The sequence below is a fragment of the Micropterus salmoides genome, unplaced genomic scaffold (assembly GCF_014851395.1).
Source record: "Micropterus salmoides isolate LMB-PRFRI ecotype aquatic unplaced genomic scaffold, ASM1485139v1 Ms_hic_scaffold_10, whole genome shotgun sequence".
NCBI classification, from domain to species: domain Eukaryota; kingdom Metazoa; phylum Chordata; class Actinopteri; order Centrarchiformes; family Centrarchidae; genus Micropterus; species Micropterus salmoides.
In genome coordinates this window covers 16,468,378-16,748,182 of record NW_024040041.1, presented here as the reverse complement: position 1 = coordinate 16,748,182, position 279,805 = coordinate 16,468,378, and the positions used below count along the sequence as shown (strand labels likewise).

The 279,805-nt window shown below is 40.8% G+C and overlaps 14 protein-coding genes and 1 pseudogene across 26 annotated transcripts; 10 read left to right on the top strand and 5 right to left on the bottom strand.

The window, feature by feature from the left end:
* Positions 1–36,218: 36,218 nt before the first annotated feature.
* Positions 36,219–37,890, top strand: LOC119917261 (H-2 class II histocompatibility antigen, A-Q alpha chain-like). The gene is made up of 3 exons (XM_038737484.1): positions 36,219–36,369; positions 36,530–36,745; positions 36,873–37,890. Exons 1-3 carry the CDS (start codon positions 36,361–36,363, stop codon positions 37,170–37,172), a joined length of 525 nt encoding a protein of 174 aa, XP_038593412.1. The 5' UTR covers positions 36,219–36,360; the 3' UTR covers positions 37,173–37,890.
* Positions 37,891–51,353: 13,463 nt separating this feature from the next.
* On the top strand, positions 51,354–110,930 carry LOC119888688 (cytoplasmic phosphatidylinositol transfer protein 1-like). The gene is made up of 9 exons (XM_038699390.1): positions 51,354–52,773; positions 93,347–93,495; positions 97,179–97,267; positions 99,683–99,690; positions 103,516–103,587; positions 105,095–105,190; positions 107,323–107,478; positions 108,062–108,125; positions 110,390–110,930. Exons 1-9 carry the CDS (start codon positions 52,726–52,728, stop codon positions 110,698–110,700), a joined length of 993 nt encoding a protein of 330 aa, XP_038555318.1. The 5' UTR covers positions 51,354–52,725; the 3' UTR covers positions 110,701–110,930.
* Positions 64,322–71,805, top strand: LOC119888698 (H-2 class II histocompatibility antigen, A-U alpha chain-like). The gene is made up of 4 exons (XM_038699401.1): positions 64,322–68,366; positions 68,532–68,777; positions 68,921–69,202; positions 69,447–71,805. Exons 1-4 carry the CDS (start codon positions 68,210–68,212, stop codon positions 69,581–69,583), a joined length of 822 nt encoding a protein of 273 aa, XP_038555329.1. The 5' UTR covers positions 64,322–68,209; the 3' UTR covers positions 69,584–71,805.
* LOC119888708 lies at positions 71,970–74,285 on the top strand (annotated as a pseudogene).
* Positions 110,931–112,757: 1,827 nt separating the features above from the next.
* Positions 112,758–116,634, bottom strand: slc25a19 (solute carrier family 25 member 19). Its single transcript, XM_038699322.1, has 7 exons — positions 116,503–116,634; positions 115,676–115,836; positions 115,363–115,518; positions 115,088–115,258; positions 113,876–114,056; positions 113,636–113,766; positions 112,758–113,546 (listed from the first exon to the last, which is right to left on the bottom strand). Exons 2-7 carry the CDS (start codon positions 115,805–115,807, stop codon positions 113,331–113,333), a joined length of 987 nt encoding a protein of 328 aa, XP_038555250.1. The 5' UTR covers positions 115,808–115,836; positions 116,503–116,634; the 3' UTR covers positions 112,758–113,330.
* Positions 116,635–116,867: 233 nt separating this feature from the next.
* Positions 116,868–120,225, top strand: mif4gdb (MIF4G domain containing b). Its single transcript, XM_038699350.1, has 6 exons — positions 116,868–117,019; positions 117,722–117,843; positions 117,958–118,067; positions 118,370–118,525; positions 118,811–118,903; positions 119,225–120,225. The coding sequence occupies exons 2-6, from the start codon at positions 117,765–117,767 to the stop codon at positions 119,450–119,452; spliced, it is 666 nt and encodes a 221-aa protein (XP_038555278.1). The 5' UTR covers positions 116,868–117,019; positions 117,722–117,764; the 3' UTR covers positions 119,453–120,225.
* A 1,294-nt stretch (positions 120,226–121,519) lies between these two features.
* On the bottom strand, positions 121,520–123,510 carry mrps7 (mitochondrial ribosomal protein S7). The gene is made up of 5 exons (XM_038699335.1): positions 123,405–123,510; positions 122,460–122,651; positions 122,308–122,371; positions 122,049–122,216; positions 121,520–121,964 (listed from the first exon to the last, which is right to left on the bottom strand). The coding sequence occupies exons 1-5, from the start codon at positions 123,446–123,448 to the stop codon at positions 121,743–121,745; spliced, it is 690 nt and encodes a 229-aa protein (XP_038555263.1). The 5' UTR covers positions 123,449–123,510; the 3' UTR covers positions 121,520–121,742.
* A 48-nt stretch (positions 123,511–123,558) lies between these two features.
* On the top strand, positions 123,559–133,025 carry gga3b (golgi associated, gamma adaptin ear containing, ARF binding protein 3b). 4 transcript variants are annotated; one of them, XR_005441918.1, is made up of 18 exons: positions 123,559–123,727; positions 124,233–124,317; positions 124,398–124,473; positions 124,563–124,661; positions 124,768–124,891; positions 124,979–125,091; positions 125,778–125,858; positions 126,100–126,237; positions 126,734–126,815; positions 126,922–127,041; positions 127,171–127,419; positions 127,989–128,071; positions 128,164–128,303; positions 128,512–128,798; positions 128,947–129,116; positions 129,548–129,620; positions 130,489–130,599; positions 130,730–130,748. XR_005441918.1 is itself a non-coding variant. In XM_038699289.1 (17 exons), the coding sequence occupies exons 1-17, from the start codon at positions 123,688–123,690 to the stop codon at positions 130,838–130,840; spliced, it is 2,100 nt and encodes a 699-aa protein (XP_038555217.1). In that variant the 5' UTR covers positions 123,559–123,687; the 3' UTR covers positions 130,841–133,025. The 4 variants fall into 4 exon arrangements, 2 of the variants coding, with proteins under 2 accessions (XP_038555217.1, XP_038555208.1); XR_005441917.1 differs by having other exon boundaries at positions 129,548–130,599; positions 130,730–130,767; XM_038699289.1 differs by lacking the exon at positions 129,548–129,620 and having other exon boundaries at positions 124,979–125,082; positions 130,730–133,025.
* A 69-nt stretch (positions 133,026–133,094) lies between these two features.
* nup85 (nucleoporin 85) lies at positions 133,095–141,784 on the bottom strand. The gene is made up of 19 exons (XM_038699309.1): positions 141,627–141,784; positions 141,153–141,243; positions 140,903–141,059; positions 140,740–140,810; positions 140,492–140,535; positions 140,059–140,128; positions 139,796–139,917; positions 139,461–139,595; positions 138,297–138,419; positions 137,922–138,053; positions 137,703–137,809; positions 137,489–137,572; positions 137,290–137,355; positions 137,023–137,174; positions 136,807–136,924; positions 136,021–136,121; positions 135,318–135,469; positions 134,374–134,475; positions 133,095–133,289 (listed from the first exon to the last, which is right to left on the bottom strand). Exons 1-19 carry the CDS (start codon positions 141,657–141,659, stop codon positions 133,191–133,193), a joined length of 1,959 nt encoding a protein of 652 aa, XP_038555237.1. The 5' UTR covers positions 141,660–141,784; the 3' UTR covers positions 133,095–133,190.
* A 741-nt stretch (positions 141,785–142,525) lies between these two features.
* On the top strand, positions 142,526–149,391 carry LOC119888671 (small ubiquitin-related modifier 2). Of its 3 annotated transcripts, none has more exons than XM_038699369.1 (4): positions 142,527–142,634; positions 143,884–144,015; positions 146,886–146,957; positions 148,647–149,391. In XM_038699369.1, the coding sequence occupies exons 1-4, from the start codon at positions 142,614–142,616 to the stop codon at positions 148,707–148,709; spliced, it is 288 nt and encodes a 95-aa protein (XP_038555297.1). In that variant the 5' UTR covers positions 142,527–142,613; the 3' UTR covers positions 148,710–149,391. The 3 variants fall into 3 exon arrangements, with proteins under 3 accessions (XP_038555304.1, XP_038555297.1, XP_038555289.1); XM_038699361.1 differs by lacking the exon at positions 142,527–142,634 and adding an exon at positions 142,777–142,908; XM_038699376.1 differs by lacking the exon at positions 146,886–146,957 and having other exon boundaries at positions 142,526–142,634.
* Positions 149,392–150,340: 949 nt separating this feature from the next.
* On the top strand, positions 150,341–160,047 carry LOC119888615 (jupiter microtubule associated homolog 1-like). Its single transcript, XM_038699275.1, has 5 exons — positions 150,341–150,522; positions 152,944–153,086; positions 156,367–156,515; positions 157,194–157,224; positions 159,487–160,047. Exons 1-5 carry the CDS (start codon positions 150,467–150,469, stop codon positions 159,624–159,626), a joined length of 519 nt encoding a protein of 172 aa, XP_038555203.1. The 5' UTR covers positions 150,341–150,466; the 3' UTR covers positions 159,627–160,047.
* Positions 160,048–165,230: 5,183 nt separating this feature from the next.
* On the top strand, positions 165,231–167,211 carry LOC119888599. 3 transcript variants are annotated; one of them, XM_038699262.1, is made up of 4 exons: positions 165,231–165,385; positions 165,520–165,876; positions 166,280–166,404; positions 166,599–167,211. In XM_038699262.1, exons 1-4 carry the CDS (start codon positions 165,319–165,321, stop codon positions 166,683–166,685), a joined length of 636 nt encoding a protein of 211 aa, XP_038555190.1. In that variant the 5' UTR covers positions 165,231–165,318; the 3' UTR covers positions 166,686–167,211. The 3 variants fall into 3 exon arrangements, with proteins under 3 accessions (XP_038555190.1, XP_038555173.1, XP_038555182.1); XM_038699245.1 differs by having other exon boundaries at positions 165,282–165,385; positions 165,499–165,876; XM_038699254.1 differs by having other exon boundaries at positions 165,283–165,385; positions 165,499–165,861.
* Positions 167,212–171,691: 4,480 nt separating this feature from the next.
* LOC119888555 (septin-9-like) lies at positions 171,692–250,635 on the top strand. 6 transcript variants are annotated; one of them, XM_038699164.1, is made up of 12 exons: positions 171,692–171,992; positions 187,192–187,254; positions 206,380–207,135; positions 239,247–239,456; positions 242,810–242,938; positions 243,400–243,481; positions 243,786–243,923; positions 246,218–246,335; positions 246,982–247,077; positions 247,218–247,314; positions 248,280–248,331; positions 249,138–250,635. In XM_038699164.1, exons 1-12 carry the CDS (start codon positions 171,971–171,973, stop codon positions 249,277–249,279), a joined length of 1,905 nt encoding a protein of 634 aa, XP_038555092.1. In that variant the 5' UTR covers positions 171,692–171,970; the 3' UTR covers positions 249,280–250,635. The 6 variants fall into 6 exon arrangements, with proteins under 6 accessions (XP_038555092.1, XP_038555117.1, XP_038555100.1 ...); XM_038699189.1 differs by lacking the exons at positions 171,692–171,992; positions 187,192–187,254 and adding an exon at positions 190,512–190,645; XM_038699172.1 differs by lacking the exons at positions 171,692–171,992; positions 187,192–187,254 and adding an exon at positions 197,383–197,682.
* Positions 211,764–214,516, bottom strand: LOC119888590. Its single transcript, XM_038699233.1, has 2 exons — positions 214,262–214,516; positions 211,764–212,844 (listed from the first exon to the last, which is right to left on the bottom strand). Exon 2 carries the CDS (start codon positions 212,841–212,843, stop codon positions 211,950–211,952), a length of 894 nt encoding a protein of 297 aa, XP_038555161.1. The 5' UTR covers position 212,844; positions 214,262–214,516; the 3' UTR covers positions 211,764–211,949.
* On the bottom strand, positions 215,386–216,489 carry LOC119888584. The gene has a single exon (XM_038699221.1). It carries the CDS (start codon positions 216,486–216,488, stop codon positions 215,544–215,546), a length of 945 nt encoding a protein of 314 aa, XP_038555149.1. The 5' UTR covers position 216,489; the 3' UTR covers positions 215,386–215,543.
* Positions 250,636–279,805: the final 29,170 nt, after the last annotated feature.

Genomic DNA, 279,805 nt, shown 5'->3' with positions numbered 1-279,805 from the left:
AGAATATAAGGTTGTACCTTATTTTCATAGTCCATGCATGTAGATGTGAGTTATGGAATCTTAGTTTGGGTTGTTAGAAAATGATTTAATGAAATGATGAGTGCTGAATACTAATGGAAACAAAGAAGAAGAGTATATTTTGCTGTGAATTAAAACCTTTTTAGAAATGTTTCTGTACATGACCACTGTTAGGTGTAGTCTCAGAAATACCACTGGTTTGTCTCACCTTTGTGTGTGTTTGTTGACAAAAAAAGCTGATGTTTGCAGGAGTCATCTGATCCTTTGAGTCACTGCTATGAATGTAAAGCTGTCAGTCCCTTTCCTGACCTCTGACTGAGTGCTGTCAAAGCTGTTACTATTCTATACACACAGCAGTATGGTACAAGCATTTTCCATTCAGCCGTGTCCCTCAGAGACAGTATGAGCTGGCAAAAATGTTTAAAATCACAGAGTTAGATTTCTAGAAGTTGGATGGACAGGGAAATTGAAATGATGGGCATGGTGTGGAGTAAGAGTGATGACAGCAACAGAGACACACAGAGAAACATCCTGAAAATGTAAAGATGGACATTAGTTGACCACTTAGACTGACTGACAGAAGAAAACATGATCCTGCAAAGAGATGATGAACAATTCTTTAAGACAAAGTGCTCAAAGTACAATATTTTAACAAACTGATCCATCTATTGTCAACCCCTTATCTTGCGTACAAGGTCATGGGGAGGGGGGGCTGGAGCCAATGCCAGTTGGGGTACAGTTCATTGCAGGCCTATATATATTAATATATATATACAGTAAGTATATCACATTATTTTTTCATTATCTTTAGTTTTCCCCGTCTCTTATTGTAAATGATGAGTTGCTGTTGATGATATTATTTCTGCTGATATTATTTTACTGATCAAATTGACAGGATTGATACTTTATCCTGGTCCTGATCTTTGGTCAAAAAGGTCTCACTGAATTCAACCAAAGAGTTGAATTCGTTTGTTTTTTTTCTGATGTTTTTCTCTATTTTCTTTCGTGGGCTGCATGATAGTGCTTCCCCTTTCTCCTCTGTGTTTTCTTCATTAATCTCCTTTTCCTCTGTTTCCTTTCTTTGACGCTTTCCTCTACAGACAATGACAGTGAACCATTGGTTCCTTGCCACCTTCTTTTTACCAGCTTTTTCTCTCCAACACTCTGCAATATCTTTCTGCTCCAGTGCTCTTTCAAGCAGGCACTCTGCTGCCTAATGACTTGGATCGGTAGTGACTGTTGAGAGGAGATAGGCAATCCAACCCAGTGTGATGTGCTACCAGTGCTTCATCTGTGCATACTGAACTCTGGCCTGGAGGCAGAGGAGCTGGATGTGGGTTGAGGGTGCTTGACTAAATCACATATGTTTACTGAAAAGAAATGAGGAGGACAAGTGGTATTTTACCAAAGAAGGGGAGGTTGTATTTATAACATATGAATGTTCTGAAGAAGTGAAAGATAAGGAGATGAAGAAGTGTTTCTACATTTGATATAGAATATGCTTGGACAGTAGTCACTAGAAATGTTATGACTTTTTCTGCCTAGCATTCCAGCGGTCTATAGTTTGTTTGTTCTGTCCTGTTTGTGTCCGGACCCTGTTATGCCTGTTTCCCAGACCTATCTTCTGCCTATCGGATTTAAATTTATTTGCCTTTCTCTTGGATTGCCAACCTGGTACTATGACCCTGCCTGTCTGACTACGATAAACGGAACTTGCCTTATACTACTGTCTCTGAATTGTGCTTCTGCGTTCACTCCCGTTTAGTCACCTTTCAGAAGAAACTGATGAGACCGCCTATGTGGAGCATTTTTCTTGCACAAGGATTTAGCCAAGATGGAAAACAACCCACAAAAATTAAACTGCTTTTTTGTCCACCTGGAATAATATTATACTAGTAGTAAGCTATAGTAGTAGTTTATTTTCCACTTCAACCACAGTTGTCAATGGCGACAAATATTTTGATCCCATTTTAAATGTTCAATTTAAAATATCATTTTGCAAGTCAAGAAAGTCAGTTTGTTGTAAAACTGGTAAAAACATAACACTGAAAATACGCAAATAGCCTACAAAGACCACAAACCCAAAATGTGACTTCATACCTTTTTCTCTCAATGATGGAAGCTAATGTTACTGAAGCTAACGTCACTGAAGCTAACGTCAAACAACTTAGATGTCTATGTAATGAAAGGACCAAGAGTCGTTGGTTTAAACACATCATGTGAGATACATTTGTGCGTGGAACATAGTTAAGTTACCTAGCGAGTAGCAACCAAGGAATGAATGTTAGCTAGCATTACATTTGTACTCTGTGCATGCGTTGGCGTCTGTAGCTACCTGTCGGAAGCTCTGTCTTAAACCGGACTCTTATCCAGTTTTAATCCACACTTTTACGTTAAATTTTTTATATCCTTTTTATTTAACTTAAGTTTTTAATTTGAGTTTTACGTAGGTAAAGGATTTTAGTCATCCGACGTGAATTTTAAGCTAGAGGACTGTAAAAACGCTATCAACGCTACTGACCACAACAAAGCTCCGGCGACTAACGTTATGCTAGCCAAGATAACTCCGCCCCATGAGGACTGCACACTCCTTAAAAAAGCGAACAAAAAGATTGCTGACCTTATGGAAGACATTCGACGACTTTCAGAGGAAATCAAAGAGAAAGATTCCCTGCTGACTGGCTTTATGGATGTGGCTTCAGTACAAGCCAAACAGATTGTTTCTCTTAGCGCAACCGCCAACATCCAGGACACTGTGTTATGGGACCCCTCTGGCCTTCCCAGGCTTTCCTCCTGCTCGACTCCGAAGCATCAGTCAACCTGGGCTGAAGTGGTGGTCCGTGGCTGCAAGAGAGGCTCGGATGGGGCTGCCTCTCCTCCGCACATCGGCCTCTCCAACCGCTATGCAGCCCTGTCTGACGACACTCCGGTCCATCCAGCGGATGCACCTGCAGCTTCGAGTCTCCCTGATAGTGCCTGCCAACACTGTTGCATCTCCTCCACCGGCTACATCTCCTGCACTGGCAGCAAATGGTGATCGGCTGGGCTGCCGGTCTGCCACTGGGCCTGATCGGCGGCCGTCATCCCGGTCAAAAACCTCCACTTCCCTATGCAGGATCCTGAAGGAGGCTGTGCTCAGATGCTCCGGAGGCCGTCTCTACCCTGCATCGTCGGGTAGCCCTTCTCTCAGGTCTGTTACTGTTATTCCAACACAACACTCGGCAGCTCACACACTCCATCCTCACTCCGCACGCAGTGTTGAAGCAGATTCTGCTCAGTCCTGCTCTGGAACCCCATAGCCGGCATCTCCTCGTCCCATTTTTTCCTCAACCACACTAATAATTGGTGACTCCATAACCAGAAACATCCGTTTCTTTAAAGCTACCACTCACTGCTTCCCTGGTGCCACCATGGCTGACATTTTAAAAAAACTCCAGGACCTAATGCCATCGCTCCCGTCTATGTCGGAACAAATGACACAGCTCTTCAGCAGTCTGAGCTGACAAAATCAGATTTTAACCGTCTTTTTAACTTTTTAAAGCAGTGTGGAAAGTCCGTTTTTATCTCTGGTCCCATTCCCACTGTTGGTCGCGGTGCTGGCCGCTTCAGTAGACTCCTTGGCCTCCACGACTGGCTCCAGTCTGCCTGCAGGGCTCACGGTGTGTGTTATGTCGATAACTTTAATATTTTCTGGCAAAGAATGTCTCTTTTTAAGACAGACGGACTTCACCCAAACACACGGGGCTCAGAAATGTTAGCTGCTCACATACAGCATGTGGTGCGGTCCTCCACACATGACTTACGTGAATGACTAATCATTCATGCAGCACACCTGGACACACCACCGCTCACTCTCTGCCTCACTGCCACAAACAACTGTCTCCACCTGCTGGCATGTAAAGCCGTCTGCTCCCAGCGCTGTTCCAAAGACTTCTATTCCTGTCAACATCACGCATAGACCAGTATGAAATGTGCACATCCCACACAGCAATCATAGTAATCTTATAAGGATTAGGACAACTGTACCAACTCCAGCACCCAGAACAAACTCATTTAAAATGGCTCTCTTCAATGTGAGATCACTTTCAAGTAGGACTTTTATCTTAAATGATTTTATCTTGTCTGCAAATCTAGATTTTATGTTTTTAACTGAATCATGGTTGCAAATGAATGACTATAGCCAGCTAGCTGAACTGTGTCCGCCTCAATATGATTGTTTTAGTAAATCGAGGGTCAGTCGTCGTGGTGGTGGGCTAGTGAGCGTGTATAGGAAAAATTTAAAATGTCATCAAGTACTGTGATGAATTTAACTCCTTTGAAGTTCTCACTCTTGCAATCTATCATATTTGTTGTAATTTATTGCCCCCCCAAAACCGCCTGGAGGATTTTTATCAGAACTTCCTGAATTTTTATGTACTCTGGTTTTAAATTATGACAGAATTGTTCTTTGTGGCGATTTTTTATATTCATGTTGATGACCCCACCAATGTTAATGCAACTGACTTTTTAAATATGGCCACTTCTTTTAACTTCAAACAACATGTCAAAGGGCAAACACATAACCGTGGTCATACACTGGACTTGGTTTTTACCCTTCGTGTCAGCATTTCCTCGGTGGAATTAGTGGACATGACGATGCGATTTGCCTGTTACTCATCAAGCTCTGTGTGTTCTCGCATCTTTAATGAACAAAGTGTTTCAAAGTTTTGCACATTCTTTCAGAGCCAAGGCCAACACCTGTCTGATTCCAACACCAACAATCTGGTCGATCACTTCACGGCTTGCGTGAACCCACTTTTAAAGAAACCTGGTTTAGATCCCTCCCTCCATCAAAATTTTAGACCAATTTCAAAACTGCCTTTTATTGCAAAGATTCTAGAAAGAATTGTGTCCAAACAGCTGCTCACTGTACTGGAAAATAACAAATTATTTGAAAAGTTTTTGAGAAGTACTACAGCACTGAGACTGCCCTGCTTAAAGTCACCAATGACCTTTTAATGTCTGCTGATGAAGGTATGTGCTCAGTCCTGGTACTCCTGGACCCAGGGTCCGAAATTAACTTTTTGGCTCACCTGCCACGGGGACTGGTAGATGAAAAAATCCACCAGCCAAGCATATTTTTTACCGGCCAAATCACATATACATTAATTTCAGTACATTTAATTGATATGGTATTTTTAATGAATAAGTGTACATAGAAGTCAAAACAGAGCAACAAATAGTAAGACATGGAAGAGGTGGAACTAGCGCTCATAACAGTACATTTGAAGGTTTTGTAAAACTATCAGAACTTAAACCTCATAGTCATCCGACGACTCACAAACTTACAAAAACGAACTAACAAAATATATTTATATCTTTAGTTTTCTTCCTCTTTATCCTGTTTTTCTTCCTCATCCTCCATTTTTGCTCATATATTTTGCTGTAGAGCTGATCTTTCCCAGCAGTTTTTTGAAAATTTATTCATTTATAAAAATAAAATAAAAACAGCCAGGGCGGCCAGGACAGGACGTGAAAACAGGACATGTCCTGGGAAAACAGGACTGATAGTCACCCTACCATAGCTTCATATAAAATGTTAGTCTAGCAAACATTACAGGAGGAAAAACAGTTTCACTTACTCGCACATCCACTCGAAGTCAGAAAGTGGCCTGGCCTTCTTGCCAATGGCATGTACAGTCCTAAACAGTAGCTTCATCTTCTTGCTGGTCTGCTCTGACATCGCCATTAGCGCTGTCACAGAAGTTTTCGAGAGTAGAGGCTCAGATTGAGCCAGAGACACAGACACGCAGGCAATGTGACACTTACTGTGTTCATGGTCACAAATGTTCTCAAGTTTCATCGTTTTATTTCCGATGACAAATGAGTTGTTTCTGTTTTTATCTTTAGCATACTGGCGACACACAGAACAACTCATCACGACCGCGTCAGAATCATATTGTAGCCAGCCTCTTGAAACTCCGTTCTTTCCAAACCTCCATTTCTCACAAAACTTTCTTTTTTATGTAATTCGTCCCCCTTTTCGTCTGTGGGTTTTCGTTTTAAAGGTTGGCTCACTCCTGGTAAATGTCGCCACATAACAGCTAATAAGCGGCAGCTAGCTGCAGATCGGTGACTTTGCAGTTCGTACCGCGCTTTCTCCTTTCCACAAGCACTCGCGTGGCCGACGTTGCTATGCAACCATGAACAGAGGCGCGCTTGGAAAAACGGGCGGCCGGGCGTGTCTCAGTGTAAGAGTGTAAGTGAATGTCGCAATATTACTGATCATGGAAAGATTTTGCAGCGGTGCTGATGAATACATTGTAGGGAAAACACTGATTATTACATTACTATTTTGGTATGAACATTCACCCGCCAGTGTGGCGGATAGCCTTTTGAAATTTACTCGCCAAACGGGAAAATCTGCCCGCATTTGGCGCTTGGCGGGTGTTAATTTCGGACCCTGCCTGGACCTTAGCGCTGCTTTTGACACCACTGATCACAACATCATGTTAGACAGACTGAGGCACTGGGTGGGGATCTCTGGTACTGCCCTAGAATGGTTTTCATCCTACCTGTCAAATAGGAAGTTTTGCGTGTCTGTAAACAACTATGTCTCTTCGTTCTGTCCAGTTAAATAAGGTGCGCCTCAGGGGTCGGTCTTAGGACCCATTTTGTTTTCCTTGTATCTGCTTCCCCTTGGACATATTATCCATAAACATGGTATTTCTTTTCATATTTATGCTGATGACACACAAATGTACTTGCCCGTCAGATCTACAGACCCTGGAATGCTGAGTTCACTTAACAACTGCCTTTGTGAAGTTAAAAAATGGATGTCAAATACTTTCCTCCAGCTGAACTCAGACAAAACAGAAATCCTGGTCATCGGGTCCCAGCAGATGGCAAAACAAATACTGCCATCTGTTGGTTCCCTAGTAAATCACATTAACCCTGCTGCAAAGAACCTTGGTGTCTGGTTTGATAGTAATTAAAATTTCGAGCAACACACCACAAAGCTTGTTTAATCATGTTTTTATCAACTTAGAAATATAGCAAATATTCGATCTATGCTAACTTTTAAGGACACCGAGACCATTTTACACACCTTCATCTCATCACGCCTGGATTGCAACAGCCTTTTCACTTGTTTAACCCAAAAATCTACTGATCGACTCCAGACTGTCCAGAACTCAGCTGCCAGGCTTTTAACCAGAACAAAGAAATATGACCACATCACCCCTATTTTAGCTTCATTACACTGGCTCCCAGTATGTTTTAGAATTGACTTTAAAATTTTATTGATCACTTTTAAAGCTCTTCATGGCCTCTCGCCTTGTTATATTTCTGACCTTTTAGTCCCATACGCACCAGCACCTTGAGATCCTCGGGCAGAGGTCTGTTGTCTGTTCCAGAGTCTCTACTGAAAATTAAAGGGGACAGAGCGTTTGCAGTCAAGGCCCCGATTCTCTGGAACAGCCTGCCCGAGGAAATCAGGTCGGCTGAGTCAGTGAACTCTTTTAAGTCCATTCTTAAAACATACTTTTATAGGCGAGCCTTTCCCAATCTTATTTGACTTTATTTTATCCCTTATATTTTATTCTATTTTACTAGTTTTATATTTATCTTAAACGTGTATTTTGGTCTTTTCGATGTTTTCTTGCTTGTATTGTTGTCTTTTGGGTATTGTTGTCTGTGCACTTTTTGTAACTTGTTTTTGAAAAGTGCTCTACAAATAAATATATTATTATTATTATTATTATTATCATTATTATTACAGTGTTAACATGTTAGTGACGTATATTGTGAGAGACAAGAGATGTAGTTCATTGAGCGGTTTTCAACCAAAACAAAATGCTACTTTCTTGACTTGCAAAATTATCTTCAAATGACAAACACCATTCGTGTAATTCAGGGCACAATTAACAATAATTTGTCTAAGGTTACTTGCCCTACATACTAAAATACAGTCCACACTTAACCTGTGAAAAAGAATGCCAACCTTGTGTTTTTGTGTGAATGGGAAAAACTGAACATTTGGAAAATTATGATGTAAGCATGCTCAGAGTCTCTGGGGCTGTGTGAAAGTAAAGATAATCTCTGCTGCCCCTGGGTATGCTTGAAATAAGCTTGTTAGTGCAAAGTGATGTCTGAACATGTCTAAAGGTCTATATGTCCACACTTCAAGGCAGAACGAAAAGCATGTCGTCAAAGAGAGGGGCAAGATGAGATGAATGAGATGAGTCACACAAATGGGGAATAATGGCGCACACTTTTGGACAGTCTCTCCTCAAAGACCTCATTTAAACACTAGAAAACTGATAGAAGTAGTTGGTTGAAGAATGAAAAGAAAGCTCTTGAGAAAAAATTATATCCTGCACACTGTGCCTGAAGGTTAACCTGCTGACCATGAGCTGTGATGTTGAGCCGGTTTGAGTCCAGCTGGTAACCTTTGTTGCATTTCTCTACTACTATACTGCATACTTTCTTGACTCCACACGCCTGGCCAATTGCTGAGTGAAGTGGGCATGATTGTCTAATTGTTGGTTTTGGAAAAATACAAAATTGTCAGATGGGGTGGGGGAAGGGGGTTTGAGATGCTGTTTGATGATTTTTTTTTAGACATACCAACCCCTTAACCCTCTCTGTGGGTTCACAGTGTTTGAAATCTCTATATAGGGCTATTACACAATAAAAGTGTTGTTATTTACCGGCAGTGATGCTTATTGATGATGATTGTTATCTCAATCAATAGTGATTTGATTGAGGAAATATTATTGGCTAATACTGATGTTACACCCATTAAGATAATCATATCAATATGTTTCCACTATATTGTCAGCAGTACTGCCTTAATCAAGGTTGCTCAAATGATTAGTGTTCATAGGAACATAAGACATTTGGGGAAATATGCTTATTTGCTTTCTTGCCAAGAAAACTGAGACAAGAAGACTGATAATATTAGACAACCAATATTAGCGCAGTTCATTGCTGAGGCTAGCAGCTGGTTAACTTAGTGTAAAGACAAAAAAGGGAGAAACAGTTTGCCTGGCTTGTTTTGTTTCTTTGTTTAATCTGTACAGAAGTGTAAAAAATGTAATTTCTACAGGGTAGCCTAAGTTACTATCTAGAGTGTTCACTGGATGCCCGATATCTGGTCCTGGCTGAGAAATAGAGTTATGTACAGATTAAGAAGATCTTATTACAGTTACTCTTACAGGACAGACACAGGCTAGCTGTTTTGAGACTTTATGCTAAGCTAAAGATAGACAGCTGCTTGCTCCAGCTACATGGTTACCAAACAGACATAAGAGACATCATTTCAGAATCAGAAAGAGCTTTACTGCCAAGTAGTGTTTTACACATACATTTGGAATTTGCTTTGGTGATAACATGCTACATGGAGACATACAGTTGACATAAATAAATGTAGAAATGTAGAAATATGGAATAAACAAATATAAAGAATATAGAATAATAATAAAAGAATAGAGAAAATTAATACAACTGTTTGCAGAAAAAGAACAATATGGCAGATATTTACATCTACATTACTCTGGTTTGCGTTGTGCAGACGTATTGCAATGGAAGAGAATATTGTGTAGATAAATAAATTGACAAAATATAAAACAACAATAACAACAATACAACAACAACAATATTGAACAACAACGATTAAATATATATATATATATATATATATATATATATATATAGGGCTGTCCCCAACTAAGGATTTACATAGTTGGCGGATAGATCGTGAAGTCCTGCCTATAGTTGACTGATATTCGAATCATGTGTGTTTTTGTGCGAGGCGATTCTCCCTTCTCTCTCTCTCTCTCTCTCTCTCTCTCTCGCCTGCCATTCACCGGTCTTGCATACAGAGTTTTGCGTGCCTTCCGTGCTACAGACAACTGCATGCATGTCGAGGTTCCTCACAGGTCTATATCAAGTAGTTGGCTATTTAAAAACGATAAAATATTCTTTGTGTGGTTCATCAACAGTGATAAATTATCCAAAAGTCCTGCAAGGTGCAGACAGCTTGGCACAACACCAGTGCAGCTGGGGTTCCGTCTCTTCAGCAAGTGTTCCTCCTCTGCCACTACATACACGCTACGCCTACACATGGTTAGGGTGACAATTTTGGATTTATTTATGCACTTTAAAAACATGTATTGAAAGTTTTATTCTCTTTACATGTTTATTTACAGCATTAAATGTATGTAGTAATAGGCTGTTTATTAACTTATTGGGAGAAAACTGGTAGTTCTATGTAAAATAAGACGTTGAGCACCCCCATATCGCCAAAATGGCATGATCCTTGTTTCACTGTGAAGCTTCCACTGTGAGATTGATGTTCGAATCAGGCTCCGCCCATCAACTATTAGTGGTCAGCCCTTAATATATGTGTACATATATATATATATATGTGTGTGTGTACATATATATATATATATAGTAGTCTTACAGTATAGAGGGTTTGAGTTAGTGTAAAATTATTACAAATACAAGAAATCTTGCAGGTACACACTGATGCTCACTACAACACACACTCACAAGCAAGTGGAGGATACACACACATGCAAACACATGCTCTGGTCTTGCTGCCATGGGCAACAAGAGTAGTCAAAACTCCCACTGTGTTTTTGTGAATTATTAATCTAAGTCTGTTTTCACAATCAATAGGGAGGAGAGGTAGAAGAAAAGGTCAGGCAATAATTGCCCAAAACACACACTCACACACGCACAGAGGCATTATTCGGTCCAGCCCTTGTGGAATAATAGTTTTGAGCATTGCCATAATGTTTTTTTCTGTTACATAAGAGAAGAGCAGAGACAGGAAGAGAAGAAATGAATGGTACTGACGAAGTCATCTATGGGTAATCACGGAAATTATAACTTTTCTTTGGAAAAGTATGTTAGGAGCTTTTGTCAAACACCAATAGTGTGACAGCAATTTCTTTCTTTCCCCTTGTCAAAGTCTCTTTGTCTTTAATTTTATTATTGTATACATGTTGTCTTACTTTATTTTTACTTCTGAAGAAATTGAAAGAATAACAGGTAATGTCTGTAGGAGAAATGGACAATGATATTAGTTTGCTTATCAACCTTCTGATAACAGGATAAGTTGTGACTGAGCAAACAGGAAGTTAAAATCAATTACATTGTCAGACCAAAAGTTACATCACTAACTTGTAGGAAGTGAAAGTTTTGAGCAAAGGCTGATACATTTTACATAGGGGTGGCCACTGAAAATCTTGGGGCCGAGGGGGTTCATAATGTGACGCAGTAACAGATGGTCAAAAGCAGTTGGCTGGCTATGCATGTGTCATTTTCTTTCACATTAACTATTAAAAATAGTCATTTTCATTTGAATAAATAGTACCTATTGTAAAATATCAGATAGAAACTTATGTGACTCACAAGGGGCGCTGGGGGAAGGGCAGCGGTTGTACCAGGGGGCCATGGCCCCCCTGGTCCCCCTTGGCATTGCCCCTGACTTAAGCCAGTCTGTTTATAAACAGAAATATGGACTGGAGGTCTCAGGAAATGCACAATGGGAACATTTCACAGAATTTCCCTGAGGTCAGCAGTCTGCAGTTTGTTTTTATAGGTGAGAGTGGCTCAACTTTTGGGTGACTGTGTCATTTGTACTGTTGAATTTTGTCACAGAGGTAAGAATGAGACATAACCAACATTTCCAAAAAAGAAAACAAGCATTCTACACTCGCCACATAGATTGCAAAAAAGAAGGTGGGAAAAAAGGGCAGTGCTATGCTGCCTGTGTGCTAGTTGTACCTTTGAATGACGCTTGCAGAAAGACCATTTTTCTCACTTGCTCATCTCCATCATGCAGGCCTGTGACTCACTCATAGGCAACGTGGGAGGAAAGCACATGAGTACGGCCAAAGTTTTCTCAATCTTAATTTTAATTTTTCTCATTATACAGTATATGCTTGCTTTTTGGTATGAGCTCCGTAGTCACCATGGTGACGGTGAAAGAGGGAGGATGAAAGACAGAAAGAGAAAGAAAGAAGGAGGGAGAGAGATCACGCCATTGTGCTGGCTGGCGAAAAGGGCACAAGGGGATGTTTGAATTTTTAGAGCTATTGGCGCCTGTAAAATATTGAGCACCATTCATTTGCATGTTTTTGTGCGAACGAACAGAACGAGAGAGTAGAAGAAATACTTCCCTACACACACAGATGTTCACCTCTGCTCTCCCACAAAATTAAACTCTCTTCATGGACGGTTTCTCTTTCTCTTCTCAGTGCCTTGAGCTGATCAGAGCTGTGTTACTGGAGCTGACACCGCCAGTCTCTCAATGCTCTGTACTGATTCAGTTTGACATGCTCCCCTCATGCCGTTCATCAGCCGTCCCACATCCTCCTCTGGTATGGCGACCCGGGCCATGGCAACCATGGCTAAAGGGCATTTCCTCAATAACGTGCATAGCTGTTTCAGGGTTGACAAAAGTTGTTAACTGCACGATATCCAATAAGGAAACTGTGGGATTAATGCTGGCTCATGTTGCTTTACCCTGCTTAGTTGTCCACCCACCTGTGATCAATCCTGTTTTGCCACTGGTTTTATTTTTACTTTGTCTCAATTTGCATCAAGTGTGTGCGTCACAGTTATGAGTACAGTATGTGCCCAGCTCTTTATTTTACATGTATTTAATTCCATCTGCCTCTTCAAGTTGTTTTTTTAGAGCACTCGCTCTGTTTTGTACTTTTAATTCTTCAACAGTTCTTGACCATGACATTTTATGATTTAAAATGTTGTCTGTCGAAGGAATGAAAAGTTGTTTTTAACAGTTTTAAAATAACTAATTAACTAATTACAGAGCTATGACATTTATACAAAATGCACCTAGGTGAAAAATAAATGTAGTTCTTAACATCAGCTAGATATAGGTATGGTGGAAAGTAACTACATTTACTCAAGTAGTGTACTTACATAAAATTCTGAAGTACTTCACTTGAATAATTCCATTTTACATATTGTACTTTTTACATTTGGTAATTGCATAAAAACCCACATACACAAGTTTTGTTGTTACACATTTTCATTTGATTTATTGATTTCTGTCAGGATGTTAAGAGAATTTAAGCAAATACAACAAAAATACTTCTGAAATGAATTGCTTACCCCAGCTTTACGATTTACATTAAAAAACATATGATAAGCTCATAAAAAAACAACATAAAACCCCTCACAGCAGTGTCTACTTGAGGGTCATAGGTTTCAGGTGAGTTGTTAGCAGTTCTACCAAAAAGTAATTTCCTGTCTAAACCTCTTGTTTAATTTAAATAATTGTTCAAGGCCCAAAGAGGTCAAATGATCCAGTATTTCACAAAAGCTGAGATTTTAGATTTGAGAATTTAAAAAAAGTTTCTACTTATTTGTGATTGTTGTGACCCAGTAATCATCTCACAACGCCCCAGATTTATCTAACTGTATCTACCAAGCTACACCTGGGCCACTTAGAACAATAATATGCATTGAAGCAAATACTTTTTAAGTACATTTTGCAGATAATACTTTTATATTCCCATGAAAGCATGACTTGTACTTGTAATGGAGTTTTTTTTTAATTGTTATATTGGTTCTTGTACTTAAAGGTCCAGTGTGTTATATTAAGGAGGATTTATTGACAGAAATCAATATAATATATATGTATAACTATGTTTCCAGTTGAGTATAAAGACCTTACATAATGAACCTTTATGTTTTTAATACCTTAGAATGAGACATTTCTATCTACATACACCGCCATGTTTCTTCAGTAGCCCAAACGGGCTCTACAGAACGCATTCCGTCACTACGTTGAATATGTACAAAGAAGTAGTAGTAGTTGTAGTAGTAGTAGAATTAGTTGTCTGGTTTGTTAAAAGTAAGAAGAGAAGGGAAATTTGGACAATGGACCACTGATGCATTATTTAGCACACGAATGAGCCGTTGGTTGCAATTCACAACCCTTACCACCAGATACCACTAAAACCTTTAAAGGCGTAGTATTGTAATCCAATACAATGAATATTTCCTCACAGTTTGCTGCTTCTCTGTTTTGCGTGCGCTCTGAAAGGCACGCATACCCAGACCCAGATTGTTGGCGAGGAGTGATGGGGTGAGGGAAGCGGTGGAAGAGAGAGTTCTATACATTGGCACATTCAGACATGCTGGACTCCAGGCACTGTGAGGACTGCCAAGGAGAAAATGTCTGAAGATTATATATAGAGTAGAAATTTAAATGACAAGGGAGGACAAAGGCGTTTTAACACTGGAGAAACCTCAGAGATTTTAAATTTAGGGGGGTGGAGCTTCTGAAGGAGCACTGAAGGGAGGGGTGTATTTGTTTGGCAGCTCAAATATAATCAATCCTTCTGCAGACTCACTTACTATATATAATGTGTATATATGTATAGGCTACTACAGTTGCAATATACTTAAACATATCAGGAGTGCTTTTAATAATGTTTGAATCCTTCACACATAAATAATTAAAATTTTAGGGCTTTACATCCCCGCGACCCTGTATGCAGGATAAGCCGTTGACGATGGATGGATGGATGGATGGATGCGCTTTACATTTCATTATAGCTTACTCTATGGACTACTTATGTTTAGAAAATGAATCTCAAGTAATTTCATGGCGTGTGTGTTCAAAATTTTATCTGCAACACAGTTGAAATTATTCAGAAGCATCTGCTGCATGGCAACATTCTGCACCAGCTGGTTTCTTCTTCTGTATCTCTGGGACTATAGGATGAGCTCCAGTCCGGCCAAAAGTGTTCACTTCACACCTGAAGCAAATTTTGTGCAGCACACTAACCTCATTCTTTACTCTGATTACATTTCTGTGCTGAGTCCAGCAACCATCCACCCTCATCACAAAATCAAACTGAAGGGTTGTGTTGTGTCTGTGTTATGTGCTCTGGGACAGTTCAAGCTGATATCCTTTTCTCATCTGTTATGCTTTATTTTTGTTAGACAGTAAGTATTCGAAAGGGTGATGCACAGCGGTATAAACTGTTCTGTGCCATTATTCAGCCCATTGTTTCCACTCGATGGACTTAGACAAATGATGAGCACGTCCATGAAGAAACCGACACATGTCACAGACAGTGACAGTCACATTTGCCTGTGTGTGTGCATGCATGTGTGCTTGTCACATGTGTTAACGTCCTCACATGTCTAAGTGTGTATTTCCAAATGTGAATGTGATCATCTGTGTGTGTGTGTGTGTGTGTGTCAGGCTTTCTTTGTGAGTGAAAATTACATAACACAAGACAGCTGAAAGATTTAAGTGAAATGCAAAACAATTGGAGTGCAATGGTCACTAAAAGTTAAAGAGCAAAGAAAGATAAAAGAGATGCATGGAACAAAGCATACAATATAGGGTTTAAGTCATTTTCTCACTGTGACTCCCATTAGAGCATTAACATTAACAAAGGGGTTATTGTCACACCTGGGTTTTAACCTTTAACCTGAATTCTGTTATTTACAAACAGTACAGTAATTACCTGATAACAGCTAGAGACAAGCTGTTTAACATCAGTTATACTGGAGGAAGGAACTCATCAATTCATGGTGTGTCCCACTCAACAGGTAAGGCGAAAGAGGGGGAATGAGGGGAGGCGTATGTGTGTGAGCGTGTGTCTAACTTTGATCACGGTCTAGACAGCACCTTAGAGCCCTGCGGATGAACTCATTAGCCTCCATCTGAAGGATCATTAACTCCACTTTCCCATCTCTCACACCCAAACTTGTTTGAGCTCTTCCCTCTCCTCCCTTTTCATCCCTGTCCTCTTCCCCACATCTTCCTCTTTCCTTTCATTAATACTTTTCAGCTTCTTCCTACTGTTCTGCTATTGTTCTTTCTGTCGCTATCTTCTGAAGGGCAACCCTAATCCTCTTAATGGTCAGTTTAAGAAAAATAGTCTGTTTTTGGAGCGAGTTTGATTTTGTATTTTTCGCCAATCCTTTAGTTTCATTGCAAAACAATTTAATAAGTTACCTGCTGTGATCTGGGGACACAGCAACAACACTACTAGTGTCCAGATGGGCAAGCAGCATGAGCAGCAAAATATTCACACAAGTTGTTAAGAAACTCCAAGTTTAACCATGTTATCTTGGGATCTAAATGAAACAACAGTAATTATGGTAATTCAAAGTTGAACCACAAAGTCACGTTGCAACATTAAAGGGACAGTTTGCTTAAAACATAATACAAATAACATAACACTGAAGTAAAAGGCTGAGTCACTTTTAAAGTAAATGAAAATTCAACTCAGTTTTTTAGCTAAAAATAGGACATAGAGAGAAAGACAAGATATGTTTTCATCCAACCATCAGGTGAATTTAAACTTCTAACTGAACCGCCTGTACCAAGTCAGTTATTATTTATTCAATAGAATGTGGCACGCTGCACTTTTCCTAAAAGATTCCTTCATCGACAAAACAGCTTTTCATTTCCAAGTTGTGGTGATACCTTTTTCAGAGTGATGAGAACATTGTGTTGAATTTTTTCATGACCATTCTGCTTTTCTGTTTCTGGACATCATCACATTACAAGAGAACAACATGGATGGAAACCCATCAGTGGAGACGAACAGGAAGAGACAGAAGTGACACGTAGAGAAACATATTAACTTCCTCAGCATACACCAAACAACACAGCGAATCTTTACACTGAAAACTTTTAAACATCTACCCTGCACTGATTGGCTGATGTATAGCAACCAGTGTCTCCATAGTGACACGGATGCAGCAGCTTGGCTGTGAGCAGGGGATGATCAGCAGCCCTAAAATGCACTGTGGACACTGTGACAAAGCACTGTGTAAAAAACATGAAATTCTTGCACACAGAGTCATGTACATGCTATATGTGCATGATGTACACACGTGCACAGGAACCAAACACATATGACATGTGCACACTCACAGCGCTCTCCTCCCTTCCAACATCACACCCTGATAGTTGTGATATTGCAGCAGTTGTTCTTTAATCTTCTGAGGAGAAATGCAAGCTGAGCCCCAAGATGAAAAAACACATCTCTCACAGCCATATCTCACCACTGGCGAATAAGTTCAGATTTCATTATACATTATGCAAGAGACAATCTTCTGCTCTAAATGAAATGTGCATGACACCTAGATGGGTGTCTGACCCACTAGATTGGGAAATGGAAAACCTGAAATTACCTGCATAAAAACACACATTATGGGTGCCTCATTTATAGGATTGGTGCATTTTTTTCTTGGTAATGCTGGTTCCTGAAGCACTGCCACTCCCTACATGTTTGGGTTTTAGACCAGCAATCGGGAAAGCTGAAAAGTGGATTGGATCTCAGTGTATCCATGGAAACTGTCGTGACATCGAGGCGTCAATCTCCACTCTAAAAGGTTACATGTGCATGATTGATAAGGATGAGTGCAGATGTGGCAAAAGAAGAAGAGCATATTTGTTTGTTTTTCTGTTCTGATTGTGAGCAAGTGCTCGACTTCTCCTTAATCTTATGGTAAATCAACAGATCCGCCTTTAGATGTAACTGACATGGTAAAACACCAAAGTCACACAATAACACAAACAACCTAACCGATTGCAGCTGCAGTAAACTTCCGTGTTCTTCGAGGTGAAATTGCAAAGGAGTCTGTTGGCTTTAAAGAGGGCATAGCTGGATATACAGCTTCAGTTCCCAGTCTGAAATGGCAGTCTGACAGCAAGGTAAAGAAGTGAAAATATTCTAAATATGGCGTACACTTAAAGTGATAATGAGTTGGGGGGGTTTTCTCATGTGATCCTTTTTTTTGGGTGGCTAAAATACATTTTAGCTGCTTCCCCCATCCACAGCATTGCATTGCATAACTTCTATTTTGGTACTCTTGTCTGCTTTTCCAAACTGGGGTCGTGCCGACCGCTTTAAGACTAACCTTTAAGAAAACGTTTCCACTGGAGAAAAACAGAGAATTATTTAGCTGCGTTCATCAAGAAGAAACTTGTTGTACTTTTGATTAGACACCCATTAATCTCTACAGTAGTTAGAATGTATGCAAATACCAATCAAGGTCAAAGTCCTTTTCGACTTCTGACAACAGGCCTCAGAGAGCAAGGAACAGTTTCTGCTTTCTTTCTGAGAGCCGGCTCTTTTGGCTCCCAAGCGGCTCCTCATTTAGTACCACTTACATTATTATGTAATAATGTAATTATGTGTATTAGTGCAAATAAATAAACAAGATTCTTCATCTGCAATACATTGAAATATTGATGGCTAAAATTCGGATATGTTAAGAATAACTATCTTAGTTGTATAAAATAACACCCTACTAATGAAATAGTATGGTTAAATAATTACACAACTCTATAAATCTCTTGAATAGGTATGATGTAACATGAAACAAAATAACAAAAACTGAACATTATAACCATCATGCAGGTCAGATTTATTGCACTGTTGTATTATTGAACTGTATATTAGCTAGGTGTATCTAATAAACTGGCAATTGAGTGTATATGAACGTATCTGTGTGTTAAAGCTCGGGCTGGCAATGTTGGAGAAACTAGCAAGAGACTGACACATCACTAGTCCCAGTGTGGCAATGAAGACAGACAGCAATTTATCTGCAGAGAAACTTTGTCACCTCACCTCAGTGTTGTCGTTAATGTCATCTCTCTACCTTCAATTGCCCCCTCACTGTGTGCATTTGACAGTGTGTGAATAAGTGGATTTTGTGGCTATGTACAGTGTGCATATGTATATGTGTGTATATGTGTGTCCATGCACGTATCATATGTTGATAAGCAGCAGTCACATATGTGTGAACCCCTGTGGTGAAAACACACACAGCTGAGAACGGCAACCTCCATGTTTTCCAAATTATTTGACATAATCACTTTACACCCTCCAGCCACTTCATCACCCGTCCTCTCTCAATAATGAACTGGTTGAAGTCATTAAAACAATATAGGGAATCCTTCACACACTGCGTTGTGCAGTTAAAATCTGCCAAGCACACATTTGAGAAATTGCATTGATATGGAATGGTCGTAAAGTCTGCTAAATTGATATTTTCTCTGTCTGGGGAAACTTTCAAAAAATTTCACTGACTAATGGGAAGTTTCTCACACCTTACAGTAGCTCAACCAATGGCATATGCTGTTCAGTTAGCTTACTGGTGTTAGTCATGAGTACGGGTATTGTACAACACATTGCCTTTCTGAGACTTTCCTGGATACCCTCTACATATGTCACCTCATGGAGAATGACTGGGGTTTTGGTGAGAAATGGCCTTGTCATTGTCTGGGATAAAGTCAGCGCCCATCCTAGTGACGTCATCTCGATTCTTGAATCCTATTGAGGAATTATTTTCTGCGTGAAAGTGTAAAGTATGCAATCAAATACAAAATTAGATGTCTTTGCTTGCAGCAATGGATGCTGCTTGTGATGACGTAACAGCAGAACGGCAGGATGTAAAGGATTCCCAACACTGTAGCTTTATTTTGGTACTGTAGTATACTACTGCCTATAGTAGGCCCTCGTACATGTTTTTTTTTTTGTATTGATAGGCTCCAAGATTTTGCTCTGTGCAGTGCAGTAAAAATACGTTTTTCTGTTTATTGTATTTGACTGTGTTGTGTAACCATTGCAGACAGAAAAATGCTTTTCTTCCCATTACATGCAAATCTAAGTGCATTATAAAGTGGAATGTTCTCTTGAAATCAGCACCAGTTAGTCCACTGTCATTCTGACAAAGCATCTAAACATTTTGACCACCTTGGTTTTACTTAATATCAAAGGAACGTACATTTTGACACATAAATCGGAGGTTTTTAATAGTTTTAAGTGAGTTACAGCCTTTTGCAGGTTAACTATAGTGTTTTGCTGCACTTACGAGCTGTTTTGGAAAATGCATCTTCAGTGCTGAGAACTTCAAGAAATGTGCCAAAGCTATTGAGAAAATCTGTAAAAGCATTAAACACACATCTATTCACCTGGATTTAATGCAATCATTAAGCTGCCCTGTGACACCCATCTAACACCAGTGTTTTCTTTCCCAGATGAATGACTCCAATAAACCCCTCATTAATATAGGCTCCAGCCGAACCCCCACTATTGAACAAACTGATAAACAAGCTCACTTCTCCACAGTGAAAGTGGACTGACTGGGCTCATAGGTTAGGAAAGTGACAGTAAAGGCAAACTAATGATGCTGTGTGGCGAGAGGCGAGGAAGCCAGGTCTCTTAGCAACAGTGTCTCCTCTATGCTGACACTCTGATACCAGCTGGAATAAACAGAGTTTGGTGTGTTTGTGTGTGTGTTTGTGTGAACAGATATATGTATGCGTCTGTCTAACTGGTGGGTGTCATCAGTTTGACACTACAAACAGCTTAGCATAATGTCTAGTGGCAACTCAGACCAAAAAAATCACTTTTGTTTGTTTGTTTGTTTTGTTTCTTGTCTGTGTGTGTGTGTGTGTGTGTGTGTGTGTGTGTGTGTGTGTTAGTGTGAGTGCCTTGTGTTGGTATGTAATTAATTCAGCCAGCTGGAGAACAGTACGTTGAAGACTGTAACTTTAACAGAGTGCATCACCCGCCAACCGATGTCAACTGTTGCGTGTGTACGTGTGTGTATAAATTCCCTATTTAATTCTCACATACTGGATAAACCATAACAAAATTATGTGCTGATGTAGAGTTGAAGTAATATAGGTTATTTCCTTCCAACTCAGCTTACCTTTAAACTTTATAATATCGTAAACTTAAAATCCCTCAGAGTCTCTTAGCTACTGTAGGTGCAAAGTGTTTTTCTTTGGTGTGTGTGCAGAGATGCAGTTTAAATCACAGACAGACCTTAATATGTGCATGCTCAGATGTTTATGCTCTGTGCACATAAATCTGTTTCAATGTCTGTGCTAGTGCCTCTGGTTGGGTTTGGCCTCTGCACTGCCTTGTTGTTCTGTGACACTAACAGTGCAAGATACGCAGTGTATTTCATAACACATGCGAGTGCATTGCACCCTCTTGAGTTGAAACATAAGAACTTCAGTTTTTTTCCTTTACAACACAGAGGGAAGGTTTACTTCACCAACTCTGGATCCCACCAGCCACAACACTGACAGCCCACAGCTTTATTTATTTACTCATGAGTGGTAGCTTGAATTATTCTAAATTTAGTTGACCTCAAAGGAAGAACAACCAACCTTTCAAATTGCTGCTGGTATGAAAATCAAATGCCCTATGCCATATGGTGTATAATCTTAGTGGGAAAAGTCCTTGAATTGTATTATTTTTGACAATTTAATTATCTATTTTTGTGGAACAGGTATCAATCATTTTGGCACAAGGGTTCCAAATTACACTTAAAAATGATCTGTGTTAATACATAATTAGTGGCCAATTTATCAGGTATATCCCACGCCAACTTTTTTAATCTATAAAATGACATGAAATGAAACACAGAGAGAAATTTTGATTTTAGTGCTATATGCTAAAATAATCAAAGGCCACACTATGTTCTAAAGACACTATGTTCTGTGTTTCTTGCTTAAAGACATCACTCCATTTTTGAAGGTATAACCATATATATGTATACAGCCAACTTCAAATTTGCCAAATGGTGTACCTATTCTCTTACTGGTAATTCGTACAGTACATGCTCAAATCTTCAATTATTTAGTTAATTTAACTTGAGTTTAAAGACTTAGCAGCTGTCCTTCTATGTCCAAAGGAAATTCTACATAAGATAAATGCATAGCAAAATGAAACATAAAAACATACTTGCTGTAGACCATTCCTGCAAAGTTACTATTGACTTTATTACAATTATCCAAGAACCCGAAAGCCTTATCTTGTTGTGTACAAATGAAAAAAGAAAGTACTAACTAATTATAATGACATGGGATCAAAAATACTCCCCCCACCCCTGTTAAGTGTCATCTCCTTAAAACAAATTTAAAAAATGAATGCTTTACATATGTGTTATAAGCTATTACACCTTTGGGGTTGCCAAACTCCCACCTCCACCAGGATACTTGCTTTGTCTTTTTAGCTTTTAAATTCACCAGGTTTCCTGCATTGAAGAGTTTGACCTCTGACCTTCTGGACCAGAATTCATTTATGAACAACCAAAAAAAACCAAAAACCATAAGTTCAGACATTGACTATTGTACTAAACCTTGATTAATGAGTTCTAAACATTCCCAATTGCAGTTCACTTTTAACTTTTGCTTTTTCCTTATTAATAAGTGAGAAAATCATGACCCTTTTTTAATGACTTATAATTGCAGACTTTATGGTTATCACTCTTTAATAATAACTTTTAAATAAGCCAAAATGCTTGTTGGATTATTAGAAAGTGGAGAGAACTTTTATTAATGACTTGATTAATTCATTTTAATGACTCAGCAGTCAGAGAAAGCTTTCACAATCTACACAAAAAAAGATTAAGCATTATCAAATAATTTATTAACCAACAAAGTCATTAGTTACAAATTAAACCCTTTATAAAGCTGAATAATATATATTAAAATAAAGTATTTAAAAACATGAGGAATTATCTTTAGTTGTCTAGCTGGCTAAGGCTATGTGAAATCCTTTTACTCAAGCAGCAAACTTGTAATCCTGGATAAATTTCAGAACCATGGCCAGCTCCAGATCAGAACCAAGGTCAGCTCTACGACCAGATCAGAACCAGAGACTGTAGACAGTCTATGGTCAGAACTGTGGCGCTGAGAGGAGGATCATAGGGGACGAGACCTAATGATAATATCTTTTGCATTGCTGCACATTGCTGCACATTACAGTTCAACAGCTTATTTCGTCCAAGGTTTTGCTGCGATATCCCACATGAACCGTTAAAACTCAATTCACCTTTTCTGATTTTTCATAGGTATTCCTTGAGATCCTAAAGCTCTTTGCATGTGCTACCTGTGCGGTGGCCAATGTTGCGTATTCAGAGTATTTCAAAATAAGATTTATTGAACCTGTGATGCACAAGCCAATATTGAATCAAATCAATTAAAAACTGCTTAAAAACATTCCGACTAAGGTATAGTACACTTTCACTATTACTTATATTTATTATCCAGAAGGTCAATGCTTGCATCATTTTTTTTTATGGTGACACTTTTACGGTGAGGGTAAAACCTTATTTCCTGTCTCTCTGTCGCTCACTTGACGCAGCTTGGACTCCGCACGGTTGCGCATCCCTGGACTGAGCTGTCAGGAAAACTCAAAGGAGCAGGAGGCACGCTGATATATTTTGGACAACTGCTTTCAAGTGAACACGGTTAAACGAAAGAGCGTTTACGTCTGAAGAGCCAGGGGCGACGAGAGGCTCAATTCATGTCCGGGACGCGCATGGCTACAAGAACTACGAGAAGCCACCCGAAGCTGCTGTTCTCGGAAGCGACTTGTTTCAATGCAAAATTGATGCCAGTGGAGTAGTTTATAAAATTGGCAACTGCTGATTTTACATCAGTTGCATTAGCTTTTGGAAGACCCTCTTGCTACTTCAGACCGGGTGTGTGTGGAGACTCATGTAGCCATAAGGGAACCGTTACAGTAGGTGCTGCTGATGCACAAGTCAGGAAGACTCGTGTAAATTTGTGGTGGCCTCAAATGATTTCAACTTAATAACTGATTTACAAGATCGCCCCCAAGACTGAAGTCCTGACAACCTGCATCTTCCTCTGTGTTGCCATCACCATTGTGCAAGGACTATGCTGATGAAGGAGTACCGCATCTGCATGCCTCTCACGGGGGAGAGGGTAGGTGAAGTTTTCTTGGTTTTTCATGATATTTCGCATCCTGCTGATTGTCTTCCCTTCCTTCTCAACCCCGTGGCCAGGAGCCTCTGATATGCAGGTCAGCTCGTTCTGTTTGATTTACTGTAGTTTTTACTGGGGAACCTACTATTGCAAAGCTGTTACCTTTTTATGGAGTGACAAAAAGAACAAAAAGTTGTGTCACAAGCCAGCTCTTAGCCCGTGGCAGAAAGGAGGTGAGACACAACAGGTCTGCAAGGCAATAGTATGATTTATTATAAAAGTAAAAGAAGAATCAAATGATCAGCAATAATATGTGGTGTGGCAAAGTATGACTATCAGTTGTGTCAGCAGTGAATGGATGAGTGAGATGTGTATGTGTGTGTTGTCAGGAACAAAAGAAGAAACACAAGACAAACCCGGTAGGACGTCAGCCTAGGAGGAGAGAGGCAAGAGACTGATCAGTCCTGGCTAAATAAGCTCTGAAGGTAGAGCTGCACAGGTGATTGCCTAGCCCAATCAGCCTCCCTGCCTGCAGCCTCCTGCAGGAAAAGGAAGCCGGAAGGGGGAGGGGTCGTAATAATTGACATTCGAAAGCATTGTGGGGAAGCTACGATAGGGAAATCCACTGTAGCGCCCAGGCACAACAGACCCCCATATAACACTATGGAGAGGAATAGGAGATGAGGAGACTGGACAGAGAAAGGGATGCGGAATGCGAGAGCGAAGAAGAGGACATGTGTTGTGTGGGTATTTATGGGAATACCGGGAGTGACGTAATTGATGTGCGGTCCCGCTCTTGAAACTCTGCTGGTAGCACCACCTCTCTAGCAAGGACCACAATCAACAATTAATGATTCATTGATAAACAAACAGAAGATGTACGATGCTTGCAGTAGCTGAATAAACATTCAAAAGTGTTGTGGAGAAGCTAAGATAGGGAAATCCGCCGTAACGCCCGGGCACAACGGACCCCCAAAAGGCTTCCAGTTATTTGAGAGAACACTGGGTAATCTGGGATCTTTTGATCTGAAGTGTAGTGATGGTACGCTTGGTAAGACCAGCAGCACATGATCTGTATCAGATACTCGGGAATGATGCTGCGGTAGGCGGAATGGTATCTCAGATCATGGAGTGACCGAAGTAATGGATGGGAGAAATGCCTTACGAAAGAGTACTTTGGCAGAACTGCTGGTAGAACTGGAATCGAGTAGCTACTAGACCGGTCTCGGACGATATGACATGATTGTGCGCCGGGATTCCCTATAGTTCACGAGGGTCTTAAAGGGTACAGAGATGACTGGACTTCGGATCGCTTTGGTAGAAAGCAGTGTTGTTTGTGGAATGACTGAAATGCGGGCATTACGCCGAAGGTCAAGAAAAGAGGAGATGCAGTGAAATGAAACCGAAGAGAGCATGTGTGGACGTAACGTTTAAGGTTCAAGACAAGTGAGGGATGCTGTACTCAGCGCAGGTGGTGTGGATGCAGCCGGACAGCAAGTCTGCTGTAAGAGGAAGACTGCAGGGGTCTTGAGATGTCTCTTGATGTCTCTAGGGTCATGGGAGACCTGCTGTTTCTCTGCAGACCTTGGAACCAGGAGGTTGGAGAAAAACGGAGAGCTTGGAGCGGTGGCATTGGAGCCGGAAAGCAGGATGAGACCAGTAACCACTTGGGGGACATGTTAGGGTTGTGTAGTCAAGTGGGCCCTGATTACACCACTGAAGCAAGATGTGGCTTGGAAGTAGTGTGGATGTGGATTTTTGGTAAAGCCATGCCTCTGACTTGGGGACCTGATCTAGAATAATGACCATGTAATCATCTTAGTGTATGGAGAAAGTGTACGCAAACTTTTCAGGAGTGAGTTCTCTCAACCGGGTGGATGTTCTCCCTTTCGGGTAGAGGTGCCCTTCGAGGGATCTTTTAGTAGGTGGTTAGTGAGGAAAAGGCATGGTACGAAGAACAAGATCTCATGTAGTCTACAATGTGTTTGAGTAGACTAGTGAGCTGAAGAACAGGAGATGAAAGAGTTAGGATGACGAGGAAGAGGATTAGCTGATGGTGGCGTAATGGGTTAAGAGGAAAGACCGAAATTAGAAATGGAAATAACCTGGTGCTGCTAGGGCTGTGGAGGAAAGCTGGGTGCCAGTGTCGGAGGTTCTAGATGTAGTTGCTGGACTGGTAAAGATGAGATGCTGGAAATCCTGGCATCCTGGTGCCAGAATCCCAGACTAGAGCAACCTGCAAAGATTGATGGATGTGGGGTGCAAGGGGTTTTGGCATCCTGGTGCCTAATGACCCAACTAAAACTAACTCGACTCGAAACGGTTTCCAACAACAAATTGGATAGTTCTATGTAACGAACTGACTGATACAGTCAGGTTAGTGATGACTCGGAGTGAGCGACATCCCGGTGCCAAAGCCCCTTAATTTTGAAATGACCGTTCACTCAAAGCAACTTTAGGTTAAACTGACGGTTGTTTGGAGTGACTTGCTTTGAAACGACTGTTTGCTTGAAACGACTGTTCAATCGAAACAACTATCCCTTGAGACAACATTAGCTCGGAATGACATGGTTTAAAATGAATGGAAATGGCTGTTAGCTGGATGTTAGCTTGAAACGATTGTTCACTCGAAACGCTGTTCGCTCAAAACTACTGTTAGCTGCATGATAGCTCGAAACGAATGTTAGCTCGAAACGAATGTTAGCTCGAAACTAGTTTTGCTCGAAAGACTTTGCTAGGAACCGACTGTCAGATTGAATGACTTAAGTAGAAACAAATGTTTTCTTGAAAACAACTAATAGCTAAGCTAGGCTCAAGATGATTGTTAGCTCGAAGTTAGATTAAAAGGAATGTTTGCATGAAATGACTATAGCATGAAATGACTATGGCTTGAAACAACTTTTGCTTCAAGGGACTTAGCAAGATGATGACTGTTTGCTTGATGCGACTTAGCGAGATGACGACTGTTTGCTTGAAGCAACTTAGCGGGATGACAACTATTTGCTTGAAGCGACTTAGCGAGATGACGGCTGTTTGCTTGAAGTGACTTAGCGAGATGACGGCTGTTTGCTTGAAGCGACTTAGCGGGATGACGACTGTTTGCTTGAAGCGACTCAGCGGGATGACGACTGTTTGCTTGAAACGACTTAGCGAGTTAGATAAAAACTTAGCTATGTAATAACTTAACTTGAAACGACTTAGCTTAAAAACGACTATTTGCTCAAAAATGACGCAGCTAGATAATCATTGTTAGCTCAAAGTTAGATCAAAAAGACTGTTAGCTAGCTCAAAGTTAGCTCAAAGTTAGCAAAGTTAGCTTAAAACGACTGTTAGCTAGCTCAAAGTTAGCTCAAAACTACTCTTAGTTCAAGTTAGCTGGAAACGACTCTTAGCTCGAAGTTAGCTCGAAACGGCTGTTAGGTCGAAGTTAGCTCGAAACGGCTGTTAGTTCAAAGTTAGCTCGAAACAGCTGTTAGCTCAAAGTTAGCTCGAAACGGCTGTTAGCTCAAAGTTAGCTCGAAACGGCTGTTAGCTCGAAGTTAGCTTGAAATGACTGAGCTCGTAATGATTGCAAACTCAAAACAACTGTACTTAAGCGGTTGGCAGTAAGCTGCTAGCATCAGATAAGAACAGCATGGTTGCCTGTCCTTTCGAAACGGTTTCCGACAAACAAACACTTTTCGGATGGTTCTGTGAAATGGACCATCTTGTGCGGTCAGGTTAGTGATTGATGGGAGCGGACGATGGGCATCCCGGTGCTTAATGCCCCTAAAGAAATCGGCTGCTGTCTTTGCTCGAGGTGTTGTTGCTGGTGTGCCCCTATGGATCTATGGAAGGAATGCAGATGTAGTGTAAAAGCGCTTTGAGTGGTCGAAAAGACTAGAAAGGCGCTATACAAATATGGAGCAATTTCATTCACATCATTTTGAGAGTAAGCTGAGCAGAGGTTTCATTGCCTCATCAATTACCATTGCTGCCCACCAACGTGTGCAAAGTGTGCACGTCCCTGGATGGGAAACAAGTGCGCGTGCCACCGATCAAAATGTTTCCTTTGGCAAATCAAAGCAAGAGATTCGACCGATTCAGTCAATGAGCCGCATAATTATCATGAAAAGGTTTGCTTTCAAAGGGTAATAAGGAGACATTCACTCCATACTCGACTGGCATAAACCCACTCAGCTCCCAACATCACCAAGACGCAGTTACAGTGTAACATTTAGAGCCTTCTCTGCATTAACCTTCTCAGCTTCACAGTAAAACGGCCCTGTGCAAATTGTGAATCCTGCAGAGTATCGATATTTTAATGTATTGACCATAACACACACACACACACACATGCATGAGCATATTACAATAACAGATACAAGTGGCCCTGGTTGCTATAGGAACATCAGCAGCTCACAACTGATTAGAAAGCTCTTTGATGATGAAGTGACCTTCTGTATATGCGCAGTGTGCACACATGTGTCAGGTTTGGGTGTGAGGGTGTGTGTGTAGATTAGAGCCCATTTGACCCACACAGCCGTTTAGTTTAACAGAGGAAGCGAGGTCCACAATTAATGACATCAGTTGTCATCTCACATTCAGGTATTTTAATTACAATATTCACGCAGCTTTAATGCATTTTTGAAAGAGCTGAAAATCTGGCCATGTAGTGACAATGTAGATAAAAAGTTCAGTGCTTCAGCATGGTGGTGGAACCTCATCCGACACACCAGATGGGCTGAGTATGTATGCATTTATGTGTGTCTACTAGGGATCGACCGATATGTTTTTTTTCAGGCCGATCCCAAAACCGATTATTAGTAACCAATTAGACCGATGGCCGATATGTGGAACCGATATACATTTGCTGTAAAAATTGTAAAAAATCTTATAAAGTCAAAATATTGAATAACACAAACTAAAACACAAATCTTTGTTAAAATAAGCAGATTAAAGTTAATTGTCATGTTTAATCTTTGAAATAGTAAATTAAATGAATTAGAGATCCATCACAGAGATGGACTTGTTAACTATGAGTGATAAATTATCATAAACTTTGTCTTTACCAACTGCCATTTATATTGTATTTAGTTTATATTGTTAGGATTTTATTGATACATTTATTGATACTATTTTTTGGTTCTGTTCTTTATCTATACTCTTATTGGTTTTTCATTACTAAAATTACTTAAAAATATGTTATTTAAAAAAGAATAAATTCAGAATAGTAATCAAATTTAATATTGTTATCATAACTAACTGTTTTCAGAGCAGCAACAAAAGTAAAGTTTACAGCAGGAAAGTAACAATATAAAATCAGTATCTCACTGGAAACAAATGGAACATGTTAAATAAACTATATTCCTGACATCAAAATACTGAGTAAGGGCCTGTGTCCACCAAAGCGTTTTTTACCAGCTGAAAACGCCACCCGCTCTTCTGAAAACACTTAGCTGGGAGCGCTAGGGTGCGTTTTGGAGGCGCAGCGGGTTTTTTTCGACTGAGACGCTTTGGTTGCTAAGATACATAATATCTGTGGAAGTGATGTGCTGCAAGTGTTAGGATTTGGTTTTTGTACTGTTGTTTTTCCTGTTTATTTGATATTGTCTTGGTTTGGAGTTTTGTAATCTAGTTTATTATTTTGGTTCTTTCGTTTTTAGTTTCTTAGTCACTGTCTTGTTTCTCATCTTAGTTCTTCTTCCTGCACCTTGGTTCTTGGTTTAGTATTTACTTCAGGTTCCTTGTCTACATTATTTTGGGTCTAGTCTCCTTTGTACTTTAGCTCTGTGTTCTCCTTTTGAGTTCTTGTTCATTGTACATGTGTGTTTCTGTCTTATTGGTTATTCTCTCTGCCCCATGTCTGCTTGTCTAGTATTCAGTAACCTTTTCTTGTCTGTTACCCCAGTGATCCCTCTGCATGTCTGTCCTTGTTTTCCCCTTTTCTCTCTCTGCCTGTCTCTCTCTCTCTCTCTCTCTCTGCCTCTCTTTCTGCCTGCCTGTCCCTCGTTAACCCTGATCTCTGTCACCTGTGTTGCTCCCGCCCTGCTCGTTAGTCCGTGTGTATATATATCCTGGTGTTTCTGTCTTGTCTTTGTTGGTTCAGTACTTTCTATGTGTGTTATGATCCCTCGTTGTGTTTCCCTGCACCGTTGGATTTCTGTTTCTGTTTGGACAGCTTTTGTGTTTCTGGACTTTGTCATCAGCCACTCAGTTTGTAAGTGTGCTCGCCTTTTGTTGCCTTTTAATAAAACATCTGAACTTTACCTGCTTGCCTACGTGTCCTGCGTTTGGGTCCTCCAACTTGCTCAACTCTGCCATAACCACCACTGAACGTAACAGAATGAACCGACCAGCGATGGACCCAACGGACAATCCCTTGTCTCTAGAGGAATTTAGCGTGGTGAGCTATGCCATGGACAAACTCTCGCTCTCTTTGAGTACCTTTGAGGACTATGGCATCAGATTGAGGGCTATAGCCTCTTTTGAAGAGAGTTTAGAGAGGATCCCAGGTTTCCTCAAGACTCTGGGTGTGGCTAACCTCCTGGTTCAAATGGACTCTCTCAAGACTGTCATGTCAACCTCTCTAGAGTCCTCCAGTGCGGTTCAGCCTGCTAGCACTCCTGCAGTTAGCCACCAGCCGGTTTCCCAGCCTGAGTCCCGATCAGTCAGGCTTGGCACCATCAGCCCGTCCAGCCACTCTCCAAGCCTGCCTTTTTCCCAGCCTGCTAGCGCTCCAGCGGCTAGCCCCCAGCCTGTTTCCTGGCCTGCTAGTCATCTGCCTGTGTTGTCACAAGGATGAAAGGGAAGTGGCTGGAATACAAACGAGCTGTTTTCAAGCAGCTCAGAGCAGAGTTTTTTGTTGGAGATAAGAACTCACTTTGGGGTGGACTTTGGGCTTCTTCACGTTGCAAACCTATTACATGCACAAAAAAGGTATATAACTCAGTAATGGAGAGGGAAAAAGACAAAAAGCACACCACCTCTTAAAGATAAGTAGCATCTCAACTAAACAGGCTACAACCAGAAAGATTTACCTTGTTTATAACTAGCTATTAGCCGATCTAGCACAGGTGCTTATGTAAAAACAAAACACAGCTGCGGTGGATGAGACAGAACAGATTAAATATCGCTTGGTGCACATTCCTGCTTGTTGTACTGATGCAGTATCAGCATTTTACTAGTATTCCTGTCTTTGCTGCACTTATTTACAGTAAGGGGCGTAGTTACAGTCAACTTGTGTAATCTACAGTGATCTCCGCTCATTTTGCTCCAAGTGTGTGTGTGTATTTGAGGAGCGCTGCTGAGACAGGAGGGGAGGGGCTGCAGCATGGTGGCTCGCTCGTTCTATTGGCTACTTCCGCACAATAGTCAGTGTTGATAGGCTATTACCCGTTACTTATAACCAATCAGCTAGTACTGCCTTAGAATGGTTTTCATCCTACCTGTCAAATAGGAAGTTTTGTGTGTCTGTAAACAACTATGTCTCTTCGTTCTGTCCAGTTAATAAGGTGTGCCTCAGGGGTCGGTCTTAGGACCCATTTTGTTTTCCTTGTATCTGCTTCCCCTTGGACATATTATCTATAAACATGGTACTTCTTTTCATATTTATGCTGATGACACACAAATGTACTTGCCTGTCAGATCTACAGACCCTGGAATGAGTTCACTTAACAACTGCCTTTGTGAAGTTAAAAAATGGATGTCAAATACTTTCCTCCAGCTGAACTCCGACAAAACAGAAATCAAACAGCAGATGGCAAAACAAATACTGTCATCTGCTGGTTCCATAGTAAATCACATTAAGCCTGCTGCAAAGAACCTTGGTGTTTGGTTTGATAGCAATTAAAATTTTGAGCAGCACACCACAAAGCTTGTTCAATCATGTTTTTATCAACTTAGAAATATAGCAAAAATTTGATCTATGTTAACTTTTAAGGACACAGACCCCAATTTACATGCCTTCATCACGCCTGGATTACTGCAACAGCCTTTTCACTTGTTTAACCCAAAAATCTACTGATCGACTCCAGACTGTCCAGAACTCAGCTGCCAGGCTTTTAACCAGAACAAAGAAATAGGACCACATTACCCCTATTTTAGCTTCATTACACTGGCTCCCAGTATGTTTTAGAATTGACTTTAAAATTTTATTGATCACTTTTAAAGCTCTTCATGGCCTCTCGCCTTGTTATATTTCTGACCTTTTAGTCCCATACGCACCAGCACCTTGAGATCCTCGGGCAGAGGTCTGTTGTCTGTTCCAGAGTCTCGACTGAAAACTAAAGGGGACAGAGCGTTTGCTGTCAGGGCCCTGAGGCTCTGGAACAGCCTGTCCGAGGAAATCAGGTCGGCTGAGTCAGTGAACTCTTTTAAGTCCCTTCTTAAAACATACTTTTATAGGAGAGCCTTTCCCGATCTTATTTGACTTTATTTTATCCCTTTTATTTTATTCTATTTTACTTATTTTATATTTATCTTAAATGTGTATTTTAGTCTTTTTAATGTTTTCTTGCTTTTATCTTGTATTGTTTTTGTATTATTGTCTTTTGGGTATTATTGTCTTTACACTTGTTAAAGCACTTTGTAACTTGTTTTTGAAAAGTGCTCTACAAATAAAGATTATTATTATTATTAGTAGTAGTACTGTGGGTGTGACATTGCATTGTCAGAACAGACTGAGAGAAGCGGCTGCATCAGAGCCAAAGGAGGGCATTTTTTAATTAATTGATTATATCGGCTATCTGTTTTTGAAATGGCCGATGCAGATTATTGGAAAAATGCTGAATATCTGCGCCGATAATCAGCCAGGCTTATTGGTCGACCCCTATTGTCTACTATGACTTTGTAAATCCTGGTGTGTGTGTGTGTGTTCGTGTCTGTGTGTTGTTGTTGTTTTTCGTATTTTAACACCCACACAGAAATTACCCAGGTACATACATCAGACACTGGGCGGAGCTAGACTTTCATCACAGTGGGGGCAGAGCTTCAGCATTGGGCCCACCTGTTACCAAGTCATTTATACCATGTTTACGTGACCCTGGACTCACTCCGGAATACCACTGAGTCCGTCTGCACCATTATTGGAAGTAAACTGCATGCAGCTCCTCTCGCCCGGCTGCATCTTCTATCAACTGACATAAGTTTCGAGGCACACGTAGGGGGCCCCTCACCTAACCAGGGCCCTAGGCCAGCCACCCCCATGCACCATGGTATCTCCGCTTATGATCAGACACCATCAGAAATCCTTTCAAAAACACTTCCTCTCCCTTTCTGCGTGACTCAATTAAGAAACACACAATCACACAACATTCCATCAAGTTGACCATGGGATGTTTTTTTCTTCTGAATGTTATCAGCCTGACTGAGAATCCTTAGGTTATTTACAAATGTTCTCTTCAATTTCGCCAATCTCCATTAAAGAGGTGGTATTATGCTCATTTTCAGGTTCAAAATCTTATTTAGGGGTTGTACCAGAACAGGTTTAATTTTCAAAAAACACCATAGTTTTTAGCGTACTGCACATTGCTGCAGCTCCCCTTTTCACCCTGTGTGTGAAGGCTTTGTTTTAGCTATGGAGTGATACATCTTGTCTGTAAATGATCTTTGTTGGGAGTTGCACATGCACAGTTCCTAGTTAAGGACTACTACCCAATCAGAAGCACAGAAGGGCGGGCCAATGAGAAGCCTGTAAACATGGCTTTCTTTTCAACTGTACATGTTGCCGACCAGCTTGGCAACATGGACTGGAGCAAGAGTTTCAGAGTGGGGAGTTATTAATTTGTAACAAATGTATCTTTCATCCATAAAGTTATAACTGAGCTATGTCTCTACATCACAGTAACAACTTTATGTCCATTGACTGCCTGGAGGGTAGCTAGTGTTTGGAAGGGAGAGGAGAGGTGTGTGCTGCAGCTCAGTGTTTTTCATGTCGGAATAGCCGTTTGGCAAGTGTTAAATAAGGTACATTTAGCTTTTAGTTTTTCCTTTGAGCAACTTGAAATAATTTATTACAGAGACAATAAAACAACTGCAAACTAAACATAACTATAAAAATAAGCTAAAAACATAAAAGGATAAACGACCAATAATACTTAAAACAAAATATGAGAGTAGAGTTTTGTTTATGCGTGGAAAACTATTGGTAAAGAGTGGCAGCAGTCTATAGTTCTACAGTGTGGATCTTACAAAAGGGGCTATAAATAAACACTTAAACACGCCAATATAACAAAATAAAACCCAAATCACACTTACATGCAATGTTATTAAAATGAGCCACCTATTATACGTCACCACCTCTGGACCAAAACAACCCGAACCACTATCAGGAGGTCTCTATGGTTAAAATGTTATGTCAATAGTTTTCCTGAAATCAAAGCCAAATTAAAGATCACTAAAACAAAACACAATATTCAAAGAAATAAAATCTCCTCACACACTTTAAAACAGGTCGTAACAATAAAAAAATAATAAAAACAGGTAGGCTATGTTAGTGTGTTAATAATTCAGACTAGGCAAAGCAGCAGTGGCAATCTGTGCTCTGAATCTCTGCAAACATTTCCGTGCTTCACGGGCCATCTTTCCCAGAGACCTCACAGACTCAGCACGGACCACACAGAGCATCAATCTCGAGCGACGGAACAGAGCAGCGGTACACAACCACACCATGCAGAAGCAACAGCAGAAAGAGAGCTCGGAGCTGACCGGACGGGCATTTATTTCCGGGTGGCTAAAGTGGTGACTCACGTGACAGGTGACACTTAACCTGCCGGCAGGAGAACTTCAACTTAACTCATGTCAGCAAGCATGTGCACAAAGAGTTGGTAAAAGTAATTTGGACAAGCTTGTTTCTGGGCTGCTGGTTAGTGCCATGGGTGCAGGTGGCCAGCAGCATGGCTCCTTTTCTCTCACCCTCTGGCACCTGTTGCTTTTGTCAGCAGACCCCAGTGATCTGGAGTTATTTTCTGTTCTCCAAACTGCTATTTAATTCTAGTCGAGATCTACTAGACAAACATAACACATGGTGACCTCGTGTCCAAAATCATGCTTTGCTGATGAGGTGAAATTTAGTGTCCCCTGAACATGCATTTGCACACAGTTGTTTGTGTTCACATGCACATACATCAGTTTTGGAGGGATTTTCATTTACATACACTGTTCTTGTGTGACAGCTATTTTTGGCACAGAGGTCATGGACACTGATCTCATAGTAAAATAACATTGGCTGAGTGCTGAGGTGATTAGGTGTAGGTGTGAGTGATTGTGTCAGGGTGTGGGGGAATTCCGAGGCACCTGCAAAGCATACTTAAAAATAATAATGGGGCGGGGGTTTTACAATCATGATGCCTGGCTCAACGTCGTGATGTCTGTCAGCCATCGCCAATGGACGATGGCATCGTCTATCGGCCCAACCCTAATGTGTGTGTGTTTTGAGAGGGTGCTGTAAAACCTTTCTGCAGCTGTTGTGACATAACACTAACTACAATACACATTTGTATCCATGTCTCCTATGTTTCTCTTTACAGTCCTATAGTCTACCTAATTTCTTAAATGTCACGAATATGATCAACAGTTTCAGTGAATTTAAGCTTTATAAGGTCTTTCCATCGTCCTTGAAATGGCAGTCCTATGAACCATGGACTGAAATATTGCACTCACAATTGATGTGAGGGAGAGATCACCTTAGCTTATGCCATTTGAAAGAGAGATAAAAATATAAAAAAATAAATACATAATCTGCAAAGTGAGAAGATTGAACAAGCTATTTACATGTTCACAAGCTGTAGGAACATCTTAATCCAGAGATCAGGAGAGAAAGATTGAGAGAGAAGCCGCCTGTCTCACACGTCAGTCACTGACTGCCTGCACACAGTTCGAGGAGAGGGAGAGAGACCCCGGCGCTGTTGGCAGAAGAGCTATGCAGCATGCATGGGAATGAATTACAATACCTTAATTGACATTTGAATAAAATTTGTTCCAAATATAAATATAGAGTAAATATTAAATTTTTATTATAATACATGGTAATACTACATTGTCACATTATCTGAGTAACTGCAACTGGAGCCCTGTTCATTTGACACTATTTTATAATATTTTGTTGGATAAAGTTTTAGCCATTTATCTTGCATTGAAAGGATTAAGTAATGTAATCCACCCTATTACATTACAATATATAACAAGGTTACATACAATTTTGGAGGATTTATTTACTTTTATTTACTAAAAAGTACTTAGCATAAAATAAAACAATAGAAGCATTCAAATACATGAAATATGGTGTTGATGTGATTTTCTCCAGTTTTGAAGGAGGAAACTGCTCTCATTTATTAACCTGCCAAACAGGAAGTGAAGGAATGAGGATGTGAAGAGTAGAAGAGATGTCAAAGCATGAGAAAGAAAACAAACACAAAGCGTCACATGTTTTATCAAACATTTATGGGATTTATTTAGTTATGAGGAAACATTTCATCGAGCACAGTCGACCCTGAGAAGTCTCATCTTTCTCTCTGAAAACATGAGAGGTGTGACAGCACACTGAAATACAAACAGACTAAAAGATATGTACTTCACAATTGTACTTTTTTTGTCAGGAGCCGTTTGCATCTATGCACAAAGTAAGTATGGCTATTTCCTATAATTGTTTCTTTTGTATCTAAAATGAAATATGAACTAAAATGCCACGTTCACAAGTTTATTTGTAAACCTTTTTATGAATTTGTTACCAGTATAAATAGTTGTTTCTGAATTCATGTCTGGATTGTTACTTTTTTCCAGGGAGTTGACTCAAGCGATACTCAACTATGTATGACACTGGATGGTGAAGAAATCTACTATGCAGACTTTAAAAAAGGAGATCTTGTTTGGAATGGCAGACTGCCTACAAGTTTACATGTTTCCTGGGCTTACAAATATGCAGTACATAACAGAATTCAGTGCAAAGGCAATTTACAGACATGGAAAACAGACAAGTCAGCTACAACAAAGACTAAAGTTAAGTTGTACTCACCACATTGATTTTTCATTTACTGTCTGTTCACTTTTGACAAAGATACTGTATCCATTAAAAATATAGAACATTAACAGCACACTAAAATATGTGTGAATTTAACCCTCAGAGGAACCAGAAATCATCATCTACCCCAGAGATGAAGTGATAAAAGAGCAAGAGAACACTCTCATCTGCTTCATCAATCATTTCTTTCCTCCCTCCATCAACATAAAGTGGACCAAGAATGATGTAGAAGTATCAGAGGAAGATCCTTTCATCAAATGCTTACCCAATCCTGATGGGACATTTTATGTTTTGTCCACCCTGGATTTTCTCCCAAAGGAAGGAGACATCTACAGCTGCACTATGGAGCATGAGTCACTGGAGACACCTCAGACCAAGTTTTGGGGAGAGAACAAAGAAGCTTAATGTTTTGTTGTATCTTAATAGTCTCTTGAAGGTCTGATAGAAATGTAGAATTCAATCAGTTGAAATAACTTGTGTTTTTAGATTAAAATTCATTTCTCTTGTCCTCTCCAGAGGTTGAAACAAATGAGATCAGTATTGGTCCTGCTGTGTTTTGTGGACTTGGCCTGAGACTTCTTGGAGTTGCTGCAGGAGAATTATTTTTTGTGAAAGGAAAACATTATCTGAGCCTCCTGGAGGCATAGCGGTGAAGACGTGTACCATATCCAGAGCTGTGATTACATTGTCCCTGGTTTGTTTCTGGCCTGCAACATTTGTTTCATGCCATTCCCCCCTTTCTGTCTTCACTTGTTTTCTGTCATATCTCAATTGACCCTTTGCTAAGCCCCGCCCCCCTTAGTTACAGTTGCTAAGACTCAAACGGACGTGAAAAAAATTAAAGATAGAAGCTAAAGCCTACCACTCACACAGTACAAGTGAACCACCGCATCCCCCGACGATTGAGACAAAAGACAACAATATTAAGGATCAACACTGTTCCTATAAAGCTGGGTAGTCCTCTGTTGTCATTAAAAAGCAGAACAGAAGGGCTTCATTACGTTCCATTGAGTAGGATGTTAGCTAGCGTTAGCTAACCATCATCACATTAGGAACAATCCACAGCCGACATTTTTCTGAATTTATTTTTGGTTTTGGAAAGAGAATAAATCATACTTCTCCTATCAACCTCTCTGGGTAGCGACTATAACTATTACAAGTGCCCCAGGAACAGCGTTTGACCATATGTTAGAAAAATACAGCCAAAAAAAGCTAGAAAATGACTCCTTTTGCATTAGAGTGAATGGAGTGCAGCCATGAAAGTGTCGGACTTCAGTTAGAGCGAGTCCTATACTGTGCTGTGATTGGACAGTTTTGTATTCGGGGTGTGGCTTAGCGAAGGGTCAATTGCCCATTATTGAGTGAAAATGCCCAAAATATCTTTATAAAAGGAAATGTGTATGAATCAAGCTGAATCACTTGCACATCTGTAATTTACTGAATTTTCTCTTGTGCTGTTGTGACAAAGTGTGACAAAATACATAATCCCAGTTGTTTTTTAATTGTGTTGTCACTTGTTTTAATTTGTTGTGTTTATTTGTCATTGTTTTATTTATCAATTATAACTCATAATAAATGCAACTGATTCTGTCATCACCCAGCAAAATCCTGGACAGGATACAATATGTACAGAACTCGGCTGCCAGAGTTCTCACTCAAAATAGGCCCTGGCAACACATCACCCATATGCTCACATTAACTGGCCTCACATTACCTACAAAGTCCTCCACCTCACCTATAAATCACTTTATAAAACTGGTAGCTCAAATCAAGCAATCTGATTGGTTCATAGTAGTGATATAATGAGCGTATACAATGGATAGGACGTTGAATTCCTTTGCACAGATCCGTATCACTCCGTGACAAACAAGGTTAGAGTTATAATCTGAGCTTTGTGGCCCCATTTACACCTGGTAATAAAATGCGATCTGATTTTACTGGCGGAGATAGATAAATAAACAAATAATGAGAGAGAGAGAAAGAGAGAAATCATTGCTTATTACGTGATTCAACATTTCCCTCTTTCACACACACAAAAACGCACAAACACACACACACATAACAGTCCACTACTTGCCCCAGATGTCTGCGATATTGCAACAAAGTTTAAGTTTCAATAGCCTGTTCAAAAGACTATTGCTCAAGGAGAGATGCAATTCCGCCCTTTATGTTAGGTATAATAAATATAAAGTGTTATTATTTTACGTAGGTTACTGCTGGCCGCCGGCACACAGTAGCAAGTGTAGTGGGACAACGGTGTGGATTTGTGTATTTTATATTAAATAAATTTGGAGCTACGCCAAATTCCTCTTTTCCTCTCCCAGAGAGGAGCAGGGGGGTTAAAGATCAACTTCAACAGACTGCTAAAGAGACCCCAACGGAAGGGGGGTGGAAAGTTGCTTTCTCTAAGTGCTATGCCTGAGCAGCCTGATCATAAAACTGGCACCTTTTTGATCTACAAAGCTGATAATGCGGACAAAGGGACATTAACCCGCGATTAGCATTTCCCTGAACAGCCTATCAGAATCTCCTTGGATGGGGCAGGAAATCCTAAACTGCCCCCCCCCCCTCCCACACACATGTAACCGTGGCAACTGACCTTGCTTAATTAAGTTTAATTAAATCTTTTATTTACTTGATTACGTTTGCCTCTATTTGAGTAGTTATGTTACCATGTTGTTGCTATCTGTTGTTGATATTAGGGCTGAAAAGAATCTAAATAAGTTACTTTTGCAGTTTTTTTATTTTCAGCAAGATTAAGGACACTCCGTCATGTGTAACCAATGCTTGTTCACAATACTTTCTCACAAAATTCCTTTAGAAATGATGATAAAGAAATGTCATACTATACTCTATTAATTGCCGGCTTGAATTTAAGGCTGAATTCCCAATTTCCTAATGAAAGATTGTTTTGGGTTAATCTAAGCTTTCCTCATGTAACCTGAGCTCCCCCAAGTGGACGAAATAAGTATTACATACCATCGTCAGAAATGCTGTTAATGTATAAATGTCACCCACTTATCCTGACCAATAATGTGACAATTGTTTCCCGTTACCAAATGCTTAACTTAGAACAGTACAACCGTTTGACCATTGAGGTTTGATTGTGGAATATATTTGATTATAATACGCGCAAATAGATTTCTTTTCTTTTAGACATTAAAGCTTAGAAAGGCAGTCCCTCAGGAAACCTGAAACGCTCCCTGGGGGAACCACGCCCCAGGCAACAAAATAGCGACACACGACGTCGTTCTCGCTTTTGCTCTGCTCTGCTCTTCTCCTCTCCTTGTGCCCTGGTCTCCCACTCGGCTCTCTGGACGCTTCGGCACGCATCCGGCGTACCTCTCCAGGCAACGCCCTAAAAGTTCGACCAGCGCAACAGGCCTTTGTTCACTTGAAGCTACACACGCGAAGTGCCACAACATCGATCTGCCCCTCAGTTTGTTTTATTTTCTTTCTTTCTTTTGTTTTGTTAAAATTATCAGTCTGTTAAGTTTACACTGGACTAATTCAGGAACGACCAAGTTCCCTTTTAAGCTTGTTCGTCGAGCCAACTTCACCGAGGTCAGACCAAGCCACGTGGTCTCGCCAACGGCAACGAAGGAAACCTGAAAACAGCCGAATTGCCAGACACGGAGAATCCCTAGCAAAAGGCAGGATCGGGCAGCTAGCGTGGGACCCGTGCCACAGGCCAAAGTAGGCCGTCGACAAGCTGTAAGACCTAACAAACATTCTGTGGTCAGGGATGTCCAGTAATGTTAATAATCTTTTTACTCCTAAACTCATAGCTTACTTTCATTAGTTCTCCTCTGCCGTATGAGTCAAATGCTTCCCACAATCGAACCTCCATTTCTCATTGTTCAGCCATTGTTTATTTTCCCTGTATTAACCACCCTTTTATATCGCATTAGTTAGTTAATAAATTCACTGTAATCAAGAACTGTGTGTGTTGCCTATTTCCACGTCCCTGCCAAGAGAAGTGACCCTTTAGATATGAGACTGACTGATTGATTTAAGATAATTGAGCGATTATTAACTAACTGATCACTAGTAATAATTGTATAATTATTAAAAGCTACCTAGAGGTCCGGAGACTCTAGGATTATAACAACTCCGGTGGTGCCCTTTTAACGAGAGCTTTTATGGATTTTTGATATTTTCTGAATATTAAAATTCATAACTGGGTATTAATTCTCATAAATTTATTAAAATTCATAGCTAATTTAGCCATGCTACACAAGCATATTATCATTTAAGTTCAAGTTACCAGTTTTTAGTGGCTGCACAACAACCGGCAACGTGCAAATAGATATAAATAAATAGTTCTAATAATTCTAGCCTTTGATGCGCACGTCGGGCCTAACAACGCCCCTTAACTGTTGTATACTACGGCCTGTGGTTAGCTATTGCTTAACCATGCCATTGCTCCTGTGTACCTACTGGACCTTCTCCATCCCTGTCCATGGACAAGGGGTTGCTCTCTGTCCCCCACACCAGACTGAAAACTTTTGGGGGTCCACTCAATGGTTGCTTTGCGCTGATTGTTTATACAGTATGTCTGTTGGTAAGCAAGCTGTATGACAAGATACACAAGATGTGTATCTCAATATGTATTTGATTAACCCTTGTGTTTTCTTCCGTCGACCATGCACTTCAAAATTGACCCGGTCTGGCTTGCCTGCTTTTAAAGCATCCAGTTTAACTTATCGTCCAATTCTGTGTTACACCTTCTTAGCCAACTTCATTCCAACTCATTACCAGTTTGGGGGGGGGTGTTTGTTTGTTTAGAGCGTAGTGTGGAAGCATCCATGTTATTTTGGTGTAATTTCATGAAAGAAAACCATATTTTTCATACAAAACTTTTTGAAAACGGGTAAAATTTGACCTGTAGACAACACAATAGAAGGAGTAGGCACCAGCAGAAGGATGAATGCCCAAGAAGTATTGGCAATGACATGAGTGAGGGAAAATCCGATCGGGGAGATAATGGTAAATGGCATGAGTAAAAGTAAAAGCAAGTGTTACATGCCGTTTTTCTATTACCAGTACCAGCTCAACTCACCTCGACTCGACTGTTTGGCTTTGTTTTCCATTGCAGATAGTAGGCCTACCCAGAGATAGTACCCCTTCAGTGTAGCTGGTCGTCATAGAGACGCCACACACAACTGCTGCGAAGTAATTTTCAAGTCACACACACAAACCAGCAATTCTCTTAATTTAAGTTAAAGAGTTTCCCCAAGCAAAAAAGAAATATACTTAAGTAGCACTTTTGTTGGATGCACTTATCATATTTTAATTGTACTATACTAAGTGTATACTAAATGTGTTTTGGAACAAATTAAAGTATGTTAAGTGTCATTTTAGAAACATTAATGTCAACTTTAAGATAACTGCAATATATTTTAATATATTTAGTTGTGTTAAAATGGACCTATTTTAAGTACCTTTACTGTAATTTATATATACTTCTTAAAATTTAACTTAAAATACCCTTTTGTGCTATACTTGAAGAACAGTTTAAATATATTGTAAACTTCACATAAATGTGTTCCCTGAACATTTTTATTAGCATTTCAGCACATTAGTAATTTATTACTAGTATACTCCAAGAGCCACTATTAATATCTTGGGAAGCTGCTTTATGAAACCATTCAGTATGAGAATAATGCATTATTAATGGCTTAAAAATAACTTGCAAAATGCCCTTTTAGCATAATAATAAAAATCAATTTTACAACACACACACATACAGACAACTAAAAGACTTTAATTTTGTGTACATTACAATAATAACTTCCTGTACATTAAAAGGTACAGAAGCATGTATCACATCTTGACCAAAATACCTTCAAATAAAAATAAAATCAGTTGAATGATGACATATGATCAGTATTACTGAAAAGTACACTATACACATCCCATCATTAATGTTACCCATGGTGGTCCCTCAGACGGTTCAGACTCTGGGCACGGCTCAGATGACCTCACGGCAAGCCATCCCACTTCTGACACCATATGCGGTCAAAGGCGAGAGCAGTCATCCTACCCAGATTTGAACACAGGTCTACAGGGTACCAAACATGCAACTTTGACAGCAACACCAAAGAGCCAGGCTCGTTGGTATGGCAGTCCAAGCGCTTACTCAACTGTAGTGAAGGTACTACGTCACAAACTTACAGTACAAATGGTGGAACCAAACTGAAACTGAAAAATGTCACAATCCTTATCCTTGGAGTGGAGGGTCGGTATCTTTGAGTAGGACTCGTTGCATTTTCTGTGACTGCAGACTCTATGGGATTTGGAAACTGCTTTATCACACAGCATCTGTGGAAGAGAAAAGGAAATATTTTGTCTATATCAAAGCAATATTACCTCTAATTAATTAACAACCACTGTCAGATTTTTTATTTTGTTTAAAGTTGCTGAGACACAATATGACATCATGTCTAACTGTTCTGATAATGCTAACCGTTTAGGTTCAGGTGAAATGGTTTTCCACAAGGGACCCCTCCCAGTTAATGCTCAGTTCTTCCATTATAACATGATCAAAAACATTACATAAACACTACTGTACATTCAGCCAAGGAGCTGTATATGATAAAATGTTATTAAACAGGTACAACAAATAACACAAACATTCAGATTTGCTCAACAACTGTGCTGTCCACATGTCATTTCACATTAACATCGCAGTCAATTTGTGAAGTAGCCAATTACTTAAAGGGGCTATATGTAAGTTTTTCAATCAAATTAATAAAATTTTCATTGCCTTATTGTCAATGGGCTCAAAACTCACTAAGAAATGAAGCACACGCCTGTTCTCTCCGTTGCTTGTATCAGCCACTATTCTGCTTTTAATGTGAGGTCTCCGGGTCAGATTCAGCCCTGTGCGTGCTCCTGAGCCTCTCTCAGACTACAGCGACAACATGGTAGCTAACGACATGCAGTCCACTAAGACCATAAAAAAACTGGCACACAGCAAAACACAGGCTCCACGTAAGGATACAAAACAACAATAAAGTTTTATGTGCTGCCCATCAGACCAAACAGGTTCAGATGATGTTGAGTAAAAACAAAGTGAGCATTAGTAAAGCTGGAGAAACACAGAGAAAGTCACGTTCAGCTCGCCAGCTAACGCCAAGCAGTTGCTAATGTTATCCGGTGTTATATCGCTTTCCATATTACTTGAACAACTAACACATCCCATGTTACTATCCTGTATACCACTGTTGATTTAGCCTGCAAGACAGGATGTAACGGTAAAAAGAAAATGTGGAGCATTTTGTTTACTAACATTAGCCTATAGTGATGCAGCCAGGAGCAGCCAGCTAACGCAACAGTAGCTCAGCCGCTGTTTGCTTCGTAACATTCAGTTTAGGTTTATTGTGGTTGTACCAATACTCAGGTACATAGCTTCTCCACCTCAGTCACTGTAACTAACGTGACCCACATAATATACAACACTGCAACAAAATGGTCACAACAACACAGAGGAAGAGCCATGCACTAACACTAGTTACAGTAAAGTTACTTATTGCGGTCTCACTACCCGTTTCGTTATCATCCAATACATTTAGCTGTGCTGACATTTCTGAGCCTCCGGTGACAGATTCACAGATAGTGAAGATAGTTACTGAAAGCAGCAGGCGAGCTAATGCTGTAGCACGTCAGCTAAATGCAGTAAATGTACCGTGATCATGTAACAAACATGGATTAGTTCAACCTGCAGCTGATAAAACTATTACTGTAACGTTGCAGTGGGAGATTACCTGAGTTTCCAGCTCTGCCTGTGTATAGCCGCTGTCACTGCCTTTTTCCGGGAGGACTGTGCCGATATGCAGCTCGCTGCGCTGAATGAAAGGTACGGCGGTTGATCTGCCTCTGAAATGGGAACGTTGAAGTAACAGAGCCTGAACATGTCTGAATGAAAAGCCACAGCCTGCCTCCTGGTGTTTCTGCATTTATTGCAGGATTTCTGTATGAAAGCGGTTGAGTTTCTGATTATGCTCACTCATGAGTTCAAGCGAGCACGCGTACGAGCATACACCTGCTTGCAATCTTAGAACCGCACCGCTAGTGGCCGCTGGAAACTACATAATGCCCCTTTAATGTATAACAATATTTTAAATAAAATAATTTTTTAATCATGGCACTGAAGCAACAGTTCAACATCCATCTCTTCCTCTTCAGTTGATTCATCCTTTGGTCGTTGTGTTCTATCCCAGACACTTGGTCTGACTGCGGGCAGAGAGTAGTCGTTCCAGGCGAACAACACGGGCACAGCCCCCTCTTTCAAGCGTCGTCGTCCACCTTGAATGACATCCGTGGAGACGAAATGTCTACTACAGACTGTGGTGGTCCTCTTAATTACCAAATTATCACGTCTCACATTATGTATCCATATTTTTCTTATGGTTTCTTCCTTTGGGAAGTGGTGGAAACTCACGGTGGAGTTGAACTTCCCTGACATCGTGCATTGAGGCACGCAGCAGAAATCACTGTTGGGATTATCCCGCTTCTGGTACTTTACTGGCTTTGACATTTTCTTCTTGTCACCAACACTCAGATGTTAAAATAAAATAAAAACGCCAACAGTAAAAATGGCTAACTAGGTTAGCTAGGCCAAGTCAATAGCTGTCGCCGACTCGCCGTCAGTACCAAATAGAAGCAAACTGGAAGTCAGGAGACCCGTTTTCCGGTTTGGTCACGTAACGCTCGGCATAAAGCCTATTATTGGTCACTAATGATTACCCCCTCCATGGTTGCAGTGAAGTGAAATCTCTAAAAAACAGTGTACCGAAGATATCCACTTTTGAATAGTCTAACGCAGATGCTTTGCTGATGATTCATAGTAGCTTCAGCTAAACTTTAGAATGAATTTATACAAAAATGACAACTGTGGTGATGTTTTTACAGAATATATGGGCAGGAATAATGATCACAGTGACCAATAACTTCCTGTAAACATGGATATGTGAGTATTAAGGTAGACTATAAAAATGTGAACTATTCTTTAGCACACAGACAGCAACATATTAGTAGCATTTATTACAAGGATACCGATCTCACTGGTCATTTTAACAGTGCAAAAGCAGAATTGAGGGCTCATACACACACATGCACAGGCCTGCCTTGTTAAAATCTCATGCATCAAATTCCAGCAACAGGGTTAACCTTACTGAGACTGTTGATTGTTCCTGAAATTTTAGTAACATTAAAAACAATACATTACTGTAACGTTAATTGCGTTTCTTTTGTAACGCGTTACTCCCAACACTGTTTAAGGCAGACGAGAGTTGCTGTCTCGATTATGAAGCTATTAAAATGCTAACTAACGTTAGCTAACAAATATATTAATCCACGTGCTAGCATTAGCTAATGCACACCAGCACTATCCACCAAGGAAAATATTTCCAAAGCCAGAGTGAGCTCAACTTTAGTTAACTTACACAATTGTGTTGTCTTACTAACAATAATAAACTTACCAAGAAAGACGATTTTTGCTGGCAGTCTCTGCGTCTGTCCTCTCCTGCTTGTACTTGCCAGGCACGCCTCTTTAGCTCTTCTCACATTTAACTTCTGCAGGGATCTGACCGGATATTCTTCTCTTCTGTGTTCTTTTCTTATTATGTCTGTGGTATCCACCTTACACGTCTGAGTCGGTAAAGTAAAACAAAGGAAACCTGAGAAACGTAATGATTTCTGGCTTCCCTCTCTCAACGACAATAAACACGTTAACTTTCGTGAAGCGGACTTTCACGTTCTGTGATTGGGTCCTCGATTTGAAAACCTTGATTCTGATTGGTCAAATTGAATGCACTGCGCTAGTGGGCTGGGCGGTGGGGGACACACTTCTCCCCTGTGTACACATGTGTTTACTGTTTACAAACAGAAACAAGTATAACTGCATTATGATTTAAAGTATGCTTATTTCTATATGTTGTTTGTTAAGTTAACAACATGTGCTGCTTCCTTCTGGGCCAGGTTACCCTTATGAAAGAGGTCTCTGACCTCAACTAGCCATTTACCTGATTAAAAAAGTACCCTACACAATGAAGCATGTTTGGCATAAATATATTTTTAACCTACTAAAAGTATAATTGTTTAACAATGTACTTCCACAAAGTACACCTATATAGTATTTATTAAGAGGTAAATAAATATATTTTAATAAATAGACTAAAATGTTGTAAAAATATACTTTTATTTAAGCATATTTATTAAAAGTTTAATTAAGTATATATTTATTACCAATTTATTCAAAGTATACTTTTGAGAAGTATGTTAAAGCTCAGGAGAATATATCTTGTAATATACTTGTAGTAAGCATGTTAGGAGTATGAATGTAGCATAGGCCTACTATGTGAATTTCTAGTATATTTTCAGTGCCTTTAAGAGCACTTCTTTTTGACCTGGGGATCAACATTACTCAGAATGTAAAGACAGATAAGCGGTATGAAAACCTTACAGCTGTGTTTTCCTCTGCCATTGTTGCTGCAGCGGTCTGAGTGACGGTGGGACCAGATCAAGGGCTCTGTGACCGGCGGCTGGCCGACCTCGCGAGCTACTCCTGCCGGTTACCGCAGGCTTCCCCCGCCGCCACTTGCGGAACTCCGAAAACTTTCAAGCACATTTTTGTTCCGCCAGCATTTCTCTTAAAACCGTCAATATTCGAAATCTACACAGTTGATTTCTCACCTCAAAACTTCTCAGAATTGGTTTTACTGAATAATAACGTAAATATAATTTCTTAATATTTCTACCTAACAAAACCTAATTTCTTGACTGGCTACTCTCTGCTGTCTTAAAAGACTATACCTTTGGTCCTGTGTCAGCCACCGTGGATATCCTACACTCTTTGAAAGGGGGAGTAGACTAGACAGTTTGTTGTAATTTGCAACCTCACTGCTAGATGCCACTAAAGCTTACACACTTAGGGCCCAATTTACTAAAATTCCGAATAAAGACTACTAAATTGCGTGTGCATTCTAAAATATTACACATGCAATTGTAGTACCTGTTATGGGTGATTAACTAAGAATTATTGTGTAGCTGACAACAGGAGCAAACACATTGGAGATGGCAGTATTTAAATGAGGGTTTTGCCTGTTTTAATGGTTTCTGCCATGGAGAGTCGGGAGGGAAAGCAGTCACTGCGTAAAAACCTTTACGTTTATTTCATTCAGTGTGTCCCGAGTATGTGGAAATCATATGTACCATCCTGCCTAAGATTGCACCAAGTACTTGGGACAGCACACCTGAAAAACTGCTTTGGGAAACCCCAACAGAAACAGATACAGTAAGCTGGAATGACTCAGACGCAAGGACATGCCAGCAGATCGTGTTTCATCCAGTCAGAGGGAACAATCACCAACCATCCGCACTGTGCCCTGTACGCCCCAACGCCCCATTCCCTCTCTGATACCTACAATGCGTTGTGCTGCTGTGAACAGTTGGTGATCATTCCCTCTGGCTGGATGAATTTTATGCATGATCCATGCACTACTGCATCTCACGGAGAAAAGAAGTCAGGTCGAAATGAAATTTGCTTTATTGGCATGAATGTTAATACAACAGTATTGCCAAAGCTAGTTCCAGGGCTGACAAATAATGATAATCAGAATCATTGTTACCACTGTGCAGATAAATACATAACCCTAATAAGGAGGCTTTAAAATATACATTTTACAAGGGGTTTACAAAGCGACCTGCTAAGAAGCGGTAAATGATTTCAAAGTTGGTTGACTCTTCTCAACTATGGAGGACTGTATCTGACACAATTAATATAGAAATTAAAAAATGAATAAATAAATAAACATCCTATTAAATGCACCAAAAATACTTAAAAAATAAATGTAGGCATTAATTAAATTATACAATGAGGCAAAAATTCTTTATTTATTCACCTGTGTATTACCTTATTTATTTATTTTCCTTTATATTTCATTATTTATAAAAATCTATTTATTTACGTGTTTGTTTTAATATTGTTGTCTGTTTCATTCTTCCTTTGCATTTTCTACCCTATTTATTTTCCCAAAGGTATTTATTTCTGTCTCCCCCTTTTCCATTTATCTATGCATTTCTGCCTCATTATGCAAATAACAGTGTCTCAAGCGGTCAACTTCTCACCTATTGGTTGACCACTCAGACGGCAGAGGTCGACTCTGAATCATGCACACACAAGCTTCGCTCTCCACACTCAAAACAGAGATGGCTTCCTTCAGTGAGGGGATCTCAGTGAACTGAGGCATTTAGAAACTCTTTTTGAAAACAACACTACCAGCCATTCTTTTTTGTGTGGACGCTTTGACAGACAGTGTTTTCGATTAGTTTCATACACGGACACAGAACTGTGGTAAAGTGAGCTGAGCATTGGTGTTGGGTGATGCCTCCTTCTCCCATGTGTTCTTCCAGTACTGTTCGGTGTCAGCCCTGGGGGGATCTGATCTTGTGTTATTACCCTGCCACTGACAGTACATTTTGGATGGTTCAGTGAAGAACATCCAGTTTATTCTTCTGGCCTCTGCTTCTCTCTTGTATCTCCTTAGGCGGGTAGAGTCTTTGTTTGGCAGTCTCCAGTGCCTCAGGTATAGACAGCTTGTTGTATTTCTTAGGTAGCCCGTTCCTTACACCTTACTGTAACTCTGAGAGCTGACTAACTTCTCTCCATGTTGCCTTGATCTTGGCCTCTAGCCTTCTATTCCAGGTGGGATAATGCTCTTTGTGGCTTATGGTCTAATAGCCGAGCATCTCTAGGATCACTGTTGCTGTGGCATACATCAGCTCATTGGTCTCAGTTATGGTTTCAGTAGAGATAGTAGTGCTGCATTCACATCTTCTAACAGACTTTCAGACGGTACTTTGTCAATTAGTCGTTGTACTTAGGGGTCCAGCTAGGTTATGATCTTCAATATAAGCTCAGTCGCCCTCGTATGAAGTAAGTCTGTGCCGTAAGGGTTTGTTGTTATTGGGGCTTGGGGGATGAGGACATCTCCTCGCTGACCTGTCGTCCGGTCAGTCTCAATTTGTGATAGCAGTTGCCACTTGTGGATGTTAGAACACTGAGTTGTTTCTTTTTCAGTGTCGATGATGAGTTTCAAAGCATCCATATAGCCCACGGTCTCTGCATATAACTTCCTCTCACCACACCAAACCAGATAACAACAGTGAGCCATTGCCCTGTAATGCAGTACCATCAGCCTGATACTCCCTTGTTTACATCGGCCATACATTTCAGGACAATGTTCAAGACCCCTGATGACTTAAGTCTAGGATCTCGATCCATAAAATTGTTAGCAAATGTACTCTGCTGTTAGTCCCTCTCTTGGTATGTGAATGAGTGAGTTTTGATTTATTTTTACCTTTTGGTGTGGCTGCAGGATGCTTGGTGGTTTTGGTTATGTGTTGTCTGTCTGTGTTCTCCTCTTCTCTCACACAGTCTGCGGTAGGGGGGCGTGTTTGAGGATCCTGGGTCACTCACTCACATGCTTCCCATCCATGATCACTCACCTGCTTCCCATCAAGCAATCTGCTCGGCCTACTTAAACGCACAATGTAGCCTATGAGATACAAGCGCTCATCTTCCCTAAAACTCTGACCACTGAAATGAAGATATCTGGTGACATCTGCCGTTTGAAAAGAGTACTACATGTTTTTGAAACAAAAATAAAAAGTTTAACGAGGACCATTATGATATGCTGTGTGTATTACCATCACCACTATAAAACTGGATAAACAGCTTTCTTGGTCACTGGCTGCAGGTCCTTCGTGAGCCTGAGCTCTGACTTTCCTCTGAAAATAGTGATTTACAGTATTAACGTAATTCCCCCTCATTAATTTATATCAGATTCATTTATAAGAAATGAGGTTTAAACAAAACAGATAACCTAGGTCACAGTTTCAGCAATGCTCGAGGTCCCTATAGGTAGACCTAATGCTAGTTTAAAGTTATGCTCAAAGGTTGTTTGCAACTAAGTTACCAACAGCACTTCCACATGGAAATACTAAAAGAAACTAGCAGACAAACAACAACTTATACCTGAAGATTAAACTGGAGAAGAAGACCATACACCTCCTGGTAAGTGACCAAACACATAGCTGAACAGAGTCAAGAATAGATTGGCATATATAAGCATATAGTAATAGCCTACCAATGCTTAATCCTCCCAATACGCAATATAAAAAGACACAATAAAGCTTTATAAGTTGCAACTAATGGCTTAATCAATGGTTCTAAACAAATACGAAAGCTATATGAATCATAAGCTAATATATAAACAACTTTGGGGTTGCCTATCTTCCTCCTTCACCAGGACACTTGCTTTGTCTTTTTAGCTTTTAAATTCATCAGGTTTCCTGAAATGGAGAGTTTGACCTCTGACCTTCTGGAAAAGGGCTGCAACACTTCTGGACCAGAACAACCACAAAAACATATAACTTCTAACAGTGACTTTTGTGATAAACCTTTATTAATGAGTTCTTAACATTTCCAAATACAGTTGATATTCAACTTTTGCTGATGACCCTTTATTAATGATGCATTGACATTGACCTTTAATAATGATTTACAACAATAACTTTCCAATAGCTATTAAAATGAGATAGATTTGTTGGCTTATTAGAAAGTGAAGAGATCTTGTATTAATAGATATTAATGACTCAGCGTTCAGAGAAAGTTTCCACAACTTGGCAACACAAAAATTGTCCATATTAATGGCTCATAACTGATCAAGCATTATCAAAACTTATAACCCCTTTATAATTAAAATAAAGTATTTAAAAACATGAGGAATTATCTTTAGTTGTTTAGCTGGCTAAGGCTGAAACCCTTTTACTCAAGCATCAAATTTGTAATCCTGGATAAATTTCAGAACCATGGCCAGCTCTAGATCAGAACCAAGGTCAGCTCTACGACCAGATCAGAACCAGAGACTGTAGACAGTCTATGGTCAGAACTGTGGCGCTGGGAGAGGAGGATCATTGGGACGAGACCTAATAGGTCTTATGCATTGCTGCACATTATTGTTACATGTCAGCAGCTTACTTCTTTCATGTTTTTTTGAGACAGACGTGCTGCGATACCCCACAGAACCCGTTAAAACTCGATTCACCTTCTCTGTTATTTCATAAGTTTTCATTCTGTGTATGTGTATTGAAATCCTTGAGCTCCTAAACCTCTTCACATGCGCTGCCTGTGCGACATAGCTATTTCAAAATAAGATATGATTGAACGTGTGTTGAAAACGAATCAATTGAAAACTGCTTCAAAACATTCCGACTGAATTATAGTACACTTTCACATTTACTTATTCTTTTATCCAGCAGGCCCATGCTTGCATCGTTTTTCATTGTGACACTTTTACGGTGAGGGTAAAACCTTATTTCCTGTCTCTCTGTCGCTCACTTGACGCAGTTTGGACTCCGCACGGTTGCGCATCCCTGGACTGAGCTGTCAGGAAAACTCAAAGGAGCAGGAGGCACGCTGATATATTTTGGACAACTGCTTTGAAGTGAACACAGTTAAGCAAAGAGCATTTACGTCTGAAGAGCCAGGGGCGACGAGAGGCTCAATCCATGTCCGGGGCGCGCGCGGTTACAAGAACTACGAGAAGCAGCCTGAAGCTGCGATTGTTCTAGGAAGAGACTTGTTTCGATGCAAAATTGATGCCGTTTGAGTAGTTTATAAAACTGGAAAGTGCTGATTTTACAGCGGTGTTGCATTAGCCTTTGGAAGACCCTCTTGCTACTTCGGACCGGGTGTGTGTGGAGACTCACGTAGGCATAAGGGAACCGTTGCAGGAGGTGCTGCTGATGCACAAGTCAGGAAGGCTCGAGTGAATTTGTGGTGGCCTCAAATGATTTCTACTGAATAACTGCTTTGCAAGATCGCCCCCAAGACTGAAGTCCTGACAACCTGCATCTTCCTCTGTGTTGCCATCACCATTGTGCAAGGACTATGCTGATGAAGGAGTACCGCATCTGCATGCCTCTCACGGTGGAGGAGGTAGGTGAAGTTTTCTTGGTTTTTCATGATGTTTCGCATCCTGCTGATTGTCTTTCCTTCCTTCTCAACTCCGTGGCCAGGAGCCTCGCATCTGCAGGTCAGCTCGTTCTGTTTGATTTACTGTAGTTTTTACTAGGGAACCGATGATTGCAAAGTTGTCAGTGATGTTCTTATCGTTTTGCACCAAAGGACATATTGAGCTCCTCCAACCGATCAGGCAGCCACCGCCGGGTGGAGCTGCTGTTGTCTCTTTTAGGCTACTGAGAGCTGCAGTACTGTAAGAGGGACTGTGTGCAGCAGCAGCAGCAGCAGCGGAGGGAATCGTGTGATTGTTATAGGCACGATAGTGAAGGACAAAACGTGCAGTCATTTTTGGGGTTAAGAGTAATACAAATTGCTTTCTACCTCTGGTCACAGTTTCTTCTCTTCAAAACTCCACTCTGCATTTTTATTATGCCATGGCCACATATTTATTATAAGGTCTCACCTTTGTACTCCTGATTTTTGGTTGCAGGAACTGATGCTTATGCAACCGCTGTGTGTGCACGCTGTAGCACTCAGAGCTGGAATGTGGTTTTAATGCACATATGTGGTCACGTTTCATTAAGTAGAGACACATTCACCGTCAGCATTTGTGCTTGGAGATGGGTAGAGTGAAAGAAAGGATGAGGGAGAGAAGTGTGAAATTCCCCTTAGGTCACAGTGACACAGAAACAGCCTCACAATCCAGTAATGCTGCTGTGTTTTGACATTTTACTACTCAAATAAGATATCTCAAACGTTCAGTGCTCAGCTCAGTTGTGACTGTATTTATTTTTGCTTGGTCCTGCTCCTGTCTCTCCTTTATCAGCTCTACTGTTACCTTTTTATGGAGTGACATTAATCGCATAGTTGGGCACTCTGGGTTTATGTATTGTTTACATACAATGGTGGTATTAGGGTGCGTTTACTTGCACTCTTGTGGTAAAGGCAAATAGTCTTTTTGATTAATTCCAGTGTTACCTTAACCTACACAACTGTTTTTTTCCAGTCAAAGTGTTTTATTTAGTTTATGTGTCATAGGTTTTACACACGATTTAACCTAGTTCATGATGTGACGTGAGCTGCAACTTACAGGGAGTCAGTGCACTTAAACTAATACGTGTGTTACCATAGTGGTAACAGTCAGCTGTGCTCAAGACACTGAATCCTTCACTGCAACATAAAGCCCACTGTTGTGTTCTTCGCTTGGTTGAGGATGAAATTGGAGTCATCTGTACTTTTAATCAGAGTTGAATGGCTTTACCCAAAGTCTATTGATCCTTATCTTGATCGATTGTCGAAGCTGTTTCTGTGAGTTTCATGTGTGTGTAGGCTAATTACCAAGATGCTGGTTTATCATATCTATTCAGTTTTTGCAGAACAAGCCAGCACACACAAAGACACAGAAATCATACAGTCAATATCAGTAGTGTGTATCAGTAGTTTTTATTGTGTGTGTGTGTGTGTGTGTGTGTGTGTGTGTGTGTCAGAGACAGATATGATGTCAGAGGGTTTATACATGTTAACTCTTAACACACTAGAAAACTGACAAAACAGTGATTGGATGAGTAAGTGGATCTCTCCCCGCCTAAAACAGTTTATTGCTGCCAGTAGACAATTATTTTCTAATCATCATTTTGCCCCCTTCCTAATTCAGTGTATCATGTACAAGCCAGGGAAATTTTGAAGTGGTTAATATCTTTCAGTAGTGCTGTCATCTGGACTGGTTTAAATTACATATTGTACTGATAATGTTCTCCTGTGAAAACTGGATGCATGATAAAAACCATCTTCATCTCACACACTATATTTTACCTTTGAATTAATGAGGAGAAATGATTCTTTTAGGGTTTTGGTGTCCTGGGTATATTGTATGCATTTCTTACACGGCACGCCATAACAGTCACGAATCAAGATCCCCTTGAATTGCAGCATGAGGGCAACAGGCTCCTCTTCAGATACATATGAGGTAGTGAAGTGGACTGCTTTGTTGTACAAAGACATGACTAGACGCCAACAATCTTCAACAGGCCCTTCAGGAGAATCTCATCTACGAATGGTGATGGTGATAAGTTTCTGAGAAAACAAATTGGAGACACTGTCATGAAGATCTCTTCATGGTATTACCACTTTTCTTTCATCCAAATAATATGCAATGTTCTGAGTATTCTGTTGCCCAGAACAGTTTCTGTTCATATTGTGCATCTTTGTGTTATTTATATTGCCACCTACATTGGTACATTCATAATATTTCAGAAGTGTATTTGTCAAACAGGCATATGACATAGTTTGATGGGAGAATTTGATTTTCACAGTGACAGCAGACCATTCATTTGACTAATATACAGTCCAAAGATTCATGGCAGGTACAGTGCTGTATATTAGCAGAGCTACATTATGTATCTCAGTGAAAATGACATTTTTGTCCAAGTGTGTTTGTTGTCCAGTCAGTAGGTTGTGCTCGAGCTGAGTGTTTTTAAAGAGGTGGTATTATACTTTTTGGCTTCTTCCCTCTCCTTTGTTGAGTTATATATCTTTTTTGTGCAGGTTTGCAGAGTGAAAAAGCCCAAAGGGAGTTCCCATCTCCCACAGAAAGCTCTGCTTTGAACCACTTGAAAACAGCGCGTTTGTAGTCCAGCCCTTCACTTCCTTTACTTGTGACGTCACAATGAAAACGAGTCATAAAGCTTGCCAAGCGGCTAGCAGGGGGTCAGGCACGCCCTCAAACCAAGCTAGTCTGAGCGGAGGCCCTTTGGCTCGACTCGCCTTTGTTTGGATTTCCATTGTAGAAATGTTGTATCTGTACCTACTTCCAGGTACTTTTTTTCGTATCATCTCACCTCCTTGAGGTTCCAAGCGAGCTGAGGAATACTAAAATGTGACGTGGCCGCCCCCCCACACCGTCCCATGGGAGAGGGCGCACCGCAAACCTCAGAAGGAGGATCACTCAGCCAAAACACTCAGTACTGAGTGAGTCAGAGAGAGACGGGTGACATCCCACAGGTGGAAACGGACGAAAGAGCATGGGGACGACCAGGAGGCCGCCGTGCAGATGTCGTCCACTGTCATCCCACCGTGCAGCGCCACTGAGGAGGAGACGCCTCTCATGAGTGCGCTCTGATGCCATCCAGGGGAGATTCACCGGCAGACACGTAAGCCTAGGAAATGGCATTGCACAGCCAGTGAGACAGGCGCTGCGCCGACAGGGGAAGTCCTTTGGACTGCTCCCTGTAGTGCACAAACAGACGCTGCAAACGGCGGCGCTAAGCAGGACAACGCGAGGAGTTGGGACGTGGCATCCTCCGTTGACCCATGGGGGGGAGGAAAAAGCCAGAGAGGGTGATGACCCGCGACTGCAAGGAGCTCATGCTTTTAGGCATGAACGTTGGGTTAGGGCGCAGGATAGCTGGAATCCTGAGGCACGACGGAGCCACAGAGCCAAAGGGCGCACTGAATGTTCTCCTTGTTGCCAAACAGATCCACCTCTGCCCTGCCGAACCGGAGCCAGATCTGGGCCACCAGATCGGGATGGAGACGCCACTCGTCTGGGCGAGGGCCTCCCATCGACATGATGTCCGCCTCTCTGTTCAGCACGCCAGGGATGTATTCTGCTCTGATGGAGAGAAGGTGAGTGAGCGCCCACAGGAGCAGCTGCCTGGCCAGACCCAGTAGCTGCGCCGAACGCACCCCGCCCTGGCGGTTTATGTAGGCAGCCCTGTTGTCGGTGTGGACCAGCACGTGCTGGTCCCTTAGCAGAGGGTAGAAGTGTAGGATCACCATCCACACCGTGAGAAGCTCCAGCGCGTTTAGGTGGCGAGGCCTGCGGCCCTGCCCAGGGGGACCCCGACCGAGAGAGAGAGAGGGGGTCCCGCCAGTAGGCCACAGACAGGGGAATGGAGACACGGCGCCATCTCTGTCTCACCGGGTCGACACGCAGGCGGATGAACCACCGCTGCAGCCTCCTCATGTCGAGAAGGCCCAGGGGAACCACCACGTAAGCCACTGACATGAGGCCCAGGAGCCTCATGACCGAACAACATGCTGAAGCAGCTCCATCAGAGCATGCACCCTCTCCTGAGAGAGCCGTGCTCTCCAGAGAGAGGAGTCCAGTACCACGCCAAGATAAGTGAGTCTCTGGGAGGGGAGAGGAGCACTCTTCTTCCAGTTCACCGTGAAGCCCAGGTAAGTCAGGTGTGTGACTAGCTGGGCCACCTGCACCACCGCTTCGTCCCGGGACAGCGCCAGCAGCAGCAGGTCGTCCAGGTAAAATACAACCCTAATGCCAGACTGCCGCAGCAGCTTCAGGGCCGTCGACACACTTGGAAAAAGTGTGCGGGGCCAGGGAACCGAAGGGCAGAAGTTACTGCTCCTAGCCAAAACATATTCTGGCACATATCTCCCCATAAAACAGTGAAGTTTTGTTTCTTACACTTTGCTTTTTCTACTGTTTAGACAAACAGATGTTAGTTAGTGAGCTTTAGTGGTGCTAGTAGGTGGATTTTCTTATACTCTTGAACAGAGCCAAGCTAGCTTTTCCCTTGTTTCCAGTTTTACAGCTAAGCGCTTAGCCAGCTGCTAGCTCCAGCTACATATTTAGTAGAAAGACATGAGAACGGTATCATCTTAACATCTAACTCTCAGCAAGAAAGTGAATAAGCAAATTTCTTAAATATGTTAGACAAAATGTATTGAACTCAGCCCAGTCTGTGATCCCAGCGGATCAGGCTGTCCATCCATCTGTGCATCGAGCAGGAAGCGAGCCACTCCGAGTAGCGTCTCTGAAGGGATGGACCACACGAGGTAGTGTAGTCGTCCTCGTGGGTCCCCTGCCGTACCGCATCCCCGGTGGGGGGAGGGAGGCACGAGGTGGGGCAGCCACACCCGTGAACCCATAACCATGCCGCTACCCCAATGAGGATGGGCGGGCAGGGACAGGCAACAGAGGAAATGGTCTGCCTGCGACATTGGAGCAAGCTGCATGAAGACCACACGGCCAGCTGCAGCCGGTCCACTCAGTGTGACGGCAGCCACTGACTTCGTAGAGACAGTGGCGGGCCGAGGAGGAAATATTCTGCTTGTGGCATCGGAGCCAGACTGCATGAAAGCCATCTGGCCAGCTGCAGCCTGTCCGTTATGCCACTCACCTGGTAAGGGGAAGGAGGCGGGGGCTCATCACCGCGCCACTCGCCCGGCAAGGGAAGAGGGGGAGGCGTACATGTGGGCTCAGGCCAGCCACCTGACCATGTCAGAGAGGGGGGCAAGGGCAGAGAGGATGTGCAGCTTTGCAGCAAGCCCAGGCTGCTTTTTAGCTGTTTGGCTAACCCACAGCTGGCTCACACAATGTGTTCTGTAGTTACAAGAAACACAATTCTCCCCAGCGTCACTGTCGCCTGCCATGCCTAACGTGCGTAATGTGTGGAGCAGCGATAGGATAACACTACATGCAGGGTTGTGTGTAGTGCTATCCTGTCCGTTTGAAGTGTAATGACCGCTTCGAGGGCTCATTTGACACAGCCTGGCTTCTGTGAACCGAGGGGGAACCCCTGGACGCACAGAAGGCACTGCCGGGGGAACGTGCATAATGTCAACAGCATCACACACTGCCCGGCAGATTTCTTCGTCAGAAAAATCGTGGGCTCATACACTTTCTGTGGGGAGGGGTGTGTGAAGGGACCTCTGATCGTGAAGAGTGTACTGCTTGTTGCTTTGAGCTTCAAGCTGCAGATTAGCCACTTGGTTAACGCCAGGTGGCTCACACAGGTTGGGAAATGTGTGCTTGGAGTGGCTGGTTCGACTGAGACAGGCACAGACAGCATTTGTTCAACAACTTCCACAAAAGGAGCAACAAGATTTCGCACAACTCTTTTTCGAACCATAGCTTACCAGTGGTCCGCTCTGACTGATGAGGGTCGGCCAGCAGCAATGAAACCGGTTGCTAAATGTCATTTGCTGCAGCTAATGTGGACACACAGGGTCTCCCTGGTTGGCTGATCCAGGCAGACCGCATGTGAGCGTGATGTTAGCTATCCGTTAGCTCAACGTTAGCTCCCTATTAGCTTACCTCGCCGTGGTAACCTAGTAGCAGTGCGAACCGAGAGTGAGCGCTCGGCCGGCGTGCTCCTGTCCGAGGCACGCCTTGCAGCGAAGACATCGTTCTTCTTGTTTTCCGGCTGGAAAGTGCTCTTTAGACAATCTTCTGCTCATTAGACAGCTCAGTGCTGAAGAAAAATGGAAGCCGAAGGCTGGGTCTCACCGTTGTATATATACAATGTGCGCACATAGGAGAGGCCCACGCTGTGTCTGGGCGTAGACTAAAATTCTCAGTGCCACGCAGGCGCGCGGAAGAGGTAAACCCAATAGCCTTAGAGGGTGAAGCCTATACGAAATAGAAGCATCACTCTGTAGCTCTTTTTTGAAAATTAAACCATGTAAACCTGTTCTGGTACAACCCCTAATTAAGATTTTGAACCTGAAAATGAGAATAATACCACCTCTTTAATATCGGTGAACTATTGATCAGAAAAAAACTTTAACAGAATATTTTCTCACATCCAATTCTAGTTGTGTTGGATGTGTTTTTTTGAGTTTGGAACCAATAAGTTAAGATTGATAAATATTTTAAAAAAGGAATATGGACAATGACATACGTAAATGTACAAGCCTTTTCTCTCGCAGTGATCTTTGCATTATTGCATAGTTGTAGTGCTTGATGATACTAAACACCTTCCATGGAAGCTGCTTCTGTGCTGCAGCATGAGAGACAGACACCTGTTTTGATAAAGGTGACATCAGCCAGTCAGTGTGAGATCAGTCTCTGGGGGTTTCCATGTGTTTGTTTGTGTCCCTGCATTCTGAGATGCCCCACAGCAAGTCTAGGCCCAGACCCAAGATCTTGTTTACGTCCCCAGAGTGGAGCCTTTGCACTCTGACTAATGAGAAGCCTGCCCCTTCGTTGGTCCCAGAGGAGCTCGTGGCTCAGCCAGACAGTGACCTGGCTCACACACACCAGATGGAGAGAAACATGCTCACTCAGATGATCTGCCAGACATCAAAGGATGAGCCAGAGAGAGAGAGAGAGATAATGCATGTGTATTGAGTCTGCCTAAGTCAGCATGCTTTTTTTTTGGCCCCTGTAATTGTTCAGCAAGGTCTATGATCTCTGAAGCATCTGTATGCACAGAGTATACAGATATCGATGGAGTTCTAGGAAGTGGCATCCCCACAGCGTGACTAGCATCTTGATACACAGAATATACTGTACAACGATCATCATGCACTTGCACTTAGCTTCGCTCAGCATAAAGAATGGAAATAGGGGGAAACAGCTAGCTTGGCTCTGTCCAAATAACATGTTATATTTCATTTGTTTAATCAGTACAAAAACCAAAGGGTAAAAGTGACACAGTTTAGTTATGTGTGGGGCTCTTTTGTGTCTGGGAGCAGGCAACCAGTGGAGACCAGAAGTTACTGCTCCTAGCCAAAACATATTCTGGCACATATCTCCCCATAAAACAGTGAAGTTTTGTTTCTTACACTTTGCTTTTTCTACTGTTTAGACAAACGAGATGTTAGTTAGTGAGCTTTAGTGGTGCTAGTAGGTGGATTTTCTTATACCCTTGAACAGAGCCAAGCTAGCTTTTCCCTTGTTTCCAGTTTTACAGCTAAGCGCTTAGCCAGCTGCTAGCTCCAGCTACATATTTAGTAGAAAGACATGAGAACGGTATCATCTTAACATCTAACTCTCAGCAAGAAAGTGAATAAGCAAATTTCTTAAATATGTTAGACAAAATGTATTGAACTCAGCCCATCTGGGTGTGTGTACTGCTCCTGCTGAAGTCCCTTTTTTATACTGTAACTTACCGTATTGAAGCTGGTAGCTAGTACTCTGCAAACTAGTTTCACAATAGGGATAAATTACTCCACCAAATGATTGTCTAATCGTATCTTAAGTACCCCCTAAAACAAATCTCACATACAGCTTTGGAAGATTCATTCTGACATTTCATTTCATTCACCTCATTTTGAGAGTAAGCTGAGCAGAGCTTTCATTGCCTCATCAATTACCATGCAATTTCCTCTCCAGTTAATTAACCAGCCAGTGGTTAAAGAGAGTGTCTTTCCTGCACCTGAGCGGCAGTTGAATTACTCTCACCGCTTGTTTGATCAGCTCCTGAGTAATGAGCTTTAGAGAATAAGTTGAGGGAACAAGAGCATCATATTTGTTGTAAGCTCCAGATCACTTTCTGAATGTCACTTACTCGTGACATTTGATGGTGTATTACAAGATTTTAACGGATTGGTTCTCTGCCACTTTTTTGCACATTCCTGTTGAACTGCTTTGTTTTCCAGTCACAAGTTGTATTAGTTGCTCTCGCTGTTGTGTTCAATGGTCTGTACTTAATGTGTGCTGTTTATGTGCAGTATATCTTCAACACAACAGTCAATTCTATATGGCTTACAGTATGTTCGACCACTGGTTGTTCTTGATAGTGACGAGTCAGTTCTCTACCTGCAGTCTGGTTATTTATCTGCATACCATTACTTGAATTGCTTTAATTTGCCTGACTTCTATGGTTATCCATCTGCCAGCCTGCTGGTTCATAGGACAGCACTGTGCTTATAATTGAAACCCTGGCGGTATTTTCGAGGTTGCGCTCACAGTCTTTGTCTCAGATTATGGCTTTTCTGTTATTATATAGCAAATTTTCTGTGCATTTCCAGCTGAGAACCTTTCTTTCTGAGTCTGCAACGCTGAGATGTTATACAGCAAAGTGAGAAATAGAACACTTACATGTTCTTCATGTGTACATATGCTGTGTTTGTATCCTTGGTCTGTCTTTGTTCATGCTTCTTGAAAATCTGTCTCTGTGTTTCTCTCTTTTCACATTATTACCTGTTTTACTATTCAGATTGCAGAGTTTTTCTAAACTAAAGAGAACACTACAGATTTAAAAGGCAGTAACACAGTTTTCTGACTTGGCCTGTAAATAGATTGTGTAAGAGTGTAATGCAGTCTACTTAAAAAAAGTGATCTGTTTAACTGTGACCAGCAGCAACTATAGTGCCCTTTTGTTTGTTAGTTAGATGATCCCAAAGACATAAGATACGTCCAGTGGTCTAAAAAGCATAGCATGTAGTGATGCTTGTGGTTGGAGTTTGGCTGGAGAACTCTGATGTTTCATTCTTCTGTTGTATTATTTGCATGTTTTCCCCAGAATTTGTAATGCCTTTTCTTATTAAATTGTGGCCCTTGTCGCTGCTTTCTCCGCTGTTGGGGAGGGTCTAGACAGACAGGTACTATGTCCATAAAACACAGTGCTTCCAGCTGTTTCTTTGCCCGCAAAGAGGCTACGTAAAACTAAATATTGCCTCCATGTATTTGCTATGAATCAAAGAAGTCCTTCTATTAATCTTGTCAATCTTTTTATTTAACAGTAGACATGTCTGAAATTCCCACAGGGAAAGAAGGGCAGACCATCAACAGCGCTGTAAGCTTTAGTTTATATATAAAAGATAAGTTTACAATACTGAGAACTCATGGCAAGGTTATATACTGGAACATAAGCAGGCAGAAATAGCCTGACTGCAATAGTTACGTAGCAACATTAATGCTGTGGGAAACGTCCAGGGTCAACAGTTTTATATTTTTAGTAGAGCTAAGGACTAAATTAAGAGCAGTTGTGCAGGAACAGTTGGTCAGGTGACTGGAGGTTATGGGAACCAGGGTGACCGGTGGACAGGCGAGAAATTACAGTGTCCTGAGGGTAGAGAGAAAGTCCATGCCTGTACCACCCAAGACAGAAGCAACGCTTTTAAACATGTGATTTAGCCGTATGCAGAGCAAAAGGAGGAATGTTTGTACCAAGGCGTTGTATTATTCTTTATTATTTTTTAAATCTTAGAACTACATCTGTTGCTGCTTGACAGTTTAGAGGGAGAGCAAGACAGAGACAAAGGGGATGAAAATACGATACGATAATATGATGCCCATCCATCTTTCAGTCTATTATCTATGCCCACTTATCCTTTAACAGAGAACTAAGGGCAAGATGATGCTATGTTGAGAAATAAACTTCCACAAGCACTGTCTACTTTGCAAACCATGCATTCGCTCATTTAGCAAATAAGCCTTTTAGTTAGTGTTCTCAAATGACAAAAGCCACATCACTAAGCATCACTAAGTGCTGGAGTTTTACAGGCGTTGAGCATTGTAACAGCAAGCCTTGGTGTCGGATCTTTCTGATCTATTGAAAACAAAGGTCCTGGAAGATAGTAGACATTGTCATTAAGCAAATAAACCATTTGATTAAAGGAAATAAATAAATGTTAAAAAAGGGACAGAACGATCTTGTTGGTGGCAGTTACATAAGCTGCAGTGTGAACAGAAAGATGGGGGATGTGCTAAAGCAACATCTGTGAGCAGCGTCTTAGAAAATCATTAGTGCAGTGCACAAAACAGCAGTCAGCCGATTGTCTTTGGGTTCCTCCACACACTTGAAAACCACAATAAAGTGCCAGTTTTTGCATCCAGTAAAAGAAAGTCCATTATCTGATGCCAATGAATCTGTGATACATTTACTTGAAAATGAACTTAAATCTCAGTCAGTTGCTCTACAGCCTACAGCGCATGTCATGCCAAAGCTTGACATCTGCTGTGTCTTGTTGCCGCGGCCTCTGGCATTGTGTTTGAAACTCCACACTGCAGCACTGAGCTTCAAACAGAGGCCATGTGGGGTTAGAGAAAACATTTTTATGGTCCCTTTCTCGCCCATTGTACAGGTATGTTGCTTTAATTCCAGCGAATAGCAGCCTCATTGATTTTATTTTGGAGTATCTTGTTGGCTGTGTATCAGGAGAATGCTACTGAAATAAAGGCAAAGGGAGGATTTTTTTAATCTCAGATCAGCTGTGCTCGCTTTGCTTGTACCTGGATCAGCTCAGGACATTTCTATAATTAACATTTCCCTTATGAGAACAAGAATGTCAAGTCCCGTTAACACTACACATTAGGGCTGGGCGATATGGCCAAAAATGTTATCACGATAAAACATTTTCCTACCATTCGATATTGATAATTATCACGATAAATGTCAAATCATTATTTCCTTCAAGTTTAAAGGCTGATTTTTGCTCCTCAGTGAAAGTTGACGTAACCAGATGGTTATTTGTGGTTTTAAACAATTATTTATGGGCAGAACATGACAAACACTTGAAGCTAAACAGTGGATCACTTCACAAATCTGAGGTAACACATTCAAAACTATCATGATAAAATCTTGTTTTCAAAAAATGAGTAGTTTTTTTCAGTCCCTTTTCCTCAACAAAAAAAATATCATAATAGAAAAATGAAGTGCTAATTTGTGCGTGATTCAAACGAGTTAAAACAAACATTTATTGACGATATATTGAACATTTGTTAAAATGTTATTAAGGAAAATTACATTGCGATAATTATCATTATTGTTTTATTGTCCAGCCCTGCTACACATTACTACAACTTACACAAACACATTAACGAAAAGACAGATTATTTTGTTTGTCCATGCCCTCTAGAGACTGACACTAAGTGTTTTCTGATCAAGGCAGGACAACATTATTTGTCTGTGCCTTTGAAAAAAGCAGATTAATAGCTGATGTAGCCTGTAATTCTACAAACAATACAGTTGATATAATTAAAATAATACATTCTGGACTGATTCCGCTCCATATTTGAAAAACTTATGTCTTACATACAGTCCTTAAATCTTGAAACTAAATTATAAAATGTGGAGTTTGGAGATCTGCTATTCTACAAATGATCTTGTTGTATAAACTTTTTGTAAATTTTCAGAAAAGCACATAAGGTAAGTTAACAATTAAGGGTCGCAGGGGGGCTGGAGCCAATCCCAGCTGACATTGGGCAAAAGGTGGGGCCACACAGACAAACAACCGCTCACAATCAAGGGCAATACCTAAGGACAATTTAGGGTAACCAATCAACCTAGCCTGCATGTCTTTGGATGGTGGGAGGAAGCCGGAGCACCCGGAGAGAACCCACGCAGACACGGGGAGAACATGCAAACTCCACGACCTTCTTGCTGTGAGGCGACAGTGCTAACCACCGCACCACCGTGCCGCCCTAAATCCTGGTGTTGTGAGATTTAAATCATTAATGAGGGTATCAGGACAATAAGGACTTGGACATGGCATTTAAACACTGTCAATACTGGCTACACATCTTTCCAGCATTACATTTAATACATACCTGATCAACTGCTTGTTCGAATCGTGACTGGAATTTCAATTGAAATAATAAACGTTTGTCCACATAGGTTTGTAGAGATGGACAATGGAGTTGTCAGACTTGCATGGACTGCACTCCCACCTGTTAAATGGGAAGGTAACATCATTCACCTTATCAGAACAGGAAACTCTTAATTGCCCGCACCCCACCTCCTCTCTTCAAGTCCCTTAAAACCTTACTTTCTGTCAACATCCTGTATAAACGAAGAGAAACAATGGCCACTGAGAATAGAAGCTGTGCTGACACATTGTGAATGTGTCATTAGAGTTATGGGGCAGGTGTTAACAGAGATGCAGCATAAGAAGAGGAGCGGCTGGGTATGCCACATCAAAATGTCATCAGTGTATCAGGACGCATTGTGGTGTTGGGTTGTACATGTGATCAGACTGTATGTGAGGAGTGACGTGGATCAGTCATTTGCTATATTCAAAATTACACTGATTCCCCAAGGCAGTTACTACAGAAGAAAAAATGCAACTTCTAACTGATCACAGCATGAAAACATCCATCTCAACAAGTAATTTATGCAGACGCGGGTGGGAAACAAGTGCGTGTGCCACCGATCAAAATGTTTCCATTAGCAAATCAAAGCAAGAGATTCAACCGATTCAGTCAATGAGCTGCACAATTATCATGAAAGTGTTCGCTTTCAAAGGGTAATAAGGAGACGCTCACTCCATACTCCACTAGCATAAACACTCAGCTCCAACATCACCAAGACGCAATTACAGTGTAAAGTTTAGAGCTCTCTCTGCACACAGTAAAAAGGCTGTGTGCAAATTGTGAATCCTGCAGAGTATCGATATTTTATTTTGACCATAACACACACACACACACACACATGCATGAGCATACCACAATAACAGATACAAGTGTCCCTGGTTGCTATAGGAACATCAGCAGCTCACAACTGATTAGAAAGCTCTTTGATGATGAAGTGACCTTCTGTATATGCGCAGTGTGCACACATGTGTCAGGTTTGAGTGTGAGGGTGTGTCTGTAGATTAGAGCCTATTTGACCCACACAGCCGTTTAATTTAACAGAGGAAGAGATTTCCACAATTAATAACACCGGTTGTCATCTCACATTCAGGTATTTTAATTACAATATTTACGCAGCTTTAATGCATTTTGAAAGAGCTGAAAATCTGCCTGAAAAACAGCTGTAGAAAATGGGTCTGTGTAGTTACAATGTAGATTGTTCAGCACTTTAGCACGGCGGTGGAAACTCATCCGACACACCAGATGGGCTGAGTATGTGTGCATTTATGTCTACTTTGACTTTGTAAAACTTGGTGTGTGTGTTTGTCTGTGTGTTGTTGTAATTTGTTGTATTTTAACACCCATACAGAAGTTAGCCAGGTACATACATCAGACACTGGGTGGAGATAGACTCTCAGCACAGTGGGGGCAAAGCTTCATCACAGAGCCCACCTGTCATTTATACAATGTTTACGTGACCCCAGACTCACTCCGGAAGTCCACTGAGTCATTATTGGAAGCAAACTGCATGCAGCTCCTCATGCCCGGCTGTGTCTTCTATCAAATGACATACCTGGGCCCATGCATCATGCTATCTCCGCTTATGATCAGACACCATCAGAAATCCTTTAAAAAACACTTCCTCTCCCTTTCTGAGTGACTCAGATATCTGTAAGGAACACACAATCACAACATTCCCATCAAGTCGACCATGTTTTTTTCTTTCGAATGTAATCAGCCTGATTGAGAATACTGAAGTTATTTACAACTGTTCTCTTCTGTTTCTCCAATCTCCTAACTAGTAAATCTCAGCTTTTCAAAGATGGTTCCTGTGATGGAGATGTGTCACTCAGAAAATTGGCTGTGCTTAACTTGAGAGTGCTTGTGCATAACAAACTAAGATAGAAAGAAGAATGCGTTACCAGGAGAACTTCTTCGACTTAACTTATGTCGGCAAGCATGTGCACAAAGAGTTGGTAAAACTAAATTGGACAAGCTTTTACAAAACCACCCACTCAAAAGGAATGAAAAGCCTCTCATTTTGTGGAACATGGAGTGATTACGGCATTCTTCACATTTCATGTTTTCCTTTTCCACAAAGACTTTCACAATATTTTTTTCGTGTGTATTTCTCCATGCCTGGTTTCTCTGACTCAGCGTTCCTGGGCTGCTGGTTAGTGCCATGGGTGCAGGTGGCCAGCAGCATGGCTCCTCTTCTCTCACCCTCTGGCGCCTGTTGCTTTTGTCAGCAGACCCCTGTGATCTGGAGTTATTCTCTGTTCTCCAAATTACTATTTAATTGCAGCTCCTTTCATTTTGTTGTTATGTTATATATTAGCTCTGCTCATCTTTCACCACTAGACAAACATAACACATGGTGACCTTGTGTCCAATATTATATTCTCTTTGTGTTCACATGCACATACACATGTTAGTTTGTGTCAGTTTTGGAGGGATTTTCATTTACATACACTGTTCTTGTGTGACAGCTATTTTTGGCACAGAGGTCATGGACACTGATCTCATAGTAAAACAACATTGGCTGACTGCCTGTGAAGATCATGTGTGTGTCTGGTTGTATGTGTGTGTGTTTTGAGAGGGTGCTATAAAATATTTCTGCAGCTGTTGTGACATAAGACTCCCGATTGTATATCAACAATAAACACAGTTAAAAAAGACAAAAAAGAAACAATTTAACTATGTAGCCTACTTAATAATAATAATAGCAATAACCATAATAGAAGCACAAAAAGCAAGGACAACTAACCAAATTAACAAGATCTGAACAAGTCAGCAAAACTAGGCAGGCAAAATGTTCTTATTCTGAAATGCTTCATGTGGATGTAGCCATGCAGCGAGCGGAGAGCGGTTATCTGTAGTTAAAGCACACAGAATGACAAATTAACAACATGTCAACAACTTAGGGCAGGCTAAACGCTCCACCGCTGAAACACTTGAGTGTCAGTTGAACGGGTGAAGTTGAAACGGGTCAGATGGAAAGTATCTCAGTACAATACAGTATAGATACTGTATAATTAACCTATAGACAACCTATATGTAATAAACAAAGAAAGAAGGAAGAGGAAGTGTAAAACTATGAGGATGTGAAGAGATGTCAAAGTATGAGGAAGAAAACAAACACAAAGCATCATGTGTTTTATGAAACATTTGCATCGAGCACAGTCAACCTTGAGAAGTCTAACTTTTCTTACAAAGAACACAAGAGCTTTGACCGCACACAGACTAGAAGATATGTACTTCAAGATGTTGCTTGTTTTCTCAGGAGCAGTTTGCATCTATGGACAAAGTAAGTATGGCTATTTACTAATAATTGTTTTGATTGATTGATTGATATCTTTATTTCGAACATGTAAAAATCTTTCCTTTTGTATAAATATAAAATAGGATCGAATGTCTTACCAGTGTAAACAGTTGTTTCTGAATTCATATGTGGATTGTTACATTTTTCTAGGAAGTTATGAATTTTGTTACACCTATGGATGCTCTGACTCAAGCGAATCTCAATTCTGTGCGACAATGGATGGTGATGAAGTATGCTATGCAGACTTTAAAAAAGGAGTCCTTTTTTGGGATAGCCGACTGCCTACAAGTTTACAGATTGCTGGAGCCTACGAATATGCAACACTCACACCATTTGCGTGCAGATATTTTTTAGATTTATGGAAAAAAGACAAGTCAGCTACAACAAAGACTAAAGGTAAGTGATACTCAACATACTGATGTTACATTCACTGTCTTCCTTTAACATAGATACCATATCCATTTGGCATGTTTTAACAAAAATATATAACATTAACAGAACACCATTTTATCATTATTATGTGTGAATTTAACCCTCAGAGGAACCAGAAATGATCATTTACCCCAGAGATGAAGTGAAAAAAGAGGAAGAGAACACTCTCATCTGCTTCATCAACCATTTCTTTCCTCCCTACATCAACATAAAGTGGACCAAGAATGATGTAGAAGTAGCAGAGGAAGATCCTTTCATCAGATGCTTACCCAATCCTGATGGGACATTTTATGTTTTTTCCACTCTGGACTTTGTCCCAAAGGAAGGAGACATCTACAGCTGCACTGTGAAGCATGACTCACTGGAGACGCCTCAGACCAAGTTTTGGGGTGAGAGACTTAATATTTTGTATAGGGTGACCAGATGAGAATGGGGAGGCGTGGCTACCAGTACATTTAGTGTCAATGAACATTAACACACATGAAAGTCAAAACACGACGACTGGTCACCCTAGTTTTGTAGTATCTTAATATTCTCCTGACTGCTCTGATAGATATGTAGAAGTCGATGAAATGAAATAAGATTTGTGTTTTTAACTTCAGATTTTAATTATTTTTCTCTTGTTCTCCCCAGAGGTTGAAACAAACGAGATCAGTATAGGTCCATCTGTCTTTTGTGGGCTTGGCCTGAGTCTTGGACTTCTTGGAGTTGCTGCAGGAATATTCTTTTTTATGAAAGCAAACCGGTGTCCAAGCCTCCTGGAGGCCTAGGTTAAGACGTAAACCTTATCCAGCACTGTGATCACATTGTCCCTGGTTTGTTTGTCGAGTGACATTTGTTTCATGTCATCCTCCTTTCTCTCTTCACTTGTTTCATGATACCTTTCAACTGTCCTCTGCCAAGTCATGTCTCTATGCTAACCTTTTTACCTTAGGAGCACACAAAGACATTTAAGTGCACAGTGAAAAATGTTGAAGTCACACAGTTTATTAAGAAACGAGTGAAATGAGTGGAGGACTATGGAAATGAAGATGCTGGTATCTGGTATGGGAAAAAAATATTGTCAAAGCTTTTCAAAATATTGAAACAGATTTTTTGAAAATTTGATACATTGAAAATGCTTTTAAAATACTGATCACTCTTATGTTTGTGTATAATGAGCTGTCAAGCAGCCACAGATCGACTCGCCCATCCAATGTGATTAACATGTGAATTCATGCTTTGTCTGGTCTGTCCACAAGATGACAATCAAACAACTTTTAAAATGCTTGTTTTCTAAATGGCGTTCGGATCGACCACGGCTATCCTTTGCTTACTTGTTTCATAGAAGCAATCAAGTATTGGACACATATTTTACAAAAAACTTTAATTAAAAAGTTAACTGAATAAGATAAATAAACTCTGAGCTCATCCCACTGGTAAACAGCTTCATATTACAGCAGAATCCAGTCCGACTGCGGGTGTTTATTTGTCTCTCCTCCAGAGCTCCCTGTCACTCAGTAGCTGTAGAGCAGCGGCTGTGTCCGTCCGCTCTAGCCGCTCCTCTCCACACAACACTCTGAAAAGCCGATACAAGCAAGTGTTTTTTTAACTCAACTCGAATATTTTTTATTTTTTACCACCGCGAAATGCTCACGTTGCACATTACAAGTGGCTGTTGGACAGCTTATATTTTTTAATTTAAAATATTTCTACACGGCAGATATTTAGCTGCACCCTGCCACAAACTGCTCTCTGTTTATGACACTTGTGTGACAGGTAAAGCAAAACAAAGGATCTGGCTTTGGTTAGTGCTCAATGAAGCCGATACCATCAGTTAAAAAATGCCTTGATCAGCCTGTACCCCGATCGCTGATTGGGACAGCCGTAACATCTGTAATTCACTGATTTTTTTTCTTTTGTGCTGTTTTTCAAATTTTATTTAATTTTATTTGTGTTGTCACTTGTTTAAATTGATTGTGTTTATTGGTCATTGGGTTTTTTTTATACCATTTTTAACTCAATAAATGTCCCCAATTGCAACTGAGTCATTGAGCATTGACTGTAGGAGCATATATAAATGTGTATTAAGCTTAAATAACTACCTTACAACGAAGTTTGATAACTTCTTTTCCACCTAAACTATCATTTGCAATGAGGTCCCTCAGAGCCGTATTTTGGGTCATATCCTCAGACTACAGTATTAACTTATCTTGGACAAATCATTCAAAGACAGTTCATTCCTTTTTATGCTGATTCACCACACACTGTTTTGTTTCATTTCAGTGCTACAGTACATGATTTTAAATGTTCTAGAGATTCTTCACAGTGGCAGTTTAAGTGTCTTGATTTCACGGCATAGTATGACTGCCATTAGTTTACTGCTAAAGGTTGGGTATTAATGGTTGTGTTTTTGGAAAATCAGACTTTTAAGACGAGCAAGCATCAGTGTTAGGAAAAGATGAGTGAGAACGTCATTCCTTGCATGAAATAAGTCTCTGTTCAGAGTATCCCAAAAATAATTTGACCAAGAATTAGCGAATTTTTTCAAACAAATTTGCTGCTAGACAATAATGTAACTTTGATACAAAAGACATGCAAATTACAGTAATGTTATAGACATGAGCGTCTCTGAAACTGCCTTCACCAAAAGTCTTAAGGCCAATTTATATTTGTGCCCCATAGGCACGTCCCTAGCCTGACGCGCACCTCCCCAAAAGTGGAGCTAATTAGCAGAGTTTCAGGAGCGGGACCACACATCAATCACATCATTGCCAGCATTTCCATAAATATCCACACGTTACATCTCCTCTTCTTTGCTCTCGCATTCTGCATCCCCCCACCCCCACCCCTTTCTCTGTCCTGATCTCCTTCTTCCAATAGGAAAATCTGGGAAATCTTCCCGATAGGGAAATCTGCACGACGTGCCCAGGTGCTACGGCTTGGTGTTACGGCTTGTAGCTTCCCCACAACGTTTTTGAATGTCTATTCAGCAAATGCAAGCCTTGTAAATCTTTCTGTTTCGATCATCAATAATTATTTAATCGTATCTGTTGATTGTGTGGTCCTTGCTAGTGAAATGTAACTACTGGTTGCGGCAACACAGACATCAAGAACTGTGATTGGTAGGCTTATTTCCCCCTACATATTTCTGGCTTGTCCTTTTAGCACTTCAACCGGTCTGGGCAAAGAGGTGGGTGTATTCTTTCATTTTGTTGACATTTCAGTGTACCTGTACCTGTGTTTATTTCCTGTATCTGTGAACACATAAAAGCTCCACACCACAACAGCTTTGTTCCTGTAGTTACCTACTCGTGGGACAACATGTGCAGTCACAGTTTTCTTTTCTGTGTGGTTTTCTCTCTTTTCAGTCCAGGTGAGTTACATTACTCCTCTATTTGTATGCATCAGTGAAATGTTTTAGTTTTAGTTATGATATAGTAAAAAAATATATATGAATACATTTCTGTCTCTCATATTACAGTTTTCTCGGACGAAGATTATTCACAAATCAGAGCATGCTGTACATTCAGGGGTCCAGGCTTAGAAGATGTAGAGTATATCATTACAGATACTTTTAACAAGAAATTAATGATCCAGTACAACAGCACAAGAGGCAACTGGACAGGATTCACAGCCTCTGCAATCGGAATAGAGCCATCTTGGAACAGTGATCCCGATGACGCAAGACAAAGACAATTTGAAAAGAAATCACTGTGTCTTGACATCATAGATTACATCCAACAAATAGGTAAGAGCATTTTTCTTAAGATTACTTAAAACCAAATGTACTATATGGATTTTAAAGAACTGTTGTCATGCACATAGACTTATTTCATGGCTGACATTTTTCCCATGAACAAATATTTCACCACAGACTCATCTTTGATACATGACAATATGTATATCTGATCAAAAAAGTTGCTATCCAGAAACAGAAATGGTCTATTGATGTTTTACCCAATAGAAGATATGAAACAATAACTTGTTTTTTCAGGTAATCTTACAGCTGTACCCACCATCAAGCTGAATTCAATGAAGCACCCACCCATGCTTGTGTGCAGTGCCTATAACTTTTATCCGAAACAAATCCGAGTAATGTGGTTGCAGAACGGGCAGGAAGTGACCTCAGGTGTCAGTTCTTCTGAAGTGATGTCTGATGGGGATTGGTATTACCAGATTCATTCCTACCTGGAGCACACCCCGACTACAGGAGAAAAAATTACCTGCGTGGTCGAACACTTCACCCTCTCTGAACCAGCGCTTCACGTCTGGGGTAAGTGTGCAGCTGTGATGCAAATTTTATGTAGGATAAGAAATTGGAAAATGTATAAATAAAATCATCTTTTTCTCACAATTTTAGACCCCTCCCTTCCTGTGCCAGAACGATTAAAATTGTAGTGGGACTGTGTGGTCTGATGCTTGGTTTTGTGATTGTGAGCTCTGGATTCATCTACTACAAGAAAAAGTCTGCCGCATTCTCCACTCTCTACCAAGGTGAAGAAATAAGAGGAAATTGATCATTGTAAAGTTAATTGATTGTAAATGGAATTCACTTCTACAATACTACTGTTATATATTTTCTACTGTGGTAAATTATTGTTCTACTCCTCATTTTAACAGAACAAGGGTCGATTCCCGTGGAACAACTCCCTGCAGCTGGAGCAACTTAGCAGTCTGAACAAACACCATTTTTCAGCACATACCATCTATATGATGATATGATGTGATGGTTATTCTCATAATTGTCACTATTGGGTGTAGGGCTGAACGATTAATTGCATTTTCTAATGGCAAAGGCTGCGATTACGTGCGACAGTAAAGCAGTCCCTTGACTTGTTGTTGTACAATGGCTTTAAGCTTGACAGAAGCTGACACTACAGAAACTTTAGTGTCACACAGGGAATGAAAGTGGCACCCGCCAACCGCGGGTAAATTGGTGTTGTTGGTGGGTGAAATCTTCTGGCCAACCGCCGCTTTGGTGGACAGGACAAATGTACAACAGAAAGACACATGTAGTAAGATAAGCGTATTGTGGTGATCGGCGCCTGTGTCACACACACAGCCACCAGTCAGCTCAGTAACTATCTTTGTAACGGCGTTTCAAACCAAACTCACAAGTCCCGTCTGTCCCGAGTTACAGCCTGGTTACAGCCTACTGCTTACCTGCATCGGAGGCTGCGGGGGAGGGCGGGGGGACTCCGGTGTTGTCGGAGAATTACTAAGCTTGTCTATTAAAGACGAGAGGCGTCACTTGGTTTTATTTTCGTTGGCCAACTTTTAAATTGAACCTCAAACTGAGTGTTTTTTGAGGTTTTTGATTAGAGATGGACTGAGATAAGGACCTTAATTGGTGGTTGTGTATAATGTTATATCATATTATTTAATGCCATGACTTGACTCTCAAATTATCTTTCTCATATTATAATAATTTGATACTTCTTCTCCACCATTGCTCATAATAATAATTCATGCAATTAAAGCATCACCTAATTTCATCATAAAACAGGCCTGGCCTACAAGAAAGAACAGTGTATGTTTAATCTGTATATCTATCTATCTAAAACATGTCTAATCAATAAATCTATATTTTATTCAATCATCCTGATGAAGCACATTAAAATAATGACAATAGTAGCAAATCTTAAAATGAAATTTCCACGTCAATGCTGTGTTGTGATAATAACAATAACAGACATTAATTAGGCTACATTACTTAAGACTTTAAATGTTTCTGACATGGATTAATTTCAATATTGAGTAATACATAAAATATGAAACGACCGAACATTAGATGACACGCGGTGTAACGTTACGTTACCATGACAGCAGCAGGACAGAAATTACTTTTAGAAGGCAATAAACGTGTCCTCGTGCTGATAATGTGCAGCGCTTGTGTGGCGACAGAAAGTAAACACGACGACGTCTTGTAGCAGGAGCTTGTGGGAGAATCCCACCGGATGCAGCGACGCGTCGTTGCGCATTACGTGCGTCGACGCGTCGTATTTACGTAACCGATTACGTCGACGAATCGTCCCAGACCCAATTAAATCGCAATTGCAATGTTGGTAAAAAAGAAAATCGCAATTAGATTATTTTCCAAAATCGTTCAGCCCAAATTGGGTGGTGGGTGGGGCTTTACAGAAGGAAGATAAGATTTATGGAAATAGTGAAACTGACATGTATTCATTGCTGCTTATCAACTTTCTCAACTGTAAGAACACTGTCACAAAATAAAGTGTTTGCATTAAATAAAATCTGTTTATTGACATGTTGGCCTGTTCTTCCCCGGAGTTAATGAAAGAGCAGTATTGGGCCAGGCAGTCATGTCATAAGGAATCAATATGAATTAGGCTTAGTAACCTGCATATCTTTAATAACTTAACTTTCTCTAATTGTTTTAGAGTAGTGTTTCTCAACATGGGGGAGCCTCCAGCTGTGAAGGGAAGTGTTTCAGTGTCCATGAGCATCAGTGAGCACCCTTCTTCTGTCATCATTGATCAAGTTGCACATTGTGAGCCAGGCTGTAGGCTGGTGTTACATTCAAGATACAATTTTGTTTATTAGTCATTATACAGCACAAGGCTGTATAACAAAACGAAATTTGAAGTTCCTTCATGCTACCCAGACACACCCGCCGTGGTGCATGGTACGGTTGTTTGGGCCGGGTGGATTGTGGTCTGCTGCCCTTTAATCCAAAAACCCCTCTTCATCTTCCAATGACTGTATTTTGGCAATAAAGCCAGAAAAAAATTATAAAAAACAAAACTGTAGCGAAGACCTATATGGTCCACAACTGCACTTCAAAGAAAGAGGGCTGCACGTCAAGGCCTTAAATAATCAGAATGATTTACCATAGTTATTGAATATTTGGATTTGTATGCTGTAAAGCATTTTGGATCAATTGTATTGTGTGAGAAGTGCTATATAAATAAACTTAAGTTGAGATTATTTTTTAAATTTACAAAAACAACTGCCTTCACCTTCATATTGAACTTAATAGAAATATCAATAAAATCTTCTGTCTCACTCTCTCTCTCTAAATATATATATATATACACACACACACATATATATATCCATATATATACAGTATATATATATATATTTAGAGAGAGAGAGTATATATATCCATATATATACAGTATATATATATCTATATATATATATATATATATATATATCCACTGAAGTTATCGTCAAGAACTTTGAGGTTTTAAATTATTTGCCTAAATTATTTGTTTTCAATTATTTGCCTCTGTAAAACAGTTTACAAAATCAAGGCATCAAATATAATGAGCTACAGTGTAGTCATCCATCGTCAACCAGGGGGGCTGGAGCCAATCCCAGCTGACACGGGGCAAAAGGTGGGGTACACCCTGGAAAGGTCGCCAGTCGATCACAGGGCCACAAATAGACAGTCAACCAAATTCACGCCTAAGGACAATTTTGGAGACACCAATTAACCTAGCCTGCATGTCTTTGGATGGTGGGAGGAAGCCAGAGCACCCGGAAAGAACTCAGGCGGACTCGGGGAGAACATGCAAACTCCACACACCGGGGTTTGAACCCATGACCTTCTTGTTGTGAGGCAACATTGCTAACCACTGCACCACCACGCCACCTGACTATCCACCTACAGTTTAGATAACTAAACTGTGAGATTTGTGTTCCATTATTAATTTTTTTATATGAAATAGTTGTAATGCAAGAAAATGCCGAACTAGTTTACAGGGTGTTTAACTGAAAATTTCACATTTTTTAAGAAAGCTGAATAATTTGGTACAAAGCTTTTGCCATCATAATCCCAGATATTCTCTCCATATTGATTAAAACAAATCATTTTAGACTTGATTCTCAAAACAAGAATGTACTGTATGCTAGTAATATGTTTGTTTATTTTTAAAACTAAACCATATGGACACAACAAAAAGTAGTGTCACACGTCATTGCTTGACTAAAATGAACATTTCCACTGAATGCAGTTTTGTACAGTGTTAACTGCTGTGTTTTTGCTTCTGCTGCTTAGACCAGTCTTCTTTGGATCTGCTCTGTAATGGATGTACTGTACCTGCCCTTATTGCACCTGGCACTGTTGGTGTGACTCTGCCAAGAGTAAAGCAATGCAGGAACTAAAACCATTTCCTGATACATGAGCCAAACAAACTTCAAATTGTATTTCTTTGTTTATGATTATCATCATGCCAACTTCCTGTTTTTTTTTACAGGATTCTCTTTTTACAGTTGTGCCTTTATTTATTTAGTTTGCCAAGCCCTTTCTCATCAGCAGTAGGGATGCACAGTTTTCCCAGATTACAGTAGACTGTAGATGGAGAAGCTGATATTTTATGCAAGACCAAACTAAGATAACACATGTGGTCAATTCTGTTCTTTCTCCCTTGCTCTGCTTTTCATGCTCATCTCTCTCTGTCTCAGCAGGTTTGTAAGAAGTACACTGTTTTTCTCTCTATCTATGCATAATTAATGAGATGGTTTTCCCCAAGTAACCAGAAAATCAAGTTGTACCAAAACACTCCAGAGTGGAACAGAAGGGACAAACGGCTTATGTAATATGGAGGGAGTGCTGTTTATCAACCAACTGAAGGAGGCCTGTGAAAAAATCACCTGATTGTTGATCAGGGCTTGGTCCTTTGAAAAAGTAGAGGTGAAGACTGACAATATTGTTTATTGCTGGTAGTGTTTGTGTGTGTGACCACACATGCATATGTTTGTGACACAAATTACATCAATCAAAAATCAGCATTACTACTAATGCATATCACACCTTAGCATTAGGGTTGGGCCGATAGACGATGCCATCGTCCTTCACTGATGGCTGACAGACATCACAATGTTGAGCCGGCATCATGATTGTAGACATCATCCAATGCCAATTTTGTAGACATCGCTCAACCCTATTTAGCATCCACCTGTGATTTTGGTTTCTTATTCATTTCCCGCAAGGGGATTGATTTGGTCTGCCAATCCATTCTCTCACAACTCGTCACATATGGATGCTTGGTCAAGACCCCTTAGCATAGCTTTTTAAATGCGTGGGTGCCCCTTTGACGTAATGTCTGGGCGTGTAGGACTCCGTGGTCAGGTTAGCAACAATAAATATGCAACATCAGTTTACTATCAAAATAAAACAAGTGGTTAATGTTGTGAAACACTTGTTTCAATCGTTCCGACACGTAACCATTCTACCCTATTTAGATACTGCAGGAGGGTGGCGGAGTCCACTAGGCGGCAGGCTAGACCATCAGGATACTCACAGCCAAATAATGGGGTCTTCACAGTGGATAACGAGAACAGGCTGCATATAAAAACCATAAAAAGGGCAGTGGAGATCTAATCCAAATGCGCATTAACTGTTTGATGTTCTAAAAGTTATATTTATTATATTTTTTATTAAGAACATTAAGCACATAATATGTTTGCAATTACATATTAAGAAGGACCCTGTCAAGCATTTTAAATAAAAAACAATAATAACATTAGCAAACAAAATGTATATTGTTGTGTTTCTTCCGTCCCACCCCTGTGTATCATCTGTCCCACATGGTAGGGACGAATGGAACAATGTGTACCTTTCGCTTAAAGTCAAATTATACCAATGTCGTTGCACAGTTTTACAAGATAGCACCTGGTATTAATAGAACACACACGAGTTGTTGATCACAACAATTTGTTTCTGTTAGTAACGTTATGTTTTAAAATGGCGATTATTGGAATCTAAATTTCACGCAAATCCATCCAGTAATTGTGATATTTGTCTCAGTAACACAAATGTCATTCAAATGGTGGTTCTAGAGGAAAAGCCAGAGAACCATGAATGTCTGTACAAAAAGTCGTGCCAATCCACCCTGTAGATGTACAGATATTTCACTAAAAGCAAAATATGTCAACCCTAATGTTCACCAAAAGTACCCTGAATCTGTTTCATGGCAATCAGTCTGCAAACAGTTGCTGAGATATTTCAGTCTATACCAGAGTGGTGGTCTGGTCAGTCGACCAACTGACAGATAGAGGAGAAAGTGACATACATCATAAACACAGGAAGAGGACTGAAGTAGTGGGAAGGGCAAAAGAGCGACAGCTGTCCTCAATCAAGTCATCTTATGTAACGTTTCAACAATCCTTTGCAGTACTGCCTTCTTTTTGCTCTTGTATTCCTGCTCATCATCTCTCCTAGTCTTTTACACTCTTCCTAATCCAGTCTCCTTTTTTCCTAACCTTTTTTCCTCTCTCTCTGTTACATGCATGCACAAACACATCACTTCAGTAGGCCACCCAGTGTGCTTGCCAGGCAGGGAGTAAGAGAAAATATGATGCACAGTGGAGGGATCCGTAGTGAGTGATCTTGACGTTATGTAATCTTTGGTTTGGTGACCACAGACACTGCAGAGATGCAGGATTATAAGAGGGGTGGTTAGGAACAGAGGTAGAGAGGGAAGCACAGCAGAGTGTGCTCTCTCCCGCCTGCAGCGATCAGTATTAATAAGTTACACACGTTTTGACGTAGTTTATGTAATGCACGCTTTTGCTCCTGGCAAGTGGCTTTTAGAAGACCTCTCAAAACAAATTAAATTCTATCTATTAATTCAATTCAATTCAAATTAGCTTTATTGGCATGAATGTGTAACAACAATATTGCTGAAGCATCATACATACAACAATCAACCCCATACATTTCATTAAACAAGTAATTAAAGCGTAAAGTAATCAAAGCGTATGTGTGTGTGTGTTAAAAAATAAAAATATATTAAAAATAAAATAAATAAATAAAACAGTAAGCGTGTGTGTGTTTGTGTGTGTGTGTGTGTGTGTGTTAAAAAATATATATTAAAAATAAAAATAAATAAATAAAACAGTAAGTGTGTGTGTGTGTGTGTGTGTGTGTGTGTGTTCAAAAATAAAAATATATAAAAAATAAATTAATAAAATAAAATAAATAAATGAAACTATTAATTGATTAAAAAATAATAAAATTAAAATAAAAAAAATCAGTGTCAAATATAAAAACAAAACAATTATTAAAATATCAAATGATCAGAATAATAATAATTTGAAAATCTGTACAATTATTTATCAGTCTGAGGTTCCACTGGTTGTCCGCACTTCATGGCATGAGGAGATATATTTTGCAGTAATTATTTCACATTTGGGCATTTCTCCCAGTAAATAGGGGAGTTTCTGTGTGTCTGATATGAATTTGTATTCGTTTGAATATGTTACTGCTACTCCAACACAACACTCGGCAGCTCACACTCCATCCTCACTCCGCACGCAGTGTTGAAGCAGATTCTGCTCAGTCCTGCTCTGAAAACCCATAGCCGGCATCTCCTCGTCCTCTTTTCTCCCCAACCACACTAATAATTGGTGACTCCATAACCAGAAACATCCGTTTCTTTAACGCTACCACTCACTGCTTCCCCGGTGCCACCACAGCTGACATTTAAAAAAAACTCCAGGACCTAATGCCATCGCTCCAGCCCTCCATCACAAGAGTGATAGTCCATGTCGGAACAAATGACACAGCTCTTCGGCAGTCTGAGCTGACAAAATCAGATTTGAACTGTCTTTTTAACTTTTTAAAGCAGTGTGGAAAGTCCGTTTTTATCTCTGGTCCCATTCCCACAGTTGGTCGCGGTGGTGGCCGCTTCAGTAGACTCCTTGGCCTCCTCGACTGGCTCCAGTCTGCCTGCAGGGCTCACGGTGTGTGTTATGTCGATAACTTTAATATTTTCTGGCAAAGAATGTCTCTTTTTAAGACAGACGGACTTTACCCAAACAAACGGGGGCTCAGAAATGTTAGCTGCTCACATACAGCATGTGGTGCGGTCCACACATGACTTACGTGAATGACTAATCATTCATGCAGCACACCTGGACACACCACCGCTCACTGAACAGATCTCTGCCTCACTGCCACAAACAACTGTCTCCACCTGCTGGCATGTAAAGCCGTCTGCTCCCAGCGCTGTTCCAAAGACTTCTATTCCTGTCATCATCACGCATAGACCAGTAAACCGAAATGTGCACATCCCACACAGAAATAATAGTAATCTCTCTTAAGGATTAGGACAACTGCACCAACTCCAGCACCCAGAACAAACTCATTTAAAATGGCTCTCTTCAATGTGAGATCTCTGTCAAGTAAGACTTTTATCTTAAATGATTTTATCTTGTCTGCAAATCTAGATTTTATGTTTTTAACTGAATCATGGTTGCAAATGAATGACTATAGCCAGCTAGCTGAACTGTGTCCGCCTCAATATGATTGCTTTAGTCAACCGAGGGTCAGTGGTCGTGGTGGTGGGCTAGTGAGCGTGTATAGGAAAAATTTAAAATGTCATCAAGTACTGTGATGAATTTAACTCCTTTGAAGTTCTCACTCTTGCAACTATCATATTTGTTATAATTTATCGCCCCCCAAAACCGCCTGGAGGATTTTTATCAGAACTTCCTAAATTTTTATCTACTCTGGTTTTAAATTATGACAGAATTGTTCTTTGTGGCGATTTTAATATTCATGTTGATGACCCCACCAATGTTAATGCAACTGACTTTTTAAATATGGCCACTTCTTTTAACTTCAAACAACATGTTAAAGTGCAAAACCATAACCGTGGTCATACACTGGACTTGGTTTTTACCCTGGGTGTCAGCATTTCCTCTGTGGAATTAGTGGACATGACCATATCTGACCACAGATGTATTGTTTTTAGCTGCCATTCGCCTGCTACACATGCCGCCTCACCAAGCTCCGTGTGTTCTCGCATCTTTAATGAACAAAGTGTTTCAAAGTTTTGCACATTCTTTCAGAGCCAAGGCCAACACCTGTCTGATTCCAACACCAACAATCTGGTCGATCACTTCAATTATATCTGCTTGTTGTCACTAAATATTACTGCTCCTCTAAAGGTTAGGCCTACGTCTAAAGCTAGTAAGCAACCCTGGATAAATGACAGCATTCGCAGCCTAAAAAGGGAATGCAGGAAAGCAGAGATGGAAAAAATCCAGTCTCCAAGTCCATTACCTCAGTCTGAAGGATTTATTAATTAAATACAATAACTTGGTTAAGGATGCAAGAACACACTATTTTTCTGAACTCATTACTACACATAAACACAACCCCAGGTTTCTGTTTAAGACTGTGGATCAGCTGGTAAACCCAACCCCTCCTTGTGCCTCAGCTGGAAGTAATGATGACTGTGAATTGTTTTTATATTGTTATACCAATAAGGTCGTGTCAATCAGAGCCTCTATTACCCCCGCAGCCTCTTACTCAGAGGTTCCTCACCAGCAACAAGAGAGATTTAGCCAGTTTTATCCCATCGACTTGTCTGAGCTTTTAAAAATGAGAGACTGACACAAATGAGAGTGTCCTCCAGCCCACTTGATGTAATACCTACAAAGTTTTTACTGAAAGTAATAGATTCTGTTGGGCCCTATTTGATCTCTTTTTTTAACAGCTCCCTATCTACTGGTTGTGTCCCTGATTATTTTAAAACGGCTTGCGTGAACCCACTTTTAAAGAAACCTGGTTTAGATCCCTCCCTCCATCAAAATTTTAGACCAATTTCAAAACTGCCTTTTATTGCAAAGATTCTAGAAAGAATTGTGTCCAAACAGATGCTCACTGTACTGGAAAATAACAAAATATTTGAAAAGTTTCTGTCAGGTTTCAGGAAGTACCACAGCACTGAGATTGCCTTTTAATGTCTGCTGATGATGGCATGTGCTCAGTCCTGGTACTCCTGGACCTTAGCGCTGCTTTTGACACCATTGATCACAACATCATGTTAGACAGACTGAGGCACTGGGTGGGGATCTCTGGTACTGCCCTTTCATCCTACCTGTCAAATAGGAAGTTTTGCGTGTCTGTAAACAACTATGTCTCTTCGTTCTGTCCAGTTAAATATGGTGTGCCTCAGGGTGGTCTTAGGATCCATTTTGTTTTCCTTGTATCTGCTTCCCCTTGGACATATTATCCATAAACATGGCATTTCTTTTCATATTTATGCTGATGACACACAAATGTACTTGCCCGTCAGATCCACAGACCCTGGAATGCTGAGTTCACTTAACAACTGCCTTTGTGAAGTTAAAAAATGGATGTCAATAATTCCTCCAGCTGAACTCAGACAAAACAGAAATCCTGGTCATCGGGTCATAGCAGATGGCAAATCAAATACTGCCATCTGCTGGTTCCCTAGTAAATCACATTAAGCCTGTGGCAAAGAACCTTGGTGTCTGGTTTGATAGTAATTTAAATTTCGAGCAGCACACCACAAAGCTTGTTCAATCATGTTTTTATCAACTTAGAAATATAGCAAAAATTTGATCTATGCTAACTTTTAAGGACACCGAGACTATTTTACACGCCTTCATCTCATCACGCCTGGATTATTGCAACAGTCTTTTCACCTATTTAACACAAAAATCTATTAATCGACTCCAGACTGTCCAGAACTCAGCTGCCAGGCTTTTAACCAGAACAAAGAAATATGACCACATCACCCCTATTTTAGCTTCATTACACTGGCTCCCAGTATGTTTTAGAATTGACTTTAAAATTCTATGATCACTTTTAAAGCTCTTCATGGCCTCTCGCCTTGTTATATTTCTGACCTTTTAGTCCCATACACACCAGCACGTACCTTGAGATCCTCAGGCAGAGGTCTGTTGTCTGTTCCAGAGTCTCGACTGAAAACTAAAGGGGAGAGCGTTTGCTGTCAGGGCCCCGAGGCTCTGGAACAGCCTGCCCGAGGAAATCAGGTCAGCTGAGTCAGTGAACTCTTTTAAGTCCCTTCTTAAAACATACTTTTATAGGAGAGCCTTTCCCGATCTTATTTGACTTTATTTTATCCCTTTTATTTTATTATATTTTACTAATTTTATATTTATCTTAAACGTGTATTTTAGTCTTTTCAATGTTTTCATGCTTTTATCTTGTATTGTTTTTATATTATTGTCTCTTGGGTATTATTGTCTTTACACTTGTTAAAGCACTTTGTAACTTGTTTTTGAAAAGTTCTCTACAAATAAAGATTATTATTATTATTATTATTATTATTATTATTTGGGGCATGATGTTAGAAAGTGCAGCTCTGTCTCTACCTGTCCTCTGTCACATTGGGAGCAGAGTCTGTCCTCTTGTGGTAGCCAGCTCAGTCTGTGGCGACCCTTTTCTATGGCCAGGCTGTGTTCATTTTAATATTATATTATAACTCCATATTATTATTATTGTATTATAACTCCATTTTAATGAGGTGTATGAGGTGAGGTGTTTACATTAAACCAATATCTGTACAGATATCTAATATTGTTGGGTGATTTGATATGAACCTACAATGGAGGTTTACATTTTCCACTCTGACCCCCCTTCAGTTTTCCCTTAAAGAAGCACAAACAATGAATAATATACCGTATAGGCTAGTATGTGGTCATGTTTTTTTTCAAACTTAAGTGCTGTTTAGTGTTTAACTACAAGGACACATGGCTACCTCCAGGGTGCAAATTATACAGCCGACAACCGGGGAGTCAATTTAGGAAACCCAGTACAGCGCAGGTACATGCGACAATGCTTACAATATCTTCTCTTATTCAACTAATGTCATCAGTCCGTATGATAAATCAAATTCATTACACCAGTTGATGGGTGCCCCATACCACACAACAACTTCTGTAGTCAGAGGTCACCAAGTATTCTAGAGCAAAACACAACACAGAACAGCAGACCATCGAAAAACTCAAACACAGACCCACACAATGCTGAACCAGAACCAAAGACATTATCATAAAATACACTCTGCATTATCATTTCTAATTCCTAATTCTTATCATTTCAAGTAGTAAGTTTCAACTTGCTCTTTTTTTTAGCAAATATCTCCTTTCCTCTTGCTCATGTTGACTGTGAATTCAGTGTAATCTGGGTTCAATAAAGCAGTAGTCATACACTGTTGGGGAATTGGGAATTGTTGGATCTCTTCCGTGCTCTATATAAAAAGTGCAATGAGATGACTTTTGTTATGAATTGGCGGTACATAAGTAAAACTCAAACTGAATACATTTGAAATAACAAACATGGACTTTAACATTTATCTGGTGAAACTCCTGAATTCCAGAGTGAAAACAAACTCTATATTGATATCAAAATGTATCTCTACAATAACTACCATAATCCTCTATTTCACTGCTCATGCCTGAGAACCAGTGTTATCTGACAATTAGATAAAATGTGGATATAGTGGTAAAAAAAAAGTTAAGTGTATTAAAGTATAGCTAACTATTGACAATAACTTACAGTGTCTCCACCAGCTTGTGGTGGACTGGACTGGAGCACTGAGTGATGTGGGCAGACAAGACGTTTCAACTAATATAAAGGTTAGGAAATGGAATGGTCCATTTTAGGGGTATCTGATATCACATTTCAAGATTCTTAAATATAATGGCATGAATATGGGAAATACATTGTAATATTTACAATTAGAGGTAAGAAAGACCCTCTGAACTGTTGTTTTTACCTCTTTTGGGGCATCCCTCCCCATAATTTGAACCATGGCTACCCCTGTATATCTTGTGAAGGAGGAGTGTCCAATGTTAGACAACAACCTCTGCACAATGAATTCCTGCTACCGATGTATGAATCTACAGAGTCTCAAAATACCTTTCAGTTTAGGTTGACTTGAGGGAGCAAGCAATAACAATTAAATGTTCAAAAACATACTCTGTGCCTCTGTGGGTAGTATCTGAACCTCCAGTTCTTCCTGAAGAAATGGCGCTGCCACTATATTATCATGCTGTAACCTGTCACACAGTAGTGTTGAGCTTCCACAACACACTGCTTACCTGATCCAGCTTCTTGGCATCCTCTGACGTTGTTTATGTGACTAACACTGCTATGACATGTGAATTTATCAAACCATTACAGGCAGTTAACCTTCACATTTTGCTGCATCAGCGTGAATGCAGCAAATGCAGTCAGTCACATGAACTCGCTCTCAACAGTGTGCCCGCATTTCTGCTGAAACAGCAGTGTGTGATGTGTGTGTGTTGTACTTTAGTCTTTGTGAAAAAAAGTTATAGTTTCAGAGCTCGAGACTGAAGGAACTTTTGCGTTACTGTTAGGTTGGGAGAAAGTAGTCAGTTTAGACGTCACATGTAGCCTGGAGGTTTAGAGACAGGGGTTAAGTAACTGTCCCCATAAGTACAAGAATATGTGTGTGTGCCCTCCTCTGACTGACTGACTGTCTTGATTAAAGCTACATTATGTAAGATGTGTTTTTTTGTGTGTTTTGACACCCCTGCAGCTTCAGTGTCATTCATTGCTGTCAGAAATAAGGACAGCTGTACACATGCATTTGATAATGATTACAGTGCGTTCAAAAACTATCCTCTTCTCCTCTGCTATTAGCTAACGTTATGTCCATAGAGGCTGCTGAGCCCAGTTATGATGCCGGCTCACCTTGCTCGACACCGGAACCGCTCTCCACCTGCAGCAGCATAATGTTCCTTGAAACTTGGGTGGCAAGCTAGCCAACAAATCTAGACAAAAACCGATGCAAGAGCACTTCCAGTAACGTTATGTCCAAGTGTGTTATCTAGTATGTTTGCTAACATCAACTAGACATAGCTTATGGCTAAACCTGTCTGTGAAACCTCTGGCTGATTTTGCTCATGTTTACAACTTGCTAACACACTCAAACATCAAGCAATCACAACAACACAAGACATAGCAAGCGAGTTAATAAGTTATTACTTACTTGTCCAACAGAAAGAAGGTCAGTTTGGCATCTGTTCTGCTTGCTTATGTCCAACTAGTTAAAGCCAGTCCGATATTTATTCTCTCACTCTTGCTCGTCACCATAGGTGCCATTTACGCTGGGGACGCTGGGGACATGTCCCCACCACTTTTTTAAAAGTATAATTTGTAAAAAATAAAAAATAAAAAAAAAACATTCAGAAAACATGCATTGCAATTAAAATGTAGAAGAAACAAATGTGCATTCTCCAAGAAAAAACAAGCTACTATTATTAAATGACCCAAAAACGTGCATGCACCAATCAGTAAATTGTTCCCTGGGAACATGAAAAAAGAGGAGGGACAACTAAATCATGCCTTCATATGTGTTGCCTCAGCAGGGATGATATTAAATGAGAAAAGTTTATCTACAGGAGAAACATTGAACTCACCACAGCATGCCTGAGAGCTGCACTGACTTATATTCTATTATATTTATATATTTTGAAATGTCATGTGCTACCTGAATTTTGTGTTTCCTTTTAAAAAATAAAAACAATGTGGTTAATGATCAAAATTTCCCTCATATATCAGCATTGAGGATGTCTTAAAAACACTGTTTAAGGAGCTTTTCGTCTCGTTCTCGTAACGTTAATATCGCGATGTCTCGCGACCTAAGTGTCTCTTCACACCCATAATCTGAGCCCGTATGTCCCCATCACTTTTCAACACAAAGTGACGCCCTTGCTCGTGACTCACTTCCTCTGACAATGTGTTCTATGATTTCTTCGCAGCCTCTGCCATGGCATCCAGCTAGCTTCTTCCAAAGAACTTACAATGTACATTAGCTAGTTTTTGCTTCTCGTATAACTTGCTTGCTGAAGAGTCATTTTGGTGCCATAAACAATTACAACGGTGTCGTGATAGATGTCCGGCCGGGGATTGCCATGTTACATAGTGTAGTAGATGGTGTAGGGAGCCTGGAGAGGTAATGAAAGAGAGTCTATTGACAATATTACATATGTGGTTTTCTTTTTACCCCTTAACCTGCACTGTGTGTTGTGTTCTTCATCTGCTGGGAGATTTTGAGTCAGTTTGTGGGCAGCTGAATTTATAGACATGTGTGCTGTACACCTGCAGATCCATTAACAATATGTCTACTGTTGTGCTTATCCAGGATCAGTTTAGATTATACTGATTATGTTTAGATAATGGCATGCAATATTCAGCGTAATTCTTCCCAATTTACTGTGGAATTGTTTGTTTGGTGAACTGATACATACACAATATGTTAAGTTGAAATGAGTGGAAATTACTTAATTGTTTCAAGCTTACATGGTGACACCTTTTTCGAGGATTCAACTGCTGCTGCTTATTTATTCAAAGTACTGTGAGTATTTTCTGTCCAAGTTTTAGACAATGTTTGTTATCACATGGTTTGATAAATTAGGATCAACCTTTGCCAGCAAATATAAATATGTCTCTTTTGCATTTTGGACAGTTTCATATGGCCTGGTTTGTGTGCATCTGCTGTGAGAGGCGTGGTGTTTATATCTGAGTGCGCCCACTGATGTCCAACAATATGGATGGATTTCACAAAGATATAACAAATGATGGTATTATGTAAGGAATAACTGAGAACCTTTGTGTTTTATACTTATTTATACTTATTGTTGAACTCCAGGGACTAATAGTATACATATACTAACACTTAGTATATGTACATATAAATTATTACACAGTGATTACCAAATGAACTGGGCCAATAATTGTATTAATAATAATATATTTTGTGACTATTGATCCCCTTTGCATGAATACTGAGTTAGATTTAGGATGATGTGCCTACGGAGATAGACACAGATACTGATCTCTCCATTATTCACACACACACACACACACACACACACACACACACACACACACACACACACACACACGTACGTTTACTTATGTCACTTTTGGGGACATTAGATAGACTTACATTCATTTCAGCTGGTCTTTAGTCTGAAGGAGCACACACACACACACACACACACACACACACAAATGGACACCTAAAAGCAGAAGCTATTTATCTCAACAGGAGCACTGTCATTTGTCCAAGAATACAATGCAGTAATTACCCTGTCTCTGGATGAATTTTAATTACATGTTAAACATTGTGCCCAGTATTGTCTTATGTGCTTGTGTGTGTCTGTGTGTGTCTCTGTCAGGATTCTTATCTTACACTCACACTAACACACTCCTTGGCTGTAGCACAATGAACACAGCTCCCTACCACCTGCTGTTTTGCTAGAACAGAGAGCCAGAAAGAGACACAGAGAGTTTGATCACAATACAGGCTCAATGCTTTTATCTTTAAATGGTATTTTACATTTCATATGCATATTATGGAGGGAGGGAGGGGTTGCATTTATTTGGGAAACTGCTCTCAATATCCAAAGATCACAATGCGTGTCAGTAATTCCTATGTTCTACATTTAAATGTACTGTTATCACCTTGTTCAAGGTACTGATATTGTCATGTGAAAATGTAACTTTTGTACTATTTACTTGTTGAAGGAAAGGTTTGACATTTTGGGAAATGCCTTTGTTTAAGCTCCCAGTCCAGGCAGAGTCAGCTTATAGGACCTCTATCTGAGCTAACTAGCTAATGGTAGATGAGTAAGTAAGAACATTTCCTAAAAAATGTCAAACTACTGCGTTGTTGTTGTTGTTGTTTAACCTGAAATACTGTCCCCATCCTCCTTCCTCTCTCTTTTAACTTTATTCCAGCTGTCTGTGTGCACTCGTTACTATGTAATATTGAGGAATTTGTGGTGTGAAAACAGAGGTATTGAAAGAAAGGAAGTAGAGGGACCAATATCAAGATGTTTTTTTGGTTTCATGATTTTCCACAGGTCAGCTCGCCCTGCCAGTCTCCCTCTTAAAAGTGATATTCTAGTTCTCAAACTCATGTAATAACTGGCAATAGAAGGGGCTCCGTGGGTCATGATACTCTGCAATACACTTGTGTAAAGAGGATATGGCAGAAGGCAACAACTGAGCGCTGAAGATGACTAAACTGTGTGTGGCTTTAACATAATGAGCTATTTGAAAGGTTGGTGGCAGAGAGTGAGAGATGGAGTTCACAGGTTGAAATGAGGCAGAAATGTAGAGGTGGGGTGAGGAGAAAAAGAAGCAAAAAAGAAGGAAATAGCGTCTAGGGAGCGAGTGCGAAGGTAAGAAGATAAATCAACTGACAGGTGGAAGAGAAATTATACACCTGAGCTTGTGATCCAGCATCTTTTCTCTTTGCTATCAGCCCCTGATCCTGCCCAATGGCTCTATTATCTTTAGAGAAAGAGAGGTACAAAGAGCTCATCCATGGCCCCTCTAACCTGAGCAAAGGCCACTTCTCTCTCCTAGTCATTAGAGCCTGATTTACAAAGACAACAATGAAAACAGCCTTTCATTCATCAGCTGCAGCTCTCAGGGGCTCTGAGGACAGCAGACAGGGGCTGAATACAATGGCAGGTAGGAAGAACCTTGTGTTTGTGTGTTTACACAGTGTATCTGAACTCTGAGTAAGCACATGGAAACAGGAAAGATGGTGCTTAATGTTAATACATTAATGTTGCTAGCCATCAATATGATCAGAGTGGCACTCAGAGGTCCTCTCGAGCGAGTACTCTGCCTTGATGCTTTTCATCTCGCAGGGAGATTTGTGTATGGCGTTCAACCCTCTGTCCTCTTTTTTTCTTTGAAATAACTAACTCACTTTTGCGAACACAGTGACAAAGTCTTAGTTGTTTTTCGGTCATTAGCCGCTTTTTTGAAACTGCTGTATTCTGCTATGTGCTTAGTATGTGCCTTGTGGTTGGTTTCACCTTGTGACTGCTATTCCTTTCTGTCATTTTTTTTTATACAACGTATTTGGCATGTGTTAGCATGATTTTTGAGGCTATTCCCCTTGTGCATCTCCTCATACATATTAAATTCTATTGCAGCTTTACTCAGATTACATTTGGTGCTTTTCCATTACCAGTACCAGCTCAACTCGACTCAACTCGACTTGACTCTACTCGACTCGGTTTGGCCGTGCTCCATTTTGCATTACAGATAGTACCCAGAGATAGTACCCGTCAATGTAGCTGGTCGCCGCAACGTAATTTTCAATGCAACACACACACCAGCGACCCACATACAGCTGTCTCTTGATTTAAGTTAAAAAGTTTCAACATTACTCAGAATGTAAACACAGATAAGCGGTATGAAAACCTTCCAGCTGTGTTTTCCTCTGCCGTTGTTGCTGCAGTGGTCTGTGTGACGGTGGGACCAGAGGGCCCTGTGAGCGGGCGGCTGGCCGGCCTCAAAAGCTCCTACCGCGGGTTGCCGCAGGTCAATATTCAAAATCTGCACAGTTGATTTCTCACCTCAAAACTTGTCAGAAGTGGATTTAGTGATGAAATTACATAAGAAAACTGTAAAATATAAAACTTTCTGTTGCTGCCCTCTGTCAGGCGCCCGCAATGATGATGCAGTGAAATGTGACGATTCTCTCTGACCAATCAGTAGTCTGCTGTGTTTTCACGTCACATTTTAGTATCACCTCAGCTCGCTTGGAACCTCAACGGAGGTGATACGAAAAAAAGTATCTGTTAGCAGGTACAGGTACAACTTTTCCACAATGGGAAACCAAGCAAAGGCAAGTCGAGTCGAGCTGGTACTATGCAGTGGAAAAGGGGTTATTGATGATTTTATTGAACCCAACATGATCCATTTGTGGCCCCTCGGGGGCAGCACAACAAGCTGTAAACACAACCTCGACGTATTACCGCCCTATAGTTGATATGAGGATTTTGCTGGAGATGATATCAAACAGTGGCTTATTTACACATCCAGTAGACACGGAGCAACTTTAGTATTTATTTAGAGTCCTTTTTGTGTCCCCGTGACAAATATCCAACTCCTGAAGGAAATACCTGTCTCTTTAGCTGCTTAATACTCCGCTATGTTCACCAGCTAATCACTAACATTGTCTATCTGCTGTTTGGTGCTGAGCAGGAAGTGTACAGTCAATTTGCCTCTGAAAATGACACCGGTGAGACAAAACCAAAATCCATGTAAAACAAAATTTTTATTTAATGTACTGAAACACTTTGTAGAGCTGAGAAGGACCTCAGACTTAGGGCTTCCCCCGACTAAAGATTTTCCTGCTCGACTAGTCGTTTGTTCAAGCCATTATCCACTCGTCGCATGTTTATTATTTTAGTTGAATTAGTTAACACTGTGCAAATAATTACAAAACTGTACTGAGGAGGCTTCAAAATATACATTTACAAGTGGCATGAAGTACCCCGCATGTTAACAACAAGCGGTAATGATTTTGAAGTCGGTTAAATCTTCTGATTAACTAACGGTTAAGTCGACTATTAGGGGGCAGCCCTACTCAGAGTTGAGCGATAATTCTCTGTTGGTTCATCAGTTTGACCCATTTACCCCTACAGGTAATCATTTGATTCATTAGTAACACAGAAATAATGATTTGAGGGGCTTTGAGTTACTGTAGAGATTAAGCCATTATCCATTCATCCTTAGAATTTCTTTCCTGGTTGTTGTATGCATAAATCATTCTGACGGATTCACTGTCCGTGTGCTATGTATGTCTGTCATGTGCGTTTGTGTGTGACTAAATAAAGGTTGCTCTTTTATTACGCCTGGCCTGTGACGGTGTCATTGCGGTGGAAAAAATTATGCTAAACTCCAACAGCTGTTCATTTAGAAACACACCGCCATCAAAATTCTAGCTGGGAATACTCTGTCTCACTCCCTGCCTTGCTCATGGTTGGCAGATGGAAACATTTGACATTGTGATATAAGAACTTACACCCTGGGCTTGTTTACTGGTAACTCAGTGGCTCTGCTTTTTTCCTACTACACTATCACATATCTCTCCTCTCCATTCCTTGCTTTTTGTGGCTAGATGTAGAGTCACAAGTTAACATCCCAGGCAGTCCTTGCCCTTTTTCCGTTAGCTTAACACAGCTATCCTTGGTTGGAGTTCTGTTTGTTTGTGTGTGTGTGTGTGTGGCAGTCAGAGTCCTAAATGAACCCTTGGCATTCCAGCAGAACGACATAAGTCACCATCTCAGCCAGATTGATTTCCTCGGCCCGGAAATAGGCTTACGAGCAGTCGGAAATCTCCGTCCTGGAGCACCCTTACTCCAACGCTTGTCGTTTTCCAAATGTATGGAAAATAGTTTCCGTGTGACGCCTCAGTCCCAGTCCAGCCTGTCAAGGCGACCAAAAGTGACATTGTCATCAGGCCAAGTGGGTCAGTCAGTGATGAGTGAAAGATGTGGATGTTGGCAGATGTGCCACAAGGTCCTGTGGTCACCTAACTGGCTACTGCTGCTGTCGTTACTATTGTTGTGCTGCTTGGTCCTGACCTGATATGAGGCCTTTGTCATTATACTGCTGACAGCTCCTAATCCCCAGCTTTCTTTTGTTATGACGGCTGTGCCCAGGTGTCAGGACCATGCAGTGAGAGCTGTAATCCTGGTATTTTCCCTTCTGCATTTATTTTTATGGCCGCTATAAAATTATACTGTTGAGTCAATTGTTGAATTTCAAGCAAGAGCGCATTGTTTCCATTCAAAGAGTGGCTTCATCGGAATTGTACTCCAGATGTTTGCTGTTATAACAATGTTAATGTTTCAGGATGGCCTTCTTCTCCTAACTTTTTGTCTCCAAAAGTCATATAAAACAATTGATCTAATATCATGTTTCTTTGTTTGTCACCTGTTTGTCTGTCTTTCAGTACCGGATTGGCCAGCTGTATATGATCAGTAAACACAGTCATGAACAGAGTGAACGTGGGGAGGGGGTGGAGGTGGTCCAGAATGAGCCGTACGAGGACCCTGAGCACGGATCAGGCCAGTTCACCGAGAAACGAATCTACCTTAACAAGTGAGTGCCTTCCACGTGCTATGTATGTATGTAATTAAATAAATCATTTACAATGTGTATAAATTTGTGACGTCAAATCCCACATAATTCTGCTGAGGACTTGATATTCTTCTAATATTTCATCTCACACTAACAATCCTCAGCCTTCCATCACAGGCCGCCTCATTAGGCTGCTGCTGATTAAAGCTGTCAGGAGAGAGGTGACAAAGAAAAGATGATGTGATGTTTTTTCACTGCATAGCTGTCACTGACACTCATTGTTGCTGCAGTCCTTGGTGTTAAGACAAAGATTAGCCATTGGTTAGATGTGTAACGATGCATTTAAGTCATCATCTGTTGGCTGTCTTATAAAAATAAAAATAAATAGTTGAGTGTATATATAGCCACATATTCACATATTCACTTTTCAAAGATCATAAGACTTTGCAAGCTGCACTAAGCATCACTGTTTCCAGAGTGAGTAAGGGAAAAATGTATTTAGGTGTCCCTTTTCATCTCACTCCAAGCCTGTTTTCCAGCTCAGAGCTGCCCCTGTGCTCTGTTAAACTTGATAAGCATGAAATTGAGTATTTTGTTTTCTGTTATGTAGATTAGAATTGAATTAGCAGCTGTGTGCGGTCTGACGTGTGGTCTCCTGGCTCTCATTTGTGAATTTGCTCTGGATGTGACCCCGTCAACACACAAAAAATATGAAATATTTTATAATATTATAGAAATATGTAAAATATTACGTACAAAATATTACAGATATGTGGACTTTTCATTGAGTACACTGATGAGGAAGGAATGACTGAATGCCTGGACAGCAGCCTCATTGATTTCCCTTATTAAATCTACAATCGCAAATGATTTGATGTAGACAAACAAAATGGATGAGTTGGAGAATTTCAAAGCTGTGAGACATTATCGATTTAACAGACTAGTAGCAGTAGATTCCATATCTTGTTCGTGCAAGGAACGTGCTTGGCTGAGGCGGCCCACCAAAATTGGTCGGACACCCCTCACCAATACACCATTGTTCCATTTAGGGGGTCAGATTAGGGGTGTGATGAAACACATGACATGAGACGTGACATTGCACTAGATTGGTGTCCATGACTACAAGACAAGAATATATTTTAATTGACCTACTATTTATTATTATTTTGAGCATTAAACATTTAATTTCCTGCATTCAGGAGACATTTTCTGCACCAATTTGTGGTGGAAATGTCTTCATTTTTATAAAGGGAAGCACAAAATTCAGGTAGCAGGTGACAATTCACAATGTAAAAATATAGTAAAATATAATGCAGTAATCATTAGCTTATTATTGTTATTATTATTACTTGCTTAACAAATGCTTTCAAAAAGTGGTGGCTACATGACCCCAGCGTCCCCAGTGAAAATTACCCTCCCTCCCTGCCCCCTCCCTACAGGCTGAGCTATTCCGTGCTTATCACTTCACCTCCACTCTCCTCCTGCTCTCTCTCTCGGCACTGTCACTTTGTCACTCTGTTTTGCTATCACACGCCTCCTCTTCTGCCTGTCAGTGGCCACCACTGCTCTTTTACTCCTTCAAGTGCCTGCACTACACAGGGTACTGCAGCTGACGTTGAAGCTACTACTTCAGCCCCGGTAGCAAACATATCGGTTATTTTCGCCCATTTGGCGGCCTCCTCTGAAGAGGGGGTGGGGGCTAGTAAGAGATGTGATTGGGCCAGCCCAATGTCAGTATAGAAAATTAATCAATGGGCCGCTGTCCATGCTTTATGGGCCAATCGTTGGCCCATTTTTTTTTTTTACAGTTAAATAAATATTTTACGTTATACCGGGCATTTGCCCGGCATGCCAGATTACCAGTCCAGCCCTGGACATGGACAACTGAACCAAGGTGAGACACGTGGACATTTAGACTTAAATTCGCGAAGGGTTTCACAGTTTAGTCCAGCAGGGCATGATGAATCCAACAACTCATACATCAAGTTCAAACTCTCAAATCTTACTGCATTGTTTCCAGGACTATCATGCTGTCAGACAGAAAATTTACAACAAACAGCAGTGGCTAAGCTATTATGCTAATATGAAAAACAACACAAGAGACAAAATAGGAGGCTTTTAATTCCTGTAACACAATAATATCTATATTATGTCATAGTTTCTTTCTCTGATTTAACACTTTGTCCCCATACATTACTAATAACTCCTTCTGAACTGAGCTATGATGGGGTATAGAGCAATAATGTAACCATCCTTATAATAACAGGCCCTTTGGTGCGCCATTTACTCCACTGATCTAGTTTGTAATTCTCAAACTGAAGAATGATTATGGCTTATTTTGGTATGTTAAGATAAAGTCCGCATTGAGCGGAATCAAGTACTGCCATAGATGACTAGGCCGCTCATTCCCCAAAAGTAAGACAATGAGACATAGACGAACAGAGAGCTAAATGGAGAAATGAGAAGCAGAGAGGGTGAGGTTCTGTGGTCAGAATTGACAAGTAAGTGGGCCTTTGGGAAATGTGAAGTGTCATTGACAAACTCAGAGGAGAGGAGGGTTTAGGCTGGTGTGGGTGTGGGTGTGTGTGTGTGGGGTGGGGGGGGGCAGAGAGAGATGAGTTCAGTGTAAGTGATGGATAATTTGAGCAGTCACTGTCGGACGTCGTGCCTGCTTCTCTCCACCCACAAACCACCTGTTACCATGTTATAGCTACAGTTTGTGTGTGTGTGTGTGTGTGTGTGTGGGTGGGGACTTGTATTTAAGGCAGTGTGAGGACATGTGACCAGTCTGCTGTGTGTGGACATTCCCCTGGCTGTTTGACAGTCCATTGGAGAGAGACCAGAGGGAGCCGTCCGTCTCATGTCCCAGTGGTCCATACATACTCTCAGTATAATCTCCACATTCTATTACCGCTGCTGCATGCAGGAATAACAAGGGAAGAGGGTGATAAAGTGGGAGTGAATATAATCAAAAGCTGATTTAAAAGTGAATTACTCAGAAAGTGAAATGTGGTGCAACTAAATGATGACTTTTTGTCTAATTATGGGGGCATTTGCCTGGCTTGATTGGCTGATATTCAGTTTGCAGAAATCTGGATCAAATGGGATTTGGCTTGGTCTGTTCAGGACTCAGTAATGAGGCAGTCTGCACTTACTTTTTCTCTGTATAAGTCTGTATAAGTGTCAACGTTTCAAAAGGAAAATCTCTCATATTTGCCTCTCAATTCATGCATTTTTAAAATATGTGGCTTGGCAATTTCCCCTCCAGCTAACTTTGGTTTGGCCCCTGTTGTTCACCCTCCTCAGTAATCATTTGCATTTTGATTGGGCGCCCAATAAGGTGCTCAGCTACTTGGCCGTAACTGTCAGCATTTAGAATCCATTTGTGCTGAGTAATAGCTAGTTCTCTGCACTTTCCACCCTCCATTTCCCTCTCTGTATCTATCACCGTGCAAGCTTTGGTAAAACTCCACTGTGGGGTGCAGGGTTTAATCAGTGTAATCAACTTCCCCAGGGGTCATCATGGCCTCACACAGCTGGATGCTTGTCATTGCCTTTTTCTGGGTCATAGGGCCGAAGGAGTGAAGCAACTTTAAGAGGGGACTACTTTGACTGTACAGCACACAAGCTATTTGTCTCATCTGTCTTGTTCTTGTTCTTCTTCAGTTTACAAATCCATCCACTCTTCTTTCTTTGTGTTTCAGCAAGCTGCCCAGTTGGGCCAGAGCAGTGGTCCCTAAAATTTTCTATGTCACAGAGAAGGCTTGGAACTATTACCCGTACACTATCACAGGTAATGCTTTAATTACACATCTTTGTGCTTTTTTTTCCAATGTACACTCATTTGTCCCGCTGTTTTCACCTATGGAACATTATATAATGTTACAAAAATTAACATTGGTTTAAAAGCGTAGACAGCAAACATCTCTTTTAATAAGAATCTCCCCCTGTAATAGGATGGCTTACTGCTTATCTGTACTAGAACAACACACACGCAAAGCCATTTTCTGTAGCTCTCTGCAAACATAGCTCTGTTCACCTGCTGACTGCAATTACATGGGATCATTGGAAGGGCAAAAGGATATGGAAGCAACATTCTGTCCAACACAGTGCACAATGAGCAGAGGGGAGGGAGGGACGGCGAGACAGAAGTCAGGTGATGGGGAGAGGACAGGCAGATTTAACTGGAAGATTAAGAGTGTGAGGCTAAACATAAACTCAAGTTTAAAACACCCTCACCCGGTGCTTTGATTGCACTTTTTTTATTGCTGGTACATTTAAAAAGGACACATTAATTCACAGTGCTTTGTAATGACTACTTAAGTATGACATGAACCCTGCACACAAAAATAACAGCTTCCTATTTGTGCCAGTGTACTACTACACCAATCATACTGTCAAAGGTTTGTGTGACGTGTTACATAAGATATAAGTGAACCTGTGATCTGCAGCTATTCATACGATATTGTGGCACACCGAATAAACCTGACACTTTAAGTGGTGTTTTTATCATCTGGCAATGCCAGGATGAAATATCCTTGAGGTTTGAAGGTTTCACAACAAACCTGACACAAACATAGTGACAGTATTTGTGAATGTGCCAGACAGCTCTTTCGTTTATGTCATCCAATATGTTGTGTAGATGGATTCCTGTTTGGATGTACATACAGCCTGTTGACAACTTTTGAAAGTGTTAAACTTTTAGCCGAAGCATAACTGCTGTACAGTTTTTATCAATTGGTAACACACGTTTCTCTGTACTGAGTTCCCTTTTTTAAAACTGTTCACACAGTTCTCTTTACCGACATGCAGCTCAGCACAAGAGTTAAACACTTGACACAGTTGTCAGAAACAGCTCTTGTACCAGAACACTGACAACATTTTTATCTGCTCATAACACAATGAACTAAAACAACACTAACAATCGGTAGCATTAGAATATATATTACTAATGTCTTAAGCAGCCTTTATTTAATATTGTGTTATTTATTTATAAATAATTGCACCTCTTTACTACAGGGGTTGGACTACCTTATAGTGAAATTAATCAGAAATGCTTCAGTTGGCTTCATTTCCTAAAGTCACTCTAGTAATGCAAAACAAATTGTATGAATTCACTATAGATACAATAGCAACAGCTATAAACGGTATAGTTCTCACCCACATCACTCCTCATGTTCTGTCTTGGAAAGCATCTCTTTGCATGCCTGATGCATCCCTGGCAGATTCGTACAACATTCGTAACAGAACATTCATTACATCCACGAGGGATATTGGATAATGTGGCTGGTGGTCATAAACCTTCTACTGCCATGAGGAAGGTGGAAAGTTGTGGGGTTGAGGACCCTCTATAGAGTCTCCCTCTGTGTCTGGCTGGGTACATGTTTACTGACAAAAACTCATTCCAAAGATTTGCCCTTTTACAGTACATATGTGGCATGACGGCGAAAAGCATAATCGCCTGAGTAGGTGCGCTGCTAAAATGGGAACAAGCTCTGGTTGTTCTTCTCTGTTTTTATTTTTAGATGTAGCAAATGCCAGTATAATTTACATACATTTAGTGTTATGTTAGGTTCTGAACAATAGTATGCAATAATGTCCAAAATAGAGTGTAAATACAGTTGTGATGGTGGAGTTGAAATGAATAAACAGTTCATGAATTTCGAAAGATGTGGTCATTGAATACATTTTGTGTCGAAGCCATTGAAAGACTTCCACAGTTTAGCCCACGGTGACTTCTTTTGTGCTGACTGTGAAGACTTTTGATAAAGTGAACTCAGGATTGAGAAATGTGTTACCAATTGTAAAAAAAACTGTAAATAATGAACTACTATCAGTCTGCAGATGACACATTGCTTCATGGTATTGTTGAACTTTCAATAACTGTGAGCACTGCAGCATGCAGAGGGACATGCAGCTTGTCTGTATGGAAAGTATGTCCATGTGACAAACATCACTGTCACATAGATTTAAAAAATCGGACTGTGTCATGGCCAAATGGACTCCATAAATGCGTGTTTGCTGGGACTGAAGTGATGTTGCTGAAGCTTAATGGCCTTTTTTCCATTGTGAACTAAATAAGTTTTTCTCGTCTGTTCTCTTCTTATCTCTGTAATACTGACTGATTCCTTTGCTGTCTTCTACTTTTCTCTCCCCATCACATCTCACTGTCCATTATACTGATGGCCACCGCTGGAACTATGATCAGAGTACACAGTGAGTAGTTTCAGTGTGTTCGCGCACATGCACACACAAAATCACACACAAAATCACACATACATTTATGCAAAAGCTGACATGTAAGTCAGCGGTAGAGGTTAAAGGTGAGAGTGGCACAGGATGGCAAATATGCATAAGGTGCCTCATCTGACAAAATCCAGTTTCCAAAAGAAATTCACTTGAACCGTGACATATAAATGTCTTTCTGTACCATCTGTCACATCTGTATTTGTATTAGCCATGCATCAACAAACTAGTGTAGCCCTAATATCACATTAGCTGTTTCCTTCTTTGATTTTTTTTCTCTCCTGGAAATGTTCGGCTTCCTGGCAGTTCATTCTTTTGCCAGTTAATGGCTGGTTGACATTTGAATGATGGCATTTGTGTGTTTATGTTGCTGTGTGTTTGCATGTAGTTTAATACTGTTTATAATGATACATATCAGAGGTTCATAAAACCCTATGAGAATTAAGTTACATAAAATGCATTTCATTAATAGTCATAATCAGGATATGAGTATATAACTGATGACTACTTTTGAAATTTTATATCATACACAACTGCCTTGTATGTTTATCTTGTAACACACAATGTCCCTGTTCGGACAACACTGCTTGCTCTGAAATAGCACCCAACTTAATAGCCCTAGAGCCAAATACTACCTCAGCCATGCCTGTTAACGAACTACCTATCATCATTGTCATGGGCAACATATTGTGAAAGTATCGCTTCATGAGTTAAATTGTGATTTACACAACTAGTGTGTGTGTGTGTGTGTGTGTGTGAGACATATATATAGAGAGAGACTTGTGCACGTTTGTGACATTCTGCCTATTATTAGTCTTTCATTCATCAGATTGTGCTCACAGCAAATGAAGTCTAATCCAGAAACAGAAACGCCATCTTGTCTGAGATTTGAGCGTTTTCCATAGTGACGTTTAACTACAACCATTTGAAATATGTAATTTCACACCAGTCAAACAAAACAGGGCAATCTGGAGTCTCCATTAAATCCAAACAGAAGATTTTATATTGTATATTTCTCCTAATTTTGCATTTTGTTTTTCCTTTTGACTTTATGATTATTTTGTGTTGTACATTGTTATGTGCAAGAGTAGTAATCAGCATCAACTATTCATTCATTAATTTTCCACTGCTTCTCTGGGTCAGAGTCATGGTGGCAGCAGGAACCCTGATGTTTTTCTGCTTGGGAATCTCAAAGTGTTCGCAGGCCAAGCAGTCTATGTAATGACCCTGGGGTCACCTCCCAGTTGGATATACCTCTGTAGAGAGACATGAATCCTGATCAGAATCCTGATCAACAGCTCTACTCTAAGCTCCTTCTGGATATCTAAGCTCCTCACCATGTCCCTAAGGGTGAACCCAGACACCCTGCAAATTAATCAAATTTCTGCCGCTTCTCTCTGAAATCAAATTTTTTCATTTACTACTCTAAAGCTCCTGACCATAGATGAATAGATGAACCAATTGTCTGATATAATGCCTGAGTCACAGCTGCACCAGTCCGCCTGTCAATATCAACTAATCAAACAGATTTCCCCTTATAAACATTAAGAACCCCCACAGCTCTCAGTGGTATAAATGGTTAATTGAGTGTAGCTGAGAAAAGGCACTAATGATTAGCATTGGGACACTGGAGGAACATTCGCCTGCCCACCTTATGTCTAAGCAAGGAAACATCAATGAAGCACAAATAACATCAGCAGCAGGCTGCTCTTTTCCCCGGAGCCTGTACAGATACATGGAACATCTGGAGGTTTGAGGAAGGTCTTGCCAGCTGATCTGAAAGTGTATGAGTTACTTTTTCTGTAACTCTATGCTGTAGGTTTACAAAGCCTCTAACAAGACAGCAGCCCACTTACAAGTTAAACAAACATGTTTATAGTCTGTGTTGATGGTGCTTTTGTAATCACGCTGCCTCATGGGACTGATTAAGGTTGGATATGTTTTATTATGATTAGCCCAAGGTGGGTGGTGATGATGCAAAATTGGAGGATAATGATTGGCAGCGGCAATGACAGTGACTTTGTGATTCAAAATAGTTATGTTACAAAGTCATTTCATATTTAGATTGCATTGACACCCCACCACCAGCACGTGGCTTTTAAAAACTAATTTATAGATTCCCATGAAATTTGGTACACACGCTCAGGTCCTTCCTCAGGGTGAATTGTAATCTGACTTTTTCTGTTAGCACCACCATCAGATATAAATGTTTTATTTGTCTAATACTTATATTTATGACCAAATACCTGCAAAATAAATGACAGTCCTATCAGTCTCAACACTTTGTGTTTAGTGATAATTAACTAATGTTAGCATGCTCTAAACTAAGATAATAAACATGGTTAACATAATACCTGCGTAACAATGGCATGTTTTGGTTTTGTCAGGCTTTGTCATTGTGAGCATGTTAGTCGCTAGAGTGGCTTTAGACTCTAATGCTGTTTCTCATTACGGATACTTCTGTTACTACACTTCCATATAGTATACTGTGTACACTATGTACTTACTTGCGTAGTATGTGAATTTTGACAGTGTTTTGATAGTGTTGTGCACTTAACAAAAATGACGATGGCAACATTTGACCATTTCTTCTTCTTCTTTGTAATGGTGAATTACAACCAGCATTAACCCCAAATATACACAGTAAACATAGTGATGGCTTCTATCCGACAACAGGATGGTGACGCTTATTGTGGATGATGGCGACCATGGAGGGTGAGAAGTGAGAAGTGAGAAGTGTTCAGCGTTCCGTACCCAACTTTTTGACTGTTATGAGTACACCATCTGGGTACTCATAGTGCACTGCATGTTGGCATAATTATCAGTGTGAACATACTCCGAGTGTAAGTACAAAAGAGAAATTTGGGACACAGCATTCGTCGAGTTTCAGTTTTCAGTGTCTGCATGAGAAGAAATTCATTCGTCAACTTTTGTAAGAAAAGCTAAAGCAAATGATAACAGATTAATGGAATTAACCACTTCACATAAACACACTATGAGAAGTGTGTGTGTGCATCAGTCCATGAGGTTTGTGAGGTGTACACTCGTGAAGATTCTTTGGATGATAAGAAATATGGTGAGGAAATAAATATGTCTATTAAAAGCTCAGTAAAAAGTCAGTCTACTGTGAATGACATTGTCATCTCCAGGATGAAGGTTTATGTGTTCTTGTTGTTGCCTTCTAAAACTCGCAAGGCCAGTACTGGCTTACTGCACTGTGCACAATCATTACAGTTACAATGCGCACCCTCCCTTTATATATCTTTTCTTATTTTCAATAGTCTCGTTCGTCGTACTGTCTCTGTCCTGTTATGCCGTACATAAACACACACACACACACACACACACACACACACACACACACACACACACACACACACACACTGTCTTGTACATCAACTGCTCATGTAATCAATCATCCACTCTTTGGTTGCATAATAACTCTAAGCGTTAAGCTTTTATCTAATCAAACTGCTGTGTTTAAGAGCTGCTGAACAGCAGTCAACAAGGCCAAAGACAACAAAGTGTGTGCGTGTGTGTAGTGCTCAAGGAGGAAGGCAGCTTGTGTGGTGCAGTTGTAAATCTAAACAGCAAGAGAGAATAATCATTATGGCTCATCTGGTTTGGAAGATAAAACACAGACGCAGAGACACAATTAGTCTCACGTCTCATGCTGTGGATCAGTTGACAGGAATTCTTCTACATTCTGAAAACTAAGCTATGTAATTATCATCCAACATAGTTATCACTGTGCATATCAATTTCTCACTGGCTTGTCTTTTCTATCCCCTCCAGTGCTCCTTCCTGCCCAAGTTTTCCATCCACATAGAATCCAAATACGAGGACAACAAAGGCAGCAATGATAATGTGAGTAGAGTTCGGGGTGTCGTGTGGTTGGGAGTGTATTGTATGGGTAGATCTGACAAAGAAAGAGGAAACATGGCTTAGCAGCATATTTCAGGTTTGCTTTTTTTTCTCACACAATCTCATTTCTTGTACCGTTGCCAGTCCCCTGTTGCACACCTGCTGTCTGTTATTGCCTTTTCTTCCCATCTTCCTATATTCTCACAGATCTTTTCACTTCAAAGCTTCCAAATCTGAACTGGTGAATTATCTTTGTCAGAGGATTAATGCATCATTGTCCACCATTTAATTGTGAGATTTTGTTCATAATGCAGTCTTTTTATTAAGTGAAGGTTAGATAACTGAGTTTTTACACACAGCACAATCAACTCTTTGGGTAACATTATTATTTACTGCTCTTGAGTAGCCAGATTCATTTGCCTGACATTGATATCTCACACAAGCAACCCTGTTCAGTTCAGTTTTATTTAATGAATGTTATTGGTTTGAAAGTTATGAAACATTGTTGCCAAAGCCCAGTACATATATCGAAAGCATGGTAATATAGCAAATAACAATAATAAAACTATTGTTTAAGAAAAAGTAAATGTTGACTTTCTCCTACAGCAACATGACAAGCTACTCTTGGTCTTGTTGATTCTTTCATTGCCGTGTAAAGCTCGCTCTCCACCTCTCTTTTGATACCACTTAACACTTTGGTGGCAGTAGCTGCAAGTCTGAAGGTTATGCAATACTGCCTCGATCCCTACTGTGGCTGAAAACTGAAAGGCAGCAGCTCCACTTAGTGGGGGCTCATAAGAGCTGCAAAACCATTATGACGGTTTCAGAGACTGAAACTGATCGTAAACGTGTGGATTTTAAGTAGTGAGTGCAGACGAGTTAAAGTGTTTGCTCATTCTGCTCTCAATTTTACATCCCCCACTTCTTCACCATTTGTGCAGACTCTTGTTTTTCATCCTCTATTCTTCTCCCTCATCTCTTTTAATAACCTTTTCATGCCTATTTCTTCCTTCTGCCTCACCGGTACAAAGATTTGAAGTATACAGAAGGTGCGATCAAACCTCTGACGCAGGAGACATTGTTCTGAAAAGGAGCGGATAACTAGCCAACATTGCTTTGCTTTTCCTGTGTGAGTCAGACACAGGAAGAAATCACAGGCACCTTGGTGTGTCACTGACTGCGTGAATCACAGTCATCCTCACAGTTTATTTAATGTATTGTCTGAAGGTAAAGCCAGAAGGAAGGAAGGTGCTCATCATGTCTTCTGTGCTCTGTACTTTTAAGACCAACAGAACATTATCTTATTGTCAAACCTGCCTAGCCTCTTTGAACCTCTGCTTTCGTGTCAAATATTGTCCTTTCAGCTTCACACACACTTCCAGCCCCATCACTGCCGTATCAAGTAACCGGGAAAATCACAGCATACCGTCCCACACCATTTGTCAACCACTAAAGTGCATTATTGATTTGGCTGTCCTCCTCACACATAGAGCTGTTCACTGTTCCTCAGATCTTTGGCAGCGAGTCCAGAGACGAGGAAACGGAGGTGTGGTTCGTGGACATCGCCTATGATGAGATCCCCGAACGGCATTACAAGGAGTCAGAGGTGAGGGAAGTCAGGTCACTGACCTCAGGATACGCTCATGATTATATGTGTGTAGTGGAGCACAGAGTGAATAATTACATGTACATGCCCCAGTGGTAGATATAGAGGAAGGTAGAAATGAGCGAGAACAGAGGAGAGAATATGGAGATAAACAGAGAAGAACAAGGCGAGAGAAGAAAAGTCAACAAATGAGGAATGAAGAGAAGGGATGGCGTGTGAGCAGATAAACAGAACAGTGTGTTATCTTTCTCTACCAGCTTATTTTGGACCACCAGCTGGCCATCTGCCTCTTCAGAGTAATGGAAGCGAGGGACATGCATGTTTATGTATGGGGGAGGTGATGGACATTAGCTTTTGCTGATTTGACATTTGTATGTGTGTGTGCGTGAATGCCCATCTGTCAGGGTGTGATTGTGATAAAAAGCGGAGCTATTAATAATCAAGAGGGGTCATGATGTCACTGCAGTGGTGTTTTATTATTGACACCTCCACTTTCACACACTCACACACACACTAATATACACACGTCCCACCAGGCTTTATGATCTTCCGCTTTCATCCACTCAGAGCTAAAGGTGGATGTCATGTGATCGATGTAAATATCATTGATGAAGAACACAAATGGGTTTTGCATACACCAGAGTCACACCTGCAGCACAGAGACCAGTGTCATACATGAATGAACCACAGTTAACAGCGAGGTCCAACACCTCAAAAAGACAATGGTTGCAAACATACTCTTTACTGACTCATTTATGAAAAAATAGAAGTAAATAAAAATGATATCATGATTTTTATTCATTTAGGACCTTTTGTGCACAAAACACAGCTCAAAGTGTTTTACAAATTAAAAAAAGGAAAGACATCCGTTGATCAATATCAGCATAATAGCTCCACATTTTGGGAACAATTTTATTTCCAGAGGTAGATGAGTATATCCCATCTGTTTGGCGACACCTGAAAATGCTCGATATCTTCCCAGAACCATTATTCATATATGTTACAATCTTGTCATAGCTTTGTCATCATGATACGTATCCATCCTGGGAGAGGGATCCCTCCTCTGTTGGTCTTTCTGTGGTTTCTTCCATGTTTTCCCTGTTAAAAGGTTTGTTGGGGGGGGGGGGGGGGTTCCTTATCTTAATCGGGGGTTTAAGGATCAGATGGGCTCGTATGCGGTACAGATTGTAAAGCCCCTTGAGGCTGATTTGTGATATTGGGCTATATAAATAAAATTGACTTGACTAGATCAATATCACTCTCATGTCTGTGCACTAAATATGAAGATACAGCCAGCAGCTGGTTGGCTTAGCTTAGTACAAACACTGGAAACAGAGGAAAACAGTCTGGCTCTGTCCAAGGAAAGAAATTATATATAGTGGCATGTTTAAAGCTCACAGACTAAACATATATCTTGTATGTTTAATCATACAAAAACTGCAATGTAAAAACAACATGTTTTAATGAATGTCAGAAGTTACACTGCAGTATTTATTTGTAAAGGCTCTTTCACAGTGAAATATCACTTTTAACACCAGTATATTAATTCCAGAGAAAATGGTTCAGCAAATCTGGAAGCCATCAAAGTAAAATATAAGTTGGCATGCTGACAATATTTTAAAAAGGACACGCTCTCTTGAGCATTTCTCATCTTTTCCCACATTTCCTGCCAATAAACTTTATGGCACGTTTTATGTGCGGACAAATGCAACAGGCCTCCACTGCAGGTGCTTTCCCAGCCGGGATGTAGAGAGTTTTGTATCACCCCGGCACACACTCACAGCCAGACGCATGACCCTAAGACAAATGATTACCACAGCATTAGTCTATAGGGAGCAGTGACTGATGCATGTAAACGTTTGTGGTTGGGTGCTCACGCTGTGAAGCCTGGCTGTTGCTCTGCATGAGTCTCGTAATGAATGCAGGTGATCCTGTCATATAGGAACAGGATGTATGTGTGTATGTGTGAGAGATAAATGATGGGACACAACATTTTAATTAGGTATTGGTTGAAAAACAGTTAAGTAATCCTTTAAGAGGATTTATGGTCTTGTCTTTTTGCAGACATGTTCATGCAGAAATAATGACATAGGATTTTTTTTTTCTGATTTCGGTGTCTCGTGACCTTGTAGGACCTGCGGTATTTTAAGTCAAAGAAGACTAACCGAGGCGTCCTGCAGGAAGGATGGATCAACAACCAAGACCCCATCATGTGCTCCTACAAACTTGTCACAGTCAAGTTTGAAGTCTGGGGCCTGCAAACGCGTGTGGAGCAGTTTGTACACAAGGTCAGGATCAAAAAGTTCTTGTGTGAATTTTCTTTTTGTGGGGAGTTGTTGTGGATGCCCTCTCAGAAATACCCTTTCCTTACTCACTCAAACTTTCTGACCCATGTGGACCGGCGCCAGTGCCAGAGGCACATTTTCTGTTCCGAAAACATGTAACACATGACCAGTTGGCTGTGAACCAAATCAGATGCCCTGTTCACATCCTGCAGATTGCCTTGCACCACCTCCCTTTACCCTGGCTGAACAGTTTAAACTTCATATCTCCCATTTCCCAAATCCATTTCGCTTTACCACATCTGTCCCTGGGGTGAACTGTCCCTGTCCTCTCCTTGCCCAAGGCGCACACACACAGGCAGGGCCATTACTCACATAAGACTGGGAGTGACTCATTTTAATCACATTCCTCCAGGGGTGAACGGAAACATTTACAACATAAAAATGTTTTGATACTCTCTTTGGCCTTCAGAGTTAACTCATTCTGATTCACATCCTCTCTCCTTGAATTTCCTCCTTGCTTCTGTCCCTCTTTACCTTTCTTTCCTCTGGGATCTCTTCTCTTTTTCCTCTCTTTTTTTCTGCTTAGGTGATTCGTGATGTCCTGCTTTTAGGACACCGGCAGGCCTTTGCCTGGGTGGACGAGTGGATTGGTAAGTTTACTAGTGATGGCATTGCTCATGAAACAAGGGTTAGGTTTGTGTGTAGACACTGACTCATCCCCTATTGTTGCTGCCCACTACAGACAAATGGATATATAGTAAATATTATAGTAAATAGTACACACACAAGTGCAAGTGCAATAAAACAGAGTATACCTCATAGAACGTGTTATAAAACTGATACAGCTAATGATAGTGCATCTTTTAAGGGTCTAGCACGGCTATTTTTATGTTGTCAATCATCTTTGAGTAAACTGAAAAGCACTAGCCTACTATTTAAATATGAATTATTATTAAATTGAACAAGGAGTAAGAACCAGAATTGACATGGTGGTGCCTGCATAAACATTCATGTTAAAATCCGGCTATACCTTAGATCAGTAGTTTTCCACATCTGCCACAAACTGCGTCTTCACTGGTTACTTCACATTTAAGTGTTCTTATTATTACACCTTTGAACTCCTTGCTGTTGCTGTCACACTATTTATTTTTGGTACACTAGCATTTTTTGTATTTTGTGACAGTGAAGCATCTTTCAAATGAATGAGGCTGTCTGTTTTCATGAAGCCACATACGTAGATGGGTCTCTCATTTGTTTGTGGATATTTTTGTTCAACTGGATACCTTTGTTTCATCTCCACTGTTTGAGGATTCATTTTTCCTCTGAGGCATTATTTTATTTGCTTTTTAACCACCTTGCTAGAGGCAACCTACTAAAATACTAAATGGTTTTATCATTATCTTTGTAGAAGCCACTGCAACAACAGATTCACAGATGGGACCATGTACTTAATCACAAGCACACGTACAAAACTGTGTTCAGCCATGTGATGGATGTTGGTTTTGAACCACACAGTAGGAGCCTTCTTTGTACAACAGCTTGATGCTATGCAGCTGTCTGTTTGAAGAATCCCTAGGCTTACGTAGGTTTTTACAGAGATGTAATGACAAGTCGATGACAAGTCCATGTGCCTTCTAACTGCTTCCCAAACGTTTTTGTTTTGTATCTTCAGGTTTTTCATACAATTAAACTGTCAAAGTTTGGTTGCTTTGCTCAAGTATCTCTCTTTTAGAACTCATGTGAAAAGTATGTGCAAACGAGTTAGATTTAATTTAAGTAATTTCAGATTTGTTAGGGAATCACTCAGCTTTGAAACTGCTATGATATATATGAATGCCATGATTATCCCGCATTTTACATATTGTTTGACAAGCTGGGCACAGGCTAACAAATCCACAATGAAGTCACTCCAAAGTCTTTATAAACATACTATCAAAGTTTTAGTTCAGAAACCTAATAGTTTTCACACCTGTCAAATCTTAAATACCCATAGACTTCTGAGTTGGGAAAACCTGATCACTTATAGTAACCTTTGTCTAGTTTATAAGATATTGCATAGCACTGCCCCACCTCCACTGAAGAGATTTGTTATGCAGAGAGCAGGCACTCATGTCACCAGAGGTATCACAAGAGGGGATTGTCTCATTCCCACTCGAAAAAGTGCTTTTAGTCAGTCAGCATTCTCTGTAACAGCATCTAAACAATGGAATCTATTGCCAATGCTGATAAGAGAGGCAAATACTTATCGTTCTCTTACTGGTCATCTTAAGAACTGGCTAATTGATAATCAGATATGTGCACATTAGACTACTGACTGCCTACTGAGATTTGTTGCTTGTTTGTAGATTGTCTTTTGTCAGTCTTTTTAATCTCTCGTTATGTTTTGCCTATGTTGTTTGCTGATATGTTGTTTGTTACTTATTGTTGTGTGTTGTATCTGTCTTATTACTATTTTGTATATATTGCTATTACTTGTGGACTGTAATAAGTCATTTTATGTCATTTTAAATCTTCATTTTAGATTGCCTTCATAATAACTGGCCAGGGACAACAGATGAAAATTAGCCTGTTGAGCTAACTGGCTCATTTACAGTTATTTTACTGTTAATTAATGAGCACTGTCCCTGTCAAATAAACAAATAAATGAAAATGAAAGTTTGCGTTTGTTCTACTATCACTTGGTGCAGCAGAAGCTGCACCTTTCAACCATTTATCCATTAGCCTACGTTTAGCTCGTTAGTCCCATTGTTTATTTTTGCATATCGTACTTGGTTAAAGATACTCAAAGAAGTTTCGCCTCTCATCCAATTGGCTTATTCAGTTCTGACTGACTGGCAGGGAATCCCAGCTATTTAACATCTATGGGGTCATTGTCAACCAACATCCATTTGATGCAATGCCTTTATCCCTACAGACATGACCATGGAGGAAGTCAGGGAGTATGAACGTGCCACACAAGAAGCCACTAACCTGAAGATTGGTAGCTTCCCTCCTGCCATCACCATCTCAGAGACCCCCCTGCCATCCAGCACCCGCAGTGGCCCTAACAGTGCCCCGTCCACTCCCCTCTCCACAGAAGCCCCTGAGTTCCTGTCAGTGCCAAAGGACCGCCCCAGGAAGAAGTCAGCTCCGGAGACCTTGACCCTGCCGGATCCGGGCCGTAGGGATTCAATCTTCAAACTGCCCAGCTTTTTCTCCTGGAACTCCAGTCCGCAGCCAGAATGAGAGCAGGGCTGTGCCACTGGTGAACGCCCTCGACCTGTGGATCAGCGGAGGATGCCTGCCCAGCACATCCCACAATGCCCCCTCAGCCAGCTGAAGTGAAGGAGACTTCTCACTGTCCTGGTGATCCCAGCCCCCCTCAGCAGACTCGCCGGTGTTACAGCAAAGCCAACAGCTCTCAGACTGCTTTCACAGGTACAGACAGGCAGCCTGATCTCCACAGCAAACAGTACTGCAAAGTGTAAAGGTATAGAGCATCCAATTGAGAGTCTAACAAAAAGCCGCTGGAGGCTCCGCATTCTTTTCTCCTCCTCAGAAAACAGACAGCCAGCACCATGCATCAGACAGTATGGAGTCATATTAGTCAGACTGAGTATAGCATTCAGTACATTCCTGAAATTGTTTTTCCCCACAGAGTATCACTTTACTTTAATCTAAGCTCAGGGTGTGTTGACAAGATATGTTAAGATTCAGTCACTGCACATTAACGTTACATGTACAGAGTTTGTTTTTATTTCCGCTTTACCTTTTGAGCATCGGAGTCTCTGGCTGTGTTAACTGGAGCTTGTGGTTTGACGTACCTATTTATGTGGTTGGGACTTTTTGACAGATTCTTGTTGGCCGCTGCGTCAGTTGAGTGATAGGGTTTTCACAGTCAGGTAATTGTGTATTATTGTATATACACTGTATGAACATTATTTAACCGGTAAAATGCCAGTACTTTTAAAAGAATATCATATCCAGTGATGATGCTGCTATGAAATTGCTCTTGTGTATTTTAAAGGACAGGACTCTCTGTCTCTTTCAAGTGTGTGTTTGTTATAGTGAGTGCTCTCAGCCACCATGTCTGTAAATGACTTCTGTAATCGCATGATTTTGACTCCCGAGGCTGCTTTTAAATAATAGTGAATTAAATGTTCTCCGTTTTCTTTGTTATCTGGGCCCGATGCTTGATGTTGAGTTTTTACAGACTGGGTCCTATGGTTTGCATGTTGTTCTGCTGCTTTATTAATTTCAACTGTACCGTTTTTTGTCATACTGTTGATGGGTTTTGTATTCAGTAAATTAAATTAAATTAAATTCTGCAGTATTTATTCATTGTGTGAGATGTCTTTGTTAATACCGTTTATGGGAATGGAATTAAATATAACAAAGCAAATAAACTCATAGTTGCTCAAGGGACAGCTACAAAATACATTTCACACATTCACTCAAAACTCGCTTCGCTTTCCAATGTGTAAAAAGACACAATACTACTTTTAAGGACTAACACAGAGACTCTTGACTAGATCTAAATCCAGATCAGATGTATTTAGCCCTATAACCTTTTGATTATACTGATCATGAATGACTCAGTGTAATGCGAACATTAAAGTCCTGTTATATCAAGATTATTGATTTCATTTCATTGAGAGAATGTGACAGTATCAATTTTGAAAATTATGCATTTTCCTATCATCATATTTGCTAAAAGGAATAAGATTTCTTGCAGTTACTATTTTTGAGAATAGAAGCACCATCCATACAGATGTACAACACACAAACATTAAGTAAAAACTTTCGTTTTTGCACAAAAGTAAATAATTAAGTCATAGACTGTGAACATTTCTGTCATCGTTCTAATAAAATACTTGGTAGGCTATAAAACAAGTTGTACTATGCAACTGTGATATTTTTATAACACAGTTGACTCCACAAGCAACTTGGTGATATTTCCAGTTCCAGGTCAATACAGGCAAGTCAAGTCCCAAACAAAGTCATTATGCACTTTAACCAAATGTAATGAAAAGACCATTAATAAAATAATATAGTAAAACAGGTGTGTTTGACTGAAGTCCACACCTCTAGATGACACTACATACTTACTTACACTATAGTTAATCGTTTAAATACTACTGTGTAATCAATAATGTGTTGTATGTCACACGCCGACACTTGCACAGGTTTACCTTTAAAAATACAATAGTATTCACACATTAAGCAGCATTAATCCATGGACTCCTGTTATTGATTCACAATCATCCACGTATCCTCTTGTCAATGGACTACGCACAACTCGGTCTGTTTAAAATAACTTTTATTTTAAAAAATAAAGACCTGAGATGATATTATAGTGACAACAACCTAAACTAACTGTAAACATTTAATTAGTGGCCCCTTTGGCCTATAGTTAAAAGGGTGCTGTTTTCCCACCACAGCACATGACATAATAAATATTACGCTCACTTAAGTGTTCGTGTTTTTGTCTATACGCATACACAAAGCAATTTTTGCTGAATAATCCTTCCAATTTAACTTGACCAAATGTCAAGAAAATATGAATCAACAATGGCAAAGCTATGACCCATTAATTAAACGTCTGAGCAAAGTTCAGTTTCAACATAAAATGTTATAATACAAACCTTAACCCAGACTAAAATATTAAATACATATTAAAAAAAAAACAATGCTTGTACAACACGAGGTGTAATGACAACAAATAAATTTATGTTTTCCTATGCTTACATGTAAACACAACAGAAACCACCAATGAACATGGACCCAATGATTTTACTGTAGTGCAAGCAAAGATCAAGGAGTGAGTCCATTTCCAATGTGCGTGATTGTGCCATAATGTTTTTTTTTTTTCTTCATTATCTTTCCTTTGATTCTTTGGTGAGGCCATTTGTCCTCCAGCTGTCCTTGAGGTCATACATGACATTGAGGAAAAATTCATACCAAAAAAAGGTGAAGCCTGTCGACAGCGCAGCCTTCACAAGGCTGGGATAGAGGCCTTTGAAGAAGCCCCGGACACCCTCCTCTTTGGCTATGTGAACCACGCAGTCCGCCAGGCCTTTATAACTCCGTACCTGCATGTCGGAAAACAGGAGATAATACTTAGACATTCGGCCCAAAATATGTGCTCCAAAAATGCGAGACATGTTGTAGAAGAGATTACCTGTCCGAAGTGAACTCTGGCTGCCTCAAAGCCCCCCACCTGCAGCCTCTTCTTGAAGAGGTCGAAGGGGTATGTCATTGTTTTGCTGATGATTCCAGCTCCACTGCCGCAGACAAGGCTTCTCAGGTCTCCTTGAAGGGGGCATAAAAGGTCACAGGAATTCAAACTGTGAATACTTCACGTGTGTGATGTAGTGTAATAAATGCCATGGGCGGGACAATGAGTTTGATCTCCACTGACCTCCTGACTTTCCAGCTTTGGGTGGTGGAGCCAACAGTTTTTTAAAGATATTGTAGGTATAGAATTGCAGCCCAGCGTAAGGAAACACTGCCAGCAGTGTTGGAGACAGGCCGCGGTAAAACGTCAGTACCCCCTCTGAGCGGCACATTGTAGACACAGCGTGTCGCAGGTTCCTGTATACCTGAAGCATAATACGGGGTTTCAGCAGGGTTCACAAAGTTAAAGCCCAGCCATGATAAGCAGATTATATCACTTTTTTAGTACATACCAGCAGTAGATAAGAATAGGACCCAGATAAGAGGCAGAAAATGGATGGATTAACCTATGTTTTTGCTTAAATTTGATGAGCTTTCGAGCTACTATAGCCAGCAGCAGTGACGGTGCTTGCAATAAGTCTGATGGTGCGGACTAAAACAGCCTCCTGCAGCACAATCCACTGACGCAACAATCCCAGTTTTAGTTTATACCTATATAACGTCTCCCAACAGCCAAAATAAATGATCATTACAAAAAGAAGCACATTTGAATAATGCTTCTGAAAACATATACTGTTTTAGTTGCTTAGTTAATTCTAGCATAATTCCTTAGATTGTTAAAACTTCAAACTGGGGGTGCTATAGGGTGCCCTAGTACCCTGATGAGTAAGTTGCATACCATGTAAATGTGGCTTCCCTGGTTGAATTCCAGCCAGAGTCCTCACGGGTCCACCCGACCTGGAACCCGAGTCAAACCAGGTCCAAATTATACTATATCTAATTGGGTTAGGTAGGGTCTTAAATTGGTAAGAAAATGATAATTCTTCTATCAATTGTCCTGTTGGCAACAGAATGTTCATGCAGAAGTGAGAATAGGACTATCATTATTTTTATGAATGACTATATCTGCTGTCAATGAAGGATAAATATACACAATACACAATGATGAGCTTTAAAAAAAAAAACAAAAAAAAAACGTGAAGGTTCAGTCTATGGTTAAAAGACTTTTTCTTTACACACTTTATTTGCAGCCCAGTGTAGGGAAAAACTGCTGTTAGCGTAGGAGATCAGCAAATGAAGCGATACCAAGGCTCGGAGGAAAATCCCACCACCACTCATCAAATCCATAAAGAAAAAAATAGAAGAAAAACTACGACTATGATCTGAGGTGACAATATCTTGACTACTATCAGAAACTTTCTGACAGCTACAGTATATGGGCAGCGGCAGGTCCTACCTTGGGGTTACCCTGAGCTGCAAAGCGTGTCCGCAGTGTGTCCAGAGGCTGGCAGACCGCTGTAGCAGAGCAGGCGGCCAAACCTCCACACACAAAGTGAACTCCTGCTGTCTGGCTGTCATATGGCGTCATCTTGTGGACCACCTCAGTCAGGAACTCGAAACTGGCAAACTGCAAATCACACCACAATTAAGTAAATTTTGTAAATACAGGTAATAGTGTCATATAGATATTTCTGAGAAGTTTACTTGTTTGTTACTGTTTATTATCTCTACCTGGACGGCCCCGAAGCAGATGGAGAGGAGCTGTGCAGGAATATGGCCCTTCCAGAAAGCAGAGAGTCCCTCCTCTGAATAAATGCAGTGGGATGCCTGAAATAATCCCCAGTACTTGCCCTCCGGCCTCTTTGAAGACACACGCTCAATCTGTAGCTGTGGGGAAAAGAAGCACTGATAAACATACAGCAGGCAAACACCACCATATTTAATTTAAAAATCAGTACTGTAATGGTCTGGTCACAGCTGACGTACTGTATTTTGCTTTGGTACAAATATATTTTATAAGAAGCATACATGGACAAATCCATACCTGAAATCGTATTTTAAGCACGTCAAAGGGGCTTATGAGAGCTCGGGTGACCATCCCAGCAGCTGATCCTGCCAGCGCTGCCTCCTCTGGTGCGAGGCCTGCATCCTGAGCCCCGGGGTCATAGCCCACCATGTCGGCACAGCCTCAGATTCCTGTTAACACTGCAGACGGAAATTATGAATAATCTGTTCTGTGATGTTAGCTCAATAAAAAGCTTTTATCCAAGTTGTAAGATAAATGGTTAAAATATATCATATATCAAAACATCATATATGCATCTCAAACTATGGCAGTGAATCATACGTTATGTCTTGTTTATCCACCAGCCTAAGCCAAGTATTAAGCCACAAAATGTACTCAGAATGGTCCTTTCCACTGAAGTGTTTGTACTTCCAAACTGTACTTAGGTTAACTTAGGTAAATATATTTAATTACTTTCAAACAAGAACAAGTCTTTGCATGTTTTGACAGATTTGTTCATATTAGTATGACAATCTGATGACCTGAATTATAGGATTTTCTGTTTTAAAATGTAAAAGCAGCATACTGGATCTGGCTGGTGTTTTGTTAACCCAGTAGTTGCATTTATGACACAATATTAACAATTTCTTTTATGAATTTATTGTCTTCTCGATGGACATTGTGGATACTTAAATAATAAATAAAATTATGTCAGTGCATACATGTGACGTTAGGAGGTCCAGATAAAGTTAACAGGCACATGTTGAGGACATGCAGTGGGACTAGCTAATATAAGATAACAACACACAACTGTTCACTTTGCACCGAGGCACATGGCAGCAGCGGGGGCACAGGTAGACACTTACCTTATAGGAAGTCCTTCATAAACACTACTACAGCTACAGTACTGAAGTCCGACACGTACAATCTAACATTCACAGGACGACGAAACCAGCTTTCAACTGCACGCCAGAAATTGCAAATATTACTTCCGGATCAGATCGAGCGGGCGTACACCTTTCAAAGCAGAAATATTGCGGTAAGATGATTCACTGTCTCGCTAAATCGCAGCGGAAACAATTTCCACCACGAACATACAGTATATGGGGCTTTTTATATACAGTCTGTGGGCTGACGCAAATATGGTTAGATCACAGACTGGTTAGGTAGGCGTTGTGACTACGATAAAAGGGTCGTTACGGTCGAAACAGACGTAAATTGCCATTATTTCGTTCTCGGTTACGTTTTTTTGTGGCGAGGTGAAGAGAGGGAGGGACTTTTCTCGCCGTGATACTTCAGCTTTAAAGGCTGCTGAGCAACGTCTGCATATGAACGGCTTAGATGCCAAGAATTGAAGTAAAATTTCGCTCATTTAAAAAAAATGTAAGTGATTTAAGATGGATTTTCTACCAACTTGATATGTAATTAACTTTAACCCGTGTCCTTCGCTTGACGGCCGTTTGTAATGTAAACGTAGGTGAACATTGGGTGTAAAACTTGACGCTAACTGGTCTTAACGCTAACGTTGGGGTTCTGCAGAGGCACACAAGCTAGCTAATTCATCATAGTCAGTGTTTGCTATTAATGTGTTGACAACAAGATAGCAAAACTGTGTGAACGCCACATTTGGTCTCATTAACTCAACGATAAATAGCGTTATTACCCAACTTAAGGTGTAACTTAGCTAACGATAGATGTAACGTCTACGACACATGTAGCGTAGGTTACGTTACTTGTGATGGGTACATGGCTAATGTATTGGTATTAATCTGATTGTTCTTGTGTGTTAAATCTGTTGATTTGGGGTATTGTGTGACCTTTTGGCTGACCTGGGTTTGCCCATGTAATCCCTCCTATCCCTCAGTGAATGAGCTGCGGGGAGCAGTTTGATGACAGTACAGGATTTTGCTGTTATTGTTGTCACACAAATTGTTCTCTGGTCTCTGTCTGTAATGCAGTTAGTGCCCAGGCTGGAAGCAGAACCTCGGTCTGTCTGTGACAAGCTTGCATTTCTTTTGAAAACACAAGTCATATTTTGACCACTATAAATGTTTAGTTTAAAAAAGTATTGTCTGATCTTCACAGCTGGGACAGCTCTCAGGTGTGATCTTGGGTGCTGCCATCTATAATGGAAAACTCTACTGATGACTACAGGATCCAGTCATTTGACCTGGACACACAGATGTTGTTGAAAACAGCATTGAAAGGTTACCTTACCTGCATTTGCATGTTGCTGGAACTTAAACAACCCAGCACCCACTGTGTGTGAATAACAAACATCTCAAACAATCTCTTTGTAAGTATTTTTTTATTTCTTTCAGATCCAAGTTCAGTGAACCTGGAGAAGGTATCCAGTATCATCGTAGATCAGTCTTTGAAGGACCAGGTGTTCAGCAAAGAGGCTGGACGCATCTGCTACACCATCGTGCAGGTCCATACTGTTTGCCGTTTGATGGGCTGGTTGTCCATCACCATTTAACATTAGTTGTTGTCCATGTTAGTTGGATTGATGAAGACATTGAGCACCATTGCGGCAGATGGATTTAAGAGCAGAACTCCTGATTGCGTCTCTTTAACCAAAGTCTTAATCCTCTTATTTTATTAATGCCTAACCGGTAGTTTACACTCAAGCAACAGGAGGCTTTTAAGCCAGCTTAGCCACACCGCTATGCATCCTGACTTTTTGTCCATACTCCCATCTTCTATCTGACCTCTCTTGGTCACCTCGTGCAGGCCGAGGCCAAGCAGAGCAACGGAAATGTGTTCAGGAGGAGCTTGTTGAACCGGCTCCAGCAGGAATTCAAGGGCCGTGAGGAAACGAGGGGGCGCTCGCTGCAGGAGTGGGTGTGCTATGTCACGTTCATCTGCAACATCTTCGACTACCTCAAAGTAAGTTATCCATTGAGACATTTTAAACTTGATCATGTTATTATGATAAAGTTTTAAATAGAAAGCAGCACTGTTAAATTGCTCTGGATCAAAGTAAAATGCTTGAATGTTCTACCTTGTGATCTCTTTGATTCAGTCTTGTGTTCAGTGGAGCAGAAGTACATTTCCTGACACCGTGCACTGCCTCTCTTGCTGCTGTGTAAATGCAGCATCTTGCTCGCCTTGATGAAGGTTTTTTAACAGTCGGTGGCTGTAAGCACTCTCTGTGATTGTCTTGACATTTAGGTGAACAACATGCCGATGGTGGCTCTGGTCCATCCTGTGTTTGACTGTCTGATTAGGCTGGCCCAACCCGATGCTCTGATGAATGAGGAGGAGGTGAGAAAGAATGTTTAGTTATGTCTCCTTTTGTTATATTCAGTTAATATGGTTATAAGCTCATTTGATAAATTATTTTTCCCTTTAAATTCTTTTTTTGGATCTGTTTTAAATAAACCTAAAGGGGTAAACTGTAAACTTTTAAACCTTGTACTCTTTACCTTGATAATGGACAGTACTGTTCTTTTAAAAAACCAAAACTGATTATGGTAGATATCATGCATGTGAGGAAATCTGTAAGTATTTAGGAGCACTTTTTTTTAATGTACGCCTACATTAAAACTAACTACTTGTGTTTATCTCCTCCACCTCCCCCTGCAGGTGGACTGCCTGGTGCTGCAGCTGCATCGCATCGGAGAGCAGCTGGAGAAGGTAAACAGTCAGCGGATGGACGAGCTGTTCTTCCTGCTGCGTGACGGCTTCCTGCTTCAGGAGGGCCTGACCTCCATGACCCGCCTGCTGCTGTTGGAGATCCTGGAGTTCAGGGCCGGAGGCTGGATGCTCAGCAGCACTGCCCACAAGTACTACTACAGTGAAATTGCCGACTAGGATTGTCGCAGGGTGCTGAGCAGCTGTTTCATACAGGTGCGTTCGCCAGCCGTCAAACACCTTGGATGACTCTCCATAGTCGCCACTGATTATAAAACCAGCATTTTCATGTCGGACAGCGACATCCTCCAGGAAATCAGCGGAGGGTTTTGTGAAGATAGTGGTTCATAAACTGTAAAAAGACTTTGATTTTGCTGGATTGTTCCCTGCTTGTGATAATATTTACCGAGACGTGGTGCCGTGTAGGTGGAACGTGCAATAGTTGAGAAGAAGTTAAGTTAACGAGGTTTAGCCACATTCAGGTACACTTTGTTTAAAAGGAGTTTCTTTTAAAGTTTGCTTACAGATAAAGAAGCCGAATATATTTTTTATGGGTTTTTTTTAATCTTGCAGGCATTCCTGTTTTGAGTCCAACTTATTACTTTTGACCAAATCCAAAGGGCTTGAAACAGACATTCCATTCAGAAGCAAGCTGATTTGGTCTTTTTTACTTTTTTTTTTTTTTTTATTGTTGTGTGACCAACTTTTTAATTTAATTGAAAACCAATATTTGAATTACTTAGAATTATTTTAGTGTAGAACTGATCTTTTACAAAAGGTTTGAACTGCAGTTCAGAGGAATTTTTGCCTAACTTGTCTTGTAGGATTCCTGTTACTGTTTTGTTGCCTCTCAGTATTTGAGGATCAGTTGTCAGAAGAAGCGTTGTCTTAATTCAGGGATCTTCTTTTAATTTTTTTTACAACTCAAATAAAATACCAAGAGATTAGTTACAGTTCATATTTAAACTGTGTTTCTACAGATAAGTCAGATTTTATTTGCAAGTTTTTTTTAAACAAGTCGTGCCAAAATAACAAGAACGGCGTCGTCCAATATGGGGGACTCGACGAGGATTAAAATCTTAATTTAAAAGTTGATGTGCTGGAGGACAGTGGTGGGGGAAGTACACAGATCATTTACTTAAGTTAAAGTAGAAATACCACAGTATAGAAGTACTATTGCAAGTAAAAATCCTGCCCTTGGAAATTGAGTTAAGTAAAAGTACAAAAGTATTAGCATAAAAGTACAGGAAAAGAAGTTTTAATGCAGAATGACTCATTTCAGAATCATGTTATATTATTGGATTAGAATTATTAATGAATCATAATTTGGATTATTAATCTGAATCTTCAAAGTAGCTAGTAAGTCATCAAACAAGTGTACTGCTGTAAAGGAAAGTACAATATTTCCCTCTAAATTGTACAAGTACCTCAAAATTGTGCTTAAGTAAAGTACTTGAGTAAATATGCCTAGTTACTATCCACCACTGCTGGAGGAGTAGCTATTTTCCTCTATTCACAAATACACGGGTCACTTACCAGCGTAAATTAAGTCATAGAAAAGTATTTTTCCTTTTGAATTCAGCTTCCACCAGCACTAGAAACATGATGTAGCTGAGCTCCGTTTTACGTTGTGAGTCTGTTGTTACCTTTTGTTGACACTCGGTGACGGCTTTACACCCAAAGCTGTGCCTTTGAATCAGACCGACACGCATAGGACACTCGCCATGTGGTTCAAATATTACATTGCTTTTGAAATGTCGTTATTTTGAAAAGCTGCACCTGTAATAATATGTAAATAAGTAAAGCTTAATATAAAATTGGCTTTCACAGCAGTCAGACAAATCAACCTCCGATCAATTCAGAGAAAAAAAAGTTTATCTCCCAAAATCCTTTTTTCTAGCTGCGTTAACGATTTGCATACAAACTGTGGGATTTGTCACCACATTCAGACCAAGTCAACAAAACAAACTGGCAAAATAGGTTAAAGACGATCATCCTGAGAGTTAAAATAGGAATAACTCAGCTTGAAAGCTGTAGACACTAATAGTCCCTTAATGACAGGGCACAGTACTGTCTGCAATACATGTTTATATATTTTATTACACTGCTGCAACATTTTTACATTACTCAATACCATTTTTTATGGTTGGGTTGTACATTTAATGCAAATGTATTTGTTCTAATAAATCTTGGAAGTTTTTCCTTAATTCTGTTTTGTGTTGTGTTTTAATTAATACAAATGATGAATGTTTATAGTACACAATACAAAGTAACACAATGTTACCTTTTTATTTTTCACTGTAGTCCTACAGCAATTTTTGCAGCACACTCCTTCCACCAAAAGGATTTTCACGCCTTTAACTATTTACAATCAGGCTTTGAGCAACAGAACGTGTCACTGAATCTGTCCAGGCCGTCACTCTGAAGAAACGTTTGAGTTGACAGTGTTTCAGTCCTGAGCCGTTTCTTCCTACCACCAGCGGTAGTGAGCGTAGGCTCTGTTGGCTTCGGCCATCTTGTGCAGCTCATACTTCTTCTTGACAACGTTGCCCTCCATCGTGGAGGCTGCCAGCAGTTCCTGGGAAAGTTTTTCATACATGTGCATGCGTCGGTGTTTGTTGTCCCGGCACTCCGTGATCATCCATTTCATGGCGAGGAAGCGACGTCTGTTGTCCGAGAGAGGGATGGGCACCTGGGTGGGGTTCAAACAGAATGTAATTAGACTTTGTTGGTGCAAGAGATCAATCTAACAGCACTGATCTGCCTCATCACTGACCTGGTAGTACTTTCCACCTTTCTGTATGCTGGCCAGCCCAACGACTGGCTTACAGTTCTCCAGAGCCTGGTGAAAAATGGTGTAGGGGTTGCACTCGATCTCCTCCTTCTTCCCTTCTGGAGCCTTGTGGTATTTCTCTACCTGTTTCCTCTTCAGGTTCTCCAGGGTCTGGAAGCAGAAAGAGAAATGGTGGTAACTCATGTTACAAGGCCAACAGCAAAGCTTTGAGCTTCACTGGAGACAGTGTTTGCTTTCTCACCTGCGTCAAGATCTCTCTGGCCAGGACCTTGTTTCCGTGTTTCATCATCATGTTGATGAATTTACTGAAAAACACAAAAAGACAAAAGTGATCACCCGACATGAACGCTCAGACGCACACCCTCCTGCAGTGAGCTGGGATGTTTATTCTACCTGAGGACTGGGTCGCTGAAAACAGAGCTGCTGACTCCGCCGGTTGCTGCCTTGATGGGTCTGATCGCTTTGAGCTCCCGCTGCTCCTTTTCCTCAGCGCTCAGCTCTGTCTCTGGTGTGCTGTAGGCCTCCTTCCTGACCTCTGGCTCTAGATAGTAAGGGTTGTATCTGCTCCATCTCACCAGGAACACTCTGCAAACCAAAGGACATGTGAGAGAGTTATCTACTTGGAGAGCTGGTGTGCCTGGAGATCCATTTCACTGGCTGTGAACGGTCATATTTGGAAATTTGCTGGTTTTCTTAGTTGTTGTTTTCTTTGTATAAAATATCAATAGTCAATTAATTTCTTTGGGTTGGTCGGGCAAAAAAGAGAAATTTGATGACTGCAAGTTGGATTTTGAAATCTTGATGGCCATTTTAGCTAATTTTGTAAAGAACAACATAAAAGTTTTATATTATAAACTGAATAGCCTTGGGTTTTTGAATGGTGGTCTAGAACAAAAACAAGAACATAAGAAAGCGTCCCCTTAGGCTTTGGAAAGTTGTGACTTTTTTTTTGTTGTTCTTTTGTGAGGTTTTAAATGTGAAACAATGAAATAAAAGAAAATAATCATCGGTTGAAGCCGACTGAAGACATTTTACTCTATTCTGTTAACGTGTGATGGTAATATGTCATTATTTTGGACACTCTATTGAGTAAATTATCATTGTGACTGACTAAAAAGACATTAGCGGATCAATAATGTAAATAGTTTATTGCAGTGTTGCTACTATAATGTTACATTAGTGTAATCTTTCCGGTGCTGTTATTTAACAGAAGAGCTCGTTCGCTAAATTACAGTTTGGACTGAATGGCAGGAAAAATGTTCTCATGTCACAGTAAAATTACACAGACCGCTAACACCACTTAATAATTGTTTATAACTTTATAAAAACTATAATTACCTCGGTGTCCAAGGTTTTAACAATCCTGCTATGGAAGCAGCCATCTTGAAAATGTGAGCGAGCGTCAGTGAGGACCCCAGATTAGTATCACCTGCAGACGCCTTGAAGAAATTCCAAAAGCAGCATTGAAAATCAGCATTCTGCTGATTTTCATTTCAACACTGAGGCAAAATATGATTTTTGTTAAACAATGGTAGATACTGTTTTTTATTTCAATAGTTCCGAAAAATAATTTTGGACTCTCGCGCAGTCGCCGGTGACATCGCGCGATGTTTTTAGTGCTATGGCGTACCAGGAAGGGGAGTCGCTTGAATCCTGGCTCAGTGAGTGATTAATCCCATTTTATGAATTAAATAGTATGGATAATTAGGTAGAGACATTGCACCTGATGGCAGATCAGTCACTTCGCTAGTACGGAGGCTGTCAGCGGGCTTTCCGGCTGATTCACAGCTGGTAAAGGGTCCTGGTTTACAGTCTGCTGTCTGCATCATTAGCAGGGTGGGTGGAGAGCTAAAATAAACACTGTCTGGGTTACATTTACCAGTGACAGCTCAGCGTGTGTAGTGGTTGTTGAAGCTGTACAGATAGTTGTCCCTCAGTACCGCTTAATACTTGCAGCTGTTGAACAGAAAAAAACAGATTCGTTTGAATGATGAAAGAGCAGCCAATACAATGAACACTACATCAGCAACTACAAAGAGGAAGAATGATAACAATTACTGCATTGTTATGTTGAGCACAAGACTCACTGGGGGCCATATTCACAGCAGGGTGTGCACAGCAATAATACTCCACAAACACAGCAGTTAAAATGTCTTTCTCCAACAGATAAAGCCACCCATCCAACAAACAGACAGGAGGACTGGGAGTACATCATTGGCTTCTGTGATCAGATCAACAAGGAACTGGAAGGGTATGTTGGTGAAGTATTTCACAAACTTTTTTTTTTTGTCAACTCAGAGAAAGTTTCTCATCTGGAATCTGTTCTCTCAGTCCTCAGATCGCTGTAACTCTACTCGTCCACAAAATCCACTCACCACAAGAATGGGAAGCTCTTCAGGCTCTGACCGTAAGAAATACTTCACCTTAATGTCAACAAGCACCCTTTTGTCCTCAACTACTGAAGCAAGCACTTTGGTTTAACGCTTTTATGTACAGGTATTGGAGGCGTGTATGAAGAACTGCGGGAGAAGGTTTCATAATGAAGTTGGAAAATATAGATTTTTAAATGAGCTGATTAAAGTCGTGTCACCAAAGGTGAGCAGTCTCTGAATAGGTCCGTATTTCATGCAAATAAAACATCTGCTGACTGTTTGTCCTGCTATCCAACCTTTTTTTTTTTTAAATCACCTCTTGTTTCCAGTACATGGGTGGCAGCGCGCCTGAGAAAGTGAAGATGAAGATTGTAGAGATGCTGTACAGCTGGACGGTGGCATTTCCAAATGAAACCAAGATCAGCGAAGCCTACCAGACGCTGAGAAGGCAGGGTGTGTTGAGATGCTTAACATAATGCATGTGAAAAGACATCCGCCTCAAAGGAAACTTATCAATCCAGTCCTCACTCTCTCCACCAGGCCTCGTGACACGGGACCCAGAGTTACCGCTGGACAGGACTCTGATTCCTTCTCCTCCGACACGCCCTAAACATCCAGTGTTTGACAATGAGGACATGGGCAAGGTGAGAGATGTAAGAAAAAACAAATTAGAACAGGTAGTTTAAATGTGAAGTAACTCAAAAACATAAATCCTCTCTAAATAAGAAGTGAAGGCCATCATCATTTCATTTCAACAAAGTTGCAACAACATAATCTGAGGAACGATGCTGACACATGTTTTTATTGCAAGACGCTTAGATTAGAGCAACTCTTTTTACTGGTCTCCCTAAAAAGTCTTTTGGAAAATTACAGATAATTCACAACGCTGCAGCCATAACTTTAACTAATACAAACATATAGCTCACGTTACCCCTCTGCTGGCATCACTGCACTGGCTTCCTATGTCTTTTAGAATTGACTTTAAAGCCCTTTTACTCACCTACAAAGTTTTCTTTTAGAATTTCCTAAAGTGTCCCACAAGACATCTGGCAAGGCTGCTTTCTGTTTTTATGGCCCTGAACTATGAAACTCCCTCCCCTTAGAACAACAAAACTCTATTGGCGTTTTTTAAAAAGACATTGAAGACTTATGTTTTCTTTTGGGTTGACTTTTCTGGTATCATTCCCTTTTTTATTGATGCGTTATCAATCTGTTTTTTGTTTCTTCTGTTGCCTTTTATCTGTTGTTATTGTGATCATGTTTTGTGAAGCTCTTTGAGCTGCATCGTTAAATGAAATGCGTTACACAAGTGTGTGTGTGTGTGTGTGTGTGTATGTAGCTGCTTGCTGAGCTTCTCCGGAGTAAAAATCCAGAGGACCTGCAGGAAGCCAACAGACTAATCAAAAACATGGTGAAAGAGGTAAGACGTGTCAGAATGGCTTGCTGAATATTGAACAGTCATCATATTGATTTCAAATGTACCTACAAGCTGCTCTCTGCTATGGGGACACGTGGAATGAACGGATTTGTGACTGTTAGACTGTTCAAATTGTTTTGGCCCAAGAGTTTCTGCCAAGGTGTTTTTTTTTTTTCATATTATGACATGACCCTTTCTATGTGCGGTATATAGTACATTTTGTCTTGTGTTTTGTTTCTGTCAGGATGAAGCACGAGTACACAAGGTCACAAAGCGTATACACACGCTGGAGGAGGTGAACATCAATGTCAAGTTGCTGACGGAGATGCTGTCCCACTACAATAAAGACAGCTCCACTGACTCAGACAAGGAGATCATTAAGGTGTGTGTCCGTGCACACACACACACACATCCTTTTCTCTACAATCTAAAACTCCCTCTTGTAGCATTTGATTTTTCTCTTGTGTCTAATAGTGACACTTTTCTGAAATCAACCATTTTGGCTCATACTGAACTCTAATCCAGAACTGCACAGTGAAATTCAAACTCTTATCCTCCAGAGAAAGTTCAACTGGCACACGTGTCGTCTCATCTATTTTCCCTTCAGTGTCATTTACAATAATGCAATCAAAGGCAGTCAGAATGGTAAACAATCACTGTTCTCTGTGCATTTTACAACCTCACATGATTTGGGTTTTAAAAGTTCAACAACTCCAGACATTTGGTCCTCAGACTCATGAGATCTGAGTAACTTAAGAGTCTTGGTTAAATCTCATATATGCCTGAAAGTTATATGTTTGCATTGTGATATTTAAGTGAAAAAACTGACTTAACAGCTGTGTGAAACTATACAGCACCTCCTTTGTATTTCCTCTCAGGACCTCTACGGGCGTTGTGACAAGCTGAGGCGTGCTGCTTTCAAAATGGCCACTGAGACGGAGGACAACGACGGCAGTTTAGGTTTGCTGGTTTGGTGTTGTCTTTTTACGTGAAGAAGCCCTGTCTTCATTACATTTTGGCCGTTTCGTCATGTGTAATGTGTAACCTCTGTCCGATGACTCCTCAGGTGACATCCTGCAGGCCAGCGATGACCTCTCCAGGGTCATCAACTCCTATAAGAAGATTGTTGAGGGGCAGCCCATTAACGGTGACAGTGAGGAACCCACAGCTGGTCACAGTGAGAGTGGTGAGAGACATTTTATAATCACGCACGTGTTTGCATTTTACATGAAAACGCTTTCTGCTCCAGACACCCTGCTGTTGTGTAATCAGTTCAGCTGCTGCAATCATTCATTCTCTCCACGTCACTACCCAGAGACAACAGAGACGCTGATCGACCTCGCCGGCCTTGACACTCCGAGTCCCCCTCAACCTGCTGCCCCTCCCTCCCAGCCCTCAAATCCTGTCTCCACCAATCCCATGGCTTCCTCTATCCCTGTCCTACCTCCTCCTCCCAAACGCCTAGCCGGCTCCCATGGCAGTCAGAGCAACAGCCCGAGTCACCCCCCCCTCGACAAGGCCTCGGCCGCGCTCTCTCTCCTCGATGATGAGCTGCTGTCTCTAGGTAGTATTTTCCCTTCGTGACTTATTGAGTTAAAGTAACAATTCGAGAGTCCGGCTTTGTCCACTGGTATCAAAATCCTACTAGCACCTTTAAAGCTCACTAAAAACATATATATGGTTTGTTTCATCTGAAGTAGGGACTTCCTGGAGTCTCCAAATGCTCCCAGCCAAGAAATAGTCTGGCATATAACCCCCAGTATTATGGCCAATTTCCTGTTTTACAATCCCAAATTAGACATAATGTGTTAAGAAGTGAGCTTTAAAGGAGCTGGTAGGCAGATTTTGTTAACTTCAAATATAGCCAGGCTAGCTGTTTTCAACATTCAGGCTAGGCTAAGCTAACAATCTCCTAGTTGTAGCCATATATTTAACAGGCGTGAGAAGTGATATCTACCTTCTCCTTTAACGGTCCACCAGAAGGCGAATAAGCATATTTCTCAGAATGTTGAACTATTACTTTAATGTAGCCATTTCCTTGATGTGGTTTGTGAGAGCACTAAAAAGAAACCTGTTTTTAAGATAGAAGTTTTTCTCTCTTTTGACGATACAAGTGCCCGTACCTTCTTTCAGGACTGAACGACCCCCCTACCTTTCTGAGCAGCCAGTCAAAACCTAAGCTGAGCGAACTGTCCAATCAGTGGACGTCCTTGCAGGTACATTTAAAATGGTTTAACCTTAACCGAACCACAGCTCATTAGTCAGTGTGTAATACGAGAGGGTAAATGATCTTGGTCTCCGCCTGCAGGCTCCAGCTTCAAGTGTGGATATGTTTGGCAGCCTAGCTTTTTCTGGTCCAGTGGTGCCCCCAGCTGAACCAGCTGCTGCCACACACAGTCTCCAGAACCTGCAGGACCTGGCCTTGATGGGCTTTTCAGATCTCAAGTGGTACAGCCTTTGTCTCTCCACTGTTTAATTGGAAATCAATACTTTCTAACAGTTTGGATAATAGCAAACACAGTATAATTCCATAGCATTTTCTTTTATTATGCTCTTATTGGATACATTGTTAAATGGTGCTCTTATTTGACCAGTCTGCAGTACTTTAAGGTCCCATAGTGATCCATCAAGTTTTGTTTTATTTTATTTTTTTCAGTTTGTCCAGCCAGATGACGGCCAGAGGAAGCAGCTTTGGAACGCCTGCAGCAGCACCTCCCCTCGTACCGGGGCAGTGTTCTCCTTCCTCAACCTCTTTTCTCCAGGGCACAATGCCCAGCTCCCCCGCTCTGTCCCACGCCAAGGCCCAGAGCCTGGGCTCGGCCCCGGGCAGCCCTCTGTTCCGCTCTCTGTCCCCCTGCCACCCTCCCCTCCAGGGAAGCCCGGCCAGACCCACAGACACCTCCCTGAGCAATGTGCACGTCCCTCTGGAGGCCATCAGACCGAGTAAGGACAGGAGAGAAGAGAGCGGGAGCAAAGAATGATTGACTGGTTAATGGAATGACAAACTATAAAAAATACATAGATGGATTTAGACTCTTTAAACACCTGATGTCTGCCTGTTTCTGATTGGCTGTGCCCTATCTGTCCTCAGGTAAAGTGCTGCCTGTGACGGCCTACGATAAGGACGGTGTTCGCATGCTCCTCAACTTTGCATCTGACTGTCCCCCAGGCAGGCCCGACGTGTTGGTAATGGTGGTGTCCATGCTTAATACAGCGCCCCTGCCTGTTTACAATGTTGTACTGCAAGCTGCTGTTCCCAAGGTAAAGACATTTACTCCTCTGCTCATTCAGGTTCAGATTCAGATTCACTTTATTAGCCATTTGCAGTTTAAAACCACATTGGAAAAGAATATGCAAGAAGCTCAAAGTGCAATGTCACCACATAAAAAACATAAAAGACATAACATAAAACAGACAAGCAAGTGCCACATAAAACTCAGTAATAAAACACTATTCAATAAAATCCATCCATAAGATATAAAGTGCCTAATTTAAAGTGCTTTGTTTAAAGTGATCACAGCTTGGGGAAAAAACTGTTGAAATGGCGATCGGTAGAACATTTGTGTGTGATGTGAGTGATACCTTCTCCCTGAGGGAAGCATCTCAAAGAAGGCCCCTGCAGGATGGCCTAAAGCATCATTAGCAAGTTTTAAAGCTCGATTCAAAAGTATAGCTTTATATGTAACCTCCAGGAGCAGCAAAGTAGAGCCAATGATCCTGCTGGCTGAGCGAACCACTTTGTTCAAAGACTTCTTCTCTTTCAAGGTGAGATTATCAAACCATACAAAAGTTCAAAAGAATCTTAGTGTTTTGAGTGAACTCTTGACGCCTACGTAAAAAGAAGAGGCGCTGTCTCGCTTTCTTAGCAATTTTAGTCGTATTAGAGCTCTAGTTCAAATCATGCGAAAGAGTCACACCCAAAAATTCACATTTCTCAGTAATCTGCACATCGGAGTCATGGATAGTAAGAGGCACATGATTCCTATTGTGACAAAAATCAATAACAAGTTCACATGTTTTTGAAGTGTTCAAAAGCAAGTTATTTTCCTTACTCCATTGAACAACATTCTCCACCTCCTCGCGATAATGAGATTCATCGTTTGAAGTAATCAGCCCAATGATAGTTAGTATCATCGGCATATTTGATTATCACATTATTAGCATTGGGTGCCTCAAGGTCATTGGACACACTGTGTGTTTCCTGTGTTCTTTTATTTGCTGTGTTGTCATTGAGGGAGCGTAAAGGTTTTATTAGCTTTTTCCGTGTACTGTTTATGAACGTATTTATGTTTCCTTTTCTTTATTCATATTTGACATTATACAATATATTTTAACAGATCCGCCTGGTATCTTTGTTGGGCATCGTGCCCCTTCTCTCTCCTCAACTGGCCTGTCATCTTAGTTTGCATTTCTCCAAGTCTGTCTTATAAACAATACTGTCATTGTGTACATTGTAAGATTAACTGGTCCCTGTAATCATTCCCCCTCTCTTAACTTAGTCAAATCAAATATGCATCTTCCAGAGATCTTTTAGTGGGAAATAAATTCTTTGTGTTGCTATGCCTCGTCCACGCCCAGCGAAAAAACACTGCCTGTGGAAACAGTGCTGACTCTTCCTTTCATCCCCCACCAGTCAATGAAGGTGAAGCTGCAGCCTCCATCAGGAACAGAACTGGCACCATTTAACCCTATCCAGCCTCCAGCCTCCATTACCCAGATCATGTTGCTGGCCAATCCAACAAAGGTAGGTGACATAATACCACTTAAGCACATAAATACACACACCAGTCAGACAGAGAGGTTCTGGATAGATGCTGAAAATGCTTCTGTGTGTGTGTGTGTGTGTGTGTGTGTGTGTGTGTGTGTCTTCACAGGAGAAGGTGCGTCTGCGCTACAAGCTGGCTTTCACACTAGGAGACCGTCCGTGCAACGAGGTTGGAGAGGTCGATCAGTTCCCCCCACAAGAGACATGGGGTCATCTATAGCAATGCGCAGGCCTGCTACCAGTCAGCAGGGACAGACCAGTTCATGCTCCATGAAGGGGTGTGAGTGTGTGCGTTCACATCCATCCCAGAGAGAAAGGAGGGGAAATTCAGCTGCACTCTACCTTTCAGCTTCACATTCCTTATAGTTGTTCTTTTGTTTGGCCATTGTTATTACTGGCAGTGAGAAGCAAACAGCAGACACTAAAGTTTTATTTACTCAGTGCTTGTGTACCTTTCTGCAGATAGCTAACAAACTAAAGATATACACTGACACGTAAGACAGCCATGGTGTTTACAGGTTGACAGTATTGAGAAAAATATTTTAATGGATTTCCCCCAAGATAAATATAACAGATGTGAATGTATATAAATCATCAGTGCATTAGAGCTCAGCCTCAGACTGGACAGACAGGATGCACTGCAGGATAACAAAGTATTACAAAAAGAAATGAACCGCTAAGCTAACAGAGCCTAAGAGACAAACTCTTTTATTTATTCTTCTGGCTGAGCAGTGTCTTAGCCCATGGAAAATATACTTGAAAATATCCAGAAATGTGGAAATGGGATCTGGTAGAGTTAAACTGGAAAATATCTGTTAAAGTAAAAAGTACTGTCACATAGTCATTGCTGCAGGAAGATAGTTGACTGTAATGTGATTATTTCATCCATTGTGATTTTTGACGTAAAGGTCCAGTGTGTAATATTTAGGAGGATCTATTGACAGACATGAAATACAATATACATAACTATGTTTACAGCGGTGTATAAAGACCATACATAATGAATCGTTATGTTTTATTACCTTAGAATGAGCCATTTCTATCTACATAAACCGCAGGTCCTCTTACATGGAGGTCGCCATGTTGTGCCGCCATGTTTCTACAGAAGCCTTAATGTACAAACAGCGCTGCAGAGCACGTTTCATCACTACGCTGAATACATACAAAGAAGAAGTAGTAGTAGTAGTGGTGGTGGTGGTGGTGGTGATCTGGTTTATTAGAAGTAAGAAGAGAAATTTGCACAGATGGAGGCCCACACATTATTTAGCACAGGAGCAGACATCATGTCAGCCACCGTTTCGTCTGCGCGCTTGGAGTGGTGAGCAGCGACTGATGGTGTATTTGTGTTTTTACTCCTTAAATCTTTATTGCAAAAAGAGAAATAAAGTGTACATGGGACATTAAGAAGTACACAGAACTTTGATTAGTGCAAAATCACGTGTTGCATTTACATATTTTATACAGTTATATTGTTTATACAGTTAGTTTGCTGTCCATGTAGAGTGAACTAGCTGTCTGCGTGTTTATACGCTCTGATAATGCTAATCCAACACATCTTTGGAGTAGCATCCATGTTGATTCCACATTCCGACTTAAGAGCACATGAACACTCTGAAATCGGAAAAAATGGGACCATCCGAGGTGCATGTGAATGCACCATGAGCCACAGGTTGCAATTCATAACACTCACCACTAGATGCCACTAAAGGTTACACACTGAACCTTTGAGTAACTAGTTTATTTAGCCTCGTTTTAGATTAATGGACCGACAATGTTGAATTTTGTGCTGTAAAGGCAGCAAACTGCACTTTACATGGTTATTATTATTATGTCGTTATGACTTGAGTCTGCAGAGGCCAACTCTGGCTTTATTTCGTGGATTAGTTTGTTTTCTGTTGAAAAATTAATAAAGGCGATTTGCACAGGTTTTCAGCATTTCAGTCATGGATTTAGCAGTGGGTATCCATGTTCACATATTTACCAGTGTCAGTATTGGAGTATTTTTGTCACACTTATTATTTCCTGTTTTAGTGTTTCAGTGCATCACTGAACCTAGAAAATGTGAACTGAAAAATCGGAATTTAAATTTGGTAGCTGGAAAGGGAAATCTGTCAACAGGCGGGTAACTTTGCAGCGTGATAGTGGAACTGTCACACTTTCATGAATCAGTCCAACCGATGATCCCTTAGGTCCCTTTCTCTGGTAGTCCTCAACTCGTCGTTATGTGGGATGTAGAGAACAGTGTGTGTTTAATGTACATAGTATGTAATGTACCTATCGTTTGTTGTGTGACAAGTTATGTGAACATGTGACGTGTAGATTTCGAGAGAGTGTTAGGTTTGTACATACTGTATGATGTGCCATGTGTTTGCTGCATGAAAAAAATAAATATTTCTTTCAGTTGATGTCTGATATTCAGAGTTTTTTTAACTCATCGAATACAGGGTAGCACAAAGTCCAATTTAAAAACAATGTGCATCAGGAAAACCTTTTATTATGAAAAGAGCACATTTTGTTTACTTGAATTTTATGTACAGTACAAAAATTGCAAACGAGCTTTTTAATGTCATTCATGCTTCCACTGTTCCCTCTTTGACTATGGCCATAGCCAGATTCCTGGCCAGAGCGAGTCTCAGGAGCTCCACTTTGGTCAGCTCTATGTCTTCATCCTGAAATGACAAATACAGCAGAGCAATGATTGTAGAGCTGGGCCCTGTTTCAGAGAGCAGGCTTAATAAACTCTGACCTTATCCCTGAGCTCTGGGTTGATTGAGCCTGAGGTGGGAAACTCAGAATTTTCAGTTCCAGAACAGCTGATCAGAATAAGTTCAATCAACTCTGAGTATGTTGAGCCTGATGGAAGTGCGTGCTTGGGGATGAAAAAAAGCCATCATCAATGGAGCTCCGATACAACGATTCACCATGGCAACGGGTAAATAAAGGCAGAGCCTCCCAATTTAATTGGGTGGAGCTAGTAATACGAATGCGTGCCAACGCAGACCACGATAGGCTCTACAACGCAGGAGTGGAAGAAGGATCAGTGCATTAACATTATTAGGCTACTACACAGCGTTGCTCATTAATCATTTACCAGACTGGACTTTCCTTAATGAATGATAAAGTGCTACAGCCCATTACATTCGATTTTAAATAGGAAGGCTATATTTATTAAGGTGTAACCCGACGGGACAAAATGCCTGTGGCAATCGGCTACCTGATTATGAAAATAGAAGACAGTTTACTCGTTAACCTGGGTCACAGTCACACCCAGCAGGTTAGCCTATTAATAATTTTTTTGCAGTGGAAAATGTGTCTATAGATATCCATTTTACATTAATAAAACCTTGCTCATTTCGTATTTTATTAATGCTGTCAAAACACAGACTATCAGCAGGTAATAATGAAAATGATTGATCATAAAGTAGTCATGTTCAAGATCATGTTTGGGTAAAGAACTAATAGCCTATCTAACCGGGATTTTAAAGTTTTTAAAGATGTAAAAGCATTCAGATATGTGCTTTGATATCGACAGAATGAATGAGGAAATGAAACAGTGTGTCAGACAGCCGCCTCAGGCTCCGCGGGAGGGGAGGAGTTAGAGAGAAACTGACGGTTTTTCAACTTATCCTGTGAACCTAACCTCCTCTCGAGGTTTCGCCAGCAACTAAAAGCTCTTTTTTTGCCAAAAATGAAAAGAATCAAAGCAACAGCATCACCTGCGCAGGATAAAAGGCTGTGTGAGGAGATTCCTACCTGCATGGGTCGGTCTGTGCCGGGAGCTGTGGTGTTCAGTGAGGAGGTTAGCTCCTCTAAACAGAACATCAGCTCGTGGGTTTGGTCTGCTGAGAAGATCACCTGAAAGTTCGACAAACAAAGCCATCTTTTAGCTAAAACTGTCCACAGACCAACTTCTTTGCAAGCAAAAGAAACTGCAACATTTGTTGTTATGTAAAGTTTAAGTCTGTGCCATGAAAATACTTACACTGGACATTATTTCTGTTTAGTACAACATCTAAACTAAAACCATATGCCGTTTTATTTGGAGTGGCTAACTAAACTGAAGCAATTATGAATCTGATCACACTGAAAAATCCTCAGTCTGACAGCCACTGTTAAAGCTTGATGCTGTGTATGTCTATCCTGCAAACTTCAATAAATGTATATGAAGAATGTTGGGCTACAACCTAGTATAGAGCTGCAACAATCAGTCTATTAATTGACCAACACAAAATTAATCTGCCACTATTTTGTTATGATTAGTTCATCTTTCATGGTGTTTTCAAGCAATAATGTCAAATATTTAGTAAACTGAATAACTCTGTGTTTTGACTGTTAGACAAAAGAAGATATCTGAAGACATCACCTGAACCTCTGGACACTGTAATGGAGTTTTCCAATGTTTTATAGATAAAATGATAACAGATTGATCAATACTGAAAATAATCCTTACCTGCAGCTCTTATTTGGCATTTTATGTCGTCTTGGAAGTTTTATGCAATTTAATATAATAGCATATTTTATTAATTTATCTAAAGAAATTACAAAATAATTTAAATAAAACAAACAAAAATTGTATCACACCTGCATCAATCTATATCTTAATGTAACTCGGTATTTACCTGTACTTAGCCAATATCTTGTGATGATAATGATAAAACTTTTCTACACAGTACACTGCACAGTTCGTGGTGACTGACCTCTTTCTGCTCCAGCAGCGGCAGGGCGTCGGTCAGCAGAGTCATCCAGAAGCTTCGGGGGGCGATCTTGGCCGTCATGAGGGAGAGGAGCAGCTTAGCCGCCTCACGGAAGCGCTTCTCTCCGTACAGCTTGTGGAACTCCCGGTACTTCCCTGAAGAATGAAAAGAGAGCAACGTTTCCAAACTGCAACACTGGCCCAAGTTAATACGTTTTGATTACAACCAAGCTAATGTGCAGTATAACTAACAGTATAAATGTGCAGTTTGAGTTGCTGCTTTTACTAAACAGTTTTTTTGTCTCCTCCCAGATCATATACCAATACCCATCGAACAAGTCTTTGTGTATGCATCTTCATAAATACAGAGGTCTATTTATAAACGGACAGTTTAATAAAGTTTACCATATATATATATATAATATATATATTTACTTATAGATGATATCATTTATATCTACAAAAAAATCTGGTAGCGCCTGGTTACGTATGTTATTTTAGAATGACTGTGAAGCAATGTGGAAGCGCAGTGCCTGATTTGTTCAGCCTATGAGAAACTGTAAGGGAAGCAGTCCAGGAGACAATTAGCCCTGACTGAATGTCCCCTGACTTGATGTGTGAATTTAACTTGTGAGAGCACTACAAAGGCTGCGTCACATGTGGAGCAGTGCTACCAATGCTGCAGTGTGTGTGTCCCTTGTTCATACCAAGGAAAGTAAGTCTGTCGCTGAGCAGCATTGCTGGACCCAGGTTGTCTATCAGGTCCAAATCAGAGAAGGTCCCTCTGGTGCAGTAATCCTGTAAGAACCTGACACACAAACACACTTTTAAAGAAGCAACCATACAACAAAGTGCTTTCACAGGGAGATCAGCAAGCTGTAATTTATTTGAGAGCTTGAACAGACTACAATGCTTGATTTGTTTTTAAAAATCGGCCACATGTAAGGCGTCCCCAGAAAACATGATATCAGCACAGCAAGGGACAGTTTGGACAGACACAAAGTGACGGGAACAAGGAGCAGCTTTTTGGACCAGAGTTCATGGTAGAAACTAGGGATGCACAATATATACTGGGCTGATAAATTATCAGTTGATAATGGGAAATTTATTTATTATTTATTATTGAAAATGAAATTAACATTTAAAGGAGTCTCTTCGCTGTGTTTGTTATGTTAATAGTAATGTCAGTTTGATTTATTTGTGGTCAGAGCTATGGAATATTAAAGGTGTGCATACACTACAGGTTAATAACTTATTTCTAAACTACAAAAATGTGAAATTTTATCAGCCATGAGATATTATCAGTATCAACTGATATAAATCCATAAACTGCATCCCTAATGGGAATTGTGTTGTGGAGAAAAAGACACTACACCACACACAAAAGTTTAAAAAGGCCTTTTTCAGTGCAGGAAGTTCTTCTTCTAAAGGTTCCAGCACAGCCACAGACAGAGTAGGCAAACATCTGGAACATGTACATTAAGGGAACTAACCTCTCTGAAATGAGGGTGGCAAAGGCAGCATCTTTGGCCCTGATGCTCCAGGAGAGAGCAGAGCCCAGTCTGTTGTTCCTCAGGGCCCGCATAGCCATGATCTTACAGATACTCCGCACTGGATGAGAATGAGAAATTAAAAAATGTGTGAAATTCTAAAACGTAAAACAAGTGGATACTACAGAATGAGAGAAGCACTGAGAAAGAAAGTGCTACCTTGCTCAGACATTTGCCTCTGTTCACAGATCCTGAGCACCTTGAGGGCTTTGCGCTCTGTGTCTAAAGGAACACGCTCAATCTGCAGCTCCAGGTAGACGCGGCCAAACTCCGGGCAGTTGTCAAAGTAGTCCACGGCCAACTGCCACAGACTTAACACAAACACACCCACAGAAAAACTTCCAATAAGACAAGACATTTGTAGAGACCCATCACCTTCTAGGACACTGAATTAATTAATAGTCAATTATTGAGTATATGATATACCTGTGATGAGTGAAGAGACCAGAAGCATATTCTAACAGGAGAAACTCTCTCAAGTTGGAGCCAAAGCTGAACAAACACACACACACACACACACACACACACACACACACACACACACACACAATGACAAGTTAAATTGTTATATGAATAACGTGTGCAATCTTGACATCTCCAAATTAAAGTCAAACACGGTCCTTACTGTAGATTGTGAGACTGGAGGAGTTTGCAATGATCCAGCAGATCTGTCAAGTGGGCCACGAACCACCAGTTGTTGAGAGCAATGCTGAAGAGACGAATGAGGAAACAGTGTGTTCAAAGAGTTAAAGTTCATAGACATGTAGGCACAAACACGTGCGTGGCTTGTATATACTGTATTGTGTGTGTATATAGATGGACATAATCCTGCAAGTTACCTGCAGTCCTTGATGACCTGATGGATGTCAAACTCAAAGGCAGCCAGTAAGATGCTGTCCAGCGGCTCTGGGACGCTCCTTGAGTCCAGAAACATGGTCATGCATGACTGCAGCGCGCGCACACACACACACACACACACACACACACACAAAATTACAGGAATGTAGCAGCAGTGAGTGTGAATGATGAGAGGTGCAGCAACTGTTAGTGTAGTGTACCTGTGCATAGTAGTGTAACTCAGTGGGTTTGACTGTTGGGTGGCTGAAGAGCAGTCTAGTGACCAGGAAGTGGTACCAGGTGCTCAACAGTTCCTTGTGCTCCAGCAAAGTGTCTTCATCCCCAACTAGGATCTAAAATTAAGTGAAAAAACAGGTGAGGAAATGTGCGGGATTAATACTCTAGTCTTAAAACCTCACATGGTCAAATATATGCCCGAGAAAAGATCTTGGAAGTATGATCTATGGAGAACTTACACAACAACAAAACATTATTACATCGGATGTCTTAAACAGGACTTCCCACTGCTTTATACAGTAGACTACGGATATCATTTCAGATACAGCTAGGGCGGCTGAAGGTTCAGGGTCACTGACCTTGCAGATGAGCTCCAGGTGTTGGTTGCTGGCAAACGAGTTGTCCTGCAGGCAGCGGTCCACCTCCTCATGCCAGTTTCTCCACTTCACATCAAACTCTGTTAGCGTCTGGGTGCCACCAGGCTGAAAGATTAACATAAAAAAAGCTCAGAGGTAAAAGCCTCCATCGTTGTTTTGAGGGCTAACATTTTGCTTGAATTATGCAAAAGCCACCCCTGTGTTTTATGAACATAAATGCTTTGTTTGTAAGATATCTGTGAAGGGAGGGAGGAACTGGTGTGTCAGGAGGATAGGACCAGAGATGAACTCTCTCATGAGCAAAATACACATTATATGTAGTTTTAACATTAAATGTGTGACACACTTACAAAATGTTTCTGTATTGTTTTTGGTGAGAGGTGTGCCTAATGACTGCTCACTTACACACACAGTCAGTGTGGATATATTTATGGAAACTTCTAGCTCATTCCTATGATTACTCCGCCCCCGCACATTATGTTATTTAAAAGGAATTTAAGGAAGTTAGAATACAGTGTTACGACTTATTCATAGCACACCAGGTTAAAATAAACAAAGAATCTGATGGATGTTGAACTCAAAGTCTTGTTAATATAGCCAACACAGGTCTTTTTCAAATCACAGTAATAGTACTGCCGATCAGCTTTGAGGATGCATTACATAAAAGTTGTGGTAGAAACAATAACATAATAGAATTTAATGCAACAGCACTGCAATCAAAACTAGTTTTGTGAAGCTTATGGTGTTCAACTGTTTCTGAGACTACAGTATATTCTGCAAGAAGAGGAGCTGATTTGATTCCATGGTTGTTTTTGAGGCTGAACATTGAGGTGTCAATCTGCTGAACTGTAATATACCTGAAGATGTAACTTCATTCATGTGTGTGATTTCTGCACAAACTTGGCATAATGACACATAAAAAAAGTTATCCTCTTCCATGTGGATTGTCATAAGCCGGCACCGATTAGCCAAAGGAAATGATTTTTTGCACCTTTTCCACTTGACAAATAAAAGCAACTTCATTTACAGCTGAGACCAAACCATATGTGAACTAGTTCTAGACTAAGTCAAGAATATAAAAACTATCATCTTGCCAAGGCCGACTGAAGCTAAACAATAAGATAAACCATTGAAAGATGGTCTTACATTGTAGAAGGGCATCTTGCTGAGCAGAGTGTCCATCAGCTTGTACATGTTACTGGCAGCAGGCTGTAGCGTGATCTGCTTCACCAGCATCTGTCTGGCTTCTTCCAGCCTGCCCTGCAGCACGTAACTCACCACCTGCACAGCCCAGATGCAACACGTGATAACTATAACTGGAGCTCCATGAAAAAATACAATATAAATAAAAAGTAAAAAGATGAGGATCACTCTGAATGGTGGTTTTGGGAAAGAGAACATATCTGCTCAAAATCGGGGTTAGGTGTGCATATAGCTGTTATAGATTCAAAGACATAAATGTGTGCGTATGCTGCACCTACCACATCCCAGTAGTCACGGTGCTCAGCAGGGCTCTCACTTTGCAGCACTTCTCTGGCCTTCTCATCCACATCAGCCTTGTGTAACCTTACCCAGTCCAGGAGGTGAAGCAACAGGGAGCCCGCTAAGGACACAGACAAACACACACACACACACACACGCGCACACGCACACAGCTGACCTGTTTATTTGGGCGCTTTCATAGTCGCAAAAATTATAAAATATATTGTGGAGATAAACCACAAGCACAAAGTCAAACTCTAACCAGGAGCAGCATCGATGAACAGCACTTCACACAGATTCCAGATCAGTTCAATGGCCAACAGAATGGACACCTGTCACACCACCACAGAGACTGAGGTTAGGACCATGTCAATGGAAACAAAATAATCCAACAGTCTAAAATGAATATTTATTCCTCTGCATTAGCACCTTCACATTAATTGCTCCTTTACTTACTGTAAGTAATGAGCAAGTGTTTAAGTTTTCAAATAAAATGTTATCACAAATTATACGACATAATTATGTGTTACTATACTGTCACAATACCATTCAACCAAAAGATAATAAATGTTAAAACGGATTTATATTGCCTAGCTCTACTCACAAACAAATACACAGAAGTATGTGTGTTAGTCCACTTTTCACCTAAGCATGTAATGTCGTGGAACAGATACACATACAGTACTAGTGCATACCTGATTTCCATACTGCGTGGCCACTCCTGTGTCTTTTGCAGAAACTGCAGAAAAGAGAAAAAGTGGATGAGTAATCACACCGAAGATTAAAGTATCAAAGTTTTACTATGAGTACTAATTTCTTAACAGAGATGTTATTGTCCGTTTCCTGCCCAGGGACTTGATATGTAAATTAGCTTAGAGCCAACTCTGGTACAGCAACAAATCTGTGCACTGTCCCTGTCAAATAATTATTACAAACATCTGACCTGCAACTTGCTGAAGCTCCTCCATACAGGCTCGTATCACAGATCTATAGTTTTTACTGATGCTGACAAATCTAAGGAGCAAGACAGAGACAAATCATTATATGTAATCATTTATGTGGGTGCTTCATCTTCATCAGAGGTCTTGTCCATCAGGTGGCCTTACTGGGGTTTTTTGTTCTTGCTGGGGAGGTCCTCTCTAACTGTCTGCAGGCCAACGAAGATGTGATGTGACTCGTTGAAGAGTTTGCGTAAAATGGGGGAATATATGTCCTCGTCCTTCCTGACCTCGTGGATGAAGGGGGAGCCTGATCCTGTAGCACCTAAAAATACAAGACAGAAAAGGATAGAAGAGTGACATTAGGCAAGAGAGTGTGAAAACATAGAGAGGGGCTTGTATTAACATCTACACGTACCTGATGCTTTGTAAAGGGTCTCATGCACCAGGATGTCACCAGGACCCCATGCAAATCCCAAATGCTTCCCATCACTCGCTGCAGGAATGTTCTGCATTTAAAGAAGCAAGACAGGGTCGTTAAGGTTAGAATTTAATATCAGCTTTTTTCATTTCTGCAAAGTGTCCTACTTTTTAGTAACTACTTAAACCTAATTCAAGTAGACTAACGTTACTCATTTAACTAACCAACAAATAAGACTGAATACTTTCTAACAAGTCCTCTAGCATTATTTTTTTGGATTATGTTGTTACTACTTTGACACTGTATGTATTTCTGTTAATAACGTTAAATGTGTCTCACTGTTTTTGACACACGTTATGTGACTTTCAAATATTATAATGATTCAATTTAGCTAGAGACATTTCAGTTAGCTTTGTTAGCTATTCAGTAAAAGAAGAAAAGGGAGAAAGCAGAGCTACAGCGGTTACTTACGGTGATTACCGGCTCAACATCTACCTCCTCCATCAGGGAACAACAGTATCAACGCAATGAAATTTTAAACTACTAAACTATTCCGCTATGAACACTTCACGCCATGAACTACAGGCTTACGCGCCTCAGTCATTCACTCGAAAGCCCTCACGGCGCAAGTGTGATGACGTCACTGAAGGGCTGCCCTTCGTCCTGCCTGGTTTTCCACCTGCTCTGTTGGTTTGGCTCCTGATGTGGTTTTGTCCCGACATTATGTAGATAGATAAGTACAGCATACTTAGTTAATAAAAAAATTAACACAAATAATCAATAACATGACTACTCTGGGGAACCAGGTTTACATACAAGAGGGAAGTAATGAATGATTAAAATATGGGAATTGTTGTTTTTTCTGTTATCAATGTACAAAAAAAAGAAATTCACCGGATTCTGTTAAGAATCCTTGTTTTGGTTTGGCTTATGTAAATATACATGTTCTCTATATGCAAAAGTACTTAATATAGTTTTAGTGGATCTGCATCATCAGACAAAAAAACAAGATGGCCGCTGAGATTTATTGGGTTAAAAAAAAAAGGGGGGGGTGGGAAAAGTGCAAATACTATAATCCCACTATGTGTAATGTACTGTATGGGGCTGCCGACTGAACCATGCAACACTGATCTGAGGTCAGCAGGGTGATGAGGTGCATGTTATGGTATGACTTTAGCCTTAACTTATGCTACAAACCTGAAAACAAAACGAAAAACATCGCTGTGCGCGTGCATGTGTTGCGGAGTGCCTCTTTAACGCGCATTGGGACTCTCCCGCCCATGGCCAGAATGCGCTTTCACCCTCGTGACTGCCTGTAGCCATTCAAAGCCCGGTGGTGTGCACGCGCACTGGCACGTGAGCGCGCACGTTCTGTTCAAATAATTTAAACGGGAACGAGGACGTGCGCGTACTCGTATTCTTTGTGTGGCAGCGTAGAGAAGCGCCAAAAGAGTGACCATGGCTGATGAAAAACCAAAGGTGAGTGTCTCTACATCCATTGTATCAAAATAGCAGTTTGTTTCAGCGGGTCTGTGGCACAGAGGCTCAAAGAAAAAAACAGACATTTTCACATGTTCTGTTTCACCTTGTTAAAGTTGGGGCTAAAATTCAACTACTATCTATACCTACTTTGATAGACCGGAAGGTTTGTGAACGCGCATCCGCAGGCGCGCAGATCGTTTTCTGCTGAAGCCCCTCTCAGCCAACCAGCTGGTGTCATCCTCGGTGCATGCCTCAATTTACCAACGTGTGTGTGAGTAATGGCGTGCGCTGTTAATAGCTTGTGTGTGTGTGTGTGTGTGTGTGTGTGTGTGCACATGGGAGAGCGTGTTTGCACTCAGCAGGGGTAACGTTATACCCACAGACTGTAAATAAGGTTATACCAGTAGAAGTAAGAATTAAGTAGAATTGCTATTTGCCTCTGAAAGTACAGTATTGCCTTTCTTGGTATGTCTCTGCTTATATCAGGTTGTGGTTAATCTTGTACTGATTTGAATTTGCAGACACTGAAAGAGTGTAAACAAAGGCAATGTGTCCCAGGAAAGTTAAACTTTACTGAAATCCATTTTTACCTAAACCTCACAGTAATTAATTATAAGATAAGGGAAGCCTTTTACTGATCTTTTGTTATTTGGTTATTGCAACAGCACAAGTACAGAAAAATCCTATTTGTATATTTAATATTATTTGCAACATTGTCAGCAATGGCTTATAAGTCAACCCAAGTACTAAGGGGATACGGAAAGTTGTTGAAACTTTATAGTACATATAATTATACTGCCCTACTTACCTTAATGACATGTTGAAGGGAAAGTATGAAGTCATTGTTACCTGTAACTCTTTGTCTAACCACGTACGTCACTGTGTCTGTTTCATTTTGTTTTTATTAATCAATTACTCATTCAGTGTAGTTTAGTCTGTAAAAGGTCAACAATAATGACATTTGCCCATAATTATTTACAAGAGCCCAGACTGGTTTAAATTTGCACTTGCTGGGGGATTAAAGTATTCAATTTACAAAAAGAGAGAAATGGTAGTTCTTTACATCTGTGAAGCTGTAACCAGGAAATTAATGGTGTTTTGATACAATTTGCATACTTTTCAAAATTTGATTTTCCCAATAATATTTTAAGTCGATCAACTAACTGATTTGTCCGCTAATTATTCCAGCTCTGGTTCCCTGCATGCCTGTGTGAACTGTGTTTTTCTCCCTGAATTCACCCCTCAGGAAGGAGTCAAGACAGAAAGCAACGAACACATAAACCTAAAGGTAGCAGGTCAGGATGGATCTGTGGTGCAGTTCAAGATCAAAAGACACACGCCGCTCATCAAACTCATGAAGGCCTACTGCGAGAGACAGGTGGGCATGGCACAATGTCAGCATTCAGGGTGATGTTACAGCTTTACTTCCTATACCAGTGGTTCCCAAACTGGAGGGCACAGAGGTATTGCAGAGTGTACTTGTGTTGTGGAACTAAAGTTGAAACGACCTTTTCATTGCAGACATTTTGACTTGTAAAAGACAGGTGTAACAAAGGACAATTATTGCAATTCTCACCACATACCACACCAATAGCAATTTGACTATCATTTTCTATAACATATGTAGAGGCCACTGGGTATGCTGCTGCTACTTGGTGATTTATCTGTAACAAAGTGAATGATTCAAAGAAGGATAACTTCGATATTCACCCTTGCCTGTGTGCTTGTTGTTTCAGCCCCTAAGAAAATGTTAACAGTGAAAAAGTAAGCATATTACAGGAGTAAAATATATCCCAGTCTCTCTTTCCTTTATTATTAAACTGTTATGCTTTAAAGGTGAGCATATCAACCACTGAAGGAACAAACAGTGTTGTATTCTGAGTAGAAACGGTTTCTCTGAATTTGCCTTAAATGGATCTGTAGTTTTGAGACTATGTTGTCTGTACTGTTTAGATACGAACTTCCCCCTCTAGCTTTTTTATCTTATTGGAATGAAAAGGTGCAGCACATCCACTATAACTTACCCCCACTGCATGTAATACATCCTCTCGGTTGATGGACTTTTAGGAACAATATGTGGGGTAAATGACAGTCACTTTCTCTCCCTCTTTTCACTGCAAGCAGTGCTCAACAGTTTGACTTTTCAAAAAAATAAGTAATAACATTAACAGTGGCTCCCTTCCATTGACGTGTCCTGGTTAGCCATGGCAGTGAGCCAGCTTGCACAATACTGAGCCCTGGAACTGGCACACCTTAATGCAATGCAGCCATTATAAAAGTTAGTAATTACACATGAGCTTTTCCCACTATGGCACGTCAAAATGAACTAAAATCATTGGAATATTTTTGGCCTGAATATTTACCCTTTCACTGGTCTCTTTCAGAATGTATTGACAGTGTGGAGCCAGGCTTCGAAGAGCTATGACGCAAATTGTGCTGCATTTACATTATATTTAAATAATGATTGGAATTGCTTGATGGCAACAGCTTTGATTAATGCAAATATTTAATCTTGTTTGAAAACAAAAAAGGCTATGATAAGAGTAATTATTTTCTGCCCTATCACGCATGCACTTAGTAACTGGTAATTTAAAATTTTGTTTTACAGCTTTCTAAATAATGTTAACCTCAAGCAAACGATTTGTTGTGTCTGGGCAATTTAAAAGTCCCACTTGGTGTGTAAATGATGTGGTAAAAATGTTTTAGTTGACTGCAGATATTTACTTTGTGGTAAGGTCACAGTTCATTATGTTAGAGAAATCAAGGTTGTATCCAACAGATACATCACATGCAAGACATATAAACAAACTGCAGTATGCTAAAAGGTCAAACCTAAAATAAAAGCCAGATGATGCTCATTAAAGAGTTATTCATCACGGCCACGTTTTCAGTCATTTTTTCCTGAAAGAGTTATTGTTCATTGTTTATTGGCTATGATGCAGCTCTTATCTTCCTGCTCGCATGCATTTAGGGCCACAGAAGCAATGCAAATCTAAACACAGGCACAGGTCTTTTTCCTAGCCCCAAACCAAACCTCATTATTTACTTGTCTGCCTGTGATTCCACATGTTAATCACAAAAATTATCTCATCTTTTGCATCAGCACTTATGAGCTAAGAAGTTGTCCTTCTCCAGGCACCTTGTTATAAAGATTTGCAGGAATGCTGTCCTATTCGAATGTGTTAACATTGGGATGAGAGCCAGTTCAGTTATTCAAATTGTACGGTTAAAGGTACAAAAACATTCCTGAGGGTTGACGCTAACTTTGTTCGTTCTGAAGTATCTATACCTAAGAGTTAAGAAGAGCATATCTAATGAAACATAACCTCTGACATTCCTCTTTATCTGAAAGTCAAATGAGGGTTCAACTCGCATGGAGAATGGAAGAAGAATGGAAACCCAATACCACTGTTGTCTATTCCTTTGACTGCCAGCAGGGCAAAGGAGACATGTTTGTCATGGAGCTCATTTTTAAAACTACAGTGAAAACCAGATGTTTTTCATTATTCCCTTTATTCATGTTTCACCTCAAGAGAGGGCAAAACTCATTATTTTACTATGACCCGCAAACTTCAGCGGGTATTCCTTAAGCAAGGCAATTGTTGCTTTCAATATTATCCATCCATCCATCCATCGTCAACCGCTTATCCTGCGTACAGGGTCGCGGGGGGGCTGGAGCCTATCCCAGCTGACATCGGGCGCAAGGCGGGGTACACCCTGGACAGGTCGCCAGTCCATCGCAGGCTTTCAATATTATAAATATCATATTTATATTCATTTTTTGACTTTTAGAATAGACATGTCCATGAAAATCTCTGCTGAGGGAAGTCATTTGGTTTACTTTACAGTGAATCTCTTTTTTTAAATTTTTTTTTATTGGTGAAATCATCATGTAGTCCATATTGTTAGAGATTTAACTGCTTTTTGTTTTGGAATCTCACATCAGCTGTCGAATTTTACATCACATGTATGTAAAGTTCACAGAAGAAAGCATAGAACAAAGAAAGTGCTTATTACAATCATTGGAAAATGCAGCTTCCATGTATCAAATATCAGTCACAGCCACTGTCATGATATGAGAATATTTACTTAAGCTGCAAGCCTTCCCCTTATGCTGTTACTGTTCCCTTGAACATATGATTTCGTTGTGTGCACCTCTCGAATTACCTCTTTGTGAAGCTGTTAAATGTTCAAAAAGTTGGTTCAGGCTTTCTTTACAACAAAAGTTGTATGTGTTTGTCTCTCCAGGGACTTTCAATGAGGCAAATCAGGTTCAGATTTGATGGACAGCCAATAAATGAGACAGACACACCAGCACAGGTAAGCGTGAAGACGAGTTTAGCTACCGAAAATAGACTAAATAGTGTGCTTAAAAAAACACATTCATAGGGCACGCTGTGGGGTTTATGTGGGCTCAAACAAGTTTCACGCTCTTCCACATGTGTCATCACTTGTGCTCATGCATTTGTGCCGTCCTTATCAAACAAGATACGCATACTTCATGCATTCTTGTCTATGCCATGTCATGGGGATGCTCATGTTAGTGCTCTTGACTTTTGGTGTTCCCTTTTTTTCCACCCAAAATTTTAAATACATGGTGGAAACATTGTCTTGATTAATGCAGTTGCAGGACATATAGACACTCAGAACAAAATGTTAAATATACAGAGCACACCACAGTGTGTGATAGGCATGATCGCAGGCTGAAACCAGACACACACCAGGTCTTTGTGCAAGGTGAGGACATGCTAACGGGGAGCGTGTAGATGCCTCAGGATTTCAGAACACATCAAACTAAATTTTAGTTGCTGTGTTCTTGAACTTGTTGAATATGACACTTTGGACAGATGTTTATATGCTTGCTGCAGTTTTTGCTCTTAAATTATTTTTAGTTTTTAACCCCTTTGCATGCTGCTTTATTATCTTCTTCTATTGTGTATTGTCTTATCCTATGCTAATGCAAATTGTTAATACAGATTGTGTGCCACTGGACCGAATACTACCAGTAGTAGTATAGGCTTTAGTAGAACTAGTAGTAGTATTGGCTGTAGTAGTAGAAAAAGTAGTATATGCTCAGGGGCTGACCCTGAATAGCCGAAGATTCGATGGGCGGAGCCTGATTCGACTGTCAATCTCACAGTCGAAGTTTCGCAGCGAAACAAGGATCATGCCACTTTGGCGATATGGGGGTGCTCAACGTCTGATTTTACATAGAACTACGACCTTTCTCCCAATAAGTTAATATACAATACCTATTACAATATACATTTCAACGTTTAATGCTGTAACTAAACATGTAAAAAGAATAAGGCTTTCAATAAATGTTTTTAAAGTGCGTAAATGTATATAAAGGCGTAGCGTGTGTGTGTGTCAGAAGAGGAACACTTACACAGAGCCCCAGCTTCCGAGTTGTCCGCACATTGCGGGACTTTCGGATAATTTATCACCATTGATGAACCATACAAAGAATATTTTATCATTTTTAAATAGTTAAAGCTAGCTACTTGAAATAGGAGATAAAGTGTGTAACTCCCCCCCCCCCCGCGCTATGCTTTAGTAGTAGTAGTAGTAATATCATAGGCTGTCGTATCTGTAAAAGCAAAAGTTTAGGTAGTAGTCATAAGGCTTTAGTAGTAGTAATAGTCGTAAAGCTGTAGAAGTAGTAGTGTAGTCTGTTGTTGTAGTAGTAGTAGTGTAGGTTGTAGTAGTAGTGTAGTCTGTTGTTGTTGTAGTAGTAGTAGTGTAGGTTGTAGTAGTACAGTCTGTAGCAGCAGTAGTAGTAGTAGGAAAGGCTGTAGTAATAATAATGGTAGTTCTTGTCATATTGAGTATGCAAACAACAAATTTGTGTTGGTATAGGGGATACGCCCCCCTCCCCCCAATCTGAAAAATAGATACATGAGATGCTGACCGACTGGCTATGAAATGTAGCAAAGAGATTGGGCAGAAGTGCAGACTTATCAAAAGTCATCTGACACCTGTTTAAATAACTTTTTTTTCTCTTAACAGTTGGAAATGGAAGATGAAGACACAATTGACGTGTTTCAACAGCAGACAGGAGGCCTGATTTAATCACAGCCACGTGCATCACCATTTTCCTCCTTAACACAACCAGCCTTCCCGGGCCTGTAATACACAGCGGCTGCTTCTTTGCAACTTGTCCTAATATCTCAACAGAATTCCATGCAGAAGAAGTCATTTTTCTGCTACACATAACTGCTGTATAGTATATATTTTCATTCTTGCCCTTGTTACTTTTCTGTTTTTGTACATAAACCACATCCAGATCACCATGAATTCAGGTTTTGTTTGTTGATGCTGTATTGTGGTAAATGTTAAGGACTTCCCTTCCCAATTTGAAGGGCTTCTTCTAAGGTTGCAGACAGATGGGACTGGCAAGAGTGAGAATTAACCCACTTTACCAATCAAATGTCGTTGGTCTAGGCTTGGGTCAGTGTCTATTCATAAAATGTACTATTTTGGGACTGGCTATCACTTAGTACAACCAGTACACCCAGTTTGGGAGTGGGGCCGGATTGCCATTTGGTTTCAGTTATCTTCAGAAAATTTATTTGATTTTATACATTTTATATAGTAGTGGATGTGTAGAAAAAAATTATGATTAATCGTCTGACTAGGCCACGCTTCAACTTTTGGGAAGCCTGAAAAGATGTTTCGGTTAAATAAACATCTGTTTTGTCTATTAAGATGCCTGTTAAAATAAAGCTATTGTCTTTTTCCAAACTTCCACTAATTTTGTCTGGCTTTCCAGTGTGATTGTTTGACCCGCATCAGGGCAGAAATGCAACCAATACAAAATACATTTGTTAGAACTACGAGGTGAGCACAAACCCAGATAGTAAATTAATAAATAATAAAAGATCACAAGTTCTTCACTAGCTAAACGTCAAAGTTTGCCCACAGTGTTATTTAAGAGGTAGATTTGTTTCAGAATCTGCTTTAATAGCCAGGTTTGTGTGTGCATGCAAGGGATTTGACTGTACATACACGGAACAACCATGAACACAAAAAGCTCAACAAAAAAATAGGATAAACAAAAACATTTGTAGACCGCAAGACAATAGTGTAATGGAGGATGCTTGAATAAATACTAAGTGCATGTGTTATGTAGCCTATATGAGGTAGGTTGACATGATATATACAGTATAAACAATATATAATGATAAATATGAACAACATGAATAATATTTGAACAGCAACAGAGTTACGAATAAATAGTATAGTATACAGGTAGATGTTAGAGTCAGTATTTATAATTTTACAACACAGGGTTGTATAAAGAGATGACGTTTGTAGTTCTCTTACGCAACTCAAGAGCAAACGTTATATACAAAAATGATATATAGAAATAAGACAATTTTACATGGTGGAGTGCTGAGGATGAATTAAGGAGTTTCACAGCCTTAGGTAATAAGCTGCTCTGTGTGCTGGTTGCCCTTACATCGCAGTTTGCAGATTGTCATAATCAATGCCAATCGATTAGATGGCAGAAATAAGCCCTCTGGGATGTGGACTGATCACTGACATGAAGCCCAGACCTGCCACCAACAAGAGAGGCGAGGTTCTGTCCAATGAGAGAGGCGTTCTGTGATGTTCTGTCCAATCAGAGCGGGCCTACCGCTGGTGGGCTGGGTCTAGTGGGCTGGCACCGCAGAACCAGCGGATCTGGTGTTGGTTATGTTTTTCAGTGTCGGGTGGAGTCTACATCCTGTCGCATCTCTGCGGGGAAGGCGGAGGACTTTTTTTTTCATTATTAGTTTCTCATTGACTGCTTCTTATCTGCCAAGGCATCGAAATACTCCATAAAGATGACGACGACAACTACCTTTAAAGGAATGGAGCCCGGCGCGAAAAGCAGTTCCAGGTAAAAGAAGCTGAAAACCTTTTTCACGGAGGAACAAAAGAAGTGGGATGCAGGCAAGCCTCTCAGCTAGCAGACGCCTCTTTTTTCCCCCTGCGTTTGCTTAAATGCAGCCTTTTACCTCGCATTAGCCCGCTGGTGGATTCGTCTGGATTTAGCTAAACTGTCACACAGTCTTGCTAATTAAGTTAATCTCATTGGGTTACTGATGCACCATCTAACGGTTGACGTTAGCCTTTAGCTGCACTAAGTTAGTTAGCCTTACTGGGCTATGTAGCTAGAGTAATGTTAATTAATGTAAAGCATGTAGAGTTTAAGAAAGAAAAGAGAGAGACCAGAAAGGACGTTTTTCCATCTATTTTCTGGGGTGGTCAAAGCAAAGTTAGTACTCGTCTGGCTGTGGTCGACTACAAAATAACTTTTTCTGCTGCTCTTTAGAGTTTAGAATACTGTTAACTTAAACCTTATTCTGTTAAACTGTGGATTTTACAGCTATAGCAAGAGTCCAGATATGTGATTGATTGCAGGAAGACTCCTAGACGAGACTTTGGTCTGCACATGTCATTATCACTGACGGGGCTCATTGTTGGTTGGAAGTTAAGGGAAAGTCAGACATAACGTCCATTTGTAGTTTCATTTAATATGTCTAACGTTACGCTATTGTCGACGTCTGACGCGCAAGGGCTGTTAAATCTTTTATATACATGGAAAAACACCTTAAGAGGGCCACTCATCCTCCAAGCACGCAGTCATAGCTTTCCAGTAAGGGATGCGTCTCGTCTGGATGCATTCCTGCCCCTTTGCAGTGAAAACAGTGCGAAGAAAATGACTTTAAATTATAGCTGCCTCCATAATAGAGCATGGTTTTAGAGCATATAACGTTACACCACATTTTGAGGGGGATCTGGTACTAGTAGCCTTTTCTGAGTGAGCACGAGTCACATCTCGGTCAGTCATTAAGCATTTTGAAGTCGCATGCTGTTTTCTGATGATGATGCGGGGGCTTGGGTGGGGGCTTTGAGCTAGCTAAGCCTGTAAATCTTTCCTTAGCTCTTAGCTTTTGCTCCTTAATGCCCCTTTTACGAGATGCTAGTCATTTCTGCTGCTGGCCTCCCCTACAGCAGCAAGTCTCGCAGAATTAGGCTGAAAGCTTAGTAGGCCATCAAAAGCCTCCCACCCTGCCTTATCAGACATGCCATCTTTGGTGCTCAGCTGTATCTGCCCTAGCTCCCTGCCCTAGCTTCGCCTGCCTGAAGCTACAAAACATTAATGCCACTTCATTGATATTATTTGCTGTTTCATTCTAGGGTGGGGTCTGCTGCCAGGCAGCTAGAGGCTTTTCCCCCTTCGCAGTCCATGTGGAAAGCATGAGCTCATCCAATCTGGCTGGGAAGTGAAGTCTGGTTTAGGCATTACTATCACAGCCAACCAAGTGTGATTGGACATTAGTGTGCGTCTTACAAGAATTGATTGAGAAAATTCATGCCAGTGCAGTCCACGCTGTGTGGATTTTCTCCCCCTGGTTGCTTTCTTTGTAGTTGTCCTTCGAGTTGTTTTTTGGACTCCATCTGCCCGCCTGGCCCTTGGACAGCTGCTCAGTGTGTCAGCTGGTGGCTGCAGGGATCCTGAGGAGAGGAGAGTTTGCTGGAAAAAAAGAGGGAGGGGTCCAGCAGGGGCTCTGCAAACACGTCAGTATTTGTCATCCACCCCAACTGTCCTTCAGCACAGCAAGGAAAAAGTGTTTCCCTACTCATTATCGTATTCCTTTTTGTTCAGCTTGGGGAGGGGGAGGAATGTCGGTCGAAAGTGGGCTTTGTTTACCATACATGGGTCTGCATAAGGCTTTCTATATTGTTTTACCCCAGTCTATTTGTTGCGTGACCTATATTAGCTGGGGACCTCAGACTTTTCACCTCCTTTTGTTTAATATTGACCCACATGGGGCATCAAATTAGTTAATACTGGGATAACAATGCAACCAGGCATCAGCCCCTCTTGTGTCACTCGAATGGAATCTGTGCTGAGTAGAGGCAGCAGCTAGCCAGCTAACTCTGTGATTATATGCGACTGGTGTCAGCTGCCGGGCAGAGATTGTGACTGTCTGTCTAACAGGCTGACAGCCGGGACTTGGAGGCCAGAGACCTTGCTGGTAGCCCGTGCGTTTTTGTGTGTGTGGCATGTGTATAAAAGAGTTAGGGTGGAGTAGGGAGAAGGCTGTAAGTAGCTTGAGGCATTCTCATGTTTTATTTGACTGTTGATTTCGTTGTCCTTTTTTATTTTATTTTTTTTTGCACTCTGCAGCTGATCAGTGGCATGTGCCTCGAAGGCCATGTGGCTTAGTTTGGCCTGAAGACTGGGCTGATGGGAGCACGATAGCACAATGTCAGTCAAATTACATTATAATCCATCATTTGTCCTCTTCAGGGTACTACGACCGCCAGGCGGGGACTCGAGCTTCTCCCTCGGCACAGACGACGATTCGACCCCCCAGCGCAAGAGCAAGATGGCCTCCAGCATCTTTGCAGAACCTGAGGACCCCCATGCTCATCGGAGGAACAATCCACCCAGTAAGTCAATTTGGAATCACTCGAAGCTATCTTAGTTCGTTCATTCATTCATTCTCCTTTCTTGTGTCAATATCGGAGCCAAAGGAATGAAAACAAGATTGTGATTTACACTTTAACATTAACAATGGTTGTAGTTTTGCACCAGGAAGGGCGTGTAAGCACTTATGTACTAGCCAAGTTCAGTCTTGCAAAACTAGACAGAACTAGCAGAAGCCTTAAGTAACCAAAAGCGCCATGGAATTAATTCTTCTAACAAGAGCAAGGGAAAAATACAAACTGTAGTGTTATTTAGTATTTTTCCATTTTGGTTGTCAGAAAGAACATCCCACAAGTGCAATAGCCAAAAGCCCTGGTGTGCTTGCATAAGGGTAATTTGAAGCTAGGCTTTGTTAAATGAGGATGAGGATCAGCCCTCGAAGGGAGGGGGGAGGGGGGGTAGGTCAGTTAAAAATGTGTCAATTGGTGAAATATGTGGCCTTGTATAGACAAGAAGGATGTTTTATTTTTGAGTACACAAGGAAGGCTGCAGCAGGGGATTGGAGACCTGTAAATGGCTTTAAGTTGTCAAGGTCCCTGAAAGCATACAGACACAGAGACTTGAATGAAGAATGAATGTTGTCTGACATTATTGCGCCTGCCAGTATGTTTGTGATCTAGGTAAAGCTTTAGCCAATCATAATTCACCCTTCAGTATGCTTTATCTTTTATTGCTTGTAATTGAGCTGCATTTTTTTTGTTTGGTTGAAGGTCAAAGTTTTGATAAAGTGCGTAAAGAGGGAAATTCAAGCCCTACAGCCGTAAGATTGCACTTCAGCTCAGGGTGTTGAAGTTAAACTAAAGGCAGGGATCACATGTTTTCACACTGGCCAATTTGTAGAAAACAGTTTACACGGTGTATCAAATTTTCTGATTGTGTGGACAATGAAGAATTTATCCTAAACTCATTACTTCAGCGTCTGACGTTTTACAGCCGGCAGCTGCTGACAGTGAAGCCTTTTTCCGCCTTGCATTGTTTCACTTGGGTCAAGTTCGGGGGAGCCTTCTCATAGTTGAGGATGAGGATATTTGTTTTTGACTGAATGAGCAAGGTTTATTACTATAACAGGTTTTATAAGCATTGTGCGATCTGTCTGGCCTGAGTATGAACTCCTAGTGTAGATGAACAGGTGTGTTTGCTTTGGCATGCAGTCCTGTGTAGATATTTTTTTAAAAGCATCTTTCATATCACTTGGTTTGAGTTCGGGGGAGCCTTCTCAGATTTGTCCCACTTTAACGGATACTGCTAGCCTTTTTTTTAGTGAGACATTCTCTTGCAACAATGAGTACACTCACAGAGCTTGGAAGATGTTGCAATTAAGTCACACTTTGATCACTCTATGGTCTCCATAGACTATAAACAGAGGTTATATTGTATATCAAATATCTATTTCCTTACTTGACCTCAGACAATGTCCTGTTTACCCTAGATAATCTGCAGGGGGACTATTTCTTTTTCTTCTTCTTAACAAAAAAAAAAGATTTCCAATGAGAACTGTTCACAAGGTCTGTGGAGTATCCAGAGTGATGAGAACATTAGTTCTGGAAATACATGTTTGTGTCGAGTAGAAGAGTAGTAGAAAAGTAGCTTTATTTATTGACATTTAATTCCATTTAATAGTTTGCAGCAACCTTAGAAACTGATATCTCCAAACCCGAGTAAATAAACCTAAAAGTACCTTCACGGTTACCACTAGGAGTTATGGCTGGGCGAAAAGGACAAAAGTCATTTTATGAAAAAATTTCATATCATTCAATGTCGATAATTATCACGATAAATGTCAAATCATTATTTCTTTCAAGTTTAAAGGCAGAAATTTGCCCCTGAGTGGAAAGCTGAAGAAACCAGATGGTTAATTGTGGTTTTAAACTTTTCTTTATGGTCAGCACATGACAAACACTTAATGCCAAACAAGTGGATCACTTCACAAATCTGAGGTAGAATATTCAAAACAATTGATAAAATGTTTTTTCCACAAATTAGTACAATTAAGTAAAATCTTTTTTCAGTCCCTTTTCTTCAACAATATAAATATCTTAATAGGAAAATTAAATGCTAACCTTTATTGAACATATGTTTATATGAACATAATTATCATTATTGTATTTATTGCCCAGCCTTAGCAGGAGTAAAGGGGAAAACGTTTTTAGTAAATTTGAAGAACTAAAAATTGAATAGAAAAACTATGCAAATGTAATTGTTATATTTGGTTAGGATTTTAGGGTTTTCAGATACCAGAGCTGTTGGTTTGTGCCCTCAGCTTCTGGCCACATGATGAGCACTCTGTAATCAGAGAGCAAGCCAAGACTACCAGCAGCAGCATTACTGCTGTTCCTGTGTCCGTGCTTGTTGACCAGTGAGCTCAGCCTTATCATACATCTATATCATGGACCCAAGAGATCTATAAGGTTAAGTAGAAGGCTATGTGTTGTAGTGATGATAACATAATGCATCACTGTCTGGCCCATGAATATAGTTTAATTCCCTTCCATTTGTGATTTGTTGCTCACTGTCCAGAAGAGAATTGGCCAGACTCAGAAATGTGGAGCCAGATAATGAAGGAGCTCTTCTTGAGTGATCGAGGCAACAGCGCTGATTCACTTCACTCCATTTAACAACAATGGCCACTCCTCCACTTCTTCAGCAGCGTTGTTCCCCTCATGACAAAGACGGTCTGTCCCCTCCCTGGCTCTCTGGGCTGTTACCTTATGTGGCTTTGGTTAGTACAGTCTGCTTCCCCACAGCGGGCCAAACACTGGGTTTTAATGCTCTTTCTGCTAAAGGAGAATGCAGACGCTACAGGGTTATGTGAGTTCTGGCATTCTGGTTGTCTGCCTGGATGGGTTCCACCACATTTCTGGGTCCGTCGCAGACGCCCAAGCGGATTTGGTGATGTTTCCTGTTGGTTCTCAGTGTTTTTTGCCTCGTGTTTTTTTTCAGTCAAATTCCCTCATAAAGCTGATGTTTTGTCAAATCTGAGAAGATGAATCTTGTGGCGAGCGTGTTTGCCTTATGGGTCAAAAACATTGGGGTCTCGGGTGGCTTTATGGCTAATTGGATTAGTGTCTGAGTGGTAAGACTGCTGCTTTGAAGATTGAGTTGTGTTTTGTCATTTGTCTCTTGTGTTTCCTGTCTTGCTTCAATATAAGCGATTGGTCAACAAAGATAATAAAATTGGCGTGACAGCTAGTGCACTACACCCTGCTCAGTCTTTAATCTTCTTTTCTTTTCTTACCTTCCCAGCCGGAGCACCTACAGGAACCCTGTGTGGGGAGCCCTCTGCCCCGCTTAGGCGGTGCCAGCAGCCTCTTCTCTTCCCCAAGAACCCTCAGCCGGAACTGACCACCATCCACAACTCTGGGGCAGCCTTGGTCTGGAACCAGAGACAAGAGGTACCTCTCATTGAGTCTGACGCGCTGTTTCCAAAACAGAGCCAAAGCCTGGTTTGGGGCTGAAAAGCACACATTCATAGATTAAGTATAAATCTAAAGAGTTCAGTGGAAAATTCACTGGTGGATGGATGGCTTTATCCATCTATTTGAAACGGACCCAGGATGTTGTTTGATAGATATTATCCACTGACATTTGTAATCCCTGTGGAGGTTTAATTTTTATTCTGGGAATGTGCCAGTTCTCACTGCCTGACATGGGTAGATTTTTTTTTTTCTAATTTAGCAGTTTAATTGAGGTATAAGGCTTTGGCTTTGTGGCATAAATAACATTTGTAAATGGTCTGTACTTGTATAGCGTCGGATAGCGATGGAACAGCCATCGGGAGCACGTTGGGGTTCAGTATCTTGCCTGGATACTGGAAGGATACATTCTGACATGCAGACTGAAAGGAGCCGGGGGATCGGACCTCTTAGCAGGCAACCCACTCTACCTCTTGAGCCACAGCCGCTTGTACCCACACCAAGAACATTTGGCAGAGGAGCTGGCTCAGGACACTGTGTTGTCACAGAGTAGAAGTAATAGGATTCAGATACAGGAAGAAGTCTTTACATGCAGGTGAAACGCCACTTTGGTTCAGTGGGGATGTCTGATATGCCTGTCCTGTGTTTTCATTGTAGGGTGAAAATGGCCAAGAACAAGCAAATGATGGTAAGTGTCCTGTACTCTTGAACCGTTTACAATGAGGCTTTATAAGTTTCTTTCACACTCCCACTATGTCTAAACAGTAGAGCATGACTTAGATTATTCAGTGAATAGCTCCATGGTACACTATAACAAATCAGGTAAATCCACTCTCACTGCCTTTAAAGAATCAGATTCTGGTGACCATACCATAAGTTTTCTTAAGATACAGTACAGATGTTCTTTCTAAGTCAACATCACATGATCTCTTTGATGTGTTTTTCCTCTGTCATGATGGCCTGATGGTCTGTAGTCAAGCAGCTGTTCTTTGATGGCAGGCTTCACTTAGTATGAAAAGCTTTTTATTAACCTCCAGGTGCACGTTTGTAAGAGAAAGGCTGGCTCCTCGGATAATGGAGGGTTTGACCGCACATCTCTGTGGGCATTTAGAAATCAAAGCTCACTCATTTGCCGTGCTTTTGAATGTGATTGGAATGTGGCCGCACTTTGAAGTGTATTATATATATGTGTATTAACGTTCATAAGTTCGTCCAAAAATTATTGGTACACACTACTGAGGTAGATGCAGCCAAGTGTGCACTCAGATGTTTTAACAAGACAAATAAAAGTTTAGTTCAGTTCATTGATGGCTAAGATTAAATTCAAGTTTGATGAAAGCAAACTCCAATTTCCAGTCCACTGTTTGTTTGATATTAAAGCCTAATTGCTTCATTAACATTTCTAATAACCTGGTTTTAGTTATATTTTAGTCTAGATTTAATAAACGTTTATTTCTGCTACTACAACAGTCCTTGTGGCTCCTGTAAATCCCATCTGCACTGTGTGTACGCCTTTTTTTTCAGAGGCAGAGAATTTTCCCTACAAAACTGACGGTTGCAAATAGCGTGACCTCAGTAAATCCAGCTGAATACTTAATCATCCCGTTAACATGCCTCCTCTTGTTATTTGCAAGACCCTCCCTTTAATGCATATGCAATGAGGAGAGAGGCGCAGCTTGCTAACACTCACTAATGACACATGAACTGCAAATCCAGGCTGGTGCGTCTGTTAAATACAGCACGTGTGTTTGGGGTAGTTTGTGCCACATTTGCGCTTGGAAAAACGGGAGCAAAAGCCTTAGTAAATCTGGTCTGGAGAGTTTACATACGCTAGATTCTGGATCCACCAGGCTGCCCTGTGCAGTCCTAATATCTGTGGCACCAGTCTTATAAACCTATAAATAATGCAGTTGTCACAGCAGCCTCTCTGATGTCAAGCTGAGAATATTTGAGTGTGCATTCAGCCTAAAAAAAGATTTTGAAGTCCTTGAAAAAGTAAGGTGTTGCCCTTATTTGAATCGGAAAAGTCCCCTTGAATTTGCACTTTCTACAGTAATCAAGGCACTAATGGACAACGAGAGCGCTGTGCTTCAGCACTGCAATTTATTTTACATAACTGGCTAACCTCACTTAAGTACTTTAGCCTTCAAAACCAAAATGCAGTGACTACATATTCAGTCAAAATGTAGTTAAGAGTCTGACTCACTGCATGGTAAATTTGCAGTTAAATCTAGCCGGTGACATGGCCGCAGCTAGCCTTGGCTAAAGCTAAATTTAGTTTCTATTTACCCATAGCTGTTTCCTGTAATTCTGATTCCATCAATTTTAATGAACTCACATTTTGGTAATCTAGTCTGGAATCCCACAAATAAGCCAGCCACTTAATCCAGCCATGGAGAATAAAAACAGCTTAGCCACTCCTGCTAAAAGCTAACTAGCCTAGATTAGCAGAGTAGCATCAACTACCTTCTCAGCCTTTGACTCAAGTGGACTTCACCAGTTTTGTGTGATGAAGCTACTTTTTAATCACTTTTTCAAATGTATTAAATTGTAAATAAAAGAATGTGTTGATTTCAAGATTATCATGAACACATTTTAGGTGGAAAGCTGAAAGAACATGTTGCTTGCTGATCTGTTAACCAGTTTAGCTGAAAACTTTAAGCCCTTTCTTCAACTTTCAGTAGTTAATGCTCTCTGCCTTTGCAGGGCAGTACTGTTGTATTACCATCTACTATAGTTAGTGTATACTTTTTCACTCCCAAGCACAGTTTAACAGGATAACATGGTGTTTTACTGTGACATTGTCAAAATATATTCAACATTTTGTAAACTGTTTTGCCCTAATCACATACTGCCAACCAGAAACAGACTGTGATAACATTCATTACATTTCGCCCACTCTCACTCACATGCTTTGCATTAAAGTGTTGTCTTTTTGTTGCGCCTGTAGAGTGTCCTGACGACGTGGAGGGGGAGCAAGAGGAGCAGCAGAAGGAGCCACAGCCCTCGGCCCCGTCGGGAGGTGCCAACGCTGCCACTGGCAGCCGAAGAAACCCACCTGGTGGCAAGTCCAGCCTCATCCTGGGTTGAGACCACTTGTTTTGTTTTTTTGTTTTTTCATTTGAACACTTTTTATTTTTATTTTTTAAAGATAAATACCCCTTACCACTCTCTTCCTCCACATCAACCTTCTCCCCTCCTTCACTTACTTCACATGCATTCATGTCATCACGTCCATGGACCCCTGCGTCCTCTCCCTCCACCCTCTAACCTTTTGTTTTGATCCTTTTTTGTATTAAAAGAAGAAAACTGTTGACAAAAGCACTTTATGTATCTCCCCGCCCCACACCCATTCCATTTCAGCCCATCCTGTAGTGCATCGCGCCTGCTGGGAAAGGCATGACGTTTAGCTTGTCCCTCATTCTTCCCTGTTGTAAATGGAAAAGGAAAAAATAAGAAAAAAGATTTGATGCGTGGATTTCTAAATACAATAAAGATTGATATTAATTTGCGGTGCCTGATTTGTTTTCTTTTCATTTTATGTAGTAACAGTCGTGTAATAAATAATCTTGTAGGAATATTTGATCATGCCATGGTGAATATTTAAGTTCAGAAGTGACAAACATAAAATAATGTAGATAGCCGTGCAGAAAGTATGACACTAAAGACATAAAATCACTGGTGCTATTGATTCTCCTTTCAGTTTTCATGGGCATAAGTAGTTCAACATGGAGCAGAACATTATTTATGTACAGTGAGGTGGAGCCTGAAGGCTCCGGCCGTTGAGAGCAGACACAGGCTCTCTGACTGGAAATCTGCCCAGCCAAAGTAATCGCAAAAGCCGCCTCCAACTCTGCCAAAAGAGAAACTGCACTATCTTTTTATGACATCATACGCTGGATATTTGGCAGTCTTCACAGTGTTTGATCTAAGATAGGCATAACATTATGTTGAGTCTTAGGAGTCGGATTCAAAAGGTAAAGTGATTCGTGCAAGATGTAATGTTACTTACGAAACACTACCATTGACAGCACCCCTCAATGATGGCTTTATATGGAAATGCTTGTCTTAAGTCTGAGCTTTTTTGCCTTAAGCACCATGACACAGGTAATGAACTGGCTGTTTAATGGTAATTTGGATGTTTTAATAATCATAGAAATGGATGCTGAAATCCAGCCCCAAGAATGAACTATATTATCAAGACCTCAGTTCAGTCCTTAAACAAGTTAACTGTATTCAACCAAGAATAAAGATACAGATCAGCTGGATTCTCTTGCCTACTCACCTAAACACCGTCAGGAAAGATCACTTCTGATTTAACATGACCCTGCAATCACTTGGATTTGAAGTCATCTTTTCTTTACTCCATGATGATATAAATGGCAGTGTATTGTTGACCTGATGACTTTGTAAGCTTCTTACTGTGAAGCTGCAGGGGTCTAGATGGGAGATCATCTTTTAGCAACGATGACAAACTATTGAGAAATAATGGGGAATGACAGAAATTGGTAATTTGACAGGCTGTGCTGACCCAGAGCATCTGGGTTTAGTACTTTTGTGCAAGTCTTCATGCTGTGCTCACCTTGGGCTTAACCAAACAGTGTCTCCACTATATTGTGCATGCTGCATGTCTGCAAACCAGTGTCAGACAAAAGTCAGAACAGAGGAAAGGTTTCTATCAAAATAGTTCTCTGCCTCCAGAGCTACTACTCAAGAGCCAAACCCTGAGCGGCCTGTGGAGAGTGCTGTGACACGGCGGTGCGTTTAAGCCCTCATCTGCCGTGAAAGGCATGCAGAGGTCACTCAAGATCAGAAAAAGAACTTCCTGCCCTGGAGAAATGCCAGGGTGCTGGAGTGCAGTCAATGAAAGCTTGTTTTCACTAAGTGCTGTACCCACCGGGAAAGTCCTGTGCCTTCTATTATAACTTAAGACGCAGAGTCAGACTGGATCTCTGGTGCTTTCCTCAGTCTTTTTAATCCGATGTACATATGGAAATGTGCACACATGAAAGGAGTGACTAGTCATACCCAGTGTTCATTTTAAGATCAAAATGTTTGCTGCACAGTTGCAATTTTATTTTTCACACACTGCAGTTTGCTCTTTTGGCCTGGCCAACAGCTAATCAGTAAAACCACATTAGAAACAGACTCCCTTGTCTATCCCCCCTTGATCATCCTTCTAATCTTTCTAGAAAGACGGGAGATTATCATTTTCCTCCCCCACAGCCATATGCCAAGTCATTTAACTGATGTCTGTGATGAATGTGTAAGCATCCTCGCTCATTTGCAACTTCAGTGTATTGACAGAGCCATTAAGCCATGTGCACTCCAGCTGAGGCCGCGCGTGTGTGTGTTCAGGGAGATCTCTAGAGGAAGACGATGTGTTGAGGTGAGTCATCTGTGAGTGACATGGCAAAAGCAATCAGTCAATCAATAACCCCAATCAGTCATACTGCTCTGACTGAGCAACTACTCAAGGAGAGAGCTGCAGGAGGAGATTTGTTAATATGTTGCTTAGTATCTCATGCAGAAGACATTCGGGTTAAAAACACTGACTTGTTCCCCCCAAAATTATGAATCTACCACCAGAGTACCTGAAGAAACAATAAATTGTTTAAATAAATGATCTCCCTATGTTCTGTTCTTGTCTTCCTGTCCTCTCTGTGACCAGAGACAGAGCCTCCTGATTATCCCACAGCCTCAAATATACAACGCCTCCCGCCCACCAGAAGCCCTAAACAGGAAGCACTGGTTGGCAAATGGACAGTTTCCGTAATGACAAAGGGAGCACAAAAAGCCCTCCTTGCAGCGCCTGTTCTGGCTCAGATTGTACCTTCTTAACTGGATGAGACTGGAGGAGGGGTGGGATGGACAGGGACCTTTTTTTATTCTGTCCCAGAGGGAGGAAGAGAGAGCAGGGGGTAGGTGTATTTTTTTTAAAAGACTGTGAAAGCCTTTATTGATGTTATTGATGTTGAGTGGGCAATTCTCCCAGGACAGTGACAACTTAATGGAGTTTGTTGAGGTCATTTCAGCTTCAAACTACAATGGTCATCATCATGTGTCTAGTAAATCCTTGTCAGCAATAGGTACATGTGATTTTACGTAAATACATGATGTGATATTTTGTTTCAGCGCATATTGATGCAAAAAGAGGATGACTGACTTCTAGTGTCAAAGTGATTTTATGGTTTTCTGTGTGCTCTATTGTTACAACCACAAGGAGTATTGAGGAAATGGGTTTCCGAGGACATATTCAGAGGGAAGTTCAGTTCTTGTGTTCTTTTCTCGTAAAATTTCAGTTTAGTCATTCAATCCCATCTTTTTTAGTCTTTAGAAAGAAAATGTATATTGTTGTTGTTTTTAAATCAACCATTTAAATTGTTCTTCATACATCAGAGCATCAGAGTTTATTCAGTGCTTATAAATGCTAAATGGGGATGGGGCCTTAAAGTCAAATGTTACCCTTGTAACCTGTTCTTTTTAGCATAGGACTATAAACACATCTAAATCATGAACACCTAGAAATGTTTGTTCTTCTGCCACTAGAGGGCAATGCAAACACTGTAAAACAGTGGTCTTGCACCCTCTGCTAAAACTAAACTTTTGACATACTTTCGGCGTGAAATATGCACTGACATCCTATCCCTGTAGCTCTGAAAAACATAAGGGCTCAGTGACTCAGGCAAAAATATCACTGCCACAAAATTCCAGGGTAGACTTCAGTTAAATGGAGTATTCCCCAACATGGACATTCTCATCAAAAACTTGACCTCTGACGACACGGGACCATACTGGTGCAAATACAAAAGGTTTGACCAGGGGACTGCTGCACTCGTAACCACAGAAGGCAATGGATCCGTGCTGCTGGTGGTGGTGACAGCATCACAGCAGTGTGAGCCGTCAAATATGAATCTGGTTCTGGGGGCTGTTGTGATCTCTACAGCTGTGCTGCTTGGCATCATGATCTTCCTTCTCATATGGATCCTCCTCAAGGTACCCATGTGTTTTAGTGTGTGTTTGCTTGTAGGTGCCTGTATGTGTTTATTTGTATGATTGTTTGTATGCGACTCACTGAAGCCTCAGTAAAGAGAAGCTGCAAAAACAGATGTTTAATCCAGTGGTTCTTAACCTGGGGGTGGGGAAATATTTTCAACCTCAAAAAGGGGTTGGACTGCCAGAAAGGTCAAGAACCCCTGGTTTAATCACAATCCTGTTACTTATTGTATAACAGCTCTACACCCATCATGTTGACAACAAAATCTGTTGTTTTACTAGGCCAAGACTCGGTGCACTGAGACGCTGCCACCCTGCAAGCAACCAACCTGAAACTCCATCTCTCCACCACTAGAGGGCAGTGCAAACGCTGTAAAACAGTGGCCTTGCACCCTATGCTAAAACTAAACTTCTGACCTACTTTCGGCGTGAAATATGCACTGACATCCTATCCCTGTAGCTCTGAAAAACATATCAACCAACGCTAATGTCTTTCCATGTGTCTGATGCTTTAGAGAGGTCTAATGAAGAACAGTAGTGATGAATTCACTTTCAGAGCAAGTTCTGTGACCTCTGAGAAAAACTGTTTTTGAGACTTACATTTAATGCTATGCGTTTATATTATTATTGCAGTCAGTAGTTCAGATTAGAGCTGCCTATCTCACGTTGCAATGTACTGTATATAAACTGTCTGTCTGGATCTTAAAATTTAGATTTCACACACCTAAGGGTCACATGTTGTTGTTTGTAGCCTTTTGGTCTAGACTCCTGCTGCCTAAGCAAAACCAGACTTCCTGATTTCTATTTCATGTAAAACTTGTATAATTGTCACCGTCACCATGTCTGCTGTCTGGTTAACTCTCATAACCATCCTTTGTCTCACCTGCACAGCCGTGAGTCGACTAGGTAACAGGTGATGCCTAAGTTGAAAAAATGTGTCGTCCTGTAATAAATGTATGTAATGATGAATTCATAAAGCTGTTTCAAATCTGGTATGACTGCGCATCTGTCTGTCACCTTCCCTTTAAGTTTATTTTATATAAGTGAGTGTTGTTTTATGTCATAGTTGGTGATACTGAGCCACTGAAGTGGTTTCTCCTCTCATAGCTGAAACATGACATTGGCTGACAATATGATTGCTCTCTGTATATAAGTGTATCTACTCAGAATATACTCATCTTTCTTTTCTTTTTCCTATTTGTCATGTTTATCAATACACTGCCATTCTAAAGATAAAAATAATATATACTCTTTTTACCGTGATTTTATTTAATATATCATTTTTCACAGAGCAAGGTCACAAAGTTCTTTATAAGAGTAAAATTATTAGAAATAAGACCACAAAAACAATCTGTAGAACTGGATCTTATCTACTTGGGTTTTCAAGCACTCTGGTTATCCTCAGACATCTTTGTTTTTCTGCCACTAACAAGCATTGTCGGTGCAAAACAGGAGCACGTTAAACACTGCAGTTGTGCTTGTGCAACCTCTCAAAACATATCAGCGATGATAAAATCTTGCCTATTGCTTTAGTGAAGTATAAAAAAAGTCCAGTGTTTATATTCACCAATGAATGGTTTAACGTCAGAGAAAAGTTGTTTTTTAAAGTATGTCAATCTCCCACTAAAGTGTGTTTAAGATGTCTGCTTTCACCTGCTCTCCCCCACATCAGACACCCCTATTCTAGGTCACGTGTAGTAATCGCATTGGGTTATGTGGGTTAAAACACAAACACATTTCCGACTGAAGAGTTAGAAGTGCACCTTGTGTGACAGTCACTGTCAGCATGTCTGCTGTCTGGGTAAAGCTCATAACAATCCTTTGTCTCTCCTGCACAGCCCTGAGTGACCCAGGTAAGACTAGATTACATGTACAACGCCAAAGAATGGCATGTATTTTGTAGTAAATAATGTAAGGCAGGGTGAATTCAAATGTAAAGTCAGATAAAAATTAATAACTGTGCAAGCTTTTGTGTCCATCCATGTAGAGAGCAGTGGAGTCGTATGGGGAGATACTGGAGGAGCTGTCACTATCCAGTGCAGATTACCTAAGTCCCAATTGAACCAAGAGGTCCTGATTTTGAAGAAAGGGCTCAGTGAGAAAAATGAGGTTTTGCACATAGATGGTGACTCAGGCAAAAATACCACTGCCACAAAATTCCAGGGTAGACTTCAGTTAAATGGAGTATTCCCCAACATGGACATTCTCATCAAAAACTTGACCTCTGACGACACGGGACCATACTGGTGCAAATACAAAAGGTTTGACCAGGGGACTGCTGCACTCGTAACCACAGAAGGCAATGGATCCGTGCTGCTGGTGGTGACAGGTGAGCGACGTCAAGGTATGTTATCACACAGAACCTTGACTTCTTACAATTCAACTCATCCCATTGGACAAAGTTTTATTCTGAGTGCCAATTTAACAATGATTGATCCAGCAAGTATATAGAAGGCCAACATGTGCATTACAACAACACATTGTAACAGCAGGCTGCTGATGTAACTAATTCAAAGGTACAAACTAATTCAAGCATTAACAGACTATATGTGTTCAGTCCAGGAAGTAAAGGCACGGATTTCAAATACGACTACTGAGTGTCTGATACTTAATTTACCTAAACGGAACATTTGTAATTTCTCCAAAACAATACATTATCAGAAAAATTAATGAAAACATAAAAGCTTTACAGTCTGAGTCTCTGATGATGAACACATTTATGTTTGTGTTTATTTGTTTTTTATCAGTTAAAACAGATACATCGCAGCAGTGTGAGCCGTCAAATAAGAATATGGTTCTGGTGGCTGTTGTGATCTCTACAGCTGTGCTGCTTGGCATCATGATCTTCCTTCTCACATGGACCATCCTCAAGGTACCCATGTGTTTTAGTGTATGTTTGCTTTGTTTGGTACCTGTGTATGTTTATTTGATTGTATTTTTCTATAACTCACTGAAGCCTCAGTAAAAAGAAGGTGCAAAACAGATGTTTAATCACAATCCTATTTCTAATTTCTAATAAACCAGCCCTAAACCCAACATGTTGACATCAATATCTGTTGTTGCCAGGTTAAGACTCGGTGCAACTCAGTGAAACCGAGGCACGTCGCCACCAATGATGTTTATGAGGACATGCGTGGAACACTGAGACGATGAAGACGTCAGCCTGCAAGCGAGCAACCTGAAACTCCATCTCTGCACCCCTGTGGTGCAGGCGATTCAAGTGAAGCTATGTAGCAACTCACCACGTCCTCCTCCCACATACTCAGAGACTCAAGACGTCTCTTCAAGGCCTTGCACATGATTGACTGTGTGTCAGTGAAAGACAGTTAAGACAATAGGGTCCATGAATTTCTATAAGTAATGACATTGGAACACCTACACTGCCATTCAATGGTTTCGGCAGGATGTATGAAAATACAGAACTGCATTTGAAAATAGTCATAGTTTGTTTCTGTGGCAAAAAAAGCACTGACATGTGATCGTGACATCAATTTTTTTATGTAAATATGTTTTCTTTAATGTTATTTCTTACAGTTTTATATAAAGTTAATACACTTTTTGAAGATTTTTTTTTATATTACTAAAGGCAGTGTTCATTTGAATGCAATAAAAGATACTGAGTGTTTTAATAAAGACTGCAATTTGATGTCTACATAAATAAAACAAAACATTTGTGGGATTTGTAGCCATGTCTGAAATTATTAACTTTTTGTTTAACTTTTTTCTTTAGGATGATGAAATATCTTCGTTTGTTACTTCTTTTCTTTTCAGAATGCCGGGATGTGCACTCTTTTCTGGCACCACCACCAAGCCATGATGTGACACAATAAAAAAAATCCGTTCAAGTCCAACTAAAGGAAAACGAAAAACAGTTTAACCAGAAATATTTTCTTTTGTAATATTTCCCAAAAGTTAAAGTCTGACTTTATGCTGTTAACTAAAGGAGAAAAGTTAGGGCAAAAAGTCAGAAAGTCTGTGTGACCTATATATTAAACAGTATGGGGGTAGAGGATGACCAAAAACGTGAACAGGTGAATACATGAGTCAGTGACATCACTGAGTCTTTCTTTGAACTTGTACTTGAATTGACTTACTGTAAAAGAGATAGCATCAGAGCAATAGACAAGCTATACAAATAACAATTTATACTATTTTCATATTTATTAGCCAACTAGTCTGTGGTTAGAATTCTCGCACACCGTCAGCCACCAATAGCCCACATCAAATCAATCCATTTGTCACTGTGGTTTTTTGAAGTGACGACTGATAGATTATTATTTTATTGTAATGCAGGAGAATCCAGTCAATTGTTTCTAATTATTAGAGAATCTATACTGTATTTGTAAAAAAAATATATTTTATCTCAGTTAATGTGAACCACACAAGAAGAAACAACCTTTCGAACAACAGTAAACTGATTTATTACCAGTGTCATGTTGAGCTTACCGCACCTGTTCACTAATACGAACACTGCATCGTCAAACACAGTAAATCAAACAGTTCATCCAAACTCAGTGTCGAGAGATGCTGTGTGAGTCAACATTAAAAATGCCGCACGCAAGACAGGAGACTGTTTACTTGGGTGTCGCGTCTATGTGGTCACAAACTGTGACTTTTTATTTCCTTCACCAAGCAGCAGCCAAACCATTTAGGTGTGAAATGTATGTTTACACACATATTTGGGGTAAGTGTCAAGAGGTGAGTTTCTGAAGTTAGTTTGTGTGTGTGTGTTTTGAGGGAGGCCACTTTGAACAACTTGTAAAACTCAAGCGAGACATGGAAACTGTGCTTTGAGGTGAGTGGTAGCACACAAACGGAAACTAAGACCCCTTCTTACAAGAAAAACAGTGTAAGCACATTTATAGCAAGAAGCCAAGAACATATACACCTTGATGTCACAGTGATCGTTGTGGGGTTTTTTAAACTCAAACGTCCCATTTTCCCACCCATTAGTATTAATTCAGACAAAGTTTTAGGCAAGTGTAGGCAACTCCTGATTATGCAATTGCAGCAGTTTCCATGCTTGTCATAACTTGTAACAGGAAACACTGAAAGATATGGTACATCAGAACCTGAGGTACACAAATATTGTATAACACTCAGATAATCATCTGCCAGAGTTTTACACAGCCAATAGGTGCTGTAGCATGTGTTTACAAAAACGAAATGCCTTTCATACGCTGAAGCCTAATGTACAGTATCTATTTTTGGTATCAGTTTTGATCATCCACATGCACACAGGTGCTGTTTATCAAGAGTAAAGTAATAAAACGGTTCTCGAAATGTGGCTACATCACCCCCTTCTCATGTTTTCTGAGTTGTTACAGAAGAACGGAAACTGTGACATTCACTAAGGGCTTTTAGAGGTGTAGGTAGGTGTTGGGTGAAAACAGGTTTTTGATCCAAAGTGTTTGGTTTCAAACTGTCTCTGATTAGTGTTTTCCACATAAGTCATATAATGTTTAAAAGTGTGAGAGCTCTCAGTACAGTACACTCTCTTGTACCAGAAGATGTTTCTGGTTAGAGCCTGTGCGGTGAGTGGCCTAGATTAGCTGTGAGCAGCAGGATGTGTTTATGGCCAAATGCAAAGGTCGAAGGCAATGTACAGTAAGAGCTTGATCATTTCTTCTTCAGCACGTTACGTACAGCAGGCTCTGCGTGTAACCTACCTGATCATTCCATCTATCTTTCAAAGAAATCGTTTTCAGTGTCAGCAGCTGGGTTACAACCATAATGTCTGTGGCTCCATCAACACTAAATCTCCGAATCAGAATCAGCGTTATTGCCAAGTAGTTTTTACACAAACAACAAATTTGCTTTGGTGACGTAGTATATAGACATATTCTTATATAAATATAAAAATATGAAATTGATAAAATATGCAAGTTATAAAAGAAAAATAGAGACTATGTGCAATATGGCAGTTAAAGATGTGGCTAAATGTATTTATTCACATATACAATATTGTGCATTTCTGTTTTTTTACAAAGCAATACTTAGATAAAATAATAACATAATAGTGATCCTGCATTATGAGATGGAGCCTCTGGAGTCCTACAGTTATGTTGCAGCCCCCACTGTCTGATACATCTGGAAAAAAGAGACACTGAACCTCAGTTATAGGATATTATCCTGTTCCTGCAGATGGGCCTGATGAGGTTTCCCGTTGCTGCTGGCAAGCAGAGATGAATGTCTCCTGATGTTGTGATCCAGGGCATCCCACATTTGGAGACTTAACGAACGCAAAGGAAACTGACTAACATGGTCTTTTCACTGCAGTGACCTACGCTTTGGATTAAAGACATTTTAAAGGTGGCCCGATATTTTTCTAATTTTCTTCTTCAGGTACATGTTTTCTTTTACCATGTTACTTGTTTGATGCTTATCCCATTCAGTGCTTAAATCCTTTAGTTAGAGACTTAGGATAGAAACTCTGCAACGAGAATGTGATCACTGAAAATGGCTTCATTCTTTCATCCTCAGAGGGATTCAGTGGCATAAAGCAGCCAATCTTCATCATAACAGAGCTGCATCAACCTTTCACAGTGACAAACACTCGATCCATCTCTTGTTGATGCACAACACTCATCTGGTTTCTGAAAACAGATGACTCACTCAACTTTTTTTGTGCCACTTCCTCGCAAACCCACATTTTAAAGCGAGACTATGTGACTTTTAAAAGAAGAGACACTTCCTCTTATAAATGAAAGTCCTAAACTTTTAAACCCACCCTCGCTTGATTCAACAAACTCAGGGATTTTGCTGCTACAGCCTTACTTGTTCAAGAATCACCAGTAGGGTGGCTCATGTTACCAAGCTTTAGGTAAATATTTATGTACAACTGACACTTCTGAGTATGTTTAAGATTTTCCCTTAATCATCTCTTGTGGGCAACAGATGTTCCACAAAAATTACACAGTTTTGCTTTAAGGTGCTAAATACGTGTCTATAGAGAGCAAAACAATCACAGATGCGCTGATGTGTTTTTTTAAAATGTCAGTATCAACACTGTGTAAAACATCAACAAAGGAGCTACTGACAAACATATATTTTTAAGAGAATGATTTCAAAGGGTATTTTGGTGAAATTGTTTAATCAGAGAACTGCCATGGTGTTTTTCCTGTTTGAAAACTCAAATCAGTTCCAGTAAGTGATGCACTTACATAGTTGGTTGTTCACGTTTTAACGTGAGGGAAAGCACTGGCCAATCAACTCAGTAAGTTAAATGTGAACGCTTGCATACTTTTATTCCCACTCATGAGACCCAAAGGAAAGATTGGGCGTTAGCTCTCTGAATTATCTTGAAGGACACACCTGAACATCCCGTGAACTTTATATCAATTATTACTGTGTCATTTATTTGAGTCCTTCTGCCTGAATGAATAACTCATCAGAGCTAATGGATGATGTATCTGCTTTGAGAACACTGTTGTTGAGCTGTTGAGCACTGAGTGGAGATCAGTGCTGAGAGGAAGAGGACTACAGCAAGCAGAAACCACAAGAGGTCCCTACAGATCAGAACTGCAGCTCTTTGGCAGGATGTGAATCCAGGTCTTATGAATATGAAACAGGTTGCCACAGTTTGACATGTGGAATTTCAAAAGGTTAAAGGCTGTGGGCACAGCTGAACATTTGATTAGATGTGGGCTAACTCAACAATTCACCAGCTACGAACTACTACTAACAAAATGCCCCCCCCCAACCCCACACACAAGCCACACACACGTGGTGTGTGGGTGATAGCACATGCTTCTTTGTACATTATACAGCTTTATACATCTCTCTTAATGTACAAAGACAGGGATTCCCTATATACAAATTTTCTATTGGTTTCTTTTTAAGGATGATATCGTTCAAGTGCGCGCATGCCCGCTTTAAATGTTGCGCAACACAGCAGACCCGAGCATTTCAGGTGTACTTTCAGGATTACTGAAAGTAAAAGCTGCAATTCATTCATTTGCCTGTGATAGTCCTCTTAAGCACAACACAAGTATACAGCAAATATTATTTAAACATGCCTGTATTCCTACTCTGAGCCTCCAGTTACTGTACAGTATAGACTAAACCACTCCCGCTCCTGGACTGGGCGTGAGTCAGGAGCGCAGGTGTGATTGTATCCATTCTCAACAGACTGTCTCCCCAAGTGGTTCACTGTGGGAATTAAGACGGGAATACGTCCAGTAAGTTCAATAAGAAGTGAATTTACCTGCGCCCAGGTGCGTTTAGAAAGCTGACCGTCCAGGAGTGGCAGTGGAAAGAGAGGCACAGAGGGAGAGAGAGAGAGGGGGGAGCGCACAAAAAGCAACAACCGGGAAAGGTTACGGATGTAAGCGTGCTTTTGACACATACTGAGAACCCGGAGAGACTCATCAACTGTTAATATTCGCAAATAATAGGCTAATTCCACTCAAGGACTAAGACAGGAAACATCTGCAATCATGAGGAAATCTTCATATCCAGGTAAGCTGCAGCTTTGTGATAACGGGACAATGGTTAAAGGTGCGTTTTCTTATGAGATATCATCAGGCTGTAGCTGTAGACAAATTAAAGGAAAACGCTCCACCTTGTAAAGCACTGGCGTGTGTGTGTGTGTGCGCGCGCATGCGTGTGACTGAGAGCTGGAAACAGAGAGGAAGAAAGGATCATTTCAGGTAAATGTTTAACAGCATTAACCATGAATATGTTTGGCATCCCTGCTCCTTCCCACATAGTGAATATTTCATACTCTTCTTTTGAATTCCCCCTTTGCAAAGAAAGGGCCCACACAAGGATCTGTGGGTGTGGTAGTAAAACATTTAGAGTCCAAAGGCCAGATGATGTCTGACTGCAGCCCTACACATGACATCATGACAGAGAGGTGACACAGAGACGCTGGGCTCATTCTTCAGGCAAAAATTAAAGAGTTTTATGCTCTGAAGAAGATAACTAACAGGGAAGTAAAATGTTGCCTGCATGCTGCTGCTGGTTGAAAACATGGACTGCACACCGGTTGTGCAGGAATCATTTATAGTTGGTTTAAGTATACAGTTTACTCTAATCGGGAGATGTTTAGCTTGTTAATCTGTTTTGATTGACAGTGTGTAGTCACTTGACTCCTCCCACACTAATACCCTGAAGAATGACTTGATTTATGCATCTGCATCGACATGCCTATTGGTTCAGTTTACTATAGGACTGGCTGGATTTGATTGTGGTTATTGCGAAATAGTAAAGCAGGAGGTTATCGTAACTGGGGTGTCAGACAGCCAGCAGCTTATCAAAGATCTCTGTAAGACTATATTGTGATTAGACTGATTGTGCAGGGAAAGTCTAATGTTACCGTCTTGCTCCTTGCTCAGACACCTCAGCAGAGAGATGTTTGCTGCCAGCCAGCCTGTTCGTTTGAAGGATAGCCTCACCAACCAGTAGGGCTGCCATGTCACCATCAAACAAGCCATCACTGCTATCTCTTTCTTCCCTCATTTCTTCGTCTCTCTTCTCCTTCAACGCTTTCTTTATCATCTCCCTGTTCCCCCTTTCTTTCCAGCACTGCTAACAATCAAGTCCATCTTCTTCTGACCCCCCCCCCCCCCCCCCCCCCCCTAAGCTCCAGCTCAGTCCAGTGTACACAACCCTATCCCACTGAATGCCTTTCCCGGCTCCTCTTCCCAGAGTCTTTGGGAGATGGAGCATCCGACGGTTTTCCATCCGAGCCAAGCACATGTTGGGTCATGCTGCCTCTCCTCTTCCTGTGTGTGTCTGTGTGTGTGTGTTCTCCCTCTGCCGTGCGACGTGTGCGGAGCTGTCACATTCTTTGTTAGATCTCCACTCGGGAAAATAGTCTAATAACAAAGTGTGTGTGTGTGTGTGTGTGTGTGTGTGTTGTGAAAGGCCCTCCTCTCTAACGTGTAGGGCTGTTTAAACAAGCATCAGAGATGTGGAGGGGTGACTTTCAGAGAGGAAGGTCGGCATGTGTGTCAGCATGTGTATGTTTTGTACGCAAATTCCTTTCACACACACACACAAGCAGATTGCCTATCTGGCACATCTGAACTCTATGAGTTTAAGACCGTATGTATAGAAGTGTGTGTATATTCATTTTTTGTGGGGCTTTATATATGAATAAGAGTGTGTGTGTGTGTGTGTGTGTGTGTGTGTGTGTGCGCGCGCGCCTGTGTTCACTCATGTAACCCCTAGCAGTTGAACCCTGCTAGTGGAGCCGATCCCTGCCTTGTACACCACTCCCTCAAGTCATCTGGATCAATGAGTAACCTGTATAAATAACAGCCCACTCCAACACACACACACACACACACACACACACACACACACACACACACACACACACAGAGTCATTATTTTCCAAGTACTCCTCCTGGTATGTGCTTTTATGTCCTACTCAAAACACACACATACACACCTAATTCCACTACCTGTGTGACAAATGCCTCACTCTGCGCTGCATTATGGCTTTCAGCCTGTTTATACTGAAGAGTCAGCGAGGCTTTGATTCTGAGCCTAGCAATTGTTAGATGGTAACTTGAAAGTCAAGCTATAAACTGTGTTGAGACATATTTGCCCTGTCATCTAGCAGAGCATGCCGAGGACAGTCTAACCCTCAATTTGGATTCCTAGAAGCCTGTGAATAATGGACGAATAAGGTATTGAAACACGTGGAGCTACAGGTTTGACTTTGGGACAAATCTTTTAAAAAAGCTTCAGAAGCCAGAAAGGAAAGTGTGAGGATAGAGAACACATCAGTTGAAGTGTTTTTGGAGGTGTAATATCAGACTGGCAATGAAAACACCAAAATGTGGATTTCAAATGTTTTGAATTGATGGTGTATTTTCAGTAAAATCAAGCTGTAACGAACAAAATGTTCACCTTCACTACTGGTTTTGAAGTTTTACTAATTGACCATTTGCTAGACCCTAATCAAAGGGGAACATATCTATGTTCCCAAGCACAATCAGAGGACCTTTACAGGGTTTCGTGTTCCCAGCAATGTTTTTTCCCTTGGGTCAAATGTTCAATGTATGTTGAAATCACCCACCTACTGCTTGTACAGCTTACTGGTGTTATACTCCTTAGTCCATACCAATCTCTTACAATGTTAATTTAAGAGACACATGCTCATAGGGCCCTGGGGTGACCCTGACCATAGCTTAACAACCATAACTAGGCATGGCGAGTCCATCAATTTGGATTTCTCCACGTGTTAAAATGATGTGCGTAGAGATGTAGTAAGAGCAATACTACTTTGGAAGGTGGTGCCATCAACTACATATTTTAAACCTCTTTACAATGCCCTTTAAAACGAGTCAGCTGTGAATTCTGACAGTCAGACAAAGTTTTCAACCATAGAGCTAATGTTAGCTTAAATGGCGTGCTATCTAAAGCTGTTAATGACATTGATCGCCAGCTAGAAATGAGCCTGCCTTTGTCCACCACAAATTTTAAAAAATACCAGGAATTTTAAGTGGTAAATCTCTGTCGTCATTGTAAAATTTATAATATGACATTTGACAGGTGTAGCAACAGTAACAAAGGGTATGTGGCTTAGTGGACAGTCGATCTGTATTTCTTTAGAGGTAAGTAGGCTGTTAATCACAAAACTATGTTAAACTTATCCATTTCTCCACCACATTGTACTACACTATACTCCTGTTTGCAACACAGTGTCATTGATATCCTCTGGAATGTGGAGTTCCCCTGATTGCAGGAGACCTGCAGTCTATGTCTTGTCTCTGCTGTGTTTGGTCCTCCCCTCTCAGCCGTGTGGAGCCTGCTCTGAAGTGTCCACTCCGCTCTGTGTTTATTATCTGCAGCCAAGAATGCAGCTCTGTGATGCTGGCTGCCGCTGCTGCTGCTGGGGGTGTCAACTGATACAACAGACTGCCTGTACTGTAGGCCTGAGGCCAGGAGAGAGCCTGTAAAAAGATAATGGCAGGCTCTGAGTGGTTCTGATGTGTGGTGAAACATGTAGATGTGGGTGTTACAACGATAACATGCATGCACAGGCACACATTTCAAATACCTGTATTCATTGAAATTAGTGACCATATGATTTTTCTTAATTAGAAAGATTTTACCACTAATCTTGAAGGGAAAAGTCTGTAAGAAGATATTAGTGTCCATACAAGAAACTGCAACTCCACTGTTTGGCAAGAGCAACCTTATCCTGTTGTGACATGAATAAATATCTTATTGCAACTTGCAATCACTTTAAATGTTAGTGATTCATATCTGTTCAGAGAGCGTATCAGAGTGGAGATAGCGCTCCTGAATTAGCAAGATAATGCATGTTAGCGGCATGTGAGGCTTGCTTGTTGTCCAAAGCAACCACTCTTTAGCGATCCTGCAGAATTGCTCTCTACAACATCTGCAGTATTCAGCCCTTCCTCACAAGGGAATCAGCACAGCTCTTGGTCCAAGTGCTTATCATCTCCCTTCTTACTGCAACTCGCTTCTGACTGGACTCCATTCCTCTGCAACGTATACAGAATGCTGTAGCACGCCTCGTGTTCAATCTACCAAAGTTCTCGCATGGGACCCCCCTCATCTATGATCGCCACTGGCTCCCTGTAGTAGTTCGCATCATATTTAAGACAGTGCTATAGGTACAGTGGAACCGCCCTCACATACATCCAGGCATTAGTCATGCCCTCTCTCGAGCGCTCCGCTCAACTACCTCTGCTGGCTGGTTGGTATCGCTCAGAGAAACCAAAGGTCACTCAGCTAAATCACAACCTTTCAGACATACTGCGCTATGAAACCCATCATATTCAATGGCTTGTGCCATGCCAAGTTGATTGTTGCTGTGCAACGCACAGCACCTCACAAGACGTACTTGCGTGCACACCACGGTCAAAGTTCAACACAGTTTGTGCTGAACCCAGCGGCTAGCTCAGCATAAATTGCTTCCTATTTGGATAGTTAGTTGCTTTGGATAAAAGCGTCTGCTAAATGTGAATTAAATGATTAATTATTAATTGGTCAATTATCTGCATTCGCCGAACTCACTTCAATTTCAGTTTCAGTTTGATCAGTTTTATTACACATGATAGTTCAGAAACAGTACAGCAAGAGATTGGTTATAAGCAATAAACATAACCCATAGATAATGATGACATACAGTACTTTTTCACAGTTAGGCTGGAGTTTTCATACACACCCAATTCTCAAACACATGAATATGTACAAGCGCATGCATTGCTCATGCTACTATGCGCATTGCTTCAGTGTTGGATGGAAGATGGAATGATGGATGGATGCCAATATGGAAATCCCTGTGAACACACAGATGCTAAAACTCTTAAAAACACAAGCGACATAGAGCATAGACACAACTGCTCAACCACTCAGTTGTTCACCTATGACATACAGTAACTACATGTTTCCTGGGGGAGTTTCAACCCATAAAGCTCTATGGACTACTTAACTGACTGTGGGTTTTTACAGCCTTGCAAGAAGGAAGGCTGATCCTTATCTGCCACACCAGTATTGTTTTATAGACTGCTGTGGTATCCTGTCTAGCCCTGGCTTAAAAGGCTTTTGTACGATATGATTCGGGCTTGTGTTTGCATTGTGAAGAGTAAGAGAGGTGTGTGTGTATAGGTGTGTGCGTAGCAAAGCTGCATTGGTTTTCAGTGAGTGTGTTGAGTGAGGAATAGGTTTGTGCTGAAAGCGCAGAGGTAGGAAAAGGTGTCGCCGAAACAACGTCCATTCAGTTGTGAGGAGTGCAGTTCAGGGTCATGGTCAATGTCTTTCCTCGACAAGATGTGTGTGGTGTGGTCCTTACTCATTAGGAATGCATCCAGGTAATGGCCTTATCTGGGCTGTAAAAACAATCTTGACAAATGGCTGTCTTGCCATTTAGTTTTGCTAGCTTTCTTTTTTCTCTCGACCCGTCCATCCGCTCCTCGCTCTTTCACAGGCGGAGTTGTGAAGCATACCCTTAACATGTGTAATGAGGGCCATAAAAACACAATGGAGCAGATGGGTGAGCAGAGACACAGAGGTGGGAAAGGTGGGATTTTGACTTAACCAAAATTTTGATGTATGAGAATTGTCCTTAGCTGGTTTGTCTTTAGGCTTCTTAGTGACACTAAATATGTTTGTGGGGTATATTTATGAGAGAGATTTATAACACATCCTTTAAAATTTCCTTTAAAACTCATTATGGAGAAATATAAAGTCCTGAAGAGGACTGTTTACTTCATCCAAAATATTTTAACAATTTACAGGAAGAAAGAAGAAAGGAAGAAAGGGATTTTGATTTAAAAACATTAGATGTGTGGTAGGTGTAGGTGTGTTTATGTACTATATACATATATTTAGCAGATAACAAGAGATAATTTACCAATAAACACAGGATTAGAACGTTTAAAATGTATATCTTATTTCACTGTATCTTTAATCTCATTTGAAAACAAAAAAACTTATTTAATGTTAATGTTGGAGCTTCATGCAGAAGAGACGTCAAGGAAATCTGCTCTCGCACCTCAACATGCCAGTATAAGGCAGGCAGAGCTTGAGGACAGTGTTTAGTAACAATGGCTTTGTAACCAAGGGCAGATGGAAATTTTTTTGTTATTTATTAGGTTTAAAAAAACACCTCTTCAATCAAGTTGCAGCTACACTTGCACAATTTCTTCCACACAGTTGATTAATGTTTTAATCTAAACACCCTAAAGGGAAAGGTGGAAGCAAAAGAAGAAAGAGGGGTTAAAGGGGTGGGGTGGAGGTAGATCCTTCACCTCCTTTGCCCTCCTCATGTCGTGAACTCCTTTGGCAAACGCAAAGATCTCAGAGAGTTGTGTGTGCGAAAGAGACAGCACATACATCATAGTGTATGTTTTTTACATCACTCCACCCGTGTATGTGTATCTGTTTGCAAACCTTTGTTCGTGTTTGTGTGTGTGTGATTGCTCTTGTGTTTCAAGTACGTTAAAGTGCTGCACCCTTTGCCTTCTGTTTACCTTCTCTAGTCATCTGAGACCTAATAAACATGTCAGCTGAAACTAATCATTTGACATGTTTGTCCAGGCATAGCCATGCACTTGACCGGTCATGTTACACACACACACACACACACACACACACACACACATACACAGTTTCACCGAGCAGTGTAATTAACATCAATCAATTGACCCCTATAGTAAATACACAGACAGCTATGCATTTACTCTGTTCCACAACACAACTTGCAGCAGTTGTTTTTTTCCATAAAATACTGGGTTCATTCTTTTCATGTGCACATAATAACCTCAGTTGTACATAGCAGTGTCATATGGCAAATATGACATCAGAAGATTACACAACCTGTTGGAGGGGAAAAAAGAAATGGATCATAATTCTGGGAGAGTTTTATGAAACCTGTTCAAGTTGTGATATGTGTGCTGTGTGTGTGTGTGTGTGTGTGTGTGTGTGCGTGTGTGTGCGTGTGTGTGTGTGTGTGTGTGTGTGTGTGTGTGTGTGTGTGGCCCCAGACAAGACTGAGCAGGTGAGCACAGCCACAGACTCTGCACATAGACAAACACACATGCACACCTTTGTGCCAACATACTGTTCAACTTTGCAGGTGTCTCTCCTTTAGCTTGTATTTAAGCTCATATGTTGTTACGTCCTCTGTGGCACACTGCTTTGTGCAATGGTAAACTTTGCATGGTCTGTTGGAAGCATTTTGTGTTGTAAGGATGTGTGTGTTTGTGTGTGTGTTCACACCTCACCTCTCTCAAGCTGTATTCTCAACTAAAAGAGTAAATAGGTACAAGCATGCTTTTTGGCTGCTAGGCTTGAAAGATTTGGCTGGCTCTTGTTTGTTCTGTAATTTTTCCACACAAAGCTCTAAAACACACTTGGATATGCACACACTCACACACAACAGACTGACGGTGTTATCACTTATCGCTTATTGCAGATTAAAGATTTCCACTCAAAGCATGACAAAGGGTTGACGTTGACTCTTTGACTGTTGCAGCCTTGACAGTCTGAGTGATTTAGTAATTTAAAAAGTCCAAAAATTTAGTTAATAGGCCTACTTCCCGTCTGAATCAACAATGACGCAGCTCTGTCACATTTGCGTCAACTTTAGATTAACTTTTACCGTGAAGTCAGAGTTTGTGATACTCCACATACTGGAAGCAACTCAGAAAAAGTCACATTACTTTCTGAACGTCATGCAAGTCTCTCTGTTGTCTAGTGTCCTTTGCTGTGCAGATGGTTGAAAATTTTTACCTGTTTCCACAAGAGCTCAGATGTTCTTACCTTTTTCCATAGCAGGACATGGACAGATGTGTTTTGTGTTTCAATGCTTTGACAAAGTGCTTTGTTGAGTTTGCTGCTGCTGACAGGTTATTCTGAATATTTTTTTCTTTGCATGACATAGATTCAAAATAATGAGGGCATCTCCACTTATCAAGGCATCCAGTCTCCTCTGCCAAATGAATTTTAAATTTTTTTTTTATCAAGGTCTCTTTTATTTTCAGATATAACAAACAAAGAGAATACAATTCACACATGAGATAGTCAAATCTAGTTCCTGTCCATACAAACAAACCACCCCAGTACCCCCCACCCAAAAGTACTGGACCCCCAGAAAAATTTCATACATCCCGGCAGATTCATACATATATAATTAAAATAAGTAGGTAAACAAAAGAAAGAGACAACATCAATAAGTAATAACAAACACACAAACCAACCGACGAGAGAAAAAAACAAAAAACAAAAAAAAACAAAGGTATGCACACATAATTGGGTTACATAGATATGTTAGTATATCTACGAAGGAAATAAATGGCTGCCAAATGACATAGAATTTTCTAGTGGACCCTCTTACAGTGTATCTAATTTTTTCTAAGTGAACATAACTCATGACCTCCCTAATCCATTGGCCATATGTTGGGGGGAAAGCATCTTTCCATTTAAACAGGATAAGCCTCCTAGCCAACAAAGAGCAGAAGGCCATCATGCTCAATTGACACCCAGAAAAGGTGGCATCCACCGGAGCCACGCCAAACAGTGAAATCAGAGGAGATGGGTGTATTGTTCTCCCACATATTCCAGAGAATGCCTCAAAGATGGACTGCCAAAAATTGTGTAGCTTAGGGCACAGCCAAAACATGTGCAGCAGTGTGGCAGGAGCCTGCCTACACCGATCACACGTAGGGTCAATATCCATCTTAATCTTAGACAATCTATCCTTGGTCCAATGGAGACGGTGCACTATTTTAAACTGAACCACAGCGTGTCTGAGGCATATAGAGGAAGAGTAGATTCGCTGTATAATTTTTTGCCATATTTCTTCTGGAATCGTTTCATCTAGGTCTGTTTCCCATTTGATTCTAAGGCTATCGAGACTATTCATGTTATGTGTATTGAGCAATGTGTAAATTCTGCCTATTACCTGTTTTATGTCAACTTTACATTTTAAAATTGTTTCAAGCAGAGTTTCAGAAAGACTCAACGGGAAACAGTCAGAATTAGAAGCCACAAAACCTCTAAGCTGTAAATACCTGAAGAAATGTGATTTCTGAAGACCATATTTCTGTTGCAATTGTATAAAAGAGGCAAACCTATTATCAATGAATAGGTCAGATAATGTACCTATTCCGTTTCTTGCCCAAACATTAAAAGCTTCATCCATCATTGATGGGACAAACATATGATTCTTTATCAATGGTGTAACAAGTGAGAGATCAGTGAGATTAAAGGTCCTTCTGAACTGGTTCCAGATTTTAATTGAATGGATAACAACTGGATTAGTGGTGAAGGCTGAAATAGGCTGTTTGAAAGGTAATTTGGAACATAATAAAGTTGCAGGAGAGGTAGATCCAATGGATGCCCTCTCTAACACCATCCATTCAGTACTATTGACATCCGTGTAATCATTTCTCAACCAATACAGCAGTGCTCTTATATTAGCGGCCCAATGGTAATACATAAAATTTGGAAGTGCCATACCTCCCATTGCACGGGGCCTCTGTAATATATTTTTATCTGAGGCATATAGAGGATGAAATCTGACTGTTTAATTTGGAAAAAAGGATTTTGTTAGATAGATAGGAAGACATTGAAATAAATATAAAAATTTAGGGAGAATATTCATCTTAATTGTATTGATCCTCCCTCCTAAGGAGAGAGGCAGAGGGTCCCAGTGCTCCAGGTCTTGTTTAAGGTTGCTTAAGAGGGGATGATAATTAGCCTTAAAAAGATCCTTGTGGTTATGTGCGACCCATATACCTAAATATTTAATTTTTTTATAGGAATAAATTTAAAAGGATTGACCCAAAATATGATCTGTCTACAGAAGAGATAGGCATAAGTTCACTTTTCTGAAAGTTAACTTTATAACCAGATATTCTTCCGAACTTTATGAGTAGAATCGATAATTCAGGAAGACTTGAGAGGGGGTCAGATATAAATAATAACATGTCATCCGCATCCCAAAGTGACACTTTATGCTCCGAACCCGCCCAGTGTATCCCTTTAATGGTGGGGCACTGCTTCAGGGCTAATGCTAGTGGTTCAAGTGCAACGGCAAACAAAAGTGGCGAAAGAGGACACCCCTGCCTCGTACCCCGCCTCAGCTCAAAGTAGGAGGATAAGTTATTGTTGGGTACCGCAGCCACTGGGAGCGTGTATAGGAGTGTGATCCAGGAGATGAATTTAGGGCCGAAATTAAACGCTTCTAATGTCTTGAAAAGATAGTCCCACTCCACCCTATCAAACGCTTTTTCAGCGTCGAGTGACAGCATCACCTCGATATTTCCAGGATTGGACGGAGTCGAAACAATAAAGGATATTAAGTAGACGCCTGATATTGAAAAATGAATAACGATTTTTTATAAATCCTGTCTGGTCAGACAAAATAATAGAGGGGATAATGTTCTCAAGACGACGCGCCAAAATCTTGGCAAGAATCTTTGCATCTGTATTGAGCAATGAAATAGGGCGGTATGAACTGCAATTAAGGGGATTTTTATCTTTTTTAAGTAATAAAGAGACGACTGCTTGACGCATGGTTGGGGGCAAAGAATTGGTGACTAAAGATTCTTCAAATACTAACAATAACAAAGGAGATAACTGGTCAGAGAACTTTTTGAAAAATTCGGTTGAGAAGCCATCTGGCCCTGGGGATTTGCCACTTTGCATGGCACCGATTGCTGACACTATCTCCTTAAATGAGAAAACCCTTTCCAGTTCAGCCGAGAATTCTACACCTACAGAAGGCATTGTCAGGGATTTAAAAAAGTCATCTAGGACAGCAGGGTTGGTGGGCCCATCTGAAGTATATAATAACTGGTAGAATTTCTTGAAACAAGAATTGATTTTCTCATTGTCAGTGCATTTTAAACCACATTCATCGTTAATTTCAGGGATGGTTTGATTAGCAGTTCTTTGGCGCAGCTGGTGAGCAAGTGCACGGCCAGACTTTTCCCCATTTTCATAATGACCATGTCTTGATTTGGAAATAAGGTATTCAGCATGTCGGGTGGACAGGAGATCAAACTCTGTCTGTAATGACAAGCGCTTCTTAACTACATCTGCTGATGGGGAGTGGCTATGCAGCCTGTCTAACTCTAATATCTCATCTGTTAATTTTTTAATACGCTCAGTGCTAGCCCTTTTTTTATTTGCACAGTATGAAATAATTTGACCCCTTAAATATGCCTTTAGCGACTCCCAAACAGTAGATGGCGACATCCCTGGGGTTTGATTGATGTCGAGAAACATTTTAATTTCAGACGATATGAACTTAGTGAAGTCAACTTCTGACAGCAGCAGATGGTTAAACCGCCATGAACGATGTGTAGATTGTGTATTAGGAATGTACATTTTCATGATTAAGGGACCATGATCCGAGATGACCAGAATTCTTTTATCCAGGAAAAAGTAATCAATACGTGAATACGTCTTATGCACCGGGGAAAAGAATGAGTAAGCCCTAGAGGTGGGGTTACGAAACCGCCACACATCCGCTACACCATAGGTCTTCAGGAAGAGCTGAATAGAGTAAGCTGACTTTGTCAGGGATGCCCTCTTAGAAATGCTCCTATCTAAAAGAGGAGAGAGTACACAGTTAATGTCACTGCCAAGTATAAGATGATGTGATGACAAGTCTGGTAAGTGAGAAAAAAAATTGGTGAAGAATGTAGAGTCCCAGTTTGGGGCATAAACACAGGCTAAAATAACTGGGGGCAAGTATAATTTCCCTACCACAATGACATATCGCCCTGTAGAGTCAGTTTGCACATGAGATGGCGTGATGTACATTTTGAATGAATTCACTTTTATTTACTTTCCTATTTTACTGTCTTCCTCCCTGCAAACTGTGCAGAGGCTGTTGTGTGCCAGGGAAGTAGAAATGAGCTTATGCAAAAATGATTTTGCTTAAGAAGAACATTGTTGTATGTTTTAATTAAATGTGTTTTGAAGATTATTATCAAGTTTTATGTATAACAGCAATATCTATAATGTAATATGTAATTGGTGAAAACAGTTGCGCTTAACACAGCTGCCTTACTCGAGAGACTAATATCCTTTCCGTGATTCTGCTGTCCAACCTGGAATGATTGATGTTGAACATTTTCATTGTTTATGTACATTTAGGACAACCGTTCAGGACAACTGATTTTAGACCATTACCATGAGACACTACTGTGAGTTCTTGCATCTTTAGGTTTGGGTTATGCTTGAGAATAACTAGTTTGCTGGAGAGATATTTTGTCCATACAGGCTTATTTATTTAAAATCTTATACCGCATACATTTATATGGTGTCTCTCTGTTGGGTTTGTGATTGGTCGGTCTTTTTATCTTTCAAATACAAATTTTAAAGAAATTTCTATAAGTCTATAACTGTTATGTTAGTAATTATAAAAGTAGATATGAGTAGTGGATAGTAAATTAATGCTATTCTGACGTGTGTGTGTGTGTGTGTGTGTGTGTGTGCGTGCGTGCGCGTGCACATTCTTCATGCCACCGCTACATGAGTCAGTGCCTCCACTTGTGCCACCCAAGTGAAAACAGTCACCACTGCTCACGGTGTCTGTTTGTCTCTGAAGCAGACAGAAAGAGGCATGCTAAATTAATAAAGGAGTTTCTACAGAAAAGCAAACAGAGGGAAGCAAATGCTCCACATTGCATAATCGCTTACAGTAGTTTCTTTTATTTACTTTCCTCTCTCAAAAAGTGAACAACTTCAAATTTCCTCACTCTGCTGAGTGTCTCTCTCTCTCTCACAAAAACACAAACACAAACACACACACACACACACACATTACAGAGGCTTTACTCACATCTTCCAGTCACACTGTGGCGCATTCATTCCCTTTCCCTCGGGCCAGCTGTCTTTGCGTTGAAACAAGTGACAACACAGGAAGAAAACCACTATGTTTGCTGGCTTTATTGGCAGAAAATGAATGTCATGTTGCACAATGATTTGCGGTAGGAAGTATTTCTAACAACTTAAAAACAGGATGGGGCAACTGACTCACCAGACACCAGATGAATTTACCTAATCCGAACAGCACTGACTGGAGTGATGCAGGAAGAGGAACAGAGGACAGGGTGGAGTGGGAGGTGGTGGTAGTGGAGAACAGAAAAGAACAATTGTGTGGTTGAAGAGAGATGCAGCATCTTATAAAGTTATTGTGCCATCACCTGTTCCGGGAACAGTCGAGCTAATCACTTAACTGTTTTATTAAGCTATTCTCAGCATCAAGCACTGCTATTGATCAATATATTGTGTCAAGTAGTTAAGTAGAAGGTTACAATAGTGGGTCTACTTTTATTTTTGTTCACATGAAACTTTTGTACAATTAACTGTTGGCAGATAAAGATTTCTTTTCACAACTGAAGCTTTTGTTAGGTTGACTTATGTTTTTAATGTACTCACTGATCAAAGAAGCCTCTGGATGCTTGCATCTCTGTGAAGCTGTACTTTCGCACAATGGTGCTCTGAGCCAAATGCCAACATCAGCATGATAACATGCTCCCAATGATAATGCTAACACGTTGATGCATAATGTTTACCATATTCACTGCCTTAGTTTAGCCTGTTAGCTTGCAATTATTTGCTAGTTACTAAACACAAAGTACAGCCGAGGCTGAGGGGAATGTCACTAGTTTTGCAGGTATTTGGTCATTACACTTATTATATATGTGATCACAGTTCATCCAACAAAAACAAATTTCAGTCAAACCATCCAGTAGTTCCACACAAAACCATAAATTTTAACCCGCTGGTGGCGTTAGAGGAAAAGTCAAGGGATTCATTGTCTGTGGACTATGAATGTCTGTGCAAGATTACGTGGCAAAACGTCTGTAACAAACCTGACTCACTGACTCACATCTGACCAACAGGTTCACCACCTCTGGCCGCCGTGGCTCAAAATACATAAGCATCTGAGGCTGGCCTCTTAAGCATGTGTTTTAAGCTTATTTCTATTGTGATCCTTTTGCTCTTGGTATGAATATTGCCATGACATATTAAAACTTCAGTCACAAGTTTTAATATTTAGTCATTTACTTTACAGAAAACGGACGTCACTGTTGTTCTAATGGAGCTGAATCACCCATCTGAACAGACAATTGTGCTCCCGCTTGGCTCATCCCCCACCCCCCCTCATGCAACGGCTGGTGATTCAGCAGAACTTAACACACATATTCATGCACAGACACACACGCCAGAGCAGATCAATGTGAGATTATCAGGAGCATTCCACTAGTGTCAGGGACCAGACTGTCAGCCAAAAGGAAGTGGTGTTCCTCTGATTCCTAAACCACCCAGTGTCATGGAGGACCTGATGGTTAGATGAGCATGAATGAGGACGCAGACCATTTGGCTTTCCAAATTCTAAGCCTACTGGACACTGACCAGAACAGTATCAGGTAACTGAGGTCAGCATAGAGACATATCTATTTGCTTTTTATCCTTGGTTGTTTCCTGCAATTAACACTCCTTCGAAAAGACAAAATCAATACTAGAAGATAACCTATGCTTAATTTATGACATTTTCCCCCGCAGAGCTGAGGATGTTCTTTGCTTTTACCAGCCCTAAGTGTCATTGCCATTTACTAGCTTTTGTTTATTAATGCTTTGTCTCTAAAGCCTGACATTTATCATGTGTATTGCTTGGGCACTTTTTATGTGATAATAATCACCTGCCAAAGCAAATTTAAGGGTTCTCCATTAGCATTGAAGCCATTATATCTGAAGAGCTGTCACACTGTGCCATAACTATGCTACTTCATACATTCCACATGCGAGTTTGCTCTGAGTTATTTCCACATCAATTTCCACGTATAAAAATACTAACAAACTACAAATGAAATTTAGAAAATGTTAGGCTTTCCTTCAAACAATGATAGTGATCTTTCAAACATGGGGTGACAACTTTAGAATATTTAGCCTGAAGGATAATGTGGAGTAACTCCTATGCAGAGCGTTAGCTAAAAAGCTAATTTATAGAACAGTCAAAAACCCAACCTGCCAAACAGGCTGGTCCTCTGTATATCTTAATATTTCTAGAAGTAATCCCAGAACATTGAAACTGTGGGCAGTGAAGTATTAATCAGAAAATATGTGTCAGTTCTTCTCTTAATGCCAACCGTCTCGTTGATGAATGGATTTTACTCATATGTCTTTCCTTCCTTGTCCCTATTTACAGCTAGATCAGCCAGCGCCCGGTCAAGGAGAACAGAAAGAGAGGGATCTGGCGTCACCAGTCCCAGTAAGTAGATTGCCCCTCTGTTATTGTCATCTATAAATTCATCTGTCCATTCATCTATCTTTTCGTACATTTAGTACATGCATACCTTGTGCAAACACCCATTTCACTAACAAAGACCACGCCAATGTGAGGTATTAAAAGGTAGTTTATTTGGATAATGAGGAGTATTTATGATGGAGGGATGGAGGGGTCGAGAATGGAAGGATGAAGGAGGTTGTTAAGGGTTTGGTGGCCTGCCCAGTTAGGAACTTGGGGGTTGAGACTCAGGGTGGGGGCCTGTCTAGATAAGTTGCTTGCTTATGAACCCCCTGTTGTAGAGAAAAGACAGAAATGATTGCTTTGGCAGAATTAAGGATTTTAGCATGCATGTCTTTGATGGTGGGAGTAAACCGCACACTTTACACAGAAAGGCCTGTGCTGAGCGAGGTCTGAACCCAGGACCTTTGTGCTGTAAGGCCACAGTACGGTCCACTGGGCCACTGTGCTGCCCACTGAAAGAGGTGACAAAACAGGGTTTATGGGGGAGGGATGGGAGAACTGAAAAACAGGAGAGAAAGGGGTTAGACAGGCTCAAATACGTATGTGCATGTGATTGGATTAGAGAGGCACAGGTCCATCCAAATTTTGTCATTGTCAAAGTCATCCACCACTTACTTTTAATCACTCACTATTCCTGTTAAGTATGACATAAGTCTGTGTCATCGACCTTCGTTCGATGTCAGATGTGGTAACACTGAGGGTACTGTTTCATGTCCTGGACTGAAGTCTGGAGCATGAAATAGTGATCCCACTCTACTGGGAGAAAACAGAACGACATCACGTTAGCTACTTAATAGAAAATGCATCATTGTAGCATTACTAAATAGCTCTTTTCCTCTCTGTTTCTCTGGATAAATATGGATATGGATAAATTGGCCTTCCTATAAGACTGCATCAATGGATAAATTGGAAGTGTTAGGTGTCACATCAGGTGTCGCAGCATAGAGCTTCACACCTGCCAGCTTCAGCTTCACTCAGCCCTGCACTGATATGTCACACTAGACGCAACAGCTCCACATGTGCCTCTACATGTAACTGTAAATGTAAGTGTCAGAGGTCGCTCGATAGTGCAGTGCACCTGACCATTGCAGCTTCACTCAACACCACACCTGCTCCTACACCTGAGGTTACTTTTGCTTTATCAGGTGTAGTGTTGGTGTGGGGTATGTGTGCTTACACCATAAAGTGAAATGTCAGTGTGACACCTAAATGAAACAGATATCACCCACACCACATGTGCCTGACGCCTCTGTAACTATTGTAAGTCTACGGAAGTTGTAGGTGTAATGTCTGATCACAGAGGTCATGTTAGGCACTAGTGAGGGGTTTGAGGTACTAGTGTGTATGATCTTCCTGACTTCGATGCAATCGCCACAGTGTGTGTGTGTGTGTGTGTGTGTGTGTGTGTGTGTGTGTGTGTGTGTGTGTGTATGTGCACATTGGCATTTAGAGGGAGATGCCCCATACAAAACATCTGCTAACAGGGCAGATTTACGAGCCGGCAGGGGGGTGTTTGGGAGGATACTTTACTGTAACCTCATGTACACACACACACACACACATACACAGGTCTATCCAACACTGTTCCTATTGTTGATCTGTGTGTGGTTAATTCCCATCTGGCAGTCAGCAGATCCTGCTGAACAGAATTAGCTGTGTCCAAGGTGATAAAAAAAAATCGTCTTGTTTTACGGTTATTTTTATTGATCAGTAATGAAATAAAAATGATTAATATTGTTACATTTAATAACTCTGCAAGGTATACTTACATATATAATATTTATATTCTTTAATCCACGTATAGCAAGGTTTTATGTCAAAATGTGTTCACCTTATTGTCTTAGATCCAAAAGAAGAACCTGGCAATGAACAAACTGAATTTGAGAAAGTATTTCATAAACGGGAGTGAGTGAGTGCTCCATTCAGAACTGCTTCCCTCATCTCTGTATTATTTGGTGTAAAACATGACAGACTGCCTCAGTTGGAAACACTTAATTTTTTTATTGTTATTGTTTAGATATCAAGACTATCCATCTAATTAATCTGTAATTAATTTTGAGGTGTGTGTTAATCCTTCCCCACACCTCCTGCTTGGTTTGTAAACTGTGTGCTCTTTACTTGTGGCAACTTGCAAGCCATCAATGTTACATATTTTGGCCATTTGGGGCCGCCAATCTGCAAATATACCTCCCTTTATCACCCAATATATTGAAATTAGGCAGCTGGCTTTAATTAAAGAAAAAATACAAACACACACACACACACACACACACACACGCTAAATGCTAATATGAATACACAAAAAATGCACACAGGTCAACCTGCAATTCACAATTCGCTGGAGCGATATGTGTTGCACAAGACATCAGATTGACTTGTCTGAGTGTGTTTGATGTCTCTATCAGAGCTCAGACGCTTGCCATGTGACCGCTGACCTCCAGCGCACTGAGTGACGTGCCAAAGGTCAGAGGTCACCTGAGTTTCCTGAACACAGAGACGGGTCATGTAACACATACACACACACTCACTAGTCCTCTTTCTTTTTCCCTCTCTTCGATTATTCGCTGTTGCTGTCATTTTTCCTCACTAGTAGCACAAGCATACGCATGCTGCCTCTCCTGTAATAACCCTTCAAAACAGTTTTGGGAAGTGTGTTTTTGTAGAGTTCCCCAAGTTTGCTTCTGCTTCATCCTTCCACACGTTTACAAAGGCAGAGCTGTATCTGATTCATCACGAGGAAGTCTAGATGTAGTTTGGGGAATGTCTTTCACTCCTGTTTGACAAGATTGCTGTTGGTATCAAATGAATCAAGGCCACAGCGCACATACACACACACACACACACACACACACACACACACAAGGGAACATTATAAGTTCGCTGACGGAAGAGTTTGCAAGTCCAGCGGGTTATTTTAGTCTGTAAGGAGGCTGTCCATGTCACATGGCGGAGCTAATGGTTTCTATTTTCGAGATACAATGCTGCTTCAGTCTTTTGGTCTCATCAGAGGAAGGAGAGAGAAAAAGAGAGGGGTGAATGCAACATATGATCAGCACATGGGGATGTCGTAATTCTGAATTCATTAGCAAGACACACTGAAGGAATCAAACTGGGGAAAGAGGGAGGGAGAACAGAGAGCCCAAAAGGAAAGAGAGAGTAAGAAGAGGAGGAACGAGGAACAGAGGGAGGGAGGGAGGGAGGGAGGGAAAGAAGGACGAGAGAAAGGGAAGTCCAAAAAAAGACAGAGAGAGAGAGAGAGAGAGAGAGAGAGGGAGAGAGTGGAGTCAAAGAGCAGACACTACATGTGGCTGTGGAGGGAGTGATCTGGTTATGGAGGGGGACAAATTCTCAGGTAAGACAAACTCTCTGGAAACTGCCAGCCCAGATGAGCTCATGCTTCTGTTCTGAATGGATAACAAAGTGTAGTTAAAGGTTCTTCAATCAGCTTTTTTACTGTGATCGAATGTCTATTCTGTAAGAGCCTGCCTCTGTTTTCCCCTCTACGGTATTTTCCACTCTCTCATTCTGTCCTGTTTGCTGACTGCATGTTTTCTTTGGGGTTTGGAGCTGGGAGCTCTGCAGGGTTTGTGTAGCAGCTTTAGCCGACCTGTTCTGGTTTATCTGCCTTTTATCTGTTTTGTGCCTGTTGTGTTTGACTCTGTTTCCGCCCACCATCTCCACCCATCTGCCCCATTGTTTCCACTTAAATGTTTTTGTCTTTACAGGTTGTTGCTCAGTCACCACCTCTTTTGCATTCCCGTCCCTGTCTCATGCCTGTCTTGACTTATTTTCATTTTTCACGTTAGCTTCATGAAAGAAAGACATCGATTGCAGAAGAAAACTTTCTGGATGTCTGTTTCTGTGGTGAAGTGACACAGAAACAGCACTTATTTCTCAGGCATTTCTCTCTCTCTCTCTTTTCTCCATCTGCATTCTCCCATTCTTCTTTGGTGTGAAAACAGGAAAGAGCTCTGTTTGAACAGTACTACTCTTGTCCCTTGTGGCTCTGATCCCACTTCGGCCATCAGTCAGTCCCTCCTTTAGCAGGACAGAGAAAGGCCTGCTTCAGTCCACTAGCAATAAGTAAGCTGACTTTGCAATACAAATCCTTACTTATTCTACCCCTCTGATGTTGTTTTCTCCATTGGATGACGTAAACTATATGCACATTGAGTTATTAGGTTTGTCTGTGTGTGCGTGTGTTGTACATTATGCTGAAGTCGTTAGTGAGGCAACGCTGTCTGCTTCCTGATGGTATTTTTATGACTGTTGTGAGTGTTGTTAAAAAGGCATGAAAAAAGTGGTTGTTGCAGTGTGTGTGTGTGTGTGTGTGTGTGTGATGGAGGTATCACCCTCCTCTGTCTCTTTCTCTCTGTGGCCCCTTGTCTTCAGGTGTGACCTCCAGGGAGCCCTAACAGCTTCAGCAGGACATACTTAGTGGATATTTCAGTTTTGGTTGAAAGTTCACATTTATGTATTCACTCTTTCTAATGTGTAGGGTATTTGTGTGTGTGTGCCAGTCAGTGTGCTTTTGGGTCAATGTGAAGTAGTTTGTTTGTCTATAGGCTGTTTGCTGTGTGTGTTTCCTGTGTTTTCTTCCCACATGAATCAACAGTGATGATGCTCTCAACGGAAACTGCCCATCAGCAAATTGTGAAGAAAGATTAAAGGGGCTGACGCGTCCCATTCATTCCAGTCACAGCGAGGTCAGCTGATGATGCATGCTGAAAGTCTGGATGACACAGCCACAGTCAGCTCTGACTGAAGTCTCAGGCTCATGACTTATAGAACAGCCTCAGCTAGTTTAGCCTCATATGAACCTTTTTAATGAATACAGTGAAAGATGTCAGTCATCTTGAATCTGTCCTAAAGGTGTCTGTTTGATATGTAATATACACTTCTCCCACAAGGTGGAGGTGATGAGCTGAGTAACCCAAAAAACTCTTTAGGTCTCTCAGTTGTGAACACTCAAACAAGGCAACAAGTGTTGTTTTCTGTATTTTCTGTGTTGGTTTCTTTGCCGCAGCCTGCTTGTTTTGAATATGACCCTACATATAGGTTTAAGGAGAAGTATTATTGCAGTCATGCTGCTTCCTGGTGAGACACGATTGGTGTTGCTGGTGTGTGTTGCCATGGCAACCTGCTGAGTAGAACAATATGTGAGTGCAGCAGGACAAGCGAGGATGGCGATCACAATGCTGGCTTGTTGACGCACTAAACAGGGTTATATCCCGGTGGAGAGATGGAGACAAGGGCGGAGGTGGGAGAAAGACAGAGTGAGAGAGAGAGTCAGAGAGAGAGAGAGAGAGAGGCCCGTTGAGAGTCATCTCTGATGGAGGACAGCTGCTCTCTCTATTTACCAAGCCATTCCATCCCATGCGTGAGGGAAGACACACACACAGGCAGCAGCATGTGTGCAGACAGTCGATACACTCACTCATATGCACAGGCACAATTGGCTGGACAGTGTGTGTATGTGTGTATGTGTGTGTGTGTGTGTGTGTGTGTGTGTGTGTGTGTGTGTGTGTGGTGTGCAGTCGAGCCATGTTTCCAACAGGTGCTGTATTTGATAAAAGTTAGCAGAGCCTGGCTGGATGCTGCTGTTTAACATTTTGTTAAGGGCAGCTGCTGTCACTACAGCTGTGCATATACTTTAGGGTTTGTGTGTGTGTGTGTGTGTGTGTGTGTTTGTGTGTCTGTAATATTATCAAACTGTCTGACCTGCTGCTTTACTGTCTTTACAACATTTACAACTCACCAAATAATATAGACTCTGACATTGTTTGAGTAATTATGTTTGTACACTAATCACCTTGAGCTTTTTGTTTTAACATCTTTACATATTGGACTGATTCTCACCGCAGTGCTTCCCCTTGCCATCCATTACTTTATCCAGTACTGTAGTGTAGTGAAAGCCAGGCAGTTTTCTGGTTATGTTTACACTATACCACTGCTGCTGATTCCATTAGTCATGGTAACGCCGCTCTCTTTCTTTGTGTCTTTCTTTCTTTCTCACACACAGCAGGGAGAAATCTTCCTACTTCCTAGTTTCCATTAAAGCCATGGGGGTTCACGGTTCCATCACATCTCTCTCTAACTCTCTCTCTTTCTCTCTCTCTGCCTGGGGAGAGAACTGGCACGCCTTTCCCCTCCTCTCCTTCATGTCTTGTCCATCTAGCTCTCCTCTCCCCCAGGTAAAGCTGCTTATTATGGATGTTGTCATGTAAACAGAGCTGCAGTAACTAGCTAGGCACATACAAAATAAACACACGTACAAATGAACACACGCAATCAATGCAAGTAATGCATACACGCCCTCACCTACATACAACACGCACAGATTCTACCTCTTCCAGATGGCTTATTTGATATAGCCTGACTCATGAGTTGTATGTATCCAGGCCAACACAGCTTTTGTTGTTTTAGGATGAGCTCAGCAGGAAGCTGGGGTTTCCTCTGTAGCTGACATTGGTAATGTTTGAAATAACAATGACTGTCTAAGCCTGACACGAACTAGAATCAAAACACTAATCATTAGTCACTATATAATACACACATATATTGTACATAGGCCTATATATGTTATATTTCATATAACGTGCAACTTTCAGCAGCTGTAATGGTGATGTGTTTCGTCACGACAACATACACTTTACATCAGTTCAGTTTTTCTAGATCACCTCTAAAAACCTCTAAACGTTCCATGTATAGAAATGTTTTAATTTGATAGATTAGTCTTATTATTAGTCGTATTTCTTCCAGGAGGTTTTCTCATTTTCCATCTGCCACTTAACTGGTGATGAGAACTGATTTATTAATTCTGCAGAGATTTTGATGGTCAGAATCTGGTATTTTAACCATACATTGTTTCTTTTCAACTGCATCTATACAAATAAGGCTGTTTTTATTATAGTACGAAGCTGCATTTGACGTAGCTGTAGTCAGGTGTATCCTTGCTTCCCACTGCTCAGTGTGGGTTTGGTTACCATTAAAACATTTCTCGGAGCTGCATCTCAGATTCCAGAGATCGCAAGACGTCTCTCCACTGACACAGGCCGGACTTCAGGGTAGGGGCGGACTGGCACCGAGGCATGTGGACATGTTAGTGGCTTTGTGTATATCTGCATAACATATTTATGCATGTGTCCTGGCATTGCCCTAGCAACTGCCACGCCAGCCTGGAAACCGTTTATAAAAGTCATCCTCTTCTCCTCTCACTCTGCGCTTCTCATTTTTCAGGTCTTATGTGGGCAGGACTAACTTCAGAGTGGTGGTGGTCTAGGTTTCTTTAAACAGTATAGGCTGCCTCTGTCTCTGTTCATCTTATGCTTCAGTGCAATGTAACACCAGCAGATACCTATTCAAATAATTTACAATACACTAATGCACAGGAAGCCAAGGGCCCCAAGGGTTTTGTTATCTGGATTTAACAGTTATCACCACTGTGAAAAACTAATTTCAAATTATAATCATAAAATCCTACAGATAACATCTCTATCTCATCATGATGAATACATTATTGGGTTAATAACGCTTATGTTTACTGTTGGGTCTACTGCGTTACATCTGTATCACCATCAGCGAGGACAGGGAAGGATTTGTTCTTTTAGAAGAAATCCCTCCTTCCCTTTAGTCATAAGGAAGATAACCATGATGCAATAATAAAGTTTACCAAGAAGGATTCACACCATAAGAAGCTAAAGATATCAACGCTGATATATGCAATCAACATGGCCTTGTATAATCTTTCACAAACATTACGGTCATTACGTACTGAATCTAAGGCATGTGTTCTGCTAATGGCAGATTAAAATTGTTTTCAGAGCAGTGCATTGCATACTGCATCACTATGAGTGCTATGATGCGAATAGAGTTCTTTACAGATCAGGGCGAAGAACACTCCTAGCCTTTTACCCAGTGTGACAGTTGTTACAGCAGATTGGATTAGCGCTGTCTGGGCTTGTTGGGGCTTGCAAGGAAATGCAGTGGAAGGAAGTGTGCTTTTATTGTGTGTGTGTTTCAGTGAAAGGGTTGGGTGCTGTGCTGAGTGCATGCATGTGTTGCATGTTCGTATTTTTGCGTGTATCTGCTGTTTGTATGTGTGTGTGTGTGTGTGCCTGCACATGCAGCTCAGTGTGTGTCTGAATATGAGTGTGTGCCAGGGAGTGGGGGAATCTGACACACATGTGTTTTGGCAGGACAGACTCTGCGGGTTGAGGGTGTGTCCGGAGCAGGATTCTCCTCATGTCTCCATCTTTATCTGTCTCCAGATCAAATTACTGTATGCTAGTGACACTGCTACAACCAACACTGTTGCGTATAAGTGACATATTTTATTTGCAACGCTGACCCCTGCTGGAGAAAGTGACACAATGTATTGTGGGGTTCATCCACACTTGAAGAAAACTTACACGGTAGTTATGTGTCTTTAGTATCTAGAAGAAAGGTTGAAAAGTAGTTTTAACCTGTCCTGGCTTTTAGGCACGGGTTCAGTTTTCTTGTAAACCAGAAATATTCATTGATGATGTTTTCTCACACATATCGTGGGTTACATACTTTGAATCATTTAATAGCAGGGAAATATGGTGTAAATTGAATCTCAGATTGCAAGTTTTGGTACAGTAAAGCCGCACATTTGTTTTTAAAAATGTGTGTTAGTGTGTGTTTGTGCAGTGGCGCACATCTGTGTTTATGATCAGTAAACATGCCTAAATCAACACAAAACGCAAACTTCGATTCCAGTGTAAGCAACAAATTGGCGGTAAGCTTGCCTGACATGCAAGATTTCAGTCCCAAACACTTTATGATAAATCACACATGGGACAACAACTACTGAGGAATTTATTACAGCTTAAATCCACATCATTTCCCACATCTCTCTACTTATAGTCATCTCTCTCCAAATGCATTTTTCGATTCATTTATCCTCTCAGGGCTGCCCTTGTTTTGGGAGCAGTATATCTTTGCAGTTTCAAAAGGAGAAAGAAGAGAGTCTCCTAATTTGCACATACTACTACTACTGTTAGTGCTTACTGTCTGGTCACTACTAAATGCTTAATATTGGCAAGGGAGCAGTGGTTCAGAACCATTGGCCTGTGGCTGGTATAGGTTGCCTTTGGTTTAGTTGCCTCAGGGCAACTTCTTACTGTGCGTGGGTCTGCTGGGTAACTCCAGTTCACAAAGGGTGAGAATGGAAGTGACTTTGTGTCAATGGTTACTGTAAGACAGCAGTTTTCTATGTTGTGATCAGAACAGTTTTAGGAGCAAAATCCACTTGTGCATCATTGTCTTTACCAAGACAATCCAGGAGACAAGTTGTGAATAGTGCTTTTTTGACACGCATTAGGAGAAATACACACACACAGATGCAGATACTGACACATCCCTCTTACTGCTTTCTCCCAAACACATGCATTCAGATACACACATATCCACACTGACCAACGCCCCTGTCCACCCTCCCCCCTCCACCCCCACACACAGAGGCTCATTCACATGGTCATTAAGTCATTAGGCTACTTATTTATTGATGTCTGCCTCCAGAGCGACTGAGCATGTCAGACGAGCTACTGACCGCCTGCCTGGGCCTGTCCTGACCATATTAGTCCAAAGTATGATTCTGTCTCCACTCTGGATTTATTTATCAATCTACTGTAACGTTTCCCTCCACCCACTGTTAGATATGTCTTAATGGTGACGTGTCTTTTTTTAATGAGACTTGAAGTGAGTGTGTTGGTTTATGTGCTTACAGTTTGCTCATGCTGGCATATTCAGCAGAGTAAGGCTTTAAACAATCTCAGTAATAGCTTTCTGAGTGTTGGTCATGTGATCGAGCCTACAGGAAGTGTGTTTGAACGTAGCATGGGTATAATTTGACCAGCCAAGTCACAGAAAGGAACCAGTCTGAGAGGACGGCTACAGAAGGGGAGGGAGGTCTGGAGGGAAGGAGAAAGCGGGGGGGGGGGGGGGGGGGGGGGACTAGCTACAGAGCGAGAGAGAGAGAGAGAGAGAGAGAGAAAGAGAGGGGAGGGCGGGGGGTTGTCATCAGCCGCTCATTCCAGGCTCTGGAAGTTGAGAAGGAGGAGAAGAGAAAAATAAGTTGCTGCTTTAAAAAAGAGAGGAGAGTTAGAGCAAGGGTTTGGATCAGTGAGCGGCTCAACTCTTGTGTTTTTTTCCCCTCCCTCCCCTCCTCTCTCTTGCACGGGCTCCTAATTTGGGATTTGTTTGAAAGCGGGACTGCGCCCCAGGAAGACTTCTCCTTGCTGGAGAAAGGGAACCCTGCTCCCTCTCTCTCACATTATACACACCCGCACAAACACAACTTGCTCGCCAAAATGTCTGATTCCACTGTCAACGCTCACTTGGAAGGGATCATATCAGACTTTGAAGGTTAGTTTCTTTATCTCTTGAGCTCTGCCGCTCCAGTGCTTTTCTTCTTCTTGTCACTCCGTGGAGCGAGGCACTCTTTAACCCTGCCATGAGGACACTATAGATGGTTTCCACATGTTTGATTGGAGCCCGTGCGGATCTGGAAAAATGGAGAGCGTGAAAGGCTCGTTGACGTCTGCGGCGAGCTGTTGTGCTATGAAGGGGAAATCGTGCTGAAACTGTTGCTTCTTACCGCTCTTTATCTTTTTTGTTGAGATGCATGAGCGTGTGTTTGTTGTGGGTGTCATTTATGTATCCTAGTCCGACATGTGCCGGAGAGAGCATTCAGAAGAAATTGTGCAACTGATTTGGCCTCTCCTGCATGACTGAGAGGGCCACATGAGTGTGTGTGTGTATACTGTATGTTGAGCTCTCAGGAGACAGCAACTGACCATACGCATGTGAGGGGAACACCTGGCACCCTCCCGCCCCGTTCCCTTTTCTCCTCTTCCTTTTCATCTCTCTGCCCCTGGCTCACAGATTCCCGCTGTCATCCCTTCCCTCCCACTAAGCCTCCACCTCCTTGTCCTTCAGCTGTGCTTCCTCTTTTCCTCTCTCAGCAGCTTGTCCATCCTCAGCCCCTCTCCCCCGTTGGCCAGGCTGCTGGTGGATGCGAGGAGGGTGGGTGGGGGTTGACAGGCCGACACCTCTCCCCAAACCTGCCTGTCTATCTGACTATCTGTCTCCTGTCTTTCACAAACACATAGCCATTAGGAACGTATCCGCACTTGTCCAGAGGTGCTACTCTTTCAACACCAGTTTGCTTGTGGTATGTATGGTGGATCTCTCTGCCTCCCTCTCCTTCTCTCCCTGTCTTTAGGTCTTTTCACCGCTGGCTTACACAATGCAACAGAGCAGAAAGATAAGTGGCATTCAGAAAAGAGAGGCATTAGGGGCGAATAAAGTGTGCTTTAACCATGTGGCTCGAAGTCATGCTTTAAGACATCCCTCGCTCATGTGTAACGCCAACATAATGGGTTACTGTTGTGATTGTCGGTGATGTGTGTTGCTCCTCTGGTTGGCCTGAGTGTGTGGTAAAACCTTGGTGTCACCACCATGATGTATGGCCCTGTGTGGCTCAGTGAGTACAGCATGGCACAGATACAGCGAGTCTTATGAGCCGACAAGTCGATGAGAATCAGGGTTGGAAAGTAAATCATTTGAAGAACTTTAATTATAGTCGCTTTGTCATGTGCTTTATCGTGTGCTTTCACACATTCAAAGATCAAAAACTCCGCACTAACCACATTAGAAATTGTAAAATATTGAATTACATTACATTTTGAAAAGAATCACAGTGTATTTTGTCAAGAGGATGGTCCTTTAAGCTTGGACACCACCTTCACTCACATCAAAATGGGTACTATAATGATGCCACACTGGCCTTTTCACTGTGTCCATATCATAATCAAGTAAATGTCACTCAGAGACATTCCCTTAAAAAAATATGTTTGTACTGTCAGTTAACTTTTTTGGAAACTAGCAAGACTATGTAACTTTCGAGAAGAAGAAATAACACCATCTTCCTCTCACAAACAAATACGAAAACACACCCTTTCTTAATGCAGTACAGTCAGGGGGTTTTGCTGCCACAGCCTTACTTGGTCAGGTATGACTGGTTGCTTATGATGGGCTAATGTTAACAAACTTTTGATTGATATAGTGGATATTCTCATTTCACTGACTCAATGACTCTTCTCTACTTGTGCACTTGGTCAGCAAAAAATCACTTTAGTTCTGTTTTGGTAAAAATTTAAGTCAGGTTACATTAGGATTTTCCTCTTTTTCCACTACTTATGTAGAAGAGGAGGATTTGGCTAAAAGGCCAGGCCTAAAAAGTGCAGTATATGACTGAAAGCCTATTTATTTTGGATTAGCAAAACAACAGATCAAAATTCTTTGCTCTCGTGATTTAATATACAGTATAAGTGCACAGTGTAAATATTTGCCCATGTATCTTTCACATCATGCTGACAAACCTCAGTGCTTACAAATATGCCCATCATCGAATTAGATTCTGATGATCATGCAGTTGTTTGAATGTTGTGAAAGGTGTGCGTGCAAATATATTCTGATCTACATGTTGTTAAATGATCAGAGCTCTTAAAAAGCAGCACAGAAAAAACAGGATCATTTTATTCATAGAACGTGACTCTAATTTGTGCAAGCCACCGCCACTGTAATCCATACAGTAAATCTGTGAATGAAAGTAAGAAGAGAACATTTTTTGTATTTATGCATTTGCCACATCACTATTGTTGGATACTGCGTAGGATTCGTTCAATCTTGCAATTAGCCGATGACATCAGTGAGAAGGTTAGAAAGACAGACTGAAGGATTTTCTTGCTCGTGAGGTTGATGACCTCAGCTGTGACTTCACCCTCACAAACTGACACAGATCATTGACCACTGTGCCTTCCGCTCAGCAGAATGAACACACACATTCATGCAGGGTCATTTTTTTTTTTACAGCTCCTTCAGGGGAGTGGAGAGGTCAGTGCTCTTTGCAAACAGCCTCTTGTGTTCCCTTCTCTAGTTAAAAATATCTATATTTGCGAGACACTTTTGTAGTTTAATACCCCATGAACCAGATGTGAACCACATATCTGGCACATTTTGATTCTTGTTTCAAGCAATGGTACTGAAAAGCCGCCACTGTTAAGTGTTAAGTCTGCATGTTAAGGACATTTGCTGGTCCAGTGAGAGGAAATTCCACAGGAGTAGAATTCTGTAGTGGGTGAGAATGTCGGGGTAAGCAGTAGAGGAGTCTCTTTACATATCCCGCATGGCACTCACCAACCCATCACCATAACACATGTTTTGACAGCCAAGGATAAGATAAAGTGAAAGATGTTAATGGGTAAATAAAATAGAAAATATTGATGATTATAGATGTGACACCTTCATGATCCAGGTTATAGGTTTCAAAGAATGTTTATTTGTCCATGGGGGCTTTTTAATTACTCTCTAAATTATTTAAAGGCCACATTTAACCCTAAAACATTTTAAAACATGTACTTTTTCTAAATTAGGGAACACAACTTGTTTTGTAGAACAAAACTCCTCATAGTGACGCTAAGAAGTCTGACGAGATATCATGGTAGGATCTCAAACGCCTTTCAAAATAAAAACTGTTAAGCCAACTGCCACTTAGCTGTGGTTCTGGATTTTTTTAGGAACTCTGTTGAGTTAATTGGTGCTCTGTAACCCATAATGTGCTACCAGAAAGCATTGGTATCGAACAGCAGTATGGGGTTAATTTGCTATTAATCTTAACCATTAAAACTTAGTCTTGTGACAAAAAATGCCGTGAGGAGCCTCACTGATAGAGCTTCTGTGTTAGAGGGAGGAAGTGTCGTCTGACAGAGGCTGATGATAGCCATGCTCAGCAGTCTCCATCCTTATCAGCATTATCACGCCGCTCTATACTCACCAGCTAGGACAAGTTTCCTGCTAATGACTCCAAAAGGATCAGAGCTACTGGTAAGCACCGAGGGTCACTCTGAGGTAGAGCGAACACAGCGGTGCTTTGTAAGGCTTTAAAGAGGCTCCTTGCTGTTTTGTTTTTGTCCCTGTTGGAGTGGAACTTGTACAGATGCCAACCCGAGCCAAGGCCCCAGAGTCATCAACAGGCTCCATGCTACGGCTCCATGCTACGGCTAAAAACAACTAGCATGTGATGAAAAGTTTTCTTTTGTACATTTAGAAGAAAGTTGGATTTTTTTCAGCAGGGAATGGAAAGTGTGACAACTGTAACAAACACCTCCAGGAAAAAGAGTTGGACTTTAAGATGAGGGCCAAATTATTTTATTCCAGTGATCCAAAGCAGATTTTCACACGCAGATTTTTTTAGACTACTGTGTGAGAACCTCTTTCTATAGAGAGCATACCAGCTTGAGTGACTTCACATTTGAGTACAGAACATGTCAACTGTATATATTGTAACAGTTTGCCTTAAATCCTAGTCCTGGTTGATTTGTCAACATATGTGATTAGAATGGTAACAGCAAACGTGGTTTAACACTACAGCAAATACTTTTGAGTGTTTAAGAGAAGAGTGACCAGTGTATCTGTTTACAGAGATGCCAAACAAACTTGTTGGTTACCTTGTTGAGGAGTTGGAGGTGTGCAGTCATCTGCAGCTTTTCCTCTTACACCTCACTGTACAGTCATTGTCAGTGCTGTTTCCTGTGACTCCTTCACAATAAAAGTCATTCTGTCTTTCACATGTTAAATGTTTTTTTGTGAAGTAGCAGCAGAGCAAATGTTGCGTTTGTGTTAGCAGTAACTTAACACACCTCTGATATGGCTATGGGCAAGTGAACAACAAACAGTGAGGCTAATATGTGATGAAATGAAAATTACATATGCACTCCTCATTTCCTGGCAATTTGAACATAGTGGAATGGCAGTCTCCACCACTAACAATGGAAAGTATATTCTATAGAGAAGTAATTACAAATTAAAAATACATTGAATGGCTATTGCTAAAAAAAAGTCGACCATTAATAGTATTAAAAAAGGGGTTTGAGTTCATGAATATTAAGTACAGTTACTACCTTTGTTGGATGATGGCTGACTGTGACGATAGCTGCACTTTGGAGATTGTACCCTGTAGCTCTCGGAAACCAATTTAGTTTAGTTAGTAATTTGTCAAAATTCCTGCTTATGCTGTAGTTATTCTTAATTTCCCTCAACAACTGAAGACAAAAGGCAGTGATATATCTTGCTGACCTGCCCGACTCATCTACTGTCATGCTCAGAGAGGCATAGAGAATGTCCATTTGGTGCTCATCCAGTACATGCTACACTGGAGAACAGAGTAGCATCATCATATGATTTTCTGGCTGTTTAACAAGTGAATTCACCCCATGTCTTGCTCAGTGTTAGTTGGAAAACATCATGCTTGACTGCAATGTCTTCCATATTTGGCAGTTCAGTCGAATAGCAAGTTTATGGTATAACGCTTGGAATGGGGTTCAAAAATCTTCTATGCAGATTTTGTTTCAATTCCAGGTTAAATGAGAGGGAGAGGTAGGAAGGGCTAACAATGAAAGCCAGAGAAAGAGACAGAGAGGTTGGTTTGGTTCACATTGGTGCTCATTAGTATTATCTTAGCTTGGTTGGAGGGGTTGTGATCACTATCGCCTCAGAGCAACAGCATGAAGAATCAACTGCTTTTGTCCTTAATACCACACATGCACACACACACACACACACATGTGAACACTTGTAAAGCTATGACAGTGAAGAAAAAAAACAAAAATCACATCCTGCACACATGCACTGCCATAAAAACATAAACTCCCTACTGTACATAGTCATACAAAAACATATATGCACATTGACAGTGAATGAGATATTACAGTAGGCAAGTAAGAGTGCCATCTTGTCCACACGAATACACAAAGAGAGATATTAATGTTCAACTTCCCCATCCACCTTCATTCATACACACACACAGATCCCAGTATGCAGTGTGGTCTGACGTTAACAGAAGCAGAGAGTTCGGCTCCAACCAGCTTGGAGAACAGGCTGTGTTTGCGTTACTCTACAGCTGTGTTTAAACACACACACGCACATATGGAGATAGAGAGAGAAACATAGCTGACAGGGCCTCTGTCTCCACTGTGTCTGTGAGGACTTCACTGTGTTGAGCTCTTCTGTCGCCACAGAGCAGGCACACACCGCGCAGTTAGTACAATTCTAGGCAAACAGGTCATTATATCAAAATCACAGTCAAACACAGTTTTAAGTGGTCTGTGGCGCTTTGAATTATGCTTGTGCTGCTGACTTTCACTGCTCAAGCTCTTGCCCTTAAAAGCTGAGCATCACACATCCATGAACAGTGCAAATTGTGCAAGTTATGGTCATTAAGGGCCGGACGGAGGATTAGTTACAGCTGAACAGCTGATTTTACATATAATGTCATTGTGACTAGTGCGACATTCCTGTGCTTATTTCTTATACGTTAAGGAGAACAGAGCACACTGACAAAACTGACTTCCAGGAAAATGCCATGCCAGTTTCCTCAAAAAAAATTACATGATTCCATGTGAGCAACACAAAGAGCTTATTGTCAGATGTATACTACGTGAATATACAATCCGAGTTTTTCAATCTAAGTTACAATGTTTTTTGTTGGTCTCTAATTTTTTCTGTCATTCTCAATGGTGTAATGAAGAAGTGCAAAAATTGAACATGCAGGATTTTTTATGGTATTCTGTAATCCAGAGGACCTACTGAGGACATAGCAAACATTTGAGGACACGTTACACCAGGTCCTTAGACACAAAGGGCAAACAGTATACATGGTATGTCTTATACAGTACTGATTTTTCAGTATGCTGTTAAAGTGAATGTGTGCTCAGGCAATGTGGCTGCAGATAAAGTAGGAGTGACTTATAGTGTACTCATTCAGGGTACATAAAGAGGATCTGCTCAAATGATCAGCATTGGAGAAACCTCAGTTCTGTTGGAGTTGGAGATTAGGAGTCGGATTGCTGACCTGTAATTCAAACCTGTCATTAACTGCTGTCCTGTAACTGCCATAATCACACTGACTGTGAAAAAAGGTTCACAGCAAGTGAATCTAACCAGGACTGACCCAATATTTTCTGCGTTTATAAACAAAGTTTTACAATGGAAAACTGTTGAAAAACCTGCCAAAACATATTAAGGATGTAAAAACAGTGAGTTCTAAGAAGAGGGTCTTCTCCCATGCTGGTGCTTGGCCCTTCAGCCTTGAAGCAGGCCAGACGCCTGTGCAGGCTCGGTGTTTATCTGGGACTGAGGCTGTGTTGCTCCAGGGCTTGTAGCTGCTCAGGTCTCTGCTCTGGTTGGCACATTGAATTTGATATGGAGGGAAAGGGCAGGTTGGTGTGGATATGGTTTTGATAAAATATTAAGTGTGATTTTTCAGGCTCTCAGTACAAAAGAAATGTGTAAGTGCTACCAGCTTAACGCAATATAATTCTTTTAAAAATCTGTTTTAAATTGAATATATGTTTTTATTTAACTTTTCAAGAGTAGGCTATTCCTCTTCAAACATACATTTACTGTGAGCTAACCACAGACAAAGACAAACAGTAAGTATACTTTTTTAAAACACAGCCTGGTTATGTTATAGGCCACCTACTTTAATTTATTATGCTGTCTTTTCAGTGCAACAACACGGTAGACATACATTTTGATAGAACACCGAATGTCCCCATAGTTTCTTATTCAGTCACTCAGAAATTGATTTTCCTAGGCCGAAATAATGTAATTATATAATGCTGCGTTCCAGGAACTTGAAGATTTCAGACCTCCTACTAGAAAAAAGTACAAATGAATGCTGTTCAAAGTACCTGTATTTAAGTAATACCCGATAATACTATGACATAGTAAAAACCTATTCTGTAGGATATTGACAATTGATTTGCACACTTCTCTGGACACAAGTTATTCAAGAAAACGTCAAAAATGTGAAAACATTTAGCACTTTTTACAATTTACAGTTAACAATTTTACCTCTCAGTGTAGTTAGATGGGAACAAGGTTAGAGTAACCAGCACTTGTTTTTAGTAAAGTCTTTAATTAAGGCAAAGTGCACTGCTAAGAGTTAATTTGAGTGTAGCCTACAGAGAAAGGTGTGCTTTGTTATGGTCAGCCATCTAATTTTGTTAACGTTGGAAATTTCACCTGAAAAATTATGACCTCCAATTTATGAACTCTGCAGCTGGGTCACGCTATCAATCAGAGCGCTCGCGAGGCGTGGTCAGTTGGATAGTCGTCATGTCAACAGGTGTGTGAGATGGCCCGGGTAACGTAACGTGTCAAGTAATTTCATGAAATATTCAGTCAGAGGATTAAATAGAGTCATTTTCGTTCAGTGGTAGGTGTTGTAGGCTACCGGACAATATTACTGAACCCTGCTTGGTGGGAATATTTTCACCGAGCGGATTAGAAATCACAAACGCCATGCTATCGAGATATGTGAAGCGTGTAAAATCCGGTAAGATTAGCATGTTCACTGGGGTCTGTTTTGGGCGATATATTGGCTACATCAATTTTGTTCACGGCCTCCACATTTAAAATGCTACTGTGTGACGCTCACCTTGGTGGAAACTTGTTTGTTGTTTGCATTTGGTCCTGTCTGTCACTTTAACCGGAGACGCTTTATGTTTTCATGTTAACGTTTCATTTGTTCATAGCGTGACTGATGCCGACTGTGGTGCTGAGTTTACTTTGTTAAATCAAGCTGGTGTTAATAATATCATCCTTCTGTGATAACTTAATTGCACTATGCATCTGAAGAAGCCTAGAAATTTCTGGCCTGTAAAGATACTGCTGTTGGTTTGAGTTGCTGCAACAGTACTGTTTGTATGGAGTATCAATGACTTTCTGTCTGATCCAAAACAAACTTTCAACTTCAGTACAATGCCACCACTGAATGAAAAAGCTGTTTGTTTCACAAAAAGAAAAAGTCATGAGAATTATCACTGCTTCAGGCACTCATGTTATCTGGTTTGTTGATCATGTTTTTTCTACTGTTTTTTTAATCACAAGATGCTTTAATGTTGAACAAAGTCAAATATACAGATGCTGGTGCTGGCAGCACTGTGCTAAGAGGTTCTTCTGTTTATTGTCTAACCACAAATGTTCTGTGTTTTCCAGCTCTTAAACGGTCATTTGAGGTGGAGGAGACAGATTCACCCACGCACCCTTCGCCCCTCTCTCGTCGTACCACCAACCCCCTCCGTTCATCCACCTCCTCCACATCCAGCCAGCGGAGCTACGACCTGAGCTCCCGCAACTCTGACTACTCGTCTTCCAGATCTTCCCCGTCCGAGTCCTCCAATCCACGTTCCCCAAACACCGGCATGAGGCGCATTGAGTTATCAGGGAGTCGTAACCCTGACCCAGGCTCTGCCCGCCGCACAGAAATCTCCATTGAGGTCTCCTCCAAGCAGATTGACAACTCACCCAGTGCTGGCATTGCCCGCTTTGGCCTCAAACGGCCTGAGGTCAGCTTGAGCAGTCGGAGTACTCCTTTGGACAGCTCCTCCAACTCCATCTCCAGCTCCACAAACAGGCGGGCAGAGCTCAGCATGACACGGCCCCATGAGCCCCCCGCCCCTCCCAAGAGAATGGACGCCCAGCTGTCCTCATCCCCAAGCTCAAGGATCCCAGAGCCCCCTCAGAGAAGAGCAGAGCCCCCATCTCCGACCCTCGGCCCAGTTGAGGGGACCTCCAGGAGGCCAGAGATTCCTGTCTTCAGACAGCCAGACGGTTTGGTGCCAGGCAGTGCAGTGGAGAACAACAACCACCCGCCTCCTGAACCTAGTGCTCCCCTGCCTTCCCTGGCAGAGCCAAGGGTGGAGAGGGTGCAGTCACCTGTCACAGAGCTGTCCACAGCCCGACCAACAGACAGTGAGTACCTGCTCTGTTTAGCATTTATTCTAAACTAACTAAAGGGAAAAATGGTTGCCCAGGGTCAACAGTGTCTGTCAAAGTGAACTGCGAAAGGAGGCATTTTAGCCTGTTGACTCATTCAATCTGTTCTGGTTGTAACTGGTTTCAGCATGGCCTGTTTTTACATACACTAACCATAGTGTACTCACATCCACACACTGAACACTGTTAAATTTGACAGTGTAATTGAGTGTGACACAGATTTATTTTGTATTTATTCCGGATTGCTGCTCTTTTTATTCCACCTATGATGCAGCTGTGAAAAGTCCTTGTGAGCATGTCAGTCTAGACTAACTGTGAATGTAGGTCAGGGAGGGTGATGATGAGAATCCCAGGGCTGCTCCCACGACTGCAGTTTAAAAAGATCTCATTCAGGCAAGCAACTGAATAGGCCAACTCACTTGAACTTGAATCAGCCACTGGTCAAATTAAAATGGGTTTGCACTTGGAGTTTAGTTTTTTGAGTTTAGTGTGTGTGTTGAATGCAGTAGGTGTGTTATCTTTTTTCTAAAAGGGGGGTTCATTTCATTGATCTAATTGAATCTGTTATTAATATGTTAGTGAAACAGCAGGTTTGGTAGCTATGGGTTTTCTTTTTCGTGTGTGGTTCTGTTCATTTTTACTGCAACTTTGTTACAGAAGAAGTTATTCCACTGCCATACTACATCTTTTTTATTAACATAATGTAAATTAATGCAAAATCCCACCTTTGAACTACCGCTGACTAACTTCCCAGACATGTGGTGCTGAGAGCTCAAACTTGGTATGGGATGTTTTAGTTGTTGTAGTAACTTGCGTCATAAGAATTAGTTTTACTGAGGTGAAACATCAAGAAAAATGCCCCATAACTGTGGTAATATACTGCGTACTGTTCTGTGAGTCATTGTTCTGTTGGACTAAACTCTTAGGCAGACCAGGTCAAGAGTGGAAGAACAAGGCTCTTGAATGTTGTTTAAATTCAGTCATACCACAACAAAGCCTTGTGTGAATTGATGGAGGAATTTGTATTTACTTTCCCCAAGTCTTGCAGGCCGCAATGACGGCAGGGTTGGTCGAGAGTCAAGAGATTATCTCTGACCGAGTTTGGTTATCCTGTTTCCAAGAAAGTCATTGGTCACACCCTGACTTCTGTTAGAACACAACTATGTGGGAAATGTTAGCTCTGTAGCAACACAAGAAAGTATCTTGAAAAGTAATAGCTGGATTTACATGAAATATACTATATATATAATTAACGTTACCTCATTATCTTTCTAGTAGCGCCACCCTCAGGACAAATCTGTATTTATAGCTGAATTACTAGTAAAGCTCATGAAACCCAGCATGTTTATTTCATCTGTTACTATGTTACAGTGGGGTGTAATGAACTGCAGAGCTCTAAGCTTTTACTCTTGTTTTCATTTTTGGATCAGTATAACTGAATGTGCAAGGCTGTGAGTTATGGACCAAATGCTTTGTTTTTTATTTATTTATTTTTGTTGATTCACAAGTGGGCTTCAACAGAGTTTGAGCTCGATACTAGTGCTTGTTATGGTGTGAAATTGGGTGTGTTTATTTGTGGCGTTTCTTTCCCTAACTCTGATCTTATTAGAACAGCTCATCTTTACACTGGTATCTGCCTGTGTAGCACTGTTATCTGGAGACAGTTGTGCTCATGGGTTTCTCTCCCTGATTGAGCAGTATCCAGGCGTAGGCGGCTGGGAGGTGATACATTCCAAATCTGGAGGTCATAAAACCTTCTGCATAAAAATAGAAAGCCTCCAATTTCCACTTTTTATGCTGTGTGTTGCTTGTCTGTGTCTTTCTATCCACTACACTTCCTTTGCACACACTTAGGGATTTCATTTTATTCCTGCCTCTTGCTGAGGATAGTTACTTAGGTACCACAGTATTGGTGAATCAGTCCACAAATATGCATGCTAAATATCTGAAATGTGTCAGTAGAAGGGGAAATAAGCAAGGAAAAAAGGAAAGGATTAAGTCGCAACTTCTGCCACATTTGGCTCAGATTACTACCTTCTTGCTTAGCCGTGCATGTGGAGGGAGGGAGGGGGAGGGCGCTGCAGGAGGGACGCTTGGGAAGAAGCAGATAGGAGGTGGAGAGAGAAGGAGAGGAGGGTCGGTGTGCAGAAGGGAAGAGGGAGCAACATGGAGAGAGACACAAAGCATGCGAGAAAGTCCATCTGCAGGGAGAAAACAAAATGGGGGGGAAAAGCCCACTGTAACCTCCAGTCATTTGGGAGTAAAACTAAACCGACAGGACCACACTGCTTTGACAACATTCCCAAAACTAGAATTAGCTTTTTCTTTTTTTCCCCTTAAATATTTTGTATTTTTTAGAAGGGGAAACTGGGAATGTTTTCAGTTTGTTTACTTATGTTGCTGCTTGTGTCAACACTGTATCCGGTGGGAGTGTTTTTGTGTAGCCCATTAGATTATGGCTTGAGGGCTCATGTGATATTTAACCCTGATCTACCTGTGTGTGTGTGTGTGTGTGTGTGTGTGCGCGTGCATGTGCATGTACACATACTATAAATCCCCACACGATGACAAGGTTGAGTGTTTCGCCCACGGGAGAGCGGCTGATGAACATGGTGATAAGCCGGTTGTTTTTGTGGCAGCTGCCTTACTGTACAAGGGGCTGCAATGGCTCGCTCCGCTTCGGTTGATTTGTTGGCTATAATGATGAGCAGCTGTATCTAGTCTTGTGGTACGTCAACAGGATGTGGACGCTCATTGATTCTGTAAACTCCTCATCTTTGTTTCCTGTCCCTTGCCTTGACCTTGATTTAATTTGTCTTGGCCACTGCGATACATATTATATCTGGTAAAAGGCGCTTTAATTTTGAATGCATACACTTACCTAAATGAAATAAGAACCTCTGGGTTGATGAGTGTACATCCCTGATTTGACTATAATACACACACACACACACACACACACACACACACACACACACACACACACACACACACACACACACACACACACACACACACACACACACTTGAAAGAAAAGGCTTATGTATTTCAGTTATTTCTTGGTGGTAATATTGAACTATGCACGTTAGCGTAGGTAAGACGAGTCTTGTGGTCAGAGTTCAGCGTGGTAAGACAAAGCAGGGTGAGGCACTATTCACACACAGCCAATAAAGTAAGTAAAGTACATAAGGTGAAGAAATGCATTACAACAACTGTACAATTAGGAAAATTGGTATAATTTCTGACAAAATGACTTTGTTTAAAAAAAATGATGATAATAATTTAATTTCAGTGAGGCCACTGCATTGGCACAGCCGGGAGGTCACATCTCCAACAAAAATATTTGATCCTGGCTCAATGTTTGCTGTAGTGTGTGCAATTCAACAGCATCTTGGTAAATACCTTAAGTGTGTATCATGAGCATTGTGCTAATTTTACTGTTTACATTGTAAGCATCGAGACCCTGGAGCAAATGATTGCAAATGTTTTAGTAATTTATAAGTTTCTCTTCAGGGTTTTAGCAAGTAAATTCATCAGCTTTTATCTTATTTTGTGGCAGGAATAAGATACTTTCTGCTGATTACCATCCCTCTTCACATTGACCTGGTTATCAAACAAAATGTATTATTCACACCTTCTTGAGGAAATTTTATGAATAGATAATCATATGTGTTAGCTTTTGTTTTTTTTTTAACAAATAACAGTGCCTGTTTGCCATTAACAACTGTCTCTGAACTCCACTCTTGAGAGGAACCTTTTTATTAGCTCTGCAACAGCTTTTAACGATGACTTATTATCTTTATTATCTGCTGGGTCTTGTGCTGGCCTGCTGAGTGCTATCTAGTTTCACCACATTAAAACGGAGTTCATCTCTTTCACACAAACAAAGGCCTTTTGATTGGTCTGCCTGTCTTGGCTAGAAACAAGGACTTGGAAAGCTCTGAATCATCATCGGTATGATTTTGTGTTTTGCATGAGGCATATCTGCTGTTAAAAACACATACACTCCCCTGTCTTCATAATTTTTCTTATCTAATTTGAGCAGCTCCAGTTTCCTTGACCTTAAAAACGCTGACATGGGTCTCACTGAAAAATTAGTTTAATAAACGCACACAATTTTTGATGTAGTAAATTTCACTTATCAGTGAAAGCAGTCCTTATCAGACCGTAAAGCCTTTCACTTATCTGTATCATTTATCTATTTGAACAATTTACCTTCTCTTCATCTATCACACAGGATGAATCAGCGGTAAATCATTACTACTAGATCAGACATGCTAGAGCAGTGTTGACAGTGAATGAAGTGTTGCGTGAATGAAGCCTGGAGCTTTCTGATCATGCCAGTGCATTATGAGTCGTTAATTTCAGATGAGTGGTGTAAAGTATCTGTCCTTTTAATGACAAGAGATATTGAGCCTAAATCTCAATCTAAACTGAATACCACTTATATAAGTGGGTAATATAGTACACAAAATTAAATCACTCTCTGCTTGGCCACTTCTCTCAAACCCCTCCCCTACACTCCTACAGACAGAGAATTGAAGCTGAAAACCATGAACAAAAGAAAATAAAGATTGTGATTTAAAAACATATGTGCATGAACAAATGTGTCATTCTTTTATTGAAAGTGTTTCAATGCCAGTGTTCTTTTTCAGTTCAGGTTTTGTTTCCAATGCCAAAAGAAAAAGGTCACTGTCCCGCTGGCTTCATGGTCCTCACTGTCCTTGTAAAGCACTTCCATAGCAACTTTATTTAGACAATATCCAAGAACGTTGCTCTCCCTCATTCCTCATCTAGTTGCAAAATAAATGCACAAAAAAATAATTATTAATGCTACAATAACTATAAAAAAACAGCAGATTGCGAAAACATCACGGCCACAAGGAATTTGTCTCTCGGGTCTGTTATCGATTTCCCGTCTGTTGTTGTTGTTTTCTGGTCTGTCATTGTTTTCCGGTCTGTTGTTGTGTTGGTTGGAGGGGTACTTTTCTTGGATCACAATAAACAAGAGCAGTCCTAGACAGGCAAGGTCACCCCATTTGATTATGATGTTCCTTAACTGAAACTCATCAGCGTTACTTCCAAATTGGTTTCTGAGGTGAGTCAGTGTCTGTTGGTTTTCTCCCACAGAAAACTCTCTGATCTGTCTCAAGAGGTTAGTAGTGATCTGGTAGGTGTGAGCTGGATCATAAGGTGTCCCCTGATTTTCAGACGTCTCGTAATGCTGTGTGATATACACTTGTTCGATCCTCTGCAAACCGGTGTTCTGCTCCCTGACTCTAATGATGATCCTGTCCCTGTTTCTTCCCAAATAGTCCCTTGGTGGACGGACAACATAAGATGGAAGTTGCATGGGTGTGTTTTGATTGAGATTGCCAACAGTGTAGTATCTGACATTTCCTTGAGGTAGTGGGTCCAACAGCTCCTCATAGTTGCCATAATGATGTGAGCCATAATCTCCACTGTTTGGGTCAAAGGTCAGCCAGATGACGTTGTTATTGTCGATGTCAACTACGTTGGCAAACCAGTGGAGCAGCATAAGACTATGCTTGGGCACAGGTTGGCCAAAGTTGATTTTCTTCAAAGCATTGATTGAACGGAGTTTTTGTACCGCCGAAACCGAGGTCAGGACAAGGAACAGAGCTACACAGCAACCAGTGACTCTTCCTGACATCTTCATCATCCTGTAGAGAGAAGTTATTTTTCTCATCATTCATTCATTCTAATAACTAAGTCAGGAGGTCATATGAACATTGAAACAGGTTTTGCTTGTTGTTATCATTGCCCCTGTTCATACTGGCCAGTAAGAGTTAGGTCAGAGTTAAAAAGGGACCATAAGGGCCCGTGTCCACCAAAGCATTTTTTTAACAGCTGAAAATGCCAGCTGCTGTTCTGAAAACGCCTAGCTGGGAGCGCTAGGGTACGCTTTGGAGGCAAAGCGTCTTTTTCGAGATGCTGTGGTTGCTACGATACATAATTTCCATGGAGGTGATATGTGCAAGTACGCTACCTAATTTTACACAATGTAATGTCACCACAAAGTACGTAAGCTTGCTTGCTCTGGCCCTTGCTCTGCATGAAGAGAAGGCTGAAACACGTAGAGCGAGGGGACCCAACCAACTCGCCGTTGGTGGGTTCATGAGATTCATGAGAGTCCTGCACTGTGATTGGACAGCTGGGTAAAAAGTGACAGTGACGAACACTGCGTTTTTCCCAAAGCTGAACATTTTTAAACTTCAAACGCTCAGCGCCCAGCGTGGAAAAGATGCCTCGTCACGCTGCTGCCATTTTTACCATGTTGTAAAAACGTGCCGCTCCCATTGCAATGAATTGGAAAAATGATGCTGGCGTCAGGAAAAAAATGCTTTGGTGGACACGGGCCCTATTGCGCTTCCAATGTAAGAGATGGGAGACAAGCCACAGACCTCACTCTGTGAAGAAATGTATTCTAAAGTTTATCTGAAGTTAATAAGAGGATTCAGCAGCCTGAGGTAATCAAGTGAGTATCTTTCAAAGTTAGTCTTTTTTTCTGTTGTGTTCCTACAGAGAGCTTTGGAAAGATATTGGGCTGAGATATATAAAATAATGATGATTGATATGATTTTCCTCAATAACAAAATAACAAATGTTCAATAAAAGTTTGATTAAGTGCACTTGAATCAAAAACCAATTGGCACACAATTTTTCTATTAAAAAAAAAAGATACTTAATTTCACTCGTGCAAATTTGCTGAAAAAAGATCTTCTCAAAATTGTTTAGTGTTCTACCTCAGATTCGTTTAAATGATCCACTGTTTGGCATCAAGTGTTATGTGCTGGCCATAAATAGTTTAAAACCACAATTAAACATGTTCAACTTTCAATCAGGAGCAACAATCTTTTAAAAAATAAAAATGCCTTTAAACTTGAAAGAAATGTTTTTTAATTATCGATATCAAATGATATGACATTTTCATTGTGATAACATTTTTGGCCATATTGTCCAGCTCTAAGGGATAGTAACATAAAGATGAGAGAACACTGCCAAGAAGTTAAATGCTTCACCAGTCATGTTGGATATTATCGTAAATTAAAGAGTAGCGATCAGAAAATAAGAGCTCACCTGTGTCAGTCTGCTGCCGTCAGGGGTCTGATCTTTTGTGTTGTGTGAGTGCGGGTGTAACTCCTTTTTATAGGTTATCATTTCTCTGAAAACAAAACTGCTGAAACAAGCATTACAGGAAGTTTGATAATACAGCTGTTTGGAGGAAACTTCCTTCTATATTCCAGAAAAGAAAAGTAGTAGGCATACTATTATTTTTTTTTTTTTTTTGCTTTACCAGTTATGTACTATAGAAATGCAAAAAGAGGAGTCATTCTGGATGGAAACTAGACTGTCCAAGTTTGACAGTGAGTGTGTCCTTTTGGACTGCAGGGTGAGGAACCAGGAGAGTTGTACTAATGTCTGGCTTATTATTAGCCAGTATTCACGTGTCACAGATCAAATTCAAATCCCAACACATTTTTATTGGCTGCATTTTATTGTATAATTTGCTACTTTTCTTAATTGTTTTCATTGTAGAAAAGGTTACTTTTCAGTATTTCAATAAAAATAATAACAGTACAGTGAGCACAGATGGATATTTCAACATTTTTATAAAGTGTCTCTTAAGATATAACACAACATAACTATTTACAACCAGAGAGGGAGGTTGAGTAGTTGACATTAAAGTAATATGGAAGTTTGTAGCAGTTTGGTCTCACACTATTCTATACATGTTGCAGGACAGTACAGTGTACGAAAGGGACAGACAAATAAACGGATGTTCCTTCAGTTCACTATCTTAACAAAATCAGGTCTGAGGTTTGACAAATTGCACCCACTTTTCCATCTTATAAATCTCCATAGTCACATCTATCCAATTGTTTATAGTAGGTTCTGAAATGCCCTTTTCAAGATTTAAGCTTATTACTAAATCACAACATGCCAGTTGAACAAATGGCAAAATATAAGCCGTAAAAAGAATGTTGGACCAATTCAATTTTTTTCCCCCCTCAAAGCTGATACCACGAGATATTAATAGTATGCTTAACCGTGTCTGTGCATAAGATCGTGGTTAAAACATGAACAAGTGTGTAAAATTCCTTCTTTATTAGAAGCCTGGATATTTTCATGCCTGGGGTTTCTTTTTCAGTGGAACTTGTTTAGCTGCCAATACAACTTTACGAATACAAGACTTTCGTTACTGTTTTTTTCAGGTTCTGTTTCCAATGCTAAATGTTAAGTCACTGTCATGGCTCCATATGTAACTGCCTAATTCACTGATCCCAATCCACTTTTGAGTCCTGCTGGCTTCATATTCCTCATCATACTTCTAAAATCTAAATCTAGGGATACTGCTGTCTCATCTAAAATATATAGCAAAGAATGTGTACAATAAAGTAATTATGAAAGCTAAAGTTAAATAGATAAAACGGCGACGTTTGCAATGATTATGTCTGTTTTCCTGTCTGTCGTTGTTTTCCGATCTGTTGTTGTTTTCCGGTCTGTTGTTGTTTTCCGGTCTGTTGTTGTTTTCCGGTCTGTTGTTGTTTTCCGGTCTGTTGTTTTGGGGTCTGCTGCCGTTTTCCTGTCTGTCGTTGTCTTGCTTAAAGGAGTTCTTTTCCTTGATCACAATAAACAAAAACAGTCCCAGGCAAGCAAGGTGACGCCATGTGTTTCTGATGTGAAACTCATCAGCGTGACTTCTAAAGCGGTTTCTGAGGCGAGTCAGTGTCTGTCGGTTTTCTCCCACAGAAAACTCTCTGATCTGTCTCAAGAGGTTAGTAGTGATCTGGTAGGTGTGAGCTGGATCATAAGGTGTCCCCTGATTTTCAGAAGGCTCGTAATGCTGTGTGATATACACTTGGTCTATACTCCGCAGTCTTGTGTTCTGCTCCCTGACTCTAATGATGATCCTGTCTCTGTTTCTTCCCACATACTCTGGATCGGGCGGACGGACAACATAAGATGGAAGTTGAATGAGTGTGTCTTGATAGAGATTGCCAACAGTGTAGTACCGGTAACCCCAAGGCAGTGGGTCCAACAACTCCTCAAAGTTGCCGTAATGATGTGAGCCATAATCCTCATTGTTTGGGTCAAAGGTCAGCCAGATAACGTTGTTATTGTTGAAGAGAACTACGCTGGCAAACCAGTGGAGCAGCACAAGACTGTGCTTGGGCACAGATTGGCCAAAGTTGATTCTCTTCAAAGCATTGATCGAATTGATCCTTTGTACAGCCGACACAGAGGTCAGGACAAGGAACAGAGCTACACAGCAACCAGTGACTCTTCCTGACATCTTCATCATCCTGTATAGATATTTAAAGTTATTGCTCGCATTATTTATTAAGACTGTCTGTTCTCAAACCATGCATGTTTGTAACTAGAGATGCAATTAATTATTCTTTACATCATTTGATAATCTCTTATTTTGACACTTAAAACATAGTTTGACAATTTTCAATTAATGTCATAGTAAATCAGAGTAGCAATGAGGAAATAAGAGCTCACCCGTGTCGGTCTGCTGTGTAACTAATTTTTTAGGTTATGGTTTCTCTGTAAATGAAACTGAAACCAGCGTTGCTAGTGGTTAGAGGAAGTTTTATTATTACAGCTGTTTGGAGAAAAGTTCCATCTGTATTCAAAAAATAATACTGACTTTGACTGTAGAAATACCACAAGCTGATTATTTAGTTTTTAGTGGAATTAATATCTTGAGGACTATTTCTGTGAATATTATGAGCAGGCTTAGCATGGAAACTAGTGAGTGCCTCCTTTTTGGACTGCAGGTTTAGGAGAGTAGTACTAATGCCTGGTGTATTATTAGCTAGTATTCAAATACCAATACATACACATGTTTTATAGGCTGCATTTTTATGTATGTTTTGCTACTTTTCATAATTCATGTTTTCATTGAAGTGTTCCATTGAAGGTCACTGTTCAATATTTACAGCACAATGTCCTACCCCAGTACATGTCTGTCACAACTCTTCATCGCCAAAATTGAGTAATCATTGTCTGAAAGTGGAGTGAAATGTTGGCATATTATTGATGGATTCTTATTTTTTTATTGTTTTTTTAATGCCGATATCTTATTAATTTGCCTCTTATTGGACAGTGCGCAGTAGTCTGCACCAGACATCTGGGGTTGAGAGACGAGGTGACCTGCAACAAAATGTCTAAAGCTGGATTTGAACTAAGGATGTGGTGGTTTTTGAACATAAGGTCACCAGGATGCATAGGTTTTTAAGTGGGTGTTTTTTTTGTTTGTTTGTTTTTTTAGTTGATACTGATTTATCCAATATTTCCTACACAAAGGGTGATATTTTTATCCCTTCAAAAAAGCTTTAGTACAAATTGTGGTGCAAAATAGTTGAAATGCCCTTTTCATGATATTTAAGATTATTACTAACTCATAACATGCTAGTTCAACAAATGTTTAAAAAATAAGCAGTAAAAACAATGTTGGACCAATAAAAATAGATACAAAGCTGATACCACCATATATCAATAGTATGCTTTACTCTATCTGTGCCTGTCATGTGATTGTCTGTCTTTACAATGAGGAATAGTTAAAGTTGTCTTTGTGGTTTTTCTTATCTAAGTTGTTTTGATCCAGTTCCTTGAACTTAAAATAAACACACTGACATGGGTCTGACTGAAATTATATTTTAATAAACGCACACAAACTTGAGCACTACAGAGAGAATAAAACGCCATAAATGAAATGCACTCCTGTTTCTTAAAGGTAATACGTTATCAGTGAAGGCTATCAGACCATAAAGCCGTTTCATTTATCCATCAAAGCGATTTCCATTATCTTCTCTCTATCACACACAGTATGAATCAGCAGTAAATCGTTACTACTAGATCAGACATGCTGGAGCATGACAGTGTTGCATAAATGAAGCCTAGCACTTTATGACTATGCTAAAGCAGTGCATTACGATATACAATAAACATTTTTCTCAGTTCAAATACTTTTGTAAAAAAATAAAATTTCTGCTGTTAACAAACTGCGGTTTAGTAAATGGAGCTTTTAAGATCTATGTACAGATGTGTTTTTGTTGAGACACAAACCCTTATACCTCCCTTGGTATAATAAAACTTTTTAAAAATATTTCTTGATGTTCAGGTAATTTTTACAGGCAGGTAAAATGAGAGAACATTGTAAGTACATGGTCAAAACACAAACAAGTGTGTCACAATCTTTATTGGAAGCCTGTATTTCTTTTTTCAAAATCTAAAGTCACTACCTCGGCAAGAAAAATCCACAGAACAAAATTATCATTATTATTATTATTATTATTACAATTATTATTGTCTCGAAAGCATCACAGCTATTTTCTGGTCTGTTGTAGTTTTGTGGCCGGTTCACGTTTTGTGGTCTGCAGGTGTACTTTTCCTCGATCACAAGAAACAAAAACAGTCCCAGGCAAGCAAGGTGACGCCATGTGTTTCTGATGTGAAACTCATCAGCGTGACTTCTAAAGCGGTTTCTGAGGCGAGGCAGTGTCTGTTGGTTTTCTCCCACAGAAAACTCTCTGATCTGTCTCAAGAGGTTAGTAGTGATCTGGTAGGTGTGAGCTGGATCATAAGGTGTCCCCTGATTTTCAGAAAGGCTCGTAATGCTGTGTGATATACACTTGGTCTATACTCCGCAGTCTTGTGTTCTGCTCCCTGACTCTAATGATGATCCTGTCTCTGTTTCTTCCCACATACTCTGGATCGGGCGGACGGACAACATAAGATGGAAGTTGAATGAGTGTGTCTTGATAGAGATTGCCAACAGTGTAGTACCGGTAACCCCAAGGCAGTGGGTCCAACAACTCCTCAAAGTTGCCGTAATGATGTGAGCCATAATCCTCATTGTTTGGGTCAAAGGTCAGCCAGATAACGTTGTTATTGTCAATGTCAACTACATTGGCAAACCAGTGGAGCAGCACAAGACTGTGCTTGGGCACAGATTGGCCAAAGTTGATTCTCTTCAAAGCATTGATCGAATTGATCCTTTGTACAGCCGACACAGAGGTCAGGACAAGGAACAGAGCTACACAGCAACCAGTGACTCTTCCTGACATCTTCATCATCCTGTATAGATATTTAAAGTTATTGCTCGCATTATTTATTAAGACTGTCTGTTCTCAAACCATGCATGTTTGTAACTAGAGATGCAATTAATTATTCTTTACATCATTTGATATTCTATTATAATGTCTTATTTTGACACTTAAAACATAGTTTGACTATTTTAAAGTCTGTCTTAAAACAGTAGTCAGATGGTCATATGAACATAGAAACAGGTTTTTCATTGCTCCTGCTCATATGGACAGTAAGAGTGCGGTCAGAATGTATAAGGGATATTAATGCGCCTCCAATGCATGTGATGGGAGACCTTGCTCTGTGCAAAAATGTTTTTATCTTAATCAGGTTTCAGCAGCCTGAGGTAATCGAGAGAATCTTCCAAGATCTTTTTAGTATAAAATATAGTGTTTCCTTGTTCAGTTGCATTGGAGCGATAGTAACACAAAGGAGGGAACAAGCACAAGAAAGACTTTAGTTAAATGCTTCAGAATTCATGTGGATTAGTGTCATAGTAAATCAAAGAGTAGCGATCAGAAAATAAGAGCTCACCTGTGTCAGTCTGCTGCCGTCGGGTATCTGATCTCTGTGTTTGTGTGAGTGCGGGTGTTACTAATTTTTTTTAGGTTATCATTTCCGCCCCCCCCAAAGAAAATGCTGAAACATGTTCCGTCATGAAACAGGAAGTTTGATAATACTGCTGTACAACTTCCTTCTTTATTCAAGTAAAGAAAAGTAGTACTCTCAGTGTTTTTCAGGGGTCATGTCTGTAAAAATGCAACAAGCGAATTATTTCTATTTGTGTTTTTAGTGGAATGATTCTGTGAAGAGAGGAGTCATTCTGTGAATCATCTGGGAATTTTATTAGCAGTTTAGGATGGAAACTATTGGGTTCCCCTCTAAAACATATTCATGTTAGAAAATGTACTTTATTTGCTAGTTCTGTTTTTAAAAATTTACAAATGCATCCTCAAACGTTGCTGTGTCAGTTCTATAATTGATACCTACAGTTTTTACATCATGCCAGTAATATTTTTTGTTTTTGAGGAAGCTATTGCCAAAATATTTCAGTTAAGTTGTTGTACACTTTTTCAACAATTTCAGAGGGTCAGTCCCAGGTAATTAGGGTTGTAAATTATCCTTGGGGTTTATAAGAGGGACATTCAGCTGGCTCAAGGACGGCAGTTAACCTCAGTGTAGGTACATTCACACAATGTCACTGCTTTTTACTCTTCAACAACACCTAATCGCCCAGCTTCTCTTTGTTAAGCTCATTTATTTTTACCCCTTAAACAATGATAAAACTGTGATTTATTTCATAGTTCAACTAGATCTCTGCTAAAGTGTACTTTTATTTGTGCGTACAGGTTGGCAGTTTTTTTGTTTGTTTTTTTTGGTCCTTGTTGGGGAGGCGATTATTTGAAGGAAGTGGGTGTGTCTTGTTGCCATGTGTACTGAGTCACATGATAGTTTAGTATGGAAACTATTTGATGGATCATTGCCTGAAAGTGGAGTACTAAAACTCTTTCAGGATGAAAATATCACACTTTATGGATGGGAAAATATTGTCCAATGAAAGGTATGATACCATATATTGGCATTAAAAGTACAAGAAATAAAAATGTGACAATAATATCACTATCACTACATCCCAAAATGTCAGTTCAACAATAGTAAAATAATGTGTCCCCTGTGATTTGTCTGTAGAAGGAGGAATAGTTAAAGTTGTGTAACTATGATGTCATTAGCCTTGCTCTGTCTGCACAGCTGCAACTCTACCATCAACCAGCAGGAGATGCTGTCACACAGGTAGTTGGTCTCACACACCTGGAAGGTATCAAGCTTGTAAAATCTTTGTGTCAGTGCTGCTTTTAAAACCCATTATAGCTTACTTCTATAAACATGCCAAAATGCGGGTCAGCGTTCTCACTCTGTGTTTGTATGCATACAGCACATGGTTCAGTGTGGGGAGGTGTGAGAAGATGTTTTTAGTGCTTATTTTTGTTTACTATAAGTCCAGGAAAGTACTTCCTCTTTTCCCAGAGAAGTGGATTCATGTGACACACACACACACACACACACACACACACACACACACACACACACACACACACACACACACACACACACAAAAATCCTGCTTTGCATGCTGCTTTAGTATTCCCTTTGGGAAAGGCAGAGAGAGAGTCAAAAAACACACAAAGGAAACATTTAGTTTCTCTGTGGTCACCACCCACATCTTTCACATGGGCAGCACAAGAGCATCATACAAATGCTGCTGTATAACGATGCTCTCGCTGTTCTCTTCTTTGGTCTTAATTTTTCTGTAAATCAACTGTTGACAAATTGTACTCCCCCCTTCCATCCTCTCAAAGCACTAAAACCCATTGTATGCTAATTTAGAAGACTTTCAGGGAACGAGATGTCTCCTTGCGTTTTCTTTGATACAATTATGACACTCACAAATGTTCATACATAGCATACACTTAATTCTGCACACTTTTTGCAGTGGAAAAAGACCGGACAGTGATGCTTTTAATATATTGCACCCAGTGAGTCATGCTGCTTCTATTCGTTTGTGTGTTATGAAAGACCTTGGACAGCTATGAGGAACGCTGTCAGGGGTCAGCCAGGCAGCCCTGTACTCCGCCTGCCAATACATGACACCATCTTGGCTGATCACGGCCTAGAAACATCATTCCCTGCCATCGGCTTTCTGTCACGCCATCTCCCTTCTCCTCAAAATGATGAATCTTTTTATTTGAGAAGGCCGTCTCCCCAGCACGGCAGCAGCTCTGAAACAAAGGAACATGCCAAGTTGCGTCGGATCAAACAAATGACAGTTGGTTCACTGCATGTTTGCAGGGTTCACTCAGGAGGCAGTGTCTTTAAGAAGAGACTTCGAAGGGGAGGGAGTGGAAATCTTTTTTTTTATCATACAAAAGGGCTTTTTTAACCTTTTTATTTTTTTTTTTATAACATCTGTAAAGTCATGTGTCAATTTACACAGCTTTTAGAGTTGACACAAACTGAGTTACAGTAAAGCCTGCAGGGAATTGGAGTATGTTGGGTGCAACATCGTTCTACACTCTGACCTCTGGGGATCTCAGAAAAACGGTTGACTCGAGGGTTTTGTGTGAAAGAGAGAAAGTCCAGCCTGAGTTATTAGTGAACCCGAAACCGACTGAGAGTCTTCAGAGAGGTCGGCGATGTGGGAAAGAGGCAAGGAAAAGTTTGTGTTTAGAGTTGGCAAGTGATTGTTTGCACAAAGCTACTTAGCACGTTCATCAGTCTTTTTAAACAATATAGCAACTATGCAATGACCCTCTGCCTCAAGGTCACAGATAAGTTCTACATTTACTGAATTTGGGTGTTAAATGTTTTGCATTAAATGGCACAGAATATGTTGCATTTGCTTGCCTCTTATATGAGATAGAATATTTGTTTTATCTGTGTAAAGATGTATGGTAGGAGTTAACACAGTGCTTCTGTAATATCGTCCTATGGTCATGTCTGCATCATCCGCAGCACAGCTTTGTAAAGAACACAGTGAGAAAGGGCAAATCTCAAGAACTCCAGTGGGATTTGCTGTTGCGCTAACTAGCAGAGTCCAGCAAACTCACTCTAGTAACTCTTGTCCTGTCATCTACATTTCAGTATCTCCAGTTTAAACACAGGGTTTTTATTGGGGCAATAAAGTGGAGTTTCAGAGAGAGAGATGAAAAGAGAGAAGGCAAAGACCGAACAGTTCTAAGACTGGAGGCCTGAGTTTGGGTAAAATGTACCATTTCCCACATTGTAAAACTGAGTATAACAAGGGTTTATTTTAACTCCTTATTTGGAAAAACCTGGTTTTGATCACACTTTCAAGCCTGTCTGTTTGTGTGTTGGGCTTTTTGTATCTTCTGTGTTTATATACTATATGTTGTCTTAGTGCTGAATTTTGAAGGCCCATAACAATGCTTCAGATTGGTTAGATGGACATGGCGGAAATTCTGCACTGGGTGTAGCAGGCATTCAACACTGAGGTGCCAGCGTGTGCTGGGAGAAAGGTTTGTCTTGGCAGCGAAGTCTGTGTAATGAAGTGAATCAAATCCATCTTTCCAGCCTGTTGTGCTTGCTTTTTCAGAAACACGACTCTTCATCTGGAGGAATGCAGGTGCTGCCCTGTATGTCTGCTCATGGGACTGTAAGGTTGCGCTCAAACCCCTGCACTGCTAGATAATTACACTTCCTGTGAGGCTGGAGACAGCTGTTTCCTCTCCTCTTTAATCACGCAAATAGACATACTCTGAAAGAATAGTAATCAGCCAAAGTAATTGGTTTGCTCTTGGGTTTTAAAAAATAAGTGAAGGCTCCATTTCTGACTAGTTAACCAAAAATCTCCAACCGTTGTTTGAGTCTCCTTTTTCAGTCTTCTCTTTGGGTTCCCCTCTAAAACATATTCATGTTAGAAAATGTACTTTATTTACTTGTTCTGTTTTTAAAAATTTACAAATGACTGCATCCTCAAACGTTGCTGTGTCAGTTCTGTAATTGATACCTACAGTTTTTACATCATGTCAGTAATGGTTTTTGTTGACTTGAAATATGTTTTTGAAGAAGTTATTGCCAGGTTATTTGCTATTGCCAAAACATTTCAGTTAAGTTGCTGTAGAATTTTGCAACCCTCCAGCTTGTTCAACATTTTCTCCTTTTTACAAAGAACAAATGTCTCCATATCCTCTGCAGCACATGAGAAGAAAGCCTGAATTATATGGCTTTATCATAAACCATCTTATTATCATTCCGCCTGCAAAAATGTAGTTGGAGTTTGAAATTGGGGTATTGTACAATACAGTAAGTATTTTCCAAAACTGTGTAGCCCTGATTCGTGGATAATACTGATATCCCTAAGGTGTTGAGCACTAATTTGTTTGGAAGTATCTTTCAAACAAAGCAAGCGAAGTTGATCACAGCCCAAACAGATTTAATTACAAGGGGAATCCCAGTAGTTTGACGTGATGTGTCTCAGGTCTGTGTGTGTGTGAGAGAGAGATGTTATGAATAAAGAGCCTGAGCAGCAGATAAGAGGGTCAGGCCCAGGTAATTAGGGTTGTAAATTATCCTTGGGGTTTAGAAGAGGGACATTCAGCTGGCTCAAGGGCTGTTACAGCTTTTTGCTCTCCAACACCTGATCACCCACTTTCTGTTAAGCGCATTTATTTTTACCCCTTAAACAATGATAAACTGTTTTATTCCATAGTTCAACTAGATCTCTGCTAAAGTTTACTCTATTTGTGCATACAGGTTGGCAGTTTTTTGTTGTCCTTTTTTGGGAGGCGGTTATTTGAAGGAAGTGGGTGTGTCTTGTTGCCTTGTGTGCTGAGTCACATGACAGGCATGGGTGGGAGGGGCAGGCAGGGAGCTTCCAGAGCCACAGCTTTGAGTTTGGCCTCTCACTGGAGCGCTGCACTTTGGCAGGGGACGACTCATACACACACACACACACACGCACATTCACACACGCTTCACACACGGTGAGTGTTTTGCATACCGGGGGAGGGTGGGTGGGTGTGTGTGTGAAGTGTGAATTTGTAAGAAAGAACTTGGAAGTTGATGATTTAAATGTTTTTTGCATGTTTGTCCTCTTCTCTAGAAGAAGAGATTTGGTCAACTGTTTTCACATACTTTACTTGATAAATATCTGCATGCCTTCCATACTTGACTCAGGAGCCCAGCTGTGTATATGCATCTAAATGTGACTGCGTGACTGTGACTGTGTTAAAATGCTGGCTCCAAAGAAAAATGGCTCTTCAGTTTAGTTTTGTAGAGAAACTTTTCAGTTATAGCCCTCAGGTTTAGCATGTTTTCCATTTACGTGTGTGTGTGTGTGTGTGTGTACGTGCGTGTACGTGCTTGTGCATAATTAGTAGTATTCAGGTTTTACATTCTCTCTTTCTTCCCCTAAATGTTGTGCGTGTCTGCTCTGTGGCATGCTTTGTAATCAGTCGGTCTTTGCATAACACACGTGTGTGTGTGTGTGTGTGTGTGTGTGTGTGTATGTATATATATATTTATATATATAAATTTTACTTTACAGAGGGACGTTCCATTATGTTTCAGCCCCTGCCTGTTTTCTTTTGTTTCTTCATGTTTCCTCCCTAGTGACATTGTCCACACACTGGATGTGTTCTGCTGTTTCTGACAGTGATCCATCACAAGATCACGTAGCGAGTGAGCGTGCGTGCGCACAGTTAGCTCCACATGTGGTTAGTACGCTCCACAAAGTGCGGAAGGGAATCATTTAGTTTTGTTTCTGCTTTGGAAAATACAGTGAAGGAATCCTCTTAACTAATGTTAATCAGTGGAAAGTAGTCCTTATTCCTTCCCAGTGGGAAACGCAGTGTATCAAATGTTGACCAAAATCTAAGGATATTCTCTTTTTTTTTTTTTGTTCTGTTTGAGCTGTTCTATTCCCCCCATACATCTTAAGTTTCTCTGTAGTTTTTTTTCATGTCTGCTTTTCTGATTAGTCTTTCTGTCTGTGTGTAAGTGAGGAAGGTTGAAGGACTGTTTGAGCTCTTGTCTAACTGGCGATGTGGCAGCCGTTCGAACAAAGCTGAGCCTTAGCACTGTATCATCTGAGCTTTGTTGTCTAGGCTGGACCTGAGGGATATAAGGCATTGCTCTCATAATATCAAAGCAATGTATATCAAAGCAATGTAAAACAACTACCCATCACCTTTTTAGAGAGTCACCCGCCTCTGTTTTTCCTCACAAGCATGCACAGAGACGCACACAGAGCTGATGAAAGGAGCTCTGTTGTGGCCCCTGTGCATTGCCAGGCCAGAACAGACTGTGGCCTTTCACCAGTGTTTGATGGGTCGCTGAAAAGGTCATCGTTACCTTCTGTATCTTGTGTTTCTGTGAGTAAGCCAATAAGTCTGTGGAGTAAGATTGTGTATCTGTTGTGGAATTCAGCATCATAGCTTTGAAATGCAAAATATTTCATGAATGTAACCGGAGCTCTATAATGAAGAAATTGAAATATCAAGTTTGAGTTGTCTAGTAGATTTGCATGGACGTGTGCATTTTATGTTCATTGTACCGTAGGGTTGTAAAACGTGAGGCAGAGAAGTTTTAGTTGTCAGTGTACTTTTGAAACCAGTGGTGTATAGACTCCAGCTGATATTCAGGGGAGTAAAACCAGCTGTAACTCAGGACATACTATCATGTAGTAACAACAACAACAGTCCTAAACTATTTTAAGTGTAGGACTATAAGTGTAGTGAGTAATGTGCACCGTTAATACGTAATGGAATTTAAAAATAAAGCATGTCCTCTAAAAGACAACAAAAAGACTGTAATACTGTATGAAGAGATAGTAGTACACCTACTTTATCACGTGTGGTTCTCAGACATCAAAGACATTTATTATGATACGATTTCAAAGGTGAAGTGCCGATATCGCTGATGACTCATTTAATCTGCATTTCATTCAGTCAAATGGTAGGAGGCAAAATATATCTATTTTTTTTTTTTTTTTTTTTTTTTTTAATCATCATAGTCAGTAGTTGGCTCTTCTGAAAGTATTGTCTGCTATTGTACTCCTAAACTGTGTATGTGGGTCAGTCACAGTCCATAAATACTGCCCCAGAGGCCTGGAGAGGACCAAAGTGACAGGCTTTGTATCTCTCTCACCCACCGATTATGGAGTGTCAGAGAGCCTAAGGACTCTCTGACGCATTTGTGCACGTTCACACATACACAGAAACATTTTATTGGTGGCCTTGGTCACCTTAAACCATCCCATCTCAAAACTGAAAGAAAGTTGAGAACGAGTGAATGCAACTTTTTTCAACCATGCGTCAAAACAGCTTTTTATTTTTTAGATACAGTATGAGTAAGAAGAGCAAAACTGATATAACACTGATTTTAGTAACAACTGTGGGCATTTTCACATGATTGATTTTTAAAAATAAAAAAACTGTTTTACTAATAACAACATACCTGCCATGAGTTCTACTGGCGACTTACCTCTTGAGTGTTGTAAGATGTAGAAATATTTCTAGAGGAATAGTGTTGAAATCTACTGAAAAGGATTGTTGCTGATGTTTGTTTTTAATGTATGGCTGCATATCGATATACAACTGCATGTGAAAATGTTGTTTTATGAGTTTGACTTCTTCTGACTGTAGACAGAGGTCAGATTCCTGAACCCCCTGGCACTGTGGACCCATGCTTGCAGTCAGCAAACCATTTCATTGTTACTTTGACCCATAGACAAGCCTCTTTGCAAAGAGGCCGAATAATATGTGATATGAGGCTAAATGATTAATTTAGCTTTTGTGTGAACACACTTGGAGGTTAATGTTTAGCAGTTGCTTTGGGCTAGAATACTGTTTTGCAAGGTTAAATAAATCGGTCAAATGCAATGACACACATGATGAAAGTATTGCAGTGGAATTGCTTTTCATAAATGTAATGTTCATTTAGAAATGAAATTAATGATGATTGGATTGGTGAGTTGGTCCATAAGGTTAAGTGCTCTTGTTTTTCATAATATATGGATTAAATCTGCTGCTGCCTTCTGTCAGAGGCAGTTGAAGAGCCTAGAAAGACAACAGCTCTCTTGTGCTCCACCGCAGTGTGGAGACTGAACACATTCCTCTGGCAGTCTAGACAAACCTGTGGGCTTCTACTGTCATTACTGCAATTTACCAACATATCTCAACTGTTTTGCAAAGTAACGCTAGCTGCTGAAGCTACTTGCACTGACATGGATACTGTGGATGGATCTGTAGGGAAGTGACAGGTAGTTATCATTAGGCTTGGGGGGTATCTATTTTTCATACCATCCTGACATTTGACCAGGATATATGGTATATGACAGTATTTTTGTTTAAACAAAAAAAAGGGGGCAGGCTGTTTCATGCTATGTTGAGCGTATACACCACAATACATCACCTCAATACAGCATCTCCATATCAGTTTAATAGAAAAAGGGAGTGTCTGTATTTTTGATGGCATTAAAAGTCATGCCGACGGGATTTCAACATACCAAGTACCCCAAGCTAGGGCTGTACATAACGATTATTTTTCAACTCGATTAATGTAACGATTATTTTTTCGATTAGTCGATTAATCTAACAACTAATTTTGTGTATTCTAAAGAAAAAAAGTTGCCTACTTGATTAACATGCCAATCTTTCCAAAATAAATCAAGAAAATGTCTAATCAATAAATCAACATTTTATTCAATCATCCTGATGAAGCACTTTAGAATAATGACAATAATAACAATAACAGACATTAATTAGGCTACTTAAAACTTTAAATGTTTCTTACATTTATTTCAATATTGAGTAATGCAGTATGATGATCAATGTATTTCTGCATCAGTGTGGGGCAAAGAAAATAACTGAAACGATTCACAGACTGTACTGTTCTGTCCTCGCTAAGTGTTGTCCCCACAAACGTATACTCAGCTATACAGACAGCTAAACACTCTCCTAATGAAACTCCAAGGAACAAGCTGATATGTTGGTTTTGGCAGTTTAATCAGGTTTTAGTGTAAAACTGTAGAAAAGAGCAAAAAGGATGCACAAATGCAATCACACAAAGCCTAGCTTAAGAGCTATATGACCACCATATATAACAGAAGACCAATAAGTCACATTATTAGTTATTTAGTTACGTAGTAAAAAGTAAGTGTAATAAAGCAAAACCACTTGCCATATGCCAACATAACAAACACATCTGATTTTACTTGACTTTATTCTTTGTTATTTAGTAAACCATGTTAACTTACATAGAAAACACATGACAAGGGGTGTAGGGGTGGTGATGGCGCAATGGATAAGACACATGCCTTTGGTGTGAGAGACCTGGGTTTGAATCCACTGTGACACACCCCTGAGCAAGACACTTAAATCCTAGTTGCTCCAGAGGCGTGCGACCTCTAACATATATAGCAATTGTAAGTCGCTTTGGATAAAAGCGTCAGCTAAATGAATAAATGTAGTGTAATGACTATCTAAATACAATATATTTTTAACAAACAATGAAGTCGTCATCTGTCTTTTACACTAATAAACAATGTAACTTACAGATGATGCCATGAATAAGCAGTAATATGTGGCTGTTTCAGGCAAGATCTGGAGAGGGACTGAAGCACTTCCTGCTTCCACAGTTGAAGATGCAGTTCACCAAACAACCACTAGGGGTCTCAAAGCAATGAAAAACAAAACGTACAGACAGTCACAGGTCGTCTGTAATGTTAGATTTAGCTTTTTTCTCACTCATTCGTGGCCGTTAAATAAACAGAAAATCTAAAATGGCTGAACGTTAGATGACACACGGTGTAACGTTATGTTACCGTGACAGCAGTGGGGCAGAAATAAGTTTGAAGCGATGAAGAAATACTTAAATACATTTTAATAGACTACATGTTCTCGTGCTGATAATGTGCCGTGCATGTGTGGACACAGAAAAATAAACAGGATTTGCAGTGCCGCCGTCAGTGCTCCGGGATACTTTCGCTTTAGGTGTTAATGCTGCTTCACGTATTCGTGGACAGCAGTTGTGCTGCAGTGAAACCATCTCCAATTCACAGAGCTCACCGAGCAGCACATTGTTGAGTGTCTGTCTAAAATACTCCCAAATTTTAGACTGTCGAAGGCGCGGTCTTGTAGCTGGAGCTTGTCCGGGGGAATCCCACTAACATGGGATGCAGCAACACTTCAACACACGTAATGCAAGTCGACGTTACGTAATCGAGTACGTCGACTACCCCAAGCTGAGTTATCATTCCTTTACAGACATCACAAAATATATTGTAGTGTACACAAGACATACACCACACGTAATGAACAGAAGAAAGCATACACTTATCTGACACACACACACACACACACACACACACACACACACACACACACACACACACACACACACACACACACACACACACACACACACACACACACACACACACACACACAGTGTCCAGTGCCAGGTGACACGATGAGCGAGTTGGACCCTGTAGGGGTCAACAGGCACATTTCTCCAGAGAGCTGAATGTTGCGGACTCTGGGAACTGGGCCTTGCTGCACAAACACTGACTTTAATAACACAACAGACCATATTTGCACTACCACCACTCTAATTTCCCCCTTTTTATTAAGGGCTTCAGTGTATGAGGGTGGGAAAAAGTGTTTGGGTGTATGCATATTTATGTCCCCCTCCTGGGTCTGTCCCAAACCCATGTGGTCTGGGGTATCTAATTGATTCTGTAATTTAATGGCAACAAGTGCTTTCTTCACAAGTTTCTTTGTTGTGTTGGTACAAAATCCTCTCCTTAGGGTAAATCAAACTGTAAAAAAGCAAGCTCAAGAATCACTGGTTGGGCCTCACAGAAACCTTTTTAATGATTTTATCGCATTGAATAAGATTTGCAGCAGACCACACACTTATGAAGAAGCATCTGGGTCACCATCAAAACAAGTGAAGCCATGTTAAGATGGGACTAGCCTTCAGACCTCCGTTGTCCTTCCTGGGTAAATGTAAATAAAGGAGAAGAGGAGCCGATGTTTTTAAAGAGGGCCCGTAAAATGTTTTTAGACCAGAGCAAAGATGCAGACAACCAATTTAGTGGATTAGCCCACTAATGTGTGTTTGACATGGAGCCCCAGACAGGTAGAGGACATTCAAGCCACCTCCCCACTTGGAAGGATTGTGAATATAGTGGAGGACCTGTGTAAACTCAGGCCACAGAAACATTACTTTAAAAGTGACTCACTGTGAATGCCATCAAAACAAAGTAGATTAGTACATTTATATTCCAGTCACAGCTCACAAGTGCTGCTGTTTCACGTTTACCATTTTTCAACATGAATACATTATAAGTAGGGCTAGTGATTTGAAAAAATAAATATCACATTGTTTAATTTTCTTTCAAGCACCAAAAGAAGTACTCCACTGGTTAAACGGTATATTTAGAAAATAGGTGGCACTTTCCACATACTGTATCGTACCTTCCCAAAAGTCTAAAAGAGGGGAAAAAAAGAATAAGAAAGGAAATTTCGTAGAATCATATTTTAAGGATTCAGTGAGTGAATCACTCTTCTAGGGATGATCTTCTTCTGTTGTGTTAAGTTTCCTGTCCTTTTCTTTCTCTGGATTCTTCTCTTGTGATTCAGGTCAGTTTGTAGAGGTCAAACCACTGGTTTGTCATAAGGGGACTAACCTCAGCGCAATTCTTTTCCAACCTAAACTGGGAACATGACCTCTAACCTGCTCCCCATGTTATCAAGATCAACACCCCGGACAGCTGAGGCATGGATCAGTGGTTTTGACCACATCTCCACTAAACATAGACGACACAGTCAGTGTTCTTCATAGTTCGTTGGTTCACTGCCTTTTGAAAAGGCAACAAACAGGGACATGTTTGGCTGGTTTCAACTGTACTTACATCCCTGTTTGGTGGCCTGTGTGTATTTGGTGAGGAATGGACCGAAAGTGGAATAAATCACAAATGCTTTTCTCCACACAGTTGTTTTTCCTTTTTCCTCCCCCTCCTCCTCCATTCCACACTGCTTCCTCTGTCTTCTTTTTACTGACTTTCTTTTTTACCCCCCACTACAATAGTCCTCTCCGTTTTGTTTCTCCTCTATCTGATGCTTACCCCTACACTACTTACACTACTTACACTACTTTCACTCCTCCTCGCTCTCTTTTCTCCTCTTCTCTCCCCCTCAAATGCTTTATGGGACAGAAGACTGCTGGCTATATTTACAAAAAGCAAAGTAATCCGAAACTGCTGGAAGCAAGAAAAAAAATTTTTGTGCCTGTAATTGAAAACAGGATCACAGCTAGCCCAATGAGTCATGTTTTGCATTCTCTGCTTCACAATTTCTAAAATAAATTTTGCCTTCCTACAGACTCATAGGAAACATTATCCATGCCATCCCTTAACTGGACCTGATACAAGGGAAAACCTTTTTAGAAAGTAGAGCTGAGGGATAATAACTCCTAAATCAATGATGTATGACAGACAATGTTCATGAATAAAAGATTGTAAAGTGATTTATAGCCCCTGAAAATATGGTTTCAAATCTTTAATTTTTTGATTGTTGCTTATTTAGTTAAGGTCTTTTATGTTGCAGAGAAATATTCAAGCCTTTAAATAATTATCCTGTTATTATTTACTAGTTTAACACTCAAAAACTGAGCTAATCTTGCCCCATCAGGACTGTGTGGGTGTGGTTTGATCAGATTGAATTGGTAGAAATTGTGTTTTTTTATAGCTTTAAAACCAAATTGCTTTCATTTTGTGCCCACAATGATGATTGTCAGATCTATCCAAGTCATATGACTGACTCAGAACTTGTCGTTGCACTGCCTCAGGTCACAGAGTGCAACACTGGCTGTAGGCTGTGTCAAAGCACTCATCCTTCTCAAATGATCAGAAATGCAATAAGTCCTTATTTTAACATAATGGATCTTAGATTAGTATTTAAGCAAGCAATGTGTTGCCCAAACCCTCACCCCCCCCCACCCTTGGTTGTGTGTAACCTCCTGCGATCACTGTATTTCACAGTTTTTTGTTGACTTTGGTGCAGTGAACCTGAAGCCACACTTTGGAACATTTAAGGTCAGTGTTGTTCGCAACGGTGTCGCTGAGTTAGCAAGTGTTTGTATACGTCATCAGTCAGAAGGACTCACTCGACATGCAGGCTTTTTAGTATAATATTTGATAAACTCGTCAACATGATTGTTTTGAAAAATTGGAGCCAGATTGGTTGGTCTGTGGATAAAAGAGGCTCATTGCCTACCATGTTTACACAAAACCAGATGATGTGAGAACACCCACAGATCCCTGATGTTCCTACAGTGTGTGTGTGTGTGTGTGTCTCTTGGGTTTGGGGTTATGTACACCAGCTGGTAAACCACCAAGGCCAGACATTTTTCATGTGGAGGTCAAAAGTCTTATAGGTCTGCAGCACTTTGGCAGGACATCGTGGAAGAGCTGCATGTATGAATACTTCTCTTTGATAAAAGGTCAGGTTATCCAGATGTCTGCCAATAAGCTATTCCTGAGTCACGTAGTGTGAACGTCACAATGACTTCAAGACCAGAATTGACACAGTTGGCTTCACTTACAGCTTGACGTTCAACATCGCTACATTGTGGGATTTGTAGTTTACTGAAATTGACGACACGGGACTGAAACTGTTTACAACCTGTAAAATGAAAGTGGTTTATTTGTATTGTTTGTTAGAGCCGGGTTTCCCGCAGTAATGGTGCAAGGCTTTGTGTTCCTTTTGTGTGTGTTGTATGTTTGCCAAGTCGTTTACAGTGCTTGACTCTACTTTGACTTGAGCAAAAGGGCGGTGTGCATTCATGAAGGACAGTTAACAATGCTCTGAAGAGTCTTGCTGCTTCTGTCTGGGGAAACAAGCTAGTTAAGATGCAAGAACTCTGCTCCTTTCTGTCTCCCCCCATTGACTCTGTCTTTTGGTGACTAGTATTTTTCCACTCTCACTAGGAGACTGGTGTTTGTTTACTGTACGTTAAACAGAACAGACAGCTTTTTATAGAAGTGCTCAAGGACATGAGGCGCTTATTTCCAGGATAAGACCTCATATTCAATACAGGTACAGTATTGGTTTGTATGCAAAGCTTCCAAAGTTGAAAAACTGACCAGAGATTCTCTCGGGGTCATACGTCACTGGATACAGAATTGGAGAAGGTTTCAAGTTTTAAGATTGTGGATATATGGATTGTGCTGGGGCAGCATCCAGATATAAAAAGATGTAGGACTGCAAATAAAAATATTTTCAGTGAATCAGCTGATTATTTTCTCAATTAATTGCTTTCTCTGTAAATGTTTTTTATCACAGTTTCCTAAAACCCAGGGGGATGTCTTCAACCAGGCTATTGTCCAACAGATTCTCACAATTCAGAAGCTAGAACCATTTGAATTCAGTTTTTCCAAAAAACAATCAATCTTCAAAATAGTTGAAGAGTAATTTTCTAAGTTAATTTTTTCAGCTCTAAAAAAAAAAGATGTCTCTGACATTTTGACCATTCAGTGTGTTCACAACATGAATGTCACTCAGAGGCCACTTTATTAGGTACACCTTGCTAGTACCGGGTTGGACCCCCTTTTGCCTTCAGAACTGCCTTAATTCTTTATGACATACTTTCAACAAGGTATTGGAAACATTCCTCAGAGACTTTGGTCCATATTGACATGATGGCATCACAAAATGCAAAAATGTACCTGGCAATAAATCTGATTCTTATTCTGAAAGATTCTGCAGATTTCATATCCATGATGTGAATCTCCCGTTTCACCACATCCCAAGGTGCTCTGTTGGATTGAGATCTGGTGACCATGGAGGCCATTGGAGTACAGTGAACTCATTGTCATGTTCAAGAAACCAGTTTGACATGATTTGAGTACCCATCAGAAGATGGGTACACTGTGGTCATAAAGGGATGTAAATGGTCAGCAACAATACTCAGGCAGGCTGTTGCATTCATACAATTACATTTATTCATTTGGCTGACGCTTTTATTCAAAGCGACTTACAATTGCTTTATATGTCAGTAGTTGCACGCCTCTTGAGCAACGAGGGGTTAAGTGTCTTGCTCAGGGACACAATGGTGGATGGGTCACAGTGGGGGATTAAACCCAGGTCTCTCACATCAAAGGCATAGTCTTATCCATTGCTCCACCGCCACAATGCTCAATTGGTACCAAGGGGCCCAAAATGTGCCAAGAAAATATCCTCCCCACCATTACACCACCACCACCACCACCAGCCTGAACCGCTGATACAAGGCAGGATGGATCCATGCTTTCATGTTGTTTATGCCAAATTCTGACCCTACCATCTGAATGTCACAGCTGAACTCGGGACTCATCAGACCTGTTGTTTTTCCAATCATCTATTGTCTAATTTTGGTGAACCTGTGCGAATTGTAGCCTCAGTTTTCAGTTCTTTGCTGACAGGAGCTGTGGTCTTCTGCTGCTGTAGCATATCTGGTTCAAGGTTCGTCGTGTTGTGCGTTCAGAGATGGTATTCTGCATACCTTGGTTGTAACGAGTGGATATTTGAGTTACTGTTGCCTTTCTGTCGTCTCGAGCCAGTCTGCCCACTCTCCTCTGACCTCTGACATCAACAAGGCTTTTTTGTCCACACAACTGCCACTCACTAGATATTTTCTCTTTTTGGACCATTCTCTGTAAATCCTAGAGATGGTTGTGCGTGAAAATCCCAGTAGACCAACAGTTTCTGAAATACTGAGACCAGCCAGTCTGGCACCAACAACCATGCCACGTTTAAAGTCACTTAAATCCCCTTTCTTCCCCATTCTGATGCTCTGTTTAAACTTCAGCAAGTTGTCTTGACCACGCCTAAATGCATTGAGTTGCTGCCATGTGATTGTCTGATTATCTATTTGTGTTAACAAGCAATTGAACAGGTGTACCTAATACAGTGGTAAGTGAGTGTATAACGAGAACTGGATACAGCTTCCCTGTTCATTCCTATGAAAGTTGCTCAGTGGCATGTGAAGCCAAAAAATCTCTACTTCCAGGTATAAAATTACCCAAATCTTACCTGGATCTGAATCTGTGTGGACCATGGACTTGCATTTCCTTTAACCCCTCTTTCCAACATGGCAGCGCAGTCCTCTGGCTTGGATGCGCGTTCATTATGCCTAGGAAAATAACTCTGTATTTAACGTTAATTTGACAACTTTTAGGGCATAATAATTTAAATAAGTTTAAGTGTTTGTACTGGAATGTACATATGTTGATGAACCTCAAACATTTATCTACTGATTTTACAGACATCTTTTTCACGATAAAAATACATGGAAAACGTCATTTTTGGCAAGTGTGCGTGACGTGACGGATCCAGAAGTCGTAATTACACGGTTTGGCTGCTATGCAAAATAGGCTTCAAAGGCTGGCGCACTTCCTGGGGGCTTGGTTCAGATCTGTTGTTTTAAAAGAGGAGAAGCATGATGGTAATAGTGTTTTGCAGGTGTAGCTGCTGTTGGGAGATATTTGAGTGTACTGATACTTACCTCAAGTGTCTTAACCCTATTCTTTTTATGTCCATTCTCTTTGATGCTTTGCTGATACTGTATCTGGCCTCAGGTGAGGATCAGTTGTCGCAGCCTTGACTGTCAATGTATGCTAGCCCCTGGCCAACATCATCATGTTTACAGAACATAGATGAGCACTGGTGGAGCAGACAAAGGAAGAAGGAATGACATCAACAGTGGCAATATGATAAAAAGAAACAAAGGTTGTGCGAGTTTAGAAAAGGGAGAACAAATATAATGTTCAAGATAAAAAGCCAGTGGGAGGGAGGAAGAAGGCAAAAGAGGTAATGTCAGCAAAAAAACAACAGGGGAGTCAAACAGAAGAGACAATAGAAAACTAATATGGAGCGGAGAGGGGATACTGACGATGAGAGATGGGACAGAATCAGTGTGTGGAGGGAGGAAAGGGTGAGGTCAAAGAGAAAGACACGAGCAGAGGTAAAGGGAATGTGGGAGGTGCGGAGGAGAGGTGGAGGGCAGTAAGTTGCTGACTGACTGCTGGAACAGGATGGGGAAGTGGTGAAGGAGGCCAGGAGAGCTGCTTCCATAGGTGGGTCTCTATGGGGCGCACACACACACACACACACACACACACACACACACACACACACACACACACACACAATGGAGCACATTATAAAAGTAAGACTCAATGTTGAATACAAACTTATGTTGAGTTTCCACAGCAGTGTTATTCTTCACAACGTTTCTTCCATTAATCAATGCAGTGCCAGTTTGAAGTGTGTGGACTTTATACCAGCAGTGGTGTCATTCCCTTCTGATTTATTCCCGAGTGATACGAGTGAACTGGCTAGTGTCTGGACGACTTCTCAAGTGGGGTTAAATGTGTGCCTGAGCTGAATTCAATAGCTGTGTGTGTGTGTGTGTGTTTATATTTTCGTGTGTGTGTTTATATTTTCATGTGCACGCGTGTGTGTGTTTATATTTTCGTGTGCCTATAAGTGTGCTGTGTTATCAAAAGGAGCAAAGGCTGAGTGCGGACAAGTAAGAAACTTAAGCATGTTCTCTGTGTGTGTTGGGGGGGGGGGGGTTGTTACCCTGGGTGAGTGGATCAGGTTTCAGCCTCAGCAGTCTCTCTCGTTTTCACTCTGACAGTAACACCGCACTGTGGAGAGGGAGGCCTCGTGAGGGGTAGCAGCTACATGAACTATATAGACGCCAACATACACACAAAATTTTTCACCTATGCTGACTTTATACTGCACTCATATTGATGACTGTTATACCTTAGTAAATTCATTAAAGGTTGAATATTTATTTTATGATTGGACACACATCCACAGGCATTTCATAGAAAGACATTAAGCTAATCAATATCAAAACAAACTGCAGGGATGACCTTCTGCCAAGTGCAAAGTACTGTAATACTACAGAGTATATTTTCATATAGTTTTCTGTTGAGTCAAAAGTCTGTTTTGGCATGAGACCAGCCAGCCCCTCTGTTTGAAAGTCAGGAGGTGTTTTAAAAGGTGTGTGTTGTTTTGATTAGAAAGCAGGCTAAAACATCTAAACCGATTTATCAGCCACTTCGTTCCAATTTTGATGAGCTACCAATTCATAACTTTAAAAAAAAATGACGTTGCTGATAAGTAAAGGCTCGTGCAGACTACACGAGTTTCAGCTCGGCCGATGACCATGCTGTTCACACTACACAACTTGCCGTCTTGTGACGGGAGTCTTGAAGTCATTATGATGTTCACACTACGTGACTGATCGGTGAAGGGGATCACACACTACACAAGCTGACAAGGGCTGTGTCACCTGACGGCTGGTCTCCAAACCAAGTTTTGTCAAGAAACCACATGTGAAATGTAAAACGGGAAATGACGAGAACCTACACATGAAACAGCTGTTGTTTGTTATTATAAAGATACCAATTATAAAGACAAAGAATCCAGGTGAAAGAATGGATTAGCACACTTAGGTAGCAGGGATTGACTGAGCTTCAGAGAGAGCTGGAGGTGAGTAAAAAGTGTTTTGCAGTTAAAAAGTAGCTGCCAGCTCTCATTGGCTGGATGTGTATGTCGAGTCGGCTGACTCCTCCAGATATTTGGCATGCTAGATATCTGGCTGGCGTCTGTGATGTGTCAGGGAGCTATTTTAGTGCTTCGTTGAGTAGTTCACACATAACGACTGGTGACCGCCGATCGATTGCTGATTTACCCCTGATCACACCCTGACTGTCGCCAAGCTCACCAACCGGCAAATCGGGCAAAAAATTGTGTAGCGTGAACAAGGCTTAAAGGAATAGTATAACATTTTAGGAAAATCCATCTACCAGCACCTCAAAAGCCCACTAATTGATCAATTAAGTCATTATATCTTAATCCACACAAAAGGTTCAAGGTTCAACTTTGTCCTTGAACCTTTTAGTAACCTAAACCTTCGGACAAGGCCAGGCTAAATGTTTCCCCCATTTCCAGTCTTTATGCAAAGCTAAGCTAATCAGCTGCTGCCTGTAGCTTCATACTTAACAGACATATGGGCTATGAGAATTGCATCGATCTAACTCCTTGTAAGAAAGTGAATAAGTGTTTATAAGTGTGTGTGAGGTGCTATTGCTCTGAGTTTTTTTGCAGCTTGAAGGTTTACAGTGAAGTTGTTAGTTGTTTAACTGGAGCTTGAGTTCTTCCTGTTGTGTGGCTGTTTTCCATAACCATGCTCTGCGATGCGCCTCTTGTCGACTTCCTCATCTTACTTACATTACCTGTTTTTCATATTCTCACCGTTTTTCTAATTTGGCATTTGTCACTTCTCTCCACCCCCATTCCCTTCATGCCCTTAATCCCTTCATATCAGACCTCATCTCATTCCGCTGAATCTCATCTCACGCTTTCTCTTTCCTCTGTCAAATCAGAACCGGAGGTGATTTCCAGCTACAGCAGAAGTGCCATGTCTGAGGCGGTGGTTCCAGATGCTATGGTGTCCCCAGCAATGGGTGGCCTGTACGGGGAGAAGACTGGCGGCCCCGTGGTGGACTTCAGTTACGTGGGCATTGACGCCATTCTGGAGCAGATGAGGAGGAAGGCCATGAAGCAGGGCTTTGAGCTCAACATTATGGTTGTGGGTAAGTAGCATATGTCTAGATTAGCTGAAGTTTCAGTTAGAATGTCCTGATTTACTTTGGGCTTGCATGAGGGTCAAACAGCACAGTTGCCTCACAGCAAGAAAGTTTTGTTTGAATCTTTGGGTGCTTACCCTTCTCTCACACACACTGAAAGACATGCATGTTGGGCATCAGAAATATTCTTGTTATTGCCTTTGACAAAGGCGCTTGTATTACAGTTTGGTGCTGCTTTGTTGGTGGCTACAGCTCCTGAATATAGTAGCATTGCTAAAAAAAATATCTCCATGAAGACCAATAAAATATAACTTAAATTTAGGGATTCTTGCTAATGGGTGGCTCTTAATGGACATTTTACATGTAGTATCAACCTGTTGCCATCACACTTAAATATGTGTTTATCTCAAATCATCTTCAGTCAGCTGTTATAACATGTGTCCTGTTAATCAGGTTTTCTCTTTAATCAAGTTTTGACATTGCACACAGTAGGACTTCGAAACTCTTTCCCCCAGAGCCCATCACTGATCAGAAACCTTAGACAAGAGCTAATCACACACACACACAAGTAGACAGGCCACCATAAAACCCAAACCACTTCCCTGCAGTATGTTTCCTCTAGATGATGTTGTGCCGGTTGTTCTGTGTTTCATGCAGGTTGCAGGTTTTCCTACTTACAAAGAATCTACAGGTCTGTAATTTTTATCATAGGTACACTTCAACTGTGAGAGACGGAATCTAAAACAAAAATCCAGAAAATCACATTGTATGATTTTTAAATAATTAATTTGCATTTTATTGCATGACATAAGTATTTGATACATCAGAAAAGCAGAACTTAATATTTGGTACAGAAACCTTTTTGTTTGCAATTACAGAGATCATACATTTCCTGTAGTTCTTGACTAGGTTTGCACACACTGCAGCACTGGCCCACTCCTCCATACAATGGGCAATACGGACTTTCAGTTCCCTCCAAAGATTTTCTATTGGGTTCAGATCTGGAGACTGGCAAGGCCACTCCTGGACCTTGAGATGCTTCTTACAGAGCCACTCCTTAGTTGCCCTGGCTGTGTGTTTCGGGTCGTTGTCATGCTGGAAGACTTGAAGACTCAGCCACGACCCATCTTCAATGCTCTTACTGAGGGAAGGAGGTTGTTGGCCAAGATCTTGCGATACATGGCCCCATCCATCCTCCCCTCAATACGGTGCAGTCGTCCTTTCCCCTTTGCAGAAAAGCATCCCCAAAGAATGATGTTTCCACCTCCATCCTTCACGGTTGGGATGGTGTTCTTGGGGTTGTACTCATCCTCCTTCTTTCTCCAAACATAGCGAGTAGAGTTTAGACCATAAAGCTCTATTTTTGTCTCATCAGACCACATGACCTTCTCCCATTCCTCCTCTGGATCATCCAGATGGTCACTGGCAAACTTCAGATGGGCCTGGACATGCGCTGGCTTGAGCAGGGAGACCTTGCCTGCGTTGGATTTTAATCCATGACGGCGTAGTGTGTTACTAATGGTTTTCTTTGAGACTGTGGTCCCAGCTCTCTTCAGGTCATTGACCAGGTCCTGCCGTGTAGTTCTGAGCTGATCCCTCACATTCCTCATGATCATTGATGCCCCACGAGGTGAGATCTTGCATGGAGCCCCAGACCGAGGGAGATTGACCGTCATCTTGAAATTCTTCCATTTTCTAATAATTGCACCAACAGTTGTTGCCTTGTCACCAAGCTGCCTGCCCATTGTCCTGTAGCCCATCCCAGCCTTGTGCAGGTCTACAATTTTATCCCTGATGTCCTTACACAGCTCTCTGGTCTTAGCCGTTGTGGAGAGGTTGGAGTCTGTGTGTGTGGACAGGTCTCTTTTATACAAGTAACGAGTTCAAACAGGTGCAGTTAATACAGGTAATTAGTGGAGAACAGGAGGGCTTCTTAAAGAACAACTTACTGTCTGTGAGAGCCGGAAATCTTACTAGTTGGTAGGTGATCAAATACTTGTGTCATGCAATAAAATGCAAATTAATTATTTAAAAATCATACAATGTGATTTTTGTTTTAGATTCCGTCTCTCACAGTTGAAGTGTACCTATAATAAAAATTACAGACCTGTAGATGCTTTGTAAGTAGGAAAACCTGCAAAATCAGCAGTGTATCAAATACTTGTTCTCCCCGCTGTATGACTAAGTGCTGTAGTTGCATGATGACACATTTTGCAAAAGATATTTTACTAGATAACTTTTTTTTTTTATCATCAATATTATGAATATATTTAATCACTTTTTGTTTGCTAACAATTTTTGTCTTGTGACCAGATTTATTTTATAACAGATTTAAAACAAATTCCGCTCTACATAAGCAAGCGTGGGACTTTGGCACCACATTGCTTTTGCAATTGTTGTTAGTGGGAAAACGGTGGACCAAGACACTTTGGGGAATACAGCTGTTACAGGAAGGCTGGAATCTGTGCCATCAATTCTGCCAAAGATTTGTAGTTAATAAAATGGAATTTTGCATGTAGTAATGATCAGTTCTTAAACATCCGAGTAAAGTATGAATTTCCTCCATTTAAAAACTGGAGCTGTTGGTTTCCATGCTGGTTGCATAGATCCATGTTAGCATGTGACATGTGCTGCTGACTGCCTGTACATGCAGTGTGCGTCTTAATAAATCAGTCATGGTCTCACTGTTGATTTAACCTGAAGTTGAACTGGGAATGTTTGCTGTCCTGTGGGCCCCCCCCTAACTCGTCTTCATTAACCATGGTGATGTTGGCATGATGTGCAGGGTCACAGATGCTCCCATCCATATAAACACAGATGGTTGATACTGACTGACAGACAAGGACTCTAACTCGCCGTCATCCTCAGTCCTCGTCTACATGGAGGGCGTTCTATCTGCTCTTAAATTCAAGACTCAGTTGTCATGTCCTTACAAGAAAACAGCAACCATTCATGTAAACCTATAGTTTAAAATTGTGTGAAAATAACGGAAGCATGAAACGCTTCATAAAATCTATTCTTTTTACTTATATCTCATTTCTGACGCAGTCATAATGTACATTGCATTACAATGTACAGAGGATTCACGGTCACATGGTGAACATTTATCTAAGTCTCCTGACTGTCTTAGGAAAGAAATTGTAAATCTAGACTCCAGTCTGTCTTATTGATGGTCTGTTTGGGTTTTAGTCATGCATACTGATGGCTTTGCTGAGTGTTTGTGGAGACGGACACCTGCAGCATGTCACTCCTTCAGCCCAACAACTGACAGCCTGAGTTTTAAACTGGCGTGGAAAATACTCATTGAATGTGTGTATGTGTTTTTCTCACTGCCTCTCTGACTGGGTTTTTGCTTACAGGACAGAGTGGCCTGGGAAAGTCTACTTTGATGAACACACTGTTCAAGTCTAAAGTCAGCCGTAAGTCAGCGCTGGCTATGACCCAGGAGAAGATCCCCAAAACAATCGAAATAAAGTCCATCAGTCATGGTATGACCTCCTTGAACCTCTCGACTCTTCTCTACTACTTTTGTATTTCTTCCCTTGTGTATTTACACTTTTTCCTTTGTCACCCATGGCTAAGTCTAACATACTTGTCTAGTCATTCCAAACAACATATACAGTACCTTATCCATCTTTTTTAATTTTAATTATCTTTAATAACCTTAATCATGGCTGAAACAGTCTGTAAATCTTCTGTTTTCTTAGCCTGACAAAATCAGCCCTGTTTCAAATTTGGCAGCTGTTTTGGTTCTCAAGATTTTCAGCAATTATCCCCTCCAATCTATTTCTGAATACATTTCAGGCAAGAAATAGTCAGTGTAACTGCAGAATACTGCTACTTTTACATCTACAATGCTTGGTTCAGTAGTTGTTTATAAAATATTTGAGACATAGTATACGGCCTGCTGGCTCTGGCTGACCTTGTGTGTGTGTTTCTTTGTGTGCAGACATCGAGGAGAAGGGAGTGAGAATGAAGCTGACGGTTATTGATACACCAGGCTTTGGGGATCAGATTAACAATGAGAACTGGTACGCTACACTTCTACCATTATTGTGTTGACTATATAAACGGCAAGATTTAAATTCTGTCTAACCAGATGCCTCTCTCTTTCTCCTTCCTTTTTCCTGTTGTCTTACTTTTCCTGTTCCTTTCCGTCTGTATCCTTATCTTCTTCCTGTCACTCTCTGCCACTACTACTTCCTCCTTTTACCCATCTACCTCTTCTCTTCGTTTCTACCTCTTTGTTTCTTTCTCCTTTCCTCTTTTCTGTCCATCTCTTCCCTTTCCTGTCCTCCTCCATCATTCCCTCAATCCATTCCTGCCATGGTCTAGCTGGCAGCCCATCATGAAGTTTATTAATGACCAGTACGAGGCGTACCTGCAAGAGGAGATAAACATCAACAGGAAGAAAAGGATTCCGGACTCCAGAGTCCACTGCTGCATATACTTCATCCCCCCGACCGGACACTGGTAAGGACACATGGTTAAATATAGACACGTGAGCACATACAAGTGCACTGCAATTGAGGTACACAGAAAAACACACTCATAGCAAAGAAAGCCTGAATACTAATTCTCCCAACACTAAACAACACTAAAATGAATCCGCACAGCCATCAGTCGCTCTTAGATTAGAAACGAAACAAGATGTTGGACACTTAAACGAGGAGAAGTTCAACATTTTGGGAAACACACCTTTTTGCTTTCTTGCCTTTTAGATGCGAGCATAGAAACCGCTGTCATGTCTGTAAGGTAAAGATCAAGCTACTGCTAGAAGCCAGGTAATTTAGCTTAAAGGTGCCCTGTGGAGTTGTTTTGTAAATAAACGTTAATAAACAAAGTTTTATTTCCATTGAGTGTTCCTCACTGGATTGCATTGTGTGTATCATTGAGGTCTAGCAAAAGTGTTGATCCTTTTTTCTCATTTGCAAAGCTGACGTTTTAAGGATTTTAAGTTCAGTATTGTTTAAATTCATGTTTACTAGCTTGCAATCTTCTTCTTTGCCTTTGTTGGCGCATTACAGCCACCTGTAGATCAGTGAAATAGTGGGGAAACCATTTGTAGGACTTTGTATCTTGTCACTTGTGTGCACGGGCGTCCTTTTTTTCCAGAAACTCCTCAGGGTACCTTTGTAATGTTGATGTAGAGACTGGAAACGGGGGGAAGCAGCTAGCCTGGTGCTGTCCAAAGGAAACAAAGTCTGCCTACTGTACCAGCCCACTCACTAATTAACACATTGTTTTTACACTGCTGGCAGCAGCTTCATGTTTAGTGCACAGATTCAAGAGTGGTTTTAATCTTCTCATCTAACTCTGGGCAAGAAAACAAATGAGTATACCTCCCCAAAAAATAGTGACTTTGATTATCAGTCAAATATTTTAATAACAAGGGTTGATTTGACCTTACTTGCCCTTAGGTGACAATACAATAAAATAAATCAATTGGAACTTCAACATCTGCCATTGTTACTGGCAGTAACAGTGTGTTAAGCATGTGCTAACAGATCATATATTCTTCTCAAGCTTTTTAGTGTGAAGTAATGTGAAACATCACTCTGCTTTCTTACCCCTCATACTGAACAAACCACACATGTCCCCACATATTTCCGCTCAGCACGATGCAGCATATCCCAGAACTCACACACACACACACACATGCACACACACGTTCGCTCACTCTCTCTGACACACTGGAAAGATGGGCTGCTCTCGCCAGGCCCTAAAGCAGCACAATGTCCCAAATTTCCCTCCCTGGATCTCTTACAGACACACACATCTGGCTTTGATTGATCTGCATAAACTGCCGTCCCTCTCCACACTGTGTTGGTTTCAGCCCCTCACTGTTTGGAGCTCAGGGTGTTGGGGAATACTCGTAGAAGAAATTAGGGGGAGGGTGCACACAGTCTCTTGTGTCCGTCAAGTGATAGATTCACAGCACATTTTATAGCTTTTGCATTTGTGTAACTCTAGTCGAGTGCAGTGTCCATTCTTGGGAAAATGTTGAAAGCAGCTGTGGATTGTCAGCCTTGAGTACACACTCAAAGACACACAGTTGACCATAGAGCGCCATTTAAGCGCTCCACTGCTATTCATTTTTGTGTCATGGCCTGTCTCTACTCAGGCAGAGGGTTGGTGTGAAATGGCCCCCTGTCTCTGTTCCCCATCCAGCGACGTTTCATGTTGATCCAACACTGCAGATGTCACATGGGCTGGCCAGCAGCTGCTGGGGGATTGCCTTAAAAAGTCTAATGGGAAAGAGGCAGGAAGGGCGAGAAGAGACAGAGAGTCTGTGTGGGTGTCTGGGAGCATGAAGTCAGTTTTGCACTTTTGTCTTTTTGAGTGCACTCTTGCATGAGTGCACAAGAGTCCTTGTTGACAATGGACAATCTTTGTCGAAGTGTTGTTAGCCAGGCCAGAATCCACTGCCGTAACCACATGCAGGTGCTTTTGTCAAACTGTGGGAAAGGTCTGAGCTCCTCAAACCGACCACATGTCCTTTAAACCTCATCAAACAGCTCTTCACACACATTGTCTAGTACAACAGTAGTGGGAACTGTAAATACTGTATGCTAGTAGGTGAAGTAGTTCCTCCATCTGGAAGAATTGTTAGGAACATCTGCCCTCTGGTGGAAGAGTTTTGTTACACATCCTTTGGCTTTCACATTCATGATTCTCTCTGTCTGTCTGTGTCTGTCTGTGTGTCTGTCTCTGTCTCTGTCTCTCTCTCTGTCTGTCTTTGTCTCTCTCTCTGCCCCCCCTCTCAGTCTGCGGCCTCTTGATGTAGAATTCATGAGACGTCTCAGTAAGGTGGTCAACATTGTCCCAGTCATTGCCAAGGCAGACACACTCACCCTAGAAGAGAGGGACTTCTTCAAAAAGAAGGTACTGTCTTTCTGGATCCATTTCCTCTTTATCTACATTTTAATCTTTTTGTCTCCATGCTTGTATTTTTTTCATGTTTGTGGTGCAGTAACTGGAGATAGTTCTGTGGTTTTCTCTGGTGGTTCATTCTTGTACTCTCCCCTCGCTCTCACAAAACATCCATTCCAGCAAGAGCATCTCTATCTTTCTATCCCACTCATTACCAGTTACTTTGAACATTTCCTACCTTTTGTATGTTTTTATTGGCAGCTTCTTCAAGGATCACAGGATTTCCTCTCTTCTCATTAGCAACAAGGAGGCTAAACCCTGGTTTATCTGTGCAGGCTCATGTGTGTTTGTACATGTGCATGACAGACTTGGTGTTTGCACAGGTTTTTGCGTCGTCATCCATCTTGAGGTTTTTGCGTTTTGTTTGTAGACAGACAGCGATTAATGACTAAGCCCAAAATTTTGGAGTAGATTATAAAGCAGATTAGTGTTAATACCAATTTTTAATCTGTACACTCTGTAGACTTGGGTACGTTTGTTTGATGTCTCTTAAAACAGCATCAGGCGTGTCTACCTAATTACTGCTGCAATTAAACACCTTAATTTGTATCCTTTCAAAACTGTAACGGGGTAAAAATAATTGCATTTCTCTGACCAGATCAGGGAAGAGCTGCGAGCCAATGGGATTGACGTGTACCCTCAGAAAGAATTTGACGAGGATGCCGAGGACCGAATGATTAACGAGAAGATCAGGGTGAGGGGATCATTTTCAGAACACCGACCCCTACAGAGATGTGTAGCAGGAGTCTATCCTCATCCTAAATCCATTCTGAATAAATGTTAGTGTACTAAACCTGAATAATTGGACTCCATTGTCTGTTAACCTGTGAGCAGGAGATGATTCCATTTGCTGTGGTGGGCAGCGACCAGGAGTACCAGGTCAATGGCAGGAGGCTTCTGGGGAGGAAGACCAAGTGGGGAACCATTGAAGGTACAACTCTGTCTCCCCTTCTTCAGTCTGTGTTCTCCCCTTTTTTATTCTATCTAAATTTGTTTTGAGTGACACTTTCAGGACAGAATTTGTCAGTGTGCACACAACTAACCTGTACGTGTTTTTTGTTTAGAAAACAAAATGGAGACGAGTAAAGACCTCAGTCAGTCAGTCAGTCAATACAACAATGCTCCATTCAGTTTTCAGATTGGTGTCGTGTGCCATGCAGCTGGCTTCGGCCTCTGGCAGACACAGTCTGTCTGGGGAGGTCTGATTAGTTTTCATGGTTCCCCCAGACCACACATCCCTTTTTGCTCCACAAAAGATACACTGTGGATGCTCACATAGGAAATAATATATGTTGAGGAGAGGAAAACATTATGGTTGTAGTTGTTTTTTGTTCTAATTTATAAAATCTAGTGAAAAACGTATAGTTATTGTGTGATTGTTTTTTGTTTTGCTTTATTTATGAGAATTAAACCTATTCAGCTTTATCATTTGGCCAACAGTTTTGTGATTTGTTAACATCCCTTCTTACCGCAGGCTTCATCTTTTTAATATTTAATTATGTCATCCACTCCAGACATGAGGCTCTACCCTGCCATCAAGTGTCTCATTAAGGAAGTTTAATTTCCTGCAGAGTGTGCTGTGCATACACACACACGTCTGGCAGGAATCTTTTGAGCAGTTACTCTTTCTACTCTCTCTTCAGTAGGACTCTATGTAGATTAGCAACAGATATCTGCATAGTGTTGAGACAACATACAGTATCTATGTCTCTGTAGGCACCTTGCACTCCAGATCACTGTCTCCACCTAGTGGACTGTTTAGGAAACCTTATAGCATCATGGCCCGCAGCTGCCAAACTGTCTTTTGGTGCTTTTTTCTCAGTCACAACTGTGGTTGCTTGTTTGAGCTTACTTTCAGGTATTTCTGATAACTAATAACTTTTCTTTCTCCTTTAGTTGAGAACATAGCCCACTGTGAGTTCGCGTATTTACGGGATCTCCTCATCAGGTGAGGGAATTTAATGTCTGTCTTACATTCTGTTTTCATGCAGCCTCGTGTTGCTGTGCCAGTTTGTTTAAAGATCCCTTCCAGACATGTTTTATGAAATATAAAAGTGTTCTGCTTTGAATAATAATTTGCATCTGAAATGGTTGTTCCACCTAGTTACCTAGTTAAAAAATCTTGAAAATTACACACATTCCTTCAACCCCATTAAAGAATCCAGAATTCAAATAAATATGCAAATACTTTTAATATCAAAATGTAACTGCTGGACAAGATGTCTCCTACTTCAGTGAAAAGTCCATTCTCAATGTATATGCACTGGAGGTTTTTAAAACTCTACATCACACGCAAGTTGGGTGTTGGACTGTGATTGGCTTCCAGACTAGGTTATCTTAAATCTAAATTTAAGATGTGTAGGAAGAACAGTTATTTCGTGATATCAAAGAGAAGTGTTAGAGAGTGTTATTTTTCAGTCTCTGCACATACATCATTCTGCACAGTCATCCAAGGGACATAACAATAAGCAAAACCCATTTTGAGTGGAGGGGGACTTTAGATGCTGGGCTCCCTTTTGTTGCCAGCGGTTTAGACATTAATGGCTGTGTGATGTGTTATTTTGAGGGGACAGCAAATTTACACTGTTATACAAGCTGTACACTCACTACTTTACATTGCAGCAAAGTGTCATTTCTTCAGTGTTGTCAAATGAAAAGATATAAACAAATGATATAAACAAATATTTACAAAAATGTGAGGGGTGTACTCACTTTTTTGAGATACTGATACGGGTGTATGTGTTTTTCTTTCAGGAGCCATATGCAGAACATTAAGGACATCACCAGCAGCATCCACTATGAAATGTATCGTGTGAGGCGTCTCAATGAGAATAACACGGTGGTGGCTCATGCTAACGGCATCCCAGAACATCATCTTGCCGCCCACGAGATGTAGACGCCACCTGCCTCACTGCAGTTGCCCTTAACTGGGTTTAATTCATTTGCAAAGAGACTTTGACCTTCAATGACAATGTCTTCCCACCACTCCAGCCCTCCACTCCATCCATCTTTATCTCACAGGTGGGATAGAAACTTAAAAGCCTACCATAGGGACTTTATTTTCAGTGACATTCGGCGGCCGTACGGACTGTTCATGTCAGTTTATTGCCTCATTAACAAATGCTATCCTCTCACTATGGCTGACAAAGACAGTGAAGAGAAGTTTGATTCTTTGTAATGTGCTGCAGCTTGATTTTTTTTTTTTACTTGCTTCCAGATCTTACAGTTAACCTCTGGTTTGTACTTGTGGTGCCAAACATTAGGCATCTGCCAAACAGAACGGACTGACGCTTAATATCTTTCATCGTCAGAACTGCCTTAATGAGCAACATGTTAATCTCGTCCACTCTTACTTTTTTCAAGTTTGATGGGGTTTTTTTTAGCAGTGCTTATACGAATTCATGTGGTAACAGAAGCACAGTTTTTATGCACACAGCTGTATCAACATATGTGAGTAGTGATGATATTCATTATTCAGTCTGTCATTGACAAGCATGTTGGAAGAGTGCTGGGCAGCACTTTGCCAACATGTGACTCTCATACTGTCACTCTTGTGAGTGTGATGCTGTGTCATTCAGCTCTCTGTCCATAGTTAAACAAAAAAGGTTATCAAATAGCACATCATATGTTTGAGTTTATCTTTTGTCACAAGTTGCTTTTTGCTTTAACTGTTTGTGTATGTTTAAACATGGATGTCAGGCCCTTAACATCTTTTTAAATTCCCAGTTATAAATGTCATTGTTTATTAATAGAAATATCTTAAGAGTGATTTAAGATGAATAAGTATTTATGCACGATTATAAAATGTGAAAGTCTTCAGTTGTGGTCCACTTATTCAGATTATATACACACACACACTCGCAGACACATAGATGCACTCACACACACCTTTCCTGCTTTTGGGCCCCTCATAGTGCCTTATTTATTGGAGAATGTTAGCATTTTGGCTGAAACTGGAAAGAGAGCAGCTTTGTTGGTGCCAAGTTGACTACATATAGACATTTTTTTTAAAATCCTTTTCCCTTGTTTATCTGGAAAAAGAAATCTAGCCTTCCAGCAAACCTTTTCTTCTATTTTCCATAATATACCAAGGATCTTTGTGTTTTGAAGCATATATAATTCCCTAAGCTGTCACTGTCATGCTCTGTCCTGTATATTCTTCTGTGTTCTGATGCATTTTTGTACTTGTATTATTGATAACAAATTTTCCTTTATCTTATTTTAAAGAAATAAAGATTAAAAGTTGTAAATATATACTTTCTTTTATTTATTTACAAAACGTATTCCCTTTTAAAACTTTAAAGATGGTTAAATTATATATACCCAGCCTGTAGAGGCGTTTATGATGGACAGCCAGATTGCGTGAATTCATCAACCCATATCCTCTGTATCCTCTGACTGTATTCACTGCTGCCACACTTTTGATAATTTTTTTCTACCGTAGCAATTAATCGCACGTGAAATTCACATACTGGAGCATTTTAATTGCCATGTCATTAAGCTTCTCCTTGATTAGCCTCTGAAATCAATATGGCCGCATGCTAGGTCAGTGCATGGCTGATTAGCACTAATTACTTGAATGCATAAGTGGGTGTTTTCTTCCTTAGTGAGAGAGATGGGAGAAGACGAGCCCTGGGTCCCAGACAAGGCCTCGGATCAGTGTGAGAATGTGCAGACATCAGCGACCTGAGGTACTGGAGCAGGAGAATGTAGACAGCTGACTAACTGATGTCAAGTTAAAACCTGGTGGAATTCACTCAAGGATGAATTAATAGAAATAGAATTGTCCAAACTTGGACGTGTTAGTCTTAGTTTCCAGGATGTTGACATTTTGGATGTACTCTTCTGCCTTGTTACTTTATCTGTAATTGTTGGCAAATGTGAAATCACTGATGTTGGTGAATTCAATGTTTGAAAGTCAAAAGGATTTGTTGAGTGTCTGGATGACTTGTGCACAAGAAAAAGGTTTCAGTCCATTTGAGAGGATTTTAAATTGAGATGAATTCAAATCCCCTCTTTAAGATAAAGCTCTAAAAACAAACTACAGCTTTGGGATATTTTCTCTGTTCTCAGGTGTTATATCCAGTCCATGTGTGCTGAAAACACAAAGCCCTGACTGATATCAGTACTGGGATGAAAAAGAAAGTGATGGTGATTTCATCTCATACTTGACAAAGAGAAAGCGAAATGCACTTTCACTGTACATGTGAATGTGAGAGAAACTGAACGGTTGGTGAAACGAAGAATACCATTTACTGATGCAACTAATGCCGTCATGTGACCTGACAAGTTCGCAATCAGCCTCTCAACTGTCTAAATGTAATGTAGGTTCGGTTTTTATTAATACCCATTTCCCACATGCAAAGCACTTCAAAATGGCGATTCGCTGCATCGCTCCTCAAAATGGCGTCTGCCGTGCCCCATCCTCTGCAGTATTAAGATGGCACATGGCGGCAACACCCACGGCCCCCGACTTTCTAGTAAACCCGTACGCTCAACTGAAAAGTTGAGACCCCCACATTGTCATATTCTGTTTCTCCAGCTCTCTCGGTCTCTCCTGGTAACAACCAGGAGAGAAGCAGCTGCATCTGCACTGGCCGTGGCTCGTCCCCTCCCTACATGCCACCCAGCAGTCGCCCTGTTGGCAGCCACCCAGCGCTTCACCGCCTGCCTTAATGACATTCATTAATGAGCTGCATTCTTTCTGGATACTAATGAAGTCAGGCAAATCAGACAGAGAGAACCTGTGTTGGTTAGCACAGTGTTTGTGTACGAGCACATGTGGAGTTGTAGTTGTATTCCAGGTTTTTATGTAATGCAGATTGTGGTGATACTGTATGTCTGCTTGAATGCCTTACATTACGTTATGTTTACATTTTAAACACTGAGTATATCAACTTGCGTGTATGCTCCAGATTGCACCACACCAGCTTTGCCACTCGGCTGCCAGATTGCACTGCAGATGGATGTTATCCATCCTCACACAATATTACTAGATTGACAGACTGACCATTCTACTAGGCAATATGAGATGGATATTGATAGAGGCTTGCGTATTGGCCAGACCTGGTACAAAAAATGTGAGACTGTGTGACTGCATGAATATGCAAGAGGTGGTTACAGTGGTGTAGCAGTACATTTGGGGGAGGGTAGTGCTTGGGTTTGAATTACTAATATCTAATGCTAAATTAGAAGTCGAGTTTTGTAAACATTTCATATTTTTGGCTCATCATACACTAACATGAGTTGTGTGCTTTCTTGCGTCGTACGTCTATATGAAGCTGCCTAGGTGTTACTTGACAAGTGCGCTACATTGCACCTCATTGCCTTATCGTGTTATTAAGTCTGCCCAGCTCATCTTCATAGATCCAGTGTGGCACCAATTAACACCTGTTTGTAAGACGAGTATAGCTATTAGCTAACTTGATTGCAAATCTGTGGAGAAATTTGTGCCTGTGTGTTTGCATGCGCGTTTGTGATCATGTTGTGCATACATTTGTTTTTTGTGTATGTATATGCGTGTAACTGTGTATGTGCACATCTACCTCGCTTACTCCCCCGTTTGTTGTTGTTGTTGTTTGCCCCCATTTGTCTCCTTCCCCCATCTGCTGTTTCTCTTCTCCTTTTTGGCAGACACCTCACCTTCTCCTCCTCCATCCGTCCCTTCCTCCTGCCTTATTTCTCTCTCTGTCAGTTTCCAGCCCCGCTCTTGGCTCTATGCCAGGTACTCAGACATGTAGGGGGAGGAGGGGCTGCCGACCATATGCAAATGATCCGACTTTATGCTAATCGCCCCCGCTGTTAATTAAAAGTCGGCTGCAAATTCAATTAGCCGACTGAACAGAGAGGGAGGAAACAGGTTTGCTTGGATCAATGTGAGCGGGTTTGGAAGAAAAGATTCCCAAAACATTGTGTGAGTGGAGATTCCAAAAACAAAGAAATCACGGCTGGGGGGGCAAAGGGTCTATGAATTCTAAGCGATGCCAGTCGCTAGTCCTAATAAGAATACAGGAGTGTGCAGCTCTCTACAAAACACTGGCATGCTGGTTGACATACACACTGCTAGCACTTGAGAGAGAAAGATCCAGACAGAGGAAGAGAGAGGTGAGACAGAGAGAGAGAAGAGCATCGTTGATAGCTCCTGCCTCTGGCTAATTACTGTAAGTAATTAAACTAGTCTCAAATTTATGTCGGCGGAGCGAGCGTGTGAATGTATGCGTACTTTGTAACTGTGCATGCGTATCCATGGAATGGATATACTGTTTGCCTGTGAATCTGTAGGCTTTTTGAATTTTGGTCTCTTATCTGCTGCCCTCTAAATGTGGTGGACACCTTAATCCAAAGCATTCTGTACTACACAGAACTACTGAACTACACAGACTAGAATGGGAAACATCTGGAGTGATGGCATCACATGGCAATGCAACTACACCCAGCCTGCTGAATGTCTCAGTGATCTTCATAAGTTAAACTGGTGTCACGGTGGCACCCCCAACAATCTCCAGATAGATATGCTCAGGCAGAAGACTGAGACGACACGTACAATTTCTACTACTGGGATATAAGGGAAGATGGGGTGAAGGTTGAAGATGGGTGGTAGAGATCTGCTCATGGCACGCTGCCAGCAGAGTTGATTGATGGGAGTGGGTTTGGGATGAACAGAGCAGAAGAGATAAGAATAGATGTGAAGAAAAAAAGGGATGGGGAGAGAAGAGGGGACCGAAATTGGCACTGTAAGAGGAGGTGAGAAGATTGAAAGGTAATCTGTTGGATAGACGGATGCAGAGAAGAGATGGAGGAGGAGACAGAGTGTGTCTTACTGGGGAATTTCCTTTCTGTTAACAGAGGAAGATGAAGTCCTTGTAGTGAAGTGAGTAACTCAATACTTCCCATAATTGTGTCAATGGATAGTTCCTGCACTAGCTTGTCCTCCAGAGGACTCCCAATCAATACGCTTCTCAAGTCCTGCTGTATTCATTACAAACGTGTATTTTCACACTGAATCATGTTTTATTTTGGCCACACGCTTCTTTCACTATGCAGGTGTGCTTTTTAGCAAATTGGTACTCCACCCAAAATCTGCTTTTGAGTGTTAAAACAGACCCCCTGTAGACTTGTAAGGGTGTAAAAGGATTATACACTGAACAAAATAATAATCGCAACACTTTTGTTTTTGCCCCCATTCATCATGAGCTGAACTCAAAGATCTTAGACTTTCTCTATGTACACAAAAGGCCTATTTCTCTTAATATTGTTCACAAATCTGTCAATCTGTGTTAGTGAGCACTTCTCCTTTACTGAGATAATCCATCCACCTCACAGGTGTGGCATATCAAAATGATGATCAGACAGCATGGGTATTGCACAGGTGTGTCTTAGGCTGGCCAAATTCTCTGAAACGCCTTTGGAGATGGCTTATGGTAGAGAAATGAACATTCAATTCACATGCAACAGCTCTGGTGGACATTCCTGCAGTCAGCATGCCAATTGTACGCTCCCTCAAAACTTGCGACATCTGTGACATTGTGCTGTGTGATGGAACTGCACATTTTCGAGTGGCCTTTTATTGTGGCCAGGCTAAGGAACACCTGTGCAATACCCATGCTGTCTGATCAGCATCTTGATGCCACCTGTGAGGTGGTGGATTATCTCGGCAAAGGAGAAGTGCTCACTAGAGCCCCTTTTCCACTGCACAGTACCGGCTTGACTCACCTCAACTCTACCCGCCTTTGTTTGGTTTTCCATTATGGAAAAGTTGTACTTGTACCTGCTAACAGATACTTTTTTTTCGCATCACCTACGTCGAGGTGCCAAGCGGTTCCAAGTGAGCTGAGGCGATACTAAAATGTGACGTGAAAACACTGCAGACTACAGAAAGTGTTATATTTTACAATGTTCGTACTTTAAATCCACTTCTGAGAAGTTTTGAGGTGAGAAATCAACTGTGTAGATTTCGAGTATTGACAGTTTTACACGAAGTGATGGTAAGTACTGGTAATGGAAAAGTGGCTTAACAGATTTTGAGAGATTTGTGAACAATATTTGAGAGAAATAGGCCTTTTGTGTACATAGAGAAAGTCTTAGATCTTTGGGTTCAGCTCATGATGAATAGTGGCAAAAACAAGTATTGCGTTTATAATTAGTTAGCTAGTAAAGAGAGGGGAAGGAGTCAGCTTAGTCACACTGGTTTCAACTGAATTCAATATCGAGGCATTTTTATAGCAGAATTTTTTTTTTTGCGTAAGATGAGGAAACTTCAAATCGTACAAGCATAGAGAGTATTTATCTAGCAAAACCATGGCAGGATTATGAGTGGATCACAGTGACACAATTAACGGATCACCCAGAGCAGCTTTGAGAAAGCTTTATTCGTTTTGAGTTGGATTTAAATGCTAAAAGTAACTGTTTAAAAAGAAAAGTTATGGAGGTTTTGGAATTTGTAGGACTGACTGCAGCAAAGATAGGCCCGGTTTGTCTTATATGTGTGTGTGTGTGTGTGTGTGTCATCTGCATGCAGGACATAGCGCACACCAAAAGAACCAATCAGTGTGTATGTGCCTGAGGGAAATCCTAACTGTGCTGAAGAAAGGACATGCTTGCCAGATTGGTGTTTGACTTTCCTGCTCAAGTCTCCTGACAGCTTGCAAATTTCATCAGAGATGGGGCAAATAAAGTCAGTCAGTCGGCTCGCTGGAAAAGAGGGTTTTAAAGCCAGTTTGATTTATACAGCCAGGTGAGGCTGCAGGTGAATAGTAATGGAGGTTAAAGGATAGAAATGATGCAATCCAGAGCAGAAAACCGAAAGGTTGCTGATAAATGGAGTGAGGAGAAAGAGCGTGTTTTGTATGTTATTATGTTGGGCTGTCTCAGTGAAGTACAATTTCCCCACATTTTTGTAAATATTTGATTATATCTTTGTATGTGACAACACTGAAAAAATGACACTTTGCTACAATGTAAAGTAGTGAGTGTAGCCTACAGCTTGCATAACAGTGTAACCCCCCCCCCATATAATCAAATATTTACAAAAATGTGAAGGGTGTAATCACTTTTGTGAGATACTGTAATTTCCCCTGCGGTGATTAATTGTGGCTCAACTACACGGTGGTATTGCCTTGTGTTACGCCTGGTCTAGGGGCCCAGACAACTGGGAACTACCCCATCTTCCCAATAAAGAATAGTGAATTTGTTTATAACAGAGTGAAACAAATAGCAATACCAAACCTTCAGGGAGCAGCCAAACATCTGCCACCAGCTGGAACCGGAGCCACCAATCCCCCGCCAAGCGGAGACATAATCCACCAATCACACTGATGTTATGGCACAGACCTATTTACATAAGAAACGGAACAGGTGTCAAACACTGAACAAATATCAAAGTTCACCAGTTATGACCACAACCGTAACACTTGTTTGTTTTGTTTTAGCAAATTGCTTTATTTATGATAAATTAAGTAATTTGTCAGCAAAAATGCATAGTAAGTGTATCTGTGGATCTCACCTCCATACCCAGCGAGCAACTGCAGCTTTATGGTTTGAGCAATGAGAGATTATGATGGTATGATTTTTGTATTACTCAGGGTAACCAAAATTATTGTGTTTTCTTATATTGATCTCTGATTTATTATAGATTGAAGTTTATATGTTGGTCTATCATTTATTAAACTATACCGGATGTGTGTGTTTTTGGAGAAGGGCAGTTACAGGAAGTCTCTGCATGATCAGATAATGACACCTGAACAGGAAAACAAGGAGATGGGTGAGGGGTGGGTTGGAATGTGACACAAAAGATCTGTTCTCCAAGATATCTCGTTTCAGGGACAACTCTTGTAATCTGCTCAGCAACAGCATGGTGATTCGTGGAGTCGGATGACGAAACATTGGGGTCAGAGGACGTGGGCCAATCATCCACTGACCTACACTTTTGTTTTATGACTTGATGATGTATACTGGGTCAGGGAGAGATAGCGAGTCAGACATCATGAACTGACCCTGCTTGTTGGTGGTCAGGGAAAGGAAGACTCAAAACCCAGAGCTCTGGAAGCTTTATTCATTTAGTTGTAATAAAACTGATTAACTTTGACCAAAAACATCTTCTCCTATTGCTTCATTAAAGAACACACAGGACCAAGGACTACACATAGTTTAAAAAGGGTAATTTAAAGTCCCGGTCCAACAACAAGCTAGCCGCTGGTGCCAGTCAAAGTTACACAACATTGCCAAGCATATTCATTTCTACAGTTTGACCATTTGCAGAGCAGAAGGGGCTTTTTCTATAACGTTAACAACTATAACAACTGCACTTTTGCAAAACTCTTACCAGTATTGGATGTTGAGCCACAATAAATCACCGCAGAGGAAATTACTTCCCTGCAACAGCCCTAGCTAAAGTAAAGCTAAAGTTTCACAAAAAGCAATGCAAAGAAACTTTTACCGACATTCAACCTGCTACACTCATTATTTTGCTTCAAATGATGCTTAGCATTCACAGGGTTTTTTTTGACTATTCCTCAGTATTATGTTACAACATTCCAACATCACCCTGCCTGCTAGGGACATTATCCACGCAATATGATATAAATAGCATAAAACATGGCAAATCTTAGAGCTTCCAAGTTTGATGTTAGCCCATGTCATCCTCGAACCGTTACGGCCCTCATATTGCTTGTAAATTTTTAAAGCATTGATTTATTCATTTAACATCAAAGTGTAAAACAAGAATGTATGAGCATTAGTGCGGATGCTTGAATGGACACACATATCTACACACACACTCTTACAGAAGCACAAATACTTCAGAACAGTTCCTACATTCAGAGGCTGATAAGTGGGAAAAAGTAGACCAGCATGAAAAAGAAGAATGCAGGAAAGGAAAGTGTGACAGGAAACACGAGAAGCACAGGCACCCAGGAGAAAACTGTGAGCAGAGAAGCACCCTCATTTAATTTCCAGCTATTACACCTCAAATTTGACAACAGTCCAGGTGCTACCCCCAGTGTTTTAACATCAAGTCTTGGTTGAATGTCTATCTTTTTGTCACCCAGGTTATGGACCTGCCATCCAGCATCTACAAAGACACTGAGGACAAACACAACACAAACAGCACAGCACAGGTAGGGGTGTGTGTGTGTGTGTTTCTTTTTATTTCCCCATTGGTTGGCTATCATAATAGACAAGTTGACTGGCATGATAAACCCCTCACAAAGCCCCACATACATGCCAAATTAAACTAATCTTACAGCAGGAAGTCACTTGGGATATTAAAGGAGATATTCCTTAAGCCCAAACCTTAAACTAAGCCAGTTTCACCTCCTTTGCCCTTATTATGTCAAAGATTAACTGAAAAAGTAAACTCCTTTTATTGCCATGTGCACATCAGTCCTCAGGGCTTTTGATCCCTCTCCATCAACTTGTCTCTCTTTTCTCTCCTCTTTATATGAGAGGTTTGATATAGTCAGGGTTTAATATTGTGTGAATGCTGACCACCCACTTCTCACACACTCACACTCCCCCTGTGGCTTCAGCAGTCAATCAGTCAGATATGAACCAATAAAGCCGGCCTGGCTAAGCCTGCAGTGAGAGACAGAGGGAGAACGTGCTCTTTATTAGAGGAGAAATGTTAGCACATGGTCCCTCTGTAAATTCACTCCGCGCTGCTCTACTGATCCCCCCGCCTTCACTGCGTCTCCACGGCACCTCTGTCTCTACTTTGTTCTTGTGTGTCTCTGCTCTCGAAATGTTGTCAATATTCTAAGGCCTTACAGTATGGCATGTTTTGTTTCGTTGCAGTTTCCACACGCACTTGTGAGGTTTGGGCAGTTTCCACCCGCTATACAGTAGACAACAAAAGCATTTCTGCGTTGGCTACATTCCTCTGTGAGAGGCAGGTGGAGAGCTTGTTATTGATCGATGACTGTCATATCAGGAGCAATATTTTTAGACACCCAGTTTTCTGCAGACAATGGAAAGGGGCTAAATATGTGAAAGAAACACCATGAGCACTTCAATTTTTTTTTAAATCTGCAGGGTGTTACTCCTCATAATTAGAGGTCCAGTGGCCACGCCATGTACCAGTGACCCCTGACCACTCTTGACCCCCCTAGTTATTGCTGCTATGCCTGTCAAACCTGCCTTTCTGCCTCTACAAAGGTTGAAAAAAGCAGGCTTCTAATTTCTAGCCAATTTATCACCTGTAGCTAGCTAATTAAGCAACGCTAACTTCATGCCTTGGTTGAAAACTCAGTGTCTGGCGGACTTTTCAATACTCGTTTTAAATAAGAACCCAGTAAATGGTTTTAATTAATTAATCGTGATTACGTACATGATTTTGCTGAGACTAAAGCTGCATGACCCAGGCAAAAAGTCAGCATCCTCACAAATTGATCCATGAAGAAGATGGGGAAATAAACAGCATTGTTCTTGTATTGTAGAAATAAAGGTTTTCTGTTGTCTGTCTCACCATCTGATGGGGTGTAAAAGAGAGCAGGAGTGAAAGAGGAGGAGTGTGTCAAAAGTAATCAGACCCTGGATTTAAATCTGCGCCCTGATGTGATGTGTGCCCGCACACACACACATGTCCCCATCCCTGTGCACCCCATCTGCATGCAGGCTTGGAGATTATGCACCATGGAGATGACAAGGCTGTCTGTACAAAATGATTTCAGCACTCTCCACTTGTCGCTCCTGTTTTTCACATTTTATTTGACTTTCACTGTTTTGACTTTGTCTTGTCACTGTTTGCGTGTTGTTTGTTTGCTCCAGGATGTTCAAGGTGTCCCTTTCCATATTTTATTGAACCATGATTGTCTTTAGTGTGTGTGTGTGTGTGTGTGTGTGTGTGTACACCACATTGGCAGCCTATCCATTAACCTGGTGCTAATCTACACAGAAAGAAGTGGATTAGATCCTGCCAGCCTCGCCAACCAATAGCCTTTGACGGATAGGATCCTTCACTCAAACACATGCAAAGGCACAGACATTCACACCAACAGACAGTGGTCTAGCTGTGTGTTACAATAATATTATAGAGTATACCCCCACATGAAATTAAATTTCTCTATTATGACTCAAAGCTATGTGCATGGATTGTGCATATTTACAACCGATCAGCTACTAAAAATACACCCAACTCCTATCCATCACTCGCATCCTTGTTTTTTCTTATTTCCTCCTCAGTAAGGCTTTTACAGCGACGCTAATGACATAAAAGACAGTGATAAGGTAAAACACTGTCCCTCTAATCCCTGCAAAACTCCAGCTGAGACTGCTTTATTAAGGAAGTGTGTGGTTTTATAATTTTGACTATTTACCGCTCCCCTGCTTAGGTTCCATTCATTACAGGTGACCCCTGGAAGGTTTCATTCATTAAGTAGGACGCCTGGGTTCAAAGAGACACATGAGGAGGCCCCATTATGCTTTAAAGATTGTTGGAATTGATGCATAGATACTGTGATACAAAGAATGAAAGCCAAAGGTCTTAGTGTCCTTTATTCAGTGGATGGAAATCTACATCCTATTCCCCGCAGCTAAATATTTCTGAGACTATGACACCCCCGTACAGTATTTTCTCCTACTTTTAATTAAACTGCTGGATTGAATAGTTGTAAGTGTTCAGAGGGCATGGCAAATGTCACGAGACAATGCATATGTTCTTGTTCATTTTTATTAATCAAGTACAAGGATGTCGACTGCCATGTCTTCTGCTATGTATTTATTACTAATAACACTCATAGTATTGCAAAATCTCAATGTTTTGAGCAGACGAAAAGATTTCCTTGTGCATTCAATGAAGCTCCGATATCTGGCTTGGTCGGTGAATAGTAGTGCATTTATGAGCTAAGCTGTCAAGAAATCAGACCCAGAAGGCATAAAATAAGGAAATGTCAACGTTGTTAAAAGGGTCATGTAAAATTGATAGTTTCTTGCTCTAAAAAGGTTGCTGTTCAGCAGCCAACTCTTTGGGGAATAGTTCTGGGAAATACATTTAATCCCTTTCTTGCCTTCCTTAGAGGAGAAGGTTGATACTGGTCACTTTCTTATACTGTGTGTGCAGTAAATATGTAGTTGAAGCCAGCAGTCAGCTAACTTAGCTTAGGATAAAGACCTAAAAACAGGGTAGACTACCAGCAGAGACTCCAGGAAGTTACTTGACAAGAAAGGGAATAAGTGTATTTCCCAAAATGTCAAACAATTAAAATTAAATTGTGTAACTTAAACACTACCAACAATGTATATTTCCAAAACAGTCCCTGCTCTCAGCTGTCTTCATGCTGTGATAACGGGGGAAAAAAACAACAACATGGCGGCTAATGATTTACTGGGACAGATAATCTCACGTTTCACATACACATAGTTGTAACATAGTTTCTTGATCTAAAACCAGTGGCTGCATGAATATTTTATCTTAAATTTTATGATATGCTTTGTAATGTTAAGCATGAATGATTTGTAATTATGCAAAACAAAACCCCCTTGTGGTTTTTAGTACCTGCGTCATTTCATCGTATGCTCTGATGTGCAGATAGCCAATAGGCTGGTGCCATTTTCAGGGCAGTGTAGTTCGGCACCTGTCCATCAGGACCACATGAAAGTAGTCAGGCACTGAGAGAATTGAAGGATGCAAATCTCTATAAACTCAGAGAGGGCTTTGCACTGCACTAATGTCTTGCTGTGGATTTATCCAGGATTTGGGAATCTTGTAAAGAATGAAAGAGGATTTTCTGGCTGAGATTACGAGAATCAGAACGGGGGGGGGGGATTATACGTACCTGTCCTTTCTCTTCTTATCCTTTTGTTCACCGTTCTTTTCGTCTGTCTTCTCTGGTCAAGATCTTTGCATCTTACACCACAGAGTAAAGATCTTACACACAAACACACTTGAAAGTTATTGTACAGACGTGTGTCTGACTTGTTTTGAATCTCTTTTTAATCCAGGCTGCTGAAATGTATTCTTCACCTCTCATCTGAACAAAACTGTAGAAGTCCTGTGTGTGTGTGTGCGCGCGCGTGTGCGTGTGCATGTGTCATCCTGAAAGACATATTATAACTAAATGTGAGTTGGTGGTTGAACAGTGCGTCTAAGCTGTGCTGTGTGGGGAGCCGACTAAGGCCCGAGGGAGGTGTTTATCCCGTTGTGGAGCTGACAAAATAGAGGTTTTCTTTTCAAATTTAATGGCCATGTTGTACCCTGCCACAGGGATACACACATTAAACCCCAGCACACCAAATGAAGACAGTCAGGCAGGCACAGAAGACCAGGCTTGATGGAGGCAGAATGACAGAGCACAAAAACATCAGTTTTTCTTAAACTAGCCCTGTATAATGGACAGCTGAGTAATCAACCCTGTGATTAGGTCCCACAACCTTAAAGAGGTGGTATTATGCTTTTTGGCTTTTCCCCTCTCCTTTATTGAGTTATGTATCTTTTTTGTGCATGTAATAGGTTTGCAAAGTAAAAAAGCCCAAAGGGAGTTCCCATCTCCCACAGAAAGCTCTGCTCTGCACCGCTTGAAAACAGCTCGTTTGTAGTCCAGCCCTTCACTTTGTTTACTTGTGACCTCACAATGAAAACGTGTCATAAAGCTTGTCAAGCGGCTAGCGGGGTCAGGCACGCCCTCCAACCAAGCTAGTCTGAGCGGAGGCCCTTTGGCTCGACTCGCCTTTGTTTGGTTTTCCATTGTCGAAATGTTGTACCTGTACCTGCTTCCAGGTACTTTTTTTCATATCACCTCAACTCCGTCGAGGTTCCAAGCGAGCTGAGGGATACTAAAATGTGACGTGAAAACAGGACAGACTGCTGATTGGTCAGAGAGAATCGTCATTATTCACTGCATCATCATTGCGTGTGCCAGACAGAGGCCAGCAACAGAAAGTTTTATATTTTACAGTGTTCGTATGGAATTTCATCACTAAATCCACTTCTGAGAAGTTTTGAGATGAGAAATCAGCTGTGTAGATTTCGAATATTGACAGTTTTACGAGAAGTGATGGTGGAACAAAAATGTGCTTGAATATTTTCGGAGTTGGGGAGCTCCGCAAGTGGCTGCGGGGGAAGCCTGTACCAACCCGTGTGTGAGGCCGGCCAGCCGCCCGCTCACAGGGCCCTCTGCTCCCGCCGTCACACAGACCGCTGCAGCAACAACGGCAGAGGAAAACACAGCTGGAAGGTTTTCATACCGCTTTTCTATCTTTACATTCTGAGTTCTCTGGGTTCTATCTACAATGGAAAACAGAGTAGAGTCGAGTCCATCGTTTTGCGCTACGGTAACATTTTTCGGCAAGGTAGCATAGATGTCAGAACACCGGCAACAGTTCAATGTTTGGTCCTGATGGAAAGATGTGGAACAGTGATGTTGTGTGGTTGTGGACTTGTGAGTAACTTTTACCATCTGCTAGGTTACGGTCGCAGTCTGAAGCGGCTTTGGTTTGGATCACACTACCTTGTTTCTTACGACCCGCCCTTCTCTGCTTCTGATTGGCTAGTAGCCCTTACTGGGAACTGCGCATGTGCAACTCCCAACAAAGATTTTGTACAAGTAAGATGCATCACTCTGTAGCTCATGAGCAGAGCGTACAACACATAGGGTGAAAAGAGGAGCTGCAGCAATGTGCAGTATGAGAAAAATATGGTGTTTTTTGAAAATTAAACCATGTAAACTCCTAATTAAGATTTTGAACCTGAAAATGAGCATAATACCACCTCTTTAAAGGAATACAAAATGCTACAAAAACTACAAATATGGAAGTGTAAAAATGAGAATCAACCCATCTTGCAGCACCTCTAAAACTCACTAATTAACACCTTATATCTAACAAACTTCGCCGTTTTACAGTTACTGTTTATGGGTTATGAAAATTCCTGGAATCTCGACTAGTTGACTGGCAACTGCTCAATAAACTTGTTTGACACATAACCTTCAGTAAAATGGCGATTTGTAATTTTTTACGCTTTGGTTTTGGATATATGGTGTTAATTAGTGAGTTCTAGAGATGCTGCTAGATGGATGTTACCATTAGACTGACTGCCATACTAGTTGCTCCCCCCTTGTGCTAAGCTAAGCGAACCAGCTGCTGGATTTAGCTTTCATATTTAATGAACAAATAGCAGAAAGCCAACATGATGCCAATGGACCTCCATGCAAATCTACTGAGAAAAGACATATAATGGCACAAACAGGTCCATCAACTATGGAAATGCTCAATAACTTGAAATCATGTGCTGATCTAAGATAAATAGGCACCACAGACATTTGACTGAGTCATTTAGCAAATATGCCCACCAGGTAGATTTTAGTGAATGAATATGCCTTTCTCTGTACTGCTCTTTGCTTTCCATTCTCCATATAATGTCATTTACTCCTACTTCAATATTCATATTATTAATAATTGTTATTATTGCCATGCTGATGTTTTAATTATGTCACTAAAACATTTTGTGAGCAGTTGCAGATCACTAAAACACTGAGCTTATGTTAGCTCATTTTTAAAAAGCCAAGCATGGCACAGTGAAAACCTTCAGAAGATCAGATGATTAGAAGTACAGTAACAAATACTGTGAATGTCAGACATAGGGACAATTAAAACAGACACTCTCTCATCATTAAAGTAGTAATTAACTTACAGTCCCTGCTTTTGTTGAGGCACCTAACTGTGCCCTCAAATACCAGAAGTTGAGTATTCTGCTTATTGTTGAGATTCTAGGGAAACCCCAAAATGTCACAGTCAGATCTATGTTTTCTCACAAGACATTTGCGAACCCCCTGCATTAAGATTTTTGTTCTGACAGTTTAACACTAACTACATGCAAGGGTGTCCAGGTGCAGTGAACTGACATGGCAGAATAGAAGCAAAGGTTAAAATCCTACATTCCTGTCTTAACAATACTTTCTATCCTAATGGAACAGTAAAAACAGCCACTGTGTTTATTGTATTTTGCTCTAAAAAGGTGTTTAACAATGTGATTGAAGGGCAACAATGGTAACTGCTATATATGCAAAGGTTTCCCACAGTTTGTACCATTACATCCCTTATGCCGTTGTGTAAAATAAGTTACTGCACACCATGATAATTAGCCTGGCATAAAATAAGACTGCAGACACTGCAACAACACTGATGGTGTGTACTGTACAGTATATACAGGCAGCATTAAGTGACCTTTACCCTTGGGCTCTACTGAGACGGGGGTCAGCTTCTTGGAAAATGCCAGGGCACAAGACAAGATGAATATTGCCAAGATGCTAGCACACAGACACACAAACACAGACATACACACACACACACAGTGTACACACCTCCGCACCAAGGTGTAACTCAAATTCTCCGGCATAATTAAGAGCAGCCTACTTTGTAGCTGCCATCTCGTTTAGCTAATTAGTCATGAATATGAAATGCCAGGAGTTTAATTAGCTTGCCGTTGTCAGAGAGGGAGAGAGAGCGAAATCACAGACTAATCATCTCTCCCCGCTTGGTCACACTTTATATTATAAAGGCCTAGTAGGAATGTAATTTGATTCCTTTGTAACAATCAGTAAGTTGTAGAAGAAAGTATGCAAGTTCATATTCACTGTCTTCCTGTGTATTTTAAATTAATGTTAAAATTCGTTTTCATTTGGTTTCATAAACAATTAATTAGAGTAACTGTTTGTTTAAATATATATTTCATACATTTGATGACCATTTGTATTTTAGCTAAATATATATCTATAATAAGAACTCAACCAATCTATAAACATGACATATAATAGTGTAGATCAGTGGGCATAATTTGAAAGTATTAGAAAGTACTTTACAAGTACTCAAATAATATAAGTAAACTAAGGATGGCAACTTGGGTGGAAGGTTAACACAACCCAATATGGGAACAAAAGGGAAAATTATTACCAGCAAAGTAACTAAAACAATGGAAAAATACAACTTAATTTAAGTAAATGTGAATCTAAATATTCACAAATATGCAGATAATTAAAAAACAAAAACACAGGAATGTTCATTTCCACGTGTCTAAAATAATGAAATCGCTTATTTGTGAAATCTTGCTGTCATTCCCCATCTATTTCCTCTCTTTCTCACTGTAAACCATCAAAAAAATCAGGTACCCTTTAATCAAGCTCTAGCAGGGAGGGGTTGTTTAGTGCACTGAGAGGGTCTGGAAGGTTTAGCAGACGGGGTCCATTCTGTGGTTGGTAATTAGATTGATTAAGGCTGAGCTCGAGCTGGAGACACAACGACAGGGAGTGGGAAATGGAGATGGATGAGCCTGCAGGGCTGCAGCTACGAGATAGGAATGGTGAAAAGAGCTCATCTCGTCTGTCTGGCTGCTGTGGAGAGAAGAATAGGCCATCCGGCTATAATCCCCTCTCCATCCCCAGTCTGTGCCTGGACTCAGCCGGGCACAGACTCATTCCCACCAAGATGTCACTGGACAGTGTGCTTATGAGTTTGTCCTTTTTATTGGTGGGTGGACTTATCTGTTGTGTTTGCTTTATATTTCTGTGCCCCATCAGTGTTGTGTGCATGTTCCTCTCACTCTCTTGATAGCAGAGGCGTGGTGAGGAGCACAGGTGTGCTCAGTATGTGTCTGTCACTCCCAGTGGAGTTAATGTTTGATCAAGGAGAGAATGAGAGAGAGCGAGAGATGAAGTATAACTCACAGTGATTACTTTCTGTCTGCAGGCAGAGCTGTGACCAAACCACAGCTTCCTCAGTCAATATCAGGTTTCAGAGCTGCGACTGCTAGGTGTTTTCCAGACATTTTAGAGCTCACTTGGGAAATTTACATCCCACACAATGACATTTCACCTAACGCAATCGGCCATCAAACATTTGTTACCTCAGACATTGTGTTTAATGTGGGTTACCATGGAAACTGCTCTATTTAGCATGCAGTCTCCATCGTGATGCCAAACGAAATGGCAATTAACTCACTGCCCACCCAGGCCTCAGTACATTAGGGGTTAGGCAAAGCACAGAGGATCATGGCAGGATAGATTGGAGGCTGAGTGGTGCAGCATAAGCTTAGTAAATAGGTTTTGTTGATGGAGGCAGATACAAGCAGGTCTCATGGGTAATCCTTACACCCAAAAGAAACAAGAAATTACCTATGAAAGGCATTAAATAGGCATTGTGTTCTTCATTGTGACACATCAACATAATTCTTAGCAAGACTAAGCTAGCCTGCAACTTTGTACTTAGTTAAATGCTAACATCAGCATGCCATGCTCACATTGATAATGCTAACATGCTGATGTGTTGCAGGTAACGTTCACTATGTTTACCGTCTCAGTTTAGCATGTTAGCATGCTAACATTTTAAAAAGTGCACAAAGTGCACATGAAGCTGGTGGGAATGTCATTAGTTTTGTTAGTTATTACTCTTGGACAAAATACAAATTTTACCTCATGGTGACACTACACAAATTTTCATGATCAAATATGTCAACCTCATGGTGCTAGAGGAAAAGTCAGGGGATCACCAATGTCAATAGGATTGATCCTGTGGGGATCATGAATGGGTGTACAAACATGTCCATCCGTCTAGTTGTTGAGAAATTTCAGTCTGGAAAAAAGTGGCGGACCAACATTGCCATCCCTAGAGCCATGCTGCATGAAAAATGAAACTCATTCTACAGCATATAAAGAGGCGATATGCTCAAGGTTAAGTGTTGGGCCGCTAAGTAAGTACACAATGGCAGGACTGCTTTACCACCTATCATCCAAATACAGTATATACGAGAATATGGATACAGAGGATATTTGAGGGATTGTGGAAATGTAATGGTAAAGTGAGAAGAAGTGGCGTAGAAAGAATGAGCAGGTGCTGTCTTGAGTACAGGCGGCGTAGTTCGCTCCTGCCTCTCTAACAGAAGAGGCGTGATATCAATCTAAATCTCTCTTAGGACCTCTTATTCAATCACCTGAGAGAGACCTGATTTAATAGAAAGACCTCAGCCTTCCATTCATCACCAGAATGAAGGGCTGTGCAGCGCTGAAAATTAACACAAGTGCAACGTTTGTGTGTGTGTGTGTGTGTGTGTGTGTGTGTGTGTGTGTGTGTGTGTGTGTGTGTGTATTGTCTGAAGGGAATAATGATCCAAATAGTCTCCCCTTCTCCTCTGCCTCCCCCTCTCTTTAACACACACACACACACACACACACAATCTAACCCAAACTAAAAATTTTAATGGTTATTGATCTGTGGTTTATAAATAACCCCCTTGTTCATCATCCTCTTCACACCCTCCCTCCTTTTTCACTCTCCATGAGCCATGCATATTTCATGTTCTTACTAAAAAGCCACAACCAGGTTTCCTACAGCAACGACTCAGGGCTTCACCCAGAGAAAACGGTGTTTAAAAATGTAAAAACATGATGGCAGACTTCATCTATCACAGTCCATCCTCCCACAAGTATCACTGTGATTATAAAGCTATAGGTGATAAATATTAGGAATGAACTTTGCTTGTGGAAGTGCTCAAAGGTTAGCTGGCAGCCATTTGGGTTATTGATCAACTGCTGCGAAGGTTATAATGTGTCTGAAGCCTTGACCTCTGATCTCTCCAGGGATACCCAGGGGAGTCTCGTATTGACTCATGTACGCCTACTGTTTCAATTTTCTCTGTTAAAGAAATAGTTGGTGGAAGATATGTTTATTCACTTTTCTGAGCAGTTTATACGACTCTCATATCTGTCCATTAAATATAAGGCAACGGCCTGCAGCTGGGTAGCTTAGCTTAGCTTAAATACTGGAAACAGGTGAAACACTTAGTCAGCCACTGTTAATATCCACCTACCAGCGCCTGAAAGGCTCACTTGTTAACACGTTACATCTTGTCTGTTTAATTCAACTGGGCATTTTACAGAGAGTTGTGCGCTGGAGTAGGATCTTGTGGGGGTCTCCGGTGGCTGCCTTGCAACTGGCCAGGCTAATTCCTCCTGTGTTCAGTCTGTAGCCTTAAGGTGTATTTAGACAGTGAAAGAAGTGAATTTTTGCATTGGTGTGAATTTGACCACTGGACCATAATTTCTCCCAGAACAGCCAACATATCTACTGTGCAAATGCTAGCTGTAAGCTAGCTAGTGACAGACTTTATGTGTTGAGTGTACATCTGTTTTTATGTTTAGCTCAGCCTCTGACTGAACTCACACCTGAAAATTTTATTTTATATCCCTCGAGTCTTTCTCCATTTTCCTCTACACCCTGTATGTTCATAAAGCAGATTCATAAAGCTTCGGGATAAAAGTGAATATTTCACTCAACTTTAAACATTTTCAGCTCTCATAGACTCGTCTTTGCGCCATTCCCGCACTTTCTTTCCCACTCTTGTCTTTCCTTTGACTTTCGCCTTGTGTTCTGTCTAAACACACAGTCATATATACCTGACAAGTCATCTAATTATCCACAAGAAAGGGAATAAGCATATTTCCCAAAATGTCAAACTAAGAGATGATTGTGTGTTTTTGCCACGGTGACACTTTCTTTCATTTAGCGGACCAAGAATGCAGTTCAAATACATCAGCTTGTGAACGTAGCGCATTTATTTCTTTGACACATTTAAACTCTTCTTTCTCTCTGCCTCTCTCACACATACACCTTTACTTATCCTTGCCACTGCAGGAGGGGATGTGATAAGAGAGCATCCTAGTAGGAGATGAAATACAAATCAACCTACTGTTGGAAACCTGTGCTCATTGTCAATTCATGCTCCTGTAACTTAAAGGTCATGTCATCAAATAAAGCTCCCTGAAGCAGATAACAGTGAAATGAGTAAAGGCGGAGGAACAAAGAGCGGACCTGTCTTCCCTCGCCCCTCTTTTTCTTCTCTTCCACTCTTTATCTGTTAATGAAGCACAATCCTCTCAAGAGCACATGCACTGGGATTTGTCAAGATATCACAGGCTTGGTTTGTCTGCCTGGCTCAACACTCTACTACTTTACTTTATCACATGTCTCTGTCTGTCTGTTCATGTGTTTAAGTTAGTTTTTTCCACATTCCTTTGTAAATTTTTATCTCCTTCAAAATACTTTGCAGTCTATCTTTTAGTACTCATCCTGCTCAGCCTGTTTTAACTCTTCCTCTCATCCTTCTTTTTGAACATCTTCCTCTCCCTCTCTCTGTCTCAGTGCTGCAATTTCTACAGCTGCAGATTAGATTGGATGGCCAGGAGCCCACCATCAGGTCAAATTCATTCATTCTCCGTTTACAAGCATCAGTTGGAGTCTGATGGAGACATTTTTCCTTCAGAATGTGTTGATTGCAAAAATCTATCCCTAGAAAAACTCACTGTATAGGATTCGGCATAAAAACGATGCATAACATTTGCTGCTAATAGTATTAACTGTGGCCTTGGAGATGTCTAATAACAGAAATGTGATTTTGGTGGGCAGATTTTCATGAATATAAAATACTATGCCATTGTACCTCACACCCCTCGTGAATTTGATTGAAGCTGCGATGGTGTAATTTCCAGCAGATATTATTAAAAGATGCGTAATTGTGTTGCCTGTGTAACAATAGTTTTGGCCCCCAAGGACAATATTATGAGCATCGCAATCCACCTCAGGTCACCCTTCACCCACTGCAATACAGTATGCTAATGATGCTACGCTAGCAGCCACAATAAAAGTAATGATGATTACCAAGGAAATGGAGGACGCAACAATAACAAACTGTGTGATGGATAGTGAATTATAAACATCCTTCCTGCTGTAATTTCATAGTTAATTCATATTTTTATTCAGGGTTTGGAAAATTGTCTCTCTGCGCTATGTGAAACAAGTGCGTGTAAATAAGCAAAACTTATATTGAGGACATGTTACGTTTCATGACTTCATCTGTTTCTTGTGTGTGTGCAAAAACACATGATCCCTGCGTGTTTGCTTGTCCAGTTTATAGCTGACTGTCTCTGACAAATATTATAGGAGTAATAACATTTTCTGATGAAAATATATTTGTGGCCCAACATCAGAAAGATGAAATTGTAGATGTTGTTACTGGTCAGTGTATCACTGACCTGCGGGTGGCAGTGTATCTCACTGTCTTGTGTGTCTATCTCACTGACTGTATATCTGTGTCTAATGTGAGATGCATCTGCGATTGTGCAATTACACATTCGCTCACAATGTATGTGTGCATCAGCAATGATAGCATATGCTGTGATGCAACTTCTCCTTCTCTGGTTTGAGCCTCAGCAGCTGCCTAATCATTTATGCAGCACAGTGACTGTTTTGTCATGTTGAATGTTCAGAGTGTCCCGAGAGGGAAGCACACTTGACAGCCACCGAGGACTGTCCAGTTGACTGATTTGTGTTAGGACACAGATACACATACAAACACTATACACACCATCACCTCACACACTGCTGACACACGGAGGGATGTATGTGTACATGCACACACATCTTGCCTGAGGGTCTGCCACGGTTCCCCAGAGAGGCTGCTGTGTTTGGTTTTATTGCCTGTATTGATCGTGGCTCGCGTCGAGTAGAGAGATCAATATGTGGATTATAGAGGGGAGTTAGCTGCCTGAGAAACCCTCCAGTACTCTGACACCTCTCACGTTCAGACTCAGCACCCAATCACCACTGTGTTACACACAGAAAAGAAGGACGCATTAATTCACTGACTATGCATGTCCGTGTCAATGACAGTGGACAGAGATAGAGACAGATGAGTCCTGTGTCCAGAAGAATTCTATATAAATGGTGGTGGACACACCAGCGTCTGTTCAGCCTCTCCTCTCACTGCCAGAGCCCCATCCTTATACTCCACACTCCCAGCCTATATCTACATATCTACAGTAATTGACATTTCCCATTTGGCAGGTTCTGTGTCTCCATCCCATTATTTCTATGGCAACCAGTGGTGGGGGCCTTAACTGAGTGAGTTAGCTGCGCCCTTTGGGCCAAGGCGTCTAGCCGGCTGCCTGCTCCTAAAAGCTGAAAAGAGAGCACAGGGGATTTTCTTACTGCCCTTTTAATAAGGTAAATAGTCGAACACTCTAATAATACCTAATTCCATTTAGGCTTGAAATTATGAGCCAGCCAACTACTTGGTGGGAAAACTGCACATTTTAACAAACTGTCACACCTGTATATGCCTACCTTTTAACTGGGGTTAATTAAATAATTTCTTTTTCAGTAAAGGTGCTAATCTATCAAATATCTTTACATGTACACGCTTGTTGTAAGGAATTACACAAGCTGAATGAGTAATCAATTTGATCATATTCGTGGATGCACCAGACGATAATTACTTTTCTCCTTCGCGCTGTTCACTGGATAATGCCACATTGCATACCTAGACGACAAATTAAGTGGAATTTAAATGTTTTTTCAGGCTGATATGAAAATGAATATTGTAATAGCATAATTTCCCAAGTGTTTGACAGATTTTCTTTTGTGTGTATATTTTAATATCAATCTTTTCCTATATATCCACTCACATTTTGCTCGTTCTTCTCCCAGATTCTCCTACACACATGATACTCATTACCGTCTCTCTAACATTGCGTCTGTCTCCCCTTTCCCTCTCTTCACCTCCCTCTTTTCATCTCTCTGTCACTGTCTCCGCCTCTCTCTTTGTCCCTCTTTTTCCGACCTTCATTGAAAAGAGTGAAAACAGGGTGAGCGTCTAGAGGGTTTGTCCCAGCAGCGGCGGTTGTAGTGCAGCAATTAGGAGCTTGAGAGCGTGTCAAGATAACAGTGGAACAAATAGACGCACACACACTCAGTGCCCGCATTTGTGTATGAGAGAGGGAAGGACAGGAGAGAAAAGGGTGAGGTCTTGGTGAGTGGATGCATTAACAGGAAAACACTTGGTGTCTTTGAGATGGAAAAATAAGCTTTTGTAGGTTGCAGAGGGTGTTGTGTTATGGAAGACTTAACAGCACTTGTTCCTTCTCTCATAAATGCAAGGCGCGTCATGGTGTGGCCTTTTTTTGTGGCTGCATTTGTCTGTGTGGATTTCATTTTGATGTCATTCTCACAGCAGGATAGGATATACCAAGATGTCTCTCTCTCTCTGTATTTTGTCTGTGATGTGCAGCCAAAAATTTAAGATGGTAAGTTGCTGTACCAGTGTAAGCTTGAAGTACAGCACTTGACATGTAAAGGGCCATGGCATGACAGAAATAATTGCAGCAAATATGGATGTGTGATTGCTGTGCATTAGGCTGTCATAACAAAATCTTATGTACTGGGCCTTTCTGTATTGAACACAAGCAATCTGCTCACAACTACCTGCACGGACAGATAAACAACTCGTCATTCTCATAATTGCCGCAAATAAGGAAGCTATTTCCTCTTCTTGTAAACTCTCTGGTACTTTCCAGCACTCATCTGACCATACAGGCTGTCGGTTCTTCCTCTTGATTAACATGCTGTGTATAAAACAACCTCTGCAGTCTCCAGATGTCCGTCTCAACCTCATTTGACCAATAAACAAATAAACACTGCAACATTAATGCTTATTGTCTGCCTCTTTCTAACATATAGTACATTCAGTCCACAAATGCAGCATGTTTGTGAAGTGAATATTTGTGTTTTCCCCACTGTGGCATATCCATAAATCAGCCTAACGTCTGAAGGGGCCATAAAGAGATGTTTGAGCAGTTCTTAAACAGCTCTTTTAATTTAGCCATTTTGGCCATTTCTGCCATTTCTGCTTAACTGAATGGATCTTTAGTGGTTTATAGCGGTGTCCCATCATGACCCAAGAGTGTTCAGCTTTTTACTGCAAACAAACACGGCGGCATCATCTGAGTTCAGTGATTAATTCCCCCCAAGGGAAATGAGCTGGCATAGAAGTAATGTAATAGTGCAACAGATGTTTTTCTTTGTACAGTTTGATAGGTAAACTAAGGTAAGAGTGGAAAGGTGGAGAAACGACTGGAGAGAGAAGATTAGGAGAGAAAGACGAGCAGAGTGGTATTCACTCGGGAAATGGAAAATCCATACAGAGCTGATGAAAGAATGGAGGCTTTAACATGCTTCATCCAACCTAACCTTCCCTGTCTGCCTCTAACCTTCCAACTCAACTCTCCCATTGCTGATAATATCACAGACACAAGGACAGATTTGCTCTGTAAAAGAAACCAACACCCCTGGACCATGTGTTTGCTTCTGTCACAGAGTCTTTGTGTGTTGTTTTGATCCCCTTGCTGCACCGCATGGGGGGGATCTCAGGGGATGATAAGTGTATTACTAGGGTTATGATTTAGAGGCCTACTGACCAGAGGAAGAGTAATAGATATCCTTAGGGTGCACTTAGCAGATGCTACTGTACACACAGGGCTGTGCATGCCAGAAATTATTTCTGTTGCTAAATATTGTTTGTTAGATGTTGTCAAATAATTTTACCCCTTCCTTTAATTACCAATTCAGTAGGTTTCAAAAGAATCAACGTGTTGGCCAATATTATTATTTAGCATTTTCCAAGATCCCTTTTAAAAAAAATAGCTAAAGAACTTTGATCTTCTACACCAGTGATTCCCAACCAGGAGTGCTCGTATACCAAGGGAAGACTGTAGAGTAGTTCAACTAATACAAAAAATATAAATTACAATAGGTTTAAAATGTTGTATATATCCACAATAAGTCATCTGTAACACCTAAACATGTGTTTGTGGTGACAGTGCATGAGATGAGTGGTGCCGATGAAGGGGTGCTTGAGTTCACCTGACAGGTCTGTGGGTGTATATCAGACAAAAAAATGTTGGGAACCTCAGCACTGTCTGTCAGTTTTCTGTATCAACATGTTTCAGTGTGTCACTCTTAAAATGAGTGGAATTTTCACATTCAAATTACAAATCTTTTTCCACTTTGGAAACACTGGTATATTCTCTCCGTGTTCTCAGTGTTTGAGAAAAGGTTGTCTGCACAACATGAGTTTGTAAAAATACACCCACCAAAGGTATGATGGGGCTGAATATGTTGCTGTAGCTTCGAATAAACACTATTCATCTTGGTCTTGTACTTGTATTGGCTTCAGCCTCATTTGGTGCAGCTTTGACTCAGACGGGGCTGCAGCTGAGTGTTCAAACAGCAACCTAATTTTATGTGTGAATACTATACATACGCTAGCGTATAGACACCTGATTTAATAAAAAGGAAAAGTGCTCTGACTTGAGGTATTATTAAACACATAAAATTATGTCAGTCTTATGTACAATATGAAAATTGTCCATATCAGTAAATCAGACATTATTAAATTTTCAAATGTCTTAAACAGCCTCCCCATAACATGCTTTCAATCTATTACATCTATTTAATCTACCGCACAGTGTATTGTCTTACATCTTAACCCATTTCATTTCTGGCCTCTCTATTGCAACCCTCTTCTCTCTCTTCTGTCTCTGCTTGTCCGACTGCCTTTCTGTCTGTCTCCCTCTCTCGCTGGGGAGAGGGCCGAGGGCATTATGTGCTGCTATGAATGATTCATCGCCCTCTGTGCTGTATGTGCTTGGACTAGAAAACAAGGAGGGACAGAGAGGGTAAGGTAGATGGTTGCAGCAAGGGGAGATGAGGGGACAAGAGAGCGAACATAGCCAGAGGTGGAGGACAGCAAGAGGGACTATGAAAGAGAAGCACATAAAGAAATGAGGAGGGCAAAACTACACACACAGGGTTTTATTTTAGAGTGAGTTCAACATGCAAAAGTATGCATGCAATGATGTTATTTCATTAACATTGTGTTTTTCTATTGGTTTTTGACTAAAGGACAGTCTCCACCTTCATTTGCAGAAGATTTTGGAAACTAATGTCCTCATTACTTCTTAGGGCTGCACAGTCCTCGGGGTGCTAATTGTAATTCATCATCCTTATCACAGCTCATCTTATTGTCCCATTTATCTAAATACATCTCAGGCTTGTTTAGTTCTTTGTCTAATCTACTTTATCCCTCCTTTCACACAATGTTTTACAAATAATGGAAATCATTCTCCCAAAACTCCCTTCCCACACACTCTTAGCCTCTCATAAATTCACAACCACTCAAGCAGAAAACACTCCACGTTCACCTCAAGACGGTGAGACCCTTGAAACGACGTTATCTTTCCTTATCTAATTTCCCACGACCTGGAATAGATTATCTGCAGGATGATTAAGACCTGCTGAATAATTAAGTGGACAATAATGCTAATTCATGAATAATATATCAGTTTATGATGGCGAGGCATAGATAGCAGTTGCTGTGGCGCTGACAGGAAGATTGATGCCGTGGCCTAGATGGGATCTCTCCAGTGAGGGGATGCTGCAAAAGGCGACGCTGCCCATATTCATTAGGCTACTGTCATTGGCTTCTGTGCGTAATGACACACTTATGTATAATTTACAGGCACATCCCAAGGCAGAAGTGGCAGACATGATGGAACAGAACAAACTGTGAGACATACGGAGTTTTGCTTTATAATCCCACAGTATGTTCCCATAGGTTGTGACTGATCGATTCCCCACTCAGTTTGTTTCTATTGCGTTTTTATTTTAATACTCTCTTTCTCTCTGAAGTGAAACTGAGTGTGAGTAGTGAGGCATGGTTTATGTCCAGTGTGTTTTCAAATGTAAATCTGTGCCAGCAGTCTGCTTAAGTGTGGTCTGTCACATAGGCAGATGGTGGACTTGACAGCAATGTAAGTGCAGTGCTCTGTATCATGATGCGGTGTACTAAAGGCTTTAGACCTTGTGTAGAAAGGTGTGTGTAGAACTGCGTGTGAGGCATCTATGTGCAAATCTAAATGCAGATTAACATGAATGTGTTGCATGATACACATACACATACACGTGTATACAGACTGCATTCCCCAGCTTCAAAAACAATGAAACAAATCTTCCTTTAAGCCCACCCCACCCTGTTCTAGTCCAGCCCTGCGCTGCAGAGCCTATAGCACCCCAGCCAGTTTGATTACATTTGCGATTAGAGCTGTAGCCAAGCGGTGGTGAATTATGCCCGAGCTGTTACCTTGCTGTAGCTGCCGGGGAATTGAGGCGGCTAGGCTGCATTTGCCCCACTACCGCTGACCTTGGAGGTCACTCACAGGAAGGAGACATTCATCACTCTGACAGATGGACGCTGGGAGAAGAGGATGGTGTGTGTGTAGCAACTATTACTAAGACAGTATTATTCCATCCAATACTTCTGGGATCCCAATAGTAGAAGATACGCAGTGTATACGTCATTGTTTCTTAACTGTATTCAGCTCTTACAGAGATTTTGTATTCTGTGTGATGCTGTAATTTTAAATGATTGTTAACGAACACATACACATTATTTGTTTCTGGTTAAAAACTGGTTTTACTTTCCAGCTATCTCTCTCTCTCTGTGCCTAGTCTCTCTTTCTCGTTTTCTCCTGCTTTTTGTGCATATAATCACTAGTGGCAGACGAATATCGACCGTGGCCATTGTTGGCCCAAGTGTCTATTTGCTCACAAGAAAAGACTTATTATGTTACAACAGATTGATAATTCTGCCCCCAAGGGCTTTAATCTCATCTCAAATGAAAACCGAGACAATCATAGCTGTTGGTGGGGTGATACTGTTAGTGCTGTTGAACGCTCGCCATCCCCCACCCCAAACAGCAGAGAGACATTGGCAGGTGCAGTCAGCAATGGGATGCACTGACTTTGAAGAATGACAAACACACCAGCTTCCATAGCATATTACTGTTTCATCCCCCCCGTGTCTTCTCTCTGTGGTAGTGATGGGCTTCACATTTGTATCTGTGTTTGTACGTATGTGCTTAACTGAGTAGGCCTACACATAAGAAGTTGTAAGATTGGTCATAAAGGGAAGCGAGGGGGTGTCTTTTAAACATGACATGGAGAAACAGAGATTTAGCAAGAGTGGAGACAAAAAGAAAAAACATTGAGAAGGCAAACTAATGTTTGCCGGAGCTTAATTGTTCAATTGAATCCATAAAGGCACACAATTGTGTTTATGCATGCCATAAATCTGATTAGCGCAGAGTGCCGCACTGCAAACACAACACAGCCTGTATGGGGGGCTAATGCTCACCCACACAGCTCAGATCTGATTAGCAGCAAAGCACCATCACTTATCTCTCCATCTATTACCGCACAATCTGTAAGGTGATGTATTATGATGTATCACTCAAACTAATCTTTTCTTATTTGGAACTCAATCATCATTGGCAGAGGTTATTAAATTGACCATGCTGATAGAGAGACCGTTCTGTTTTATTGATTATTTATGGTAATATATGAAATAAGTGAATGTTTCTTTTACTTTAGTTTGTGAAAATTATATTTTTCATACATGTAATATCTGGCCATTTAACATTGTGGATTATTTTCACTTTCCATGTATCCTTTACTTGCCTTAGCTCCTCTTCCTAATACCAACATCCTCCAATTTCCCAGCTTTTCTGAGAAAATACCCCACTATATATCATTCTGACACTTGTGGTTGGCTCCCTCGCATACCTTACTTGGATTATGGGGGGAATCTGCTAAATCTGCTGTGATAATATATGAGTAGAATTTATTTGGGATGAACAGGATGGGATGCCAAGTTAAGCATACCGGTGTCCTGCATCACATTAGACCCACACTGATGGACTCCCTCCAGTTTGCAGAAAACTGACACTGACATAAGCAATGTCATCATTTACTTACTCTAACATGCTCCAGGCAACTGTACTGTCACCTGCTGTCTCACTAAACTTCAAACATAAGTTATAGCCCTGAGTCGTGCAGCCTCCAGTGGTTTTCAGGTAGCTGCTCTAACAAATGCATCAATACAGGTAAAGAGGAGTAGGAGGAGGAGGGGTACGCTCTGTAGTAGTGTTATCTTCATCTGTAAAATGATTGTATTACACACACCAGGCAACTTTTTGTATATGTTTATATGTGTAAAGTATCAAACGAAAAAGCACTTGCAAACTTTTCCCCTGTGAGTGTCTTTATATGTTATATTACTGGATTATTTTAACTGATGCATTAATGTTACATAACTATTGTTCTAGTTGCTTAAGGGTGGAGCTCATTTTAACTATATAGGCTTCTGGTGAGAAGTTTCATCTGTAACAGTGCATCGTGTTTCATAAGCTCACTGTGTGTTTTGTATGTAAAATTGTAATCTGTGAAGTAAATAGTACGAATGGCTGTCAAAAAAGTAGAGTGGAGTAAAAGGTACAATACTGTAGTGGAGTAGAAGTAGAATGAAATGGATATTTTCAAGTACAGTAAAAAAAAAAATAGCTACAATTTGTACTTAAGTAGAGTTGAGTCTACCTTACCTTAAGTTACTGTCACACATGTGCAATCTTCAACAAGAATGAGCCTATTAAGACAGCACCCACCTCTTTGTGTGTGTGTGTGTGTGTGTGTGTGTGTGTGTGTGTGTGTGTGTGTGTGTGTGTGTGTGTGTGTGTGTGTGTGTGTGTGTGTGTGTGTGTGTGTGTGTCATAAGCTGT

What these genes read in the sequence shown, in the direction of transcription:
- LOC119888584 (XM_038699221.1), bottom strand. Translation starts at nt 216,488, where the DNA reads ATGATGAAGATGTCAGGAAGAGTCACTGGTTGCTGTGTAGCTCTGTTC.
- LOC119888698 (XM_038699401.1), top strand. Translation starts at nt 68,210, where the DNA reads ATGTGTTTTATGAAACATTTGCATCGAGCACAGTCAACCTTGAGAAGT. An exon ending in AGCTACAACAAAGACTAAAG is followed by an intron (nt 68,778 to 68,920) that starts GTAAGTGATACT and finishes TTTAACCCTCAG; the next exon opens with AGGAACCAGAAATGATCATT. An exon ending in GCCTCAGACCAAGTTTTGGG is followed by an intron (nt 69,203 to 69,446) that starts GTGAGAGACTTA and finishes TGTTCTCCCCAG; the next exon opens with AGGTTGAAACAAACGAGATC.
- LOC119888590 (XM_038699233.1), bottom strand. Translation starts at nt 212,843, where the DNA reads ATGATGAAGATGTCAGGAAGAGTCACTGGTTGCTGTGTAGCTCTGTTC.
- mif4gdb (XM_038699350.1), top strand. Translation starts at nt 117,765, where the DNA reads ATGGAAAACTCTACTGATGACTACAGGATCCAGTCATTTGACCTGGAC. An exon ending in TCTGCTACACCATCGTGCAG is followed by an intron (nt 118,068 to 118,369) that starts GTCCATACTGTT and finishes CACCTCGTGCAG; the next exon opens with GCCGAGGCCAAGCAGAGCAA. An exon ending in CTCTGATGAATGAGGAGGAG is followed by an intron (nt 118,904 to 119,224) that starts GTGAGAAAGAAT and finishes CTCCCCCTGCAG; the next exon opens with GTGGACTGCCTGGTGCTGCA.
- LOC119888671 (XM_038699361.1), top strand. Translation starts at nt 142,885, where the DNA reads ATGCCTCAATTTACCAACGTGTGT. An exon ending in CTCAATTTACCAACGTGTGT is followed by an intron (nt 142,909 to 143,883) that starts GTGAGTAATGGC and finishes TTCACCCCTCAG; the next exon opens with GAAGGAGTCAAGACAGAAAG. An exon ending in AGGCCTACTGCGAGAGACAG is followed by an intron (nt 144,016 to 146,885) that starts GTGGGCATGGCA and finishes TTGTCTCTCCAG; the next exon opens with GGACTTTCAATGAGGCAAAT.
- LOC119888615 (XM_038699275.1), top strand. Translation starts at nt 150,467, where the DNA reads ATGACGACGACAACTACCTTTAAAGGAATGGAGCCCGGCGCGAAAAGC. An exon ending in TCTGGAACCAGAGACAAGAG is followed by an intron (nt 156,516 to 157,193) that starts GTACCTCTCATT and finishes TTTTCATTGTAG; the next exon opens with GGTGAAAATGGCCAAGAACA. An exon ending in CCAAGAACAAGCAAATGATG is followed by an intron (nt 157,225 to 159,486) that starts GTAAGTGTCCTG and finishes TTGCGCCTGTAG; the next exon opens with AGTGTCCTGACGACGTGGAG.
- LOC119888555 (XM_038699164.1), top strand. Translation starts at nt 171,971, where the DNA reads ATGAGGAAATCTTCATATCCAG. An exon ending in ATCTGGCGTCACCAGTCCCA is followed by an intron (nt 187,255 to 206,379) that starts GTAAGTAGATTG and finishes TGTGTTTTCCAG; the next exon opens with CTCTTAAACGGTCATTTGAG. An exon ending in CACAGCCCGACCAACAGACA is followed by an intron (nt 207,136 to 239,246) that starts GTGAGTACCTGC and finishes CTGTCAAATCAG; the next exon opens with AACCGGAGGTGATTTCCAGC.
- LOC119888688 (XM_038699390.1), top strand. Translation starts at nt 52,726, where the DNA reads ATGCTGATGAAGGAGTACCGCATCTGCATGCCTCTCACGGTGGAGGAG. An exon ending in TGCCTCTCACGGTGGAGGAG is followed by an intron (nt 52,774 to 93,346) that starts GTAGGTGAAGTT and finishes TCTGTCTTTCAG; the next exon opens with TACCGGATTGGCCAGCTGTA. An exon ending in CTGGGTGGACGAGTGGATTG is followed by an intron (nt 108,126 to 110,389) that starts GTAAGTTTACTA and finishes TTATCCCTACAG; the next exon opens with ACATGACCATGGAGGAAGTC.
- gga3b (XM_038699280.1), top strand. Translation starts at nt 123,688, where the DNA reads ATGGCGTACCAGGAAGGGGAGTCGCTTGAATCCTGGCTCA. An exon ending in TTAAAGTCGTGTCACCAAAG is followed by an intron (nt 124,662 to 124,767) that starts GTGAGCAGTCTC and finishes TCTTGTTTCCAG; the next exon opens with TACATGGGTGGCAGCGCGCC. An exon ending in CCAGACGCTGAGAAGGCAGG is followed by an intron (nt 124,892 to 124,978) that starts GTGTGTTGAGAT and finishes TCTCTCCACCAG; the next exon opens with GCCTCGTGACACGGGACCCA.
- LOC119917261 (XM_038737484.1), top strand. An exon ending in CAGCTACAACAAAGACTAAA is followed by an intron (nt 36,746 to 36,872) that starts GTTAAGTTGTAC and finishes TAACCCTCAGAG; the next exon opens with GAACCAGAAATCATCATCTA.
- LOC119888599 (XM_038699245.1), top strand. Translation starts at nt 165,319, where the DNA reads ATGTCTGCTGTCTGGGTAAAGCTCATAACAATCCTTTGTCTCTCCTGC. An exon ending in CACAGCCCTGAGTGACCCAG is followed by an intron (nt 165,386 to 165,498) that starts GTAAGACTAGAT and finishes TAACTGTGCAAG; the next exon opens with CTTTTGTGTCCATCCATGTA. An exon ending in GACAGGTGAGCGACGTCAAG is followed by an intron (nt 165,877 to 166,279) that starts GTATGTTATCAC and finishes GTTTTTTATCAG; the next exon opens with TTAAAACAGATACATCGCAG.
- nup85 (XM_038699309.1), bottom strand. Translation starts at nt 141,659, where the DNA reads ATGGAGGAGGTAGATGTTGAGCCGGTAATCACC. An exon ending in GTTCATCGATGCTGCTCCTG is followed by an intron (nt 139,918 to 140,058) that starts GTTAGAGTTTGA and finishes CTGTGTCCTTAG; the next exon opens with CGGGCTCCCTGTTGCTTCAC. An exon ending in CGACAGACTTACTTTCCTTG is followed by an intron (nt 135,470 to 136,020) that starts GTATGAACAAGG and finishes TTCATTCTTCAG; the next exon opens with GGAAGTACCGGGAGTTCCAC.
- slc25a19 (XM_038699322.1), bottom strand. Translation starts at nt 115,807, where the DNA reads ATGGTGGGCTATGACCCCGGGGCTCAGGATGCAGGCCTCGCACCAGAG. An exon ending in CAGCTCAGGGTAACCCCAAG is followed by an intron (nt 114,057 to 115,087) that starts GTAGGACCTGCC and finishes ATTATGCTTCAG; the next exon opens with GTATACAGGAACCTGCGACA. An exon ending in CCAGAGTTCACTTCGGACAG is followed by an intron (nt 113,547 to 113,635) that starts GTAATCTCTTCT and finishes TCCGACATGCAG; the next exon opens with GTACGGAGTTATAAAGGCCT.
- mrps7 (XM_038699335.1), bottom strand. Translation starts at nt 123,448, where the DNA reads ATGGCTGCTTCCATAGCAGGATTGTTAAAACCTTGGACACCGAG. An exon ending in TTAAAACCTTGGACACCGAG is followed by an intron (nt 122,652 to 123,404) that starts GTAATTATAGTT and finishes TTTGGTTTGCAG; the next exon opens with AGTGTTCCTGGTGAGATGGA. An exon ending in AAGGTGGAAAGTACTACCAG is followed by an intron (nt 121,965 to 122,048) that starts GTCAGTGATGAG and finishes AACCCCACCCAG; the next exon opens with GTGCCCATCCCTCTCTCGGA.